At 37.7% G+C, this 288,358-nt stretch overlaps 2 protein-coding genes across 2 annotated transcripts; one reads left to right on the top strand and one right to left on the bottom strand.

Annotated features, from left to right (window-relative positions):
• Positions 1-57,149: 57,149 nt before the first annotated feature.
• On the bottom strand, positions 57,150-57,672 carry LOC127196130 (60S ribosomal protein L23a-like). The gene has a single exon (XM_051153697.1). The coding sequence runs from the start codon at positions 57,670-57,672 to the stop codon at positions 57,241-57,243; it is 432 nt and encodes a 143-aa protein (XP_051009654.1). The 3' UTR covers positions 57,150-57,240.
• Positions 57,673-138,779: 81,107 nt separating this feature from the next.
• Col5a2 (collagen type V alpha 2 chain) lies at positions 138,780-271,480 on the top strand. The gene is made up of 54 exons (XM_051153772.1): positions 138,780-139,275; positions 208,388-208,612; positions 212,055-212,068; positions 213,337-213,369; positions 214,318-214,350; positions 215,657-215,710; positions 222,387-222,497; positions 224,275-224,352; positions 227,634-227,678; positions 228,933-228,986; positions 229,358-229,411; positions 230,082-230,135; positions 232,813-232,866; positions 233,752-233,805; positions 234,387-234,431; positions 235,055-235,108; positions 236,358-236,402; positions 238,015-238,068; positions 241,112-241,210; positions 241,335-241,379; positions 241,484-241,582; positions 241,974-242,027; positions 242,189-242,296; positions 243,285-243,338; positions 243,817-243,915; positions 244,424-244,477; positions 245,112-245,210; positions 245,318-245,371; positions 245,461-245,514; positions 246,732-246,785; positions 247,545-247,598; positions 249,674-249,718; positions 250,023-250,121; positions 251,511-251,618; positions 251,803-251,856; positions 253,107-253,160; positions 253,344-253,397; positions 253,876-253,929; positions 254,308-254,415; positions 254,523-254,576; positions 255,408-255,461; positions 256,163-256,324; positions 256,875-256,982; positions 258,004-258,111; positions 259,093-259,146; positions 260,871-260,978; positions 261,479-261,532; positions 264,023-264,130; positions 264,489-264,542; positions 265,491-265,598; positions 266,550-266,841; positions 268,240-268,427; positions 270,398-270,637; positions 270,928-271,480. The coding sequence occupies exons 1-54, from the start codon at positions 139,182-139,184 to the stop codon at positions 271,072-271,074; spliced, it is 4,497 nt and encodes a 1,498-aa protein (XP_051009729.1). The 5' UTR covers positions 138,780-139,181; the 3' UTR covers positions 271,075-271,480.
• The last annotated feature ends 16,878 nt before the right edge of the window (positions 271,481-288,358 follow it).

Genomic DNA, 288,358 nt, shown 5'->3' with positions numbered 1-288,358 from the left:
ACTATTATTGATCTCCTAATTGCTTCATTATTTTATCTAATTTTCTCATAACTTGGGCAAACACATGAAAACATATCCCATTTTTGATGAACATTCATATTTTCTGGCATGATTTTTCTTGTACTTTTGTCTTGTTCTTTCTATATTAGAATGCAATGCAAAAGTTGGTGCAATATGAACCATGATTATTAAAAATCAAAAGATGAAGGAAAAAACCTCTATAGATTTTCACATTACATATTCCAGAAGAAATGTTATTTTTTAGTTTATTAGTAATATATACATTTTCCATGAGACATTTTTCTCTTAAAAAGTAATTCTTCTAGCAACAGAAGATTATCAGGTAGAAGAATAAGTAAATTCATGGAATCAGGTCTTCATTATACAAGACTGTAAATGAGAACAACATGTCACCCTACATGGAAAATGGAGACATATTTTCTTTCACTTAAGACTATGTATGGAATGAAAACATAATTCCAATATATTTTGATTCTTCTTGCACAAATGGAAGATATATTTAGCTATTGATTCAAATATTTCCAATGAATTCCTATGAGTATATTGCTTTAAAATTAATTCCATTTAAGAACATTTATATTAAGAATATTTAACTGCATTTCCAACTGTCTCTGCAATAACTATAGAATAAGTTTTTCTTTAATATATTAGTGTGAATGAATGTAAATTTGATATGATAGAGTCTGCCTCATTACAAAAAGTACATGTATTTTTATTGAGCCAAGAGAAAAAAAGATTAAATAAATACAGTATTTACAATTAGAAGGAGTGAATTAAATTGCCTTTATTTTATATCACAACAGCAGACTCTAAGACATGGTTTTGAGTGGCAATGGTATGCACATGTTGATTCCAGAAGATGTTGGCAAGGAGATAAGAAGGAAGGTGTCAGGAAGATATTGTATCTCTTGGAATTATCATAACAAAGTAATACAAACTAAATAGTTTATGAGCAATAAAAGTTTGTTTCTCAGTGTTCTGGGGACTGCTGAGTTCAAAATCAAGGCGCAGTCAAGTTTGCTATGTGTTGAGAACCAACTAATTGTTTCATGGACTGATTTCTTTGAACTCTTATCTTCACATGGCTGATGGAACAGCCAAGCATTCTAGAATCTTTTACAAGTGTACCAATATCAATCATGAGATTTTCATGGCATATTCACTTGGAAAGTGTTAAAATTCCAAATACCATTGAGTGGTGAGTTCATATCCATTGTGTAAATACAGAAGAGATACATTAAAAGCAGAATGGGTGCATTATCAAGGAAGATACTGTTTATGGTGGCAAATTTTGGGGGTGTATAATACCTCAAACATCCCAAGTAAGGTAAAATTAGCCAGAGTTCATATGCACCATCCCTGCCAGTCATTGATTACAAATGTTTGCCAGAGACCATTAACTTCTAAGAATTTTTGGACTGACTTGTGCACAATATAAGTGGATTACGATCATCAGAGAAAGCCATCCAACATAATGGTCATATCAAGGTTAATAATGTAAGATAATAAAAATGTCTTCTATATTTTGAATTTAGTTCTCATTTATTTTAACATAAAACCATTTAGTGTTAATCATATACTCTTCAGATGCGTATAATCACCCCAAATTAACATCTCTTATAGGCCATTTTAAGCTGTTGTCTTCTATGTGATATATGTCATATTTAAGTAAATTTGGTCATGTTTGATATAGTGTAATTGTATATACTATAGAGGGTTGGCCCATTTTATAGATTTCTGAGCTATCCATTGATATTTCTACCTGTAATATTAAGTATTATCATGTAACAAAAAGGGCAAAGGGGTGCATAGAAACTGAAAACAACCTATTCAGCAAATTTAAAATCCTAAGTCAGATAGCTAGATTTTTACAGAAGATATACAAAAGATACTGAATTAATGAACTGTGGAGGAATGTTTTGAGTGGATGTAATAACTGTCAATAAAGTGCTGTTTAGCCAATCAGCTGGGCAAAAGGACAGGAAGTGGAAGGTGGGACTTCTTGGAGAGGGGGAGGTGCCAAGAATTGAGAGTTGAGAGGGAGAGAGGGAGGTTAACTGTTGATGGGAGAAGGAGAGAAGCGTCCGAGGATCAGATTGGCAAGTGCTTGGGATATATGTATGTTTTGAGGTGTAGAGTAGTTCATTTTAGTTTATGGGTAGATAGTATCAGTTTAGATTCTGCTTGGCATAGTGCTTGCAGCTTTAAAGTACCTTTCAGTCTCTGTGTCAGTTCTGGGCTTCCTAGGCCAAACAGATAAATTTATTGTAACAAATTGGCATCCAACATATTTAGTGTATCCACACCCTTAAAAAAGGATACTTTGTTATAGTTTGGTGGGGAGAATAGCTCCCTAAGTGATAGCCCAAATAATAAAATAAAGACTGCTATGGTTCCTCTCCAAATCTCTATGGCAGAAGGCTCCTGGATTCTTTTTGGATTTTTTGTTTGTTTGTTTGTTTTGTTTGGCTGTTCAGAGAGAAAGGCAGAAAACTGAGTGATACCAGGCTAAGTTACCAACGATGAGAAAGGAAGAAGGTACCAAACTTTTTTCTGTAGAGTTGATAGTGACTGAAATTCGGAACTTAATTAGCTGCAAGGTGTTTGTCAGCTCTCTCTGGAAATGGTTCACCTATGCAAATTAGCAATAACTAAATTCAAAAGAATGGTGGACAGGACTTTGCTTAGTGAAGCCTAAATTGATGCAGCTGATCCAAGACTTAGAATTTTTTGTTAACTTTTGAATATTACTTGAGATTTTTGTACATTTTGACTGGAATTGAGATGAAATATTTGTGCAGGGCAGTGGTTGCACACACCATTAATCTTAACACAATGGAAAAAAAAGACAGGTGGATCTCTGTGAGTTCTAGACCAGCCTGGTCTCCACAGGGTGTGACACCACCCCCCATGATAAGTTACTTGCTACACCGAGGACTTATAGGTGACAATGTACATGTCAGCCTAGTTAGGTTCCAAAAACTCAAAGGCTAATGTTCATATACTTAAAAGGTAACCTTAATGCCTTTTCTTTTGCTCAGGGCAACTGGCTTATCTCTAAAACAGGATACATTTTCTTGGGAGACAGGTAGAAGCTTGGCCTATAAATCAGGTGTGATAGAACCTAGAAAAGGACATTTAGAACTATACAATCTTGTTTTGATTTCAATTAAATAATGATTATGTGTTCTTTTGTAATGGTAATATTATACTTCCCCTTGAAAGAGGTAAAAAATAAAACAGACCTGAATGAAAGGGGGACTGCTAACTTAAAGCAGTCTACATGTACATGAATTCGAACTAAGGAACTAGCCTCAATTGTTCTGTGCATCCTGTACACCTCATGCATTTGTAGTTTTAGAACTATATAATGTTTGTGAGAAATTATATATTTTCAGAACAAAAGTACAAGACACTGATGCTGCATCAGACCCAAAAGGATTCAGTCTTCAGTCGTGGGTATGCTGACATCCTGCATTCTTTGTGTTCCATCCACAACTGCTTCAGTTGCTGTTCATCATCAGAACAGAACATCTCCCAGGATAGCTTCAAAGAAAGCTCCTCATTCCAATTGGTCCAGCATTTCAGACTGTCCCACACAGGACAGTTATTTATTAAGCCTGAATTTCTCAGTATTTAGAGACTGGACCACAAATGCTATCTCTAGCTTGTTTAACCATTTCCCCAGTTTTATTTGGGCCCCTATATAGGTATTATTCATCCCAAATCAGCCAGAAGAAGCCTTAAAAAGAGAATGCCATGTCATTCTATTAAAGGGGGGTTGGGTAAGGTTTTAGGCTATGGATGTTTATTTCCATTGGGAATTGGTTATGTTATTATTGGTCTTATTCAGAGAGAGAACAAGATTAGACTCATGGATTTTTCTCTGAAAATATAGAAATATATAGGGATGATAGGACCAAAGGTAGATTGTTGAAGCTACTCTTCAACTTAAGGCCTTAATTGTTACTCACAAGGCTATTTTTAATTAATTGGTATAGAATATTATATATTGATGTAAAATAAGTTTGTTTTGATTCATTGTACTATTCAATTTTATCACAAGCATATGCATCCTAGGTTCAATAGGTACGTAAGGTAAAATAAGGTCCTCAAAAACCTCAGAGACCTACAGAATATGTCATTTAATGAATTTCTTATTGTTTTGAGGTTTCTTTGAAAATGAGACAGATTGACTCCTGGCAACACCCAGCCTGCCTCAAAAAAGGTAATAAGCATTGAGGAACTTCCTTATGGAGAAGGCTTCAGATGTTGCAAAGCAGCCACTGGGCGAAAATATCCTTGTTTTCTGCCACAGACAGAATTCTGCCTGAAACGGGCAGGCTTGGATGCAGGTGGAGTTGACTGCCAAACTCTGCCAAGACAGGGTAGGCCAGTCCTCAATAGTACCTGCTTCACAAACATGTCTGTCAGATATATTGGATCAGAAGGCTGAAGATGATGCTCCAATGTGTTAGAGAGTTTTGAATGACTCTTCAGGCAGCAAAGCATCCCTGTCATTTTTTTCATTTTGGAAGCTGTTAAGCTGTACTTCCTGTTTACTCAGGTAATTAATTTTATTCCTTCTCAAGTCTGATGGGGTTGAAGACAGCAAAACATTAAGTATAACATGAATGTAATGATTGTTTTATGGTTCTTGTGAGTGTATATTGTATATTGGTATAATAATATAAATGTATAGGTTAAAGTTTTTTTTTTAAATTAGACTTAAAAGGGGAATTATGGAGGAATGTCTTGAGTGGATGTATCAACTGTCAATAAAGCACTGTTTAGATTCTGCTTGGCATAGTGCTCACTCTCTGTGTCAGTTATTGGCTTCCTAAGCCAAACGGATACATTTATTGTAACAGTGACCTTTCAGTACAATCCCAAAATTTGAACAAACAAGCTACATTAGTTACTCTTTTACTCCTGTGACCAAATATCTGACTCATTTGGTTCATAATTTGAAGATAATGGCAAAGTTATGTTAGCTGGAGTTTCCGGCAGTTGATCACATTACTTTCATAGTCAGATGTTAGTAGAAGTTTCCGGCAATTGATCAAATTGCTTTCTTAGTCAGATGTTGGCTGTAGTTTCCAGCAGTTGGTCCCATTGCTTTCCCATAATCAGGAAGTAGAGAGTGATGAAAGCTGTCATCAACTGGCTTGCTCCTCTATATTCAGCTCAGGATCTTAGACATAGAATAAAACAGCCCACAAGTAAGGTAGCTCTTTTTACCCCAATTAATCTAATCTAGACAGTCTCCCCACAGGTATGCCCAGAGGCACATCTCCTGGGTGATTGTTGATTATATCATGTTGACAATATTAATAACCATACCAGTAAAGATTATATTGTATAGTCTTTGTCTCTGGGAAGAATGGATACTTATGTAACTTAGTTTCATGATTTCATGACCAATAACCCCATGTTCCACAGCCACGTGGACCAATCCAACTCTAATTTAAGCAGTTAAGATGCAGAACATTCTTTGATTGTCATAGTTTTCCATAACTGGCCATCATTAAGAATCCCATTTCATCCCAAATCACAGATTTTGATTTTCCTTTCTGTTTTAGAGTCTGGGCCTGAAGAGTCTCTTCTATCACTTCTACTTTGATTTTTTCCCTTCTCATTGGCCTCTTTCTTCTTCCAATCGCTCCAAGCCTTTGGGTTCCAATATGGGTTATCATAAGCATTTTACTCTTTCTCTGACATCTTGTTAGCAGTAAGAAAGAGCAAGATAACACTTCTTCTATCATTCTCTTTCTCTCTTCCCTAATTTTCCTATCAATTCAGAAGCTAATGCACATGATAGCATCTATACATAATTTACTCACTATAGTTCCTCCCTTACATGGAGAAGTTATTTTTGGGTGAACAGCTGAGTCTCTGTTGCGTGTCTTATCAGTCACAATAAGACCACACAACTCCTGCCATAGCCACTTCCAAAAATTATGCTGCAGCACTTACTTCAGGCCATCCGCTATTTAGGGAAATCACCTATATGTTGGTGGCAGACTACAGTCAGTAGGGAAGCATGCTACTCCATTAATACACAGAGAAAGACAGCCACTCTAGTATTCCACCTGAGGATGCTGCACTTTCAGATAGCTTGATCTTGGTTGTATATCTTATCACTCATTAAAGGAAGCATACAGCTGAAATTACAGTAGGAAGGCACACAATTTCATTGAGAATGGGGCAAGGTGGCCACATTGAAGCTGTCTACATAGTGCTGCAATCTCAGCTTCGATTACATGTCTTATCACCTATTAAATAATTCAGGCACTTGCTTCTTCCCAACTCATATTTGGCTCTGTTTTCCTTATTTTGCCAAACTGTACAATGAGGCTTTTCTTGGAGAGATGTATTTGACTGTGTATTCATCATAGATAAGGCACTAACAACTGACCAAATTAATAATTCTACCCAACTCTAGTTTGATGAATCAAAACACATATTTTGGTTATTTTTGTCGGGGTGTTGGTGAGAGGTTGCTTACTGGTGGGTCAGCAGCATAGTAGAATAGTGAATTGGAGGCCAGAATGCTGTATCTTTAATTCACCTGCTGTTCTTGAGAGTCTACTATGTGGAGAGTGCAGTTTGCTCACAGTTCATGGATCATGGACCAGGGGATGGCTGCAAACTTCCAGTTTATTCCCTTCTGTCTGTGAAGCACCAACTTTGGTGTTTCGGATCCATCAGCCTGTTCACTCAATAGTTTCGTTTTGCCAATCCTCTGTTCCCCAGGGGCCCTACACTTGGTTTGAGTATTTGGGAGAATGCAGGATGCTCAAAGCTTGTGACTTCTGAACCCAGGGGATGTCCAACCATGATGTTGGGGGCAGGGCTAGTTCTGTTCCTCTCCTACTCTTGTGTTGTTCTCTTTAGTCAGTTTCTTAGTCTCTGATCCTCCTTAGACATGGTACACACTGGATGCCACCATCTGAGAATCCAAAAATGTCTTAATTGCACAGCATGGAGAAAGGATGAGCTACAGATGATGTTGCTCTGAAGAAATAAATGTGAAAGCACATATCTCAACTTGTGACCTTGCCTGAGCTCTCTTCACAGCACCCAGCAGAAACTGTCAGAGCATATCCATTCAAACCTGCTCAGGTGCAGAGATACAGAGAAGAACCTGCAGATAAACAACTTAAATAGACCTATAACTACAAGGAAATAGAAGTAGTCATTAAAATTCCCTTCAACTCCTGCTTTAAAAAAAAAAAAAGCCTTGGGGCAGATGGTTTTAGGGCAGAATTCTATCAGACTTTTAAAAAAGAGCTAATATTCCTCAAAATATTCCACAAATAAGAAATTGAAGGAACATTGCCAAACTTATTTTTTGAGGCTACAGTCACCTGATATCCAAACTAGACAGATTCATCAAAGAAAGCGATTATAGTCTAATTTCCCTCATGAACATTGATGCAAAAATATGAAATAAAATATTCCTCAACCAAATCCAAGAACACATCAAAAGATCTTCCACCATGATCAAATAGGTTTAATTCCAGAGATGGAGGGATTGTTCAGCATAAAAAAAATATGAAGTGGAAGTTTCTGGTTTCTTTCAGGACTCAGTTGTGTCACGTGATGTTTTCCTGGAAGAGATCTTGTGAGAAGGCTAGAGATGTTTTTCTGAGAGCAGACACTTGAGAGGGTGTATGGTGTTTAGAAGGCATAAATCTAACTCCATGTACAGTGTGTGAAGGCTTGTGCACTGATATTCTACTGTACAACACTCCACTGTTCTCTGAATTTCACTGCTCTTCACTGATCTTCATTCGTCTTCGCTTCACAGATAGAAATGCTTCAGAGATCTTCTCCTGGTACTCTGGCTGATTCTGGTTGCTTCCACTGACTCGTGCTGATTGGTGGAACTTTGAAGTTTCTGCTGGATTGTGCCTCTGATATGTAGTCATGTGACTGTTTGGTGTTGGCGATTGGACTAGACTACTGGCACCCTGACAATGCAGAGTGGTCATGGCTCAAGAAACTACATCTAAACAAGCCCACAAATGCTTTCTATTAACATTCTTTCTCCCATTCCTCTGGTCTGTGGCTTAGAAGTGGAAGTGTTTAAGAACCCTTACATGAAGTAAGTGCAGAGAATATAAGCCTACAAAATCTGTCAATGTCATCAATCATATAAACAAACTGGAAGAAAACAAACAAACAGAAACATGATCAACTGATTAGATGCTGAAAAAGCCTTTTACAAAAATCCAGCACCACTTCATGATAATAGTCTTGGAGAGATCATGGATACAGGGGACATACCTAAACATAATTAAGGCAGGGTGATAGATATCCAACATCAAATTAAATGGAGCAAAACTCAAAGCAATTCCACTAAAATTAGAAACAGATAAATCCATTTTTACCATGAGTGACAATTCACGAAATATACATCCCTGTACAAATTGCGACTGGCTCCACCAATTGTCTATTTCCCCCAGACAGTCATTTACATCTTAGATAACCCCCAAGAAAGGTGCTGTGAATCTTTTCAGAATTTGATGACCTCAATGAGTTTCATTATCTACCTGCATCAGGAGATAATATTTCAATTTGGAGGAAAGAGCTGCACAATAAATTATCCTTTTAAACATAGAAGCTTAATTCTCCAGGGAGGAAAATTCAACAGAAAAAATTCAGTACTACAAAATTAAAATAAAATTTACTCATATTAAAAGATATATAATGATGCAAAAAGGAATGACCTTGCCCATATAGTGAGTCATTCGCCACCCCCCGAGTTTCCTTGAGAGTGTGGCTAACAACCACATTGTGTGATATGTCAGAAGTACTTTTGGAACAAAATAAACTCTATTATGAAAGAATGTGTTGATTAAAATCTGTATTGATTAAAAATATATTGATTAAATGTGGAAATTTAATCTAATGCCCTAATGAAGTTTTGGGAATGATTTCAGAAACCATACAATTAATTTTAAATATAACAAACAAAACCTATAAAGTAAAAATGAACTTTACAATGAAATACTTTTTCCATTTGTTCTTCAGCTCTTGTAGATAATGAACTGTTTAAATAACACATGCAGCAAAATGAACAAAATAGGTTTTCTATTTCTTGCCAGTGTGTAGCTAAGATTATAGATCCAGTCACAGATCCAGAGAAAGCAGTGAAATTTAAACCTTCCTAAGTTAACATAAAAAAAAAATCTGCCAGGACAGTTACTTTCTTTAAGCACAATAAAAGAGAAGACTATAGTCAAGTGCACAAGTCAAGTGCTCACTGGCATTTATGGAATGGCTACATGAGATGTAAATAGGTCAGCATGAATTTATCTAAAGGAGATTTCTTATATGCATTAGTTAATTATTCTGAGAATTTAATGGGGTATATCATAAACAATTTATCAACAAAAACAAAAGCAGTCCCCCAAATTTGAAACAAATATCTTTATGATTATTAATTTTTTCTTAACATGTATATCTGCGTTCATCTGTGTGTGGGTATGTACATGTGAGTGACTATGGAGGCTAGAAAAGGGCTTTGGGTTCCCTGGAGTTGTAGTTAAATGAGGTTGTAAATCACCCGATGACATGGATGCTGGGAACTAACCTTTGGTCCCCTGTAAGAGCAGAAAGTGCTGATAATCACTGAGTCATCGCTCTAGCCTTGAAACAACTTTCATTTATTAAAATATCCAAGAATGAGGGCCAGTGCTGCTGACCTAGAATCAGGCTAGTATTTAAAAATGTTTATATTTTCATGGATTCTTTAACACAATAAGAGATTATTTTAACATAGTAATATTTCTATATCTTGTGGTTTCTTTTAAAAAATAATAAAAGGTTGTTATTGACTCTTTAAATTTTTCATGCAAGGTATATCTTGGTCATAATCAACCCATATTCTTCCCCAAACTCCCAGGTCCAGTGCCACCATTTTGTGTTTTGTTTTTCTTTTCTTTTCTTTTTCTGTCTCCCAGGAGATGTCCTGGTCCTCTGGCTCTTAGGATCTTTTTGACTCCTCTTCTAAGATGTTCCACAAGCCATAAATCTAAGGCTTTGTGATGTTGCATTGTGAATGTGTTATTTGGGGCTGAACCCCACAGTCAGTTGATCTCTGCGTTATGACCAGTTGTTGCTCTCCGTGATGATCTCCATCGGCTCCTAAGGATTCTTTTTTGTTTTGATGTGTGGTGAGAGCTGCACTTACATGTGGTTATAAGGATAAGCACTCAGATGCAGTTAGAGATTACCCTGCTTTGGAAAAGCAGCAATAGTAGGTAGTAGTAGGTTCTCCTCTGGGTTCCATGGCCCCACCAGCCATTGGTAGTCAGCAAGGTTTACAGAGCCAGGGATAAATTCCCTTCTACTGAGCAGGCCTTAAGTCCACCTAGCTGGCCATTGACTCCTCTCAGGAAATAAGTGCCACTATCGGGCCATTCAGGACATCTTTTGTGCTAGTCGTTGATGTGAGTTGTAGGCATTACAGCTGGATAAGATTACTGATTGCTTTTCTCTTTTGGCAGCTGCATGGCTCTTTTTGATACTGTGAAAGCTAGACTTCAGGGAGGAGGGTTCCAAGTCAGTACCAGGTGAATTACTTCAAGTCTTGTATCCTAAATGTATGGCATGTCTCTTGAGGGACAAAGGACAGTTTTACATCATTTGTTTGTTAAGTCTAACACATTCCCTTTAAAATTAATTTGAGGTACTATGCATTAATACAATGTTCCATGTGTGGTGATTTGAATAAGAATAACCCTCATAGGCTCATATATTTTAATGTGTATTCATTAGGGAGTGACATTTCAAAGGATTAGGAGGGTGGCCTTTTTGGTGGAAGTGTCACTGAGGTGGCCTTTGAGGTTTCAAAAGTCTATGCCAGGCCACCCAGTCTCTCTCTCTCTCTCTCTCTCTCTCTCTCTCTCTCTCTCTCTCTCTCTCTCTCTCTCTCTCTCTCTCTTACTTCCTCTCTGCCTGTGGATCAGGATGTAGCTTCAGCTACTGCTACAGTGCCATGTTTACCACCATGCTCCCTGCCATGATAATAATGGAGAAAGCTCTGAGTCTGTTAACAAATTCCCAGTTAAATGCTTTCCTGTATGAAAGTTGCCTTGGTCATGGTATCTTTTGCAGCAATAAAAGAGTGACTAAGACAACGTGTATCAACAACAACAAAAAAATCCTCAAAGCTATCATTTCTATCTTCAGCAAGCCTTCTATTAGAAAAACTCCATGAAAGAATTTTATACATAATAATCTTATCTGGTTATTTTCCTTAAAAAAGTTACCTCAAACAGCTCTTGCTTCAATTATCCCATACCCGACCACTCAGTAATATTTGACATACTCAGATGCTTTTTATCTGAACCATTGCTACTGCCTGCTAATTATTTTTTCTTCAAATGATTTCTTTTCAGCCTCCTTTGTCAACTGCTTCTTTCTTTCTTTCTAGATCTTGCAATTCCTCGAGCTTTATTGTAAGCTACTTCAGTTTTGTGCTTTCTCTTTTCATCTAGAGTTGTCTTTATTACTACTTTAAGGTAAGATGGAATCCCAATTTTAATATCCTAGCCACACCCATCCTTTGAGTACAAATGTTAGAATTGTTACTTGATATAAATGGAGGCCTAAAAAGCACATCACCTTCAACAAATCTAAACTGAACTATTCTCTTAGCTTTAAACGTATGCCCACATTCTATAAAGTAACACCAGTGGGTCATCTAAATTTGCCTAAGCAAATCACAAGCATGGGAATCAACTTAGATGCCTTTTTCCTTTACTACTATTATGCATTTCCACCATTCATGCATGCATGCATGTGCATGCGTGTGTGTGTGCGTGTGTGTGTGTGTGTGTGTGTATAAAAGTGATATGGCTCAAAATTTTAATTTCAGACGGTTACATCTTATACAGTTGTATCACCATTGTATGGTTGCCCCCTTTTGTTTATGATAGATTGGTTTCAAAACTTCTTACAATTAACAAAATCCATGCATGGTTTTCTCTTACAAAATTTGCCTTTAATCTATGCAATCTTCCTGTGTACTTTAAATCATCGTTAGATCATTTCAGCATCTAAAACAAAGGAGATGCCATATAAATATGAGAGTACTGCAATGTTTATAATATAATTGTTAGAAAATAATGAGGAACGTTTTAAAGAATATTTACCATCTTCACTTCTCAGAGAAATTCAAAGTAAAACTACTTTGAGATTTCATCTTACCCCAATCAGAATGTCTATGATAAAATTGATAACAAAAATGTTGGTATGGATATGGGAAAGAGGAAAACTTATGCACTTCTATTGGGAGTGCAAATTGGGGCAGTCAGTGTGAAAGTCAATGTGGAACTTTTCAAAATGAGAGAAATTGATCTTTCATATAAGCCAGCTACTCCACTCTTGGGCACATACCCCATAAACTACTGAAATATTCTATTATCAAGATATGTAGCCATTCATGTTCATTGCTGCTGTGGTTACAACTGTCAGGAAATGGAAACAGGTTATCAGCTATTGATATATAATGAAAATGTGGGATATCGCAATTCATCTGCTAAGAAAAATGAAATAATAAAATTTATAAGGAAGTGGATAAAATTAGAAATAATCATTCTTAGTGAGGTAAGCCAGGCCCAGAGTAACATTATTTTAAAAAAATGTTAATGTTAGCTTTGAATCTTCAGATATGTGTTTTCCATTTAGAATAGGTATAGAGATCAGTAAGTTGACAAGGAGAAATGTGGAGATTTCAAGAGACATGAAATAAAATATGCTGACATAAAGGTTTCAAAGGGAAATTTTTATTTTAAAGATTAAATAAGGAAGGGGAGAGAAAAGTATGGTAGAGGGATAAATACTGGTGATATGAAGAACACTAAAGGCATTCTGAAAAAGTCATATGGAAACCTACTATTGTACAAGCTTCCTAAAACACATGCACACACATATATAAAAAGGTTTTAAATGGAGTTATCCTGTAATGGGTATAAACAATACCCCAGCCAGAAAATTCAAGATAACAAATAGAAAATGCAGTACAAGAAAATGAGTTACCTCTTTGGAAGTTATCAGCCAGCGAAGTACTATAGACCCAAACATTATAGGGTATTGCTATTGCTCTTGTTTGCCCTCCCAATATTTACAGTAAGATCCTATTGTAAAAGACACCATATACTTGAGTCACAGAGTATGGGGAAATCAAACTCTTCCTGACCTGGAAGCTTCATTCATCTTGGCAAGCTTCCAAAGTTCTGGAAGGTGCTATATACACGGAACTTGAGAAAAAAGTAATCATCAGTCATACCCAGCTGTGAGCCCTGAGAACTACAATAATGAGTGACCAACCTGGCAAGACATGCCCACTGTGTAGTAGCGGCACAAACACCATGAAAGTAATAAATAAATTTCTGACTAAATTTAAGGCCTACTCCCCAAGATGAAACCTATACCAGACATGATTATCAGGACAGAAGCCTGTGGCTGCAGAGGTCCTCCACTAAGTCCTAAGGAAGAGTTAAATAATATTATTCTGCTAAATGGACACAGTATTAACTAACTCCTGACAATTTACTATTATACCCTTAGATCAATTAATATCTCATCCTTCATCTGAGAAACTTCTACTTGCAGTAGGTGGTGATTAACATACGGATTCATACCTGGTTGATGAGAAGAGAATAAGAGATTCTGTATTTTTCAGTCCTAAATGGGACACTGTGTCATACTACTTCCTTCCAAGGCTCAAGGATGTTTTTTCAGAAGAGAACATCTCAGAGTGATAAAAGGTGGGTGAGTACAAGGAAACACTGTCTTCTGGACCCAGCAAGGTGGGCACACATATGAACTCACAGCAGTTATGACAGCATGCATAAGACCTGTGTAACCTCAAGCCAGACTAAATTCCGGCATGGAGAGTGGTAGTTGGCATGAAGTCCTATGCCTAGCCAGGGAGCTGTTTGTAATTGCTAGATAGATGTTCAGAGAGAGGAGTCAATGTAGTCCCAGGTAAGGAGATCATGCTCTAGTGGAAGGAAGGCCACACACCCAAGAATATATGGGCAGCACAATTAGACCTATGAGTTAAAATATATATATAAAGTTGGGTGGATAGGAAAGTGGAGGTAGATTTTGAGGAGTTGGGGATGGGGTTAATGTGAGCAAAACATCTTGTATGAAACTCTCAAAGAATTACTATAAAAAGTTAAAAGTGATCACAAGTCACACAGAAAATTTGATTGGACTCCATTTACAAATTAAATTTTAAATGACTATTTCAGTGTCTTAAAATAATTCCTCCCTACTCCAGTCCCATCAGAACTTTATATTTACTTATGAGACTTCATGTTTTCAGGAAAGTTAAACTGGTGAATAAATTCCAATTCCCTTGTATCCAAGTAGACCCTATTATAGGAACTTTTAAAACTGCAGTGTGGCTGGTGCCATAATTTATAGGTTTCTAAGACCCTCAGGACCCTTCTATTTCCCTATTCTCTCATGCTTCTCTTACCTAGAGTACAATAGGATGTCATTCCCTCTGTCCCACTTTCCTGGTAAGTGAAGACTTTCATGGGACATGCCCCTTGGGCTAGTGTCCAGATATAAATGAGTATATACCATTTGAGTGCTTCTGGGTTAAATCACTCATTATGATCATTTCTAGTTCAATCCATTTGTAGCAAACTTCAAACCCATACTCAGATCTAGTCAATGGACAGGATATTCTCCACAGTTGAGTGGAGAGTGGGGACTGACTTTCACATGAACTCTGGTGCTCCATATTTGACCACGTCCCCTGGATGCTAAGGCCTGGTGGTACTCAGAGGAAGGATAGCAGGCTACCAAGAAGAGACTTGATACCCTATGAGCATATACAGAGGGAAGAGGTACCCCTCAGTCCCAGTCATAGGGGAGGAGAGTAGGGGGAAAGCGGGAGGGAGGGAGGAATGGGAGGATACCAGGGATAGGATAACAATTGAGATGTAATATGAATAAATTAATAAAATATATATTAAAAAACTTACAGTGTGGGCTGAAGTTTTTTCTAAAAAGGAATCATTTGAGCTTCCATGGTATTTAAGTTTCAATGATGGAAAGTTGTGATCTGGAGAGAAATATGTTGTAAAATAAGATGCCTAAGATGTACTGTGCCCTTCAGAGCCTAGCAGGTGGCTTAGTTCCATTTGGTGTGCCAGTCCAGGCACTGTTTGCTTCTGCGTGAGAACAGGAACCTCGAGGTCAAAGGTCCTGTTTCTCCCAGGAACAATTAAAGTGCTTTAAGACAAGGCCTGTGTGATAGGTAAGGTTCCCGATCTCATCTAGGGAGGTGGAAAATGAATTTTCCACCAAGCATTACTGTTAGCTGCTTTAGAATGAAATTGCTGATATTGGACAGCAGTGAAAACTCTGGAATTCCACAAGCCTGCGATGATACCAAGAGTGCTATAGCCCTTTATCAAGCTGCTGGTGCTAAACTCGGCAAAGGAAGCAGGCAGAAGTCTGAAACCGGTGGGCAGGTGTTTTACCCATGGTCAGCAGCAAACTAGGGGTGATGGAGGGGGCTTCAGCAGCTGCCAAGACAGCTCTGTCATCACTGCTTTTACTGCCTTGAACTGAGAAGCAAGCCCCAGGCATGCAGCAGTGATTCTTTCTCAGAATAAATGGAGTTTCAGACAGTCATGGTGGAGGATTGGTTCAAGGAAGAGAGCTATCGAACCATCTTATCTTCATCTATCTGCATCCTTCTTTACTAGAACATTTGCATATTTATATCCTTTTAACATTTTTATATCCCAGTTCCCATTCTTAATCGCATGAGAAATAATAACATTAACAAATAAATGTAGCAGTGGTTAAAAAAAATTCCCCAATGGAGAGGGATGAAGCAACCTCTATCCCTTCCTAAGCTAAGAAATCCCTGTTAAAATTCTGATGCTGGAGTTACTATAGAGGGATTTTCAGACAGAAGGTCCTTTCTAGCCTCTCCATGGACAAGCATCCCATTAGCTGTTTATATCGTGAGACAAATATAAGTATAGATGAAAGGTACTGTTCTTGTATAACACTACGCTCATAGGTTTACATTCAACAAGAGACTTGCTGCTGAATTCACTGACAACAATCTGGACCAAAAGCACCAGTCTTCCTTATTTCCTCATAACCTTTATAGATTTGTCTACATGACTCTTATCATCTGTTGGCTTGTGCACTGGGAATAAAGATTAACACACTGAATATATGAGTTATAGTAACTCACCAGAAAGAACATTTTAAATTGAAGAGTCACCTACAGATGTCTTCATCGTAGGTGAGTGGTAGTCAGTACCCATGATCAAAGAGGATCAAGCCAGCAGAAGTATCTGTCTTTGCAAATATCCATACTGAGACCTTCCTTTACTAGACTTTGGGTGAGCAATACCCACAATCAATTTAAATGCATCTGCAAAAGGAGACTGACAACCCGAAACACTTAGTAAGTAAACTCCTCCTATAAAGAGATCAAGTTGTAGAACAATAACAATATTGTTACATTTTTCTTTAAAGGCCACTTTTTATCCTATAGTTTGTAATCAAGCCAGGACTGTGTGTAGAAAAACATTAGACACTCCACTTAAGGAGATTGGGAGCCGTCCATTGGGTAGATCTGGGTAGGGGTTTGAAGTTTACTGCACGTATTGTCCTTGGCTGGTGCCATAGTTTGAGCATGACCCCTGGGCCCAGATCCACCCATCATAATGTTCTTCTTGTAGGTTTCTAGGACCCTCTGGATCCTTCTATTTCCCCATTCTCCCATGCTTCTCTCACCTAAAGTCCCAATAGGATGTCCTCCCCTCTGTCCCACTTTGCTTGTAAGTGAAGACTTTCATTCAGAGGAAGGATAGCTGGCTACCAAGAAGAGACTTGATACCCTATGAGCATATACATGGAGAAGGGTTCCCCTTCAGTTACAGTCATAGGGGAGGGGAGGAAGGAGAAATGGGAGGGATAGAGGAATGGGAGGATACGAGGGATGGGATAACAATTGAGATGTAATATGAATAAATTAATAAAATATATTAAAAAAAAGGAGAATGAGAGCAATATTTTCAGAATATAAAAGATTAGAAAGCCTTCACAGGTTATGAAAGTCTGAAGAAGTTATGTAAGGTACATAAAAGATGAGACTTAGAGATGATGCATATGGTATTAAAGTTTGTAAGAACAAAAATAACAAGTATAAAGATGGGATGAAATGTATGCCTAATAAAAGTTGAGTTATAAATGTCTGATTATTGAAGTATTATGCAACAGTTAGAAGAACCAGATTGGTGTGACTGATCTTCTAAGTATTTAATAATCACACTTAGAGGCTATTCTAATGTGGTCAGAGAGATTGGAAGAGAAAATATTTTTCTCTTTACCCTCCAAGGTCAATGAAGTCCCAGGAGACTGTGTCTTATCTTTCACATCTCCCTGAATGGTGGAAAGCCAACACTGAGGAAAAAGTTTCTCAGCACTTCCAAGGGAAGCCACAGTCAGGCTAAGCAAAGCAATTGACTAATCTTTACATTGATGGACAACTAGTAAAAGAAAGGCTAGAGAAGTCAAAGGTTCCTCTCAAGGCCAAGTGACCCCTGATGACCAGATCCTCTACAAACCTTGACAGTCCAAAAAATAACTAATTTTTGCCACTTTAGTATCAACTCTGAGAAAAGTATAACTAAAGTCTAAGAAGATTGGAAAGAGTACAAGGGATTGCACTCCCCACACATTGGGCATGAGTCTACATGAAACATTATTTACACAGTTTTATCTCACTGATTTTTTCTGATAAAAAAAAGTTTCACGGTTATAATAAGACATTAAACTTGGCTCACTGTAGTACCTGCCCACAGCTGATGGAGACAGGTCCACTATTGTTTTAACATAAAAATTAAATGATAAATAAATACCTTTTCTCTACCCATCAAGAAGCCACATTAGAGGGCCATCATGCTGACTTTTAGCTAAGAAGGGATGTGGTGAGGAGCAGGAGTGGGGATTAGGAGTAGAGAAAGTTGGGGAAAGAATGGAAGTCAGAGATGAGGGATATCTCTGGGATTTGGCAGAGACTTGGGATAGGAAAGAACCAGGAAATCTATGGGAGTCACCCTAGCTGAGACTCCTAGCAGACAGGTATATGGAGCCTGAAGTGGCCACCTATTGTGGCCAGGCAGGACTTTCAGTGGAAGGATTAAGGACCCTAACCAACTCACAAATCTTTGACCCAAAATTTGTCCTGCCTGCAAGATGTGCAGGGACAAAGAAGGAACAAAGATCGAGGGAATGGCTAACTAAAGACTGGCCCTACTTCAGACACATCCCATGGGAGAAGCCGGTCCCTGACACTGTTAATGTCACTCTGCTATGCTTGTATAAGGACAAACCTAATGCCATGTTCTATATGTAATGTGTATTCTGCAACTAATGCCGTGGTCTGTGAATGTTCTGTGAGAACTTGTCCTCCAGGTTACCTCACTTTCCCCTGCATTCAGGGAATGACCACATACTGCTGTAAACTGCACCTGCCAGAAGTTACCAGAAACTCCACCCAACCTGCCTAAAAGTCAACATTCCTGTGACCTACAACTTCCCCTTGAGATCCAGCCTCCAACCAAACTGCTCTGCTGGACCCAACCTGCCTAAAGGTTGACATTCCTGTCACCCACAACCCCCGCTTATGTTTTCTTCCCCTTATAAACCCATTACCCTTGAAACTCCGGTGCCACTCTCCTACCCTGTTCTTTCAGGAAGGATTGTGGACTGAGCTCTGAGCCTTGTAATACAAGACCCTGTGTATGTTGCATCAGTATCGAGTCCTGGTGGTCTTTTTTGGGGTTCTCGCCATCTGGGCTATCTGGGTACCACACTTGTAGACAAGAGTCTAGCCTAAGTCCTCTTGAGAGGCTTCACCCAGTAGCTGATGGAGACAGATGCAGAGACCCACAGCGAAACATTAGACAGAGTTCAGGGAATCCAATGGAAGAGTCCAGGGAATGACTGAGGGAGCTGGAGAGGTCAAGGACTCCACAAGAAAACCCACAGAGACAACTAACCTGGGCCTATGGTCCTCCCAGAGACTGAACCACTACGCAAAGCGCAAGCACGGCCTTGTCCTAGGACTCCGCTCATGTGTAGCAGATACACAACTTGGTCTTCATATAGATCCCCCAAAACTGGACCAGGTGCCATCTCTGACTCTGATGCCTCTCTTTGAATCCTGTTCCCCTAACTGAGCTGCCTTGTCTGACCTCAGTGGGAGAGGATGTGCCTAATTCGGCAGCTACTTAATGTGCTGAGGGGTTTTTGGGGGGATGGGCTGGGGGTGGTGTTGGTACTCATGAGGGACCTCTCTCATCTCTGAGAGGAAGGAAAGGGGAGAATAGGGGGGAGGGGCATGAGAGGGGGGCACTAAGAGGAGAGAAGGGAATGCTGCAATCAGGTTATAAAGTGAATACATTTTAAAAAATTAAAAAGAGGAGTTATTTTGAGAAATATCAAATATGAGTCTTTTCTGTCAAATACTGTGAAACTAAACTTGTGCTTAGGGCAAGGAATTGGAATCTTTTTATCTCCCCCAACACTGTAACACTCTCATGAAAATATTTTAATCCCCACTACCCAGTAAAACTTTTGTTTACACAAAGACCCAGCTGTATTCTAGGAATTTGATTTTCTGGAGCAGTGACCACTTTCCCTTTTCACCTTCTATTTCTGTGCTCCAATTTTTTTTCATACTAGCTAGTTGAATAAGACTTTGGGTTTGGATCATAGCCAACAAAGAGAAGACATAGCTATTACCCGAGTTAGAACAAAAATCTAATGCACCTCCTGTTTCTGGGAATTCTCTCTTCAGAGTGCACAATTTTGATAGAGTGTAAAGATTGTCTAGTCTAGACACTTCAAAAAATACATTTTTGTATATGTAGCTAGGTTGTGCTGTTATTGACAGAAAATATTTATACCTTTACTATTTTGAGCAGAATATCTAATTTTTAGAGATTTATTTTAATATATATATCGGTGCTTTGCCTGGATGTGTGTCTGTGCACCACATGTGTGTAGCACCCAGTAAGGCTAGAAGAGGTCATTAGATACCATGGAACTAGAGTTACAGATGGTTGTGAGATGCCATGTAGATCAGGAAACAGATCCCCTGTCCACTGGGAAATCAGAAAGTGAGCTTAACCTCAGAGCCAACTCTCCAGCCCCAGATACTTATCTCTTGATTGTTACTGGGTACTCTAATGTGTTTTAATTATTTTATTTTGGGAATTTTGTTCTTCAAGAATCATTGTAACAAATTCTAAAGAAATAAAATAATAACCTGTAATATCTATATTTTTAATCAATTGTGCTAACTGCCATTATCTCTATGTTAAATTATATGTACCTAATGAGATAGATGTGTGGTCCAATTTTGTGGATAAGGAAGAACAGACATAAAATCTGAGCAAATAGTCTGAGCACATACAGCTATGCACAGTGGTGAGAGCTGAAGTAGGTGTTCTAACTCCAGGGTCTTAATCATACCTGTACCCTGGATCAACAGGCAAGTATACAAGTTACCTATTAATTATTGTTAACATTTGTTGAATTATATGAATTTTTCAGAATTATATTAAGCCACTAGCAGGAAATTTGTAAGTGCTAAGTTCTTGTCTTCTTAGAAAGTTAGGTTTCATTTACACTGGTTTCTCTTTTGGGCAAAAGGCAGAAGTAATGAGGAAATTTCTTCAGATGATTCTTCTTGCCTTGTCTCCAGGCACTCATCACTGATTGCCAAGCAGAGCATGTAGTATCCTTTAATTATTACACAATCATATTTATGAACACACATCATCCTTTACCTTCAGATGCGTCAAAGATCAAATACAAGACATGCAAGTTTACACCTTAGTAATGTGCAGAGAAAGACAAAAGCTAGTAGTGTCTTCAGTAACTGGGTCATGCACATCTGGTCATAAGTGTGTTGTTACATGCTGTGTGCAGGATGTGGAGACTGGAGAAAAGCACCCAGCCTCTTCTTGTGTGGTCATGACTCAAGCATTCAGATCAAGACCTGTTTGGGCCGTTGTCACTCCATAAACAGCAGGGGGCAAGCTTTCCTTTCTGATCTTTCTCTTCACAAAGATGTTCTGCAGTGTTGTTGAAGTCCCCAGTGCTCTTATTCTGTCTCTTGGGGTATGTGATATCCAGTGTTGGGAATCATTAAATAGTTTGGGTTCATAAAAGGGTGAAATATAATCCTATGTTCACGTCTTTGAAATATTTGAGAAATTATTAGGTAAGTGGTAAGTTTAAAATCCAAATAGAAAAACTGAAGTTAGTGGATTTGTTGTTTAATCTACAAAGCTCAATTTAAATATTTGTCTGAAGTAAAGTGACCAAAAATCACAGCGATTTCAAACAGTTTCCAACTGAATGAGTAGAATATTTCAATTTGAGCCCATGAGAGCCAACTAGAAATCTTTCTGTAGCTGGTACTACACATGTTTTACACGGACTGTTTGTAAATATCTATCATCTAGTCCCCAGCATCAGATGCTATTATTTTCTCATCTTCTTAGAGGCTTTAGAACCTTAGTGTATGAAAAAACCTGGATTTGCGGTGTCGTGTTTGTACCATGTGTCCTCTCCCCATGGAGCTGACAGTTGTTGAATTTGGAAAGATTGCTTAGAGAGCATAAAACATTTTTTCTCATGAAACAAAGAATATGTATATTGGTACTATTCTACTTAGTATCTGATAGGTAAATGCTTTTTAAAAGTTTACTTTGTCTGCATTCATTTGTTTAAATAATAATAATAATTCTTACAAAGAAAATTATGGATCCAAAACTTTTTTTTTTTTTGCAAGAAACAGACACTTATATGTTAAATTTTAGACAAACTCTATGTTTTATTTGTCAACATGGAAGAAAATGAAAAGTAATTTATAAGCAACATTTATTGTCTTGAAGTAAGTTTTTGAAGACTGCATTTTGCAGTTGAAATAGTTTCAGAAAGCCTTCAAAAAATCACTGAGGACTGGAACTCTATCTGTGCTGTGGAGTGTCTTTTGTTTGTGCCAGTATCTCACTGCTCTCAAAGGTCCTTTCTTGGCCACAGTTTAGTATGACTACCTCCTGTTTTTCTCTCCAAGTGCCTCCCATGGAAATTCTTGAAAAATAAAGCAACGTTTCAACCCACACTTTAACGAGTGGCCTGGAATCCCTATCCTGTTAGCTATCTCAGATGTGACTCATAGAATTGTCTAGCCTGTGCTTTCCTAACTTTTTCCATCCACTGTAAGTTGTTCCTTCATCTATTACTGCTTGAGTGCTCTTCATGTTTGCCAGCTGAGAAACTAAGAAATAAATGAGACCTATAGTTTGAAATTTGATTATGTGTTCGGGCATTTTAAATGTAGCCCTGGTGACCTAGCGTCTGGCAGAAGTACCTTAGGAAAAACGGACAGTTAGAATGCAAGTATAAGTTAAGTTACTCGGCTACAATTTACTTATTGTGAAGCCAAACCATGCAGCCTGACCTGCCCATGCCATCTACTGTTCTCTTTTGTATTCACTGATTTGTTTGTTACCTAAAAGTGGAGGCACTTTTAGGCTACCCAAAACAAATCTTAAGTACTTAATTCAAAGTAAAATCAAGTACTGACAAGTGGGGCTTTATGACTGGGGCTTCAAGTATGTTCCCTGAAATATCTAAAGAAGGTGGAGAATATTCTAATTATGAGATCTGTGACACTGTAAGTGTCATGCCTAGGCCGATCACTCCTTTGCTTTCTGGAGGATCTCAGGTTACAATTCACATAAGAAATGTGTGTGAAATGTTATAAAGGACTGAGAAGTTAATTTGACAAAAAAACCTATATTGTAAAAGGCATTTCTTTTGTTGACATGTATCTTTAAAATCTCTGACCCATTAATGTTCGCATTCTCCTTTACCAGTAGCTCAGAAGCCATGTCGCAGGCAGCATTCTTGGTCAGAAGCAGAGCAGTTTGTGGGGAGACAAGGAGTAGATGACTCAGGCTCTTGGTAGTTTTTCTGTGGCATCTGTGGTATGTGACCTCCTGAAAATCAATTATTTCATCTCAACTTCAAGTTTTTCTTTCTGAAAAAGTTTAGTATTTTGTACCTTCCTGAGCTCATGAGACTTTTTTTGTTTTGAGCACCAAATGAAATGGTATAAGAAAAAAAAAAAGCCTTATAGATGGTACCATTTGTCTCTTTGTATTAGCTTTCTCTGGAGACACAGGCTCTGAAATTCCAAGCTGAGTCAGTTTGTTCTGGACTTTGTTAGGTAAAGTAGAGCTGACTTTTGTCATGTTTCAGGGAGTAGGGTATGTGCTTATCATGGCAGCCTAAGATAAGAAGACAGATGCTCACAATTACAAACAACAACTGGCAGAAAGATGCATTCTTTCATAAGTAAGACCTTAGGAAGTTCATGTCATGCAAACATAACTCCCTCCTCCCCCTTTGGGTTTGTAAAACTGACTATTGTTGGTTGCCTTGTAAGCAAAAGAGTGGCCTTTGTTGAGGAGTACTCCAATATTAAACTAATAGAATTATCTCTGGTTTTATGTTGAGGTCTTTAATCCACTTGGACTTGACTTTTGTGCATGGTGACAAATATGGGCCTAATTGCATTTTTCTATATGTAGATATCATCCAATTATACCAGCACCATTTGTTGAAGATGCTATCCATTTTTCATTGAGTAGATTTGGCTTCTTTGTCAAAAATCAAGTGACAATATGTGTGTGGATTCATATCTGGGTCTTTGATTCAATTCCATCGATCAACCAGCCTATTGCTGTGCCAGTACCATGCTGTTTTAATTACTATTGCTCTCTATTGCTTGAGATCTGTATGGAGATTTATCCTGAGGATCTTTTATTGTATAGGATTGTTTTAGCTATTCTGGGTTTTTGTTTTTTCCATATGAAGTTGAGAATTGAACTTTCAATGTCTTTAAAAAATTGTGTAGGCATTTTGATTGGGATTGCATTTGAATCTTTAAATTGCTTTTGCTAAGATGGCCATTTTTACTATGTTAATTCTCTGGATCCACAAACAAGGGAGATCTTTCCATCTTCTGATGTCATAGTCAATCTTTTTCTTCAGAGATTTGAAACTTTTTTCAAACAAGTCTTTCACCTGTTTAGTTAGAGTTACTCCTAGATATTTTATATTGCTTGAGGCTATCGTGAAGGGTGTAGTTTTCCTAATTTCTTCCTCTGCATGGTTGTCATTTGTATAAAGGAAGGCTACTGACTTTTTTGACTTAATTTTGTATTCTGCCAATTTGCTGAAAATGTTTATCAGCTGTAGGAGTGGAAATTGAGAGTCATTTATATACACTATCATATCATCTGCAAATAGGGATAATTTGACTTCCTCCTTTTCCATTTGGATACCCTTGATCTCCTTTTGTTGTCTTATTGCTATGGCTAGATATTCCAGTACTATATTGAAGAGATATGGAGAGAGTGGGCAGCCTTGCCTGGTCCCTGAGTTTAGAGGAATTTCCTTGAGTATCTCTCCATTTAATTTGATTTTGGTTATTGGTTTGCTGTATGTAGCCTTTATTATATTGAGGTATGTGCCTTGTATCCCTGATCTCTCCAAAACTTTAAATATGAATGGGTGTTGGATTTCATCAAATGCCTTCTCTTCATGAAAGGAGATGATCATGTGGTTTAGAAGAAAAAGTGAGGAAGAGCCTGGAACACATAGGCACAGGAGACAACTTCCTGAACAGAACACCAGCAGCCCAGGCCTTAAGGCAAATTAGACCTCATGAGGCTGAGAAGCTTCTATAAGGCATGAGACACTGTGAACAGAACAAAGAAACAGCCTACAGACTGGGAAAAGATCTTCACCATCCCTAAATCTGACAAAGGTCTAATATCTAAAATATATAAAGAACTCAAGAAAGTAAACACCACCAAACCAAATAACCCAATTGAGAAATGGGCCTCAGAACTAAACAGAGAATTCTCAAAAGAAGAATATCAAATGGCTGAGAAACACTTAAAGAAATGTTCAGAGTCTTTAGTCATCAGGGAAATGCAAATGAAAACAACCCTGAGATTCCATCTTACACCTATCAGAACAGCTAAGTCAAAAATTCAAGTGACACCACATGCTGGCAAGGATGTGGAGAAAGAGGAACACTCCTTCACTACTGGTGGGAATGCAAACTTGTACAACCACTTTGAAATTCTGTCTGGCACTATCTCAGAAAACTGGGAATAGAGCTTCCTCAAGACCCAGCTATTCCACTCCTTGGAATATACCCAGAAGAGGCTCTAGCACACAAGGACATATGCTCTAACATGTTCATAGCAGCCTTATTCATAGTAGCTAGAACCTGGAAACAGCCTAAGTGTCCCTCATTAGAAGAATGGATAAGGAATCTGTGGTACATTTACACTATGGGATACTACTCAGCTATTAAAAACAAGAAATTTCAGAAATTTGTGGACAAATGGATGGAAGTAGAAACAATTATAATGAGTGAGTTAACCCAGAAGCAGAAAGACTCAAATGTTATATACTCACTTATATCTGGACACTAGCCCAAGAGGCATGTCACATGAAAGTTTTCACTTATCAGGAAATTGGGATAGATGTGAGGACATCCTATTGGTAATCTAGGTGAGACAAGTATGGGATAATGGGGAAATAGAAGGAACCAGATGGTCCTAGAAACTTACAATAAGAACTTTACAATGGGCAGATCTGGGCCCAGGGGTTCTGCTTAAACCATGGCACCAACCAAGGACAATACGTGCAGTAAACATTGAACCCCTACCCGGATCTAGCTAATGGACAGCACATTCTCCACAGTTGAGTGGAAAGTGGGGATTGACTTTCACAAACTCTGGTGCCCCATATTTGACCACATCCCCTTGATGAGGAGGCCCAGTGGCACTCAGAGGAAGGATAGCAGGCTATCAAGAAGATAATTGATACCCTATGATCATATAGAGGGGAAGAAGGTCCCCCTCAGTCATAGATATATGGGAGGGGAATAGGGTGAAAGTGGGAGGGAGGAGGGAATGGGAGGATACAAGGGATGGGATAACAATTGAGATGTAATATGAATAAATTAATTTTAAAAACCAAAAAAATAAACTAATAGAATTAAAAGGCTTTAATGTCTCTACAACTGATAGCTTACTATGCTTTTAAAAAAACAATACATATAAAAGTATATTTAATAACATATTTGGGTAGTGAAATTTAGTATCATGCAAAATCTTGTTAGATAAGTATATCATTTATAGTATTAGAATACTTTTGCCAGATGTGATGGTGCATGCCTTTAATCCTTGCACTCAGGGAGACAGAGGCAGGTGGATCTCTTTGAGTTTGAGGCCATCCTGATTAACATAGTCCAGGACAGCCAAGGCTACATAGAGAAACTGTGTCTCAACAAACAAACAAACAACAAGCCAAACCAAAAATGAATAATTTTGATATTTTTCCCCGAAGTAGGTAATTTCTCACTATTTCTTACATATGCACTGATCATTATTAAGAGTATTTTGGTTAGATATTCCATTAATAGAACTGTTTAATTATGGCATATTAATTTGGATTATATGGTATCAGAGTTTTGCTCTTGATATGAAAACCAAAGATGTCAGATACTACTGACTAGGTTACAGTTCTCCTATCTCAATGGCACAGTAAAGAAAACATTTCCTTTCTTTTTAAATAAAGGCATTTCAAGTCTATTTTATTTTAATTCTTTGTATGTGTGCATCTTTCTGTGTGTGTCTGTCTATGTCTGTGAGTCTGCACAAGAGTGCAGATGTCTACAGAGGCCAGAGGTATCAAATCATCCTGAAGCTGGAGTTACAGGCAGGTATCAGCCTCCTGCCATGGGTTCTGGGAATGGAACTTGGGTTCTCTACAAGAACAGTGAGTAAGGAATGCTCTTAATCACTGATCCATCTCTCCAGCTGCATTTTCCCATGTGTGTGTGTGTGTGTGTGTGTGTGCACGTGTGTGTGTGCGCGTGTGTGTGTGTGCGCGCGCGTGTGTGTGTGTGTGTGTGTGTGTGTGTGTGTGCGCGCGTGTGTGTGCATGTGTGGTGTTGTATGTGTATGCATGCAAAATGTATACACATTGCATATGTATGTGGTGTATACACCTGAGTGTGCAGGTATGCATCTATGAGTACATACACAGAGGCTAGAGCAGAATGTTGGGGGTCTTCTATTATTCTTTGAGTTACTGCCTTGAGACAGGGTTTCTCACCAAAAGTGAAACATGCCATTGCCACTACGGTGAGCTCTCGGGATCCACCTGCCTCTAGCTCCACAGTGCTGGGCTTATAGGCATGCACAGACATAACTAGATTTTTACACGGGCTCTGGGGATTTGGACTACAGCCTTCTGCTTTCAGGACAAGTCCTTTAAGCCACTGAGCCATCTCAGCCACCTTATGACTAATAACTTGATCACTACTTATTGCAGACCAACGTCAGATTCTTGCTCACTGATGCTGCTCACGGACAGGCACTGACAGAGCGTCTAGCCATCTCCTTCAATTAGCCTGTTTCCAGTTAACGGAGAGGGCAGGCACTGACAGAGCGTCTAGCCTTCTCCTTAAATTTGCCTGTTTCCAGTTAATGGAGAGGACTGGAGAATCTTCTACTGTCCTAGAATTAGCATGCATCACTTTCTCTCACAATTTTTTTTAGATAGAATGAGTCATACTTCCTACACTCCTTCCTTAAAAAAAAAAAAAAAGCTCCAGAAAGTGAAATTTACCACATATCTGTAACAGAAAGGATTAGAATCAGACATACTTGGAAAATAGCAATAATGACTAAAGGTGAAGACAGAGTTCAAAGAAATTAACTGGAGATCATTATGTTATGTTAAACAAGACAATCCTATGAAAATATATATCATCTTGTTTTTCTTATGTAGAATCTAGAAAAAAACATAAAATAAATAAGGTGTATAATTAGGGATGCAAAAAGAGAAAAAGGAAAAGAGGGATAAGAAAAAAGCAATGGAAAGGGTGAACATGATGAAAATAAATTATGTGCATGCATGGAAATTTCATCACAAGTCCTTTTGTATAATACATTGTAAAAATTAAATGACCAAAATATTGCTGACATTTTCCTTGAAAGTTATGTGTTAAGTCCTGTGTGAAATGATTTCCACACTGTGTCTCATGTAATAGCACAATGAAACCATGAAGTGAGTTAAATTACTACCTCTATTCTAAAACTGGAAAAACAGATGAAAAAGATTAAAAGATTCAGCCAGTGGAACAGATGCACTGGGTGTTAGACATAAGTGCCTGACTGTCAAGGTACCACGTATAGTATTCAGCCTTTGAATGTCTACAATTGTCAATGTATGAATTTAAAGAGAAAGATGTGAAGATGAAGAACTCCATATTCCTGTGCTAATCATAACATAATTTCCTTCTTTTATTTGTAGGAAGAGGAGCCCAGTGAAGAAAGCCAGCCTATTGGATGAGGAAGCAGGGGAGGAGACTTGTATTTCAAGCATCTTAATTCTGGTTCTAATTACTTAGACCAAGCAGAGTTATTCTATGTAGCATGCGATTTTAGTACATTTTTAAAATTAATGGTGAATGTGGTTCAGATTAGAGAGCAGCTCTAAATTCATGTGGTAGTTTTTGAAGTTTTTAGAGCTATGTTTATTTTTAAAGTAAACTGGAATGGCTACTGACAGAAATCGTGTGAGGACAATATGGAGTTTCTTTCTACTCTACCTCATTTTGACTGTGTTAAGGTCTTATGTTAATATCTTTGTTACTTTTGTACTGTTGTGAAGAGCTACTATGACCAAGGCAGCATATAGAAGAAACTAATCAACTAGTGGTTTGTTTATAGTTTCAGGGGGTATTCCATGATTATCACAGCCATGAGCAAGGGGGCAGGCAAGGGACTGAGTGTACATCTGATTCACAATATGGAAGCAGGGTAAAACTGGATTATTAAATAGAGTCCTGAAACAATTATAGTATTTGAGGGAAGGGGAGCTGAGACTGGAGAAATAGCAAAAATCACCCCCCAGTCACATACTTCCTTCAAGGCCATACCTCTAAATCCTTCCTAAACAGTCCACCTACTGGGAACCAAACATTCAAATACTTGTTCCTATGGATTGCATCTCATTTAAAACTCTTCACTTAGCATGGTAAATTTGTCAGAATATGTGAGCCAACATAGTGAAGAGACTTTTTTACTTTATTCAGATCTCCTTAGCTTTTACTTGATATTTCTCTTTATTTCAGGATCTCATCTGGGGTATCACATAACATGTATCCAGCATGTTTCCTCTGGTTCCCCTCCACTGTGGCAGGGTTTAATATGCTTTCTTGTTTGTCTTCTAGTTTTTGAAGACTACTAATCAAATGTCTTGTAGAATACTGTAGTTACTTTCTGTAATATTTGTCTCATGTTTGGATGGGATTCTTGGTTTTTGGGAGGAAGATCACAAATATCAAGCTAGCCTCATATTTTACTCTTTTTTGTTCCTCCTCTCTCCAAATATTCCTGCCGTCTCTCACTTAAAATTTGACAGTTTCATATATGTGCAGAATGAGTTTTAGTTACTGTCCCCTCGCTGTCATTTCCTTCCATTACATCAGTCTCCTCATCCATACCCCCTGCTTTCCCAGATTAATCATATTTGATTTTGTTATTAAACCTATTTTATTTCATCAGGGACATCATGTGACCATTAGATGAGGAGTATCAATTGGAGTCCGATGGATCACCAGTGGATCCCATCAGAAGGCAACTATTGCCAACAATGGGAGGTAATGGCTTCCTGTTTTTCTGATCCTGGCCATAGGAAATAGCTTGGCATTGAGGAATAGGGGCCCCTGAGCACCTCCTCCATTCTCATATGGCTGTTGATGATTCTATTCTTGTGCAGCCATATGTAGTGAGATGATGATGATTACTTATTTTCCAGACAGATTTCTTAGTCCTGTCCCCTACTCTCCAGATCTTACAATCTTTCCACTTCCTTTTCAGCAATGTTCCCTGAACCTTAGAGGGGCTGATACAAATGTCTTGTTTAGATATGAGCACTAAATGTCACTTATTCTCAGCACCTTGTGAATCAATCTCTGAATTCACCATAGCTCACTGGAAAGAGAGGCTTTTCTCATTAAGGAGGAAAGAGAAAATTGTCTATGGATATAAATATAGATATTTAGATAGTTATAATTTAGTTAACCAAAAAGAATTCCATATTTTCTGGTATATAAGATGATTGGGTACATAAGACAACCCACAACTATTCCAGTTAAAACATAGAGTTTGGAATATACTTGCTGTATAAGACTACCCCTCTTCCAGTGCACACCCTGTGCAGCAGACTCAGACATGTATTTATTTGGAGGCAGGGCATGGACAACCAGTCTCTTTATTAAATGTGAGCACACAGCCAGTACCAGCCTACACTGCCCCTTTAAAGCATGTTCCACACTCAACCGAATATGGGAAGCCCTCTATTCGAATGGGTAGGTTGTGGTGGAGAGCCAATCCATACTCACATTCTCCTGCTGCACAGGAAGATGTGTGTAGATAGCTGCTCCCTGCTTCAGACTCCCCACACAGAGCCAAGGATCACCTGGCACCTCCACTCCACTATATGCACTGTACACATGAAGCAAGGGGAAACAAACTGTGGGTAAGTACCTGGAATATAAAGCAACCCCCAATTTTGGCTTAAAAAGTCATATTACACAACAGAAAAATACGGTAAATTGTACCCTGGGTTTTTGTCTTCCCGTGACATTGAATTTTGAGTAGTTTTTTTTTTTTTTTTTATAGTGGCAAGTTGATGTGAAATAGCCATGTGACCATTAACCAGTGGAAGATGCTGGTATATTATGCCATTTCTGAATTAGTACAAGATTGCTAACGTCTAAACCTAGAAGTGAGAAAACACACTTCTGTTTGGATGAGTCATAATATTTGGATTTTGATAGGTGAATGTCAACATAATTTAAATAGGGATTTTTCTATTGGTGTTGGTGGTGGTAGGGACAGTCCACCTCTGAAGTTTCCTGAGTTTTGTGTGGTTCGTAAATGAAATGAGAATATTAAAAGGCTAATGATGGAGTGAGAACATTTTGCTACAGTGGCTAGGGTTTCTCTGTGACCTGCTCTAACAAGATATTAAAACTTGTTCCAGTTGCTACTGTTAAAACTTATGAAACTTTGCTACACAGAATCCTCCCTGATTCTCCAGTTAACACTTTTGTACTCATGTACGCTTATGTGTATTTGTCTGCCTGTGTGTATGCATGTGTATGTGTGTGTGAGTGAGTGTGTATGTGTGCACATGTGTGGAGATTAAAGAACAACTTTAGGTGTCATTCCTCAGTAGCTATCTGTCTTTTCATCTGAATTATGTCTTAGTTATATCTATTTTATTTGGGTGCCCATTTTTACTAAAAACATTTTCCTTGTCTTCTAATTGTGTTTCTTAATTAAAAAAATAACTCCATATATTCAATTTGTGATGTAGTCCACCAGTCTATAAGTTGTCTACACTTTGTTGAACCCTTACAGTTTGTAAAAATACTTTAAAAACATTTTATTAGTTCTTTGAAAGTTTAGACATCATAGTTTGAACATATTCACTCCCATCCTAATCCCTCTCTACTCTTTTCACCCTCTTATCTTCTCCCAATGAACTTTGATGCTTCCTTTTTTAAAAAATTTATTTCTTCATTGGGTCCACTTTTTGTTGTGTAGTTTATCTTGGAAATGGGACGCACCCTGGCATGTGTTTACCTGTGAGGGGTTATACCATTCAAATAAACTGACTTTTCCTCTCTCAGTAGCTTTCAAATGACACTGTCTTCACAGCTATACACTGGGTTTTATGCTCCCCTGCCCCTGTTAGGCTGGGATTTTGTCTTGCTGGGGCTTGTGTAGATCATATACATACTCTCGTGATTGCTGGGATTTCATTTGTGTAACTTCTCTACTGTGTCTGGAAAACACCATTTCCTTAATCTTATCTACCACCTCTGACATTACAGTCTTTCTCTTCCCTCTTTGGCAAAGATCCCGGAGTAGTATACATGTGTGTATGTGTGTGTGTGTGTGTGTGTGTGTGTGTGTATGATGCTTGTCCCATTTAAGGCTGAACATTCCACAGTCTCTTATTCTCTACATGGTGACCAATGGGATGGAACTCTGTGTGTCATCTACTGCAACAAGAAACTGCTTTTATAAGGGTTGACAGATGCTCTGAGCTATGGGTATAGTAATAAGTCATTAGGAATAATTTTAATACTATGTCAACTTAGTAGAATAATAGCTTTGTGTTCTCCTGTAAGGCTAATGACTTATCCAGCCATAGGTTTTTGGCCCCTTTAAGGATGCCAGATATAAGTTTATACAATAGTTCTTAGATCCAATCAGAAAGTAGTTGGTTACTTCCATAACATTAATTCTATTATTATACAAGTGGATGTATATTGTTCACATCTGGGTGAAACTGGGGACTACTTTTCTCCTAGTAAGCATGCATAGCACCTTCTAGGATGATGAAATCTAGCCAGTAAGAATTCAGCTTCCAAGTGAATATCAGCTTGATATCTCCAAGGGCTCCAAGTATGTGGTGTCTTTAATGATAAAATCTTACCATTAAATTGTGGAGGATATCCAAGAGAAGTGGCAATAGCCTATAGATTTTGGGCGTCTATATGACTCCATTATCAACAATAAAAGAAGAGGCAATCCACTTCTGGTATTGGAGGTTTTATTTGGTAGTATGAGGTATCTAGTTAGTATATTGTTGGGTTAGAATAGAGGCTAGGCTTGATGGCCAACAAGCCTCAAGGCTTTCTCCAGTTCTGAGATTCAAGCTGCATGCCTCCACACAGCTCTTTTATGTGGGTTTTGGAGATCAAACTCTTTTCTCATGCTTGACAAACACTTCATTAACAGAACAACCATCCTAACCTCTCTTTCACTTCTTCCTTCTATCTAATCAGACTTTTCCTGTTCCAGTAACAGCTTAATGAGAGAAATATTTTTATTTTTACATGCTAAGCATACTCCTTTCCCAACCTCTTTGCAGTCATGTTAGGATATTCTGCTTATAAGTTCTATTTACAAATACCCTCATCTTTCACTTTTTAGGCCTTTTTTTTATATCGCTTCTCCAGAAAGAACTTCTGTCTACCCCTTTGCATTCATTCTTCTTCATTTTTTAAATGAAAACAGATCTTTCTCTCACATAATACACCCTAATCACAGTTTCTCTCCTCCTCCCAGTTCCCCTCACTTCCCCTCTCCCACAAATCTACTCTTAATGGCAATTTTATTATCATTAATTTTTTATTATTGATATTTTTAGTGGAATGTCTCAAAGGATCAGAGATTTTTGTTTTGTGCATTGTTATACATCTTTATAATAGTACAAATATAATTCAGTACAAACTTAAATATTTGTTGAGACAATGAACTTTGTAGACACTTGGACTTACTGTTTTTAGTAGTAACATTACTGGTAACCATTCTGATCATAGTATATAACATTCAATTGAAATCTGATATGGCTGGATGTCTGCATGTAGAAGAATGCAAATAGATCCACAAAACTCAAATCTAAGTGGATCAAAAACTTCAACATAAAACCAGAAACATTAAAACAATTAGAAGAGAAAATAGGAAGGAACCTTGAATTCACTGGTACAGGAGACAACTTCCTGAAAAGAACACCAACTGCTCAGGCTCTAAGATCAACAATTTAATAAATGGGACATCATGAAATCGGAAATGTCAGTAGAACAAAACAGCAGCCAAAAAATTGAGAAAAGATTTTCAACAACCCTCTATCTTAAAAAGGGCTAATATCCAAAATATATAAAGAACTCAAGAAATTAAATACCAAGAAACCAAATAATCCAATTAAAAAGTGGGACACAATGCCAAATTGATAATTCTCAACAGAGGAATCTCTAATGACCAAGAAGTATTTAATGAAATACTTAAAGTCCTTAGTCATCAGGGAAATGAAAATAAAAAAGACTCTCAGATTCCATCTTACATGCATCAGAATGGCTAAGATCAAAAACTCAAGTGGCAGCACATGCTGGTGAGGATGTGAAGAAAGGGGAACACTCCTTTCTTGCTCGTAGGAGAGCAAACTTGTACAGCCACTTTGGAAATTAATATGGCACTTTCTCAGAAAATTGGGAACAGCTCTACCTCAAGACCCAACTATACCACTCCTGGGCATATACCCAAAAGATGCCCTACCATACAACAAGCACACTTGCTCAACTATGCCCATAGCAGCACTATTTGTAATAGCCAGAAACTGTAAATAACACAAATGTCTCTCAGTTGAAGAATGGATAAAGAAATCATGATACATTTACACAACAGAATACTAGTCAGCTATTAAAAAACAAGGAAATCTTGAAATTTGCAGGCAAATGTACGGAATTTGAAAGTATCATCTAGAATGGGATAACCAAGACACAGAAAGACACATATGGTTTATACTCATTTATAAGTGAATATTACCCAAAGACCACAAGAAGCTAACTAACAAGAAGGCCTCATGGAAGGATGCTTGAATCTCACTCAAAAAGGGAAATAGAATCAACAGCAGAAGTGGATGAAAAGAGGAAACACGGTAGGAGAGGGAGTGAAACAGGTAATGAGGGTGGGTATCAGATATGGGAAGAGTGTGGGAGGGACGTCAGAGGGTTTGGAGGGAAAAGAGAAACCAAGGATGGGGGCATCGCTGAAACAAGCAGGAGACTTATGACAGGGTAGACTCCTAGGAGAATATGGGGTGACTCCAGATAAGATTCCTAGTCGCCGGGTTAATGAAGAGGCCACCTTCTAGATAGACAAGACCTCTAGTGGAGGAGGGAAACAACAAACCACCCACAAAAACTTAAACCAAAAATTTACCCTGCCTACAAGATGTGCAGTGATAAAGTTAGAGAAAAGATTCAGAGAATGTCCAACCAATGCCTGGCACAACCTGAGACCTACCCCATGGAGAAGAGCCAGCCCCTGACACTATTAACAATACTCTGCTGTGCATCCAGATAGGAGCCTAGCATTGTTGTCCTCTGAGAGGCTCTACCCAGGAGTGGATTGAAATAGATGCTGAGAGTCACAGCCAAACACTGGGAAGTATAGGGAGTCAGTCTTATGGAAAAGTGGGGTGAAGGATGAAAGGACCTGGAAGGGATAGGAACTCCACAAAAAGACCAACAGAGTCAGCCAACCAGGCCTAAGAGGGCCATAGGGAGATTGAAGCACCACCAATCAAGGACATGCATGGGCTGGACCTAGGCCCTCTACACATATGTAGCTGATGGGCAGCTTAATCCTGACATGGCTCCTCCAGTATAGGGAAAGGGGGCAGTCTTGGACATAGACTTGGTTGCCTGCTTTCATGTGGTGGTGGTGGGGGCTCTTCTTTTCTGAGGAGATGAGGAAAGAGAGAGGAAGGATGGGACCAGGAGGAGAGAGAGAGCTACAATCAAGATGTAAAGTGAATAAATAAATAAATAAATTTAATGTGGCACTGAAATTATTCCTTGCTTCATGAAGCAGCGATAAAGACAAATTCATGACAACTACCTTTAAAGAAAAACATTTTTCTTCTATGTGGAGTCTGATGTTTTAGACACTGTCTAATAAATATTCAGTAAAATGATATTTTTCCCCTTCAAATAAGAAGCTCCGTTCATTGAAATTTTATAGCAGGCAGATTACACAATTGTCATTCTTTTCTAGTTATTCATAACCATGAAGCATTTTTGGTCAGTGATTTGATGCAGAAATTCTAAGCTCCTTTAACTTCTGCTGTTTATGGTATTCAATCAATTTCTGGCTAGACATTCCACCCATTCTGGTCATATTATAGTGGCACATTAATATCTGCCCTTCAGGTTTCTCTTTGTAAAATAGGAATTGTAATAATAATAAAAATATCCAGTCTAAAAGTCACATATGGTTTCTATAAACATTAAGAGATTATTATTCAAATGTATTCTAAGTAATGGTAATTTATTATAAGATATATAAATATGTATTGTTTTAAATTCTCTTATATGTGTTTCAGAAGAAAAACTATTTGTTCATTATATTTAGAATTAGTATTTGCATTAATTTCTTTTGTGTGTTAGTGTGACAGAAATACCTGGGGAAATTCATTTTCACTCATAAATTTAGAGAGCATCTGTCCTACAGTGGGAAAGTTATGGCATAACAGCTGTTTGGGATGCAGGAACTTGAGGCCATGACTGACTATTCATGTTGTAGTAGCCAAGGAAGCATGGAATGTGCTGGATCCAGGGCTGCCCATAACCTGCAACTCATCTGTAGTGATCTACAGCTATGGCCAACCTCCTAAAGGTTCAAAAGCCTCTCAGCATAGTGGGCAATTTAAAACATCATCGTGTTTGGGATATTTCAGACTCACACCACAACATTGGTTAATGACAGGTTGTAGTCCCATATTTTTTTAAGCTAGGGCCTCCCAGTGGACTCAGTGAGTTGCTTGCTTCTTCCTGACTGAGAATTATAATCCTCCCGGAAAACTGCTTGGATCTTACTCTATAGAAAACTATAACTCTGTGTACTTCAAGATATTTAGCTTATTTATTATAAAAGTACTTTATAGGTTTGTTCAAATGTTGAATGTAATACTCTGCCCTGGAAACTATAGAAAAAATTAATCAACATTGTTTGGAGATGCTCACTGAGTTAGGGAAATCCTCTGGGGCAAGCAACTGTGTGCCAGGCCTCTGGCTTTGTTTTTTTCTTTTTCTTTCTTTCTTTCTTTCTTTCTTTCTTTCTTTCTTTCTTTCTTTCTTTCTTTCTTTCTTTCTTTTAATTTTCAGTTCTGGGAACAAAGTGCTGGACCTCTATATACTAAGTAAGTACTCAGTCAAGGAGCTGTACCACAGCTTGCCACAGACCTTAAAACAAAACAAAACAAAATAAAAACACCTTGTATATTATACTAGCTGTAAAAATAAATTCTCAACATGTGAATTTCATTTTTATTAGCTTTTTAAAATTAGTTTTGATATTTGTGTAACTGTTTGTGGCTGAAGTGCCAGTTTTACAAAATTTTATATATATAATGATATATATGTTTGCTGAAAACCAACATCTGTGTGTTTGTATGTCCACTTTTATATGAATGGTCCAAATTCAAAGTGTTTGTTTTTCTAAAATGTTTTTCTATGTATAGTGTATGTTTACTTAAAAGAACAAAACAAAACCAAAAAGTCCTTATTATTTCAATTTCTCCTTTCTGTCTTCTAGAAATATGTTTTTAAACTATTAACTTAAAACATAAAAACCATGACTCTTGTATCTTCTTTTTAATCCACATTTTCTTACTTTTACCAAGTTTTTCCCTTTTTTTTTGCTATAGTGTATGTAGAATGTTTTCTTCACCCCTTCTTTTTTCCTATAAATCCTTCCATTTTTCATTCTTTTTGAACTTGGATGTTTTAGTGTGAAATTAAAATAGACTTTAAGACTGAGGTAGGCCTCTGAGCTTAAGGATACATTCCACAGTGTAGTATCCATCTGGCACAATGAGCTCCATAAGAGGAAAATATTAAACTGACAGAAAAAAAATGTAAAGTAAGCACTGTCAGATGGTAACATAATATAAGAAAAACATGGCAGAAGTAAATGATTATGTAAAATTCACTTGAGTTGTTGTTATGAAAAATAATAATTATTCAAATGACCCAGAAGTCCCACTACTTGGTGTATTGCCAAGGTGAATGCAGTAGGGGTAGAAGAAGACATACTTAACACTCTTGTTTTGTGCAGTGCTAATACAACAGCAAAGATGGAGAGTGAATCCAAATGCCTACCAGCATATGACTAGATAACAAAAGTATGAATATATGTCACCATATATGTGCAGAACATAATATTCAGTGAAATAATCCAGACAAAGAAAGACAATAACTTCATGATCTCATATTCCATAAGAAGAAATATATTATATGGAATCTGAAAAAATAAACAGAGTTCAGAGAGAGATTAAGTAGCATAGCTTGGCTAGTTAGTGGCAAGAAGAAGATAGGGCGATGCTGATCAATGGATATTCACTCATGGTTAGACAGTAGGGACATAGAAATGTCCATATGTTTAGGTGGATATGAAATATGCAGAGACAAAGAGTAGATACATAATGACATTGGTTTGTGAGAAGGGTGGATGGATGAGAGAGTATATATTGATTATGAAGTTTGTGTGAGAGAGATTACACATGTGCACATCTGCACATATGTGCAAGTGTATGTGTAAAGGAATTTTAATCCAGGAACATGGCTGCTTCAGCAAGGGATCACATTGAAAGACCTAGTGTGCACCTTTAATCCCAAACAATGAAGGTAAAATTAGTTTACGGAAGATAGAAGGCATGTTTGAAGTGATGTCTAGTTGACGGGCAGGCAAGACAATGATGAATTAAAGAAAGAATTGACAGAATGAATTAGCGATTGGCTACAAGAAAGGAAAGATGGGCTACTTAAGGGCAGCACAGGGAGAGAGAGCTTTTTGTGGTTTGTGTTTTTCTTTGTTTTGTTTCTTACCAAGAGTTTCTTATAGGAATGATTTTACAGCAACAAGTTGCAGAGAGAACAAACTAGATACGTGTGAGGAGAGAAGGAAGAATGAACTAGCTGGAGAATGAGAATGAGCCAGAATATTAAAGCATTTTGCCAGAATTAGTTTGAGGCCAGGCAGAGTACTTTAGTCAGAAGCTAAGAGAAGGCAATTTGAATCACTCAGCTTTGATAGGAATTTGAGCCAGAACAGCTGCTTTGAACCAGCTAGAGTTATGAAACTGGGTCTCTCACTAGGACCTGTGATGCAGCAATTAGGGTAGGCTGGCAAGTAAGGCCCATGGATTCTCCCATTTCTGCTTTCCCAGAACTGGTACTAGAGGTATATACACACCACTATTAGCAACGTGTGTGTGTGTGTGTGTGTGTGTGTGTGTGTGTGTGTGTATGTGTATGTGTGTGTGTGTGTGTGTGCAGGATTCTGGGGATTGAACTCATGACCTTGTGTTTGCAAGGCAAGCATTTTATAGGCCAAATCACCTTTCAAGTCCAAAGTTTCTTTTTTGAGTGTTGAAAATTTTCTGAAATTGGTCAAGGTTGTCACTTCACATGTGAACAAACTAAAATCTTTTGCATTTTGTACTAATGGAAGAAGAAACTAACATGATTTGTTTTTATATGTCAAATAGTCTGGAGTGCAAGTCACATGAGAAATTCTAGTGTCACTGAAAAATGACCTCATAAGTTAGTTTTCTAGAAAAAAAAAAAAAACAAAGAAAAAAGGCTTGATTTTACAAGAAATGTTTAAACTTTTCCTAACTCTAGTGATCACAATCCCACTAGTTGGAGATATGTATATACTTCACATTTCATGAAGGGGGACCGTACTAAAAACTATCACACTGATTTGAAATTTGACAGAATTTCCCCCTGCAATCTTTTTAATTTACTAATAGAGTTTCCCTTCTGGTCATCATTTACTCTAGAACAGTGGTTCTCATCCTTTGGGTTGCAACCACTTTGGGGGCTGAACCGCCATTTTACAAGGTTCACACTTATGATCTCCTGCATGTGAGACATTTACATTACAATTCATAGTAGTCACAAAATTACAGTTATGAAGTAGCAATGAAAATAATTTTATAGTTGAGGGATCAGTACAACATGAACTATATTAAAGGGTCACAGTATTAGACAGGATGCAAATCACTGCTTTAGAATCACTTCATTTCCTTTTAAAGTTTAGACCAGCACTGATTAGCTGGCTGGAGACTTCTTACATGTGAGTAATTGTACTGAATCAAGTGTATCTTTGGGCTTCAGCTGTTGCACTGTGGAGTTGGCTGTTTAACTGTGTTCTAGTAGTATCTTCCCAGCATTACATTTTCTTTGAGAAAACCACTAAGAATGACAATCATTGTTATAGTTATTTTTTATAAACTATATTTGTTTCTCAGTTTCTCTCTTAACCTGGATATCACACAAATAATTGAGACTCTTATATTTTTTAAGTAATAAGTTTTATAACACAATAACTGAGCAGTTATTACTCTATTCTTAATCCTCAAAGATAATCTAGTTTCCTCCTAGTTTACATCCCTGAGATAATTGTACTTTGTAGCTTTCCTTGCTCTGGCTCCTCTCCTGATTACCTGCACCCTTACTTCCTACTCTACCTCCTCTTCCCCTGGCTAGCAGGAAGTCCAGCCCTATTCTCTTCCTTGCCCAGTGATTGGCTGTAAGCTGCTTTACTGGCACATCAGGGGGCAACTGGGGAACAGTGTTTAACAACATTAATACAGGAGAGTCTCAGAATAAAGATGGCAACCAGATATGGAAAAGGGGTACAGAAATCAGCATTTGAATTGCACAGTAACCTTATGCCTATAAATTATATTTGTTATTCCTCCAGGAGATTCTGCTTTAGCACATGACCACAGCTAAGTACCTCATCTTTCCTATAAGTCATTTTCATATTGCCACCACGGATAAGCTGCCTATTGATCAGAGCTTCTCTGACCACTGTGGATTTACCTTCCAGCTAGCCACTGCATATCTATTTTGAGTTGATGCACAAAGAAAAACCTAAACCAATCCTCTAGTTTCAGTTGCTCTTAGCTCACCTGAAAACCATTGATTTTGGAGGCCAGACAGCATGGAAATGCATTGCAATTTTACTGGTTTTGCTAAAAATATCTGCCAGCATAAGGATTCTGGCAACTGTTATACAAGTTATTTTTCAAGGACTGTGTCGGATAGTTTCATGTCAACTTGATATAAGCTACAGTCATCTCTGAATAGGGAAACCAAATGAGAATAGAAGATTAGGCTGCAGAAGGACTGTAGGACATTTTATTATTCAGTGGGTGATATGAGAGTACCTAGACCATTGTGTCTGGTGCCATTTCTGGGCTGGTGGATATGGGTTCTATAAGAAAGCAGGCTGAGCAAAACATGAGGAGCAAGCCAGTAAGCAGTGCTCCTCCATGTCCGTGCCTCAGCTCCTGTCTCTAGGTGTCTGCCCTGCTAGAATTCCTACCTTGGCTTCTCTCAATGGAGTCTGATTCAGAATATGGCCGGTAAATAAACCCTTTTCTTATCAAGTTTTTTTTTTTTGTCACTCATCATCATAATAGTAACCCTAACTGAGACGAAAATCTGAAGACCACTTGTGCTGAAACACTGACTCTTCCCTTGGCCTTTCAGGAATTTGATGTGTGACAGGAACAGGATAAAAAGCTTAGAATTTCTGTCTTCATATTGTGCCTGTCCCTTTTAGTGCCAGAATTTCTAGATCAGATTTTACTCAGTTCACATATAGATATCTTGATTGTCCACTGAAAACATGGGATATGTTTTTTTCATACTCTGCCCCTGTATACTTTCAGCATCTTCAGCACCATCAGCCTTATCACTGGGCCTAGATTGACTATAAGCTAGAATGTACAGAGTTGTCACACCATTTGCAAAAGAAACTCAGCAGTTCCCAGGATTAGCTGGCTGCTGCTTAGCCTTCTAACTACAAAGTCAGGATACTTTCATAAAAGAAGAAAGAAAAATCTTCAAAAGCATGACGAAGGCAACTGTAAAATTACCCACCTTAGCCAAACCCTGCAGATCAGTAAGAAGTTGCCTCTCCATTTGGGTAGCCTGATCTCTAGAGTTCTGCTGTCTTCTGTCTGTGTTATCTCAAGCCTTGTTAAAGATACATGCTTGTATGTTCTTAATATTTTCCAGTCTGTGTTGAAATTATTTTTATAAAACTGTGTTTGTTTCTTTTAGCTTATTTCTTAACCTGGCTATCACACAAATAATTGAGACGCTTTTATAACACAAGGCTTTACAACACAATCTGAGCAATTTAAGTCTGTTCTTAGCCCTCTATGCTATTCCAGAAATATTTGCACGTTGTAGCTTTTCTTGGCTCCAGCTTCTTCCTCCTGATCCTCTTTGGACCTCCCTAGTGTCCTGCTCCTCTCCCTCCTCCCCCTGACACTTCCTGCTCTGGCTGGCAGGAAATACAGCCCTAGTATCTCTCCTGCTCATTGATTGGCTGTAAGCTGCTTTATTGACATAACAGGAGGATAACTGAGGAGCAGAGTTTACATAATATTTAGACAGAAAATGATAATTTAGACTACACAATAACCTTATGCTTACAAGTCTGAGTCTATGGATTCTATGACAAAAGACCCCATCTCCAGCCACATTGCTCACATCTCTACTGATGCTTACACTGCATCTCTACTGTTTTGATGATTGCCTATTCTACTTCTTTTTATTTTTTTAAATTTCTAACTTAAGCAATTTAAGTAATTTATTTGTCTAATCACTGTGCAACCTGATCCCAGTCCCCTCTCTTACTCTCCTCCAAGTCCCACCCTCACATCCTTCTTTTTTCATTCCCCTTTCTCCTTCTTATCAGAGACAGGGAAGACTCCAAGGGACCAACACACCCTGGTACCTGAAGTTGCCGCATGACTAAGCTCATGCTTTCACACTGAGGCATGGCAAGGCACCCTTGCTAGGGAAAGGGATCCAAAGATAGGCAACAGAGTTAGAGACAGCCCCTACTTCCATTGTTAGGAGACCCACATGTTGACCAACCTGCACATCTGCTACATATGTGTAGAGGGTCTAGATCCAGCCCATGCATGATCTTTGTTTGGTGTTTCAGTCTCTGTGAACCCCTATGGGCCTAGGCTAGTTTACTCTGTAGCTCTTCTTGTGGTGTCCCATGATCCCTCTGGCTCCCTCTATTCTTCTTCTCATTCTTTCATAAAACCCTGAGTTATACCTATTGTTTGGCAGTGGGTCTTTGCATCTGTTTCCATCAGCAGCTGCTGAATGAAGCCTCTCATGAGACAGTTATGCTAGACTTCTGTCTGCAACATAGTGGAGTATTATTAATAGAGACAGGGGTTGGCTCCCTCCCATGGGGTGGGTCTCAAGTTGGGCAAGTCATTGGTTTGCTGTTTCCTCAATTTCTGCTCCATCTCTATCCTTACACTTCATGTAGGCAAGACAAAAGTTTCGGTCTAAGATTTTACGGGTGGGTTGGTGTTCCCCCCTCCCCCGACTACTGGAAGTCTCACCTGGCTACAGGAGGTGGTGACTACACGCTCCTTAACCCTTGCTGCTAGGAGTGTCTGCTAGGGTCACCCCTGTAGACTCTCTGGAGCCTTCCCTGTCCCAGAGATCCCCACCCACTGATATCAGTTCTCTCTCCTGGCCCTGCCCCTCACCCCCTCCAATGCTCTCTGCAAACCTGTTCCCCACTCCAGTAACCCTCCCCATGCCCTCTCCCACCAAGTTTCCCCCTTCCGTTCTATCTACTTTAGATATATATTTTATTTCCTGTTTTGAGTGAGATTCAAGGATCTTCCATTGGGCCCTCTTTGGCTGAGTAGTATTCCATTTTCTAAATGTACCACAATTTCTTTATCCATTCTTCAATTAAGTGACATCTAGGGTGTTTCAAGTTTCTGGCTATTATGAATAAAGCTGCTATGGATATAGTTGAATAAATGTCATTGTGTTATGGTAGAGTATCTTTTGAGTAAATGCCTAGTAGTGATATAGCTGGGGGTTGAGGTATATCTATTTGCAATTTTCTGAGAAATCTCCAGATTGATTTCCAAAGTGTTTGTACAAGTTTGCACTCCTACCAACAATGGAAGAGTGTTCTCCTTTCTTCACATTCTCACCAGCATGTGCTGTCACTTGAGTTTCTGATCTTAGCCATTCTGATGGATGTAAGGTGGAATCTCAGAGTCATTTTGATTTTCATTTCCCTGATGACTAAGGATGTCGAACATTTCTTTAAGTGTTTATTGGTCATTAGAGATTCCTCTGTTGAGAATTCTCTGTTTGACTCTGTACAAAATTTTTATTTGGGTTATTTAGATTGTTGATGTTTAATTTCTTGAGTTTTTAAAAAATATAGTTTGGATTTTAGCCATGTGTTAGATGAAGGATTGGTGAAGATCTTTTACCAGACTGTAGGCTGCCATTTAGTCCTATTGACAGTGTCCTTGGCCTCACAGAAGATTTTCAGTTTCATGAGGTCCCATTTATTAATTGTTGATCTTAGCTTCTGGTGTTCTGTTCAGGAAGTTGTCTCCTGTGCCAATGAGTTTACGGCTCTTCCCACTTTTTCTTCTATCATATTGTGGCCAATTTTATTTTAATGTCTTTGATCCATGTGGACTTGAGCTTTGTTCAGAGTGATGAACATGGATCTTGTCTGGCCTCTCAGGTGTCTTCTGCAGACCTTTTGGCAGCAGGGCTTTTATTTTCCCAAAGAAATCTATCTATTTTTGGTAGTAATGTTTCTGGGGATGTTTCCACTTTGGAAACCTAAACTGATTCTGGTTTTTCCTGAAGGGAAAAGAGTTCCTGACTGCCAAACCCTTATTCAAATTCCACCACTGTAACTGACAGAGCACTGTTCTGTCCCATATATTTGGCCAAGGCTTAGTGGTAAGGCCGTTCTTTTAGAAAAATGTGGACAGATCCATAGTGAGAAGGATCTATGATGTGAACTAGGGTTCTCTGAACATTGGTGACAGTAGGAAGTAATATACTTTTTTGTGATTTTAAAATATACATGTTTCCACAGAATTAGCATTTACTTTGTGCATGACAAGGGTCTTCTTATTTGTAAAAACCATTTTCCAAAGCCATGGCCTGAGACCCTCCTATCTTAGTGATTTTTTACTAAGAATGTTGGCTAACTAGGCCTTTGTAATGTCTGGATGCTTCATTTTTTGGAAATATGGAGAAAGTTAAAAATTTTTCATGGTGATATGAAGTCATGGTCCTTATGGTTTCAACTTGTTATTTAGCCAAAGAAGCTGTTTTTTTTTCTCATTTGATTTGTATTAATTCTGTGAAGTGCTTCAGTGCATCATATATATGACATATATATTCATATATATGAGTATTATACAAAGCATAGTATATGTACATTCATATAGTCTTTGTATAGAAAAACTATCTGTGTATAGAAATAGGGCTTCTTATTTTGGTTTCTTAGGTAAGAGATAGTAATGCTATTAATATACAGTATTTTTATATATCAGATAATATAGATCACACATTATATTATGATTTTATATTTGTTACTTGGTCTCACCTCAGCCCACATATTTTTTTACATCATTCTATTAATCAGAAAACAGAAACAGAATTAATGAGTTGACTGAACTTAGGGAGTTTCATACTTCATAATTTATAGTATATGGCAAAGCTAAGATGCAAACCTAGATCTGCTTTACACGATAGTCAAGGTAATTCATGGAGTGTGAATTTTATGCAATAGAATTTTAATAAAAATAGTAATTTTATACAAAAATTTTACAATATATTTTAAAGTATATTTGGATATATTCCTATAAAACACATCCAAGTAGAATGCCATAGAGAGGAGAAGAGAACATGAAAACGTTGACAACTATTAAGGTGTAAATAAGGATTAGTACTACCGTAGGAACAACAGCATACCTGTAAAATGTGCATTAAATGTATTCATTCTGTTTTTTGGAAACAGTATAGAAGTATACCAATTTCTGCTCAGATGTATAGTTTAAGTAGTTTTTTATACTGGTAGAAGTTTAAACAGGACACATTTTTGTAGCATGAATCATAACTGAGCAATTCTTAAGGACAGTTTAAATGTGGCAATCAGACAACTGTGTGCAATGTGGCAAACACATAGTTTAAAAATCCGGACCACATTTTGAAGTCTTTTAGAAATCTGATGTCATATACTAAATCAGACAGAAAAAACCCTCAAATTTCTCTATTTCTCAAACCACATGGGAGGCAATTTACTGTAAGTGAGCAGTGGGGTAAAGAGGACTCACCAGATGTGTAACAGTGAATAGCATGCTGTGGGCATTCCAGTCTTTAACACAAAGCTGGCCCAGCTCTGCTTTCACACTGCAGACTACCTAATTTGGCTAAAAAGCATCTAAAATTTGAGTTAAACTGAGATAAATATTTGCAACTTTAAGCAGAGACAGATTATCACAGTTTCCTAGCAGCTTTCTTGAGTAACCAACGAGAATAAATATGTGTAAATTCTTCCCTTTTGCACAAAGAAATGATTACTAGTTTGAAATAAAGAAATTTTTGATAGTTTTAATTTTAAAAGCTCATTTTAATACAGGCATAAATAAATTAAATTAATCACTTGATAGTGTTAGCTGGTTATAAATAATAAAAGGGTATCTATCGCTTATTTAGAAACAATAACGCTTTTGTGATTTTATGGTATTTTCTTTTATATATATTATTAACTTATTTATATTACATCTCAATTGTTATTACATCACTTATAGCCTCCCATTCCTTCCTTCCTCCTGCTTTCCCCCTACTCCCCTCCCCTATGACTGTGACTGAGGGGACCTCTTCCCCCTCTATATGATCATAGGGTATCAAGTCTCTTCTTAGTAGCCTGCTATCCTTCCTCTGAGTGCCACCAGGTCTCCCCCTCCAGGGAATGTGGTCAAATATGGGGTACCAGAGTTTGTGTGAAAGTCAGTCCCCACTCTCCACTCAACTGTGGAGAATGTCCTGTCCATTGGCTAGATCTGGGTAGGGGTTTAAAGTTTACTGCCCGTATTGTTCTTGGCTGGTGCCATAGCATGAGCAGGACCCTGGGCCCCGATTCGAGCATCATACTGTTCTTCTGGTAGGTTTCTAGGACCTTCTGGATCCTTCTATTTCCCCATTCTGCCATGCTTCTCTCACCTAGAGTCCCAATAGGATGTCCTCCACTATGGAATTCTACTCAGCTATTAAAAACAAGGAATTCCCAAAATTTGTGGGCAAATGGATTGAACTAGAAAGGATCATAATGAATGATTTAACCCAGAAGCAGAAAGAGTCAAATGGTATATACTCACTTATATCTAGACACTAGCCGAAGGGGCATGTCCTATGAAAGTCTTCACTTACCGGTAAAGTGGGATTTTATGGTATTTTCAGTAAATTGATTAGTTGACTGTGGGCTTTTTATTTTTTATTTTGTAGATTATGATATAAATACAACATTTCCTCCTTCCCTTTCCTTCTTCCAAATCCTCCCATATAATCCTCCCCACTCTCCTTCAAATTCACAGCATCTTTTTTGCACAGTTATTACACGCACACACACACACACACACACACACACACACACATTTGTACTCTCAAGTATAACTTTTCAATTCATATAATGCTACTTGCATGTATGTTTTCAAGGCTGACCAACGGACAGCGAAAACCAACTGATGTTTTCTTCCCTCGAGAAGACCACCCCTCGTCTTCCCCTCTTTCCTCAGTTGCTTATAGTTCTTTGTGTAGGGTTGAGGTCTTGTGAGCCTCTTCTTGTGCACATTGGTATGTCCATTGGTGTCACCCTTGCTCAGCTCATGTTTGAGAGACTTTATGGGTGCAGCTTCTGATATTACTAGAGACAAAATTCCATAGAAAAGTTTTTGATCCTCTGGCTCTTCCAATATTTCTGCCCTCTTTTCTGCAGTGTTCCCAAACCTTATGTGTTTTACAGAAGTGTCCATTGAGACTAGATCACAACTTTTAATTTTGATCAGTGGTGGTTTTCTGTAATGGTCTCTTCCTGTTACAAAATGAAATTTCTTTCTTTTTTTATTGATAATATTCATATTACATCTCAATTGTTATCCCATCACTTGTGTCCTCCCATTCCTCCCTCCCTCCCACTTTCACCCTATTCCCCTCCCCTATGACTGTGACTGAGGGGGGATCTTCTCCCCCTGTATATGATCCTAGAGTATCAAGTCTCTTCTTGGTAGCCTGCTGTCCTTCCTCTGAATGCCACTGGGCCTCCCCATCAAGGAGATGTGGTCAAATATGGAACACCAGAGTTCATGTGAAAGGCAGTACCCACTTTCCACTTAACTGTGGAGAATGTCCTGTCCATCTGGGTAGGGGTTTGATGCTTACTGCATGTATTGTCCTTGGCTGGTGCCATAGTTTGAGCAGAACCCTTGGGCCCAGATCTGCCTGTCATAGTGTTCTTCTTGTAGGTTTCTAGGACCCTCTGGATCCTTCTGAAATGAAATTTCTTGGTGGAAACGAAGTCTATATTTATTTCTGGATATGAGGACAAATGTTTGTAGATTGTTGTTAGGGGTTATCCTGGTCTAGGAGATCAGAGGTTGTAGACTCTTCTACAATAACTAGCTAGCTAGGTTTCCAGTACCAGGCATGTTTTTTTTTTTTTTTACTGGGTGAGTGGGTCTTATGGACAAAACACTCCCAAAGCTAAGGGTTTTTTAAATAACAACTAGTAAGAAGCAGAGTGGGGAGGAGTATTTGGAGGGGGTTGGAAGGAGGAAAGGGAATGTAGAAAGCTAATTGTAATTTCAAAACTAATATTAACAAAACAAGACAAAACAACAAAAAATGAAGTACCCTGCATTCTTTTATATTTCAATACTCATCCAACAAAATTAATCAACCCATTGCTTTTGAGTTCAGCCTCACACAAATTTTTAGGGCACAAACAAGTAATACACAAAATATGTGTCAGAATGCAACACAAATGTTCTCTAGCCCACTTCCTAATAAGTCTTTGCTTCCGTTTTAATCCTGTGGAGCACAGTCTTTACCATTTGCATTTCTGTGAAGACTCTATCACTCAGAATTCCCACCAGAATGACCCATAAGATCTGTTTGCAGCAGTCTACGACTATAGCCTGCTGCAACCCTAAAGGTTTCCAAATTTCTGCAGAAAGCCTAAGAACCACTTGGTCAGGTTTATTTGCAACTACAACCTTACTTTTCTATATCACTTATGCTCACATTATTGTGATAAAATGCCTTACAGAAAACACAAGACAGTTTATTTGATGTCATAGTTTCAGGAGTTTCTCATTCATTATGGTGTGGAAGGCACAGCAGAGTAGGCCATTTGTGGCAGAATGAGCATGTAACAGAGATTATTTGCATCATAGCAGATAAGCGCAGAGGGATGGAGGAACCAAATGGTTAGTCTTTAAAGCCCTGCCATCGTGATTTAATGTTTGCTTCTCTGCCTTGCCCCCTAAGGGCTCCAAAGCTTCTATAGAAATATCAGATTCACTCTATAGCAAACACTGATTACTTATAGAAAAATTATGCACAGACTCACAAATTACTACTAGTATCTAGTCACCACCAGAAATCCGTTAGAAAACTAATGTAGTAGTTGGCTTTAGCTTTTATTATTAGCTAAACTGACTAATAACAGCATAAATACTTTCAGTTGATTTTGAAACCAAACTATTCAGGGACTAAACATAATGATTCAGTTTTTTTTGTTTTGTTTTGTTTTGTTTTGTTTTGTTTTTACTTTAAAACATCCTTTGGCTCATTTTTCCACCAGGAAAAATAAGGGAAGGTAATAGTCATCAAACATCATCTCAAGAAAGCTTTTTTTCTGTATTTGCATTCTGTATTTTACTGAGAGATTTCCTAGGAGAAGTTGATTTTTAAAAAGTAAAGCTGGGGTAAACTGCTTATGTAACAAAGGTCAGCACAATTAATGCTGTGATGATGGTGAATGCAAGTTGTGAGCAGTAAGTACCTGTAAGTCTAAAGTCAGAAGTACAGCTGGATCTCATAAGTGAAATGTTATGTGCTGTGTGATACAATACCCTCACACTGTAATTTGCTCTCTGTAAATTAACAGTCCATGAATGCTTTTTAAGGATGAGCGTTGCTCCAGAACTAATTAGAACGGATAAGAGAATAAACACATTAGGATCACATCTTCATTATTTTTTATTATCTTGTGACAATCCTACTTATTGGCAGATTAAATGTGCATTTGCATTTTACCACATAATTTTGAAAAATATTTACTTAAAGAAATTTAAGCCAATCTAATGAATGGAGTATTTCACATACTTCTTTGAGGTAAGAATATTTAAGATCTATTTCCCCCTGGGATTATATAGATACACAATGAACTGTTAATAATCATGGTGTCATATATACAATAAATATTATTTTATTGATATTAACAGAATTTTAAAATATTTTGATCAATATATCTTATTATTCTATACTTTTCCAAGGTAATCATCATTTTGCTCCCTATTTTTGTTGATTTTAAGGTCTAATGTATATTAATGTATATGTTAAAACCACATCTATCTATCATCTATCTATCTATCTATCTGTCTATTTATCATTTCCTATTTTCTATCTCTATAACCTGTATATTCATCTGTCATCTATCTCTATATCTCTCCATATCTATTTATCTATTCATCTATCCATCTACTCTCTTAGATCATGTAATACTCAAATTCTTGTGCCAGGCATATTTTACTTAGCAAAATGTATAACCACATTGTCACAAATTCCAGCATTTTCTTTTTTGTGTAATTCTACTATATTTTCTTTATCAGTTAGTGGACACTTAGGTTGTTTGTTTTTCTTTTCTCTCCTCCTCCTCTTCCTCCTCTACCTCCTTGTCATAGTCTTTCTTCTTCTTCTTCTTCTTCTTCTTCTTCTTCTTCTTCTTCTTCTTCTTCTTCTTCTTCTTCTTCTTCTTCTTCTTCTTCTTCTTGGATTTTGGTTTTTGGTTTTTCAAGATAGGGTTTCTCTGTACAGCCTTGGCTGTTCTTGGTTTGCTTTGGAGACCAGGGTGGCTTTGAACTCATAGAGATCCACCTGTCTCTGCCTCCCAGCTTACATCACAGTGCCTAGCTGACAGTTGTTTGTTTTCTTGAATTTCATAATGGATACTGCAATTATGATTGGGTTCAGGTGCTCCTTCACATTGATTTCTTTTTTTTGTTGTTTTTGTTTTTCTGTTTTCTTTTGGTTTTTTGAGACAGGGTTTCTCTGTGTAGTCTTGACTATCCTGCACTCACTTTGTAGACCAGGCTGGCCTTGAACTCACAGCGATCCACCTGCCTCTGCCTCCTAAGTGCTAGGATTAAAGGTGTGTGCTACCACCACCTGGCCTGATTTCTTTTCTATGAAATGTTTATCAATATATTCACACCCTTGGAAACATGTATTTCTTTCTCTTTTAATAATAAAGTGTAAATTTCCACAGATGTGAGGCAATACCTCGCTGTTATTACAATCACAGTTGGAAAAACTAATGCCCCAAGAAATAAATACTCAATGGGCCAAAGCACATATACTTTCAGGTAGTACTTAGGGTTAATTGTTTAATAATATGCACATTCTAAATGTTTTGTTTTCCACCATCATAATGCCTTTTATCATATCTATTTAATTTTCATATTGACTCATGCAAAAAAGCATGCCACAACTACTGTAAAACATCTGAAAATGACCAGTGTTTCTTCCATATAATTTGATATCTATCTTTTCTTAGGATATTATAAAGAAGAGCTATTTGTGCCTCCTGTTGGTTTGTGGACAGCAGAGGAGAACCACCCAATCATTTACAATGGTATGCTGGGCAAGAAGAAAGTTATAATCATTTCACAAATTGCTGGTCATAATGTGTACAGAAGAAAGATTTCCTTAGTTCCCAAAATAACTGTCATATTGGTCCATGTGCTGAAACTGGTAGGGAACACCCAGCCCCCTACACATGCTTCATGGATTTTGTCATCTGTTTCTGAGATCTAGAGTTTAAAGGTCTAGAAATTTTGGAGTAGGACCACTGCAAAGCTATTACATGGTATATTGTGGAAAATTGAGATTTTTAAATGGAAAGCCTGTGACTGACTATCCATTTTGGAAAAAAAAGGTGAGGTGTGATTTATTAACTTTATTCAAGTATGGAATTAATTTTTCTGAGTAAAAGTATCATCTGTTTTCCAACCACAGTATAGAAAATATTATTGGAAAGCTTTCATATTTAAGGGAGCCAAAAAGAATTTCCTTACTGTGGAAAAGGTTAGGACATAGAGTTGTTAATCAACCAAATCCATGGCATCTCTCCTTACATTCCTCTAAGATAAGGTTGAAGCTTGGCTTCAGAGTACCATAAGTTTTTAGGAAGACATGTGCCCATCATACTCAATGTGTACTGCTAAAACTTTGAGAGTTTATGTAACTGATGAATAATAAAACTTAAAATAACACATGTATCTGGCTTATACAGAAGTGCCTTCCTGACCAAAAGCTGTGCATGCACTCAGTCTTCTCTAATGTGTTCATATGTTGCAGTGGAGAATTATGTTCATTCTGAGTACCCACTACTAGTAGTATTTCCTCTCCAAATATTGTTTGTTAAAAATAGATGACTCATTTTTTTTTGCCAACCAGTAAAGTGTCTTGTATTTTTTTCAAAACCTCCCTGGCAGAGCACAGCATCTTCTCTAGTACCAATTGCAGCTAAGTTTCATCTTATTTAAACAATTTACTTGTAACAAACCTACACAGACCGAAAATTAATTTCCTGCACTTTTCTTTGAGGTAGGATATTTTGCCAGAAAAATTATTTCTAAGTGGAGAGTAGGCTGAATAAGATTTGTTCAGAGCACTAATGTAAAAATAGCATAAGGTCTGGAAGTGATTTAAACTTCTGCCACAGAATCAGGAGGCCAGAGAAATGGAATTACTGACAAGCTTCAAGCTTTACTGCAAAAGAAGAGAATGTTCTATCCTATAAATGAAATGATAGCCTTTTTGTGGCAATAATAGCAATTAAAAAAAAAACAATTCTTAGTTTAATGATCATAATTCTGTCTAAAACAGAAGGCCATAGCGGCAATGTGATTTTTTTAAAATTATTTTTAAAAAGTTGTGTCTCCAACCTGATACAGCAACCAAGGACAATGTGTGCAGAATACCTAGACCCCGTGTTCAGATGTAGCTGATGAACAGCTCATGCTCCATGTGTGTGGGGAGGAGAGAGAGAGGGGACTGCCTCTGACATGAACTCTGGTGCCTGTGATTTGACTGCTTCCCCTTGCCAGGGTGGCCTTGGGGGCATATGGAGGGAAGGGATGCAAGCTACCCAGATGGGCCCTGATAAACTATGACCAAGTAGTGGGGGAGGAGCCCCATCACCGGGGTCCAGGGGGAGGGGAATGGGGCAGAAGAGGGAGAGAAGTTGGAAACTGGAGGATAAGAGCAAGGTAATAACAATCGGGATCAAATATGAATACATTATAATAATTTTAAAAATTTGCATCTTAAAGGGTTTGGGGAAAATAGAACTGGAATTTGGTTACTATTTATTGGTGGATTAATACTGAGTAACACATTTTCATGTCAATTTGTAATATGGAGACACAAAAAGCTCAAGTGTTAGATAGTCATCTCTACCCTAAATAGCCAACAAAAATTACATAGAAAGAAATGTAGGCACAAGTGTATATTTCTAAACTTTTGGGTTTGATTAAGTCTACTGTGCTACAAAACCAACAATGCTGTCTATAATGGCAAAAATGCTGTGGTGCTGCTTCAGCTGGCGAACTTGATTTGGTAGACATCTCCATACTGGACAAGATGACTGTCAGTGAAATACTCATTCACACAGAGTATTTTTGTAAATGTAAAAAGACAGGGCACTCTATCCCTAGTCCACTAAATGGAGATGTGCATTCTATGGAGCACTGTATTCTATGAGAATTCTAGGTTGGTATAAAGACATTTCTTTAGTATCATAATAATTGGAACTGACATTTAGTGGTTGAACCTGGCAGAGCTACCTTTTTTTGGAATGTAGAGAATCAGAGCACTTTCTGCATTTGCAATTCTTTAAGACTGGAAATAACTTCATTCTATATATACAAACAAAAGGTGTCTTCAGAATGGTTTCTGAACATACTAAATTTCTCTAGAACGCAACTCCTAAGTACATGTATGTTGATTACATATAGCCACTATTCTTAGGTGTTCAAGACAACGTACCTGCAGTCTGCAGGTGAGTGTTTAAAACATTTATTTTTACCTTTATCCATGTGTATCTGTGTGAGTATGCCACAAGCATACAGGTGCTGCGGAGGTCATAATAGAGCATTGGAGGCTGTGGGGCTGGAGTTGGAATTTCAAGTGATTATTAGCTTTTCAGTGTGGGTATTGCATTTGAACTTGTATCCTATGGAAAAGAAGCAACATCCCCAACTCTTGAGCCATCTCTCCAACCTACAGATGAATGCTTTAATACTTGTATTTAATCTATGTTATTAGGTTATTATTCTTTTGTGTAATCATAGTTGAGGATTAAAAGTCTTTCCGTTTTTGTTTGTATTGTAGTTAGGATATACAGATTTGTTAAATGTTGACATGTGATATTTTGTAAGAATTTCATCCATCATAGTACATGTTAAAATATTTTATAAAAGGAAGCACTGAATTAGACCAACTTAGAGTCAGTCACTGAACTAAAGTAAAGAAGTTCATGAACCACCAACAGACTTTTCTCAATAAAGTTCACCCAGCTCCTCAATGTACTGGCCTAGATTGGCTATAATTGTATTCTTTTGTGAATAGTATTTTTTTATTATTCAGATTACATCTCAATGGTCATCCTCTTACTTGTCTCTTCCCATTCCTCTTTCCCTCCCTCCCTCTTTCCCTCCCACTTTAAGCCCATTCCCCTACCCAAGGTCTGTGGCAGAAGGAGACCGCCTCCCCCACCTTAAGGTCACAGCCTATCAAGTCTCATCCTGGTAGCCTGCTTAGCCTTTCTCTGAGTGCCACCAGGCCTCCGCACCATGGGGAGGTGGTCAAATATGGGGCACCACAGTTCATGTCAGAGTCAGTCTCTGCTCTCCACACAACTGTGGAGCATGTCCTGTCCCTGGCTAGATCTAAGTAGGGGTTCAATGTTTACTGCATGTATTGTCCTTGGTTGGTGCAGTCGGTTGAGCAGACACCCCTGGGTCCAGATCTGCCTGTCATGATGTTCTTATAGGTTTCTAGGACCCTCTGGATCTTTATATTTCCTCATTCTCCCATACTTCTGTCACCTAGAGTCCCAATAGGAGGTCTTGTATCTGTCCCAATCTCCTGGTTAGCAGAGACTTTCATGGAACATCCATTTTGGGCTAGTGTTTGATTACAAGTGAGTATATACCATGTGAGTCTTTCTGTATCTGGGTTAACTCACTCAGGATGATAGTTTCCAGTTCCATCCATCTGCCCATAAATTTCAGGATCTCCTCATTTTTAATAGCTGAGTAGTATTCCACAGTGTAAATGTACCACAGTTTCTTTATCCATTCTTCATCTGAGGGACATTTAGGTTGTTTCCAGGTTCTGGCTATTACAAATAAGGCTGCTATGAACATGGTTGAGCATATGTCCTTGTAGTGTGGTACAGCATCTTCTGGGTATACTCCAAGGAGTGGTATATAGCTGGGTCTTGAGGTAGCCCTATTCCTAGTTTTTTGAGAAAGAGCCAGATTGATTTCCAAAGTGATTGTACAGGTTTGTACTCCCACCAACAAAGAAGAAGTGTTCCCTTTTCTCCACATCCTCAGCAGCATGTGCTGTCATTTGAGTTTTTTATCTTAGCCATTCTGATGGGTATAAGATGGAATCTCAGAATCGTTTTGATTTGCATTTCTCTGATGACTAAGGATGGTGAGCAATTCTTTAACTGTTTCTAAGCCATTTGATGTTCCTCTGCTGAGAATTTTCTGTTTAATTCTGAGACCCATTACTTAATTGGGTAATTTGGTTTGGTGGAGTTTAATTTCTTGCGCTCCTTATATATTTTGGATATTAGACTTTTATCAGATGTAGGGTTGGTGAAGATCTTTTCCCAGCCTGTAGGCTGTTGCTTTGTTCTGTTGGCAGTGTCTTTTGCCTTACAGAAGCTTCTCAGCCTCATGAGGTCCCATTTATTAATTGTTGACTTTAGAGTCTGGGCTGTTGGGGTTCTGTTCTTTTGTGAATAGTAAATTAAAAAAAATATTTTTGCCAGGTAATGGTGTGTGTGTGTGTGTGTGTGTGTGTGTGTGTGTGTGTGTGTGTGTGTGTGAGAGAGAGAGAGAGAGAGAGAGAGAGAGAGAGAGAGAGAGAGAGAGAGAGGTATGAAACAGAGATCTGAAAAGTAGTCACTTTCTTTTTCCTCTGTAACTTACATGGTGGTGCTAAAACTTGCTCTTTTACCAGGAAGCCTATATAGAAATGCCTTTAAAGGATGAATTAGTCTTACATTGCTATTTAAGTTATTAGCCTTTGAAGACTGCTTTTAAAATTTTTTTATTTTGAAGTTAATATTTGCATATGTAGTCCATGAGAAATTCAAGTTAAAGCATCAAGCAAATTCATAAAAAACATACTGACAAAACATTAATTAGAAAATAGTTATTTATACTTCTACTAATCTTGCCATCCACCAGGATGCATATGATCTAGGCTCTTGTGTTCTCTGATTATGGTTTGGAAATGCCTTCCTTTCATCCTTCCCTGCCTTTGGAAGAGCTTACCTCTCCTTACTCTGCCTTTTCCTCTGTTTAGTCTGTTGCTACAGCAGAATGTGCTTCCTAACACTTGGCTGGAAGCTCAGACTTCTACAGTGAGTGATAGACATGACAACTTTGCCCCAGACACTGGCCAAAGTAAAGACCAATGTCGATGGCTGGCATGATCATTGTAGTCTTCCCCAAATCCTGTGTGAGTGGGAGCTACATGTTTTCCAGGCTGAAAGAAAAGGAAACCTAAGCCAGATCATAAAGCCAAATGTTTAAGTTACCGACTTTGAGACCAAGAAGTAGCTAGCTGTTGTCTGATTCCAGAGCACTGTATGATGGAGGAGGGGAAGTTTTGACTTATATTTCTCTTGACCAACTGCCAAGTCTCTTCTGACTGGCTGACCAAATGTCAAATATCCTTTGGAGGATTTCTTGATGTTTTCAGTCAGTCTGTAAAGCTCATTACTTTTTTAAAAACAGTCTTTCCAGACTTCTTTTGTATTTGCTTTTCTCTTATTTTCTTTGTGGTTTTGAAGAACGTTCTTTATATAAGATACCATTTCAATTTCATTTTCCGTGAAATATAATTTCAATTAAACATATGTAACTTGATGGTGACATCTTAATTCTTTTATGGTGAAAAAAGTGTGTATTTAGAATTAGCCAGCTGGACTCAGTTTAGATGATCCCAATCTTGGTGACAACATCCAGAGCATCCTAATCAGGAGCCAGTCGAACATACGCCTTCTTCTCTTTGTCCGGCCTTACCAGGGTCTTGACTTTGGCCACATCAATGTCATAGAGTTTCTTCACAGCCTGTTTGATCTGGTGCTTGTTAACCTTGACATCCACAATGAACACTAGTGTGTTGTTGTCCTCTATCTTCTTCATGGCTGACTCGGTGGTCAGGGGGAATTTGATGATGGCATAGTGGTCAAGCTCGTTTCTCCTGGGTGTGCTCTTTTCAGGGTGTTTGGGCTGCCTCTGGAGCCACAGGGTCTTTGGCTGCTGGAAGGTGTGTGATGTGTGGATCTTCTTCTTCTTGTGGCTGTGGATGCCTTTCAGCACTGCCTTCTTAGCTTTCAAGGCCTTTGCTTTGACTTCGGCTTTGGGAGTGGCAGGAGCTTCCTTCTTCACTTTTGGCACCATCTTGGCAAAAAGAGCATCTTAATGTTTTCATCCCTAATTCTTATTAATACATAAGTATCAGAAATTATTAAGCATTCTTGACATGTTGAATGAATTTTGTGTGATTATATTGATGTGAATCATATGAAATATGTGTTTTATTACCAGTACCTTTTTAGAGAAAAGATGGAGTGAAATGTCAGGTTTCAGAAACTCAATGGATTTCTAAAATATTTACAAAAAACATTATAATTAAATAAAATATATATGTGTAAAACTTACATATACAATATACCAACATATGAATGTCTCATGTACGTCTGACTTGAATTCTTGTTTTGTCAACCTTGTATTCTAGATATGGCAGACACAATGATGTCTGCTGAATTTTCAAAGGCTTCCTAGAAGAATATCAGTGTTTTTAAGAGACCAGGTCTCATGATTTTCCTCTTATGCAACCTGAATTCCTACTTCTGTAAAGTAATTTCCCTTTAACAGAATCCAAATAGAGACCATCTGCTCTCCATCTTGCTCTTTTATCTTTGCCAAATGCTATGGGCAACATCATCTCCTCTGACCTGTACCATTCAAATCTAACCCATGAAAAGCCCCATGCTATTTTGTCTGTTGTAGGACAGAGTGCACAGCAGTGGCTTCTTTGTTTATATCAGCCTCATCAAATACATCCTTTGGCTTTCTCTACATTTAGCTCCCAATCCTCCACTCACTTATCTTCACATCACAGTTTTAAACTCTGAGCTACTTTAGAGAGTCACACTTGAGGCAGTCCCAAGATCCTCTTTTTGAAACTGGAGCTTGACATCATTGAGCTATCTGTGGACTGAGGGGCCAAGACTCCTCTAGCCACTGTCCTCCTAGGATACATTGCAGATATTATATTTACTAGCTATAGGCTTTGAATTGATATCTATGGGCAGCTTGATAAGGAGGTATGTGTCCCATGAAAGTGACCGTTAAATGGTATGCATGTTTTTGAGACCCTATAGTTTGTTCTTTTAAAAATAATTTTATTAATTTATTCATATTACATCTCAATGGTTATCCCCTCCCTTGTATCCTCCCATTCCTCCCTCCTTCCCATTTTCCCCTTACTCCCCTCCCCTATGATTGTGACTGAGGGGGACTTCCTCCTCCTGTATATGCTCATAGGGTATCAAGTCTCTTCTTGGTAGCCTGCTATCCTTCCTCGGAGTGCCATCAGATCTCCCTATTCAGGGGACTTGGTCAAATATGAGGCACCAGAGTACGTGTGAAAGTCAGACCCCACTCTCCACTCAACAGAGAATAAGACCCTATAGTTTTTAAAAAGAATTACCTAAAGTTAAAAATGCTAATATTTTGTAACAGTCCATTACTCAGAGAAGCCAGGTGAGACACATTAGCAGGGCAGGAACTTGAAGTAGAAACCATGGGAGAATGCTACTCAATGGTTTATTCTCAGTCTTTTTCATCTACCTCTTTAATGCAACCTCAATCTTTCTTTCTTCTCAGGAGTGGCACTACCCACTGTGAGATGGTCCTTCTATATCAATTAGCAATCTGAGAAAATGCCTTACAAACATGTCTACAGTCCAATATGGAAATTCAATATATATATATATATATTTTTTCTTTTAATAGTAACAACTTTGCCATCATGGGCATTTTTGGCCAACAGAGGACCAGGGACTCATTACAGATGAATTGGCTAGTGTGTGCTAATAGTAAGTTAAAGTCAGTCCTATTTAATACAGATTAAATTCAAGTCCTTGATGAACCAAACTGTACCATTAGGATTCTGGAAATAAAGGCTGTTAGATGAGGTTAGCCCTTGAAGCAATCTTGGGGACTGGTTAAGCTTTTCAGCTACAGGAATAGTCCAAAGTTTTGCTAAGGCTTGGCCCATGTTATTTGTCTATCACAGCTGGAGTCAGCACCAAGGTCTCCTGCACCCTGGCGAATGTTCTTTCTCTCTTTTCATATTGCTCTCTGACATTTGACCATTTTCTGGGCAGCTGCAACTTGCTTTCTTCCATCCATCTACTCCTTTTGGGTGTTTCTGCTTCTTTTTTTTCTAGGGCTTCCAGATGTGTCATTAAGTTGCCTATATGAGATCTTTCCAGTTTCTTTATGAAGGCACTTAGTGCTATGAATTTTCCTCTTAGCACTGCTTTCAATGTGTCCTATAAATTTGGGTATGTTGTTCCTTCATTTTCATTGAATTTTAGGAAGTCCTTAATTTATTTTTTTATTTCTTCTCTGACTCAGTTGTCATTAAGTAGAGAGTTGTTTAGTTTCCATGTGTGTGGTTTAGACTTTTTATTGTTTCTGTCATTGTTAAAACCCAGATTTAGTCCATGGTGATCTGATAGGATACAAAGTATTATTTAAATCTTCTTCTATCTGTTGAGGCCTTCATAAAGAAACTGGAAATATCACGTATAGGCAACTTAATGACACATCTGGAAGCCCTAGGAAAAAAAGAAGCAGAAACACCCAAAAGGAGTAGATGGCCGGAAATAACAAATCTTAGGGCTGAAATCAATAAATCAGAAACAAAGAGAACAATTCGAAAAATCAACAAAACCAGGAGCTGGTTCTTTGAGAATGCAACAAGGTAGACGAACCATTGGCCAAACTAACTAAAAGGTAGAGACATAGTATCCAAATCAACAAAATCAGAAATGAAAAGGGAGACATAACAACAGACCCTGAAGAAATACAGCGAATCATAAAGTCCTCCTTCAAAGGCTTGTATGCCACAAAATTTGAAAACCTAATGGAAATGGACAACTTTCTTGATGTATTCCACTTGCCAAAGTTGATCAAGATCAGATAAACAAATTAAATAGTCCTATTTGTCCTACAGAAATAGAAGTGGTTGTTAATAATCTCCCAACCAAAAAAAAAAAAAAAAAGCCCAGGGCCAGATGGTTTTAGTGCAGAATTCTATCAGACCTTCAAAGAAGAGATAACACTTATATTTTTCAAACTACTACAGAAAATGAAAATGGATGGAACATTACCAAATTCCTTCATTGAGGCCATAGTCACCTTGATACCTAAACCTCACAAAGACCCAACAAAGAGAGGGAGTTTCAGACCAATTTCTCTTATGAACATTGATGCAAAAATACTCATTAAAATACTTGGAAATCAAATCCAAGAACACATCAAAGATATCATTCACCATGACCAAGTAGGCTTCATCCCGGTCATGCAGGGATGGTTCAATATATTGAAATACATCAATGGAACACACCATATAAACAAACTGAAAAAAAAAAAAAACCATGATCATCTCCTTAGATGCCGAAAAAGCATTCAACGAAATCCAACACTCATTCATGTTAAAGTTTTGGAAAGATCAAGGATACAAGACACATACATAAACATAATAAAGGCTATATACAGCAAGCCAATAGCCAACATCAAATTAATTGGAGAGAAACTCAAGGAGATTCCTCTAAAATCAGGGACCAGACAAGACTGCCCACTTTCTCCATATGGCTTCAATATAGTTATTGAAGTTCTAGCTAGAGTAATGAGACAACAAAAGGAGATCAAGGAGATACAAATAGGAAAGGAGGAAGTCAAATTATCCCTATTTGCAGATGATATGATAGTGTACATAAGTGACCCCCTAAATTCCACCAGAGAACTCCTACAGCTGACAAACATCTTCAGCAAAGTGGCTGGATACAAAATAAAAAATTAGACTTCCTGTATACAAACAACAAATGTACTGAGAAAGAAATTAGGGAAACTACACCCTTCACAATAGCCTCAAGAAATATAAAGTATCTAGGAATAACTCTAACCAAGCAAGTAAAGGACTTGTTTGAAAAAAACTTCAAATCTCTGAAGAAGGAGATTGAAGAAGACATCAGAAGATGGAAAGATCTCCCTTGTTCATGGATTGAGATAATTAAGATAGTAAAAATGGTCACTTTACCAAAGTCAATTTACAGATTCAATGCAATCCCTATCAAAATACATACATAATTTTTGAAGACATTGAAAGATCAATTATCAACTTCATATGGAAAAAAACCCCACTATAGTAAATCTGTACAACACAAGATCCTCCAGAGGAATCTCCATTCTTGATCTCAACCTGTATTATAGAGAAACAGTAATTAAAACAGTATGATTCTGGCATAGCAACAGGCTGGTTGACCAATGAAATTGAATTGAAAACCCATAAATAAATCCACACACATTTGGACACTTGATTTTTGATAATGAAGCCACATCTATTCAATGTAAAAAGGATAGCATCTTCAACAAATGGTCTAACTGGGTGTTTACATGTAGAAAGAAGCAAGTAAACCCATATTTATGACCATGCACAAAACTCAAGTCCAAATGAATTAAAGAACTCAACATAGAGCCAGTCAACACTAAATCTGTTAGAGGAAAAAGTGGGGAAGAGCATGGAACACATTGACACTGGAGACAACTTCCTGAACAGAACTCTAACAGCCCAGACTCTAAAGTCAACAATTAATAAATGGGACCTCATGAGCCTGAGAAGCTTCTATAAGGCAAAAGATACTGCCAACAGAACAAAGAAACAGCCTACAGACTGGGAAAAGATCTTCACCAACCCTACATCTGATAAAAGTCTAATATCCAAAATATATAAGGAGCGCAAGAAATTAAACTCCACCAAACCAAATTACCCAATTAAGTAATGGGTCTCAGAATTAAACAGAAAATTCTCAGCAGAGGAACATCAAATGGCTTAGAAACAGTTAAAGAATTGCTCACCATCCTTAGTCATCAGAGAAATGCAAATCAAAACGATTCTGAGATTCCATCTTATACCCATCAGAATGGCTAAGATAAAAAACTCAAATGACAGCACATGCTGCTGAGGATGTGGAGAAAGGGGAACACTTCTTCTTTGTTGGTGGGAGTACAAACCTGTACAATCACTTTGGAAATCAATCTGGCTCTTTCTCAGAAAACTAGGAATAGGGCTACATCAAGACCCAGCCATACCACTCCTTGGAGTATACCCAGAAGATGCTGTACCACACTACAAGGACATATGCTCAACCATGTTCATAGCAGCCTTATTTGTAATAGCCAGAACCTGGAAACAACCTAAATGTCCCTCAGATGAAGAATGGATAAAGAAACTGTGGTACATTTACACTGTGGAATACTACTCAGCTATTAAAAATGAGGAGATCCTGAAATTTATGGGCAAATGGATGGAACTGGAAATTATCATCCTGAGTGAGTTAACCCAGATGCAGAAAGACTCACATGGTATATACTCACTTGTAACAAACACTAGCCCAAAACGGATGTTCTATGAAAGTCTCTGCTAGCCAGGAGATTGGGATAGATACAAGACCTCCTATTGGGACTCTAGGTGAGAGAAGTATGGGAGAATGAAGAAATATAAAGATCCAGAGGGTCCTAGAAACCTATAAGAAGAACATCATGACAGGCAGATCTGGACCCAAGGGTGTCTGCTCAACTGACTGCACCAACCAAGGACAATACATGCAGTAAACATTGAACCCCTACTTAGATCTAGTCAGGGACAGGACATGCTCCACAGTTGTGTGGAGAGCAGAGACTGACTCTGACATGAACTGTGGTGCCCCATATTTGACCACCTCCCCATGGTGCAGAGGCCTGGTGGCACTCAGAGAAAGGAGAAGCAGGCTACCAGGATGAGACTTGATAGGTGTGACCATAGTGTGGGGAGGCGGTCTCCTTCTGTCACAGACCTAGGGGAGGGGAAGAAGGTGAAAGAGGGAGGGAGGGAGGATTGGGGGTATAAATGTGAGGGGATAACAATTGAGATGGAATATGAGTAAATTAATTTAAAAACATTTGTCATGATCTTAAAAGAAATTGGGTAGATTCTTTCCCACCTCGGACAAGGAAGAAAATAGTATTGGGTAATGACAAATGATAATTATTTCTGCTTAATGAGAAAGTTGTAATAGAGTACGACCACATTGTATAATTATATGAAATTGGCTTATAAACTTAATACATATTATGACTATATGATTCAGATTACAATAAGATGTTAAAGTCATTTTTACTGTTAGAGGCTGATTCTGGATTTTAATTCCTTTTACTTTGAAACTGCATGTTTTCCCCCAGCCTGCACACAAACCAAACTGCTTGTACCTGCCTAGGTATAATCATTTGGCCTCCAATTCTTACGTGTATTTAGTTATGACATAATCATTTGGATTGTAATACTATACTGCTTTGGTATGGACATATGTCTATCACTAAGTAGGCGAGAAGAAGAGAAACTTAATACTGAGATTTTTGGATAATAATTAAAGGTTAATCTGATATTATATGTGTCTAATGCTTCAAAATTCTGTATAAATAAAGACAGCTCGAGGTATTCGGGCCCACTTGCTGAAACTGCAACAATTGGTCAGAGTTTTCCTGAACTCGCCAGATGTCTTTTGTCCTCTTGGCCTGTTTCTCTTTTCCTTCTTCTCTTCTTTTGGCTTAGCCCTGACTCTTACACACTGAATATATGAAATTTAAGCTGCATTTAAAAACTTAGTTCTTTGTTCCTTGGCTGTCTTTTTAAAAATTATAATCTATTCAGATTACATTCTGATTGTTATTCCCTCACTTGTATCTTCCCTTCCTTCTAGCCTCCTTTCACCCTATTCCTCTCCCTTAGACCTGTGACAGAAGAGGACCTAGTGCCCCATGATATGACCACAGCCTATCAGGACTCATCTGGATAGCCTGCTTCCCTTTGCTTTAAAAGTGTCTGGGGTGCTGGGGATCAGCTACGTGGGTGCTCTGAGCAGAAGTTCCTCCCTGCAGAGGAGCGTGAACCAAGGGTCTCTGACTATGGGCCTCTGTATGTGTTCCCATCTGCAGCAAGTGTTCTTCACTGCTAAACCACCAGCAGTTAGAATCTACAGTAACTCAGATCCCTTACATGATTTTAATGTTTCAGATTCTTACAAATTATCTAAATAATCATCACATTATATTAATAAGAATTTAGGCTTTTATCTTGTACCAATTAGGACAAAAGGATATCTTTTTTTTTTTTCCAAAAATGTCTTTTATTCTTATTTTATGTATGTTGGTGTTTAGCTTGAATGTATGAGGGTGTCGGATCCACTGCAAGAGGAGTTATAGACAATTGTGAGCTTCCCTTTGGGTTCTGGGAAATTGAACCTGGGTCCTCTGGGAGAGTAGCCAGTGCTCTTAACTGCTGAGCCATCTCTCCAGCCTCCCCTCTGCCCCAGATCTGTATCTTTCTACCATCATCGGTGATCCTTCTTTTTCTTTTTTCTTTTTTTTTTTTAACTTTTTAATTTTTTTCTTTTTATTAATTTATTCTTGTTACATCTCAATGTTTATCCCATCCCTTGTATCCTCCCATTCCTCCCTCCCCCCCCCCCATTTTCCCATTATTACCCTCCCCTATGACTGTGACTGAGGGGGATTACCTCCCCCTGTATAAATGAGAGACGCATGGGAGAATAGCAAAGTAGAAGGATCCAGAGGGTCCTAGAAACCTACAAGGAGAACAATATGATAGGCAGATTTGGGCCCAGGGGTCCCACTCAAACTAAGGCACCAGCCAAGGACAATACAGGAGGTAAACTTTAAACCCCTACCCAGATCTAGCCAATGATCAGAATATTCTCCACAGTTGAGTGGAGAGTGGGGTATGACTTTCTCACGTACTCTGGTGCCTCACATTTGACCATGCCCCCTGGAGGGGGAGACCTGGTGGCACTCAGAGGAAGGACAGGAGGTTGCCAAGTAGAGACTTGATACCCTATGAGGATATCTTTAAAATGAAGGAATCTAGGGCTGGAGAGATGGCTCAATAAGTAAACCACTCACCATGCCATGGAAATGTGAGGACATGCTAGCGTAAAAATTGAAGTATGGTTCTTCAGAATCCACATGGAACCTGGCATAATAGTGTACTTCCGTAATTTTAGCACTCCAACAACGTATATAGTCCAGCTAGCTTGCCATAGGCAGCAAGGAACAAGAGATCCTATGTCAAAGGCAGTGGAAGAGGATGACAGATACCAGCGGTTGTTGTGTACTCACTCACCCACTCACCTGTGGTTTTGCACACTCATATTGCACTCAAGGAGGCAAAAAAGAAAATAAAAATAAAAAGAAGAGCTTTCATATGCACTGAAGTCAAGAATACAGACACCCTCTCACTCTGGGTGTGTGAACTGAGACCTGTGCATATCATTAACTGCAGTATTAATTATAATAGAAAAATCTGCAACTATCTTAAATTTCTCCACATAATACACTGTTTAAATATACTTTCATATTCTCCAAAAAGAATCCTGCACATATTAGAGCATTTTTGATGACTTATGAAATCATGCCAAATTAACCAGCCTGCCTCCAACAAATAACAGCCAGGCATAGTCAGCATTCAGCCTGGAGAAACTGAGTTATTCTTTAAGGTCTTTTACTCATCTAAAGGATCTTAAAGACAGTTGAGCAGAATTCTTTGTGCTTGGATTCACCCTTTGGTGACTCATTTCTGTTGGGGTGTGTGGAGGGGAGGCTTTGAGTATTGCTGATGGCTTTTCTACCACAAAAAAATACAGCACAGGGACAGTGTAAGTGCAACATATCACATCTTTTTGTAACTTTTTTTTGTACAAACCCATTTAATGTTCTGTGAAAGAATAGTGGTCTCAGAACAATCATATTGATCATGTTTCTTCCGATAAGGCTCTTCAGGATCTTCTGTTTGCCTGCAGAACATTTCCTTCTGAACTTTCTGGACTGGAAGGCAAGGCAAATCTCTGTCTTCATTGGATTGTTCAGCGCCAGTCCTAGCCTGGGCATAACAGGCATGAATATATATGGATACACTAGTATGAAAAACACTGGTGGAATGACCATCTTCAGAACTGTTAGAAGCATTTGCCATTTGTTTTCTTGGTGATGATCATTCTGACCTTCGTTAGATGGCATCTCATGCAATTTCCATTTGCGTTTCCCTGATGATTGACCATGTTAAATGTTCACTGGCCATTTCTATTTCTTCCAATTTGCCTACTTCAGGGTTTTTTGAGTTTGTAGTTTCTACTTTTTAAAAGTCTTTGTATGTTTTAGATCTTAATCATCCTTTAGATATATAGATAGCAAGAATTTCCACCCACCCCCCCATTCGGTAAGCTGTCTCATAACTCAATTGTACTCTTTGCTGTGTAGAAACATTTTAATTTCATGTGGTTCCATTTGTTAATTCTTGTTATTATTTCACGGGAGATAGGGGTTCTCATATGTGTCTGTATCTTGAGAGCTGTTCTGTAAGGTCTTAGAGTTTTGGGCACCTCAGTAGGGTTTTCCACTTTTGTTGTATTTGTCAGTTATGAGGCTCCAGACTGTGTCTGTCTCTTTTCTACCATGAGGTTGCTCACCTTTCAACATGCCTCAGTTCAAAGTTCTTAATGAAATAGTCCCAATGGACACCTTTCATCACAAAGGGGTTTCTCCTACTTTACTTCTGCAACATGTTTTTGGTTCACTTTAAATTTTACATCATTCTGACTAATATAAGAGCTATATTCATATCAACTTTACCCTTCTGTTGTGAGCTCCACAAGGGCTTATTTTAATTGAATATATAATCTAGCATTAAAGCCAACATAAGATAAGAATTAATACTTATTTATCAAATTGAATAGATGATGGAAATATTTTATTATGAGCAATTCTTTTATTTTATATTATGAGACTTTCAGTATTTGAAAACAGTTGTCCAAATAGCTGTGGGTTTGAGGAAAAGAAAGCCAACATCAAAGAAATTTTGGTTGTTGAGATTAAAAAGTTACCCATTGGATGAAGAAAAGCAAAAGTGCAGATGTTAATAAAATCACACCATGAATTTTGTTCTTTGGAAAGAATGTTGAATAGCCACTCATGCTTTACTGTTTTAATGATTGATTGGGGAATGCAGTTCTTTTTTAATCCTTTTGTGAAGTAGGCTTAATTTCCTTGGGTTCTAAATGTTTATTTTTAAAATTAACTTAAGTACATATTGTTTTAATTAACATTTGGAATTTGTGTTTGGTTTCTGAGATTCTTATCAACTAAAAGTCTTCGGATCAGAGACACATGTTTCTAAATCACGAGAAAGAACTTTCTAGCTGTTTTCTGACTGATGGTGGAAGATGGGCTTACACATTATACTGGTCAGCCATGACCATTGGGGCAGTTTAGAACAGTACTTTTAGTGTGTTTGATGAGTCCATGTAACAGTCAGCTGTGTGCCACAGGACAGGATTCTAAGAGGGCTCTAATCGTGAATTCCTTGGGATGAAAAGGGTGTGTGCTCATGCTTTTACAGGATAGGAATTTAGTTCCCAGGTTGAGCAAGAATCTGTGAGGTAGTTTACTTCCCAAATTGGCCCTAGATTCAGTTTTCCTGGCATCCATTAACAGTGGAAGCTTGTCTTTGGCTCCTGGTGACAGGCAGCCTGTTACTCCTGGTTCTGGTATCTTGTCAGAGGGAAATGCTCTGTGCCATAAGGACATGGAAATGGAAAGGCACAGTTAGGGCAGGAGAACTGCCAGTGGCGGCGGCAGAATTTCCACACCAGAATGAATGCAAGAAAAGTGGGCATAGGACTGTGGTCAGCCTGAGCATGTTGGGGCAAGTGTTCACTTTCACAACCCAGACTTGGATGACTGGATGGTGTGTGCACTTGGCTAGTTGCCCTCTGGGGACATTTTAAAGTCCCACGTCAGGTCTTTTGCTGGCACTGAGATGCTGGTTTAGATGACTAGCCGGACTGCCTTGAGCTTTTATACTAAATTAAGCCAGCCAACATTTAAACCCTTTTTTCTTATGTCTGCTTGCGATTTACACAGGATCAACAGCCACCATGTCTGTGAAATTATAACATAGCTTGTACTTAATGATTAAATTTATCTTAATTGGAAAAAGTCATCTTTTAGTTTTTGGAAATATTTTATGAAAAATAAAAACACCAAACAGCAGTCAACAGCCAGCCAAAAGGTATGAACTCAAACCTAACTAGTAAGCACCATTCAGATTGCTTCCCCAGCAACAGGTTCCAGGAACAGAACGTTAGAATCAAGCATTCATGCCAATGGGCTTATTACAATGAATTTTTAAACTTAATTGGTTAAAAAAACACTAACAGGATGAATCATGACATGTGTCAAATTTACTTTTCCAACATGCCAGTCTTATTATGTATAAAGCACAACAAGAATTTTGATAGAGAAGTGACTTTTGAACAGGAGATTGTTTCCATAATCAAATATTAAAGTGCAAGACTCTTAGAAAGAATGAACAATAATACCAGCTGCACACATCTGAAAAGAAAAATATTCTGTTTGCTGAGGTTTTAAACTTTAAAATGTAGACCATGCTGAAAATTCAAAGGTGATCAGACCAGGGACTCTAAGTGTTTGTTGGGTTTTGATAGATGGGAACTGGAGAGGAAAAGATGAGTTGAATAATAATATTAAAGATGAAGAAATGCAGCACCTGTGGGTCAGGGGGGCATGGAAGTGAAGAGCCAACCTGAGGCCATGTTTTCAGGGTCCAGTTCACAGCTGATGTTCACAAGCACTTCATGAGTCACTTTTAGTGTCAAGAACTTGGTGGAGATTATTCACTTTAATTCTTATGGCTGCTGTGGAGATAAATGTGGTAAATGTTTTAAAAAAATTTTAAATTAATTTATTCTTATTACATCTCAATGTTTATCCCATCCCTTGCATCCTCCCATTCTTCCCTCCCTCCCATTTTCCCATTATTCCCCTCCCATATGACTGTTCCTGAGGAGGATTACCTCCCCCTGTATATGCTCATGTCTCTTCTTGGCAACCTGCTGTCCTTCCTCTGAGTGCCACCAGGTCTCCCCCTCCAGGGGACATGGTCAAATGTGAGGCACCAGAGTACGTGAGAAAGTCATATCCCACTCTCCACTCAACTGTGGAGAATGTTCTGAGCATTGGCTAGATCTGGGTAGGGGTTTAAAGTTTACTGCCTATATTGTCCTTGGCTGGTGCCTTAGTTTGAGCGGGACCCCTGGGCCCAAATCTGCCTATCATAATGTTCTCCTATTAAGTTTCCAGGACCCTCTGGATCCTTCTACTTTGCTATTCTCCCATGCTTCTCTCATTTAGAGTCCCAGTAGGATGTCCAGGATGGTGGCGAGCAGTGTGGACCGTGTTTGGAGGCTCCAGTGGTAAATTATTTTTACAGATGAGAAAAATATAGCTAAGGGATGTATGAAAAATTGATGAAAGTCATAGGTTTGTTAGTAGGTGCGAAGAATGGATTTGGAACAAGGAAAGTTAGACCTCTATAACCATTAAGTCACTGTGCCAGCTCTTTGCTGTCCCTGATGATGACAATAGACATGTTTCTTATGAAAGAGATACTGTATTCCATCAATTTTTCTGCATTGTTAATTTATCTGTGACTATCTTTTATCATTAGCAACAATCCTCTTAGCTGTCTCATACCATAGATATTTCATCTTCAAATTCACCCCACACCTATTCTCTTTTGAAATACAGATATGATCATATCAATTATTTGTTAAAACTGAGCTGGACTGGCCTTAAGACCAAACACTGGTTTTACGTTGTGCAATATACTGCCCAGGGCCTACACTCTTAAACAAAACTGACTCTCCAAGCAGCTACCATTAGCTCCTCAGTAAGGGTTATGACTTTGTGCCAATCTCTCCTTTCTTTGGTGGGATTTTTTTTCTGGTTGGAGCTTTCCCAGATCTTGTACATACTGTCACAAACACCATACATTCATATGTGCACCTGCCCTGATGACTTGGGAAAACACTCTTTCCTTGTAGTCTGATCCACTTCTGGCTTTACAGTCTGTCTACTCTTTTTTCATAATGATGTTGAACTTTTACAGGAGGGATGTAATACATACATCCTCGTGTAAGTTGAGCATTCCACAGTCTTACTTTTGGTGCTTTGGTCAGTTGTGGTTCCTTATGTTAATTGTCTTCTACTATGAATAGAAACTTTTCTGAAGAAAGTTGAGGACTGCATAATGAATATAATGATAAACCACCATCATCTGTTTAATTGAATTCTAGCTTTAAATCCAATTAAAAATGGTTAGTGCCATAATATTCATAATAGTCATGCTGCTATTGCATCTACTAGGCATGTCTGGTCAGAACAGTCATGTAACTCATATGATTTATGCCTGGTTACGAATGATGATTGCTCTTCTCCCCCAGTAGCACACATAGTACCTTCTAGCACTATGGAAGGTAATGAGAGATGAAGCTTCAGGTCAGCACAAGCTTAATTTCACTTTCTATGACTTAACTATGTAATATGAATACCATAGTTAAAGAAATGAAGGGAGATGAGATGGCAGTTATAAAAAGGATAAGATTGTTAAAGAACTCATTGTCTCAAAGGAAGTAGAGATACATACACTTGGATAAGAGGGGGAAAGTATGCAAAGATGTCAGAACATTTATGAACCTAGCTTGTGGGTATGGTGGGATATAGAATTTGCTGCTAAAATGGCAGAATTTTCTACTCTTAGAAAGTTAGAAGGTATGCTTTCCCCAGTGAAGAGAAAATGATAAAGTCCAGTGTAGCTATTCAAGTAGAAGATGAAAGGAAGTTGCAGAAAATCTTGTAAGTTTCATTACTCTTTTGAAATGTCCAGCTGATGTAACTCCAAGTTAGTCAAATGAAGTCTGGACCAATGGCTAACCAGTTCCAGCTACAAATGAAAAAGAACTTGCTTAAACTTTGCTGCTCAGTTACAAGCAAAAGTTATGAAGTCAAATGGTCTGGATTTTAATTCTGGCTGCTTCTTTACCAACCAATGTTCTTGACTGCTTGATGCTGTATCCCTTTTCAGTTAATGAGGTGGCATAGTAGAACATCATAAGATTTGTGGTACAAATTAATGTGTTTTGAGACAGGTACACAGAAAGCCTTATGCAACGGAGGCTGCCGCCGCCACCATGGGGTCCAGGTGCACTGCATCTTACATGTTTGGAGTACACTCTTTATGTAATCAATCTGAGCGTTCACTGGAAGATATGGCTTAGGTCTACAATGTAGTGAAACATGATATTTTTCTTTTTCTTTTACAACCATGTCCAGCACACAGAATGACACATAATAAACACAATAGCCTTACCTATTTGGAAGATAATTATTTTATTCACAGTATTTTATTTTTTATCAAATGAACAAGATTACTCAACCAAGGGAAATCAGAAAAATTTTTTTTTAATTTTATATTAGATCTCTATAATAAAATTATAAAGATAATTTAGAATACTTCACTTACACTCAAGTCGTCTAGTGAGTTCGGGATTATTTTTGAACAAATAACCTTTACATACTGAGTTGCAGCCAAAAGAAAAGCCAATGTTCTCCTCTTGTTATAAGTAGAATATGTACATACTTTCCCCTGCTGTCATCATCTAAAAGCTTGTTATAATAAAATTTAATTTTGGAGAGTTGCCAAAGAAAAACTACAAATGGGTTATTTTTGTTGCAAATGATGAAAACAAATATAGTATAATTTTGGGTTAAGTTAACACATTACTTTTTCTTTTTTCTCATTTTTTCAATATTTTACTATAATTATTCACATCACATCCTGATTGTAACACCCTAGCTCTTATCTTCCTATTCCTACCCACCCTCCCTCCCCCACCCTATCCCCTCCCCTAGACCTCTGTCAAGTTGGATCCTCCTCCACCACCATCTGACCACAGCCTGTCAGATTCAACAGGAGCCTGCAGCTCCTTCCTTTGTTTTACCACAGGGCCTCTCTGCCAAGGGACAATGATCAAATGCAGGGCATCAGAGTTCTTGGTGGAAGCAGTCCCCCACTCCCTCTACCTTCCCGCTGCCCCTTGTGGATACATCTAGGTTCACTGCTTGCAATGTCCTTGGTTGGTGCATCAGTTTGTGCAAGCCCCTCCCCGGGTCCAGATCCACTGGACTTGATAGTCCCCTTGTGGAGCTCCTGACAACCCCTTGACCTCCTTTCACCCCTCAGTTCTTCCATACAACTATCAGCACTTCGCCCAGAGTTGGGATGCAAGTCCCAGTCTCTATCCTGATTCTCTGCTGAGTGTCTCTCAGAGGACATCTATATTGGGCTAATATCCACATATAAGTTAGTATATACTATGTATGTTTTTCTGGGTTTTGGTTACCTCACTCAGGATGACCTTTTCTAGTTCCATCCATTTGCCTTCAAATTTCAGGATTTCCTTGCTTTTAATTGCTGAGTAGTATTCCATTGTGTGAATGTATCACAGTTTCTTTATCATTCTTTAGTTGAGAGACATCTATGTTGTTTCCAGATTATGGTTACTGCAAATAAGGCTGCTATGAACATAGTTGAGCAAATGTCCTTGTTGTATGGTAGAATATCATTTGTATATATATCCAGGAGTGGTATGGCTGGGTCTTGAGGTAGCACTAGTCCCTATTTTTGGAGAAAATGCCATATTGATTTCCAAAGTGGTTGTACAAATTTGCACTTTCACCAGCAATGGAGGAGTGTTCCCCTTTTTCCACATCCTTGCCAGCATGTGCTGTCACTTGATTTAGCTATTCTGATGGCTAAATCATTCTGATGGAATTTCAGAGTCATTTTGATTTTCATTTCCCTGTTGACTAAGGACATTTAGCATTTCTATAAGTGTTTCTCAGCCATTCGATATTCCTCTGTTGAGAACTCACTGATATACTCTGCACACCGTTTTTATTTGTTTATTTGGTTTGTGGTGTTTAATTTCTTGAGTTCTTTATATATTTTGGATATCATCCCTTTGTCAGATGTAGAGTTGATGAAATTCTTTTGCCAGTCTGTAGGTAGGCTGTTGTTTTGTTCTGTTGAGTGTATCCTTTGTGTTTTCAGTTTTATGAGGTACCATTTATTAATTGTTGCTCGTAAAGCCTGAGCAGCTGGTGTTCTGTTTAGGAAGTTTTCTCCTGTGCTAATGACTTCAAGGATCTTCTCCACTTTTTCTTCTAAGAGATTTAGTGGGTTTTTTGTTTTTGTTTTTGTTTTGTTTGTTTGTTTGTTTGTTTTTTTTTTGAGGGCTTTAATTCACTTGGACTTCAATTTTGTGCAGGGTGATAAATATGGATCTATTTGCATTTTCTCACATGTTGACCTCCAGTTAGACCAGCACCATATTTTGAAGACCTTATCTTTTTTTCCCCCATTGTATGGTTTTGGCTTCTTTATTGAAAATCAAGTGTCCATAGGTATGTGGGTTTATTTCTGGGTCTTTGTTACTGTTGCTCTGTAGTACAGCTTGAGATGTGGGATGGAGATTCCTCCAGAATATCTTTTATTGTATCAGATTGTTTTAGCTATTCTGGGTTTTTTTTTTCCATGTGAAATTGAGAATTGATATTTTAAGGTCCGTAAAGAATTTTATAGAATTTTTGATGAGAATTGCATTGAATCTGTAGATTGTTTTTGATAAGATGGCCATTTTTACTATGTTGATTCTCCCAATCCATAAGCATGAAAGATTTATCCATCTTCTGATAATTTCTTCAATTCCTTTCTTCTGGGACTTGAAGTTTTTAATCATACAAGTATTTCACTTGCTTAGTTCGAGTTACACCAAGATACTTTATATTATTTGTGGCTATTGTGAAGGGTGTAGTTTCCCTAATTTCTTTCTCAGCCTTTTTGTCATTTGTGTACAGGAGGAATACTGATATTTTTGAGGTGATTTTGTATCTGGCCACTTTGCTGAAGGTCTTTATCAGCTACAGGAGTTCCTTGGCAGATTTTTTGGGGTCATTTATGTATATTATCATGTCATCCACAATTAGTGATAATTTGAGTTCTTCCTTTCTAACTTGTATCACCTTAATCTCCTTTAATTGTCTTATTTCTCTAGCTAGGACTTTAAGTACTATATTGAAGAGATACTAAGAGAGTAGACAGCCTTGACCTGCCCTTGATTTCAGTGGAGTTGATTTAAGTTTCTCTCCATTTAGTTTGATGTTGTCTATAGGCTTGCTGAATATTGTTATTATTATGTTTAGGTATGTGCCTTGTATCTGTGATCACTCCAAATCTTTAAACATGAAAGGGTGTTGGATTTTGTCAAATTCTTTTTTTTGGCATCTAAGGAGATGATCATGTTTTTTTTTCCTTTCAGTGTGTTTATATGATGGATTACATTGATAGATTTCGATATATTGAACCAACCTTGCATACATGGGATGAAGCCTACTTGGTCCTGATAAATGATATTTTCTATGTGCTATGGATTTGATTTGTGAGTATTTTGTTGAGTATTTTTGCATCAATGTTCATAAGAGAAATTGTTGTGAAATTCTCTTTCTTGTTGAGTATTTCTGTGGTTTAGGTGTCAAGGTGACTGTGGCCTCATAAAATGCATTTGGTAATGATTCTTTTGTGCAATATTTTGTGCAATAGTTTGAAGAAAATTCGTATTATCTTTTCTTTGAAGGTCTGGAAGAATTCTGCACTAAATCCATCTGGCCATGAGTTTTTTTGTGTTGGGAGATTTTTAATGACTGCTTCTATTTCTTTAGGAGGTAAAGAATTATTTAATTTGTTTACCTGATCTTGATTCAATTTTGGCAATTGGTAGCTATCAAGAAAACTACCCATTTCATGGAGATTTTCAAATTTTGTGGCATATAGGCTTCCAAAGTAAAACCTAATGATTTTTTGGATTTCTTCGGTGTCTGCCCTAATGTCTCTCTTTACAGTTCTGATTTTGTTGACTTGAGTACTCTCCCTTTGCCTTTTAGTTGTTTGGTTAAGGGTTTGTCTATCTGGTTGATTTTTTTCAAAGAACCAACTCTTGGTTTCATTGATTCATTGCATTGTTCTCTTTGTTTCTAATTTATTGATTGTTTTATCCCTGAGCTTGATGATTTCCAACCATCTACTCCTCTTTGTTGTTTCTGCTTCATTGTTGTTGTTGCTGCTGCTGTGGTTGTTGCTGTTGTTCCAGAGCCTTCAGGTGTACTATTAAGTTGCTAGTATGGATCTCTCCAATTTCTTTATAAAGTCACTTAGTGCTATGAAATTTCCTCTTAACACTGCTTTTATAGTGTCCCAGAAGTTGGGTATGTTGCGCCTTCAGTTTCATTGAATTCTAGGAAGTTTTTAATCTCTGTTCTTATTTATTTTGTCCCTTACTCAGAGGTCATTGAATAGGAATTTGTTCAGTTTCTATGAGTTTGAAGGCTTTCTGTTCCTTCTGATTTTGAGTTCCAGCTTTAATCTGCAGTGGTCTGATAAGATGCAAGGGATTATTTCAGCCTTCATGTATCTCTTGAGCTTTGCTTTGTGATCACTTATATGGTGAATTTTGGAGAAGGTTTCAGGAGGTGCTGAGAAGAAGGTGTATCCTTTTGTTTTTAGGTGAAATGTTCTGTAGATATCAGTTAGGTCTATTTGATTCATGACATGTATTAGTTTCATTATTTCTCCATTTAGTTTATGTCTTGATGATCTGTCTATTGGGGAGAGTGGAGTATTGAATCCATGATTAATGTGTGGGTTTTGATGTGTGATTTAAGCTTTATTCATGTTTCTTTTTTTTTTTTTTTTTTACTTTTAAGATAAAAACTTTATTTTACAGTTTTATAAAGCAGCTTTACATTAAGCACAAACAACTCATTTAACTTTGTATAGAAACAAAATACCTTTCCATTTGAAAAAATCAAGTTTCGCTGTATATAAAACTAACATGTGCACATTGTGCTTGACTGCAAAGGCTGTACAGCTATACAGAGGACCACCCTCCAGAAGGGCATCCGGTAAACATGTTATTGCATATTTGACACATGGCATATACCCCACATGTTGTGTTTCTTTAAATGTTTTCTTTAAGGGTATTGGTTTGGTTCACTTTTCTGAGTTAGCTTCCATGTTGAATCTGTTGTCATTTCAGTAGTAAAACAGCCAAAACTTTGTAGATAAAGGGCAGGTTTGACCCTTTAGGAGATACTGTATATAACGCTTCATTCGAGAGCCATACAGCATCCGTGAGTAAGTGCAGAATATTCATGTTTCTTAAACAGATGGGTTCTTCTGCATTTGGGGCATAGATGTTCAAAATTGAGACATCATCTTGGTGTATTTTTCCTTTGATGAGTATGAAGTGTCCTGACCCATCTCTTTTGATTAGTTTTGGTTGAAAGACTATTTCATTATACACTAGAATGACTACTCCAGCTTCTTTCCTGGATCTATTTGCTTAAATAACTTTTTCCAGCCCTTTTCTCTGAGATAATGTCTATCTTTATTGCTGTATGTAGCAGAATGATTGGTCCTGTTTCCGTATCCATTCTGTTAGCCTGTGTCTTTTTACTGGGAAGTGAAGGCCATTGATGTTGAGAGATATTAATGACCAGTGGTTTTCTTTTGGTTTTGTGAATGTGGGGTTATTTATTTCCTTTGCTTTCCTGGGTGAAGTTATCATATTTTGGTTGGAGTTTTCCTTCTAGTATCTTATATAGGGCTGGATTTGTGATGAGGTATTGCTTAAACTTGGTTTTGTTGTGGAATATCTTGTTTTCTCCATCTATGGTAATTAAAAGTTTTTCTGGTTATAGTAGTCTGGCTTGACATTTGTGGTCTCTTAGTGTGTATGTGATATTCATCCAGGCCCTTCTGGCTTTCATAGTCTCTGTTGAGAAGACAGGTGTAATTTTGACACGTTTGTCTTTATATGTGACTTGGCCTTTTTCTCTTGCAGGTTTTAATATGCTCTCATTTTTTCTGTGAGTTTAGTGTTTTGATTATTATATAACAGGAGGATTTTATTTTCTGGTCCAAATTATTTGGAGTTCTGTAGGCTTCTTATATATTTAGGGACATTTCTTTCTTTAGGTTTGGGAAGGTTTCTTCTATGATTTTGTTGAGAATATTTTCTGGCCCTTGGATCTGGGAGTTTTCTTTTTCTTCTATACCATTAATTCTTAGATTTCATCTTTTCATGATGTTTCAGATTTCTTGGATGTTATGTGTCAGAAGCTTTTTAGATTTAACATTTTCTTTGACTGTTGTATCGATTTTTTTCAATCATATCATTTACCTCTGAGAGTCTGTCTTTTATATCTTGTATTCTATTGGTGACGCTTGTATTTGTAGTTTCTGTCCTGTTCCCTAGGTTTTCCATTTCCAAGATTGTCTCAGATTGTGGTTTCTTCATTGCTTCTATCTCCATTTTTATGTCTTGAATCCTTTTATTCTTTTCCTTCTCCTGTTTTATTGGAGTTTCATGTCTTTCACTAATTTTTAAATTCTTTCATCTCTTTCTTCGTGTGTTCCTGTTCTAGATTATGTTGTCTCAGATTCCTTAACAGTTAAACTTTATTATGAATTTATTAAATGAATGTACCTTTCTTACAACCTGACTACCCTAAACAGGAAGAAAAGCAGATTAGGGAGAACAAAAATGAAATCTTTGGGTATCAGTTTCATTGGTCAAATCCCTCGGCTAATTCTCCCGGAATCTATCACCACATGTTGACCAAACCTGGAGTACTCCACCGAGCTCACCACTTTGCTGGTGAATCAATCTCCCACCTCCCCTCTCCTCTCTCAGTCTGGTGAGAAATGTCCCCATTTTTCTCTCCAGTTCCTTCCTCCCACTGATGGTTGTTTTGCAATACAATAGCCCAGCAGGAGTTGCAGGCCCTGGTATTCAATCCTGGGCCAATATGGCTCCTCTAGATCTATCACAGATGCTTATCAGTCTGTAGAGACAAAGCCTCAGTGGGGTAGCATCTGGAGGCTGCCTTCACCTGGGGCCCAGACCAAGGCAAGACCACATTCTTTTCAAGTTTGAGAAATTTATTTTTTTCCTTTAAGGTCTCTATCATTTTTATAACCTTAGGTTTGACATCTTTGTCTTATGTGTCTGGTGTGATAGTATCTCCAGGGTTTATTGTGGTCATGGAACTGCTGGTTTCTGGTGGTATCAAATGGCCCTGAGAATTGTTGCTTGTGTTCTTACACTGACCTCTTCCCATTGTGATGTCTTTGAGGTTAGCAGATTTGGTGGCCTCTAATGATCAGAGAGTTTGGGGGTAGGCATATGTAATGCAGCTTTGGTCCCATGCCCTGCTCACTTCTGCTAAGTTCATTATCTCTGTTGGCTCCCTGTTTATGACCCAGGTAGCCCAGGCAGCTGAGGAGCAAGTGGAAAGATACCTAAGCAGAGAGCTGCTCTGGTGGGCCTGCTTGCTTCCTTGGAGTGGAGGATAATGGGGGATGCTGGTGTTTTTGTAGGCCACACCTCATTCTGCACCCCAGAGGTCAGAAGCTGTCCACCTGCCAGGCATAGGGTTAGTCCTTAGTGTCTGCACCACTGCGTGTGTGGACCCCGTACCTTTCTGTGGATTGGCCGGGGTGACCTGAGATCAGATCCACTTGTGTTTGAGGTTGTGGGGTCTTCTCTGAGCTAGAATCCTTAGACCCTGGTGTTTTGAAGCCCTCAGCTCTCTCTGAGCCTGAGAGGTCAGAAGCCAGTCATGCAGCTAATGTTTGGATCCCTAGCCTGTGCTTCCAGGGGCCCAAGGCCTTTTCTGTGGATTAGCCAGGTGGCCTGGGGCCAGACACACCCATGTTCCACACAGTGTAGACTCTTCTCACCTGGGGGGTCACCAGCACTGGTGTTTTTTAGTTCTCAGTTTGGTCCTTAGGTCGCTGAACAGTCACTGCTGTCCTGCTGATCAAACAAGGTGTATGTTCAGTGCTACCATCTTGGATCTTCCTTCGTTATTTTTTCTAAATAACTTAAAATACTACGAGAGGCTTCTAAACATTATTATCTTTTGATTATCTTACCAAAATAACTTTAAGAATGGTTTAAAACTATTTTAATAAAAGAAATGGAAACTGGGATAAAATGAAAATGAAAATAAAATGACAAGGCATATCTCGAAATGAGCTATTTTTCAAATTATGAGACAATTTCAGCCATTATTGTTTGAGAATATTGTGTTACAAATTATTCTATTTTTTAAAACATGGAATAGTTAAAAGCTATAACTGACATAAAACATGGGAAAAAGAAAAAGCCATCAGGATTAGTTTAGAAAGCCACAGGTTGTAAAAGACAGAATGAACTCGTAGTGTTTTCAGTATACGATGCAGAGTTTTGAGACTCAGAATCATGATGACATAGAATGGTTTCTAGAAGCTTCCCCTCATACCAATGTATGTTTATGTAGTACACACTAAATAATTTATTCTTTATCTTGTTTTAAAGTATTTCCTTCAAAAAAGTAGATCTGCCATTTCTACAGTCCACTAACACTCCTGTAATTGTTGCCAAATACGTCTGCAATAGCTTAAAATGTGTTTCTCCATTCACCATCTGTTTTTTCTCTAATTTTTCAAAACATGGAAATAACTGAAGATAAGGGAAAGTTCTCTGAAATGTCAGACAGTGCTGTATAAATATAACTTATAACATAGACAGCCATGTCTTGGGAATGCAAAGTAGTAATTTGTAACATAGAAAAGAGCACTTGTTATTTTAGTAGTAATTGTGACTCTTTAAAAGATTAAATACATACATTGACTGTTTCTAGTAGATTAGAGCCAGTAGTAAGAATAAATGTTTTCAAAAAGTATAGCTTAAGAAACTCCAGAAACTTAATACCAAAACTAACAAAAATAACTGGATTTAAAAAATGAGCCATAGAGTTCAGTGTACATTCCACAAAAGAAAACATTCCAAAGGCCAATAGACACATGGGAAAAAAAAAAAAAAAAAAAAAAAAAAAAAAAGAAAAAAAAAAGAAAAAAGAAAAAAAGGATCAACATCACAGGCCATTAAGGAAATGCAAGAACCATGAGGCACCACCTCACACCGGTAGAAGTGGCTGATAACAGAAAGAGTAACAGTAACACATGCTGAAGATGTGGAGAAAATGGAACCTTGCCCACTATTGGTGGTCTTGTGAATTAATGCCAATGTTGGGAAAAATAATATGGAGATTCCTTGAAAATTAACACTAGAAGTACTGTTTGATCTATTAATTTTACTACAAGTAGATATTCAAAAGAAGTAAAATCAGTTTGGTGAATAAGTTCCACACTCCCATGTGTTAAAAATAAGTTTAGGGTCCCAAGAAAGACCACTATTGAAACTGAACTGTTTGGATGAGGCAAAACTTTACTCAAGATAGGGTGCCAGAAAGGTGAATCACATAGAGGCGTAGGGTTTTATTCTAACTCGGGGCATGACTGAGTCTTTCTCACCCTGGCTGGAGTCCAACTTCCCAGTCTTATTGAATTGGCATCTCTTAAGAGCATATACAGGGGGAGGAAGTCCCCCTCAGTCACAGTCATAGGGGAGGGGAGTAAGGGGAAAATGGGAGGGTGGGAGGAATGGGAGGATACAAGATATGAGATAACAATTGAGATGTAATATGAATAAATTAACAAAATATATTAAAAAATAATTGGCATGGGGAAATGAAGGGGTAGGGGCCAGCCACTTTAATATGAGAATGTAGTAGGGCCTTTGTGTAAAACAAAGGTTTTCCTGGGTGGGGAGATTAAAACCCTTGCATGAAAGTCTTATAAGATTGAGGACATAAAATGATTTGAATTCCTTTCCCTAAACACAAGTTTTATAATATGTGAATGAAAAGACTCATTCTGAATATTTCTTACATATCCTCATTGTAATATTACTCATAATAGCTAAGAAAAGGGGAAAGCCCTAAGTATCCATCAGTGATGAAAGGATAAGGGAAAAAGCAGTACTTATAAACAATGAAGCCATAAATTCAGCCACAAAATGACTGTGTTATTTGCAGCATTGTTGATTATTACCTTAAGTCAAGTAAGACAGAAAATTATGTATAATATCTCATACATACGGCATCGAAAATGTTGATTTTTATATACCTTGAGAGTACAATAGTAGTTCCCACAGGCTTAAGGGAGGAATAGGAGGGGGATGAGGGACGAGGACAAGCTGACCAGTGGGTGCTATGTGGTCAGGTAGGCACAGGGGAGTCTCAGATACCATTGTGCCTCAGGGTAACTGAATATAATGATGGCTGCATTCCAACAAGCTAGAGAAAGGGAATTCAAAGGAATGGTGTTTGAAGACATAAGTATGCTTAATCTGATTTAAGACATTACTCAATATGTAAATGCATCACAGACCATGTATGTGAAGCCAATAAGGATGTATAAGTCTTATCTTTTCACCCATTCATTAAAAGTAAACAATAAGTGTAGGCAAAATAAACACAAAGTTTAGCTTTACTTAGAGAGTAATATATTTCCAAGGTAATTACAATTAATTTTATTCCTATATAAATTGGGACACACGTTTATGTTTCTTTAGCACCCATTATTGTAAGCATGCTGAGTCTCTTGCTATAATGTGATGGCTTATAAACTTCAAAAACACTAGATCCAGCCTTTTGAAGTGGGCTGCTCTGTAACCCATCCTCCGTGGGACAACAGAGGAGTTCTAAGTTGAATGTTAGGGCAGGCCACTTCTTGCCTTTCTGACCTTTGTATGTGTTGTGAATTTTAAAGGGAGGTGAGGGGTATGAGCTTTAGGATTCTGTTTAAACATAAGCCTCTTCCTGGGGAGAGAGGGTGGAGTATGCAACACCAACTGACACATGTGGATGTTAATAGAGACATGTCTGCTCTGGCTTGTGACCATTTAAGTAGCATGTTGGATAAAGAGCCTTCATCTTTCAAATGGTAATTTCTCTTTCAGGTAATTTCCCTTTCGTTTGGCTGTGGAATTTCCTAACGGTGGATTCATTCCGGATTAAAGCTTTTATGACTTGTCTCTGCTTGTAATGCTGCCCGTCTCTTTGTTCTTCATATTCATGCTTCCTGCAGTGTCTCTACTGCTACCCTCTGGGCACTCAGGGCCCTTGTTTACTCTCAAGACAACCAGACTTCCTTTTCTTAGATATCTTTACTAGTCTACCTGAGATTTATGATCTGTTAGATTGGTTAAAATGATTGCAGATATAAGGCAATCTCTTATCTGACAGGAATACATTCTTTATTACTTTGCTGGTGTGTGTGTGTGTGTGTGTGTGTGTGTGTGTGTGTGTGTGTGTGTGTGTGTTGTGTATGTTGTGTATATTTAGGTGTGTGTACCTGCATGAGTGTGTGCATGTATGTGTATGTGTACATGTGTGTTTATGTATGTGTATGTATGCATGTGTGTGCCTCTGTGTGTGGATAAGTGCTTTGTTTGTTTGAAACGGAGGAGTAGTTATTACTATTCAGAAGACTTCATTTAATGAAATTCGTTCATTTCTGAAGTTAGCAAATTTGGGCAGATGTAATAGGGCCATATAAGGTTTACCCAGAGTCTTTTTAAATTGTAAGTTTTATTGCTTACTGAAAAGGTATCCATTAATTCGTGAGTATGGTGTTCAGCAAAATCTCTTCACAAAGTCTTGCTGAATCCTTCATGTACTTTTGAAATGTCAACAGAAGATGAAACACCTAAGAGAATCACATATATAACATGGAAGCTAAACAGTAATTATATTGAAATGGTACAAATTTTTCCAACAGAAGGGAAAAATATGGCTGGAAGTACTTCAGAAAACCAGAATGAGTTTTTATTCATCTACGTTGATTACAAATGACAACAGTAATTGCTCACTAATGAAACAGCATTTATTCTGGGTTATCCAGTAATGATAGAGCTATTTGTTCTTGAAAAAGATTGATTATGATTAGTTCTTTTCATGTAGTTCAATGAGACGTTTAAAATGGTTTTCCTATAGTTTTGTGTAAAACGTTTAGATTCACTGCATTCAAAACTGGAATGTGAGACACTCAACTTCCAGGAAATCCAACTTCTATTAATTGTAGAGCTATAATTCATTTTCTTTTTAGAGGCCATTTTCTGTTTTTTATCTATTTACTTATGTATTTTTATTTTATACTAGTGATTGAACCCAAGGATCAAGATAGAATATTTGCATGCTAAGCGAGTACTCTATTACTAAACTACATCCCCAACAAAAACAGGCAATAGAATCCATGTCAAAGACAGCCCCTCCTCAGCTTGCTATGGGACCCACATGAAGAGCAAGCTGCCCATCAGTTACATATGTGTTGGGGCCCTTGGTCCAGTCCATACATGCCTTTCATTGGTGCTTCAGTCTCTGTAGTCCCTATGGCCTGAGATTAATTGATTCTGTTGGTCTTGGTGTGGAGTTCTTGTCCCCTTTGGATCCATCTATCCTTCTCCCCACTTTTCCACAAGACTCCCCAAGCTCCACCTAATGTTTGGCTGTGAATCTCAGCATCTGTTTCTATCCACTGTTGGGTACAACCTCTCAGAGGACAGTTATGCTAGGCTCCTCTCTGTACACATAGCAGAGTATCAGTCATAGTGTCCTGGGTTGGCTCTTTCCCATGGAGTGGGTCAAGTTGGGCCACGCATTGGTTGAGCATTCTCTCAGTCTCTGCTACATCTTTATCCCTGCACATCTTGCAGGTAGGGTAAATTTTGGGTAGAAGATAGCATTGGATTTTTATAAAGAATAAACCTGTGGATCAGAAAATTTTACAAGAGAAAAAGAAATAATGAGAGTTTTTAAATGAATAATATCCTAATGAGACTTTTATCTTTAAGAGAAAAGGACTTTATGACATATTCTAACAGACTGTAGCTCTCAATGTAAATGGTAAGGGAATAAAATGTTTAAATCCATAGGTGAATTTGAAAACCATATGATTTTTCAGGTAGTAAATATTATTTAAGCAGCATACACTTATTGTTAACAAAAAATAAAGGGCTCAATTAAATTGCATTAAAGTTAAAAATGCTGTTTATCAATTTAAATGTCCCTCAACGAAAAAATGGATTTAAAAAAATGTGGTACATTACTCAGCCATTAAAAGCAATGACATCATGACATTTGCAGGCAAATGAATGGAACTAACCTTGATCCAGAAAGAAAAACATGGTATATATGTCACAACCCCTCCAGTGGAGTCTGTGTGACAAACATTACCAGGAAACGAAAACAATGGCCCCTACCCATAGGGAGAGCATCCTAAAAACAGGTCTGATACTCTTGCCACGAGTAGCTAACTGCAGTCCCCCTCCTTTTCTCTTTTATCACTCATTGTTTGGGAACATTCTGACTGTTTTCTCTTTTTTGTCTTTGTTTTTGTTTTTCTTATCAAAGAACTTTTCAGACTTAACTGTGTTGCTAGGTGACCCTTTACTTGAAACTACAGCCAAGGGTCATTCAGTCAAGTTTACCACTAAGTTCCATTCCACTTGTTAATGAAAACGTGGCTATGAATTAATCATAGTTCATATTATGACTTACAAATAAAAGTTTGAGTAAAACTCCAGATAATGGCGGATGAGCTAAGAAAACAAACTGTCTTGACTCATAGATGTTTGACATAATGAGAAAACATTGACCTTTGGTAAAGAGGGCACATACACTGATACCAATCTAATGACTTATAAATGACTGTTCAAGATTTATGACAACATAATTACACTGCATCCTGTATTTTTGATTTGTATGGAAAAATAATGTAACCATGAGTGTATACCCCTGTCTTAAAACGTACATATAAACCTGGCTTCCTTGTCTCCAAAATACACTCAGACACAGACTCAATACTGAGTTGGTCTGTTTGTCACTTGCCTATCTTTGCCCACCCACGCTTCGAGAACTCCTGACCCCAAGGGCCTATACCCGGCTGAGATGGTCCACGGCAGTATATACTCACATATAAATGCATATTAGCTGTTGTAAAATATAGCCACACTACAATCCACACATCCAGAGAAGCTACTTAACAAGGAAAGTTACAGGGGGATATGTTGATCTCCATGAAAAGGAGAAATAGACTAGATTTTGTAGGTGGACTGGGGATGAGTGGGACTGGGAAGAAGAAGGATCAGGCAGGGGGTAAAGGGACAGAAGGAGAGAGTACTGGGAGATATGACTGGAACTGGAGGCAAGGTAAAAATCTAATGGAATGGAAAATCCCTGAAATCTATAAGAGTTGCTCTAGGGATGACACCTAGTAATGGGGAATACAGACCCTAACTGGCCGTCTTCACATCCAAGTACATCTCTTAGCAGTGGGACTGGGGCATCAACCTAGCCACAAAACCTTCAACCTGCAAGATATGCTGAGGTTATGGTGGTGCAGAACTTGTAGGAGTGGACAAACAATGAGTGGTCCAGCTTGAGACCCATGCCATGAGAGGGAGCATATGCCCAGCAATGCCTGCATGGCCAGAAACCAGAGGCAGGGCAGGCCAGAGAAGGACAGAATCAAACACGGCTGAAAAAACATAAATGAAATAATTTCAAATATTCTGCTATAATCATAGATTGGTGCCCAGCCCAATCATCACCAGAGAGGCTTTCTCCAGTAACTGATGGGATCAAACGAGGAGACCAACAGCTAAATACAAGGCAGAACCAGGGAAACACTGCAGAAGAGGAGAAAGAGAAGGATTTTAGGAACCAGAGAGGTAGAGGACATCATGCAAATTTGGCCCACATAATCAACTAAGGCTCATAGGGCTCAGATGGCTATAAGCTGTGAGCAACCACAGAGCAGCCACAGGGCATTTAGTGGCTCACAGAGACTGAGGCGACAAACATGGACCCTAGGTCCTCTGCATGTATCTTATGGTTGTGTAGCTGGGTGTTTTTATGGGACTCACAACAGTGGGAATGGGGGGGTGGTATCTCTGACTTTTTTGCATGTGCTTGGGAACTTTTCCTCCTTCTGGGTTGCCTTGGGAAGAGGTTTTATATCTAGTCTTATTTGTAACTTGTTATGCAGTGTTTGGTGGATATCCCTGGGAGGCCTTTTCTTTCTTTCTTTCTTTCTTTCTTTCTTTCTTTCTTTCTTTCTTTTTTCTTTCTTTCTTTCTTTTTTTGAAAGGAAACAGAGGAGGAGTGGATATGTGGATCTGGGGGAGAGGGGAGAAAGGAGGAGAGACTGGGAGGAGTGGAGGGAGGAAAATTGTCATAAAATCTACTGTATAAGAGAAGAATAAAAGAAAAAAGTCAATGGGGACAGAAACAATTTATTAGCTTCACAATTTGTTTTAAAATGATCTACAAATGCATTTCTTAACAACAATAAAGTATTAAAAAGAGAATGCTGTTTATTTTTAGATACCAATGGGAGACTATGTGTGAGATTTGGTGCATTTGTGAAACTGATCAGCATATGAAATTAAAGCCTTATATCCAGAATACATTCACATGCTTGGATATAAATGTGAACAAGTCAACAAAGCAGCAGAAAAAATGGCAAATGGATCCACTGTATACTTCATGGTAGACAGTAGTCAAATCCTTCATAAGCCTATGAAAAGATCTCTAGTTTCATGGAAAATTATAAATTAAAATAAAACAAGATATCATTCCAACGTGACTGTGCATGTTGGAGAGGAAGTTGAATGCCTACACCTGTGCTTCTTTACTAATAGGGGTTGTAAAGTCATATCAATTCCCAATTTATTCATTAGTATTTAGTAATGCTGACCATATCCATACTGTATTGCCTAATAATTGCGAGACTTCATCATGCATTAGCAACAGGCATGTAAAATACATTTTCAGCAGTTCTAATTATAGTAAATCGTGTCAGCAATTGCCAGGACCGCCACAAAGTTGGTGATTAAAGATGTAATCTCAAGATCCAGCATTAGTGTCAAGTTTATTGGTATCGTTCATTTTAGTGAAAACACATGGTCAAAGCAGCACAAGGAAAACAGCTTAAGGAGCAAAGCCCCGAGGCCTTCTATACATTCAGTCTTCATCAAATGGGATAGGGCTTAGCATGCTAACCCCCCATCATATGAGAAGATGTGTACCATGGAACCTGGGGGGACCCTCAGTGTCAGGTGGTTTCTTTTTTGTTATGGTTTTGTTTTCCTCTTTTAGTGAAACCAGATTTCCCCCTACACCTAATACATCCTGACTATGATTTTCCTTCCCTCTCCTTCAGTTCCCTCCTCCCCCACTTTCCCTCCCGTCCTTACCCACTCTGTTTCTGTCTCTTGCTAGAAAACAAACGGGTTTCTAAGGAATAACTAAAATAAAATAAAATGAAACGAAATAAGATAAGTGAAAAAACTAACACATTGGAATTGAACAAAACAGATGGAAGGCAAAGATCCCAAGAGAAGACACAAGAAACAGAGATCCACTCATTTGCACAGCAGAAGTCCCACAAAAACACTAAACTGGGAGCCATAATATGTATGCACAGTACATGTGCAGGCCCTATGAATGCTTCCTCAGTCTCTGTGAGTTCATATGAGTTTTGATCATGTTGCTTTTTAAGGCCTTCTTCTCCTGGTGTCTGCCATTTTCTCTGGCTTTTATTTTCTCTTCTATGGGGTTCAGTGAGCCCTGAGGGGGAAGGATTTGATGAAGACATCTGCTTAGGGCCGATTTTTCCAAGGCCTCTCTCTACATAATGTCTGGCTGTGGCTGTCTGTATTTGTTCCTGTCTGCTGCTAGAGGAAGTTTCTCTGATAATAATTTAGTAAGGTCCTGATTTATCAGTACAGCAGAATGTCATTAGGAGTCATTTTACTGCTACATTATTTTTTTTTTGACCAGTAGTATTTGATTATACTCTAGATCCCTGGCCTATCTAAAATCAGGTTCTTAGCCACCCAAACATTGGTTAGTTCCACAAGCTTTTTTTCTGCCTTTGCACTAGAATATCTTGTAGGCAGGGCATTTTCATAGATCAAAGGATTTATGGCTAGTTTAGTCACTATGTTTTTCCCTCTTTCCCTTCCCTCCCTCCCTCCCTCCTTCCCTCCCTCCCTCCCTCCCTCTCTTCTCTTCTTCTTCTTCTTCTTCTTCTTCTTCTTCTTCTTCTTCTTCTTCTTCTTCTTCTTCTTCTTTTCTCTCTCTCTCTCTCTCTCTCTCTCTCTCTCTCTCTCTCTCTCTCTCTCTCTCTCTCTCTCCCTCTCTCTCTCTCTCTCCTTTAGCACGTGGATTACCTTCTGGTACCAAAGACTCTAACACGTAGGGGTGAAGGTTCTACAAAGGCACCATCTTCAATGAGTTGGGTAGGTGCTGTCTTTAGCAATGGGGTCTTGCTTTCAGTTTGTGGAGCAGAATCTATATAGTCTTAGCAACAACCTGGGTTGTTGGGGGATTCCCATAGCACTCCAAATCCTAGTACAGGAAGTTTCATTTGATGAGGAAAGATGCCCAGTTGGGACTCTGTCTCCTCATTATTTGGTGATATAATTTAGATTACCTTCATATATGTATATATTTTAGGAAGCTTCTACTGCATTAGGTTACCATAGTACCCCTCAAATGGTTGTCTTTTTCTTATTGTGAATTTTGCCTTTTCTCTCCCTCTTCCCTCCCTCTTCCTGTCTCCTCTCCTCTTCCTCACATGATCCTCCCTTTCCAGACCCCTCCTATACATTCATAACTTTCTATTCTATTTCTCTTTCCTAATGAAATCTATCTCTAGCTGTACCAACATCAAGTTTTTATTGGACACTAGTCAAGCACATAGCCTCTGCCTGTTAACAGGCGTCAGGAAGGAAAGCAGGTGTTCAGCGTAAAGTCATAACTTAGAAACCACTTGTGCATAGTGAAGCATTTCTACCAGTTACTTACTACAAAAATTCAAGCTCTCCTTTGCCAGCTAAGGAATTAACAGAAGCAGAGATAGGCCTAAGTGTAGCAGTCCATCACACTGTATTAAATCTTTTATGTGCAAGACTCTGACTGGAATTACAGCCATGCACTGTATGTTTCAGTAAAATAAGATATCATATGGCATTCTAAAAAATATTTGAAAGCCTCCTGCAACTTATACATGTCCTAATGATCTAGTGCAACTTATTCCTCACACCCTTGTGGTGTTGTAATGTGGGCAGGCCTACCACCTGGCATCTGTGTCAAAATATCCACATGTGCTTATGCATAGGAAGGAATGCTCAGAAGTGATAAACATCTACATCACTCATAAATTTAGCTACTATATTCTAATTATCTTGCTATAACACAAAGAATGTTTTGAAAGACCTGTTAAAACTAGCAGCTGCTTCACGCAACTTCTAATTACTGAACCACGAGATTCATTGTACTGAGGCCAGTGATTCAAGGGCACTGCATCTTTAATGCTTGCAGACTGATAAGGTCATCTGCTCATGCATTTCCTAGTATGGATTTCCATCACTAAGCAATGGAAGATGATTACTAAAGTCTGTCAATTCTAGACTTGAACAATCAGTACAAAGTAGCACATATATACAGTAGCTTGCCACACATGAGGACAAAAAAATGTAATTATACGCTCTTACGTGGCAATATAGGTTAATGCGATGCAGAACCAAAGAAGCATAACATTAAAGAATATACACAGTGTGTTTTTGTTTGACATTCAAAATACATTAAATTAAGGACCATAGGGTTTTATCATTTGGGGACTTTATAGAGCTGAGTGTTGAGTGCATGGTCACTTTCGTCACTGGGTCAAACATTCAATTTTGATGTTGTTTTATGTTTTATTTCAATGAAAAGTTTACTTATAACATGTTTATCCTGGAAAAGTAGCTAGGAAGATATGAGGAACATATTCCTTAGAAAAAATGTTTGAACTGTCTAATAGTTTTATGTCATTAAAATAAAACAGTAAATTATAAACAATTTAGTGAAGATTATGTTAGAAAGCTCACTGAGTGTGGCACCATGGAACTTTGTGCTGTCCATATGATGACACCATACACAATTTCTACTCACAGCTTGAAATGTGGTCACTGTACACTGATGTATCCCATATGTCTATTCTATAATTGTCATAGCTGTGTGCTCTAAGCACAGAGAACAGACCTGTCTTAGTATTCTTAATATAAACTATCATGTCATATCTCAACATCTTACTATTTTCAGATGTAGACATACGCATTATTGAACACATTTGAAAATATTTTAAAGTAATTTTCTTTTTTCCCCACATTTTAATAGGACTGCCCCAAATTAAAGCTGTTTATGTGGTTCATACTACGTTTCATTTAGTGTTGGTATAAATCATGTCATTAGTAGTGAAGATGTGAATAGACACATTTTCTACTTGATTTGTTTCTAGATACCAAATTCCTAACCAAGTTGTTCTCACTGAACCTCAGGCATCAACTCTGCGTGCTGGTCCAGTGAGGCCTCTTTACTCTGTAGGCTCTCAAATCCTAGTAGCTGGCTAAATGCTTATCCCCACAGACAAATAGTCATAAAAATCACAAACGCTAATGCCCTATTTTCGATTACCATGATTTGTGGCTGCACACAGATTATCTACAAAATATTATTTAATGGATCTGCTGAAAATATTGCTTATCTTTCCTGGACCTCAGTCTCTAATTACCTGGAAGCAAAGTGTAGGGAATGGCAGCACAGGTGAAGGTGATAGCAGGGCACGTGTGCACCTGGTGTAGTGAGCACAGGTGAAGGTGATAGCAGGGCACGTGTGCACCTGGTGTAGTGAGCACAGGTGAAGGTGATAGCAGGGCACGTGTGCACCTGGTGTAGTGAGCACAGGTGAAGGTGTGAGCAGGGCACGTGTGCACCTGGTGTAGTGAGCACAGGTGAAGGTTCTAGCAGACATGTGTGCACCTGGTGTAGTGAGCACAGGTGAAGGTGTGAGCAGGGCACATGTGCACCTGGTGTAGTGAGCACAGGTGAAGGTTCTAGCAGACATGTGTGCACCTGGCGTAGTGAGTACAGGTGAAGGTGCTAGCAGGGTACGTGTGCACCTGGTGTAGTGAGTACAGGTGAAGGTGATAGTAGGGCACATGTGCACCTGGTGTAGTGAGCACAGGTGAAGGTGTGAGCAGGGCACGTGTGCACCTGGTGTAATGAGCACAGGTGAAGGTGATAGCAGGGCACATGTGTACCTGGTGTAGTGAGCACAGGTGAAGGTGTGAGCCGGACACATGTGTACCTGGTGTAGTGAGCACAGGTGAAGGTGATAGCAGGGCACATGTGTACCTGGTGTAGTGAGCACAGGTGAAGGTGTGAGCAGGGCACGTGTGCACCTGGTGTAATGAGCACAGGTGAAGGTGATAACAGGGCACATGTGTACCTGGTGTAGTGAGCACAGGTGAAGGTGTGAGCCGGACACATGTGTACCTGGTGTAGTGAGCACAGGTGAAGGTGAAAGCAGGGCACGTGTGCACCTGGTGTAGTGAGCACAGGTGAAGGTGATAGCAGGGCACGTGTGCTCCTGGTGTAGTGAGCACAGGTGAAGGTGATATCAGGGCACGTGTGCTCCTGGTGTAGTGAGCACAGGTGAAGGTGATATGAGGGCACGTGTGCACCTGGTGTAGTGAGCACAGGTGAAATCTATGGCTAAGGCTGCTGTTTCTTTGTGCTGCCTCCTGACTAAAAATGTCTTGCTGTGATTTAGTAAAAATTTTAAAAGAAAACCAAGGATACTAGAAATCTGTTTATTCTGCTAAATGTTATGGATGTATCAGTATCTGTAGTCAACGGCATCCAGTAGGTCAAATGAATGTATGTAACAACTAGAAAGCATTTCCAACACAACTTCCATGTTCCTTTACTTCAGATATGAAACCTACAATAAATTGGCACATATCAGCTCCTCTTCCTTAGTTTTTCTTTATAGTGGCAGTGTTTCCTGTCTTCTGAACAAGGAACCACTGTTTCTGGCATGCTCACTTCTGATTCAGCTGTGGGCACCTGCTGTTTTAATTGAAAATCCTTGATCGTTCTATTTCACCAATAAAGACTCTGGAGCCAGATGTGGTGAAAAAACTGCTAGCTCAGAGAGGCACAGAAAACACGCAGCTGAACTTTCTACTTAGCTCACATCCTGATGGAAAGGCCAAAAAAGCCTCGCTAGCTCAGCCCAGGAAGAGAAGGCCAAAAACCCCAAGGCCGAAGGCTTGTTAGCTCAAAGCCGGAAAAGTCAAAGGCCAAGGCCTTGAGGAGCTCAAGAGCTGGAGTGCTAAGAGCTAAGCTAAAATACCAAGCTACAGAAACGCCAAAGACCAAAGACCCAGAGGACCTCGCCACTTCTGCACGCTGTCTTATATAACCCTCAACTCAAAGTCTCTCCAGCTCTTTCATCCTTGTTAGTTTCTTGCTCTGCTTCTTGACTTAGGGCTAACTTTATTAAATCCTATGTCCAGATTGCTCTTGGACTAAAGGTGTGTGTAAGCCTGGATGGACCACACCTCAATCACCTGTTTACAATAAACAGAGACTTCCTAGGTTAAAGGTGTGTTAGCCTCAATCGCAAGAAACAGGGAATTGCAAGTCACAATCTCAGGGATCACAACCTGATCAAAGGCGCTGTAACAGGCACCTGTGGAGGAAGCCGGCAGTTCTCTCGGCTTCAGCTTCCCGGTGGTCTCTGCTCCCAGTGATGCTTCGGTGGATATGGGCAACTGCTGCCATTTCATGGTGACAGATGGGATAACCAACCGACCTTTTTGTTTTCTTGTTATCACCAGTGTAGTGGTTCCATTTCAGTGTTGTTACTGCTGAAGTTCTTGGCATCAGGGCTCATATTTCCCATGTCCTGGAGTGACACTACAGAGCCACTGTGCATACCAGAGCAGCTTCGATTTGACTTGGTATTTACTCACCCTTTAATCACAACCTTTGTTTCACGTTAGGACTTTGTGAGGACATTTTTGGATGGGCACAATGGTACTTAGACCTGTCCTCTCCTTCAGGCAATAACAATATACTTAAACCACAATTCCGCCCCTTTGTCTTACTCCTTCAACACAGACCAGCCTGTTTTGGGGAGATGTTGGTGCTACCAGACAAAAATATAAAACATCAAGTTAAATGTAAATTTGAAACAAACCATTTTAGTCAATTCAGGCTCCTAAAACAAAACTATTTTAGATGACATAGCTTATAAACAATGAAAATTTCCTTTTTGGGCTGAGGAGCTAGTGAGTAAAGGCCTTACCACATCAGCATGATGATGAGTCAATCTCAGAACCCACATAAAAATGTCAGGCTTGTTGGTGAACATTTCATCCAGGTGGATCTCCTGTTGGCCGAACAGTTTAGCTTAAACATGAGCCTCCAGTCAAGCAAGAGATCATGTTTCAAAAGCAAGGTGGGTGGCTCCTGAAGAACCACACTAAAGGCTCTACACACAGATGCATATATATGTATACTTACTAGTGCCCAGAACTGCACAAATGCCCGTATGAAAACCTCCCACCCCCCCCCCCCACACACAGGCACACACAAACAGCCATAGATACACCCATAGTAACAGGCACCTCTACTCACATTCACATTTATTTTTCATAGTTCTTTAAACTGAGATTTAATGTTTGCTGAAGATCTGAAGGCTTGCTTCTTGTTTTTATTTAAATCTTTAATATAATTTTAGTGGTGTGTGTATGTGTGTGTGTGTTTATGGTATAAGACAAAGGTCACTTTTTCTATTACATATGATACTGAGTTTTTCTAGCACCATTTGTTGAAGATTTTATATATATATATATATATATATATATATATATATATATATATATATATATATATATATCAATGTGTATTCCTAGTACTTTCCACAAAAAAGAATCAATCATTTATACTCATAGTTTTATTTATTTGTACCAATGCTATTACACTGTATTTGTTGTAGTTTTTTTAATGATTTGCAACCAAAATGTATGAAGTCTTCAACTTTGGTTTTCTTAAATTAATTTAGTTGTTTGTAGTTCTTTCTGGTTTCATATAAATTTTAAGACTTTTTTTTGTCATTGACCTTTTGATGAGACGCTAACTAAACTGTACATTGATTTAGGCTATATGAGCATTTTAGTAATGTTAGTTCTTTAAATCCACAAGCAGAATGTCCGCCTATTTGTGCTCATTTACTTTTCTTCACTCATCCTTCATTTATAGTATTTTGGAATAAAAAAATGTTTGGTTAAGTTTATTCCTATGATTTTCTTTTCTTGTGTGCAGGTGTAAATGGGATCATTTCTCTAGCTTCTTTTTAGCACTGTTTGTGGGTAGTGATAGAAACACAGGTGATTATTATGCACACTTATATCCTGAAACTTTATTGATTATTTTTTAAAAAATTACTTCTATTTCTAGTATTGTGTTGTTATACAAACAAACACCACGTCCTTTTAAAAGCAGCTCCAGGGAGGATTCTCTTGATTTACACTTTCACATGATGGTCTATCATTAAGGGAAATCAGGGTGGGAATTTGAGGAGAAACTTGAAGTAAAAGTTGTGGGAGAACTTTGCTGCCTTGGCTTACTTCTTTAAGCAGCCTAGAGTCACTTGCCCAGGGAATGGAGCTACTAACACTGGCTGGCCCTCCTCCATTGACAAAGGCAACTAAAACAATCCCCCAAAGACATGCTCACAGGCCAGTCTGACCTGGGCGTTTCCGCAGTCAAGTCTTTCCTTGAAGATAACTTTAACCTTAAAATGACAGCTAAAGTTAACTAGGATGCATTCTTTTGATGATAGAAATTGTTTCTCTATATGAGGTTGCATCATCCTTAATAACTATAAAATATAACTTCACTTTCTGTTCTAATTTGGTTGTTTCATTTTTTTTTCTTGCCTAATTGCTCTACTTAGGACTCTAGTAGTGGTAGTACTGTGTGTTTGCACCTTGCTTCTGATTGAAGGGGAAACTGTCAGTTTTCACTACTGAGTAAGGTGTCAGCTAAGAGAGCTTTGTATATGGTTTTGCTCATGGTGAACTTTGTATTCTTAGCCCTTTGAGTGCTTTTATTATTCAAAGGTGATTAACTTTGTCAAAAACTTCACTTGTATCTATTACTATGATCTCATGACTTTTATCCTTTGTTCTGTTCATTGGGTGATTTTGATTGATTGAAATTTGTTTGTTTAATGTTTTTGTCTTCATTGTTCCCAAGCAATTTAGTTTATATTTTATTCTCCACAAGAAGTAAAGCACTCATTTCATATAAAAGTTCTTTCATGTCTCCCCCATCTCTGGCTTTCTCTGGTATTTCTTTTCTTTGTTCTATCTCCTCCTTTCTGCTAATACATTTTTCCCTCAGAAGTATCTCAGTATCATAACATTTTTGAAAATGTTCTTTTCACTGTTCTGCAGTGAATGTAGAAAGTGTATATCATTTGTGAACCTTCGACCATCTGCATACATACACATGTAAGTTCACACGCACACAAACACAAACACACATATTTATTTCTTACAGCTTCTAACAGTAACCAAATCCATTCCGCTAGGACCCAGGAAACATGGTAAGACTTATAACAAGACTTATAAATACTCCTGTACTCACCTTCAGTCAATACCACCTATTTTATGTGTTAAACATAGTTCTAATTTGTATCATGAAAGATTAATTTTCACTTTATATGATTTGAAATATGTAGTATAAAACAACCTAACTCTGGTTTCCTGTATTCAACACCATATTTGAAGTATTTTGTGCCATTAAGTATAACTATACATCATCTATCATTGTTGTTATGTGATTATAATCACAAATTTAACCATTATGATGCTGATATATGTGCATATTTTCCATATTTTTAATTTTAGAAATAATTGTGGAGTGAATATTCTTGTTCATGACTTTTGGTGAGCCAATAGATTCCTACTTAGGAATTGTATAATTGGGTTTGTCTAAATTCTCAGGCTCATTTTTGATCTTTCACAGGGACTCCATAAATGTTAAAGAAGATATGTAGTTATAACTGCAATAAACGACGACTTGACAAGTGCCTGTTAAACATTATTCTTCCTAAAGCGTTGTTCCAGCACATGGTTCTGTGGCTAACTCTTGTACATAAAGTGAATTGGAAGAGGAAACATGCTTAGAATTTAAAAATGTCTTTTCCAACATAACTTTACTTAGTAATTTACTTTAGTGCATAACTTGAAGAAATTTATTGTAGCAAATACAAGACATTAAGTTGTTTTAGATCCATATATATTTTTGTTGGCTTGGTTATAATAAAACTAGATATTTGACTGTTTTTAATTGAAACCTAGACCTTGTTTATTTATAGTACTTGGGTGTTATCCATATGCTGATGTACCTCCTGGGAATACTATAATGGATAAGTTAGAAAATTTCAACATAGTAGCTTGCATGCTGAATTTGTGTGAAAGTAGCACATGACACCAAGGTTGGCTTATTTTGGTCCTGAGATCTATTTTTCATATGCTCAGTGATAGTTCTTCATTTAGCAGAATTGCACAGCTGGGATTCTGTGAAGCTGTCTACTGGAAGCAAGTGATTTCCTTTTCTGAACTATGAACAGAGATGCCCCTTCTGAGGAGGGAAGCAGGCAGGTTTCCATTGGCCAAAACGCCATGGCCCAGAGTCAAGCCCTTAAGTGCTTCTCTAAGTGCCTAGACTAGGTTCTTTAAGGATCAGTCAAGGAACCAAAGAAGGAAATTACCCAGTCCTTTCTGTTCTGCCTTCTATTAGTGCACAGCTGTTTCTTTCTGTTCTACAGGACAATGGTTCTGAACTGGCTATTCCCGGCATAAAAGGATATGTCTATGTCTATTTCGAGATAGAAAATACTTTTCATAGGCCTACAAAGAGTTGGAAATTATATTATAAAAATTATACCTCATAATAGCTTAGTCATAAATATTACATTTCTAATGATATCTCTAGTACTAGAAATCTTGAAACTTTGGCATTTACTCAAGGATTCTTCAATATCTGGATAATGCCCGTAATTCTGTTGAATTTGAATCTCTCGAGAAGAGTCCTAAAAATTGTCATTTCTATCAGTTATCTGAAGTGACTTGGGAGTAAACTAACACTTATATCTGTTTGTTCTAATCCCTAGATGATAGGTTGTTGAATTGATTGTTAGCACTTATTTGAGAATAAAAGGAAGCCCAGCAGTAAATGTTAAATGACTGACTCGAGTCAAAGTATAAATGCTAAGTTTCAAAGACAAAGGAACAATGAAGTTCTGGCATCATTAGTTTGTCACCTTTTTGCACCTTTGCTGCCAGAAAGGCACAGATCAGGTGTGATGAGTATGAAGGAGTGAGTGCGGTTTTCTCAGGTGTGTAGTAAAAACGGGAAATAGCTCTGTGCAAGAGGGAAGGACAAGGTGTTGAACTCCATGTGTCCTATAAACGGAAGCTGAGCTGGATTACATTTTGTGATTTTTTTTTACCCTGTAGTGAGGATATTGCAGGCGTTGGACACATGGTCTCGGTGTCAATGTTAGTGTGACCATTGTCTTTTGTTTTTAGCCTTTCTTTCCAGCATTACAATCTCTCCCCTAATGATTTAAGTTTCTATGTCTCACTGAATCACTACATTTTAATTATATTCCAAGTAACAAAAATCCCCAGGTTTTAGTAGTAGTTTTTGATTCTTAATGTTTTTCTTTTTAACATTTAAAAGAAAAGAGATAGAATAACTTTTCTATACTGTTAAACAAAAGCCCTGAATATAAGTGTGGGAAGGATTGTAAACTTTGTCACAGGTGAAAGCAGTCTTGGTGGGCTTTACCCTTGGGCACACCATGGATACTCCCAGAGATTAACCTTGAGTTAGACTGGGTGGAGCCATCCTGGGCCTGGAATTCAGGAAGGGAACCAGGGACTTCACCTGGACTATTGTGTTTCTAATCGACCCTCAATGGGAGAGGGAGACCCTTCTTGCACATGAGAGACAGGCAAGTGGAGAGGAGAGAGGAGCTGCCAGTTCAGACCAGGTTCAGACCAGGCTTGAGCACACGTGGATCAAAAAAAGTGGTCAACAAACAGGCCGGACCAGCTTTCAGGCCAGAGACACCTAGGGACCCGGTCTGTGAAACGGATACCGGAAGGTTCATTCTTGTTTCCCTTTAACCTTTTTCCCCTTTTGTGTAAGCCTGTTGGGTTGTATAATAAGGTTTAGTTGTTAAGAAACAGAGCCAACATATCAGAGTCTTTAATCATTGCAAACAGAGTTCACTAACAAAGCAGATTTTCTTTTCATTTTTAAATGTTTATTTATTTATTCACATTACATCCCAAACTCAGCCTCTTCCTTTCTCTCCTTCCAGTCCTGCTCCCTACCCTCTTCCCTGACTGAGGACAGACAAAGCAACCCCACTAGGGGGAAGTGATCCAAAAGCAGGCAACAGTGTTCACCTCAGAAATAGCTGCACTCCACTTGCTAGGGGATCCACATGAAAAACAAAGTTCCCATCTGTTACATGTGTAGTGGGGGCCTAGGCCCAATTCATGCCTGCTCTTTGGTTGGTGCTTCTGTCTCTGTAAGCCCCATGGGCCCAGGTTAGTTGAATCTGTTGGTTTTCTTGTGGCATTCTTGTTTTTTTTTCCTCCAACACTTCCACAAGACTCCCGAGCTCTGACTAATTTTTTTTTTCTTTTTTAAAAATATATTTTATCAATTTTCAAGATGGCGGCGAGCAGTGTGGACTGCATTTGGAGGTTCCAGTGAACAATTCAGGGAATTGCACAGATTTCTGAGCCAGGAACACCGAGGTCTGAACATCACGGCAGCAGGAGTGCTCCATGGTTCGGAGGGACCAGGGTGCGGAGGACCTGCGTGCTCCTGCACACGGGAGGAGCGTGGATTTTCTCTGATCAGAGTGGCAGCGGCAGAGGCAGCAGCACCAGCGGCACCAGCAGCGGCGGCAGACGTTTGCAGCTCATAGCCTTCTGGTGGAGGCGATTGGTGTGGTGGCTGGTGGGAGTTGCTGCGGGAGAGGGGACTCAGGGCAGAATTTGGGTCACGTGGAGGCTTCGGACCCAGACTGGACTTGGCGGACAGTTCGGCCCCAGAGTCCCGGGTACTGGCCCAGCCCAGAAAGCAATTCTGCCCGAGGCACTAACTCAGCTTCGGCCACAGCTCCCCTGCTGTGGCGCAGGCTTAGTTGAGCACACAGCTTCACGCTAGGCAGCACCTCAGCTCAGCGGCAGCTCCCCTGCGGTGACACAGTCTGGGCGGAGCACTTGGTTCCAAAACAGGCGCTAACTCAGAGCAGCCGCAGTTCTCCTGCTGTGGTGCAGGCTTAGCCAAGCACTCACTTCCACCCTAGGCACCACCTCAGCTCAGCGGCAGCTCCCCTGCGGTGACACAGTCTGGGCGGGGCGCTTGGTTGAAACACAGGCGCTAACTCAGAGCAGCCGCACTTCTCCTGCTGTGGCGCAGGCTTGGCCAAGCATTCAGTTCCACCATAGGCACCACGTCAGCTCAGCAGCAGCTCCCCTGCAGCGACACAGTCTGGGTGGAGCACTTGGTTGAACCACAGGCGCTAACTCAGAGCAGCCGCAGTTCTCCTGCTGTGGCACAGGCTGGACAGAGCTCTCGGTTCCACCAGCTCTAAGACTCTGGTTGGACACAGTGTGCAGTTTGAATCCAGAGTTCCTGACTGAGATTGGTAGTCAGTTCGGGCCCTGAGTCAATAATTGACCACAGCACGCACTTTGGGCCAAAAGGCCCTAGCGGAGCTTGGTGCGTAGTCCCAGCCCAAAAATTTTGGCTGGACCCTGTGCGCATTTTGGGCCCAGAATCCCTAGCTGAGCTCGGCAGATGGTTCAGGCTCTGAGAATCTAGCTGAGTTCAGCCTGTGGTTCAGGCCCAGTGTTCCTGGCTGGACTTGGCAGGGAACACAGAAGGCTGTGGATACCTTGGCCTGACCCAACGCTCATTCAGAGACCCAGAACAATTGCAGGATCCACAGCACAGGGGGGCTGAAGATCACTGGCAGTGAGAGACCAGAACAACAGGGCTAACCTCCTAACATCCACACCAGTGAAGCTTTGAGCTCCCAGCCTAGGGAAATTGTGAGAAAATAAGTGAATCTATCATCAGACACCCTCCATCCAATTCTGGAAGCTACTCAACAAAAACAAAGACGGCAAGATGTCTAAAGGACAACGAAAAAGCATACGCAAAAAATCCCAAAACAACATGGCGTCTCCAGTTTCCAGCTATCCCAAAGAAAACAACCCAGAGAACTCAAATACAATGGAAATACAAGAAAATGACCTCAAATCCTTAGTAATGAGGATGATAATGGAGGAAACAAATAAAATTTGTAATCAAATACAGGAAGACGCAGACAAACAGGTCAGAGACAGAAAAGAAGCACATAGAGTGGAACTGGAAAAATTGCAGGAAAATGCAAACAACCAGATGAAAGAAATAAATAAAACGGTTCAAGCTCTGAAGACCTATAAAGAGGCAATGGAAGAAACTCAGGAATACACAAAAAATCAGATGAAAGAAATCAAAAAATCAGTTCAAGATCTGAAAATGAAAATGGATTCAATGATAAACACACAGACAGAAGAAAAACGAGAATGGGAGACCTCAGAGAAGAAGGCGAGCAACACAGAGCTGAGCTTCTCTAACAGAATCCAAGAGATGGAAGAACGAATCTCAGGTCTAGAAGATACAATCACAGATATTGAATCAACCATTAAAGAAAATGCCAAATCGGGAAAACTCCTGACACAAAACATCCAAGAAATTAAGGACACCATGAAAAGAAGAAATTTGAGGATAATAGGCATTGAAGAAAGAGAAGACATCAGACTCCAGGGCCCAGAAACTATTCTCAACAAAATCATAGAAGAAAATTTCCCCGCTCTAAAGAAAGAAATGCCTATAAACATACAAGAGGCCTACAGAACACCAAATAGAATTGACCAGAAAAGAAAAACTGCCCGCCACATAATAATCAAAACACAAAACATGCAGAACAAAGAAAAAATATTAAAAGCTGCAAGGGAAAAGGGCCAAATAACATTTAATGGTAAACCTATCAGAATTACACCCGACTTCTCAGCAGAGACCATAAAAGCCAGAAGGGCCTGGGCAGAGATCCTGCAAACCCTAAGAGACCACAGATGCCAGGCCAGACTACTTTACCCAGCAAAATTATCAATAACCATGGATGGAGAAAACAAAATATTCCATGACAAAACAAATTCAAACAGTACCTATCCACAAATCCAGCTTTACAGAAGGTACTAGAAGGAAAACTCCATCCCAAAGGGTCAAGCTACAGGAAATAGATAACTATCCCATGGCAAAAACACAACTACACAAACGCTCGACTGGAAACAACATCAAAATTAAGACTCTTAACAGTCACTGATCATTAATATCTCTCAACATCAATGGTCTCAATTCTCCAATAAAAAGACACAGACTAACTGAATGGGTACATAAACAAGATCCAACATTCTTCTGCATTCAAGAAACACATCTCACCCATAATGAAAGGCATTACCTCAGGGTAAAAGGTTGGAAAAAAATATTCCAAGCAAATGGTCACAAGAAGCAAGCAGGCGTAGACATTTTAGTATCGAACAAAATAGACTTTCAACCAAAATTAATCAAAAGGGATGAGGAAGGACACTTCATACTCATCAAAGGTAAAGTCAACCAAGATGACATCACAATTCTGAACATCTATGCTCCCAATACAAGGGCACCCACATTTGTAAAAGATTTCCTAAAAAAGCTTAAACCACACATCGATCCCCACACAATAATAGTGGGAGACTTCAACACCCCACTCTCACTGAAGGATAAGTCATTGAAACAGAAACTAAGCCGAGAAATAACATCATTAACCAATGCCATGGGTCAAATGGATCTAACAGATATCTATAGAACCTTTCACCCAAACAAGAAAGAATACACCTTCTTCTCTGCACCCCATGGAACCTTCTCCAAAATTGATCACATCGTAGGTCACAAAGCAAGCCTCAATAGATACAAGAGGATTGAAATAATACCTTGTATCCTATCAGATCACCATGCTCTTAGGCTGCAATTCAACAACAACAGAAATAACAAAAAGCCTACACGTACGTGGAAACTAAACAACTCTCTGCTAAATGACACCTGGGTCAGGGAAGAAATTAAGAAAGAAATCAAGGAGTTTCTGAAATTCAATGAAAATGAAGAAACAACATACCCAAATTTGTGGGATACATTGAAAGCAGTGCTAAGAGGAAAATTCATAGCACTAAGTGCCTTTAAAAAGAAATTGGAAACATCGCACATAAGCATCTTAACAACACAACTGGAAGCCCTAGAAAAAAAAGAAGCAGAAACACCCAAGAGGAGTAGATGCCTGGAAATAATCAAACTCAGGGCTGAAATTAACAAATTAGAAACTAAGAAAACAGTCCAAAGAATCAACAAAACCAAAAGCTGGTTCTTTGAGAAAATCAACAAGATAGACAGACCATTAGCCAAACTAACTAAAAGGCAGAGAGACAGTATTGAAATCAACAAAATCAGAAATGAAAAGGGAGACATAACAACAGACACTGAAGAAATTCAAAGAATCATAAGATCCTACTTTGAAGGCATATACGCCACAAAATTTGAAAATCTAAGGGAAATGGACGATTTTCTTGATCAAGTTCACTTGCCAAAGTTGAATGAAGAACAGATAAACAAGCTAAATAGTCCCATTTCCCCTACAGAAATAGAAGCAATCATCGATGGTCTCCCAACCAAAAAAAGCCCAGGGCCAGATGGTTTCAGTGCAGAATTCTACCAGACCTTCAAGGGCGAGCTAATACCGATACTCTTCAAGCTACTCCAAAAGATAGAAATGGATGGAAAATTACCAAATTCATTCTATGAGGCCATAGTCTCATTGATACCTAAACCTCACAAAGACTCAACAAAGAAAGAGAATTTCAGACCAATTTCTCTTATGAACATAGATGCAAAAATACTAAATAAAATACTTGCAAAACGAATACAGGAACACATCAAAGATATCATTCATCATGACCAAGTAGGCTTCATTCCAGGCATGCAGGGATGGTTTAATATACAGAAATCCATCAATGTAATCCACCATATAAACAAACTGAAAATAAAAAACCACATGATCATCTCCTTGGATGCAGAGAAAGCATTTGATAAAATTCAACACCCATTCATGTTTAAAGTTTTAGAGAGATCGGGGATACAAGGCACTTTCCTCAACATAATAAAGGCTATATACAGCAAGCCAATAGCCAAAATCAAAGTAAATGGTGAGATACTCAAGGAAATTCCTCTAAAATCGGGAACAAGGCAAGGCTGCCCACTCTCTCCATATCTCTTCAATATAGTACTCGAAGTTCTAGCCAGAGCAATAAGACAACAAAAGGAGATCAAGGGTATCCAAATGGGAAAGGAGGAAGTCAAATTATCCCTCTTTGCAGATGATATGATAGTGTACATAAGTGACCCTCAAAATTCCACCAGAGAACTCCTAAAGCTGATAAACACCTTCAGCAAATTGGCTGGATACAAAATTAACTCAAAAAAGTCTGTAGCCTTCCTATACACAAATGACAAGCTTGCAGAGGAAGAAATTAGGAAAACCACACCCTTGTACGGGGAGGATCTTTAGTATCTTCATAAAGTTTTTTTTTTAATTATTTATTTATTTTTGGTTTTTCTTTCTTTCTTTTTTTTTTTAATTAATTTATTCTTGTTACATCTCAATGTTTATCCCATCCCTTGTATCCTCCCATTCTTCCCCCCCCCATTTTCCCATTATTCCCCTCCCCTATGACTGTTCCTGAGGGGGATTACCTCCCCCTATATATTCTCATAGGGTATCAAGTCTCTTCTTGGCTACCTGCTTCCTTCCTCTGATGCCACCAGGTCTCCCCCTCCAGAGGACATGGTCAAATGTGAGGCACCATAGTACGTGAGAAAGTCATATCCCACTCTCCACTCAACTGTGGAGAATATTCTGACTATTGGCTAGATCTGAGAAGGGGTTTAAAGTTTACCTCCTGTATTGTCCTTGGCTGGTGCCTTAGTTTGAGCGGGACCCCTGGATCTTCCTTGCTCATGGATCGGGAGAATTAACATAGTAAAAATGGCCATCCTACCAAAAGCAATCTACAGATTCAATGCAATCCCTATCAAAATACCTACACAATTCTTTAAAGACATTGAAAGTTCAATTCTGAATTTCATATGGAAAAACAAAAAACCCAGAATAGCTAAAACAATTTTGTACAATAAAAGGTGCTCCGGAGGAATCTCCATACCTGATTTCAAACTGTACTATAAAGCAATAGTAATTAAAACAGCATGGTACTGGCACAGCAACAGGCTGGTTGATCAGTGGAATCGAATCGAAGACCCAGATATGAATCCACACACATATGGTCACTTGATTTTTGACAAAGAAGCCAAATCCATTCAATGGAAAAAGGATAGCATCTTCAACAAATGGTGCTGGTCTAACTGGAGGTCTATGTGTAAAAAAATGAAACTGGACCCATATTTGTCACCTTGCACAAAACTCAAATCCAAGTGGATTAAAGACCTCAACATAAAACCAGAGACACTAAGTCACTTAGAGGAAAAAGTGGGAAAGAGCCTGGAACATATTGGCACAGGAGACAACTTCCTGAACAAAACACCAACGGCCCAGGCCTTAATGTCAACCATTAATTAATGGGACCTCATGAGGCTGAGAAGCTTCTGTAAGGCAGGAGACACTGTCAAGAGAACAAAGCGACAGCCTACAGACTGGGAAAAAATCTTCACCAACCCTACATCTGACAAAGGTCTAATATCCAAAATATATAAAGAACTCAAGAAATTAAACACCACCAAACCGAATAACCCAATTCATAAAGTTTTTTTAAGGTCATTATCTTGTGTCAGCTGTGTTGAAATATTCAGGTCTTGCTGAAGAAGATAGCTGGTCTCTGGTGACGCCATATTGCCCTGACCGTTGCTGTGTTCTCACACTCAGATTTCAACATCTGGGTTTGGGATAATTATAAGTATAGGTGTTATTTTCTGAGTGTGTTTTGTTCGATGGATCTTTTATTCCTTGGTTTCTGTTTTCCTTTAGATCTTCAGGGCTTTGTGGCCTGGATTTCTGGAGGCCTCCTTGATATCTGAACCACTAGGGAGTCTTTGACCAGGTCCCAGGCACAGGGCAGGTGGTGAGGTGGGGATAGGGGAGGGGGTAGAATGGATCTTGGGGAATTGTGTCTAGGGAGTTAGGCAGTTCAGCTGGCAGGGACTTATTTGCCTGTCCTTTTGACTGGTGTGGTCTACACCTGAGCAGCTGTTGATGCTTCATTTTAATTGTTGACTTTACACAACCCAGAATCACTTGGGAAGATAGTCTTAATGAGGAATAGTCTAGCTTAAATTGATTTGTGGAAGGCACGCCAGGGAGGTGTTTTCCTTTGGGTTAATTGAGGTGGGAAGATGCACACAGAATGTGGGCAGTACTTTTTCATGGATTTTGGTCCTGGACTGTATAAAAAAGGAGAAAATGAGCTGAGCATGGTATACACACACACACACACAAACACACACACACACACACACACGTGTATAGATAGGTTTCTTTTGATCCTTTATAATTATTTTTAATATATGACCTGTTATTACTTTTGTACATATACTATTACAGTTTTTGTTCTGCTTTTAGTAATAAATAAGAACTACTATTTGTTTAAATATACAAGGTGAAAGTGTTTGTCTACACATGTAATAATAATAGCAATATTATCATGAAAGAGGGGGCAGAACGATTCAAAGAGCTAGGGATAGTGGAAGATGACCACTAAACAATATTTGCAGCATGTGGCATGGCCGCTGCACACCTGAGCTAACGTTGCCTATGACTGTATGCACAAGACCAAGTCTGTCAAAGCTGTAACATGGATTGGGGAGGGTCCTGGAAGGTTAATCCCTAGTTGAAGAGCCACAGCGACTGATGGCTGCTGAAGGAAAGAATTTCCTTTGGTGTGATAGGCTGCTAATGTTACACTACATGGACTCTAGTAAGTTTAAAAAGAGTCCATGAAGTTGGCAGGGAAAAATATTGGGGGAGGAAGGGGTGGGTGCAGGAAGAGTTGGAGAGGAGGGAGTAGAGGTGGAGCTGATCAAGACTCAATATATTCATGTTTGAAAATAACAATAAATTAAAATGATAACAATGATAATTTTAACATTGTGACATCTTCCATTCAAGTTAATTTACAAATATTTAAAAATTTCAGCGAATGATGGCACTGGAAAGATATAGATATTAATATATATTTTAGTATCTATAAAATAATAGGCAATGAAGTCTTGAAGACAGCATGCTTTCTTAATTAGAAATAAGAACTAAATAGCACTCTTCTCATTTGTAATCTCTGTATCTTCAGCCTGTTAAGCACACACAACAGCTGTGAAGAGCCACACAGACTTCTGAGTCTCGGAGTGATTCATGCACTTTAGAAAAGGAACTGCCTAAAGTCACCAAATAGGGATTCCTTTTCCAAATTAAGTTGCCTAATTATAAACTTCCTGCTGCTAAGGGATGTAAAGGTCAGTTTTAGCAGCCATGGACTCAAACAGATCATGGACAAATCTGCTAGTGGACCGTTGCCAAGAGATGGAGTGTTTACAGATTGCTTGGCATGGATTCCGATAAGGAGCAAGCTCCAGTCCCACCCTTTTCACTGCATTTCCTGCCTGCCTTGCACCAAAGAAAGAAGTATTTAGATACATTTGAAGCATCAACAGAACTTTATACTAATCTGAGAAAATGCCCTATGAAGATGTTATAATATTGCTCATTTCCCTACAGTTAATAAGGTCTTTGAAAACAGAGAATCATCCCTTTTACAGCTTCATCTCCATTTGTCCTTAAAAGTTTAAGCTCCAGAGTCCATGTGATTTGGGGACTTATTCCTTGGGTAGCCTTTGCGTCTCACACGTTGAGCCGCAGCTGTAGGTGCGCACGCTGCTGCAGTTCTGGCGAATCAGCTCACCACATTTCGATTTTCAGTTTTCTGCTTTCAATGCCTTCCTCTGTTATTTATTTATTTATTTTTGAAGCTCAACAAATGTAAAATATTTTAATCAAGTGAGAACAGAGGAAAAATATGACTCATTCTGCTCAGCCAGGGACTGCTTTGCTGATGTCATTTCTATCATGGTGGCCAAACAATTCTAAGGAGAATAATCAATCCAGCAGATCCCGTGTTTCAGCTGAAAACTAAAACATTTGTTCTAAGTTCTCTTGATCTCCATTTTCCTTCTCCTTTCGTTCCCGCCCCCCACCCCCCACACAGAGGGAAGAAATAAAAGCGAACGTAAATCTCTGAAACAGTTGCATACTTTTCTTATGTGTTACACACACACATTTATTTTCACCCCTCCTATCTCGTTCTACTGTATGGGCAGAAAAGGAATGGTGCAGATTTATAGTTAACACTTTTGAAACTGTGCTCCCCCCAGCCTTGCTCTATGTGCAGGCATTGCTATCTGCCTTCATGGCCTTGTCTGAGAGCTCGGAAATCTTTACCAACATGTTAACTTTCTCAAAGAATCTGACTCAAATACAGCTTTCAGCTGACATGCTCCCCTAGATGTCTGACAAATTTGAATTCAAAATATTCAAAGTTGAATTAGGGATTCATATCAGACACCTAAGCCCCATGTTTTACTATTATTATTGCCTGTTTTGAAAAGCTTCATCCATCACCAGACAAAAAATTGAGTTTCTAAGGTGATTTTGGCTTCTCTTCCACAGTGACTCTTTCTGGTGAATAGATAGTTAAACACTATTGCTTTGTTCTAGATGAAGGGACTGCAGCCCTGGAACTCATATGCAAATTTTTGTTTTCATTTTTGTGGTGCTGAGGAATGAACCCAGGACCTTATGCTTGCCAGGAAGGTACTTTTCTACTTGAGGTACATACCTAGCCATAACCCACCTTTAATTTAAAACTAGAATACTGGAGTTTGAAGCCTGGATTCCACTTCCTGTCGGTATGTACAACCTGAGTAAGTGAGGCCTGTTACTTCAAACTTTCCAGATGTTAGCTGTTCTCCCCCATGCCCAATTACTATTGTCTGCACTCACATGGCTACTGACTTACTTTATTTTTGCTTAGGATATTGAGTTGTTTGACCATCCTTCTTTCTGCATCTCTACTCATTCCATTTCAAATCCACAGCAAAATTTTTGCCAGTCAAGGACCCAGTCGGAGCAATATAAAGCCACACTAGGTTTTTTCAGTATACATAATCAAAGATGGATTGACTGACATTTGTTAGAACACAGAAAGTAAACCACAGAAAGAATCTGATGGATAACTACAGAAGCTTCTACCATTCCTAAAGCAGTGGGAACAAAGGGAGAAGGTTGGCATGTTCAGAAGCTGAGGTAAATGTTTCATGAAGCAGGATTCAAATTTAGAGCAGGGGACACGGTTGGATGTCACTGGTACCTCCCAGGGGAACAAATGAGCCTCGGTGTGGGAAGGCCAGATGATGTTCCAAATGCCAAAGTAAGGTGATATTGACAAAAGTATGTAACAGAAGGGAAGGAGCTGTTTTTCCACTTTCCCCTTACAGTCATAGTTTTCAGATGTTAACCGAACCAGTTAATAAATAATGATGTGCTGTGCCACCTGGACAGAGTGGGAGAAGATGAACTGGACTCAACAGAAGCAGCACAGCGTTGTCTGAAGCACACAACTCCTGTTTTTCCCTATTTGGAAACATCATCTGCCTGTTTAGTGCTCATGTTATAATATTTTGGACAAAATCTACTTTTCCAGTTCTTTCTCCAAATCCTTATTTCTTCACTATTATTCCTAACTATGAGGCCTTTGGCTTTGTAGAGTTTCATTCATTCTCCTGAAATATTTATTTCCTCAGTGTTTTTCCTGTTGCCCTTTTTTTTGTTTTCCTTTATATTTTAATAACATTTTCATTACTCAAAATTCATGTCTACTATTCTATTGAAATTCCCAGGCAGCATTAATAACCTGTTGTTGTATTTCTTTTAAACTTCTCAGACAAGACTCTGTGACCAAGGCAGTTTATAAAAGGAGGCATTTAATTGGTGGCTGACAGTTCATGACTATGGTGGTGGGAAGCAGATAGCAGCTCACAAAATGGTTCTGGATGAGTAGCTGAGAGATTATATCTTGAGACACAACCATGAGGTGGGGTTGGGGGAGGGAGGCAGAGAGGAAGAAGAGGGAGAGAGAAGAAGCTGGGAATGGTATGGGCTATTGACACTTCACAGCCTGCTTTCAGTGACACAGCAAGACCACACCTGGGAATCCTTCCCCAAACAGTTCCACAAGCTGGGGACCAACTCCTCAGATATAAGAGCCCATGGGGCCATTCTCATTCAAATAACCATCAAAGAACCATACCTGTTCCACTGTAAGTGCAGGAAGCATTTCTTTATCCATTCAAACAAAGTATCTACTGATCTCTTATGTTGGAGTCATTGTGCAAATGCTGTATATACAATACTAAGCAGAGCATTCTTTTTCTGCTCTATCCACTACCCTGTAGAACTGACCCAGAATTGGAGGTGGGATGAGGAAGGGGATGTGGAGGGCAGTAATTAATTTGGTTTTAGATGGAGGTTGACTTTGTTTTTCTTTCTCCCTCTCTCTTTTTCTTTTTTGAGACATCCAAGAGGAGAACTGAGAAAGCTGTCGTGCAAATGAATTTAAAGTCAAAAGTAAGGGCTGACTAGGGACACATATTTAATATCTGGGGTGCACATTCTAACTGAAGTGTTTAGGAAAAACTAAAGAGGAGGCCTATTAACAAGTGGGTCCACTGAGAGGCTTTACTGATAAGAAGAGAAATGGTCAGAAAGAACAGAGCCAGTGAGAAAAACAAATCTCTAAATGTGGAGTTCTCACAGCACTGGACATTCCTGAAGTGATTAAGGCAGGCACACTGGAATGGTTCCTGAGTTGGCCATCTCACTAGAAAACACTCAGAGAGCCTGTGAGCAGAGTGCTGGGCCTTTCACCCGAAGTAGAAAAAAAAAAAAAAAAAAAAAAAAAAAAAAAAAAAAGAAAGTGAGATAGCTTTTGTAAAGGATTTGTTTGAGAAATTTGGACGAAGGAGAACAGATCCAGGCTACTTTATTTATTTTGTCTGCATGTCTCTCTGTTTCTCTGTCTCTGTCTCTCTGAATACCTGTCTCTCCTGTGTGTATGTCTGTGCTTATGTGTATGTGTGTGTGTGCTTGTCTGTCTTTGTCTTTCTGACTGCCTCCTCTGTCTATTAGTTGGTTTGTGTCTCTCACTTGTGTGTGTGTACTTGTCTATCCACCTCTGTCTCTGTCTTTCTTTGTGTGTGTGGTATCTGTCTCTGTCTCTCTGTTCTCTGCTTCTTTCTTGCTTTGTATGTCAGCGAGTCAGTCTGCCTGTCTATCCTCTCTCTCTCCCTCTCTCTCTCTCTCTCTCTCTCTCTCTCTCTCTCTGTGTGTGTGTGTATGTGTATGGATATTACATATCACATGCTGCACTCTGCATGAACATGAACAGAAGAAAGCTTGCAGCATTTGATTTTTTTCTCTTTCCACCATGTGGGTCCTGGGTTTTTAACTTAGGTCATAAAGTTAGGCTGTGATTGCCATTACTCACTGCGCCATCTCACCAGACCTTTAATAATGATTTTACTGTATTATATTTGAATATTAGTACTGATTCTTTAAACAGGTATCACATAACTACCTTTGGGTAGTTATCAATATTTACAGGATTGTCATTTGCCCCAGGAACTGGCTCTCAGTGGATGTGATAAAGGAATTGAGTGACTGATGAAATTATTAAAATAAATAAATTTAAATCATAAAAGAAGAACAAGATCAATATGAGTTAGATTTAAAAAAAAATGGGAGGTGGAAGTTGTTAGTCTGTGCAGAGATCAACAATTTTAGAGGGCTTTAAGGATGGATCCTTCCATCATGATAGGCTTTGACCCAACCTTTCTGCCTTACCTTAGGCCTCCTACTCAAAAGTACAGAATACTCCATGGTGATAATATTGCATACTATACCTTTTAAGGAAAATAAATGCACCTGGAGTACACCACTCTCTGGGTTAGGAAGACTTCCTGTGAAAGAGCCAGCACTCTGCTCAGTCCTCCAAGGAAGAAGCAGTTACCTCCTTGATGACATAATATGCTCAAAGCCTCTCCTTTGATGATCCACATACACACTTCCCTTAAGTCAGTACTGTTAAGCTTGCCCACTTTTTTGTATTTTAAGCTCAAATAACATGATTTTTCCCAGCCTTTTTTTTTTTTTTAATCTACATCATTTCCCCAAAGCCTGAGCATGCTTTCCCTGTGTAAGCATTCTATTCCTCACATTCTGGGATTTCTCACTAGTTCTCTGAAGCTCTGCCCCACCCTTGTGCCAAGTAAATGCTTGATGACCTCTGTTAGTGAGCATGATTCCTTCCAAACAATATAGCATCCCTGACCCTCTTTATGTTTCTTCTCTTGGGAACTGCCAAGATTTACAGCTTGACGGTCCTGCTTTCCTCTGAAATACTAATAAAAATGTGTTCAAGTTTTTTTCTGAATCAGGTGGTAACCCAGTTCCCAATAACAAGACTTTTTACTCTTTTTTTTTTGCTTGTAATCTTTTTTTTTCACTTTTATTGAATGTCTTTGATTTATACGTCATGCACCAAAATCTCTTTCCTCCCCGCAGTAAAATAAAACAAACAAACAAACAAACAAAAAATCTTGTCATAGAAGCTGTAGTGTACAGCCTTTTGTCCACATATGTTTACTTTCAAATGTGCATTGCTACGAGTCATGGGTCTGGTTTGAGGCATACATTATCATTACCAGATCTTCCCTGGGACTGCTGTCGGATATCCCGTTGTTGCTGTGTGTCAAGGAGATTCTTAATCTTTGAACTGAAGGTCTTGCTTCTTCATGTGTTCCAGCAGGTCATACATGGGGTAGATGTTGGGGTGAGGTTCACTCAGAGCCCTGGAGCAGGGTCCACTCCCTTGTCCTCAGGGCAGGGTCCACTCTCCTGCTCCCATGTCATCAGGGCAGGGCTGGCTCACCTTCTCCCATGTCCTCAGGGCAGGACCTGCTCTTCCACTTCTGTGTCCTCAAGGCAGGATCAGTTCTCAGGCTCCCATGTCCCTGGGGATGGCTCACCCACTCCCATGTCCTAAGGTCCAGCTCTCCTGTTCTTGTGTCCTCAAAGTTAGCTCTCCTTTTTCCATGTCTTCAGGGCCGGCTCTCCTGCTCCCACTCAATTTGCCAGATTGTTGCTGGCTGTCAAGGCCTAGATGGCCTCCTAGTCTTATGGCTACTGGATCTTGTGGGCCATCAAGCAGGTGGCAAGTGGAGACCCCTCAAAGTCGTCGTTGAGTAGCTCACAGAAACAGTTGATGTTGGGGCCCAGCTCAACTTCTTGTCCAGGGGAAATTGTGGCTCTGTTGATTCGTGCCTCCAGAGTCTCCGGTTCCATTGTGTCCTCCATCCACCATAGGCCCGTGAGAGGAGGTCTGTGAGGCCTGTGGTATGGGCGGTGCAGTCCTTGCTTGGGCTCAACTCAAGCAGCACCCCGTCCTCGAATGCCATCTCCTTGGCTCACACTGTGCCGGGACACAACCTGAAAAGCTGTGGTGGTGGCAGTCGGCAGTGGTGGCGGCCCAGTGTCCCTGAGAGCTCACCTGAGCATGGTCCCATGGTCCTGTGGTGGGAGGGCATGGACAATTGACATGACAGGATTTCTTTCTTTTTGGGAAACACCAGCACTGTGTTTTGGAGCTCTCAGCATGTACAGTCACTGCTGTTCCGCGGATCAGACAGTGTGCGATCGACGCCATCTTAGATGATCTCAGCTTGGGTATTTCTAATACATTGTGATAAGTATTTCCTTTCAATCAGGCCACTCTCAGGGGTGAACATGTCTGTGTAGCTCTGGAACACAACCATCCTCCTCAGAATGCATTGAGATCCTCATCTGTTAAACCTCGCAGACCCACATCCTGTTACTTACTTTTTCTACGTCTGAGGATGTTTCTCAATAACATAAAAATATTTTCTATACTAAAATCTAGAAAAGAAGTTAGAGGAATAAATGAAAAATAAGGCTGTTTTGATGATATTATAAATGCAGCAAACACCAACACAAATTCATAACTCTTAAGTTTGAAAATTTAAATGCGAGGCAGGCAATGAAAAAAAAAAAACATCTTCCACAAATGGTGCTGGTCTAACTGGATGTCCACATGTAGAAAAATGCAAATAGATCCATATTTCTCACCCTGTACAAAACTCAAGTACAAGTGGATTAAAGACCTCAACATAAAACCAGACACACTAAGTCTTTTAGAAAAGAAATGAGAAAGAGCCTTGGACTAATTGACACAGGAGTCAACTTCCTGATCAGAACACCAACAGCTCAGGCTCTAAGATAAACAATTAATAAAAGGGGCATCATGAAACTGAAAAGCTTCTGTAAGACAAAGGATACTGTCAGTAGAACAAAATGGCAGCCCACAGACTGAGAGAAGATCTTCATCAACCCTACACTGGACAAAGGGCTAATATCCAAAATATATAAATAAATCAAGAAATTAAATACCACAAACCAAATAACTAATTAAAAACAGGGTACAGAGCTAAATAAAGAATTCTCAACAAAGGAATCTTGAATGGCCAAGAAACACTTAAGGAAATGCTCAACATCCTTAGCCATCAGGGAATTGCAAATCAAAACGACTCTGAGATTACATCTTATACCCATCAGAATGGCTAAGATCAAAAACTGAATCGACAGCACATACTGGTGAGGATATGGAGAAATGGGAATAATTCTTTATTGCTGGTGGGAATACAAGCTTGTACAACCTCTTTGGAAATCAATCTGATGCTTTCTCAGAAAACTGGGAATAGTGCTACCTCAAGACACAGCTTGAGGGTCTTGGCCTCCTGGCCATATATCCAAAAGATGTTCCACCATACAACAAGGATATTTGCTCAACTATGTTCAGTGTTCATAGCAGCTTTATTTATAATAGCCTGAACCTGGAAACAACTTAGATGCCCCTCAACTGAAGAATGGATAAAGAAACTGTGATACATTTACAGAATGGAATACCATTCAGCTATCAAAAACAAGGAAATCTTGAAATTTGCAAGCAAATGGATAGAACTGGAAAAGATCATCCTGAGATAACCCAGACCCAGAAAGACATGCATGGTATATACTTATAAGTGTATAAATGGGACATGTAGCCTGACTCTGGGCAAAGCACTGAGAGTTGCATGGTAGACTTGAAGGATAGAAGGAACCAGAGGACTCAGGAGCTCCATAAGGAGACCATCAAGCCCAGTGGATCTGGACCCAGGGGGACCTGGGCAAACTGATACACCAACCAAGGACATTGCAAACAGAGAACCTAGTCCCCCTGTTTTAGAAACAGCCAATGGATAGCTCATTCTCCACATTGGCAGGGGCAAGAGAGTGGGGACTGCCTCTGACATGTACTCTGGTGCTGGTGATTTCTCACTGTCCCTTGGTTGTGGTGGTGGTGGTGCTTGTGGACATGGAGAGAAAGGGAATATAGGCTACCCTGATGATACCTGATAGGCTGAGGTCAGAAGGTGGGGTGGGGGAGGATGCCACTCCCTGTCAGAGGACTAGGAGCTAGCAGGAGGGAATTTGGCAGAAGAAGTAGGGAGGGAGGGTGGGAATGGGAAGATAAGATTGAGAGGATAGCAATAGGGATGTAATGTGAATACACTATAATAAAATAATTAAAAAAAGAAAAATCAAATGTATATACATTTATTTACTGGTTTAATATACATATATTTGAAGCTAAGCATTTAAAAATGTTTATCTATTTTCTTTTAAATTGTACTCTCTAAGCATATAATCTTATGGCTAATTTTAATTTAAGTCATGTGCAATCCAGGTTATTTTAAAAATCATATCTGTTCTTCTTGAAAGCATATTTTAAAATGATCTCTTAACATTATCTGTTATATTACAAGACAAAATGATTTTAATCTACACTAGTATTCAATGGTATTTTATGTTCTTATTTAATAATTGCTCACAATGTTCTAGAAAACCAGTTGTCAAAGGACTGTTCAAATGTCTCCACATTTAACTTGTCTGTGTCAGTGTTTTCTGACTCTACCACTGTCACCTGACCCTTCTGTCTTCTGCGAGTCTTCATCTACTTTCTGGCTCCCAGATTTTATTGATCGCAAGAAACTCCCTAAAAAATTCTGTCAGTGTGAACAGGTTGTGCAAATACTTTTTTTCAGATGGCTATAAATGATGTGTTGGAGATTGATAGACTTTTCCTCCACCTGTGGTTATTCCAGCTGGGACATGGCTCTTTGTGGAATCAATGATTAGCTGGAAAGATTTTTTTCCATCACAGAACCAATTTTAGAGAAATAACAGGGTTATCTCCCTAACAGAGTATGCCAGTAGCTACTATCTCCGCTGTGCATGCAGTTTTCCTGGAGGTCACACATAGCACATGTTTCTTTATAGCATACAGGGCCACTGGGACTCTGAGAATGTTGTGACAGCTAAGGACTGATACCTTTTGGTAAACATCTGCTCCTGAAGCTCTTCAGTATTTGGTTGATTTAATAGTGGCTTTTCTTTGTTTTTGCTACTTTGTGTGGCTGCAGTCAATTCTTTGGCTTTAACAAAGTTCCAACTTCTAGCTGTTCTTGGAGACTCTACCATGAGCCCAAACTCATTGAAAACAACTCTTTTCTCAATTCTCACTTCATTCTCAGTGTCTCTCCTTCTAAGCGGTGACATGATATACAGTCTAGTAAATATTTCAAAGTTGACTGTAGACTATAGAGAGCTCAGAGTGGTTCGTTGTAGAGAAAGGAGTCATTGCATTCTTAATTTAAATGGTTCCTTTTGAAGATAATAAATTTTGTTAGTGTAGTAAGAAATTCATCCCATAATTACTTGAACATTTTACCATATTTTCCTGGGAGAAATGAGTTTATTTGGTTTACAGGTGACAGGTCATCAGCAATGGAAGCCAAGTCAGGAACTCAAGGCAAGAAATTGGAGGCAGGAACTGAAGCAGAAAGCATAGAGAACACTGCTTCCTACTTCTCAGGTAGCTTCTTTATACTACCCAGAATGCACTTAGTGTTGGCACATCCCAGAATGAGCTAAGCCTTCCTCCATCTATTAGAAATCAAGAGAATGCATTAATAGACAGGCCCATAGGCTAATATAATTGAGATAATTCCAGCTGAGGTGCCTCGTCCCAGGTGTGTCAGGTTGACATCTATAAAGTACAGCTATCTTTAAAAAAATTTTTTTACATACACATTTATATTATTACACATATATACAGTAAACTACCTGTAGCAAGAAGAACTGTGACACAATCAGGAATTATATACATGTTACATTCTTAGTGTTTTGGCTATTTGTATTTGACAGCCTTGAAGAAAACATCTTTCCTATCTTGGTGCATCTAAAATTCTGAATGTAAAGCAATCTCCATAACATCTTGTTATTATCAGCTTGAAACATCTATCTAGACATAAAAATATAGTAACCCCTAAACAATTAAGCTTCATTGTAAAACTAAGATACTTGGTCTTCAACTTCATCAGAGACTTGAGAAGAAATAAACTTGATTACCTGAGTATGCTGGGAGTGCAGGTTAGTAGCTTTCCAAATGAGATGACTGAGACAGTTTTCTACCTGAATAGTCACCCAAAACTCTCTATTATGTTGGAGCATCTTCTTCTTTATCCTTCTGGCCCAATATATCTGACAGACATATTTGTGAGACAGGAACTATTGAGGACTTGCTTACCCTGTCTTGGCAGAGTTTGGCTCTCGACTCTGCCTGTACTCAAGCTTGCCCTTTTTAAGGCAGAATTCTGTCTGTGGTAGAAAAAAGGACATTTTCCCCAGTGGCTTGTTTGCCACATTTGAAGACGTCTCTATAAGGAGGCTCTTTGATACTCATCATCCCCTTTGAGTTAGGTTGTGCGTTTGTCCCTAATCAGCTGGAAGAAACCTTAAGAGAATGATGCCGCATTTTGTTTAAGGGGGATCAGGTAGGTTTTTGGTTGCTTTCTTGGGCAATAGAGGGTTATTATCAATGGGAGTTGGTTACCAGTTACTATTAGTCTTATTTAGAAAGAAAACAAGGTCAGACTCAGTGATGTCTCTCTTTTCCCTTATCTTTCATTCTTAGGGTTAGAGATAGTGGTTGAAAAGAAAGAAGAGGGGATATAGAATAATATAGGGAAGATAGAACAAAAAGTAGATTAGTGAATCTACTCTTCAACTTAATGCTTCAATTGCCACTCACAAGATTATTTTTAATTCACTGCAATTTTTGTATATAGATGCAAAGTGAGTTTAATGTTAGATACAGTGGTATAGAATTCAAACGTAAGTTTATTCTTCACACTATATGTGTGTATATATACTCTAATATGAGGTATTGTACCCAGACAACTCAATTATAATACAAGGTTTACTTCTAATACTTTAAAAGTGCTATTGCAGGCTGTTTAGGATACATAAGTTATACAAGTTGATTATTAGCTGATCAGATCATAGTCATGTCAATTGCTGGTCTACTTTTATCACAAGAATATACATCTTAGATGCAACAGATAGATATGATTCTATAGAAAGGTAAGGTAGGATAGATGAGGTTTTCAAAAACCTCAGAGACATTCAGAATATGGCATTTAAAATGCTTTTTATTATCTTAAAGATTCACTGACAAGTATAGCCATTTCAAGTTCACCCTTTGTCAACAACGGCTGGAAAAGAGTCTCAGACTTTTAAAAAACGGGAGTTACAGATGTTTGTGAACTGCTATGTCAATTATGAGACCTGAATCTGGTCCTTTTCAAGAATAGTCAGTGTTTTTAACCACCTAGCCATTTCTCCAGGCCTATTCAGTTGTTCTAACTGTTGTCACTCCCTTAATAGACACCACTTCACACTATCTTTAAGAACAAGATTCCCTGAGTTCCAGGCCTTTTTTCTTTTATTGCTTCTCTTCTTCATTGGAGACTTACGCATGTTTTCCCCCCAAATATTGTCTAGACTTAATGTCTATGTGAGCTAAGATAAACCTTGCAAAGCTCAGAGCATAGTGGCTGCTGTGTAGCAAACACAAAATTGCTGCTTTTTCTTTAGATGTTTTTTCTTTACAATTAGCCTTTTATTGGTTAACAAAGCAGGGAACAATAAACAATGTTAGAAAAGCAGGATTCTTCTTATCCCTGTGAGAAGGAAGTTGCAGCAGTGGGAAGGCAAGGGGACAGAGGCAGCCATAAGTAAAACCCTCAAGTGATGCAAAGAAGAAGTGTCATGTTAGTTAGGACAGCAATGCAGCCTTTCTCTTTCCACTGTAAACATATGAAAACCAACAGAACATAGAGAATGCTGGAGAAGCATGTGCAGGTGTTTTAGGTTAAAAATAATTCTGTCAATTCAACTAATACTGAAACACAAGTAGGTCTAACCTGAGTTAGTAGGGGTGTTGGATGCACAAACTCAGTTTAGAAGCCATGTACTGCAGCGGGTTGCAGTTAGTCAGCCCACAGGCAGGCTGAGAAGTCCATCTCAGGAGTAGCAGGCAGCCATGGAGTCCTTACTCATTTGATTGCCTTGGCTGGGGCTAGGATGAAATGCTACAGTTCAAGTGCTAAGGATCTGAGTATCTTCAAGAAGCAGCGTATTTGACTAAGTTGAGGGAACTGAATAACCCTATATAAAAAATCCTTGTTTTCTGTTCTCAAATTGTGTTCTCAGTTTTCCAGCATAACTTTTCTAAAGTCAAATAGGAAGCATTCCACTTTTAAAAATTCCAACTCACATGTGACCCATCAATCATGGTTAAGATTTCAGGATCACCAACTTTTCTTTCTGTGACACAGAACACATGAAACATCTAAAGTAAGAAAAGAACTACAGCTGTCTAGGAAACATGGGGCCATGTAACAAATTAAAAATGGCAAAATCATAAATTGTTTAATTTAGATTGCTTATTCTCCACATTTATAAAAGTGACAAAATAGTTCTTTGTTCTCGAAACTTGCTGATACAATGCAAGTTGGATATTCCTTTATGTCTAATTCGGCAGGTTTAGGAATACTGAAACATTCTGCATACAGCTGTGTTCCCACTTGCACAGACTTAACATCTGCCAAAGAAAATACTGGCCTCTCCCTGTAATTCTACCAGTCCACAGAATTTCTCCTGTATTTATGGGATGGGCGTGTTGATTATAAGCTAGACTTCTGGTGTTTGGTTCTTGGCTACATTGTACTTAAGTTCATTCTATGTGTTTTTGGTTTGAACTTGAAAGCAATGCCACTTTTAGATTTGGGAGCATGCAAAGAAATACAGCCAGACAATTGCATTATGCTCAGGGTATATCCTCATTATGTGTCTTTGAATATCTGAAGTACTTACTGTTCCTCTCATCTTTCAAAATAGAACATTTAAAACTCTATTACAGATTTGTATTTTTTCTGTACCTGTTAAGAGTACCAAAAATAAATCTTGTTTTTAATGCAGTTTTGTGCTACAGAAAAATATATGTTGATGAAAGAGTTTTAAGAGGCATCAGTTGCTATGTTATTCTGAGAAGTTGATTTGTTAAAATTTTTTTCAGTAGAAAGCATTGAAGTTTATTGGTATGCACAGTGGTTACACTGTAGGCATCAAACACCCATACAAGTTTATCTACAACCTGGTCACACAAGGAAAGATTCACCACTCAGTCACCAGAGTAGAAGAAAAATTAATAGGCTTGTTTGGGAAGGTTGAGGAAAATAATAACACATAATTGATTAAAGTCCCATGGGTAAGAGCAGAACTAAAGATATGTACAACTAGCAGCAAGAATGAAGAATTGCTCTTAAAATTGTCCAGCTTAAGTGGGAGTAAAATGTTAATGATGAAAATATGTATCTAGAACAAGGTGGATGAACTGTATCTCTCTCTGGTCTACATTCCTGTCTATATAGCCACATAGATTAGTCATTTGGTAATTCTATTGATGATTACTTTTTTCCATTAATTACATCTTATTACTACTTTTTAATAGTTCTTAAAATGGTAACATATCTATTTTAGAAGGATAGGTAAAGTTAGTATTCACACCTTAATTTTTTTTATTGTATTAGGCACTTTATTCAGTATTTGCACATGTATTACAGAGTTGGATCAGGGATTTATCAGCAGAACTAGGTTAAGAATAATGCTTTAAAATTTTTATTTTTAATTATTTCTTTTATTTTTAAGCTTACAATATAATTACATCATTTCTTTCTCATCTTTCTTCTTACAAACTTTCCATATACTACTACTTGATTTTTAAAAAATTCATGTCCTCTTTTTTAAATTAATTGCTGTTACATAGGTATATGTACATGCATACATATGCATATTTCTACATAGGTACAATGTACTCAGTCTGAATTATACTTGTATGTATGTTTGCAGGGATGACCATTTTGTATTAGATAATGAATCGATAGATCTTCCCTGGAAAGACTATTTTTCCAGCTCTCATCATTCCTCATTCCTCCATCCACTTTGGCATGCCTATTGCTGTTGTCTTTGTTCAGCTCATGGTTACCATTCATGGTGATGAGACTGTGGGTGTAGCTTCTGATTCTAAGAAGATACAGTCTCACAGCAAACTCTGGTCCTTACAGTCCCTTCTTCCAAAGTGAATCCTAGGCTTTAGGTACAGGAGCCCATTGGGACTTAGATGTACAACTCTGCATTCTGATTCATTGGGGTTTTCTGTGGTGACCTCTATCTGGTGCAAGGAAAAGTCTCCTTGAAACAGATGAAGACTACACTTCTCTGTGGTTATAGACCAAATATTGAGAATGTACTTAGGGATTATGCTGGTTTAGTAAAGTGATGGTTGTTGATTCTCATTCAAGATCTGGGCCTTCACTAGCTCTGCATAGTTGGCTAGATTTCCAGTGCCAGGCATGGCTTCCTCCTTTTCGAGCAAACCTTAAGTCCAGTTATAGAACAGTTGATTATCTTCAGAGTACGCATGCTACTACTGTTCCCTTGGGATTATCATCCTGTACATAATATTCTTGTGCTTCAAAGGCATTATGTTTGGGTGGATTATTGGTTGCTTCCCTCATTTACAAGCTTACATGGTGTTTGAATGAAAAAAAAATGTATGTAAAACTTTTTAAACCATTGAAACTAGTCCTCAAGAAGGAGGCTTTAAGGTTAGTTTCAGCACCGGGCCTTTGAGCTCTTTGTCTAAGTACATGGCATCTTTAGCAATAGGGACTGACCTGCCACCTCTGCTGGGCAACCAATGGCAACAGCAATAGGCTGTAATATTTTGGGAGTTGTGAGGACAACTCTTACCAGCAGCTTAGAAGGCTTCTTAGGTTTGGCTTTGGGGATTTTGTTATGTGGCCTTTGGCTCTTGGGGGTAGCATTGCCAGCTCAGATGGGAAAATTTCCTTTGAAGTACACACACACACACACACACACACACACACACACACACACATGCTAACTTATGTGTATTATAGGCATTTTAAAAATAGAATTCATTTTAATCACTAAAGACATTTACTATTACAAAACAATCTTTGAATGACTATAATTTCTCAGATATATGATTAAGGAAGGCATTTGATAAATATGGCTTCCATATCTAACAAACAAGACATCCTAGTCTTTCTGTCAAAATTTCTTCCCTACCTTAAGAAGACATTATTGTATTTCTTCAAAAAAAAAAAAAAAGTGGTTTCTTTGGCCTTATGATTCCTTGGTGCTATTTGTGTTCTACCAATATAAATATGAACATCATTTGTTTGTTTTCCATACTCTTATATAACTACACAGAGTGTAGGAGTGCCTCTAGGTGTTTTCCTCTTGTACCCAGACACCTAACTCAGTTTCTTCAGGAACTGCTCCATGCAAACACCCTCCTTTCCTAAAATCCTTGACCTTTTATTAAATTGGATTGTCAGTTCTTCACATTCTGAGATGGGAAATAATCCTTGAAAAAAGATTGGTGTAATAAATGTTAAACGATGACAACACAAAGGGTTACTGATGAAATTATGTTTTTTAATGTAATGTTCTGTGTTTTTCCTACTATGAGCGGAATAAAAAGAATAAGGTAACTTTGCAAACTGGAAAATTAAATACTGTAGCAAAAATATAGATAAAAAATGGATATTCTTCAATCATGAAGTAGAGCAGTGTTTTTCAAGCAGTGTTTGGCCTACTTTTGGTTTTGTTTCAAGAGTTCTTCAGAATATTACAATTACTAAGGATATTAAATCCAGGAGATTATATCAATTGATACTAACAATTTTATGAGCTCATACTTACTTTTAAGTTATTAATTCATTAAAAATAAATATAGTATAACCATTGTACATTATCATAAATAATATTGTTTTATGAAGGTAAAATTTAATGAAAAGAGGAACATTACTTTTAGAAATCCTTCTAATATCTTATTTAATAGATTAAAGTAGAATTTTTATATTTTCATCTGATTTCAATGTATTGCCATATGTTGTTATAGTTAAAGTATCTGAAAACAGTCTGGCTTCATTCAGACACATAGTCACAAACGGGAAAAATATCCACATCAAATTCCTCCCTCCAGGGCTCAGGGAACCCTGGGGAAGAGGAGGTAGAAATACTGTAAGAGCCAGACTGGAGAGAAGAGAGTGAGAAAATAAGGCCCTTTACATGTACAAGATGGACGCACATATGAACTCACAGAGACCGAGGAAGCATGCCCAGGGCCTGCACATGTCTGTGCCACATGAAGTTCCAGACCTAAAAGGAGACAGCACACAAGACCCATTCAGTAACCCAGAGCAATCTCCAGTCAATTGCCACTTGCAAATGAAAATTTAGTTGTCCCCAAAAGTTTTTACTTTGGAAACGAATGTTGGCCAGCAGGGAACAAACTCAACAGCATCTTTAGAGGTTCTTTGTCTCTTAACATCCTGTCAGGACCTTTTCTTCTTTAAAAAAGATATTCAATATTTGTACATGTCCTTTCCACAAATATTATGGCTTCCAGTTAATGTTCTATGGTATCCCTGAGCGTACAAATGAGTGGCTCTGTTTCTTGTGCCTGTGCTGTTGGGAAATCACTGGGACACTGCTATGAAAATTTTCTGTGGCATCGAAACAGAGTAGATGTAACAGGCATTTTTAACTACACAATTAAAATCAGAAGTTCTTTTCATGATAATGATATTTGGAGTGCTTATAGTCTTAAATGGCAAAATAATATTTTATTCTGTGCATGATATTTAAGAATCTATAAAGTCTGTTTTAACCAGTGACCTATTAGACACTCTGTCACTGCTTTCTCCCCATTTCTTCTCAAGTTCCTACTCTCCTCTTAGTCTATGTTATTATGTCAGTGCTCAGATCATGCGGGCAGTTTGAAGGAAACTGGCAAACCAACAAGCTTTGTGACCAAACTGCCAAGTCAGCTCACTACTCTCCTCCTTTTACCCAGGACAAAAAGTACCTTGCTTACATAAAAATAACTTTGGAATGTTGTATTTTTAAGCAATAACTGAGTAGGTTCCTTTCTGGTTGGTATTGGTAAATATATTGCTATTTACCATTTATTATTAACACAACATATTGGGAAATACTAAATATTGGTAAATAATAAAAAATGTATTTTAATTTTTAGAATTTACAAAATGTATTCATGAGTGTTTCTTGTAGGGAACTTGGAAGTAAAAAATACTTTCCTCATCCTATTTTATAAAGAAGGCATTGGGCTGTATGAAACTCTGAGGACTTCCTTATAAAAAAAAGTCAGACCTCACATTTCCTATGGATCTTATGCCAGTGTTAATGTTCTGAACAATAGTCCTCTTAGAAATTTCTCATCTAACACAATGTGGATTTTCACATAAAATAAAATTTGATTATACTCATCTCTTCAAAATTAAAACTATATTTGAAGGAGGAACTTCCAAAATAAAACTTGAAAAAATCCACGTGTGTGTGTGTGTGTGTGTGTGTGTGTGTGTGTGTGTGTGTGTCTGTGTGTGTGTTTTATTTCTCTCTGCTTGTTTGACTTAAGCTGCTGAACAAGACATTAAAGTGAGCCTGGGATGTGCGATGATGTCACTATGTGAAAAACAGAATTCTGATCTACATGTTTCCTTATTCAACTATAGTTTTTCTCTAGCCATGTCTTTTTAGGTAAGGAGAGCTATGGATGCAGTTCTACAATAAACCGAAAAGAGTAGTAAAAAGACATTTTTTTTTCTACAAAAACAAAGATGCAGGACATTATTTAAGTATTTTTCTGTCTCCTCAATTGCATGATATTTTAGAGATTCCAGTTCAGCACCCTGGTTGGTAAACTAGCTTAAAAAGTTCCAGAATACAATGATTATTAGAGAAGTTGTCTGGGCACACTGAGATAAAGCTGCTGTCAAGAATCATGCTACTGAAGTTAGATCTCTAATACCTGATAATTATTCCTGTCATAAGTTCTTAGACTTTTAAGTGTTTTTATTTGTATTTTGATTTGTCCATTTGGTTGAGGGACCAGTGACTTAACTCTGCTTGGTGAGTAATAATTTCTTCATTCCACCTGAATTGTCTTCAGTCACCATTCAAGTAGTATTTGCTGGTTTGGTGTGCTTTCTAAAGTTCTGTTTAGATTCCACCATTCCCTTCAAGAATTTTTATGCCCTGGATCCTTTTACCCTATTCTTCCAGTGTTTTGTGTACTTCCACAGAATGGATCCCTGTGTGTGGTATAGATGTAGGGTGTTTGGATTTACCACATAATCTAGTACAGGGCTGGGACTTTGCCCTGTATGCCTTTACATCACTGAGGTGTTCTCTTACCAAGTGTGCATTGCACAAAATGGCACACAACTTTAAAATTGGAACCACCCCCACCCCGATCCTTAAATTGGTAAGGATGTTTGAGACACGTCTGTGATCACTAAAGCTCATATCTCAGAAGCACAGTGTCTACTTCATTCTTCTCCTTCCCCCTTTATTTACAGCCTGATTCCAGCCTCCTCCCGCCTCCCTCTCAGTTCCACCCTCATACTCTCTTCCCCTACCCCCTTCTTCTCAGAGAAGGCGTGGCCTCCAAAGGCTGCCAACTCAGCCTGGCATCACAAGTTGCATCAGGACTAAAAATATCCTCTCCACTGAGGCCTGACAAGTTCCTTGTAGTTTACATGTTCCATATAACTGAAATATTTCAGGAGATTTCAACAGATTCTTAAAATTTTCGTAGTGCTCAAAACTTGTGTAGGAAATAAAGCATATTATAGCTTCAGAAATTGAAGGGCTCTGGAGATTAACTACAGTGTGTGAGTTAATAAAATTACCTTTATGCAGATGAATGGAAATACATTGAACTTTAGTAGGTTAGCAAGAAGTGGCCAGGTATTCTTAGAATGAATCAGTTGTTTACGCTTTGCATTTTATATACAGAAAGATGTTTCAGACATTCTGCCAACCTTTTTCAAGATTCCTTTTGTTTCTGAGTGAGAGGGGTAAGTGTGACGCTGAACAGGAAGGCAGAAGACATTTATAAAATCCCACTCATCCAGTAGCAATTTATGATTGCACTCATTCCAGAGAAAACAAAAGGTTCCTTCAATAAAGTAAACCATGAAATGCATGTGTTCTTCCAAATCTTATGAGAGTATGTCACTCATCCATCAAAAGAAAACCAGTCCTTTTCCTGCTGGTGAGCAAGGACCTGTGTTAGGACTTACTATGTGCTGGGAATAACACGTGTCTTCTTGTAGGAAGTGACACCTTGGGCTTTGGCTTATGGTTTGTCTGCCAAGGAGGACTAAGGCTTATGAGGATGTAATAATTGATGATATACTTAAAAATGAAACTCATAACCTACTTCTTAACTACTCTTTTGTATGAGTACTTATTTACTATTTACACACAAACATTAATTAAATAATAATTATGGTATATATACAGAATGCTTCCGATGTCAAGATGGTATAATCAATGAGTGGTGACTTGGATATTGGAAAAACATGGATACACAGTACCTATATTTCAATTTATAATTCAAACTCCAATTATTATGGATGAAGTTTACTTCAATGTACATTTGTGAACTCACTGATTACATGAAGATATTTAAAGAAAACTGCAATTAAGTTTATCATATATTTTAAATCAATAATGTAGACTTAGATGTTTTACCATTTATTTAAGCATGTGTACAAAGAATTGTGTTCATAGGGATTCTGATTAGACATTTCTACTGTTGTGTATTAATTAATCCTTATTGTTCATTTCCAATGAAACATAATCCACCTAAGAGAGGGAGAAACATGTTTTTTTCCTATTATTCAAAAATTGTTTAAAGAATATTTTCCAAAAGTTTAGCATTTCACTCTTATGAAACATTGATAGGTGGTATAATTACTTTTATTCAAATACTAAACACAAGTATAGCCTATAAAACACAAAACAACAGGAATACACTCAAGCAGATTTGTGTGTCTGTCTGTCCTGTCTAAGAGTTAGGTTACAGCAGCTTCCTGCATCCCCTGAAAAAGCAAAGAATCCCCAACCTTCAAAGTAAAGGTTACTAAAGAATACAGAAAACCTAGGAGATATTAAAATATTTAACAAAATACCAATAGACTTATAAAACAGGATATGATGTATCACATGCTTTCCTTGCTCTCACTGCCTTCTCAATATCTATGTCCAGGCCCCTGGATGTCACACAACGGTCAATCAAACAACAAATGCAAGGCTTCAATGGGCTGAAGGTTGCCTTCTGTAAAGACCATCTTGAAAATTTTAGGGCTTGAACTTCTTCTAAGCAGACACACAGGGCAGCATTCCCATTTGCCGTAAATGACTTTTGGTGTCAGTCAGCTTCTAGACAATTTCTTCTTTGTGGCCTGTACCTAGACTTGCCATTTAAACAGTTTCCCCCCGGGGAAGCCCTGACTCATGACTCTTATTTTTAGCTACAGAGAATTGTCTATTCCAGTACAAACAATCATCCATGCTTCAAACTTATTCGGCTTAAAAGTAAATAATGGGTTCATGGTTTTAAAAGGAATACAACTTTAAAACATGAACAGAAAAGTAAAAACCAAACTAATTATATATAAGACATAGGTCAGCATGAGTGACCCTCAGAACCAGACACAGACGACTGAGTATAAAATGAATCTGTTTAACAGTCTAGATCAGTGAAGGCATGGGAAAAGGAAATCAGGACAGGCTGTCAGGGCTTAGTTGGATCCAAATTGAGATGTTGGGGAAGGTAAGGAGTTAAATTGTTATTATAATATGAACTCACATATTTGGCAGAATGCAAAGAATTATATAACTTAAAATATAGCTTTTGTTCTAAATAAATTATCTCTAATAAACACAATAATAAAAGGTGGGGAAAGTGGAGTATTTGTTGTGATTAAATATTCTCATAACCTTAGTTCTTTTTTATTTTTTAAGTGAACTTAATAGTCTGATGGCAAACCAGAGAAGCACAAATAATCTTTTTTCCCCCTAAAATCTCTACAACTGTTAATTCACTGTAGTTTCATTACAATCCTGTGAAGTAGATGATATTATTATCCCTATTTTTCAGATGAAAAGAATAAGTCAAAGAGAAGTTGTGGAGTCTTAGGACTAAACATCTGGTACCTGGGTAGGGTGATCATTTGAGCACTAAGTTTAGCTTAAGGGACATGTTTATAACTGCTTTTCCATGAAATTTTAAAAATCTATTTTCCTAATTAATAAAATTTAGCTAACTTTTAAATTATCGAAGACAATGAAAGGAATGCTAGGACATTTGAAAATTATATTTGAGAATCATTCTTTGCCTTAGGAGAATTCTGTAAAGAAGTTAAGCAATGTTGACATTTCCTAAGGAGATATAAGCAAACTTCTGTTCTTTCCAGTCAGTGCTACTCATGATAGACCAAAGAAAATTGTACCCATGTAGCTTGGTGAACCAATAAGTTTACTGAAGGTACTTAAAGAATCTGTAGAGAATGACAGGCAGCCACGTCACTGAAAAACCCACCAATATGGGTAATGACTCACAAAAGCTAATTTGGAGGAAGCTAGGCTCCTTGGAGCGTTCCCATCCCTAGTAATCCTTACAATTTATGTGACTCTGGGGAGTGGACTTGTGGATTTTGTAAGGTTCAGGCACTTCCTACATTTGTGAGATATGTTTGCTTCTTGAATCTTATCATTTTCCATTACTCACAAGGCCTCTCTCCAGGGAAGATTGTTTCAATTCAGAGAAAATAGCTACTTAATTGCTCTGAATATCAGTAAAAAACAATCATCAAGTCTGTATTATTGTGAATTGGCAGAGATGTTTGAACTTGAATAATGCTTGTAGAATAGAATGCTATAATCAGTGAAACTGTTTTTTTTTTTTACATTTTTTAATTAATTTATTCGTATTACATCTCGATTGTTAGGCCTTCCCCTGTTTCCTCCCATTCTTCCCTCCCTCCCACTTCTCCCCTTCTCCCCTCCCCTATGTCTGTGATTGAGGGGACCTCCTCCCCCTATGTATGCTCTTAGAATATCGAGTCTCTTCTTGGTAACTTGCTGTCCTTCCTCTGAGTGCCGCCAGGCCTCTCTATCCAGGGGACGTGGTCAGAAAAGGGGCACCAGAGTTCGTGTGAGAGTCAGAGAATATCATGATCGTCGGCTAGGTCTTGGTAGGGGTTCAAAGCTTACTGCCTATATTCTCCTTGGCAGGTGCCTTAGTTTGAGGAGGACCCGAGGACCCAGATCTGCCTGTCATAAAGTTCTTCTTGTAGGTTTCCAGGACCCTGTGGGTCCTACTATTTCCCCATTCTTCCATGCTACTCTCACCTAAAGTCTCAATAGGATGTCCTCTCCTCTGACCCACTTTCTTGGTAAGTAAAGTTTTTGATGGTACGTATCCTTTGGACTAGTGTTTTGATATAAGTGAGTATATACTGTTTGTCTCTTTTTGCTTCTGGGTGAACTCACTCATTATGATAATTTCTAGATCAATCCATTTGTCCACAAATTTCGGGAATTCCTTGTTTTTAATAGCTGAGTAGTATTCCATAGTGTAAATGTACCACAGTTTCTTAGTCCATTCTTCTACTGAGGGACACTTAGGCTGTTTCCATGTTCTGGCTATTATGTATAAAGCAGCTATGAACATGGTTGAGCATATGTCCCTGTTGTGTGGTAGGGCATTTTCTGGGTATATTCCAAGGAGTGGGATAGCTGGGTCTTGAGGAAGCCCTATTTCCATTTTTCTGGGAAAGCGCCAGATAGCTTTCCAAAGTGGTTGTACTAGTTTGCATTCCCACCAGCAATAAAGGAGTGTTCCTCTCTCTCCACATTTTTGTCAACATGTGGTGTCATTTGAGTTTTTGATCTTAGCCATTCTGATGGGTGTAAGATGGAATCTCAGTTTCATTTGATTTGCATTTCTCTGATGACTAACGAGGACGAGCATTTCTTTAAGTGTTTCTCAGCCATTTGATATTCCTTTGTTGAGAATTCTCTGTTTAGTTCCAAGCCCCATTTCGCAATTGGGTTATTCGGTTTGGTGATGTTTAATTTCTTGAGTTCTTTATATATTTTGGATATTAAACCTTTGTCAGATGAAGGGTTGGTGAAGATCTTTTCCCAGTCTGTAGGCTGTCGCTTTGTTCTACTGACAGTGTCTCCTGCCTTACAGAAGCTTTTCAGCCTCATGAGGTCCCATTTATTAATTGTTGAAATTAAGGCCTAGGCTGTTGGTGTACTGTTCAGGAAGTTGTTTCCTGTGCCTATATGTCCCAGGCTCTTCCCCACTTTTTCCTCTAACTGAATTAATGTCTCTGGTTTTAAGTTGAGGTCTTTAATTCACTTGGACTTGAGTTTTGTGCATGGTGACAAATAAGGGTCTAATTGCATTTTTCTACATGTAGACATCCAGTTAGACCAGCACCATTTGTTGAAGATGCTATCATTTTTCCACTGAATAAATTTGGCTTCTTTGTCAAAAATCAAGTGAGCAAATGTGTATGGATTCATCTCTGGGTCTTCAATTCGATTCCATTGATCCACCAGCCTATTGCTCTGCCAGTACCATGCTGTTTTAATTATTGTTGCTCTGTAGTACAGCTTGAGATCAGGTATGGAGATTCCTCTGGAGGATCTTTTATTGTATAGGATTGTTTTTGCTATTCTGGGTTTTTTATTTCTCCATATGAATTTGAGAATTGATCTTTCAATATCTTCAAAATATTTTGTAGGTATTTTGATAGAGATTGCATTGAATCTGTAAATTGCTTTTGGTAAGATGGCCATTTTTACTATGTTGATTCTCCCGATCCACGAACAAGGTAAATCCCTCCACCTTCTGATGTCATCTTCAATCTCTTTCTTCAGAGGTTTGAAGTTTTTTTCAAATAAGTCCTTCACTTGCTTGGTTAGAGTTACTCTTAGATATTTTATATTGTTTGTGGCTATCGTGAAGGGAGTAGTTTCCCTAATTTCTTCCCCTGCCTGTTTGTCATTTGTATACAGGAAAGCTACTGACTTTTTTGAGTTTATTTTGTATCCTGCCAATTTGCTGAAGGTGTTTATCAGCTGTAGGAGTTCTCTGGTGGAATTTTGGGGGTCACTTATATACACTATCATATCATTTGCAAATAGGGATAATTTGACTTCTTCCTTTCCCATTTGGATCCCCTTGATCTCCTTTTGATGTCTTATTGCTCTGGCTAGAACTTCAAGAAAAATATTGAAGATATGGGGACAGAGGGCAGCCTTGTCTGGTTCCCGATTTTAGAGGGATTTCCTTGAGTATCTCTCCATTTACTTTAATGTTGGCTGTTGGTTTGCTGTATATAGCCTTTATTATGTTTAGATAAGTGCCTTGTATTCCTGATCTCTCCAGAACTTTAAACATAAATGTGTGTTGGATTTTGTCAAATGCTTTTTCTGCATCTAAAGAGATGATCATGTAGTTTTCCTCTTTCAGTTTGTTTATATGATGGATTACATTGATGGATTTCTGTATGTTAAACCATTCCTGCATGCCTGGAATGAATCCTACCTGGTCATGGTGAATGATGTCTTTGATATGTTGTTGTATTCGCTTTGCGAGTATTTTGTTGAGTATTTTTGCATCAATGTTCATAAGAGAAATTGGTCTGAAATTCTCTTTTTTTGTTGGGTCTTTGTGAGGTTTAGGTATCAATGTGACTGTGACCTCATAGAAGAAATTTGGTAATATTCCGTCCATTTCTATCTTTCGGAATAGCTTGAATAGTATCGGTATTAGCTCCTCTTTGAAGGACTGGTAGAATTCTGCGCTGAAACCATCTGTCCCTGGGCTTTTTTTGGTTGGGAGACTATCAATGGTTGCTTCTATTTCTATAGGTGAAGTTCTAGGAATTTTTCATAGGGTATATAAGTGCTAGAGTCCCATAGGTGGGGTTGTTGGTTGTCGGTCTTTCAGCAGGGTTGGTTGTGGTTTATAAATAGTTGTTCTCAAAGAAGAAACAAGAAAAAAGGAATTAGATTCGGAGATTTCCCCCCAATCCTTCTACAAATTTATGCATATGTACAATGAAGTTTTGTTCAACTGTAAAGAAAGTGAAATTTTTGTCATTTGAAGGAAAATAAATAAGAAGTTAGCCTGATTCAGAATGACAAGTATTCCATGTTTATTTCATATACAAACTCCATATTTAAGTATTCAACTGTATATGAATGTAGAAAGGGGATATGTGGGATGAGATGGTGGGTCTAGGAAACGGGATAAGGCCACAAGACAGAATAACACGAGAGAGAAAGACAAATTTCACAGTTTCTCTCATATATGGAACCTAGATTTATATTTATATATGTGAAATGGAAGCAGAAGGAGCACTATTTGGAGGTAAAAAGGGGATCAGATGGAGGAGGCAGTGGGGATAAAGGGAGAAAAAATGAACAGAGTATAATAAGATATATACAGAAATTGTGTGTGTGTGAATTTGTGTGTGTGTGAATTTGTGTGTGTGTGTGTGTGTGTGTGAAAGTGCAATAAAGAAACCTATTGTTTTCCAGGATAAACACAGTTTTAATTTTTCTTTTTGTCTATGTGTATGTGACTGTGTGTGAGCATTTGCTTGTGCGAGTGGGTGTCTGTGGAAGCTGGATAAGAGCATTGGAGGGCATGGAGCTGGAGTAACAGGTGGTTGTGAGTTACCCAATAACATAGATATTAGGAACCAAATCTGGTCCTATATAAGAACAGCAAATGCAGTCCCCCATTCCCCCACCTACAAAGAGGAGAATGAGCTGTCCATTGGCTACATGTGAACAGGGGGTCTAGATTCTCTGCTTGCAATGTCCTTAGTTGATGCATCACTTTATGCAGCCCCTTCCCCTTGCCAGCCTTGATGGTCTCTTTGGGGAGCTCCTGACACCCTTCCCCAACTCTTCCACAGCTCGCAGCATTTTGCCCAGAGTCTGGCTTTGAGTCCCAGTATCTGTCATGATCCCTTTCTGGGTGGAGCCTCTCAGAGGACATCTATGTTGGTCTAATAAGTGAGTGTATACCATACATGTCTTTCTGGATCTGGGTTACTTTACTCAGAATGATCTCTTCTAGCTCCATGCATTTGTCTGCAAATTTCAGTATTTCCTTGTTTTTGTAGCTGAATAGTATTCTGTTGTGTAAATGTACCAATTTCTTTATCCAGTCTTTAGTTAAGGGACATCTAGGTTATTTACAGATTTTAGTTCAGATTTGGATTGCCTCTGACACAAACTCTGGAGCCTGTAATCTTAATCACTGTCTCTTGACAGAGAGACCCTGTGGGAACACAGAGGAAGGGGAAGCAGGCAATCCAGATGAGCCCTGATAGGCTGTGGTCAGATGGTGGGGGAGGAGGACTCTACCTGTCAGAGGTCTAGGGGAGGATAATAGGGCAGAAGAGGGAGGGAGGGAGGGAACAGGAAGATAAGAGTGAGGTGATTACAATTGGGATGTAATGTGAATAAATTATAATAAAAAGGTATAACATTGAATAACCTTTAAAAAAACACACACACACGCAAAAAAGGGCTTTCAGTTGTCTTTAAAAGAGCTGTCAAACTTTCTTCTCTGTGAAACATATTCTCAGTGGGTCTTTAAAAATAGCACTTATTTACATTCCAACTTATTCCTTGAGCAAACACTGATTATTTTCCTTGGTCCTGAATAAATATTGAAATTAATGTGGGAAGAAGAAGAAGAAGAAGAAGAAGAAGAAGAAGAAGAAGAAGAAGAAGAAGAAGAAGGAAGAAGAAGAAGAAGAAGAAGAAGAAGAAGAAGAAGAAGAAGAAGAAGAAGAAGAGCAAATGCTTTCAACTGCAGAGCCATTTCTCCAGCCCCTAAAAAATTAATAAACAGTTATCTACATGGGTTGGTGCATATCCGTAATTCCAGGAGAACCTTGGCTGAACTCATTAACACCTAAATGGGAATAAAGGGAAGGGAAGCTAATAGCTACTATAGCCCAAGGCAATGAACAAGAAGAGGGAAATGATGACAAGACAAATATGACAGTGGAAAACATCAAACACTTTCTGTTACAGGGTACCAAATGAAAGTTGACTAGTGAAATGAAGACACAAAGAGAAAATGATTTCAAAAGGATGGAAAGAATAGTCAAAATATTAAACACTATAGGAATGATTATGTTTCAAATCTGAAACTTTTGAATGTTCATTTCCCAGCTGGTCATACTATTTTGGGAGGCTGCATAACCTTCGGAAGATGGAGACTAGCTAGAGGAAGAAGAGCATTAGGATTAAGTCCTTGGAGGCATCTATCATTTCCTGGGCTGGGTATAATGTGACCTGCTTTGACTACCTTCTGCTACTTCTGTGAACTGAGGTGTTCCAGCATCCCTGCATAGCCATGATTAAATGAAAGCATGAGACCATATCACCCCTGTGAGGCGTTAGGAGGACAGTAACACAAAAGTAACTTTGATGGTTAACCTTGGATGGTCGACTTGATTGGATCTAGGATCAACTGAGAGATATGTGGGCCAGGATTAAATGAGAAGATTCTTCTCTGGAGTGTGTAGTGTTTTTTGACAGTGGCTAGAGATTCTTGCTGTACAAGAAAAAGAACTTGATTTTGGACCCCCAGTTTCCCTGTAAAATGTCAGGCATTACTATCAACCCAGTGATGGAAGGCAATGACAGGATTCCAGGGCTCCATTGGCCAGCCAGTCTAGTCAATCAATGAACTCCAGTTAGAGTGAGGGAGCTTGTATTAAAAACTAAGGTGTGTAGTAAAAGAGGAAGATGTCTAGCATCACATTCATGTGCATACACACATGCACAGAAAATCATCAGTAGATAAGGGATAGGGGAAGAAGCTTCTGGATTTGTACTAAATAGAGGAAGAGGTGCTGTCCTAGGCTTCCTTAGAGGAACAGAACTGATAGAGAGTGAATATTATGTAAATATGTATATTATGAATGAACAAATATGTATGGAGTTCTTAGAGTGGCTTGCAGGCTATGGTCTGGGTAGTCCCATACTCATAGACTCATGGTAGAAAGGCCAAGACCACAGTTGTGTTTAGTCTCTGAGACTGTTGGTCTAAGCAGTCCCATTCTGGGCCTGGAGTTCCAGAGAAGTCCTGAAGAGCTGCTAATTTTAGTCTATGTTGGAATTCTGAAGAAAATTGTTCTAACACCAGCAAAGATATGCTTTGGCAATAGGATAGATAAAGTTGTCAGTGATAGGGAGGCACTAGGCAGAAAGCTAAAGCTTCCTTCTGCCATGTCCTTTTTATGGGCTGCCACCATAAGGTGTCGCTGACATTCAGAGTGAGGCTTCCCACCTCACAACCATGCCCAAGCTGTTTGGGTTTCAGTTGACTCTAGATGTCATCTAAGTTGACATCTAAGATTAGCCATCAGATTAGCAAAGGAGAGAAAGGACGTAATTTATCCCCCAGAAAATTGAAGGCCTGGGAGGAACTGAGAGGGAGAGCTCAACCCTGAAAGAGTACTAGTATATATTTCCCCCTGAGATTGGAAAATCGTGTCAGATAGGTCTGGAAAGAACCAGGAAACAAGAACAACGCTCACTTTGAAGTTAACTGTTACCCAAGTAGACTTAAAAGTACTACCAGGTAAATTTGACCAAGTAGGCTTTTAAGCAGAGTTTTTATATAAAACTTGAAAACTAATAAGCTTTTAAGAGCATTAGAAGAACTGCTGTATATTCACTTAAGTACTTGCAGTGTGTGGATTACTGGGGTGTCTCATGGGAACTGGGCCTGACCTCTGACACCCCCTGATCCAACAGTGATGGCTCGAGTCCATTCTCTGCTTCTCTTAAGACTAAGAAGCAATGGTAGTTTCCCAGGAGTTTAACACATCTGCTAAACTGATAAATCCTGTGTCACCTGTGTACATTCTAGAATTTTCCACATCGTTGTGCAGGACCCTAATGACAACAGTGAAACAAAAGCTTTAGCTGGAAAAGTTCACTATTTATGGCTTGAAGGCAACAGATGGCTAAAGCTCATGGAGAACTGCAATATAGACACTGATTTATCTCAGCTCTCAGAAAAATATTTCTTATGGTCTTATATTGCAGACTTCTGGTGTGATGCAAAGAGATGGTAAAAACTGTTGGGGACTTGTTGAAGGTTGCTTTGTGGTTTTAATTTTTCTTATGAAAGTCGTTTTTAATATATAAACTCAAAACATGTATATTAGTAAGCAGACAATAACTGTCATAACAGCAAATGGAAGCTGATGGGAGCAGGTGCTGAAGATTAGGCCTGCTCACTCTGCTACGAGTCTTACAGTCTTACCTTATCATCTTTGAACATTCAGTCTGAAAATCGATTCCAAGAGTTCTCTGCAAACATCTGTTATCTCAATACATAGTGAAGATTGCCAGATACCCAGAAGTGGGCCCACTTTTGCAGCTGGGCAATGTTGGTGTCTAGAATGGTCTCACAGTAGAAGAAAACTGGTAATCTCAGAGAAGACTATGTTTTCCCTGTATTTATTTCTGTCACCACTCCCATTTAATATTTAACAGTAGCTTTTATTCTTTGTTTTTAAAATTATAATATAATTACATAATTTCTCTTTTCCTTTCCCTTCCTTCAAAACCTCCCATATACCCCTCCTTTTTCAAATGTATGACCTGTTTTTTCATTGTTGTTACATGCATATATGTATATATACATATATACACATATCTTTTTCCAGGTGCATAAATGAAACCTGATGAGCCTGTATCATATTACTTGAATGTATATTTTCAGTGCTCCTCCCAGGGCAAGGCTATTTCCCCCATGCTCAGCATTCTTTAGATGCCTGCAGTTCTCTGTGTAGGGATGAGGTCTTCTTCTGTCTACTGTGGTATGTTTATTTGGCATGGTTGGGCTGTTAGGTGGTGAGAGTTTATAGATGTAACTTCTAACATTATTAGTAGAAGACACTCTCATAACAAACTTCTCAATCCCTTCACTCTTACGGTCTTTCTGCCTCCTTTTCCTCAATGTTCTCTGAGACTTAGCTTCAGGAGTTGTTTTTGTAGATGTATCCATTGGGATGGGTCTACACAACTCGGCATTTTAATTGGTTGTAGCTTCCTGAAGTGGTCTCCATCTGTCACAAAACAGAGTTTTTTGATCAAGGTTTGACAAGAGTTTTAATATCCTGGTCTTTCTCAAATATTGTTCAAAGAATTAGAAGAAGTTTGATTTTTGTTTCTTATTTAGCCCATTCATTAAGTGTGAGGCAAGACAGCCATAGGACAGCAATATATTGGTGAAGGAAGTCACTGCACAGAGACAGTTCTTGGTGACAAGTTACTCTGAATGGTACAGGGCTAGGTGATTGTTCTCTGAACTTCTCCAGTCTCTAGCTCCACTTCTCAAACTGAAGCCTCTTGGATTTCTTTTATTAAGACAATTAAATATACCTTTTCTAATTTTAGACTATTTCTTTTCTTTGTATTTATTTTGGCTTTAATTCATTCCACACATAGTTATATATCTGGGTTGTATTTTTTTGTTTCATGTAGATGCGCATGCGCGAGTGTGTGTGTGTGTGTGTGTGTGTGTGTGTGTGTGTGTGTGCGCGTGAGCGCGCGCGCGCGCGCGCGCGCGCGCATGTGTGTGTATTCCTTGAAGGTGATGAGTGTGGCCTTTATTTCTAGGATGTTGTCCTTCCTCCATTGCTCATTGAGGCTCAGGGTACCTGACCAGTGCTAAGTAATTACAAACAGTTGAGTGACTCACATTGTGTGAGACTTAATCCTGATCTTTGAGATCTCACAATACCAAATATATTAGACTTTCAAATGCACTGTGGGCATTTAGATCTTGTCAAGCCTGAGTAAAAGACAAAGTTAATGACTTGCTCCTAACAGAAATGTGCAGCTAGGACTACCACACTCCCTGGAAAGCTGGTCTGGGGTTAACAACAGCACATCCGCTTTTATGTAGCTCTTTGAATTTGGAATGTAGTTAATAGCATATTACTCATTTAAGTGTCACCAGATCCTGCACACTGGTCAGGGCAAAGCCCTTTTTCAAACAACAAAATTGGAGTGCACAGAGATAAGGACTATGTATAAATTCACAAAATTGGTGAGTGGCAGATCTGATGTTGGAACCCGCCCCTTCTGAGTCAAAAAGAAGTGTGTTTTCCTAAGTCTACACAAGCTTAGTAGATTTGTTTTTTTTTTAACATAATAAAGTGCTCTGTGACAAGGAGAACGTATAGACACGGCTTCTGGCTCCTTAAGAGATGTGGAAACAACTCAATGCAAAATATCTCAAGTTCATTTCGCAATTGCTTTATCCTTCCTCCTCTCTTCCAGAATCCCCTCAGAGCATGGGAAAAGGAGCAGAATGAGAATAGGGACAGGAATTCTTCCTCTGCTGACAAAAGAAAGGGTTAAAAAAGTGTGACCTTTTAAAGACTGAAGGCGGAGAAGAGAATTCTGAATGATCTAAATGCAAAAGGGAAAAAAAATCCCAGTAAAGGCTGTATATCCTCCCTAAAGCCTTTTTAGTGTCTCTGGAAAAGTCAGTGGGTGTGTATCTGGGGGAAGGGTTGGGACCAGGGTGGGGGGTGGGGAGGAGGGAGGATCAGACTCCTGCTAATAGGCTTTCTTTAAAAAGAAAAAAAAAGTCAGAAGAAAAGAAGAACCACACATACTCAAATAGAAAGAGGAATAAAAGTTTGTCTGTGTTGGTAAGCTGCATCTGTGCTTAAAATCTACAAGAAGTAGAGAAAATTCAAGTCGCAGAGGCGCGCACTCTGATTTGGTTGTTTACCATCAATCAGACGGTTGCTTGGCAGACACTGGATGGTTATGAGCCTGAACAAGCTGAAAGGGGCAGGAAAAGAAGTGGAGGCAGCATTCTTCCTATTTAAAGCTGCATCGCTTGAAAAAAGTTTTCGCAGACTGTGCCGGAGCTGGTGCTGAAACAGACTGAGGCGGCTCGGGGGCTGGTGCTGAAAAAGAGCCCCCAGCAGAATTCATGGTGCTACAGTGACCTCAGTATCTACTCTTCATTCCCAGGAAGACCCCACATGTCTCATATTTAGACATGATGGCAAACTGGGTGGTAGCAAGACCTCTCCTCATTCTTACTGTTTTATTAGGGCACTGTGTCTCAATAAAAGCCCAGGAACAAGAGAATGGTGAGTTTGCCGTTTGCTTTGCTTATGGTGTTTATGGCTTGGTTTGGGAACTAGATGGAATGTTAAGCTTCAGGAAGAGTGTGAAGAGGAGCCTGGTTTGAAGTTTGAGATGGGGGCTGTGGGATTTGCACCTGGGGAGCAGCTTGGCTCTGGAGACAAGAGGCACTTCTGCAATTCCGGAGCTTCTGTGCTTGTCCTGGCAGAGTGAGCTTCTGACATCCCGCAAGAGCCAGGATCAGATCAGTCTTTTTTCTCGAATGTAAGAGTGGGACGTTTAAAAGAAAAGAAGAGTGCTTAAAAAGGAGCCCTGAAGGCACTTTTAGTTAGAGGTCTGTTGTGTGGGCTGGCGCGATCCGAGCTGGGAAAGCTGCTGCAGAAGCTGGGCAGGGTGGAGTCTTTCCTGTGCGAACTTCTGCAGCTTCATGAAAGTCTTTGTTTAGAAAAACCTCTGTGGCAACTCAGATAGCTCGGAATTTCCTTTGTCTTTGCTCTTCATTCCTTTCTTCCCAAAGCCTTATCCTCACTCCTAACGTTTTCATCTGCGATTTTAAAATCGAATTTGCTTACTGAGGAGTCAAGTTTATTTCTCCATAACAGAGGCTGATAGAAGCCAGATTTCTTAAACTGTGGTGTTTTCCCACCCTACTGACTTGATTATCAGGACAGTGTAGTTCCTGCGTGGATGGCTGAAGGCAGGAAAACTTATTTGGCATAGAGTATTGATGAAGACATTTCCCTTAGATCCTTCCTTCCTTCCTTCCTTCTTTCCTTCCTTTCTTCCTTCCTTCTTCCCTTCCCTCTGTTCTTTCCTTTTTTTCCCTTTTCCTTTCTTTTAAGGAGTACCTTGCTTGCTTGCTGTTTTTTCTCTTTCTCCTGTATGACTTGCATATGTTAGTTGTGGGCCATATTGTTAATTGAACCGACATGGCTGCTTATAGAATGTATTTTAAAAATTAAAACTTGCTCCACTGGTTCTCAAATTCTTAACTTTTGGAGGTTGAAGCGTCAGATATAGACATATTTTTATTTGTAATAGGCTAGCTTAGATCTGAGTCACTGCTAGCACCAAACTCAAGCTTTTAAAACTTAGCAGCGTGTTAATCATGTCTGTTACTGTCTTTCTTGTGTGTATATCCATCCACCTCTGTACATCTGTTTCTTGCCTCCCTGTATTTTTTTCTCTAAAGATATTTAGAAACCATGTTTCACAACTATAAGTTCTAGAAAACCTAGAAGGAGAGAAAAGAAATTTCTGGAGATGAATTTCAAGTCTGTCATTAGTCCCATAGAGGGGGCACTTTTCTAAAATCTTGGAACTTTTAAGGTCAGTTTCCATGTTCCCAAAAATGAGGGAACTTTTAAAAGGTGAAACTTATGTTTCTTTGTAATGCTGTGGAAATTGTGTGTTGTTTGCAAATCCAAGAACACAGAAGTTATGAGAGAGTAAACAGAAACATTAGAAGTTAAATGTCTGACTATCAAGGAATCTGCTTACCTCCCTCCACTACCAGTAGGCCAACTTTTAAAAGGCTATACAGACACCATTTCCAACCTATATTAAAATTATGTGCTTAACTTTTGTAAAGCACAGAAGTAGTTACATATGTGTGTAAATGAAAGATGTAAGATGCTTGAAGGTCATATAGGGTAGGCCATATGGCAAAATCCTTTAAGTTATTGCCTTTATTCTGAAGGTGCTATTTAAAAATGAAGGGTTTACTCTTAATTAATATCCATTTTCATAAATTAAGATGATGAGATTGGTTCAAAAGTCCTACCTCTAGGCCAACGTCTTTTTCCCTAGTGTCATTAAACAGCAGAGAAACTCAAACCCCAAAACACAGATTTTTACAGAAAGAGTGAATTCTCTCAGACATTATAAATAGTAGTTCAAATAGAAGTCACGAAAATTAATAGCAGAAAAGCATGTGACTGAGTGAGGATACTATTGATGGCTCAGTGATCTAGTGTATTCAGAGCCACAACTTACACTCAGCTCACTTCCCATTCGTGCCTGAATGCACACTGATACTGTGTGGACACTAGTTAGACTTCATTTACTCTGTTAGAATCTAGTAATTCTAGGCAAATTTTGTATTTGAGGAAGTGTGAATATGGGGAATGCTTTATATTAAAGAAAAGTCTAAGCCATACATGTGAAGAACATACAATTTTCAAATTGTTGCTACAAGTAGCATGGGTTGTGGTGTTCATTTGTATTCCCTTGAACATGTGTTGTAGAAACCTGGCCTTGGATGTAAGTGTATATTTATGAGCTTAGCCATTTCCTTTTATAGCTGTCTTCTTTTGACTGTGGAATATGAAACATAAGCACAGTGCCAGCCTGACAAGATCACAAGTGGATGCTAAGAGAGAGTAAATACAGTTTTAGACATTTCTGGACAAAATTGAATTTAAGAATCTGAACTAAAGTTTAAGAATTGAATTGGGTTTCAAAAGTTTGTTAGAAACTAAAAAGAAAGGGTTTGGGAGTTAGGTTAACTTTAGTTGAAAGTATAATGTAGCCAAAATCAGAGTCAATATGATAAAATCTGGTGTATATTGTGTAGGGAGGCTTTGGAATGCTCCACATTTTTTTTTTTTGGTAAGAGAAAAACTAGGCCATTTATAGTAAAATTTTATTTCCAAACCAAAATGTAGCATCTAGGGAACTATGCACATTTTTGTTTCTAGCACTAGGCATTCTTTATCTTAGGGAGTGATCTTTGGTGTGAATCGTTTTATTCAGCACCACATGAGTGACAGAGAGACGTGCAGAAGAAGATATGCACTGAGAACTTCAGGGCTTCCAGAAGTCAGCCATGTAACACAAACCGTGCAGCAATAGTTTTGTGTATCAGTCGGGTTTGATGGGACTTGATGGGAACTCAAGACGTATACATGCCCATTTTAAGCTTTCCAAATTAGAACTTTAAAAAAGCCTTGCATGAACCAAATTCAATATGTCTAAGGGCCAATTCTGGCTCATGGACTATAAATTGCCAGTACCCATGTTGCAGCCCTACACTGATCCCAAGCTCATTTGGTCCCAAGCCAGCTTCTAACTAGCAAGAGAAAAAGGGCACATAAGATTTTTAATATTGTAGTGTCTTGTGGGTTTTCATGATGTCCTATCTGTGATTTATCTCATAGCAATAGAGATAACAAGCATTAGATGTGTGACACTCAACAGTGCTTGGATAACATCACGTTAAAGGCTGTACAGGGAAACAGAGGATGGGTGTCCAGCTTAAGATATTTACTTTCATAAACTGTTCTACACTCACCACTACTGAAATGGTTTTATGTAGAGCGCTTCATGTAGTAGAAGACAGTTTCTTTCTTTCTTTCTTTCTTTCTTTCTTTTTTTGGTTTTTCGAGACAGGGTTTCTCTGTGTAGCCTTGGCCATCCTGGACTCACTTTGTAGACCAGGCTGGCCTCGAACTCACAGTGATCCGCCTGCCTCTGCCTCTCAAGTGCTGGGATTAAAGGCGTGCACCACCACGCCCGGCTAGAAGACAGTTTCAAGCAGGAAGTTTGTATACTTACTCAAAAGAAGCTCTCAAGTAGAGTGAAGAGCTGGTATGTTGAAAAGAGTTGGGGACTCAAACTTTTTATCTCCCTGTTCTTTTATCCCTAGTGTATTGTCTTTGATTTTACAGTCCTTGGAGGCTGCTGGAGATGCTGCAGGTGCATGTAGTTTCTTAGGCATCTGGAGAGAGAATGAGAAAGCTGTGATTGTGCTTTTCTTAAATGGAATCGTTTATGTCTTCAAAACATTTGTAAATCCTGGAACTTTGGTTTCCTAGTGATTCATTTTACGTATACAGCTTACTGAACCACTACAATTTTGAAACCATTTGAGGAAAAAATAATCCAAAGCAGAATCTCCTTATGGCATTAGGTGGATAAATCTGCTATATAGAGGACACATGTGATTCCAATGTGTGTCCAGGTATATGTGAGTTCATCTCCCATTCATCTTCCTGTTCTGCACACTCCACACTCTCACTACAGCCTGGATCATCCCAAACATGCATTAGTTCAAGGTGTGAGCAAAACAGAAAGGCTAGGCTTTGTCTTGAGCCATAATGAAAACACTGGAATCCTGATAAGCTGAGGTGACAGTACGAAATAATTTTAACCATGCAGTTTGCTCCATCTCCGTGTGTTATTGGCCTTATGGGGTATATGTAAGGGTTAGACCGAGAACATTTAACCTAATGCTTATCGATTCTGAGACCACAACATTGAGAAGTATTTATTTACATATGAGAGGTGCAGCAATGGTGAAACAAAAAGATTATAATAGTAAATTATCATGTAAATTTGGGTAAGTTGTACAAAGTTATACAAATCGAAGTTTATTTTAGAGGTAGTTAACATTTTTATTTACTGTTCTCTGTGATTTATTTCTTCAGACCAAGATACAACATGAGCTATTATGAATTTACTGAAAATTTGTGTATTTTTAATTTTTTCCCATGGGATTGTACATGTTTATGTGTGTATACTTGGGTGTGCGAACACATTTTTGTGGAGGTCATACGTTGACATTAGGTGTCTTCTTCAATTGCTTCTCAATCTCACTTTAAATTTTATTCTTAGTGTGTGTGCATACACATGTGTGTGTAGGGTGTGTGTATGTATAGTGTGTGTATGTGTGTATTCATGATGTATGTCTGTGTCACATGTTCATGTCATGGACAGAGAACAAAATTGTGGGGTCAGTTCTCTCCTTTCATCTTTATGTCAGTTCAGGGGATCAAATGCAGATAGAATTTACCAATGAGTTCTTGGTCTTCAATTTTATTTTTTACTTAAGAAAATAATTTAGTTAGTTATTCATCTTACATCTCAGAATATAGCACCTTTTTCTCCTCCAGGTCTCATCCTTCCTCCTTCTTCCTCTTTCTCTTCTTCCTTATCCCTCAGAAAATGGAAGCCATCCCCTACTAACCCACCCCAGCACCAGGATTGAGTACATCCTCTTGCATGGTGGCCTGGCAAGGCAGCCTCACCAGGGGGAAAGTGATTAAAAAGCATGTAACAGAATCCATGTCAGAGGCAGCTTCTGTTTCCCTTACTTTGGGACCCACATGAAGGCCAAGCTGTCCGTCAGGTACATCTGTGTAGGGAGTCTAGGTCCAGTCCATGCATGGCCTTTGGTTGGTGCTTCCGTCTCTGCAAACCCCACTAGACCCAGGTTAGTTGGCTCTGTTCATCTTCTTGTGGACCTCTTGTCTCCTCTGGGCCCTTCCATCCTTTTCCCCATTCTTCAACAAGGCTCCTTGTGCTCGATATTTAGCTGCAAGTCTCAGCATCCGTTTTGATTAGTTGCTGGGTAGAGCCTTTCAGAGAACAGCCATGATGGGCTCCTGTCTGCAAGCATAACAGAGTATCATCAATAGTGTCAGGGGTTGGCTCTTTCCCACATGGTGTGTCTCAGGTTAGGCCAGGATTGGTTGGATAGCCCCTTCATCTCTGCTCTATATTTATCCATGCACATCTTGTAGGCAGCGTAAATTTTAGGTCAACGTTTTTGTGGGTGGCTTGGTATTCCCCTTTATCTACTAGGAGTTCTGTCCTGTTAGAGGGTGACCTCTTTAGTCTTCATGATGCCCACTACTAGGGGTCTCAGAGTCGCCCTCCATATCCTCCCAGGAGCCTACCCTGCCCTATGTCTCCAACTTGTTTCAGAGATTCTCATGGATATGGCCTCTGTTCTCTTTGCCAGCACTCTGCCCTCCAGGCCCCACTCTCCCATGATCCCATCCTTATTTCCCCTCACACTCCCTCTCTCACCCTGTTCTGCCTCTTCAACGCCTTCTGCTCTCTATTTCCTTTTTTGAGTGATATTCAAGCATCCTCCTTTGTGCCCTCCTAGAAAGATTATCAATTTATTTTTACTTTGTGTATCTGATCACTTTGTCAACCTGTTTGTGTATGTCTAGTGCTCTCAGAAGCCTGGGCATCAGATTTGGAAGTGGACTTCAAGGTTTTTGTGAGCTGCCATATAGGTGCCGAGAACCAAACCTGGGTCCTCTGCAAGACTGACAAGAGCTCTGCAGAGCAGTCTGTCCATTCCCCTCAGCTTTGTTGTTAAGACAGGATAGTTCATCCAGTCACAGAAAGAGGCACATGGCATGTACTCACTTATAATTGGACACTAGACCAACAGAGATATCCCATGAAAGTCTTCATTTAGCCAGAGATTGGAATGGACATTGGGACCTCCTATTGGGACTCTAGGTGAGAAAGGTAAGAAAGAATGGGAAAACAGAAGGATCCAGAGGGTTCTAGAAACCTACAAGAAGAGCATTAAGGCTGGTGGATCTGGACCTAGGCAGGTCAGCTCAAAATACAGTACCAACCAAGGACAATGCATGCAGTAGACCTAGAACCCATATCCAGATCTAGCCAATGGATAGCACATTCTCCACAATTGTGTGGAGAGCAGAGACTGACTGGGACACAAACTCAGATACCCCCTATTGGACCACTTGCCCTTGGTGGGAAGACCTGGTGACACTCAGAGGAAGAGTACACAGGGTACCAGGAAGAGACCTGAAAAGCTGTGATCTTATAGTGGGGGACAAGGTCCTCTTCTGTCACAGACCTAGGGAAGGGGAATAGGATGAAAGAGGGAAGGAGGAGGAATGGGAAAATACAAGTGAGGGGACAACAAATAAGTTGTATTGTGAATAAAGTACTTTTTAAAAAAGACAGGATAGTTCACTGATTGTCTAAGAATGGATGGCTAGCAATCCTTCTTTCTCTGACTCTCTTGGGCTAGGATGGCAACCCAGATTTTTATGTGGGCACTACTAATTCCAAGTCAGCTTCTCATGTTTATACAGCAAACCCTTTACCAACTGAACCATTTCCACATTGCCTGATCATTCTTATCACCAAAAAATTCACACTAAAAGTTAGAATAATCAGAAAGATAATGATAGGTTTCTTGCCTTTAAATGACTTTCCATGTCAGTATTATATAAGACAGAAAAGATATCCCCTCCTTGTCTTGTCAACGTGGGGAGCATTCTTCCAGCTTTGCCTTTAAGGTACAACTCTGTGCAGATATTTTTATCCTGTCTTATTTCTTATAAGCTGCACCTCAAATGAAATTAATGTGACTCTATCATCTAAATTTATCCAATAAGGAAACATCCAGTGAAGCCATACTTTCCTAACTACACCTTGCCTTCTGGGGAGAAATGCGCACAATATTAATACATTAGCACAAAAACGGTCATGGAACATTATCCATTCTACTTTTTGTTGTAATGTTCATACTGGAATGTTTACTTTTTCCAGGCTTAGATTTAGGAAGAGGATAGTGTTATACTTTTTTTCTCTAGTTGTTTATTGTCTTAATTCAAAATGTGGCTTCAATTTTTAGATAGGAACAAAAGGCCCTTGGAAGCAGCACTCACACCACAATCTTATTGTAGTTCCTGCCATTTCTAAAGAAGAGTCAGCGTAGGTCCCTCCACAGTGTGTGAGAACTGTGTTCTTGACATTGCTGCAGCTTTGCACTACTCCAAGTCCTTTGCATCTTCATCAAGAATGCTCAGGAATAGTACACAGTCTTGCAATCTGATTTTGATGTTTCTAAGTGAGGCACAGAAAGTGATATGAACATGTATTTCAGTCATAACAAATACAAGCCCTGGTACCATTTTTTCCTTTAGCCAAATCTTTTAAATTTTAAAACAGTATCTAAAAAATTTAAATGTAAGTACTTAAAAATCTTAAACAAACGGTGGTACATTTTACACAATGGAATACTACTCAGCTATTGAAAACAAGAAAATCTTGTAATTTGCAGGCAAATGCATGCACCTAGAAACAATCATTCTGAGTGAGGTAATCCAGACCCAGAAAGGCACACATGACATATAATCACTTATAAGTGGATATTAGTCCAACATAGATGTCCTCTGAGAGACTCCACTCAGTGGGGCATCAGGACAGATGCTAGTACTCATTGCTGTTCTCTGGGTGAAATACTGAGAGTGGTATGGAAGAATGGAGGGATGGAAGGTCCCAGAGGCTTCAGGAGTCCCACAAGGAGACCATCAAGGCCAGTGGATCTGGACCAAGGGCTGTATGTACAAACTGTTCAGATATAGTTAATAGACAGCTCATTCTCCACTGTTGTGGGGAGAGTGGGGATTGCCTCTGACGTGAACTCTGGTGCCCCTGATTTGATCAATTTCCCATCGTGGGGAGGCCTGGTGAGCACACAGAAGAAAGGGAAGCAGGCTATCTGGATGAGACTTGACAGGCTGTGGTCATATGGTGGGGGATGAGGTCCCCTTCTGTCAGAGGTCTAGGGGAGGGGTAAAGGATGGAAGAAGGAGGCAGGGTGAGAACAGGAAGATAAAGCAAAGGGATAACAATTGGGATGTAATCTAAATAAATTATTACAAATTAAAATTGTGCACACACACACTCACACACACCACAGTCCTCTCTCTCTCTCTCTCTCTCTCTCTCTCTCTCTCTCTCTCTCTCTCTCTCTCTCTCCCTCTCTCTTTTCTCCAAACTACTACAAATCAGAGTGCCCTTAAAGTTTTAATTTTCTCTGTAGTTGATCCCACTGTTCTTCTTTTTTTTAATCTCATAGAATTCAACTCACCTTTCCTTGCATGGAGAATTTCTTCTCATGTGTCTATTTTACTTATTCCTGTAAGATGAATTTCTTCTTCTTCTTCTTCTTCTTCTTCTTCTTCTTCTTCTTCTTCTTCTTCTTCTTCTTCTTCTTCTTCTTCTTCTTCTTCCTCCTCCTCCTCCTCCTCCTCCTCTTCTTCTCTTTTAGATTTTTTGTTTTGGTTTGTTTTAGGTTTTTTTTTTTGACACAGTTCTTATGTTTACCTCATAATCTTCCAATTTTGCAATTTGTTTTTACTTTCCCATTGTACCATACTTACTATATTCCCTTGATTACTAATAAACTGTTTAAAAATATTTTATTTAATTTTAATTTATGTGCATTGGTGAGAGGGTATTAGATATTGGAGTTACAGACAGTTATAAGCTGCCATGTGGGTGCTGGGAATTGAACCCACCCATGTCCTTTGGAAGAACAGGCAGTGCTCTTAACCACTGAGCCATCTCTCTAGCCCCCTAATACACTGTTTTTAAACTAATGAATGCCAGAATTATTCCACTGACTTTCAAGGGAATTGATTTCATTTCCGCTATGTAAACAGCTATTATTATTTTTATTGATGCTTAATATTATGTGGCATCCTTTCTCAAGTCAATACAATGTGTTGGCTGATTAGTCCGTAGGGATTAACCTCTTTCATTTCTCTACATGCTCTGAGTGGTCAAGTATATTGATACTAATTCACTGTCTTTTGAGAAATAGAGACCATACTATGGATTAATTTCATGTCTTTTTCTTTTATCAAATCTTTGAGTTGTTTTGAACTTAAGACTTTTTAATAATGTCCTATTGTCTTGCTTATTTGCTATCTCCTTGGGAAACGTGTTACAGCATGATTGATACATTTTATAGAATGAACAGGTAGGTGAGATTTCTTTTGTGCATATATAGTTGTTAAATATTTCTTCCAAAAATTTGAAAAGTAGTATTGCTACTTATTCATTTGAGAGTCAACTGAATTCAGATTCCTGGTTTTCAAGAATATATTTTCATAGGCTTGGAAAAATTAATATTGCTGATTTTTGGTTTCTCTATAAATAAAATAATAATATAATTCACTTCAAATAATTAATAGGATGACTATCAGGTATATATGTCACCTGATTACCACTTACAGTAAATATCTGTTGTTATGGAACAAATAAGCAGTTTTTCCGCTCAAAGAGATTAAAATCTAGTATTAAACTCAAAGTATAAAAGGCTTATCTACTGCTTATCTAAAAGCCATATAATTAATGTTTACATATGTCAGTAAGTTCTCTTTTTAAATTTAAATTTAGTTTTTTAATTTATTTACTTTACATCCTGATCAAAGCTCTCTCCTTCCTCTCCTCTTGGTCCCACCTTCCCTCCCTCTTCCTCGTTATGCACCTCCTCTAGTCTTCAGAGAAGGGGAGCCCTGCTCCCTTACCAAGTGACCCAAGCCTATCCAATCTCATCAGGACTGCCTGCATTCTCTTCCACTGTGGCCTGGCAAGGCCACTCACCAGAGGGGAGTGAACAAAGAGCAGGCAACAGAGTCCATGTCAGAGACAGGGCTCCTGTTTCTCTTACTAAGGTACGCCTATGGAGACTGAGCTGCCTCTGGGCTACATACTCTCCATGTATGGTCCATGTATGGTTCATCAGTCTCAGCCAGACCCTTGGGCCTAGATTTGTTAGCTTTATTGGTCTTCTTGTGGAGCTCCTGTAACCTCCGGGTCCTTGTATCCCCCAACTCTAACATAAGACTTCTTGTACCCTGCCCAAAGTTTGTCTGTGAGACTAAGCATCTTATTCAATCCCCTGCTGGGTGGAGTCTTTCAGAGGTCATCTATGGCAGGCTCCTGTCCTGTTGCCTCTCTTGACCCCTCTCCATTCTATTTGCCCTTCTGAATGAGAATTAGGTATCCTCCCTAGTGTCCTCCTTGTTACTTACCTTCTTTATGTCTGTGGATTGTAATATGCTTATCCTGTATTATTTGATTAATATTCACTTATAAGTGAGAATATACCATATGTATCCTTCTGTGTCTAGGTTACTTCATTCAGGATGATCTTTTCCAGCTCCACCCATTTGCCTAAAAATTTCATGATCTCCTTGATTTTCATAGCTGAACAGTATTTCATTATGTAGGTGTACCATGGTTTCATTGTAAATTTTTAAGTTGAGGGTCATCTAGGTTGTTTTCAGTTTCTGGATATTTTTACTATGTTAGTCCTACTGATTCATGATCATGGGAGATCATTCCATCTTCTGATATCTTCCTCAATTTCTTTCTTCAAAGACTTGAAGTTGTTTTCATACAGGTATTTCACTTGGTTGGTTAGAGTTACACCAAGATACTTTATGTTTTTTTTGTGGCTATTGTGAAGGGTGTTGTTTCCATGATTTCTATCTTAGACCATTTGTTTTTTGTACACATGAAGACTAGTGGTTTTTGTTGTTGTTGTTTTGTTTTTATTTTGTATCCAGCCACTTTGCTGAAGGGCTGCAGTATATGCCCTACAGCTGTTTTTTCAGCTGTAGGGCATATACTATAGATCAACCATGAACAGTGATAGTTTTATGTCTTCCTTTCCAATTTTTATCCCTTTCATCTCATTGCTTTAGCTAGGACTTCAAGTACTATATTGAAGAGATACAGAAAGAGAAGTCTTGTCTTATCCATGACTTCAGTGAAATTCATTTAACCTTCTCTGCATTTAGTTTGATGTTGGCTCTCAGCTTGCTGTATATTGCTTTTACTATGTTTATGTATGTGCCTTGTATCCCTGATATCTCCAACACTTTTAATATGAATGCATGTTAGATTTTGTTAAATGTTTCTCAGCATCTAAGGAGATAATCATTTGATTTTTTTCCCTCCAGTTTGTTTATATGCTCACTTACATTAATGGATTTCTGTATATTGAACCCCCTGCATGCCTGGGATGAAACTTCCCTGGTTATGGTGGGTAATATTTTTGAGATATTCTTGCATTTGTTTTGCAGGCATTTCATTTTGAGTATTTTTGCATCAATGTTCATAAGGAAAACTGGTTTGAAATCCTTTTTCTTTGTTGAGTCTTTGTGCACCTTATGTATCAGGGTGACTCTGGCTTCATAGAATGAATTTGGTAATGATCCTTATGTTTCTAATTTGTGAAATAGTTTGAAGAGTATGGTATTGTCTATTCTTTGAATGTCTGGTAGAATTATGGGCTGAAACCATCTGGCCCTGGGTATTTTTATTGTTTTTGGGAGACTTTTGATGATTGCTTCTGTTTCCTTAGAAGATATAGGGTTATTTATTTTGTTTACCTGGTCTTGATTTAACTTTGGTAAGTAGAATCTATCAAGAACATTGTCCATTTCATTTATATTTTCAAATTTTATGGCATATCAGCTTTTAAAGTAAGGCTTAATGATTCTTTGGATTTGTTAAGTCCTTTTTCCCATTTCTGATTTTGTTGATTTGGATAGTGTCTCTCCGTCCTTTCCTTAGTTTAGCTAAGGGTTTGTCTATCTTGTTGATTTTCTCAAAGAACCAGCTCTTAGTTTTGTTGATTCTTTGAATTGTTCTCTTTGTTTCTAATTACTGATTTCAGCCCTGAGTTTGACTATCTTCCTCTTGTGTGTGTTTGATTCTTCTTCTTTTTTCTAGTGCCTTCAGGTGTTCATTTAAGTTGCTTGTATGAGATGTCTCTAATTCCTTTATGAAGGCACTTAGTGCTATAAACCTTCCTGTTATCACTGCTGTCATTGTGTCCCATAAGTTTGGGTATGTTGTCCCTTCATTTTCATTGAATTTTAGGAAGTCTTTAATTTATTCCTTTATTTCTTTCTTGACCCAGTTGTCATTGAGTAGAGAGTTGTTCAGTTTCCATGCATGTGTAGACTTTTTTTAAATTTCTGCTGCTGTTGAGGCTCAGCTTTAGTTCATAGTGATCAGATAAGACAGAAGGGATTATTTCAATCTCCTTGTATGTGTTGAGGCTTGCTTTATGACTGACTATATGGTCAATTTTAGAGAAGTTTCCATGATGTACTGAGAAGAAGGTATACTCTTTTGTGTTTGAGAGAAAAGTTCTGTAGCTGTTAGGTTCATTTGATTTATGAAATCTGTTAGTGCCATTACTTCTCTGTTTAGTTTCTGTTTTGTTGACCTGTCCTTTGGTGAGAGTGGGATATGAAGTCTCCCACTATTAATGTTTCTTTTACAAATGTGGGTGCCTTTGTATTTGGAGCAAAAATGTTTGGAATTGAGAGGTCATTGGTGAAATTTTCCTTTGATGAGTATGAGTGTCCTTTCTAATCTTTTTTGATTAATTTTGGTTTAAAATCTCTTTTATTAGATATTAGAATGCCTACTCCATCTTGCTTCTTGGGTCCATTGGCTTGGAAAACCTTTTTCCAGCCCTTTATTCTGAGCTAATATCTATCTTTCTGGTCGAGATGTGTTTCTTGTATACAGCAGAATGATTGGTCCTGTTTACACATCTAATCTGTTAGTTTGCATTTTTTTTTTTCTTATTGGTGAGTTTAGTCCATTGATGTTGAGAGATATTCATGACCATTGACTGTTAGCTCATTTTATCTTGATGTTGGTTGTAGTACTATGTTTGTGTGCTTGTCTTTTGGTTTTGTTCTGGTGAAGTTATTTATATCCTGTGGTTTTTTGGGTGTAGTTAACCTCCTTGAGTGGGAGTTTTCTTTTTATTATTTTCTGTAAGGCTGGGTTCGTGCATAGGTTTTTAAATATTTGGTTCTCTTGTGGAAAATCTTGTTTTCTCTACCTATGGTGAATGTAAATCTCGCTGGATATAGCAGTCTGGCTTGACATATATGGGCTCTTGGTGTTTGCAAGACATCTGCCAAGGCTTTTCCTGCTTTTATGATCTCTGCTGAGAATTCAAGTGTGATTCTTATTGGGTACTTGGCCTTTTTCCCTTGTAGCTTTTAATATTTTTCCTTGTTCTGTACATTTAGTGTTTTGATCATTAGGTGAAGGGAGGATTTTATTCTATGGTCTAATCTATTTGGTGTTCTGTAGGCCTCTTGTATGCCTATAGGCATTTCTTTCTTTAGATTAGGGAATTTTTCTTCTATGATTTTGTTGACAATATTTTCTTGTCTTTGCAGCCAGGAATCTTCTCTTTCTTCTTGTTCTATTAGTCTTACATTTTGTCTTTTATGGTGTCCTGTATTTTATTTTTTTGTATGTTTTATGTCAAAGAAATTTTAGATTTAACATTTTCTTTGACAGATGCATCAATTTCTTTGATTGTATCGTCTACACCTGAGATTGTTTCCTCCATATCTTGTATTCTATTGGTAATGCTTACATCTGTAGTTCCTGTTCCCTTTCCTAAATGTTCCACCCCCAATATTTCCTCATTTTATGCTTTGCCATTGTTTGTACTTTTATCTTCAGATATTGAACCATTATATTGATTTCCTTTATGTGGTTGTTTGTATTTTCCTGCATTTCTTTAAACGATTTGTTCAATTATTTCACCTGTTTGTTTAAATTTTCTTTTATTTCTTTGAGTAATTTATTCATTTTCTCTTCTAAGGTCTCTATCTATTTGCCGGTGTCTTCCTGTAATTTTTAAAGGTTTCTTCTTTAAAGGCCTTTATCATCTTCAGTAGCATAGCTTTAAGGTCATTTTCTTGTGTTTCAATTATGCTGGAATATCCGGGGATGCTTGCCCTGGCATAGTTGGCTTCTGAAAAATGCCATATTTCTCTGGCACTTGTTGATTGTGTTTTTATGCTAACTGTTAGCCATCTGCTTGTCTCTGGCATTGGCTGGCAGTTCCTGGTACCCTCTGAAGTTCCCAGTGGTGTGGGAAGAGCCCTGGGAATAAATCCTGATTTTCCTGCAGGAGCCCTCCTCAGACTGTTGGGTACGGTTTCTGACTGGCAGGTGGTTCTCAGGGAACTGAGCATGGTTCTCCTCAGATATATGATCCTCAGGATTGACTGGCATATTTAGCAGCCTAAGGACCCTATTTTCGACAAGTAAAGTCCCAGAGTAAGCCACCCTGCTACTGGTTTTCTTGTTTCAAGGTTAATGAGCTCCAGGGGCCCAGACACTGTGCTCACTGGGAACAGCCATTTTGGAGAACCTGTGAACTCAGAGGTCTGGCCAGTCTCCTTAGGGATATGGGTTGAGCTTTGGAGTGGTGACTGGGGCTATTTCCGTGGATCCTGGGCATCAGGAGTCCCAAGGTCATATAGCTGGGTGTCTGGGTACCCTGAAGGTACCTTGGAACAGTGAGGACATGTGGGTGGCCAGAGGCTGAGACCATGCTCCATAGAAAGCCCGGGAACTTTTCCTGAGGTTGGACCCATTCACTGTTTCCCTCACCATGGGCTCTACTCTCACCTGGGAAGCAGACTCTGGCATTTTGGGTTCCCCAGAACAGCCTGTTGATAGGTTGGCAATCGCTGCTGTTCTGATGTTCAGATACCATGCTTGATCAATGCTGCCATCTTGGATCCCACCTCAATAAGGTTTCTTAAACCTGTTGATAGATGGATTTAGTTATAAAAAAATGACTCGTGGTTCCCTGGTTCCAACCTTTATTTGCCAAATCTTTACTACTGCTACAAAAGCAAGGAAAGAAAAGCTTCTTGCTCAGGAGGCTGCTCAGTGAGTTAGTGCCAGGAGGCTGAGTACTCTCCCGTTTTGTGCTCTCATTTTCTTGGGTTGTCTCAGCAGCGTGTAAGCCAAGCGTATCCACCTAGTTCCCAGGGCCACTTCATGCCTGTACCAACCCTGCCTGCTACAGAGAGAGTTGATCTTCTCAAGTTATGTGAGTCAAAAAATCTTTATAGAAAATTGGAAACTGACTCTCCACTCTGCCTTGCTCTGGGCTTACATTTGGAAAGAGAAGAGCTGCTTAATAGACAAGGGCTTACAAGGCAGCTCCAGGGCAACCTGGACACAGTGGTGAGCTGACCAAACTCTGCAGAGTCTCTTTTTTCTGTTAATTTACTTTGTCCCTCTCCCCACTCCCAGGATATTACTATGATTGACTCCAGAAAGCCAAAGATTACTGGACAGTTAGGCACTCTTCTGTTTTTGCAGTACTTTTCTAGATTTTTGATTTTACAAATGTAAAGGAAACAGCAACAGCAACAGCAACCGCATGATGGAAATAATTTAAGAGGAGAGATGTGAATACAATTTTACTGAATGACTTGTTACAAGGAAATCTCTCTGACATTTGATTAAAAAACCCCTATAATTGCTATATAAAGGCAAATGAAAATATCTGGGTGTAATAATCTTTTGCAAGAATATGTACTGAAAAAAAGAAAAAGAAAAAGAAAAAAATATCTGAGGGCTATAAAAATGGAACAATGGAAAATTCTACCAAGAGCTTTTATCTAAGCTATAAAGCTCCAGTTTTACTTAACTTTCCACTGATATGATAGAACACTACCATAAAGAGTAACTTAGGAGGAAAGGGTTTATTTGGCTTGTAGATCATGATCCATCATTGATGGAAGCCAAGGCATGAAGAAATACTGCTTACTTACTGGTTTTCCCAATGGTTTGCTCATCTTACTTCTTTATACAACTCAGGACCATTTGCTAGAGGTGGTACCACCCACAGTAGTCTAGGCCGTTAAACATCAATCAAGAAAATGTGCTACAGACTTCACCACAAGTAACCTGATGGGGGCCTTTACTCAATTGGGATTCCCTATTTCCAGATGTGTCTAGGTTTGTTCCAAGTTGATATAGACAAACCAGGACATTGTCATAGAAGCATGTCTTTTGATTTTCCTGCTCTATGTGATTAAACATTTTTATTTGTCTTTTCTCCCTAAGAAATCTCAGCAGCAAGTTTCCAGTCACATTTGAGCAGAATCTTATGCCCCTGTTTAATATGCAGTGTCTGTAAATCAGGAGGGAGGGTTTGGAGAACATTAAGCTCAAATATACAGTTAAGTAAGAAAGCTGATCTGAAAGACAATAAACTGTAAGGTTCAGTGCCACATTTTACTATTTTATAACCAGACTTCAGTGTGTGTGTGTGTGTGTTCGTGTGAACAAACTGTATCTTCCTGATAGAACTATCTCTTCCTTATCCACATGTCATCAGGAAGCTTGTTTCAAAACCAGTCAGCTTCAAGGTCCTGTTTGTAGCTTGGCAACTCTTTTTCAGTGAGTTGAAAGTGACTTGGAGAAAGACGCTGACAAAAATTCCCAGCAATCAGCTGTGTTTACACAAAGGCTCCATCATTTCTCAGGCCTGTCTGCCTTCTGGTGTATTTTAAGGCTGTGTGCACAGAGAGAAACATGCAGTTAAGGAGATGAGAGCTTCAACTAAACAGGCTGCAACTTTCTTTCATGAATGAATTGTTGAAATAATTTTAATGAAAAGTTTCTAACCTAAAACTGAACCAGGACACAGGAATTCTGCATTCTAATTGCAGCACTGTCATGGGTTTCCTTGTCATTTTGTGGAAGTGACTCAAATTCTCTGGTGTTCGGAAGCTTCTTTCAAAGTGTATGGTATAATATTGGTGAGCTATGAAAGCCTACAATGCCAGAATATCTATGTAAGTGTTCTTCACATAGGTCAGAGAAATGTTATAATGCTACAGAGTATATCATGCACATAGTTTGATCATTGAGACCATATTCATATTTTCTGTGGGTAATATATTTGTGTCCATTAAAATAGTATTTAAAGTTTTGATCCTGTTCTCTAGTTAATTCTATGAGGATATAGCCACGATATAAAGCTGCTAATCCCCCCCCCCCCCAAATAACACACATACTAAGCTGATGGTTTATCCATAGTTTGATAGCAACAATCTAACAAAAACTAACAAGGGAATATGGAAAAGAGATGAGGAGGAGAGAAAAAAGGCGGAAGTAAGGGGAGAAAGGAAGCACTGTTTTAGCTGTGGGAGTTGTCTCAAGAGTAGGCCATGGAATTGTCACATTTCTTCTTCTTCTTCTTCATTTCTCATTTTCTTTACAATAATGTTAATTGGAAGGTGCAAAAAGTCTGGGTAAATATTCATTGTATTGGTATTTCCTGAAGCCAGAACACTTTAGACTATGCGGTGTTTCTCTCCATTTCCTTTCTTCATGAGCAATGAATGAATTATATGAACATTTATGTTCCTAAGTTCTGCTGGAGTTTCCCTCCCAGACATCCTAAGCATAAAAATAAGACTGGCTGATTTACTGATAAACACACTAACCCCCTCTATTAAAAACATTTGTACATTGTATTTCTAGTTCAAGTGCATAGACTATTAATATTAAAGTTTGATAGACCAATTGTAGAATCAGTCTTGATGTCTAACAAAAAATGAATGCATAAAGAAAATGTAATATGCATATACTATATATGATATAAAATATTAGGGAGGCTATTTGAGAAAAGGAAAGAAGTAATGGGAGACAAGAGAGAGACAGAAAAGGGCAATAGGCAATGAATATGACCTTTTCACCATTTTCTATAATAATAAATATAACATAATTTCCTACAAATAAGTCATTATTATAGTGCCAGTCATTTGTGTTATCTTCAGATGTTACAGTGATGACTGAGTCTCGTGACTTCATCTAACCATTATTGAGCCAATATCTATAATACTTGCAATTAAAATTGAGCAAATATTCATTGGGTATCTACTATGTTTAGATATTGTGCTAGATTATAGAGATGCCATAGTGTGTAGGATATGAACTTATTGCTCAGGAAAAATAAAGAGAAATAAAGGCATAGAATAGAAATGTTTAAAAACAAGATGCCCCCAGTTTTCTATTCAAGTAAAAAATAAATTATAATGTATGCATATGTCAGTTTTTATATTGTTTATGGTTCTGGTGATTTTATTAATACTAAAAATATTGTCTTGAAACTAGGACATAGTAAGAGGAGTAAGAACTTTTGACCAAACATTTGGCAAAGATTTATCTCAGTTAATACCAAAAATATTTAGTTCCCCTGAAAAATTAGGCCACATTTTTAGTTTTTATCCAAAGCACATTATATCCCAGGCTCTATTGTCCTAGTTAGTATGACACACATTTTGAAGTAGACAATAACTGAGATTAGAATTCCATTTGAGACTCTGTTCAATCAGGTTGCAAAGCCATCCAGGTATCACTTCCTTTAACAAATAACAGGGTCATGCATGTGTGATTATTATTGAAGAAACATTATTAAATATAGTCTTGTGCCTTTATATATTTTATTTAAATGTTCTTAGAAAGTCGTTTAGTGAATGTTTGAGAGTCTTCTGTATAAAGTGGTGTTTTTTTTGCTTAGTTTGTAGTTAAACTACTAGATATATTTTAAAGACTTATTTGTGTGTGTGTGTGTGTGTGTGTGTGTGTGTGTGTATGACAGAGAGAGACAGAGAGAGAGAGACAGAGATAAAGAGAGTGGGAGACAGAGAGACATACAGAGAGACAGAGAGGGAGAGAAAGACTAAGAGAGACAAAGACAGAGAGAGATGGTGACAGAGTCAAAAGGAGGCATTAGATGTTTTTCTATATCACTATTTCTTTGAAGCTTAGTCTCTCTGTGATCCTGGGACTTGTTCCCCTCAACCCTAAAATTGTTTTATAACTGCAGCTTCCAAAATCCTATGATCATACAGCTCATCTCTAAATTCTCCTTTTGGAAAATGTTTCTTCCGAACGTATTAAACCATGTACAAATAACAAATCATTTGGGAGCTAAAAAGATGGCTCAGCAGCTTAGAAATATTTTTGTGCAATTATGAGAACCAGAGGTCAGATGCCAGAAACCTTGTGAAAGCCACATACTCTGCGCATGAAGGAAACCCCAGCTCTGAAGGGCAAGGAGACAGTTAAAATTTCTGCAGTTTTCTGGCTTTTAGATTGAGGTTAGCAGTGATACATAAGACATTCTCTCGAAAAGCGACTGACTTTAACAATCACCGCAGGAACAAGAATAAAGAAGAAAAAGAAACAAAAAAATTAACAATTTTAGCATGAATTGTATTTGGAGTATCATATATATTAGAAACATCATTTAAGAAAAACATATACATATAAAATAGTTTATGATTCTTTTTAGACTAGCTGTTTCCTTCAACAAAGCATGTATGCCATCCATTCTGATGGGCAAAATAGAGATGGTTAGAACTGTACTCATATTACCAATTGCTTAAGATGAATTTTTTATTTTCTTTCTATTTCTCAGTTACTATGACAACTAATCTTCAACTGTAGTTCTATTTCATTGTAAGATTTTAAAGTAATTTGCTACGCCATATACATATTGCATACTCCAGTGTGAATTAACACTGAATGTTGCGCTAGCTGATTTGGACATTTTAGGAGATGATGTCACTTTAAAGGAATTTGAATTAAATCAATACTCATAGAATACATCTGAAAGACAGCAATATTTATTTTAGGCATTCAAAAGAACTATTTTTATATAAAGATTTCAATTTGAAATAATATTCCTCTTCTGTAAGCTTATATTTCACTGGTGCAGTCTCTGTAACAAGGTAGAGTGACCAGACTCCACTAAGATGACTTCATAAAGGTAAGGCCATGAATATATATCAGACAACTAATGTTTTAGGTTTTTAAGGTTTGAAAAATTTCTATAAAGAAATAACATACAAAAATATCTTAATATGTTCCTTTTAAAAGTATGATTTTGTATTCCTTTTTTGATTTTGTATTCTTTAATGTTTTAAATTCTCTAATATTTTTATTGTATTTTGCAGTTAATAACTTTTATCTATGAATATCAGAGTATAAGAAATAGCATTTGGATATAAGTTTCTTAAAGAATAATGAAGTCTCCTTCCCTCTCTCTCTCTCTCTCTGTTTGTGTGTGTGTGTGTGTGTAACTTTCCTTCATCATTTGTCTTATCCTTTCAAAATATAGCTTGATTAAACTAAAACATTAGTTTATAAAACGTTATTATTAATTTTATAGAAAGTGCCAAAGTGTGCAGTCAGTGAGTAACAACTTTCCATAGGCAGAGAATATTGGAAAGTTGTTACCAAAAGTACGGTGGAATCTCAGGGGGTCCGTATGGGAACTACCTTTTAAGGCAAATGGATCTTACTGGTGAAAGTGATGGAGGATGATTTCCAGATGTTCAAATGCTTGTTTTGGCAACTGCTACAGAAAACTGAGATGTGTTGCCAGAACAACTGAAAGTGATGTGAGGGATTGGGCACACATAGGAAGAAGGAATCCAGAGAACGGAGACACACGGGATGTATCTGAGTGAAGGGACCAGCAATCAGAGCTGCAATAATTGTATAGAGTAAAGGCAGGTTGGCTTTTATGTTACTGTGTACCTGAGCTCATTAACGCCATACTTTCCTATACTGCTTACTTTCCTATACTATCTTGTTATTTTCCCTGTAACTATTGATGTTAATATAGTAACCAGAGAAAGTATGTCAGGTTAAATTCTAGTCAGATATTATGAGGTAGTGAAGTACTTGGTAGTGGAACCACCAAGTTGATTGTCTTTAAAGTTTGAATTCACTATTTACTACCAAAGTAGACTTGAATTGGTGGCTTAGTCTTTACAGTGTCACTTCCTTACACATTGGTGTCATGGCTCCACTACTGCAGGCCTGCTTTAGGAGAAATGAGATAGAGTGAGGTGTTTTCACATATGAGTTTTGTCCTTTATCTGATGTCTTTCAATCATCTTCGATAATTAATCATATTTTTGTCTAATAATATAAAGAATACATTTTCTAAAGACACCTGAAAATAGAAGGTAATATCGGCAGAGTCAAATACTTCATTTATTTATTTTTAAACTTTTAAAAAACTTTTTTGAGGCAGAGTTTCTCTGTGTAGCCTTGTCTGTCCTGGAATTGCTTTGTAGACCACGCCAACCATGAACTCACAGAGATCTGCCTACCTCTGCCTCCCAGAGTGCTGATATTACAGGTGTGCATGACCACGCCCAGCATGACCACGCCCAGCTTCTATTTTAAATTAGATTGATGTCAGATGAGATTTTACAAGAGCCTCATAGGCAACTAAGCACTCTGTTGGTGGTGTTTTGGGATTATTTCTAAAAGGTGAGAAACACTAAAAAAAAATCTATGTTTGATTAAATACTTATGTTGACTACAGTGCTTCTTTTCCTCCAACATTTTGAATGGATTTTCAAACGGACACAAGAAATTGTTACCCCCAAGTAGTCAACCTGTGCCAACCCGCTCTAGGTAAATGAGGGTTCATCTAACTCTACATTTTTGTGAACCTCCTTTCCTTTTTATTTTTAAATTGTTTTGATTATACATCTCCCCTCTACAATGCTCTCCACTTTAGTTCCTCCATAAAAGAAAGACTTTTTGGCAATCTTTGTGGTAAGCCTGGTCCTGGGCCAGAAAAGGCCAGGCTCTTCCAAAGGCTCAGCCTCTGCAGAAGTTGGAACCTAAAATTCCAATTCCTATTCCAACTATTTTCACAAGGGTTGAGCAATAAGGCTAGGATAACAGACAGGGACCCTACAGGGAGCAAGTTTAGTCCATGCCTGGAGAAAGGAGTGTGCTTTACTGCACTTCTCCCTCACCTCCAGAAGCGTTTCAAGTGTTCATGCTGAATGCAGTTTCATTGCATATTGACTTTTCTGTAACTTCAATTTACCACCTTAGGTTTCCATACTGTTTTGATCTTCTAATTCCTCTGAAGAAGTATCAGAACTACAAGACAGAAGGTTTTGGAATCTTGATATGTAGTCTAGCAACCACAGAATGTTGATGTTACCTATATTGTACTTGGAGTTAGAAATTCCAGCTACATTTTAGCATCATCAAGCATTAGCTAGATATACAGTATTTCAGCTATCCACATAAATCTCAGGTTACCGGAAACAAAGTGCAAATAATAATACTACTGTCTTGAATTACTTTGTAGTTTGCCAGGAATGGAATTATATGTGTTTGAGGAACATAAAGCAGCGTGTATCAACCGTTCTTAAATACCAAAAGTGAAAATTCTGCTCATGTTGTAATTATTAGATTAAGTAAGCAAAGGAGTGCCACAGTTCCCTGTGTGATGTCACTACAAGATGCTTAAACCAAGAAATGCAGTGTCACATGAACTCTATGGTTATGTACTTTTTGGGGGCAGGGGGAACAAAAAGGCTTTTTAAAATCAAATGACTTTCATATCATTACTCATAAAGAGAGTTTACCAAAGCTATTTAGAACCATGAAACATGTGAAATTAGTGAAACAATCTCAGTTAAATTTGGATTTTAAATAACTATGGAGAGTAACATCAGAGGCCACACTAGTGGTCTTTGTAGCTAAAACACAAAGAAAGGAGTTAAGGAGTAATGTGTGTGGGTGTTCATTTTTTTTTTCTGGAAGTTTGAGGATTGAACCAAGAGCCACAGGCATGCTGTGTAAGTACCTCATAGTGGTACTGCTCCTGCCCCTCTTGCTTAGATCTTAACACAAGCACAATTTGGTAATTCATTTTGGAAGGTGACTAACTGGCATAGGATCTTACAGAAGTGGTAGGTACAAGCCAGATACCCATCCTCTCTGCAGATGATCTTCATTTTTACTTCTGCTTAAGTACTTCATGTTTCTAGTCATGAGTACAACAACGACAACAACAACAACAACAACAACAACAACAACAACAACAACAAAACACCAGCAAAAGCATAATAGCTTCATGATTAGCTTTTCCTGGTGAAATCTGTAATCTAGATCATGTCGTCACAATAAAAGTCACTTCCCTTGGCATTAGGTAGTTATTTAATATAAAGTAGTAAGCCATTTGTAACCTACCTTAATACTCTTTGGCAAAGATTATTTCAGTTAAGAGAGTATGCATTTTGGAAGTATATTCAGGAAAGAATATGGAGGTTATTGTGTCCATATCACAGGAAGTAATAAATTTGGAAGGGTTATTAGTGTATGTTAACATGTTTGACAAAATTCTATCTGTGGAAGTAGAGTTAAATAAAATAAGAAATAAATGACATTTTTCTCTAAACTCCAGAAATTTACCAGCAACATGTGGTTTAGAAAGAACATGTAGGTCAATGTTTTCAATGGTTTATTCAATGAGTAGCATAAAGACCACATACTGTAAGGCGCCATATTGATATTTTCAAGTGTGCCGTGTGACATACTTTATATAAGAGATTTTAAATAGTTTGACCGAACAGCATAGAACAGAATCCTCTGTGATAATAATATATTCATTATTGGAAGTACCTAGTCCATAGGTCTATCACTATGGATACTATAGAAGGAATTTTTAAAGAAATTAGACTAAGTAGATTCTTGTACTCCTCTAAAGTCTTTTGTATTTGAACTTAGTGGCCCAGTAAAATCTCTAAGCTCATTCTAAGAAAGAAGCTTGAGAATAGGGCTTTCAACAAGAAGAACAGGGGGCCATTTATTATACACAGAAAATCATTTTCCAAAGTTCATTTTTAAAAACAAGAGTGAAGAAATCAAAACCTTATTGAAGTTGTAAGTTAAAAACTGACCACTGTCTACAGAGACCCTGGTATTTTAAGATAACTTTTCAATCTATGAAATTTTAAAGACTTTAATATTTAGTTCTTAAGAATTTTGTTTCAGAAAAGATGTCAATTTAATTCTAAATTAAACACAGAAGGTCTTTTTGATTCACTATCTCACAAGAATTTATAGAACTGGGATATGCTTATGGATTGATATGGGACAATTAGCAAGAGCTCCGTTTGCCTCATGTCCCCAGTCTCTTGTCACCAGATCGTATTCTGATACAATTTATTGCCTGTTAAACCTTGTCCACAGTGCAGCTGGAGTGCTGGGAAGGAAACAATCACAGCCCTTTAGTGGCTGGCTGTTGGCTGCTTCCCTTTGACCTTGTGGACTGTGGGCTCCATAGTTTGATTCCTGAAGGCATACACATTGTTCTGAATGTTTACCAGTTATGAGTGATGCCTAATTTTCCATATTGACCTCATACATAATTACATACATTAAAGCAAACCATAACAACTGAGGCTACACATAGAAATTTACAGTCCTTGCACCGAGTTTGAAATTCCACCCCCTACATATATCATTTTTGAAAGTCTGTGTTTAAGCCCGTTCTAAGAACTGTAAATGAAAGGCTCTCTTTTAGTAAACGTTACTGTGGAGTTTTCCTCTTGGAACGGCTTTATGGGGAAAAGTGTTTGCTGACAAGCGTGATGACCGCATTACTTTTCTGGGACCTACATGATAGAATGTCACATGGCACATTAGGGAATATAAATATGGAGCCCCACAGCAGATGGTTTGTATGTTAATCAATGAATATGTCATTGAAAACATTGACCCACCCATGCATTCTATCATATGGAGTAGTAAGTTATTGGAGTTTAGAAAAATAAATGCCATCTCTGGGACCTAACTGGAACCAACACTCACAAGCTGTCCTCTGATCTTCCATATGTGTGCAGCTGTGGAAACACACACACACACACACACACACACACACACACACACACACACACACACACACATCCATACTCACATATATTAAAAAACAAATGTAAAAAATATCTTCATTTTCTATTAAAAATCTGGCCATTAAGAGAATGCCAGTATGTATAACCATGGATCTTCCTTCTTTCCTTCTTTCCTTCTTTCCTTCCTTCCTTCCTTCCTTCCTTCCTTCCTTCCTTCCTTCCTTCCTTCCTTCTTTCCTCCCCCCATCTGTCTCTGTCTCTCTGTCTCTCTGTGTCTCTGTCTCTTTCTCTCTCTCCTTTTCTCCCTCCCTCCTTCCCTTCCTTCCTTTCTTTTGTTATTTGTTTGTTTGCTTGCTTTTCTTGGAATATGATTACTTGATAAACATTTCTAATGCTAGGATTTCCAGCTGCCTTAAAACCCCCAAACAATAAAAAAAAAAAAAAAAAAAGGAACAGAAATGGAGAGCTTAGATTGAAGCCAAATGGAAAGAGAAGCCATAGTTTTTGGGGAGGAGTTTGGTCTTTGGTTTTTTGAGACAGGGTTTTTCTGTATAGCCTTGGTTGTCTTACTTTGTACACCAGGCTGGCCTCAAACTTACAGACATCTGCCTACCTTTGCCTCCTTGAGTACTAGGATTACAGGCTCGCAGCTGAGAAGCCATGGCTTATTTCATTTATAATTTCGAGTTACAACTTAGCTGGATTGTCTTTATAATATGTGGTTTGGGGGACTAATGATGTGGCAAATTATTGCTTTGTTTTAGCATAATGATAAGATATCTACAAGAAAAATTGCATTGTGTGCCTCTTCAAGAATTTCGTTCAGAGTTAGATGGAATTCATAGCCTGTACTAAATATATTGAGTAATTCTTTATGTTTGTAGCGAGTTTTCATTACTTTTGAGATATTAATGGACTAGAATTATTAATCAGAAAGTATTGTTACATTCATTTTACATCTAAAATAATTTTGTTTAAAGTTTGCAGCCTTTCCAGTAGTTTCTGGAGCAGGGTAAGCTTTTTCCATTCTTTTTTGTGACTTCTGATCTTTCTCAGTTTCATATGTGTACACTGTGTGTTCTGGCCACTCCCCTCTGTGCTCGCTCCTATTTTCTTCCCACTTCAAACAGCACTCCTTCCTCCCTCAAACATCTTTCCACTGTTTACTCACTTTGGTCTTGTTTAGAGTCCCATGGAGTTTAATTAGGGCTCTCCCCATGAATCCCAAGTTTGGAACTAACCATTAGAGCCTGACTGGTTCACCAGTGGGTATGCAGCTGGGTACTAGGCCTCCTTCCCTTCCAGAATCTCTTATCTAACAATAGGTCAGCAAACGGGATGTGGTCTCATGTGTCCTTTCTCCCTCTTTAGCTGACTATTAGGAGGAACTAAGTTCTGTGGTGCAAGTCTCAATAAAGACAGCTGTAAGTCTGAGGTTGCCATGGCTGTGTCAGGGTTAGAAGACAGCATTGCTCAGTCTGAGGTTGCCATGGCTGTGTCAGGGTTAGAAGATAGCATTGCTCAGTCTGAGGTTGCCATGGCTGTGTCAGGGTTAGAAGACAGAATTGCTCAGTCTGCGGTTGCCATGGCTGTGTCAGGGTTAGAAGACAGCATTGCTCAGTCTGAGGTTGCCATGGCTGTGTCAGGGTTAGAAGACAGCATTGCTCAGTCTGAGGTTGCCATGGCTGTGTCAGGGTTAGAAGACAGCATTGCTCAGTCTTGCTTCACATCCGCTAGGTCTTACATTCTTCCCTATCCATAATGTTCTCTGAGCCTTAAATGGGTGGTATAATGTCTTGTTTAGGGCTATTGTGATTTATTTTCAGCATCTTCACAGGCATAGATCTTTGCATTTACCTCTGTTTACTACAAGGAATGGCTTGTATCGTTAAGATTGAGAATATGTTCTACTTGACCTAAGTCATTTCCAAAGAGCCTATTTTCTTTTTTCATAAGAAGAATGCTGGCATGGCTTTGGCTGAAGAAATAATATTCATTTTCCAAAGTTTTTTATTAGCATTGTTATTGGAGACAGTATGGTAATTAAAATGAACCCAGAAATAACAATTCTTTTTCTTCTTCTCCTCCTCCTCGTCCTCTTCCTCCTCCTCCTCCTCCTTCTTCTCTTTGGTTTTTCGAGATAGGGTTTCTCTGTGTAGCCTTGCCAGTCCTGGACTCACTTTTGTAGACCAGGCTGGCCTTGAACTCACAGCAGTCTGTCAGCCTCGGCTTCCCAAGTGCTGGGGTTAAAGGCAGTGGTGGCACGTGTTATTGGCTAAGGTTGAAGTCTGTAAATTAATGATTGCTATAGTGGATCATGTTTTTGAGATAAAACATTTTTGTAGAAAGTTTCAGAAAAAAAATCTATGACTATAGAATATGTGGGCATAAGAGGATGTCTTGGTTAAATATTGTCTACTTTACACACAGGAAATTTATGGTTGTCTGGTAGTACTTGAGTCCAAGGATTTGGGTCCAAATGATGAAGCACTTCATTACTGGCTCAGTAATGAATGAGTATCAGGGAGGAGAGAAATCTGTTTCTTTCCTCTATTCTTCTTCCACCTTTTCTCCCTCTCTGTTCTATTCTAAATCTTTTGATCCACAAAATTTTTACTGGGGCAACCCAGGGACCTAAGAAAGGCATATAGATGGATTTCAACATAAAACTCCAAAATATCATCCTGATAATATTTATGGTTATTATTAGGGCACTATTGTGCCTTTCCAGGCCCCTGATTCCCTCTATGGAGTCTGTTATATTAAGTATATACAGTGTCTATCTTTCTATCTATCTATCTATCTATCTATCTATCTATCTATCTATCTATCTAATCTATGTAATAGACTCAACCAGATTACATGGGTGTTTACAAATGTAGATAGGGTTGACAGTTCATATTTTTACTTTGGTTAATTTGTTTCTGAAAGGTCACATGATTGACTCATTCTTCAATATCTCATTTTATATTTTCTCATAATTTTGTGCATAAACTGTAGTTTCTCCAGTATTTATCTGTATCATGTTTTATAGTGAATAAGTGATGTGGTTTTGACAACCTTTTCAGTATTTCTGAAATGTCTACTGAAGCTACACTTTAAGTATTGAAACTATCAAATGAATAAATCAAAACAGGAAAAATCCCCTCATGGCCCTTTCTTTGAACATTTTCCAAACATACCACTTTATTTTTAGGATTCCTTTGGATTCTTTAGTTGTATTCCTTTCCTCTATTTGGCATTTTTAAGGATCTTCTTGTTGGGTTTGAAATGCCTTGCAACATAGTTTCACAAATAGTTTTATGGTCTGCCTAATTTCTGCTTATGTCTGACCTCTTACACTTTGGAGGCCTTTCTTTTTCATTTGCAAGCCTTCCATTTCATTCTTATTTCTCTTCATAGCTTTCATTGCAAGCATTTGATCTGAAATTAATTTTCTTTCTTTCATTTAACTTTTTTTTATATTTTTATTTTTAATACATTTTATTAATTTATTCATATTACATCTCAATTGTTATCCCATCTCCCATTTCATTTTTTAAATCTGTCCTATTTTTACAATTTGTGACAAAATAATTTATTGGACTTCTAATAGTTATTTAAAATAGGCTCCAGGACTTTTGCGGGTCATCTAATAAAGCTTAAACCCCTATCCAGATCTAGCCAATGGACAGCACATTCTCCACAGTTGAGTGGAGAGTGGGGTCTGACTTTCACACGAACTCTGGTGCCTCATATTTGACCATGTCCCCTGGATGGGGAGGCCTGGTAGCACTCAGAGGAACGACAGCAGGCTACCAAGAAGAGACTTGATACCCTATGAGCATATACAGGGGGAGGAAATCCCCCTCAGGAACAGTCATAGGGGAGGGGAATAAGGGAAAAATGGGAGGGAGGGAAGAATGGGAGGATACAAGGGATGGGATAACCATTGAGATGTAACAAGAATAAATTAATAAAAAATTTAAATAAATAAATAAATAATAAAAATAAGTGGTTACATTTTCATATTTTAATGAAATTATTTTATATGGCCAACCTTCTTTTGCCCAACATGAGGCCTACCTGTGAGTAGGAAACAGAAACACACAAGTATGATACAGCCTACACCAATGCCTGTCCTACTCTGTCTAGAGACTGAAAATAACATTTTAGAAAGCAGACATTTAGAATCTTCTTGTGTTTGAATAAGTATTCTATCTTCAGATGAGAGTATGAACCATAAATGTCCACATTACTATTATCTTATCAATTACATTTACTTTCTTAATTGCTGTATACTATGAAAATACTTTTATTTTTAACAGTCAGCTGTAGGCACAGTATAGAGTTAATGTTTTTAGAAAGTAATCAAGACCTTCATCGTGCTTATCCTTAATCAACTTATATCTTTTATACATATTTTATTATAATTTATTACATTACATTTGATTGTTATCTCTTTGCTCTTATCTTCCTGTTTCCACCCTCCCTCCCTCTTCTGCACTATTCCCTTCCCCTAGACCTCTGACAGGTGGGGTCCTCCTCTCCCACCATCTGGCCACAGCCTATCAGGGTTCATCTGGATAGCCTGCATGCCCTTCCTCTGTGTACCCAGCAGAGTCCATGTCAGAGGCAGTTCCCCGCTCTCTCCTCCCCTTCCCATGTGCAGAATGAGCTGCACATTGGCTACATGTAAACAGGGGGTATAGGTTCTCTGCTTGCAATGTCCTTGGATGATGTGTCAGTTTGTTCAGGCCCCCTGGGTCCAGATCTGCCAGCCTTGATAGTCTTCTTGTGGAGCTCCTGACAGCCCCCCTCCCCACATCCTAATCAACTTATTTTTATTTCCCATATGAGTTGTGAAATTTTTTTATAATACAGATCTTTGTAAATGATACAATGTCTGGGTTTGTATGTAGCCTGAGAGCTTTCTGTAAAATACTTTTTACAGTTGCTTTATTGAACATCTACCCAATCTGTTGTCTTACTCTGAGTGTGTGGAGATACGAGAGTCACAATTTTATGCTACTACACAATGAACTCCACGCATTCAATGTTTTGTGCATTTAATAATTTAACTGGGTATTTAAGCCCTATGTAAAGGAAAGGTCTTATTATTAAGCAGTTCTCAATTTTTGTCTTTATATGTGCCTTGTAAATTGGACCTTTTCTCATCTCAGTCACTTTCAGAGTCTCACCTCAACTTTCATTTATTAGGTTTCCTTTTTGATCTAAGGAGCTGTGCAAAGTGGATGTTTTCCTTTAAAATAGTGAATGTATGTAGTAGAATTACTGCTGGAGTAATTCTTCTGCTCACTAAACAACCACAGCAACAGCAGCAGCAACAGCAACAATAGTAATAGTAATAATAATAGTTAAATTGTGATGAGCTAGATAATACAGTAGATACAGATTTTATAAGAAATAAATGATAGACAAGGTTTTAGGATGCTTGCCTTCCTGAGGTTTCTGACTCAGTGTGTGATCAAAATAATATGTCATTGTCAACTATTTGATTTGGAACTCCAGTTTTAAAGTAGTAGTAATGTAGATTTTTATTGTTCACCCTCCCATAGGCAGATAGAATATATATTTAAATGTTTTCAGAGTATGTGTATATTCTTACACATAATGAATCATTTTATTGTTATTTGTAAGTTCTCTTTACCACTTTGCATGTGTTCCAATACTTTCATTTTGTGTGTTTAGAGACAAGCATAACACCTTCATATTTGTTGTTAAACTATGGCAGATATGTAAGAAATATTGGAGTTTATGTGAATAAATACATTGACATATTAGTTTCATTACTACACTGCATATATTATACCTATATTACTATCTGCTACTGCTTTAAAATTATATAAGAAACAAAGACAAGAAAAGTATGTAAGGGTTAAATTATTGTTAATTCTTTTCATTTATTTATTTTCTTTCCTTCCTTTCTTTCTTTTTTTTCATTTTCTTCAAATCAAGGTTTTTCTGTGTAGCCTTGGCTGTCCTGGACTCACTATGTAGAACCAGACTGGTCTTGAACTCACAGATATCCCCTACCTCTGCCTCCCTAAATGCTGGGATTAAAGGCATGTGCCACCAAGCCCAGCATTGTTATTATTATTTTCTTAATTTTTATTTTTTTGTTTTGTTTTTGTTTTTCAAGACAAGGTTTCTCTGTTTAGCCTTGGCATTACTGAACTCGGTTCATAGACCAGGCTGGCCTCAAACTCACAGAGACTTGCTTGCCTCTGCCTCTCAGAGTGCTGGGATTACAGGCGTGCTCAACTACACTCTTCTTAATCTCTCCTCAGCGAACCGATGAAACATTTGATTTTTGTAAAATTAGGTATCTGACAAAATTTTCAAACTACTAACTCATTTTACTTAAAGATTTACTAATTCTTAATGTAAGAAATTTCTCACTTATTTTACTTGGCTCTTGAGTTGAATTGGATAGTTGCCAGGTCACAATGTTTGTATGGATTCAAGTGTTCTCACTTCCTGTCTCATCTCATTTATCCAGAGCCCAAGTTTATGAAATATATATGTAAAAACATAGAAGCACTCATCACTTCCACTTCTTCATCCATGTAGGGACTGAGAAAGTTTGCAATCTTGAAAGATGATTCAGGTTGTAGAGTAGGGAAACTCAGCTTTCTATGAGAAGTGCCAGTTCAGCGTGGATCGCTGTGACAACAGGGAAGTACGTGGTGATGCACTCCAGGAGCTGGCCAAGTTTCTGATCTTATTAATTTGGCAGGACTGAGGTCCTCTCCTGTAGAATGTAATTTTCTCTGTAAAGGATATGAGGCATCTGCTCCTACTCAGGACCAAATAGAGAATGCTTCATCAGCATTAGTCATGCTCATGTGTGTGCTCACACTGTGCTTTACTATAGGACTAGTTTAGTAGATCTGGTGTCTCACGTTATTTGTTAGATTTCTAATTATTATTATGTTTCCAAAGTCATCAGGATTAAAAATAAACTTTATGATGAAAGTGTATATATGTATGTATGTATGGATGGGTGTGTGTTTATTTAATGTTTTATATACATATATATATATATGATTTTATTGTCAGATTATTTGAAAAAACTCCAAAGTGCCATACAGCATATATATGACATACATGCATATATATTATATATTCACAAATACCTTTGACTTTAATATGAGTATAATGTGAGTACAAAAAATAAATTGCAGCTACTATTTCTTCATTAAGGTGAATGATACCACCATTAAAAAGTCCAGTTTTCTAACTAAAAATTTAGAGCAAAAAAAGTCTTATTTATTTCTCCTCTCTTTTTTAAAAAAGAGTCTAATTCAAATATTCAGCTTTTGGTTTCCTAACTAGGTAAAACTAATCAATTTACCACCCATTCATTTAATGAAATCAAGGTTCTTAATGGGGGCAAATTATTTTTTCCTTTTGTCTGTGTTTTGATAATTTGAATTGCTAAGAAAACTCTCAAGCCTTCCATGCGCCCCGCTTTTAGAGGCCAAAGCTTGCGTCCCACAGCAGGGGTTCCACATGGGAAGAATGCCTTCGAGTATCCACACCCTGTTCTGCAGCCATCTGCTTTGCAGATGATACACACAACCATTCTTTTTCTTCCTCCAAGATCTGAAAAATAGATTAGAGCCAAAATTCTACCCCAGTGATCTTTAGCAAATTAATCTTCATGCTCTCATCAAGTTGTTCAGGAATTTTATCCTTAAATTTTTTGCTTATTTCAAGAAGAAACCCATCACACCTATGGATACCACCCACAGGAAAATTTCTTGCTGCTGTGATGCCGTCATTCTTTCCTGTAGCCTAGTTATAGTTATAGCTCACTCTTTTTCAAAATCATGCTTAAATGTTGCTCCCCTGAAGTCTTTTCTGTATTTCTCTCATTACCTTGAACATTGGGTTTACAGCACATGAGCCTTTACATTTGTGTAAATGCCCTGTCTGCATGGTTGCTTCTCTAAATCAGACAGTAATTCACTTGATAATAAGATTCTTTTTATTTTGTTTTGTAATACCAACACAAGGGACACAATAGATGTTCAGGACCTAGCGGCTGAATTGACACTAAATCATTGCCTTTTAAGAAGCCACATGCTAGCAGAACACATGGATGGGTTTAAGCTTGTAAAATAAATCTGTAGTGAGAAATTTTGGAAGTAATGTCAGCTTCTTTTATCCCAGACAAGTGGGCAGACAGGCACACTGAAAACACACACACACACACACACACATACACACACACACACACACACACACACACACACACACAGAGCAACCAAACCAGAAATGCGTCTTCCAGTGGGCACAGCTTCAAGCTAGGGCTCATAACAGAAGATGGAAGAGAAACTCTGGATCAAATGTCAGTCCCCAGTGGCCCCTGTGTACCTCTGTGAATTTCCAAACTTCCCCACCGTTCTCCTCAGCGAAGGGCTCAGTGGATTGAGAGGCAGCTGATATTGCATTTTTTGTGCAGTATAAGGCTAGAGGCCAGGCATCTAGGAATTCTATGTGTCACACTGGGAGACAGATATGAGTAGTTCTTGCTAATGTGAATCTACGTTTTGAATTGGCACATGAACATAATCTTAATGAAATTAATAGTTCAGAGAATGGGGACGTAACAAAGGTAAGAGATCAGCAGATAGTCTGTAAGGTGAGAATATCAAAAGGGAAGGAAGTGGCCCAACCCTCAAGGTGAGAATGCGGTTGTTATTAAGAAAGAATGTGTTTTGGAACAATAACTGAGACTAGAGGAAGGCGAACTGGATGACAGCCCATTGAAAAAGACAATTTTAGTGGCTATATTTAAAATCAATTGCAAGATTTTTGTACAACTGTGTACAACACTGAAGAAAATGGAAGAACAATTAAGGCAAAGTACATGCAATTTATGGTTGAATTAACGTAAGCTTGTAATCTGGGAAACAGTACTTAGGGAAGTAAGGAGATGGAATAAATAATGATAGCTTTTATATTTCATGGATTTTATCAATACTACTTATCATTTTAAGCTTACCATTGCTTAAGATCTGAGTTATTAAGCCTACATACAGCACTATTTTATAAATAAACCAAGGATTATTATGATGGCATTAGCAATATTTTCCTAGTATAGTTCTCAAGTGTTATATTAATAGAATCGTTTGATGTACACAGTTTACAAACTATATTTTTATGGCATGAGGTAACTGCAGCCTAACCCACGTTTTGAAACGTGGTCAGCAATGGGCTGCTTTGTCAGTCACTGAGATAAATTTAAAGAGAAAGTATTATTTCATGTTTTTACACTATGTTTGTACACATGGTAGGAAAAACTAAATAAATGATCAGATTTGAGATTATTTCACATTCTGTATTATACTAAGTCAATTTAAAGTATATTTTAATGAGGCAGGTGTGGTGGCATGTGTCTTTATTCTTAGAGCTCGGGAGGAGGAGTCAGACGGATTTCTAAGTTCTAGGCCAGCCTGGTCTACAGAGTGCCAGGACATCCAGGGCTACATAGAAAAACTCTCTCTTAAAAAACAAAGCAAGGTATATCTTTAATAAATATACACAAAAATAATGATGCATGTTTTATATGGACACACATAATATTGCAGTTATGATAAAATAGTGTGAAACAATGCAGAACTAATCTTTACAGTGAATGTTTGTCATAAATGTTAGACATTTATTATAAAAATAAGATGACTAGGACTTTGTGGGTGGATACATGTTTGGATATGTCTAGTGTGAAGAGCAGATTTGTAAACAGAAAGGACTTTGCTATTTTAAAGAATTTGTTTTCAAAATTGTTTTAAAGAATAGTTAACATACAGTGTTATCTCCTTTTTCACCATGCAGTCCCTGTGACTAAATATGTTAGTGAGTGAGAGAGCCAGAAACACTAAGAAACCATGCATGTCAAATTGGTCCTCCATTTATATCACTCACACAGCCTAGCTAATGTCTCAAAAGACTGGGCGCCTTTGTGTCATAGAAAAGGCTTGGGAATGGGCTCTTCCTTAAGTTGGTAAATTTATCTGGCCCCAAGAACTCTAATCTCCTTATCTGTAAAATGGGAAACTAAATCTTGCTTCAAGTAGCTATAAGTATACATCAATCAAGGTGTGAAAAGGGCATGGAAGAATACCAGGCTGGCAACATCTGGCATTCAGCATTGCCTTTGCTCACGTGCTGTTCAGACATTTCTAACTGTGATCCCACACCAAGCCATTTGCAGTCATAGTTAATGCCTACCTATCTCCCCAGTGTGCTTGTTATAGTCTTCACTTTCCCCAAAAGCTGACAGCAAATGTTTCCTAAAATGAATGCAGAGAACTAATTTATAATTTATTTTAAATAAAGTAATAATGATTATCACGAAAATACTTTAAAATCCCAAACAAAGTGGATTGGTTTGTTTTCCAGATGGGATTTAACTGTGTAGCCTAGGCTGGTCTCCAATTCAAAAATCATCCTGTGTCTTCCTCCCAAGTTCAATGTACCCTTGTAAAATAGAGCACACATGTAGATCAACCAATAAGGAGTGTTTGCGTAGTGCTTAGTAGTTGAAAATCATTTTTAATGCAGCTCCTCTCACTGCCTTCAAAGTATAAAATTGTTAAACTGGCTATTTTTATTAGAAGAACTGGGCCTTAGACATATGGACTATTCCAAGTCTCCCTGATGGTAATTCTAATTACAATGAAAATCATACCCTGTACCTTCTGCCTGAACAGGGCTCTCTCAGACCTCAAGCTTTCACAAGGACAGATGATACTCAAAAAGAAAAAGAAGGGGAGGGAGTCAACATAAAAACATGAGGAAAGTAATGAGGTTTAACTCTCTGACTATGGCATGAAACACTTTGGCTCATTTAAAAACCCCATTTCTGTGTGCAGGGCGCGTGCCTGAATACACATCAACATGAAGCTTCAGCATCCTAAAAAGGCTAGATATGCTGCACAACAGTGATATCACTATCTCTAGCTTTCTGTTTAATGCATTTAATCATTGTTGGGTCAGTTGTGGTTTCAGCCGTCCAGTGTATTTATATGCAGAACACTTACCTAGTCAAAGAAGGAATAAAGGACATGAGAGAACATACTCTCCAGGAGAGGTTATTGCATGGCATTGTGCTGTCTCGGGATCCCACGCAACACCACACTGCATTTGGTCAGCACATTTCCGTAGGCTCCCTTCAGCTGGGACAATTCACCAACCATTCTTCGTTTTCATCCCTTGGGATAATTGAGGTGATCTAATGAGATTGTTTTTTTTTTTTTTTTTTTTGGAACATTGCTAATTTAGGATGTTTTTGGGCTTTTTTGTTTTTGTTTTTTGTTTTCCATGAAAAGACTGTCTTTGAGTATTTGTGAGGGAGCCAAGTATAACACTTGACTGTGAATGTGATTTATAGCAATGACTGTAAACTTCACCACATGACTTGTGTTAGAGTTTGTAGTAGTAATGATTATCTTCACTTTTATTTATTACTTCTCTCCTTCGCACACTTCTAGGAAGAATTCAGTGTGAACACCCATACTTTACAGAGTGGAGTAGTTCTTTAGTTCTTCAAAGCTAGCACATTACACAAATTATTTGAAGTCTTGTGTAGAGTTGTTTATTTATTTATCTGTCAATATCCATTCTCAGACACTTATACTTCTAGAAGTGTTGGTTTGTGTGTCCCTGAGGCTAAACATGCCCCATTTTAAATTCTGACATAACCCTCTTTCAAATTTTTCTTTTCTGATACATCAATATGAACCACTTTATGTATGTCTCAGCCTGGCTAAAAGATCCTTCATTTCTTCAAATTGGCTCTTCATCTTATGTTGAGGAATGATATTAAAAATCACATTCTAAGATCTAGTTATGTTTGCTTCTGTGCCCACTTAGCTGCCAGAGCACAGAGATGTGTGTATGTGTCCATGAATATGTATTCATATGTATATATATATATTCATAGATACATAATTATTTCAATGAGTTATACAGTTATTAAAATTTTGGGAGAAGACACAGTAAAATGACCTATACTTTTGCATTTTATATGAAATCACTAAAGGAAGCAAACCACACCATGTTAATGGATAGTTAAAATAGGCAGAGGTTAGAAAGAATGTTTTGAGGAGAAGGAGTGGATTGGGGGAGAGAGAGGTTGGGAGGAGAGGAGAGAAGGGAAACTGGAGTCAGATGTAGTATATGAGAGAACAAAATTTAAAGGGCTGGGCGTGGTGGCACACACTTTTAATCTTAGCACTTGGGAGGCAGAGGCAGGCAGATTAATGTGAGTTCTAGGCCAGCCTGGTCTACAGAGTGAGTCCAGGAAAGCCAAGGCTACATTTGTTTTTTCTCATACAGAGGTTTATTGGAGGGTGCAGGGGATGAAAGGACAAATCTAGAAGAATGTTTTGAGAATATACACACCATCAGTCAAATGTTTATACCCAGCATCCTGGGCTAAATATGCCTGCCTATGTATTTTATTTGGTTCATGGAAAACTTTGTAAATAATTTGCATTGCATCAGTGAGGTCAAATGTAATACTCACCTTTAGATGCTCTGAAGTCTGTCAGGTCTGGGAACCCCTGCACCTGTATTCTCTATTTGCATTCTGCCTTGCACCGATTGACAGTGCCAACCTTAGTGAGAACCGCAGAAGCACCTGTTTCCAGACAGTTTACCTGCACACACACACAATCCTCCATCTCCTGTGCACTGGGAGCCAACTCAGGCCCTAAATCCACATGTCTTATTGCTTTTAGTCCAACACTATGAGAGAAAATTGTTTCTTGAGTCCATGGCTAATACACTTAGAAAATTAGAAAATAATTTAATTTACCAAAATGAATATTATTCCTATTTAAGTAAAAAAGAAGTGTGAACTCTATTGAAATACTAGTTGAAATTTCAGTGCAAATAAACATAGCTCAGTAAGTTATGATATTGACCCAAATCTTGATTCTCAAATAGTAATCATGAGTCTACCTTCCTGACACTCCTTCAAAATGACTTAAGTAATAGGAGTCAATATAAAAGTTGGACTTGGAGGGATAGAGAGATGGCTTAGAGGTTGCTGTTCTTGCAAAGGACATGATTTCGATTCTCATATCCATCTCATGTAGCTCAAAACCAAGGGTACCTGCACTCATGTGCACATACCTGTATACAGTCACCATAAATCTCTGAGATTTGTATTTTGCTGTAGCTTAATGAATATGCTCTTATTTCAGTTCTTATATTGGTCCCTTAATAAGGGCTGACTCTCACATGGACTCCATTGCACGTTTTTAAAAATTACTTTCCCCTGGTGGGGCTACCTCACTGGGCCACAGGGGAAGAGGATGTGCTCAGTCCTGATATGATTTGGTATGTTGGGGTGCTTGGGTAGGAGTAGGGGAGGGCGACAAGGGAAACAGGGAGGGAGGATGGAGGGTGGGGCCAGAAGGAGAGGAGGGAGGGAACTATGACAGGGATGTAAGGTGAATAATTAAAAAATAAAAATGCTGTTATTATATGGTCTATATATTAATATTCTAGAATATATTTTTATGTAAAAATAGAATTTTAGTTTCTTCTGCAATTTTTAAAATATATTGATCTTTACTGTATTCTGTAAAAGGCCAGTGATAGATGTTATTTATATAACTCATATCCTTGAACGACACTCATATTTGTGCTTTTGTTTGTAGAGCCAATCTGATCAGTCCTAAGGCTGAGGGTAGAATGTGGCAGAGTGCCTCCAGTGTACACATAAGGCCCCAGATTCAATACCTAACACTGAAAAGCAAAACAAGGTGACCAACCCAAGGATGGGTCAGTTTAGATGTATTGAGAAAGGACATAAATTAAGAAAAATGTATTAATTGTAAAATAAATATTTCTGATATCCTAAAGATATGAACTATTTCATTTGACATTTGACTTCTGCTTTATCACATATTATGAAATAACAACAATCTGAGCCATCAACAGTCAAAATGCAAGTAACATCCAGATTGAAAGCAGCGAGGAGTGAAGGAAGCTGGCAGCTCTTGAAGTGTTACTGACTGGACTAAATTAAACTGATTTTTACAAGACAAAGGACTTACAATATGATGAAAGAAAAAAAAAGGATTGTACTTATCTGAATGAGGGTGAATCTAGTTAGATTCAAAGTATTAAAATAAATGTAGCATAAGGTAAAAAAAAAAAAACAATTGTCACAATAACATTAAAATGTATGTCAAGACTGGAAACTTGGCTTTCTTCTTTTATACCTCCATATTGATGCATAATTTGCTAGGCTCACGTTTCAGAATGCCCAAATTCACATATACAGAGTATGCCTCTGCATGTGTGAATACAAAACATGAAATTTCAGCATGTGTGCATATAGATTTATGCACATATAATATTTATAAAAAAAACAAAATCTGTAGCTGCTGGTTACAATAAATTGTATCTGTTCAAACTAGGAAGCCAAAAACTGACACAAAGAGACTGAAACATAATTCAAAGCTGCAAGCACTATGTTGGCCAGAATCTAAACTGCTACTAACCTAACAATAAACTAAAATGAACTACTCTAGTCCTCATAACCTACATATATCCCAAGCACTTGCCAATCTGGTACTTCTTGGGTGGCTTCTCTCTTCCAACTTTTCCCCTATCAACTGTCAACCATCAACTCTTAACTGTCAACTTTCAGCTCCTCCTCCTCTCCAGGAAGTCCTGCCTTCCACTTTCTGTCCTTATGCTCAGCTGATTGACAAAACAGCACTTTGTTGACAGTTGTTACATGCACACAGGACATTCCTCCACAATTCCCCTTTTTAATCTAATAAAAAAGCCTTTTACCTATACACTGATATTATTACAATATACAACATACACACACAAGAACCACAAAACAATCATTACATTCATGTTATAATGTTTTGTTGTCTTCAACCTCATCAGAGACCTGAGAAGGAATAAAATTAATTACCTGAGTAAACAGGAAGTGCAGGTTAGCAACTTCCAAAATGAAAAATAACAGGGAAACTTTGCTGCCTGATTAGTCACTCAAAACTCTCTAATATGTTGGAATATCATCTTCAGTCTTCTGGTCCAGTATATCTGACAGACATATTTGTGAAGCAGGGACTATTGAGGACTTGAGTACCCTGTCTTCGCAGTTTGGCTGTCGACTCCATCTGCATCCAAGCTTGCCCATTTCAGGGAGAATTCTGTCTGTGACAGAAAACAAGGATATGTATGCCAAGAGGCTGGTTTGCTACATCTGAAACCATCTCCAAAAGGAGGTGCCTCGATGCTCATTACCTTCTTTGAGGAAGGCTGGGTGTTGCCAGGAGTCAACCTGTCTCATTTTCAATGAATCCTCAAAACAAAACAAAAATCTTTAAATGCATTATTCTTTAGGTCTCTGAGGTTTTTGAAGACCTTATCTAGCTATAGACCCTAGGATGTATATTCTTGTGGTAAAATTGAATAGTACAATGAATTAAAATTAAACTTATTTTATATCAATATTCAAATTTCTATACCAATGAATTAAAAACAGCCTTGTGAGTAACAACTAAAGCCTTAAGTTGAAGAGTAGATTCAATAATCTACCTTTTGTCCTGTCATCCCTATATATTTCTATATTCTCAGAGAAAAATCCCTGAATCCAATCTTGTTTTCTCTGAATAAGACCAATAATAACATAACCAATTTCCAATGGAAATAAACATCCATAGCCCCAAACTTTACCCAACCCCCCTTAAGGGAAATGGGACGCTGCTCTCTTAAGGCTTCTTCTGGCTGATTTGGGAAGAATAATACCTATGTAGGGGCCCAAATAAAAATGGGAGAATGGTTAAACAAGCTAGAGATAGCATTCGCGGTCCAGTCTCTAAATATTGAGAAATTTAGGCTTAATAAAAGTCTTGTGCGGGGCAGTCTGAAATGCTGGACCAATTGGAATCAGCAACTTTCTTGGAAACTGTCCTGGGAGCTGTTCTGTTCTGATGATGAGCAGCAACCGAAGCACTTGTGGATGGAACATGAAGAATGCAGGATGTCAGCATCTCAGCATGCTGGAGGATGAATCCTGTTGGGTCTGATGCAGCATCATTGTCCGGTACTTTTGGTCTGAAAATATATATTTTCTCACAAGTATTATACACTTTTAAAACTGTAAATGCATGAGGTGTGCAGGATGCACACAACAATCAAGGCTGGTTCTGTAGTTTAAATTATTGTACGTATTGACTGACTTAAGTTAGCAGTCTCCTTTTTATCCAGTCTGTTTCATTTTTACCTCTTTCAAAGAGGAAGTATAATATTACCATTACTAAAAAAACATACAATCATTATTTAATTGAAATCAAAACAAGATTGTATAGTTCTAAATGTCCTTCTCCAGCGTCTCTGGCACCTGATGTATAGGCCAGGCAGCTGCCTGTCTCCTGAGAAAGTGCATTCCATTTTAGAAAAAAGCTGGTTGCCCTGACATTAAGCTTTGCATAAACTTATGCATACCCTAGGCATCTTGTACCTGGGTTTTTACATTGGTTGTGGGTGGTTTTGTCTCACCCTTTCTCTCCATTAGGGATAGACACTTTCACCTTTTAGTTCTAAATGTCCTTTCTAGGCTCTATGGCACCTGATGTATAGGCCAGGCTGCTACCTGTCTCCCAAGAAAATGTATCTCATTTTAGAGACAAGCCAGTTGCCTTGAGCAAAATAAAAGGCATTGAGTTTACCCTTTTAAGTATATGAATTGTATCCTTTGAGCTTTTGGGACGTAACTAGGCTGACATGTGCTTTGTCACATGGAAGTCTTCAGTGTCTTTTTGCACTTGGTATGACTGCCACCTGTCCCCTGTGAAATTAGCTCACATTTAGAATGATAAGCCATCTGCCAGAACAGTGACACCTCAACTCACCATACAAAGGAAAAAATTGTCAGTTTAAATCCTAGGCGGTCTCTGCAAGTAACTTATTAGCCGGCGATCATGCCCTGTGGAGACCAGGCTCCTCTAGAACTCATAGAGATCCACCTGTCTTTTTCTCCATTGTGTTAACATTAAGAGTGTGTGCCACCACTGCCTGCACAAATATTTCATCTCAATTCAAATCAAAATCCACAGAAACTTCAAGTAAAATTTAAAAGTTAACAAAAAATTCTAAGTCTTGGGTCAGTTTCGTCAATTTAGGCTTCAGTAAACAAAGCCCTGTCCACTCTTCTTTTGAATTTATTATTGCTAATTTCCATATGTGAACCTTTTCCAGAAAGAGTTTACAAACACCTTGCAGCTAATGAGATCTTAATTTCAGCCGCTATCAATGCTAAGGGAAAGAATTTGGTTCCTTCTTTCCTTCTCATTGTTGGTAACAGCCTGACATCTCTCAGCTTTCTGCCTTTCCTGCTGAACAACAAAAGCCAAAAAAAAAAAAAAAAAAAAAAAAAAGCCAAAAAGGATCCAGGATCTTTCTGCCAAAATGCCTTGGAGAGGAACCATAGCAGTCTCTATTATATAATTTGGATTATCTCTTAGGGAGCTATTCCGCCCCCCCACCCAAACTATAACAAAGTATGTTTTTTTAAAAAAAGAGTGTAGATACTCTAAATTCGTTGGGCACTCATTTGTTACAATGAATTGTATCTGTTTGACTTATGAAGCAAAATAACTGACACCTGAGCTGGGTGTGGTGGCACACCCCTTTAATCTCAGCACCTGGGAGGCAGATTACTGTTAGTTCGAGGCCAGTCTGGTCTACAAAGCAAGTCTAGGACAGGCAAGCCGACACAGAGAAACCCTGTCTCAAAAAACTAGAAAAGAAAGAAAGAAAGAAAGAAAGAAAGAAAGAAAGAAAGAAAGAAAGAAAGAAAGAAGAAAGAAAAGAAAGAAATAAAGAAAAAAGAAAAAAGAAAGAAAGAAAGAAAGAAAGAAAGAAAGAAAGAAAGAAAGAAAGAAAGAAACTGAAACATAATTCAAAGCACCACGCTGGGCAGAATCTAAACTTCTGCTAATCTAACAATAAACTAAAATAAACTACTCTAATCTTCATAACCTACATATATCCAAAGCACTTGCCAATCTGGTACTTTTTGGGTGGCTTCTCTCCTCCTACTCTCCCCTGTCAATTGTCAACCATCAACTCTTACTCTCAGCTCCTCCCCCTCTCCAGGAAGTCCCGCCTTCCACTTTCTGTCCTTCTGCCCAGCTGATTGGCTAAACAGTGCTTTATTGACAATTGTTACATCAACACTCAAGACATTCCTCCACAGCTGCCTATATATTGGTATTGATATAAAAGACAATGTCTAAACACATAGTACACAGATATAAAATGATGTATTATATACAAATATAAGTGTATCTTTTAACGAGACCTATTTTACATACGCAGCAATAATGCTTTCCTTAGAATATTTTGGTTAACTCTCTGGAAATTTCTCACCTGCATACGTTTTGTCTTTGTTCCTCCATAGACAATTTCATTTCCTATGAGTGGGTTAGTTTTAAAAAATCAATCACAGAAACTTGTTGGGTTAACCAGGCATTTTCCTGTACTTTTGGTTGAGAAATGGGAGCTTAGTCAGGATCCTACCTGGGTTCTAAGCAGCTGGCAGTGAAGCAAACTGGCAGTTCTCCGAGCGATCTAGTACCAGTGCAGTGATTATTTTACTTTAACATCTACCCTACCATGACCCATCCAGGGAATGAATGACTGCTAGAGTCTTTCTTTGTCATCTTCAGTACCTGTGAAAATGCTTTTAGCAGTACGAATACACCTGATTTCTACATAGGGCCTGTCATATATTTGTTGTGGGAATTACTTTCAGTTACTGTCATTCACATATCTGATGAGTGGCCCTGTGTTTGAGGGTTAATTATATCTAAAATGTAAAACACAACTCTGCTTAGCATATTTTAAGTTCTCAAGATTAAATTAATAGGCCGGGTGTGGTGGCGCACGCCTTTAATCCCAGCACTTGGGAGGCAGAGGCAGGCCGATCGCTGTGAGTTTGAGGCCAGCCTGGTCTACAAAGTGAGTCCAGGACAGCCAAGGCTACACAGACAGACCCTGTCTCAAAAACCAAAAACAAAAACAAAAACAAAAACAAAAAAAGAATAAATTAATAAAATATGTTAAAAAATAAAAAATAAAACACATAATGCAGTCATGGGTATTAGAGGTTTTTGTTTTTTTTGTTTTTTTTTTTTAAAGAAATGTTAGGCTCTAACTTTCTGTTGTACTCCTACAATTATGACCAATATAAACAAAAATGATTAATGTAATAATTTTTATTTTTATGCTTTTTATGGAATTAAAAAAGAGACCAATTTGCCATTGAGCTGAATATTTTCCAAGTTTTAGGATGTGGCATTAGTATTTGCAATCAAAGAACAATTAGAAGAGTAAGATTAATCTGCACACTACTCATTACAAAAGACGAAGCTTTGCTTGTCACGTCACTGTTTGTAAGCAACACTTATAACACCAAGGAGCAGAACTAATCAGATGTCATCATACTGTCTTTTGTGAGTAGAAATAGTGTTTCTTTTACTGGAAAGGCACTGGCCATTTCATGGAACATTCAAAGACCTTAGGGTATACACAACTGCATGCATGGCAATAATTCCCCATAAACCATTTACATCATCAATTAAAAATTACACAAATATCCATTCTTGGGAGTAAGTTTTGTAAGAGGTTGAGGTAATAGTACATGAACATCTATGGCAGATTCTATTTAATTGAGCAGTCTGGATTAATATTTGTCTACTTGAGATTAAGATTTAAATCAATTCTTTATCTAATTTGAGTGTACCCATAATTGTAAGTTGAAATGGAAAATTCCTATAACTTGAATATTTATTTTATGTAATATATAATCATTGTATTCTATCATTCACCTCTACCCCCACCCCCTTCTGTGTCTCTTTTCCAGCTCACTCAATGCTGTGTCCCTGGACTATACATACTGTCTTTAGTGGACAGATGGCTCTTTGAAGCTTTACCTCTAATGAGTCTTTGAATGTATGGATCTGCATCTTCATGCAGGAGATAGAGCTGAAAAGAGAAGGTTGGGACTAGAAGGTGTTTCCTTTGTAAAGCTCCAGACAGACTCCCTCTGATTCTCTCATCTGCATTCTTTTATCTAATTTTGACAGATGTACTTGAAGTATTTTCATGACAGAATTCTCTTCATTTTTCTAGAATCTGTATGTGGCTGGTGTTTTGTAACTCTCAAATTTCAGCAAGATGTTCTATGTATGATTTAAAACTTTATCTATTAGATATAAGTTTATTCATGAAGAACTATGGAAAATTATATACTACAATAGAGTCTTGGAAATTGTCAAAAGATTATGTTTATAATGGTAACTACCATAGAGAAAATTATGTTGAGGTTATAAATTACTGTTGCTGTTGTAAAACTGCCTGACTGTAGAGAGGATGGGGTGCTGGGTGTGGAATGGGAAGTAATAACTTTATAAATGGAGTGAAGATAATGCTAAATGTAGCCACCTTATGGCTTCAGACAAACTGTGTTGATTTGCTGTGTTGATTAGCTTTTGTCAGCTCCATAAATTCTGGTCACTTGGGAAGAAAGAACCTCAGTCCTTCAGACTGGCCTGTTGGCATGTTTGTGGGTTATTCTTGATTACTATTTTATGTGAGGGCATAGGCCCTGGGCTGGGGCTCCAGGCTTATAGAAGAAAGCAGGCTGACCAGGCCGTGGAAAGGAAGCTAGGAGGCAGCTTTGCTGCTGGTGTTGGCATCAGTTTGTATCCCTAGGCTCTTGTTTTGGGCTGCTGCCTTGGATTCCCTAGATGATGTCGATGACTGTCACTGGGAAACTTGCATGAAATAAACCCTTTTCCTCCCCAAGGATCTTTGGGTTAGTATCTTTCCACATCAACAGAAAAACTATGATTGTCAATATGTGATTACAGCATAATTTTCTTGATATTTTGGGGATGTTGAGAGAATTCTACCTGGATGTAACTTCAATATGCTAAGATGGAGGAACAGAGATCTCCAGTTAATTGTTCAGAAAGTCCAGTCTACCCCTACCCATAGCCTCTTTACACACACACACACACACACACACACACACACACACACACACACACCAAAAAAGAAAAAAAGAAAAAAGAAAAAGAAAAGAAAAGAAAGCAAGGAAGAAGAAAGGTAGAGAAATGGGTCATACAGGGCAGGTGTTTTCTTATATGAAATGTAATTTCTGAACTTCTGTTTCTTACATTGACACTTGGGTGGTGAGTAATGTGTCTTTCCATTTGCTATCCTTTTATTTTCTATCATCTCTGGGGATTCCTTTTTGTTCTTTGCCATTTTTCTGCTTCCCAAAGTAATTCATGGCCTCACATTACCAACAATGAAATTCAGACCTACAGGAGTAGCTACTGTTCTCTGTGTTAATGTCTAGAGGTAACTTGTGCTCTCTGTCACTTTTTCTACTTGTTCCCAGTGCAATCTCTACCCCAATATCCAAACAAATTTCATTAGTCAGAACTAATTACTTGGGTATTTCCTGAGATGTCTCTAACATTTTTGACAGTGGTACTCAGGTCCACTCAATATTGCTTTATTGTTTTGACAATTAACTGGAGAGTTAGCATCATATAAAATGCATTTTATTCCTGTGTCTTTGGTTATTTTACTTCCACTCATTGTTTTTTAATGCATATTATTCTTTTTAAAGAATGTTAATGATATGTGGTTAAAATTAAATACAGTTGTACTGTTGGAAAGCTAAGATAGCTTTTATTTAATATTGAAAGCCACAGATAATAATGTTTTTCATCTCCCTTAAGTGTACAAAATTCATTTTCTCAGATTAGCCCAATTTTTAATGTGTACAATTAAATTTGTAATCTTTTCCAGAATAGTTTCATTGTTTCATTCTTTCTTGGGTTTTATGAAGTTGTCTGTACCAAAGTGATACTGTTATTCAGGGACATTGATGTGGTAGGAAACTTCTGCTTATGCCTCTAGAAACTAGGGCATGATTACATATTATAAAAATAGATACAAAATGTGGTTACTATGGCTTCTGGGAGTACATGAGAGTGCTTAACCACGTGTTTGTACATCTCAGTAGCTTATTTTTTTCAAAAACAGACATTTTAATGTATGATAATCAAAAATAAATCCCAGTGGGTGACAGAATACCAAAATTATAATAAACATTTGACATTCCTTGAGTTAACCTGGTATTCAGTAATTATTTTTCAGTTATATAAAATTATTTTTATTGAAATATTCAAGTACTATTTATTGATTTACACACAGACTCTCACTCACTCTTTTCCCTCTGGTTTGTTTTCCCAAGTCTAAGACACAGATCTTGTTAACAGGAAAATCTCTTGGAAGGACATGCTCTTACCGTACCACCATAGAACAGGGATATCTGTCAGCAATTTCTTCATGCACATTTCATTGGGTTTCCTAGATTTTCATCATTTTAGTCAAAGTGTGTATGATCTGTCTGTTTTTCTCAAGTCCAATTTCACACCTATAAAATCATGTGCTTTCCCTCCACAGAGTCTCCTTGTCTCATTGCATGCATAAAGTAATCAGCTCTCAGTTATTCCTATACCAGATGACTTACTTAAACATATTTCTCCTGATAATATAATGATTCTTTGACAAATAAAAAATTCTATGTTCTTTCCTCAAATATTGTATTTTTAGAAGGATTTTATGTAGCTTAGGTTGGTTTCAAAATTATTTTTGTATCAAAGGATGAGTTGACTTTTAATCCTCACATTTTTACCTCAAAGGGCCGGTATTACAGGAAAGTAGCATCACATTAACTTTATGGGATATTGATAAACTCTGTTTATGCATGCTAGGCCAGCACTGCCAACTGAGCCGTACACTTACCCATTCCCTAGACATTAGAATAAGGTTTGAATCAACGAACAACATGGTTAGTATCTTCTTAATTTAAAATTTGAAAATAATTTCCTAAGATTAAAACTCCAGATACACTAATGGAATAAGAATCTGAGCCGGGTGTAGTGGCACACGCCTTTAATCCCAGCACTCGGGAGGCAGAGGCAGGCAGATTGCTGTGAGTTTGAGGCCAGCCTAGTCTACAAAGCAAGTCTAGGACAGCCAAGGCCACACAGAGAAAGCCTGTATGAAAAAACAAAAGAAAACAAGAATCTGAAAACACAAGTTGGGGCTTAGCTGACAGTATTTCAGTGTTGACAACCTCAGGCTTCTGTTTTCTATAAGGCATCTGGTTTTCCTTGTTAAGTTTTCTGTGTGAAAAGCTTTTCTTGAGATCTATCTTTCTTTCTTTCTTCTTTCTTTTTTCTTCTTTATTGTTAACTTTGCGGATTCTATCCAGTGATAAACTCATTAGGAGACCATCGAATCATATGAACATTCTGGGAGACCTTTGCAACCTGTATTCACACCAGAAGCTCACTGATCAGACTCTTTGCAGGCATATAATTGACTGACTTACTGAATGGTCTTAGTGACTAAAGGGCACTTTTTAATTTTAAGGGTTTTTTTCAATGTTAGATGAATCTTAAGAGAGTGTTCAAGTTGGTGGCAGCTGTCAGCAGCAGACGTTCCTATGGGAATTACAATTGAGAGTTTATCTCTATTGTCACAAAGAACATCCAGGGAAAGCCCTTAATGAGAATGGTCATACATCGACATGGCAGTCTTCTTGTTTCTATGTTTAATGGAAAAGACATAATTGAAAGGACTTGTTGTGATGGCAACAGTAAGCGTCCCCATATCCACACTGAGACTATGAAAGAAGCACCTAACAAACAGAACTTTCCAGACTCAACAAAAACTGGAATCAGTAAGAGCAGGAGGTGGGAATCAATATTAAAAGAGCTCTGTGTGTTTCTGGTTGAGAGCTGGATTTGAAAAGCACCAAGTTAAAACCAAGGCTAAAGTTAAAATGAGATGTAAAACCTTCAATTTGAGAGATACATAGTACTTAAAATCACAAAACACATATAATTTTTATGGGACTGATTTTCAGTGAAATGTTTAAATTAAGGAAGTACATGATTATAAATATATGGTCTTAAAAATAATCTGAAACTTTAAATGAGTCTGGGATCTGCTTCCCCATCCCACCTACTTTTTAAAAATTATAACTGGCAAAATATGGGTTATGTTGGCAAAAATCACAGAAGAGTCTTCATAGCTTAAGAGTCTCTTGTCAAGATGCTGTGTAATTAGCTTCAGAAGTTTCCATTTCTGATGTTGTTTAACACAGGTGTATTGCTCTGGGCAAGTTGCTCAGGTATTGTGCCATTAGCAGCTTCAATTAATTGTTCAGTATTACATATGAACTCAGAAACATTCTTGCTCTGGAGAAACCATGGTCCTCTTATTCTCCACCCTTATTGCACTCTTGAAATACAAAGGCTTCAGGTTTGTGATATTGTTTAGCACTTGGTTGATCTGAAAACGTTTTGTGGAAGAAGAAATATTCCTCCAGGACACTGTTAACACAGCCCTATGTGAAAGGGGTAATAAAAGACAGAAAAGGTTTCTGCCCACACATTGTAATGTGACCTTTTCTTTTCCTTTGTGCTAGTGTACACTCTGATAGACCCCTCTTAAAGAGAGCTGTGATACAACTCTACTTACACACACAAAAAAAATGTTGTGTGAGTGAAGAAGGGTCTGGGAGACTTTGTGCTAAATAATAATTGTTTGTATTTGATGAACATGATGTATTTTTCCAAACCATTTTTATAACTGCTTAATTTGTAAAACAACTTTAAGAGATGATGTCCTGGAGCTAAGTTTAAGATGAAAATCTTGGGTTTCCCCAATTATTCATTACCTTCCTCTGTTCCAGGATAGTTGATCATGCTATGAACTTTTAACCCAAAAGCTTTCTGCTTGAATTAAGTAAAATCAACTTTAGGTCAAGAGGAAGAACAAGCAACCAGTTGAGAGATAGTGAACATAAGAGGAAAAAAAAAAAAAAAACAGAGAAAGTAAAAGGAAGTCAGGAGGACGAATAGAGAGACACACAGGAAGTAGAAGGGAGAGACATTAATTCTGAGTTTTTGTTTTGTTTTCCTTTATTTTTATTTTTATTTTTCCTGAGAAGGCATGAGGAAAAAGGCTTCCTTTTCCTTCTTGGATGTTCGCTGAGGAGGAAGGTCACCTGGATGCGTTCACTGCCTCTCTGAGTTAGCAGGCTTTCACCCTGGAATCTGGCTCCCAATTCTTCCTTGGTATAATCTAATGATTGAGATTTTGTTAAAACCAATAATTAGCATTAAATGTGGAGAGGAGTTTGAGCCAGAATAGCTGCAATTCTGCTAAAAAGATTAATCTGATCCTCCTACAAAATGCTGTAAACAAGCAGAAGTATGAGACACTCCTGCATTAGTTGTGTCAGGATTCTTGCCATTTTGTACTAAAATTGCTGTTGGATGCCTTGTTCATTAGACTATATCTACTTGGATACATTAATTGTGATAATAAGTTAAAAATGATACATGTTCTAGACACTGGTATCTAGAGCCTAATCAAACAATGTAATAACAGATCTTCAACATTTGCTGAGTAATAAAAGACATTTAGTCTCTGTTCATGCACAGCCTCAGTATTCCTATAGATCATTCTTTGGAAGCCTGTCAAGGCCTTTTCAGCACCCATATACAACAACCATGCTGTGCTGGGAATATTTGTTAAAGGTAGAATTGCATATATAAATAACATTTACATGTAGGTTTTGTTTTTTAAAAATTAAACTTTATTATACAACCCAACTAGCTTACACACAAGAGGGAAAAAAGGTTAAAGGGAAAAAAGAGTGAACCTTTCAGTATTCCTTTCACGGGACAGGTCCCTAGGTGTCTCTGGCCTGTGTGTTGGTTTGGCCTGTTTGTTGATCTACATGCGCTCAAGTCCGATCTGAACCTGTTGTTGTTGTTATTTTGTCTGTTTGTGTCACGTGCGAAGGACAGCCTCCTTCTCCCATTGAGCGTCGATTAGAAAAACGATAGTCCAGATGGAGTCCCCAAGTCCGCTTTCTGAATTCCAGGCCCAGGATGGCTCCAACCAGTCTATCTCAAGGTATCCGTGGTGTGTCCAAGGATAAAGCCCGCCAAGATTGCTTTCACCTGTGACAAAGCTTACAGTCCTTCCCACATTTACAACATTTCCCTCCCTTGCCTCATCCCCAGTTATGGAAGTTTTATTGGTACCAGTAGCTTCCTGGTTTGGAAAGTAGTTTATTTGAATGCTACCCCACACAAGTTTTGATTTGACACCCATTATTTTACTTAGATACTTTATTATATAGGTATATGTGTGTGTGTGTGTGTGTGTGTGTGTGTATGTGTGTGTGTGTGTCTGTGTAAAACAAGAAAAAATAACTTGTTCCTCTTGAGTTTTAGGAGCCAAAGCACTGATTTCCTCTGTGGATTTTTCTGTACATGATTCTATGCTGTCCTTCAAAGGCTGTCTCGTTTCCTGGAAATACAGTCTTTGTTTATTTTTATTAATTGAACATTTTTTATTTTTACATATACATTTATATTATTACACATATATACAATAAACTACCTATTATAGCAAGAAGAACAATGGCACAATCAAGAATTATATAAATGTTATATTCTTAGTGTTTTGGCTTTGTATTTGACATGCTTAAAGAAAACATCTTTCTCAGTGCATCTAAAATTCTGAATGTAGATCAATCTCTATCACATCTTGTCATTATAAACTTAAAACATGTATCTAGACCTAAAAGCCTCTTAGCCCCTAAACAACTAAGCTTCATTGTACACGAAGCTACTTGGTCTTCACCTCCATCAGAGACTTGAGAAGGAATAAACTTGATTACCTGAGTATACCCAGAGTGCAGGTTAATAGCTTTCCAAATGAGAAGATGACAGAGACAATTTTCTACCTGAATAGTAATCAAAAACTCTCTATAATGTTGGAGCATCTTCTTCAGCCTTCTGGCCCAATATATCTGACAGACATATTTGTGAGGCAGGAACTATGGAGGATTTGCTTACCCTGACTTTTCAGAGTTTGGCCGTTGACTCTGCTTACATCCAAACTTGTTCTTTTTCAGGCAGAATTTTGTCTGTGGTAGAAATGAGGACATTTTGCCCAGAGGCATGTTTGTCACATTAGAAGCCATCACCATAAGGAGATTCTTTGATGCTCATCATCTTCTTTGAGTTAGGCTGGGTGCTGCCAAGAGTTAACCTGTCTCATTGTCAGTGAATCTTTAAAATAATAAAAACATATTTAAATGCCATGTTCTTCATGTCTCTGAGGCTTTAGAAGACCTTATCTAACTATCCTATCTTATCTTTCTATAGAATCACATCTATCTGCTTCACCTACAATGTATAGTCTTGTGATAAAAGTAGACACTTTTGTTTTGTAATGTGGAAAGAGATGAAACTTTGCATACTTTACTTAAAGATGATGATGGTGATGTGTGTGTGTGCGTGCACTGTATGCTATTTATGTATTTGCTTGTACAAATGTGTGTGTGTATGTGTATGTGTGTGTATGCACATTTGTACATTAGACATAGAAATGAGAAGCTGACTCATTGCATCTTTCACAGCTCTTCACCTTATTTGCTGAGACAGGGTCTTTCTTTCTTTTTCTTTTTTTAAGTTGAAAATAGAAACATCCCGGGAGCAGTTTCCCCTCACTCCATTCCTGCTAGCTCTCTTCACCTCTCTTGTCCTCCAGATTCACTTATCTTCCAGTTCCCTTCAGAAAAGAGCTGGCCTGCAAAAGACAACTAAACAGGAAGAAACAAGATACATTAGGACTAGGCAAAGGCCCTCATATTGAGGCTGAAAAAAGAAACCCAATAAGAAGAAAAGAGTCCCAGTTGTATGCAAAAGAATAAGAAACAACATGCTCCCACTGTTAGAAGTCCCACAAAACACTAAGCTAACAGTCATAACGTAAACACAGATGACCTGGTACAGTCACATGCAGGCTCTGTGATTGCCACTTCAGTCTCTGTTTACCCATATTAGCCATTCTTAGTTAATTCAATGGGTCATGTTCTCAGGGACTTCTCGATCCTCTCTGACTCCTACAGTCTTTCCTTTCTCTGTTCCATTGGGGTTCCCCTGAGCTCCGAGGGTAGAGACTCAATGGAGATATCCAACTTGGGCTCCCTTTCCTAATAAGTGACAAGGTCTTTCACTGAACCTTGGGCTCATGGGCTTAGCTTGACTGCATGGCCAGTGAGCTCCAGGGATCCATACCCAACCCTTCAGTACAGGGTGCTAGACATGAGCTGCTCCATCTTTTATATGAAAATGTGTGGGGGGGTGTGAACTCAGGTTCATGATTCTGCAACTACATTTTTCCATCTGAGCCATCTCCCAGGCCCCACATGAATGAATTTAATCAATATTTTAATAAGAACATAACTTTGACATAAAAACATTCCATTACACGCAGTATTACCATTGTGAAAATCCACATAGTCTCACACTTAGATAACATTTCTTTTGCATTATCATTTTTTGCTAATATTTCTAATGGGCTTTAAGTCTAATGATACTAAATAAAATTAACTTCTAAATATCTAATGTTTAGTTCCTATAAAAGAATCAGTCTTTGATTTTCTGACTTTTAAAAGGAAATTCTATATACTTGAGTTTATATTTACTTCATCATATATAGCCTAACTGAAGGTCATAGCTTGAAGAGGATATTCCCCACATGTTTCATATTCCTCTAGGTTATGACTAAACTCTTTACTTGATATACTGTTCAAGAATTGTAAAACTCAGAAATTATAGGAATAAAAATGCTTATGTTGTTGTATGATATGAGGTAGTATTATGTTGAGCAGATGGGTACTGATGTTCTGGGATGGAATACATTTCGACATAGGTACATGTACTTGGAGATAGGCTGTTGAATATGAGCACCGACATACCTACAGTATGATATGGATACAGAGAATGAGTTTGTGTGTTTCCCAGAGTTCCTAACTCCCACCAAAATCTAGGTACATGCAGATGGCTTTAATTGTGCCTTTTAATCAACTGTTCTGTTGACCACTCCAGATGCATTCCTCTCCCAAAACTGAACCCTATGGCACCAGAGACATATATTTTTGGAGATAGGCCTTCTGTTTCTCTTTGTATCAGCTACATTTATCTCATTTAATAACACAGTCCAATCATATCATGTATGTTTGAGATCATGAAAATTTAATAATTGAAAATGAAATAGTTATTGCTATTTCATTAATGCCACAAAACAACCAAATTTATAGTTATCTCCTATATACAAATATTCAATAATCACGTTTAGGTTTTATAGAGGACAGGCTTTGGTATTATAAAAGAATATTCATAATCATATTTTCCTTTATTTAATTTTTTCAGATCTGGAAAATGAGCTAATCTATTGCAACCACTTAACCAGAGCAAGGAAAAAGATAGTTGAGCTTTAGCTTTGTTGTAGAAAGATGCTTGTTTGCAAACTCCTTTACAAATCCATTAAAAAAAATAGAAACACAGTTGGCAATTTTTAAGACTGGATTAGCAGCCTTATTCATAATAGCCAGAACCTGAAAATGACCTAAATGTCCCTGAATCGAAGAATGGATAGAGAAACTGTGGTACATTTACACTGTGGAATGCTACTCAGCTATTAAAAACAAGGAAATCCAGAAATTTGTGAACAAATGGGTGGAACTAGAAATCATACTGAGTGAGTTAACCCAGAAACAGAAATACTCACATAATATATACTCACTTATAACTGGACACTAGGCCAAAGGGATGTCCACTGAAAGTCTTCATGTATCCGGAGATTGGGATAGATGTAGGACTTCCTATTGGGACTCTAGGTAGGAGAAGTATGGGAGAATGGGGAAATAGAAGGATCCAGAGGGTCCTAGAAACCTACAAGAAGAACATCATGTTGGGCGGATATGGACACAGGGGGCTCTGCTCAAACTACTGTATCAACCAAGGACAATACATGCAGTAAACATTGAACCCCTACTCAGATCTAACCAATAGATAAGACATTCTCCACAGTTGTGTGGAGAGCAGGGACTGACTCTAACATGAACTCTGGTGCCCCGTATTTGACAAGTTCCCTTTGGTGGGGAGACATGGTGGCACTCAGAGAAAGGCTAAGCAGGCTACCAAGATGAGACTTGATAGTCTACGACCATATGGTGGGGGAGGAGGTCCCATCCGGTCACAGACCTAGGGGAGAGGAATAAGGTGAAAGCCAGAGGGAGGGAAGGAGGAATGGGAGGATACAAGTGAGGGGAAAACAATTGAGGTGTAATCTGAATAAATTCAATAAATAAACAAAGACAGATCAGACTTTTTTAAAAAACATGAAAGAAAACAAACACTTGAATATTGTGTAATTTAAAACATAGGTGGTTGGTGGCTTAATTTAAGTTCTACTTTTCAATGTCAAATATTGAAAAAACTCCCCAAACATTATCTGATCAGTATAAAGAAAACAGAGAATGCAATGTTATTGTTTGCTATGAGTAAGAGTCATTTTTTTGCAATAAAAGCTGACTCTTCTGAGAGAAATTCATTTCCTGTGCCCTATAAACAAATCTAAAAAGGAAAATAGTTGGTATACATCCATTTGCTAACAATATTCATGCAAATTTGAAGATTTATTCATGACATGGATTTGGTTACCCATCAATATCCTACAGGATCTCAGGAAAGCTGGGGGAAATTTCACCGGATATTAGGATGGAAACATCTGGTGCCTGCGTAGACCATTCGCCTAGAGATGAAATGCTGGTCCTTAAGGCTTGGGAACTGAATACAAAGTACGGAGCTCACTTTCTTCCTTGTAGTAACAATCTCAGTTTTCAACATTGATCATTTTAACCTCTCCTTTCAAAATGTCTAAAGTTAATCTACTTTACTTTTGTTCTTTCAAGTTACTGTATGTTCTTGGACTTTTTTCCCTCCTACGAGTTATATTATCCATTTTCTTGCTTCCATCTAATCAAATTCCACATTGGGATTTACATTTCAAAATTTTCTTTGTGTAAAATTATCTTATCTCTAAAGTAAAAGGCTGGTTGTTTAATAAAGTATAGAAATGACAAGGACACAGACACCCAAACATCATCTGTGTAACTCACTATGTTTTCATTAGATTTGAGAAAATTATTATTTTTACCAAAATTCCCAACACTTCTTTTATGATTTGAAATCACCCCTTATGGTCCTATCCATATGACGTTTTTCTCTTCTCAATGCATATTTCATGGAATTCCCTCTCACCTTCCAGGCAGTCTTTCTTACTGCACCAGATGGAATTTCTTAAACTTTTCAATGCCAGGTTAAGAATTTGTTTTTCAAAACAATTGTCAAAAAAAAAAAAAAAAAAAAAAAAAGAATTCATTTATCCTTATTTTTAATTTTGATACATTGGTATAGATTTCAAACTTAAGAGTATTCTTCATACACATTATATATATATATATATATATATATATGTATGTGTGTATATATATACATATATATATATACACACGCACACACATACACACACACACACACACACACTGACTCTGATATGAGGTATTGTACCCATACAACTCAATTATAATACAAGATTTACTTCTATACTTTGAAAGTGTTATTACAGTCTGCTGAGGATAATTAAGTAATACAGGTCAATTATTAGTTGATCAAATCATGGTCATGTCAATTACTAGTATATTTTTATCACAAGAATATACATCCTAGGTTTAACAGATAGATACAATTCTATAGATAGATAAGGTAAAATAGTTAGATAAGGTCTTCAAAGACCTCAAAGACCTACAGAATACAGCATTTAAAGATGTTTTTATTATCTTAAAGATAATAAGACAGTTTAGCTCCTGGCAAAACCCAGCCTACCTCAAAGAAGATGATAAGCATCAAAGACCCTCCTTATAGAGATGGCTTCAAATATGGCAAACCAGCCTCTGAGCAAAATGTCCTCAGTTTTGGTCACAGACAGAATTATGCTTAAAATTAGGCAAGCAGGCAGAGTGAATGGCCAAACTCTGCCAAGACAGGGTAAGCAAGTCCTCAATAATTCCTGCTTCTTAAATATGTCTTTCAGATATACTAGGCCAGAAGGCTGAAGAAGATGCTCCAACATTATAGACAATTTTGAATGACTGTTCAGGGAGCAAACTATCTCTGTTAGTTTTTCATTTCATAAGCTGATAACCTTCTCAAGTCTCTGATGGGGTTGAAGACCAGATAGTTTAGTTTTCCAATTAAGCTTAGTTGTTTAGAAGTTAAGATGTTTTTAGGTCTAGATAGATGATTTAACTTGATTGATACTGATTTATACTCAGAATTTTAGACTCACCATAATAGGAAAGATGTTTTCTTCAAGGTTACTAAATACAAATAGCCAAAACACTATAATGCAACATTAAAATAATGCCTGATTGTTTCATGATTTTTCTTGCTATATGTAGTTTATTGTATAATATAAATGTATATGTAAAAAAAGAAAAAGGTGATAAAAATAAAAATATGTGGAATAATTTTCTTACTTAAAAATTATACTAGAATACCAAATGGAATGATGTTCTGCTCCCATAAACTTAATATATGTTGGGTGATTTTAAATGTTGCATCTAATTCTTGTCAGCACTGTCAAAGCCCATGCTGTATTTATGATGATAAATTTACTGCAATGAAATATAAATCCAAATGATTACTGAAATAATTAACTGCTCTTAGGTAAATTTGAACATGTATGGCATGCATGCTGCCCACACAATCCCCTACTACCCCATCCATGCTGTCTCTTCTACATAAACATTTCTCATGTTTAGATATATTTGCTTTGCTTTGCAACCCTGTAAGATAAACTAAGGCTGTCTGTGACCATGATTTTCGAGCTCACCATTGGAACCTGGTGGGCTCAACAGTAGGTACAGAACTAAAGACCTTGATTTCTCCTCTCTAAGAACCTAATAAGAGCCATTAGTTCAGGAGTAAAGGGGGAAGGACAGTGAGGTGCCCACCCCAGCCTTTCTTGTTTGATCGGTGGTAGTTCTGTTCAGTATGGGTCCAGTAAAGATAACTACAACTGTTTTGAGTTAATGGCTGAAATGGTTTTTATTGAATCTAAGGTCAGCTTTTGCTGTCCTTCATCCTATTGTCTGTGACATATTCTGCCCCTCTTTGCACAATATTCTAACATTCAGGCCTAACTTGACTACTTAAAATCATTTAAGGAGTAAGTGGCTAGAAGATACTTAATTCGAAAAATCCTTAGCAAAAATATTTCTCTGAGCAGCCGGGCATGGTGGCAAGCATCATTGATCCCATCACTCAGGAGGCAGAGGCAGACAGATCTCTGAGTTTGAGGCCAGTCTACTGTACAAAGTGAGTTAGATCCAGGGCTGCCAAGACTACACAGGAAAATATTTCTTTTAAAATATGATTTTATAAATTTCTTCCTTTTCTATACCTAAAAGCTTTTCTGGAGTAGTATGTATAACTTCTATCTTCTGGCATGTATATAATCAAGTGTTGACTCTGTTTCTTAGCAATTAAACTTTATTATGCAACCCAACTAGCTTATAAAAGAAGGAAAAAGGTTAAAGGGACGAAAGAGTGAACCTTCCGGTAGCCGTTCCACGGGACGGATCCTTAGGTGTCTCTCTGGCCGGCGTGCTGATCCAGCTTGTCCGCTGCTCCTGCACGCTCTCCCTGCAGCCGACTTTGTTTTTCTCCCTCCCCAACTCCCTCAGTCACGTGGGAAGGACCGGCTCCTTCTCCCAGTGAGGGTCCATTAGAAAGACAATAGACCAGGTGGGGTTCTCAGGTCTGCTTCCAGAATTCCAAACCCAGGATGGCTCCACTCAGTCTGTCACAAGGTATTCATGGGGTGCCCAAGGGTAAAGCCCACCAAGACTGCTCCCACCTGTGACAAAGCTTACTCCTTCCCACAATCAAGTATACAGTAAAAAGACTCAAGTAATCTATAAAAATGGCTACAAATAGATTTTCTAAGTATACCTTAAAAGTGAAATCCTACTACAAATGTTTGGTACTTATCTTAATGCTCAGTGTTTACTTAATTCTAAGTTAGCACCCATATAGGAAATTTTGCTTTTTTTCAAACTAGCTGTTGCATAATACATCTTTTTCAAATGGAAAATGTCATGGTTTTACAATCCAGAATTCTGAACTAAATTTGAAAAATGGCTATGGAATTAGACTTGGAAAAAACACATTTATAGTATACCTTAGTGTTGCCAAAGTTAGTCATTGGCAACAAATATCCCCTCCCAGTTTTACTGTGCATCTCTCTCCTGGCTTCTGGGGAATTCTGCCGACTGGCGAGCCACAGCCTTCTTCCAAGACACCTATTGTGGACATGACAACCAATTCAAAAAGAAGAGCATCATTGATTCACCCTTAGCCAAGGGAAAAGGAGAAGATAGTAAAGGAATCAAAGTAGGAGCATGGACTTGAGAAACTACCATGTATTTTCAGATGTATCCAGTGCAGTTGGTGAACAAAAAAAGTCTGTTGGCAATGGCCAGCATGAACTGGGAGTAACACTACTTATTACACAGCTTGGAATTGGATTTTTCAAAGAAACCACTTTAGATTTTGGTTTTCTATCTTTTAAAAATGACAGGGAATAAGGCATTATAGAATTAGAATCTCTGAATTTTTTGATGCCTCTGCCCTCCAGCCTATGTCAGCTGTTCTCCCTAAGTACTCCAGCATCCAGGTTTACCTGTTTTATGTATAAAGATTGATGCCCTATCAGCCTAGCTCTATTGCCACATTGGTCCCTTCTTTAGTCTGTAAAGGCCTGGAAGAATACATCCGTTATCTTTTATTTCCAGTGCTTGGCATATTCATAGATGATAGATTTTTGTTGAACAAACCACATTATCAACAGGTATCCATTATATTATTTTGCTGTTTGTTTTATGGGTAAATCTACTTTATACTTTGAAAAGTTTTGTCAAAGGTAATGAGCAACTAAAACATTTAAGAAAGACTGAACCCACATAGGGAATCTTGACTTTCTCTGCATGCTATACTCAAGGGTTTTACGTACGGCATTAAATTCCCACTCTTCCTGCTGACTATCCTGATAGGCTAAGTCTAAGGCTTGAAGTATGTTCCATCATTAAGTAAAACATGGACAGATGGATGCATATGCCATTTCCTCTTAAAATAAGTTAATGCCATTTGAAATTTCATATTCCTTCTACTTCTGGCTTACTTGATGTCTGTTTTTATATAGGCATCCTCAACTTACTTCAAAGCGATTGAAGGTTGCTGTTGCTTTACATTTTAGGAAAGTCTCAGATTAATGTTTTCAAGATTTAATTGTAATTAAAAAACAATAAAAAGAATTAAGTAGACTGTTGCCAAAACAGAGGAAGATTCTGGAATACTACAGGAGAGTTTGATAACTTTATATAGCTTTTGTACATTATGATTATTTGTGGGTAGGAATCTGTAGCTTAAGATTCTCTTTCCCTGGCCCCAAGTTTGTTCATGTAGTATATAATATTCAATAACATTTAATGGGTGAGTGAATATTGAGCAAACAATTTGCCTGCTATTTCTACTTCAGAACCACTATATTGATGGGAATCAACTCACATTTCAAGGCAAATTTATTTAAATACCCTTGGAAAATTCTCCTTCAATTCAGTATTTATGGTTTATTTCCCTTATATATTAATGAGCAGAAAAATTGAGGCATACTTTTACTTTATGAATTTAGTCCTCAACTAGTAAACAACCTAGTTAATCTTTTTATTATCAGCTTAATTTTATATTCAAAATTTAAAAATTTTTATATATCTTTCATGATCTCCATACTGCCTCGTTAGCACAAAATAAATGTTCTTTACGTAGTTGGTTAACAACTAATTGCTAAAAAATTTTAAATCTTAAAATCTTCTCATGGAAATTTGAAAAAATCCTAGGACTGTACTTTTCATTTATATTTTCCTCAAAGTAATGGTGTTTCAAGAAATTTGCCATAATGGCTAAGCTAATAATTAAAGCAACTAATAACATTAATACTCCAGAGTTTTAAAATTATAGTAGAACTTATACCTATTCATCTTCTCCCTGTGCAAGAGCTTTAATTTGATTTGTGTTGATTTAATTGTAAAACAATAGCAAATGTTCCTCAGGATGACATGGGTTTACAAATACAACTTTTGGATTTCATTGTTTATATTTTCTCCATCTAACCATAGTACAGGTGCAGTATTGAACAGGATTTTGTTGTGTATTAAATGAACATGGAAATCCCCCTCAGCTAGTAGAGGTACAAGGGAGATACTGGCTTTCCTTGTTGGACTCTGGCCTCCCAAGTCTTCCTCCCTCTTCCGTGTCTTCTTTCATCTCCTTCCTTTGCTTTTCCTTTCTTTTGTTCTCTTGAAGCAGAAAAGTCTCCAGTGAATAGCTTTTCATCACTTTGCTTTTCAGCTGGTTCTGGGATTCCAAACACAGGCAAGCCTTCACCTTAAACCTATTGTAAGTTGACTTTTATGTAATCATGAGTGTATGTTATAAATAAATTGGGAGAAAAGACTAAGAAACGAACTTCAGCTTTTGAGGAATGATTTCAACCTCATGTGGAATCCGCTGTCTGTCAAGCTGTGACTTGGAAGGGAGAAACCTAGGATAAAACTGATGTTTGAGCAATTGTTCTTCAATCAAATCACCTCATTGTGTTATGTTACACAATAATGAAAATGTAGACTATGCAGAACAGAACAAAATTTAGTATTAGTTTGCTTTGCTATATAGTATTTGATAAACCTAGAACTTTCCCTTTAGGATGAAAGTGCTCTTTGCCTCTTGGCCCATCCTTTTGAACCCAGGTCAGAGGGAAGAGAGGACAAAGAGCAAATGCTAGATTTTCACTTTAGAAACTTTCTTCTCAGTGTTACAAAACTCTTTGTAAGGAACCAAAGATCCCTTAAGGATTGTAGATTGTTCTGCTGATTGAAAAAAAAGTTCAAAGTGGATAAAACATGGGCAGCAAATAAACAACAAGTAGATAAAAAACAAATTAGAACAAAGAAGTTGATTACTACTGATGACGACAATATCTGGATATTCTCTCTCTCTCTCTCTCTCTCTCTCTCTCTCTCTCTCTCTCTCTCTCTCTTTCTCTCTCTCTCTCTGGACACTAGCTCAAGTTGACTTTGAAGTCAACATGTAGCTGAGGTTGGTCTTGAACTTCTAATCCCTTTGCCTCTACCTCCCCATTGCTTTGGTTATAGGTATATACCACCTATGTTGATTATGTGATGCTGAGGACAAAACCTAGGACTTTGTGCATGCTAGGCAAGCATTTTACCAACTAGGCTAATCCACAGCCCCCAATGTATAGATTTTGTCTACAGGCATTAATTATTCTTTTCTATCAGGGAGGATGAAAGAGAAGGTTAAATGTACAGACAGTTAAAGATAAACAGTTGAAATGATTTTGAAAAACTCTCTTAGACAAAGAACTTAATTTTATACCCATATGAGCCTATTATAGTTAATATTATCTTAAAACACCACAAAATATTTTAAATAAATTTGATAAGTAAAAAAAAATTAAAACGCCCATTTTAGATTAAGATATCTGCAATGAAAATGTTAATATATGATATCCTCACAATCTCAACTATTTGATGTTTTTGTTTGTATGGGCTATACTTAAAATAAATAAGATAGTGTTTCTGTGAAAATTATGTAGTAGATCCTTGGATTAAAATGTTATGTTTACCTCCATTATGGTTTATATCTCACTTTTGGTATTGTGTGTGTGTGTGTGTGTGTGTGTGTGTGTGTGTGTGTGTGTGTGTGTGTTTACTTGTATGAAGTATATTAGTACATCCTAACTACTAAATTCTCTTTTGTGTTTTTGCAGCTATTCAGTATTGTATCTCTATGTGAGCAAACTAACAACAGTAACAACAAGTCCATGACAGCCTGAAAGTTGTTCTTGCAGACAGATTATAGATGAGCTTAGCACATAACTATGTGTAGTTTTAGTTTCCTAACTTGACCGCAATTATTTATATTTCCAAATGACACATGGAAACAAACCTAAGTAATCCCTAAAAAGACAGTCTTCACTTTTCATTTTTTCCATTTTAAGTAAAGTAATAACAGCAGTTTTTCTAGTTAACTGAAAACCTTTGTATACGATTAAAACACTTTTAGTGGCAGTATTTAGAAAATTACCTCTGTCATCATTTATCAAGTCCTTTTATTAGTAGACTGCCCTGAAATTGTGTGTAGGTTGTTTTCGTTGTACTTTTTCAGTTTTCAGTAACATCTTTGAAATTTGTCCTTGTTGGTTAATATAAAATAAAATTGTTCTTGGTAAAATAAGAATTTAGTTCAGCTCCATAACCTTTGGGACATATCCTTTGTCCCTGTGACAAAATCTCTGACAAGAAACTTAAGAGATTTTGGCTGTTGTTGTTGTTAATGTTTCTGAAGTTTCTATTGGTGCTGCCTGGATGTTCCTGCCGACACAGTGTCAGGGGAGGTATGTGGCTCACCTCTGACAACGGTGAGAGAGGGAGAGGGAAACTGACAGGAAGAGGCAGGATATATACTTCAGTAACAACTCTTAGTGATCCACTTTGCCAGCCAACTCCCATGTACTAGTAACCCACTCAGCTGTGAGCTCAATGGTTTAATCTGCTGATGAAGTTAGTACCTTCAGGATCCAACCATCTCCGAAAAGAGCAAGCATGGGGCCAAGACTTTAGCATTACATGTTCATGCCTACTCTTGGTCACTTAGTCCTATGGCAGAGAGCACAAAATGCTAATTTGGATGAGTATCATATATATATTTAAATTTAGTTCCATATTAAAATAAAACATTCTAGATTTAAGAGCAGAAGATAGAAGTCACCACAACCTATTTTATACTCACCTACCCCTGGCACTCACATGCCAAGACACTGAGGCTGAGGAAAAAACACATTGCCAAACTTCGTATGTTTCTAAGTTGTAAAACATGAGAAGCAATGGCCATGGCACTGCTGGCATTTCCTCAGCAGAGTCTAAAGGAAGAAATGAATATCCTTCCCCTTGTCTTTTCCTCTGGTGATAGGAACTCCAAAAGCAGAAGGGTTTTGCTTCGAAGAGTTTCTAGAAGCTGTACAGCTGAGCCTGGCCATGCTTTGCTAGGGACAGCACTGGGCCAGTCCAGAGGATGTGTGATGCTGCTTGCTGTTGCTCCCTTTGTGCAACAAGAGGGCAGTGAAGTGAGTATGGTTTCCCAAAGACTTTGGCAATGCGTGAAGCTGCAGATAATGATGTCCCAGACCTTCATAGCATGGAATGATGTGAGCTGGACGAGGAAGGCAACTGTTATAAAATACAAGCTGTTAAGATTAACATGTTTTCCTTCCTATTTGGCGGCACAGAGGTCTTCACACCATAGACATTTGGCCAACAGCCCCCACATTATCCGTTTCCTCTCATTGAAAATAAGTGTGTGAAGTGCATGTTCTTTGGGAATTTCAGTAAGAGAAAGGATATGAAAAGAGAAAAAGACCTAAAAGTGTGTGTGTGTGTGTGTGTGTGTGTGTTTCTTTGCCTTATGCCCTCATCCACTCTACATAACAGATATATTTATTAAAAAGACTTCTTATATGATATCAGGCAAAGATTTATGAGATGGGCATAATTTGGAGTCCCAAGGAATTTACTGCTAAGAAGAAATTGATCAGAACAAACATTTGTCTGAGAAAGAGAGGAGAAATGATTGTAGCATAAGGACACTGCACAATTTCTAAAGGGAACATCTTCAGTAAACTATAGTCAAAGGCCCTTAGATTATTTGCAATTTTTCATTTTAAGGCATAATAATAGTATGAACATGGATTTAAAATATTTTTTTCGATACTGTGAAGAAGAACACTAGTTGTATGATTTAGGAACCTTGTGTGTTTGGGTCATAAAGGTTTCGATATGGAGCTTTCTTTCATTTCTACAGATTTATTTTATTTTTACTCTCTGTCTCTGTCTCTGCCTCTGTGTCTCTGTCTCTGTCTCTCTCTCTTGTGTGTGTGTGTGTGTGTGTCTGTGTGTATGCCTTGTGTGGAGATACTCATGGAGGCCAAAAGAAGGTATTGTATTCTCTGGAGCTGGGGCTACAGGGCTGTGTGAGCTTTAGGTGGGTGCAGGGACCTGAACTTAAAGTCCTATGCAAGAGAAACTTATAACCCCTGACACTGTCTTTCCATCCTGTTCGCTCCTCCCCCATGCCCCCTATCTTTTTTTTTTTTTTTTTTTTTCAGGTAATGTATCATGACATAGCACCACCTAGCTTTGAACTTGAGATCTTCTATGCAGGTGCTTTTGCATTAAACTATTAAGAAATGGAACTATGGGGTGTGGCTCATAGTTGGCAAGCAGGCTTTTAAAAACTTAGGTTCCAATTGTTTACTGTTATAAGATGGTAGTTTGCTCTGCCATCTAGTGATTAGGGACTGTATTTAGACAATTTGTTAAAAAAACAGATTGGTGGAAACTTTTTATAAACATGGGACAATTAAGTTGATTTCAAGTAAAATATCATCAAACAAAATCCATCCCTCTGTCTAGACAAGGCAGGCAGTAACTAGGAGAAGACATAGAGGAAGACGAGCCTTTTAAGTTAGGGATGGACTAGAAGTAGCTTATTAATTAAGACAAAAGTACTCTGAGCATTGCAAATAGACAAGTGAGCTATGGAAAGCGTTCCCAAAGTCTTTGGAACCTCTCCTGAAGTAGCTGCAGAAGTAGGATTAAACCACCTGCTGAAGATATTATTGCACATTTTAGTAATGTTTAATTGAAATTTTGCATACTATCTTGTTTTATATATTCTCAATTTTTAAATTTCATTTGATTTATATTGCATATATTATATAATATAGTATATGTAATGATATATAAGAATATTTTATCATAATGTGTAAATATAAACTTGTAGTTTATATCATGTGTTAGAGAATTAAAATTATATTGTATAATGCAATCTATATTAATTGTATTTAATTAATATTAGCACATTGTATAATAATTTATATAAACAAAATTTTATTAAAGCAGTAACTATAATTTCATAATATTGTATATAACATTAAATATACCATGCTCCATAGTAATATATTTTTAAAGGAAGAATGCATATGCTTTTAATGCTTGAACAAACAGCACATACTCACTAATGCCTCACCTACATTAATATATTTGCGCATTACTGATATCCATCCTTGATCACCCACATTGTGAGAGAAATAGCTATTTGGCTTTATGGGGAATTTTATTTTAATCAATTAATTTAAAACCAGTAGATAGATACTGTTTCCTCAACCATAAAACTTAATAAACAAAGTTTTTTATTTTAAAAAATTTATTTTTCATTTATTATATATGGCTACTGAAATGTTTATATGTAGATAGGGCATGCATGACTCAAGCATGGAAATCAGAGGACAACTTTGGGGTCTGCCCCTTTTTCACTCTGGATTCTCCTAGGAGTTGAGCTCAGGTTATCAGTCTTGCCTAAAATGCCTTTATGTACGGAACCATCTTGCTTGCCCAGAAGTTATTATTAATTTTTCTATTTAATGTAACCGTTCAATTCATTATGGATATAAATACATATTTATATAGCTCATGCTTTGGAGAATGTTTGTTTTAGAAGTAGAGTGCTTAAAACTGATTTCAAATGCAAATAAAACATATTTTATTGTTTGAGGATTTCATACATGTACATAATGCAGTGACTACCCATCCCCATTTTCTCCTCTACAATTTCTCTGTTATCTTCTTGCCATGTAGTCTTTCTAATATTATATGCTTTTTCTTTAAACCCAGAGTTCATGTAGTGCTGCCTGAATGTGCATGGGCATAGGAAAATATACTAGAGCAGGGGTCATCCTTGAAAATAAGCCAACTTTCTCCCTTTCCCAGAAGCGATAAGTTGCCAATAAATCCTCAACTAGGGGTGGGACCTTATGAACCCAGCCCCTCTCATTCTGAGGTTGTATTGGTTTGATCTTGTGCAGTCAGTTACTGCTAATGTGAGCTCACGTGTGCAACTGTTATTTGTCTGTGACACACTGTTTGACAGCAGCCACTGTTTCCTTATATTACACTCCATTTTTTCTTTCATCTCTGTTTCTTCCTCCCTCCCTCTCTCCCTCCCTCTCTCCTTCCTTCCTTTCTCTTTTGAAATATTGATATAGGATCTCACTAGGTAGTCCTGGCCGGCCTAGACAGGCTCTCACAATCTTACCGCTTCCTCTTCTGCAATGATAACTAACCTAGACGGTGGGGTTGTGGTACAGGTGTCTCCCCCAGTAGATGACCTGTCTATTGATGAGAGAGAACTGGGCACAGTCACGTTGTTTCTGTTTCTGTCCTGGGACTTCAGCATCTGGAGAAGTTTGTTACATGAATGTTCCACACCCCCTTTCTCTGTTCAATTGCCTTACTTCTTTCGGCAGAGGCATTTAAAATGTTCAGGTGAGGACAAACTCTTAGTAGGGTTGAAATGCCCATTTTCCTCTGTAGGGTTGTTGCAGGAAGTTCTGGAGGGACATAGATGGGTCTAAGCAAGGGAACTCACTGTCTCCTTGCTGAAAAAGACCATGGGGGGTAGGACTGGCACTAAGGAGCTGAGCAGTGCCTGAGTATTAAGCACTGTGCAATGTCCACTTTGCATTTTTGATATAAAAACAAGCATAGATTGGCTTCCTATAAAAATTGAAGCTAAGCATATAATACATGTATTTTAATTTATAATTCTTATTACTCCATATGTACACATGCACATATTTTCAAATATTAAAATGACTTATGTCTAAATATAGAAAGATAATTATTAAAGTTACACAACTACACACTCTATTGTTTTTGCTATAACTTCCCTTAACTGATTTCAATGTAATGATAATCTCCTCATTATCTTTATAAATTTTGTGTTTCTGTTAAAATTTAACAAATGAGTTCCTTTAGGTTTGTATAATAGAAACCTAATCCATGAGATATGCACTGGTTATTTAATTTTCCTTCATGTTTAAATCAATTCTCAAAAGGTATTCTTTGGAATCTCCCAGTACATGAGTCTTCTTGAAGTCCTTCCATGGGATGTATTTGTATATAATCTCCAGTAAACTGAAAGTCATGTAAGGCTCATGTGTACTGAGATTATGCTCTGGAAATTCTCTTTTGCTCTCTCTTTTAAAATGGTTTCTTTCAGTCCCTCTGTACTAAACTTTATCATGTTCTATCACTAATAATTTCAAAATTAAAACCTTATGAGATGCATGCTTTGGCTATAAAGCATACTTTAGATAATTTTTTTCTTTATCTATTAGGGGAATGCACATTTCACTCATCATTTCATGATGAACATATCATTATTTTATGTACACACTAAATAAAAGAAATTCATCTATCTTTCATCTCCTATGGAGATTAACTCTTTCTCTTTTTGCTCTTCCTCCTCCTCCTCTTACCTCTTAGCTCCACCCCTACCCCAATCATATCTCTCTCTCTCTCTCTCTCTCTCTCTCTCTCTCTCTCTCTCTCTCTCTCTCTCTCTGTGCGTGTGTGTGTGTGTGTGTGTGTGTGTAACCCAAAGGTTGATGTTGGATGCCTTCCACATTGCTTTCTAACTGTATTTTGGAACAGGGTCTCTCACTGACCATGGACAAACTGAGTGCCTGTGTAACTCTGGGAATCTACTTGGAAGCTCTAGGTTACAGATATATGCTCTGACCCTTGCTGAGACTTTTACATAGGTGCTAGGGTCCATACTTGGCTCACCAGACTTGCACAATAGGGACTTAATTGAGCAAGCAAAGTCCCCAACTTAGGAGGTAACTTCCTAGAACTTTTCAAAACCAAAAAGATAAATTAACTCAAACACTTCAAAATGATAAAAATTTAGATTATTAACCTCTTTTCTTTTTATTTCAGATGAATATGATGAAGAAATAGCCTGCACTCAAAATGGCCAGATGTATTTAAATAGAGACATTTGGAAACCTTCTCCGTGTCAAATATGTGTCTGTGACAATGGTGCCATTCTCTGTGACCAGATAGTGTGCCTAGAGGTGCTCAACTGTGTCAATCCTACAGTACCCCCTGGGGAGTGCTGCTCAGTATGCCCACAAACATCTGGAGGTGGAGATACTAATTTTGGTAAGAGTGCTCAAAGCTGTTTCAGAATAGAACTGGTGGCTCACCTTTGTTTTCCAGTGATTATTGCTTTCAGAATTTAGTAATCCAAGTGAATAATCATTGCAACTAATGCAGTGACCTAGGGGGATAATGATTTTGAATCATAAAAGTATAAATATTTTTTTAAACACTTTTATGAGTCTCTCAGAGCAAGTAGGGACCCTATTTTTCCCTACTTAGGCCAATTAAAATAGAAATAGACTATAATTTCTTGATTTCTTAACTATCAAAGGATCTTATTTTGAATAGTTATTTCTAATTAAAGAATATTTTGAGCGTTATAAATGGCTGCTATTATTGTGTTTATGAAAGGTGCCTCCATAACATTCTGTAGACTTTCTATTCCATGGCATAATGCCAAGAAATGTAGAAATCATATTTAGCGTCTCTGGTACAAGCTTCACTCTATAGAATATAATTATTTCAAATATAATTTGCTGCTTTAGCAACTTCCCTTACATTGTCTCAAAAAAATCCAGGATGTGATTGATGTGGACCACAAAATAGGAGGAAATAGAGTCTTTTTTTTTTTTTTAATTTTAGAAAAGCATGGCATAAATTCTAGGTTTTTAAACATTTTTAAAAGAAAAATCTGTTTAATTGCTGTCATATATCTTATTATGAATCAAAGAGACAGACAAACATTATCATTTGTGTGTTATAATGGGTTAGATAAAACCAACATTTAGCTTTTAGGTTGTTCACTTCAGTTCTTGTACTAGTAATTGTCAAGACATTATCAAAGCTTCATTTGCCTTTTCATAAATTCCATCAAAAATAACAACAATACAATAAAATATTCAACAACACATATGTAGAAATTTTAGACAGTAACTTGTGTCTTTTCATCTTGGTATTATTTTGCAGAAACAATACATCTAAAATAAATACTTAAACTCAAATTTGTACAGCGTGCTAAATATGGGTCATATAATGATAAGAATCAAGACACAAAAGCTATTAGAAACAGTCATAATTTCATATAATCCCAAGAAGAAGTACAATTAGCTCTGTGGCATAAACAATAACAAATGGAAATATATCATCCAATGTCAGAAAGCAAAATATATAAGTTCCTACCAATAATCAGTGTAGGAGAGTGCAACTTATTCCAAGGGGAATAGTGAAAATAAATGGCAACAGATTGCCAGAAATAAAACACAAAAAGATTTCAGTTAAATTTATGAGACAAACAGTACACTGGAATATATGCGGCCATACGTCAGATAAAGTTTCTGGGGTTGAGTGGACTGGAACATACCTTTAATTTCAGGAGGTGACAAGTGAGGTAGGAAGATCAAGAGTTCAAAGTTAGCCTCCAGCTACATACTAAGCTCAAGGTTAACAGGAGCTAAATATCAGGCATCAAAACCCATACCAAACTGAACTATCACAATAGTCTAAATAATTGTAAAACTTCTTTTGAGACAAGTTCTAATGTATACTAAGCTGGCCTTTAATTGATTTAGCCAAAAATAGCCTTGAGCATTCTGAGTGCTGGGCACTGTCTACATAAATAAGCTGTATTAAATAAGAACTAAACTGTACTTCCAGCTAAAAACCTAGTAAAGTCATAATTGTGTCTAAGAAAAAATGTATTTCAGCAGGAACAATGTGCAGTAGCGTGAACGTATAATAGGATGAAAAGTTAAACTGTAAAAGATGAAATAAGAAGTTGAATAACAAGGAGATAGTGCAAAAATTCCAGAAGGTGTATAGATGACATCAATGGAAAGAGGAAAATAATACTCTAAAATCAAGAAGAATTAAATATATTAAAAGGTATAGTATTTGTAGAAGATAAACGCATTCTTGAAAAGTCCCCAAAGAAGAAACTAATGCATTGGAGCAGAACAAGCTGAAAAATGTGAACATGTGAATGTCCTAGTATATTCTTGTGATGGATATTAAACACTGTTAAGACCTTTAGGATAGATTAATCTTAGAAGAATTATAGACTGATAACAGTCATACATCCTGCAGCAGGAAGAACCCAAATAGCTGATATAAATATGATAAAAAGGGAATTCTACTCATGTCACAGATGATAGAATTATTTTTCAGCCCTGAAGTATAAAAGCCCTTTTCTCAGGCTTCCGTCCAGCCAGTGGTACTCACCTACCATTAGTAAGGCCTTAGGTTTATTTCTCCACATGCAAACAAAGAAAGAAAACAAAAGCAGAAACGAACATTGGCATGCAAAAAATAAAAATAAAGCAAATTTGAAACTCAATTTACAAATTATAACTATACTTTGTATAAAGAGAAATCATAGCTATAAATAATTAAAATTGCAATTAAAAACATAGGAAGGAAATAGCATAAGCTTAAGAGGAAACTCAGTTATGAGACTTGTCAGTTCCCTTAAAATCAACATAGAAACCTACGTCATACTGTTTTGCCTTGCACGTTGAATAGTACTGTAGAGCTTGCTGGCACAGTATGTCAATGATTGTTGCTGGGGGTTTTGTTTACTGATTGCAGCAGTAGTTGCTGCTGGTGGTATATTGATAACACGTCAAATGGTGGTTGTCTGTATCCATTTTTTCAAAGAGTTTTACTCCTTAAACTTACTCCATACTTATCTTAAAACTAGGCTTATAGATGGTTATATATGTACATATACACATATAAACATTATTTGCATTAACATGATTCCTGGCTAGTCCATTAAAACCCGAAAGTACACCAACTTCTATGTAGCTCTCATTTTCACTCTCTAAAATATCCTGGTAGGATAAAAAGCTGTCTTTAGTAACAAAAAAATACAAAACAGACCAAATATTACATTGTGGGGAAAGTAGTGCTATTAGTGGACTGTACTGGATTCATGAAATAAGATCATCATTGAAAATAAAATATAAAACTTATATGTAATGATTTGTATGATTTAAATATCTGTAACTATAAGCAGACAAGAGAAGGAGAATATGGAAAAATTATAAGGTGTCTGTTGTTATTTTCTCATTTATGAAAAAGATTATAATAATCTACATGAATCCAGTAATAGTGGCTTTTCATGGCTCAGAGATCAGGAACCACGAAAAAAGTACAAGACGCAAGAAAGATTCTCATGTAGAGTTGTACATTTTGCGTTTGAACTAAATCACTTGAGTCATTAAAAATATTATAAATAACAGGGAACATTTATCAAATGCAGTTTATGATATAGATGCCTAGTGTTATAATTTTTCTAACACTAGAATCTCTATAAATATTATGAAGAAAATTATGGCCATGTGAGGATACTCCCAACATATGCACTATTTTTTTGGAACTAATTCAAGAGAATTTTTGAGCTCTGTCATACTACTGGGGATGTAGACTGTTGAAAGCATATATGTAGCATGTTTTTCATAGTTGTTTCTCCATAAAATTCATATTTATTTTTTTCTTTTTGTAGGTAGAGGAAGAAAGGTGAGTTTTACTTGATATGGTTCCTTTTTCACAAGCAAAATTCTTTCTGAGACTGTACAAAAACTGTGCTCTGAAATGGCTGGAAACATATTTTAAATATCAATCAGAGATATCACCATGCATTGATAGACAGGGATGTTCATTGTAGTTTATAAGACATGACAGTTTAGGAATATAGCAGTAATACTTTGATTAGGTAAATGAGAGAACATTAAAGCAATGGGAGTGTTCAGAATGTTGACCCTATCTCCAGGGAGCCAAGTCAGTTAATATCTTCTGTGTATTTCCTCCTAAATTCCATAGTTTCCACATATTTTATTTTTATAATTAGATGAAATAATATACATAAAAGAAGAAATTAGTAAACCCTAATGCATTCCTCCTGCTGTCCTTTCACTCAGGATATGCATGTTGAAGTCATACTTGCTCTCCCCAGTTGCTCAACAGAATATGACATTTTATAATGTGCTAGTTGATATTAATGGGTTCAAGACCATAAAGGAAGCAAAATAGGACGATACAATGATGACATCAAGGGGATCAAAATCACAGGAAGACAAATACTGAAACAGATAACATTAAATAATTTCTGAGGAAATACACATGTTTCAGGCCACCCAATATTGTTAAATCTATATGCTGAGATAACAAAATCAGTATATGCAATTCAAAAATTTGTAGTTCTACTATACAAATGAAATGTGACTGATGTCTACTTTCCTAGCTGTGCCTGCACTGAAGCACATAGACTAGACTGGCAGTCTCTTCTTATGCAGTTGTCTTTTTCCAACATGCCCTATATTTGCCTTCTGTTACTCTTGATATTTTCCATGAATACTATGAAAGAGAAACAAGTGGCAAGAATGGTATCTGATGCTACTGAAAACCTTGCCTCATAAAAAGTGTGTGAACTCAAACACACACTTGGCTGCATTTCCTTTTGTGATTTGAATGTTTGGGGGACAATTCAATGATGCTCTGTATTTACATCTCTTCTCCCTGACTCTAAGTCTAGTCAATTATGTGCTATTGATGCTGTGAAAAGTGATGAAAAACAAAGCTTTGCTCATTTCATATGCCTGGTTTACTTTAGAAGTTTTGGTCACTAGTAATGACTGACTAAATGCCTTGATTATTAAACCTTAACTTTTTGTCCTCATTGTTAACATTTCTTAGAAATCTCCAGTGTTTCCATAGACTAGTGTGACAGTTATTATTCAACAAACTTTATATTTTCTAATTTTCTTCTTTAAAAACAATCTTTCTAGGGACAAAAAGGAGAACCGGGATTAGTGCCTGTTGTAAGTATATATGTGTTTATGTTGCATGTGACACATATGGAAATTATATATGTTTCAAACACAACTATTATGCTTTATAGTATTGTTTCCTCTCAAGAAAGTTACTTTATAGTGAGTAATTTTAATATAACAGAAACAAGACATAATATAATATTATTTGGCTCAGTATATAATATTCTATAACATTAAGTTTTATAGTCATATGACTGACAATACAAAATCATAGTTTTATAGCATTAAATATATTACATGCATATATACTGCCAGTTAATATTAGTGTTCTTGTTTTAATGTTTCATACTTTTAGAAGTGTGTCATGTATTCATCCTGACTGAAATTTCATGTTAATACAGAATTCTTAGGGCATATTTATCCTTGTAGGTAACCAGAAGCCACACCATGGATGTCATGGAATTGTTATCATTTCAAACTATAGATTTTTTGTCAAGAGAAAAGACTACATAGTTAATTACTTGGTAGTATACACATTTTTGCTTTACCTTTAAACCCTATTTTTCTCAGTTCATCTGAGAAGTAAACACTTTATATAGTTTCCCTTTTTTCATGTTTGATATATATCATATTGTAATATTTGACATTTATTAATCTACATAATTCTATGATTGAGGTTATTTCATACACACTGTGATGCATTTGAGTCTGCATGTGAATTTCTACTTGCAGAAGCTTAGTACATAGGAGTATTCAGTCCAAGGTCACACAGCACCCATGAGGATGAGGATTGTCTCTTGTCTTCAGTGGGGGTGTACTAGTCTCATGTAAACACTATATTCCTATGTTAGAGCTCAAACTAGGTGACATTAATTCATAAGGCAGAAGAATGCATCTGATTAGGAACATCTGCATCTTTAAAGAGGTTCCATTGTGCTTTGGTTTTTATTCATTGTGTAAACTTTGCCTTTACAAAGTTTCTTGTTTGGTTTTTAGGTAACAGGCATACGTGGTCGTCCAGGGCCTGCAGTAAGTACCTTCCTCCAGTATTTGTTGTGAACACAGAGCATCTTTGTTGACAAGACATACAAGTGAAAACAGCAGGGCACAAAAGGATGGTTGACATCTCAAAACAGTTCATCTCAAACATTTTATTGTGAAGCAATACATTACACACAAGGGTCGGTTTCTCCGTGAAGTTGATAAACTTTACTTTTTCCTCATGCATTAGCTTTGCTGTTGATGAAAGGGAAAACAAGCTATGTTTAGGTTGTTCTTTTTGGATTAACCTTGTTCTTGAATGAGAGCATATTTGTGTGCTGACTGATTAAGAGAGATTTATTTTCCTAACTAAAATACTACAATAGAATTTGAGAAGTTACAAACCAGCATGAAAGACTTCTAGCTTTGCATGCAGGTAATTATCTTGAGTTTGGCTATCAACAACACTTTCAGGTAACTAATAAATAATGTATATTCATATACATACCATTTAAATCTCAAAGCAAAATACTCACATAGGTATAATGGACTTGTTTTAGCCCTATGGAAGTTTCTGCTTTTACACTGTGTTGTTGAGCAGGGCATGTCAATAAGACACATAGTTCCTGCTTTTCAGGAGGCTAAGGCAAGAACATCTTTTGTTATAAAGAGTTTCAGGGCCAGCCTGTAAAGTATTTTAGATAAAACAACAGAGGCAATATTATATGATGAAACAAATAACAATTTGGAAACAAAGTATCTATAAGTAGGGCAGAAACTGTGGCAGTTATAATTTGAGATATTATAAGGCGTGCATGTGTGTGTGTGTGTGTGTGTGTGTGTGTGTGTGTGTGTGTGTGTACTGTAGAGATAAAATATTAAGTCACTAAGTGAATATACATGAAACAGCAGTAGGCTGACAGCAGCAGGTAGATCAGTGGCAAATCATCTGGCTCATTCTGTACCAATTTGAGCTAATGGATTTTATCAGATTATTCAAAATGTAGGGTTCACCCTTTTATGTGAGTCTTCATATCTAGATCTTAACGGCCAAGGACTTACATTACGAGAAGTCTGTGAAAATGGTGCTTAAAATTTGCAATTACTAGTTAAACTGATGTGTTTAGCTCCACTGCACCTTTATTTGTCACCTAATTCTTTACAGATATTCAAACGCCACCCTTAAAACTCTCAGCCCTTTTGTGTATAGGACACGCATAATTACAGATGTTGTTCCAGCCTTCAGCTGCTCTAAATGGGAAATGTGATATTTCTGTTTCAATGTTCTTTTATCAATTTCATTCTTTAAAATGTCCATAAATGTCTATATTTATAATCATAACTTATGTTTTAGGGCCCTCCAGGATCACAAGGACCTAGAGGGGACCGAGGCCCCAAAGGAAGACCCGTAAGTTGGCAGTAGATTTTTCCCCACAATGTGTATCAAATGGGTCAATTTGCTCTTTCCCCTTGAATGAAGTAAGGGCACCAGAGATACTGTTACTCTGTCACTTCCATTAAATGCCACAAAGAATTCCCACTGGGAAATGATCTTACAGTTCTCCACATTCAGAGGAAATTTTTGCATGAAAATTATTGCCCACCATTTACTAGAGAGCACAATTGCAATAACTTATTCTTTATAAGTCAGATGTAATCAAGGCGACTAAGCAAGCATGGTTAATGCACCCATGTTGCATCCAGAAGTTGTCATTCATGAGTAAACAAGGCCAAATGTGTGCAATTAAAGCAAAACACCCAAACTGTGTGATGTTTGGTGGCTGTTACAATAGCCAACTGGATAGAGGAAAAAGACGTTATTAATGCATGCAGTGTTCTTTCAAGGGATACACAGAAAATTCATTTTCTAGAAGAATTATTTTTCTTTTCATGGTGTAGCCACTACAGAGGCTTAACAATTGAAAAAAATGAACACTGTTAACAAAAACCAAGAAGTTATAACTAAAACAAGTTAAAACTAAAATCTGTATGCCTTTTAACTAATGCATGGTGTCACCCGCTCACCATATACATTCATTATTTCATTATCTACTTCCTTACAAACCATATTTTTCCTCTTCTTATAAGTACATATTTTTACATCTCACCATAAAATCTAAGATGTTTTATATATTGAATAACTGGATTAACATTTTGTGTCTATTATTATCCCATATTTCAATAAAAAAATCATGTCACTTAATTTTTACCTCTACCTCTACCTACTAAACTTAATTTTCAATAGAATTTTAGCTATCTAAATATATGTTTGTAATATGTAAATGGAAGAAATAGATAAGCAAGGGGAAATATATGACTTATATGAGTGGAATATATTTTAGGTTACATTGTTATAAAAACTTGATGCTAAATTCTTCAAAAGGCATCTACACAGTCAAAGATTTTGTGCGTGGGTTAGTGCACCTCTCTGTCCTTCAGGAGCCCTGTCTAGTTAGAGAGCGTCCTCTTCATTCCTCATAAACCATGCTACTAGGAGTCTCAGCTAGAGTCACCCTCATGTCTTCCCAGACCCTGTCTTAGGTCTCCAGCTTGTTACAGAGGTACTGTTAAGCATAGTTTTTCTTCTCTCTCCAGGCCATCTGTCTTCCTGCCCCAGTCTCCCCAGATCTGATCTTTGTCCTCATTTCTCCTCATGTTCCCTCTCCCACCTTGTTCCCTCTCTTCAACCACTTCTACTATCTATCCTATTTCCCCTTCTGTGTGAGATTTAAGCATCCTCTCTTGGGTCCTCTTTGTTACTTATCTTCTTTGAGTCTGTGAACTGTAGTATATTTATCTTGTACTATATGACTAAAATCCATGTATAAGTGAGTACATACCATGTGTGTCTTTCTAGATATGTGTTACCTCAAGCAGAATGATATTTTTTAGTTCTATCCCATTGCCTACAAATTTCATGATTTCCTTGTTATTAATAGCTGAGTAGTATTCCATTGTGTAAATGTACCACAGTTTCTGTATCCATCCTTTGATTGAGGGACATTTAGGTTGTTTCCAGATTCTGACTATTAGAAATAAAGCTGTGGAGCTAGAAGGATGTCTGTTCTTCCAGAGTGCTGAGTTCATTTCCCAGCAACCACATGGTGGCTCATAACCATCTATGATGAGATCTGGTGCCCTCTTCTGGTAGGCAGGCGCACATGCAGTCAGGATGCTGTATACATAATAAGTAAACAAATCTAAAAAACAAAAACAAAAACAAATAAAGCTTCTATGAACATAGTTGAGCAAATATCATTGTTGTAAAGTAGAACATACTTTGGGTGTATGCTCAGGAGTGGAATAGCTGGGTCTTGAGAAAGTGCCAGATTGATTTCCAAAGTGGTTGTACAAATTTGCACTCTCTTCAGCAATGGAGGAGTGTTCCCCTTTCTCTACATCCTCACCAGCATGTGCTGTCACTTGAGTTTTTGATCTTAGCCATTCTGTAGGTGAAAGATGGAATCTCAGAGTTGTTTGGATTTACATTTCCCTGATGGCTAAGGATGTTGAGCATATCTTTAAAGTGCTTCTTGGCCATTCAATATTCCTGTGTGGAGAATTCTCTTTTTAGGCTGGTATCCGATTTTTAATTGGATTATTTTATTTCTTGGTGTTTAATTTATTGAGTTTTTAAAATATATTTTTATATTAGCTGTTATCAGATACAGGATTAGTGAAGATCTTTTCCCAATCTCTAGACTACCGTTTTGTTCCAATGACAGTGTCTTTTGCCTTACAGAAGCTTTTTAGGTTCAATGGATTTCATTTTAATTGGTTTCCTTGCCTGCAAGATGTTCAGGGATAAAGATAGAGTAGAGATTGAGGGAATGTCCAACCAATGCTTGGCCCAGCCTGAGACCCACCCCATGGGAGAGAGCCAACCCGTGATGCTATTACTTGCAGATATGGCCTCGCATGGTTGTCCTTTGAGAGGCTCCACCCAGCAGTGGATTTAAACAGTTGCTGAGATAAACATGTGAAGCATTGAGAATCTTGTGGAAAAGTTGGGGGAAGGATAGAAGGATCGGGAGGTGACAGGAGCTCCACAAGAAGACCAACAGAACCAACTAACCTGACCCCAGAAGGGCTTGTGGAGACGGAAACACCAACCCAGGACCATGCATAGACTGAACCTAGGCTCCCTATACAGATGTAGCTGACGGATGGTTAGTTCAGGCTTCATGTGGGTCCCCTAGTAAGGGGATTGAGGGCTGTCTCTGACGTAGACTCTGTTGCCTGCTTTATGATCAGTTTCCTGGGTGGGGCTGCCTTGTCAGGCCACAGGGGAAGAGGATGCACTCAGTCCTGATGTGATTTGATGTGCTGGTATGGGTTAGTGGGATGGGGCTACCCTTTTCTTAGGAATAGGGGGTGGGATCAGGAAGAGGAAAGGAGGATGGGACTGGGAGGAGGGGGCTACAATTAGATTTAAAGTGAATAAATAAATAAATAAATAAATAATTTAAAAGCGTCCACACATTTCACCATGCAGAGAATGTGAAGCCAGAACTTCTACAATGGAACTGCCATGAGGATGGAATCTGTAGGCCTATAGTTGAATGACAGTGTCCCAAGGATGTTGGGGTATATTGGGGGAAGACATTAGATGTTCTCGTTCTCCCATGACTTCTTTGTTGCTGTCCCATTGAGCTACTTCACAGTATTCATAATTTTGATGCTTTTAGCTCTCCAGGTGTCACTGCCGAATGAAAATGACAGGCTAAAGGTGAATTCTGTCTGATGAAGCCTGGGCGGTTAAACATTAAAGATATTTTATCAGTGTACTTGTATATTACATGTATTTATGACACTGCCCAATAGTCACTTGGAAACAGTGATCATAGTTTCAGAATTAGGTTCAGACAATGAACCTAATCCCCAGAACTTCTAATCTCCCACCTCCCATCTCTCAATAGTGAGGTAGTTGCTTCCTATTTTTGCCCCAAGGTAGAGATTTTTGGTCAAATACAATCCAGTGTTTGGGTGAAAAAAGAATGGAGAGTAATTATTTATGAGAGCATAGGGAAACCCTGCCAGGCTTCCTCTTTTTAAACATGTATTCTTCTCTCATCCAATACCTCCTGACCACAGCCGCCCCTCCCTCTCCAGCTCTGATCTCCCCAGATCCACTCCCTCTCCGTTTCCCTTCAGAAAAGGCCAGCCTTCCAGTGGTATCGACTGAACACAGCCTAACAAGATGCAACAAGGCTAGGCATACACCCTCATACCGCGACTGCAATCCAGTAGGAAGAAGAGATCTCACAATCATGCAAAAAAAAAAAAAAAAAAAAAGTCAGGAATAACCTCACTCTCATTGTTAGGAGTCCAACAAAAGCCCCAAGCTAAGCAACCACGGCATGTTTGCAGAGGGCCCACTGCAGACCCACGAAGGCCCGGCCGGTTATTGCTGAGCCCCATGTGAGCCCCTGTGAGCCCTGCTTAGTTGAATCTGTGAGCTGAGTTCTCCTGGTATCCTCAACGCCTGTCGCTCCTACAATCCTTCCCCCTACTCTTCTTAGTATGAAATGCATTCCTCTGTTAATCCTAGCAGTGGTGGGATAAGTGACGGCATGCTAATAACTGGCACTCTTTAACGAATTTAGAGTTTAGAGTGTATTATCCAGATTACTTCACACTTAAAGGCCCTCGGTTTAGAGGGTATTATTATCCAGGTCACTTCACATATTGACAAACTAGCCACTTATCTGGATATGGACACTCAGTAGTATGCTGAGTACAAATTGCAAGTGACACTTACAGGCATCATGTGTAAAGTGAAATATGCAGCTGTAACATTCCATAATGTACTGTGTGTGTGCTTATGTGTGCATGTGTTTGTGTATCAAACTGCAAACCCGGTGGAGATTAAAAGTCGTGGATTGTGCATCTATTTTCTTCAAGTGGACGTTTAAAGTTCGCCACCTAGTGGCCGTTCACTAGTACTTTTGTGCAGAGTGCTGCCTGTAATCTAGTGCATCTGAGAAAATAATATGCAGAACATTTGTTTACTTTAACACAAAATTATATGATTACATTTAATTGTAAATATAAAATGTATTTTAATGTGTTCCCAATTTTAACTCATTTTTATTATTCATCATTAATATGTCTACATTATGTTTTTCTTATTCTCATTAAGTTGTTTACATTCACTTTGTCTTAAAATTTTTCATACGTATTTATTAATTGAAATTTCAATTTATGTTAGATTAACCCACAAGTGATATTTAAAGGTAATTCCAAGAAAATACAAAAGATACCAGAAGTTAATGAAAATGTTAGCTCTCATTAGAACAGACCTGGCTTATTGTCTGATCAGTTTTAAGGAGTGAATACTTTAGCAATTTAGAGAATTAATATTAGCCATATATATTTTTATTCTCAAAGCAAATAAAATTTTCTGTTTATTTTTAAAAGTTTTTGGTAGTAAACATTCTGTTTAGGTTATTATACCTTTGTGTATAATAATAGTTATCATTTAGCATTTTAATTTTGGGGGACAAAGAACTACTGTCAGGTTAAGTCCTACCTGTGTGGAAGGTGCGCTTCACATTGTGTGACTCAGGAGCCCAAGACAACAGCTGTAATCAGCCTGCTCATGCATACAGAAAGATCGTAATGAATTGCCAGCGGTTTAGGGACAAGAAGGAGGTTTAGTTTTAAAAGACAAGAATGTTTTTCAAGAAATTATGTTTTGAATTTTCTAGGATAACTTTTCTACCTCGATTCAAAGACATATGTTTTTTGCACACTACTTAAAGACATGGATGTTTGAATATAGAAAATTATGATTAATCAGTTTCTTTAGCTTGTCCCAATCTTCTTTCCTTCATTTGTTGGTTCATATTGCCGTTGCTGGCTGTGGCTTTGAGACAGGTAGAGATGCTCCCTTTGAGACAGGTAGAGATGCTCCCTTTGAGACAGGTAGAGATGCTCCCTTGCTTGAGAATTAGGAGCTTCTTTTGCTGTTAAACACTAACTTACCACTTTACTCAGTCCCCATGGTAGTGATAAAAATGAAACTATCTGTGATTTCTTTTTTCCTCTCTTTTCTATATGAGCTTATTAAGACTTTAATCACACACACACACACACACACACACACACACACACACACACACACACCACCACCACCACCACCACCACCACCACATGACTGATGGGAACCATGCAGCTGGGAGATGGAGCTTTTCCAGACCTGAGGACGTGGCTGTTCCCCAAGCTGCCCTCAGAATGTGGGTTAGGAGAAGGGTGGGGCTTGGCAGCAACAGTCATTTCTCGCTTCTCTGAGAACTAGACTTGGCTGGATCACAGTGCCTTGCCTCTGATTTCTCATTGGCCTGGCTGACCACTTGGGTGGGAAGAAAAATAAAAATGTGTCAGACTTAAAGTAAAAAAGAGTGAAATGTGCAAATGTTAGCCACAGTATTGAATGTCAACTATGCACCAGAAATTTTGTAAGCCTCATCCAATTTGGAAGAAGAAATAGACCCACAAACTCTGCCAAGGCCCTTCGCATTTGGGGAGAACATAGGGTAGAAACAGGTTAAACAGGCACACTCATAGTTAACTGTAATACAAGAACAGACAAGTGGTTTTAGAAATGGTGGCGCAGGCCTTTAATCCCAGCACTGGAGGGGCAGATCAGCTGGATCGATGTGAGTTCAAGGCCAGCTTAAGCTGCAAAGTGAGTCTAAGACAGCCAAAGCTACACAGAGAAACTCTGTCTTGAAAAACTAAGAACCAAACAACCAACAGAACAAACAAACAAAACCAAAAATCAAACAAAAAACCCAAACTGTTGTTTAAATACACTTAAGCATCAAAATCTCATAAAAAAACTCATTCTAAAATGCCTCTGAAGCAAAATGATTTTCTACTTATTCTAAGATTTAACACATGAAGTAAAATTCTTACTAAGACTCTGTTTCCATGGCCGAAGCTCTGATTAGGCTTGAAACTGACATGTTTAGATTTTCTGTTGTAACTACCCTGATTTTCATCCAGAAGTCTGTGTGCTTAGCTTTCTACTAAGGACACATTTGAAAGCGATTCTAACATCTACTGGTTTTCTTTCCTAGGGTCCTCGTGGTCCTCAGGGAATTGATGGAGAGCCAGGTGTTCCTGGCCAGCCTGGTGCCCCAGGGCCTCCTGGACATCCCTCTCACCCAGGCCCTGATGGCATGAGCAGGGTGAGTTGTATTCTCTGGCCAAGGTAACAATCAGGTTACACACAAGTCTTCAAGTCTTTATCTTATGGTGTTAGACTGTATTAGTTCAGAGGTTGAGGTATTACTCCAAAGTCTATGGAGTGAATACAGCCAGCAGACATACTATGAATAACACTGAAACTGGTAAACCCATGATGAATTGTTGGGAAAACACAAAACATTATTTTCTAAAGGCTTGCATCAAAGTATTTGTCTTTGTTTTTGTTTTTTGTTTTTTTTTTGCCAAAAAACTTTGTTTTCTCTGGTGATCACCTCACTGTTCACGTAATAACCTGAAGAACATACATTTCTGTCCTGCTCTTTCCCAGGCTCCGAAAGCACAGACAAAAATCAAGCCTCTTTTTCTCCTGGGAGAGGATGTAAATCCATGATGGGAAGGGCAGGAAGTTGTACAGACTCTTGGGGCAGACCTTTTTGTTACAAAGACAAATGCTGATAAGAAACAGTTTAAAGGAGAAAGGATTTGTTTTAGTTCACAGTATGAGAAGTTTCCATCCCTGACTGATGGCTCCATTGCTTCTGGGTCCGTTCTGAGGCAGAGCATTATGGCCTAATGTTGGTAAACCAAATAGTCCCTTTCTCTTTGGCTAGAAAGAAGACAAAGAAAGGGTTTGGAACAAGACATAGCTCCCAAGAACATATCCCCAGTGACTAATTTTATCCAACAAGACCACACTGCCGAATGTTTCTACACCTCCCAACAGTGCTACTGACATATGAATCCACCCGTGGATGAATTCATTGATTAGAGAGCTCCATAGTCCAGTTATTTTCCAACAGTCCACCTGTGAGCACTGCCCTGGGGACAAACATTTTAAACAGTAGCCTTTGGTTGTGTTGGGAGAGCCATAGGCAAACCATAACAGGATTTAAAATATTTTTAAAATGTTAATGCCTTACTTTAATCAAATAAAATGCTTGAGTCTGTCTATACTGCTGAGCCCTGGGTGGCTGCACATGGCTCTTAGAAGTATAATACACATCATACGTGATCTGCAGATCATTAGTGTCTTACAACTGTTCGTAGGTTTGCTTCCCAACTGGTTGTAGAATGAATTGTCAGCTTATTTTTTAAACATTACAAACATTTTCCCACTCTCACCTGGAAATTAATAAAACTGCTTAAATATAGATGGACAATTTGGGTCAATTTAACTGCCGGGGTATTTTAAAAGCCACAGAGAATAGGTAAAAACTATTTCCAGTTCTTGGGATAATCAGAAATTTATTGAAAGGATTATGACATTTTTTGTCAACTTACATAAAAGCAATTTTTAGGTTACTTTCCATGAGTGACTAAAATGCACCATTTACTTAAAATAGTTTGAAATGGAATTGGCATCACTAGGATAAATATTTAAAATACACTCTTTAAGCTTTGTTCCCTTATTAGTATGTTCCAGGCATGGGAGGAAGCCTGATGAAGACATCTGAATCCATAGCTGGTGGCTGGGAACCTGTCAGGATGATCTATGCCTTTGTCTGGCCTCAGACTTGTACTCCATTGCAACAGTTTTTCTGAAACAGCTTACAAAGTGATCCAGGGGACGAATGGTCCATCAAAAGCACACACAATGAAAAGCAGCTTAATTTTTTCCTCATGTGTTAAACTCAAATGTTTAAAATGGCTCTTAGAAGAATCTTCTTTGAGAATGGCAGAGTGTGCACATTTCTCACTATTAAAAGTATGTCGATGCACATCTACAGTGGAAACAATGTCAACACTCTTATTTTACAGCCCTTTTCAGCTCAGATGGCTGGGTTGAATGAAAAATCTGGACTTGGGAGTCAAGTAGGACTCATGCCTGGCTCTGTGGTAAGCATACAATTTACTGATTAAGCACTGGTTTAAAGATATTTATAAACAGAGAAGCTTAAGTTAGTTAGTTAAGAAATAACATCTTCAGCCAATGAAGTGACTCAGCCAGTGAAGGTACTTGCTGCCAATACTGGATTTGAGGTCAGCCTCCAAGAAATATAGGTAGGAAAGAATAGACTCTTCTGCATTCAAACATACACACACACACACACACACACACACACACACACACACGCACATGCACACGCACACACACACACACACAGAGATGCATACACACAGAAAAACACATATAAGCACAAATGAACAAATACACACACAATTACACAGAGAAACACACACATCACATACACACAGAAACACAGTGAAACACACAGACACACAGTGTAACATACACATACACACATACACACACATACATATACATAGATACACAGACACATAAATACTTTATAAATATAAAGAAAATTAAAATATTTTAAAACATACTTATCAATACATTTAATTTATTTAGCAAGCCCACTGTGTGCAATTTAAATCCCAGTGATGCTCTATTCATACCCAGGCAAAGCACTTGTGAACATCAGTAAATACCTGTCTGCATGTTTTACCAAGTACTTGAGGAAGTACAAGATATAACTACCACTATCAAACTATCAAAACTATTAGAATATCAAAAACTGTTCTTTCATAATAAAAATATATTATAATTTATATAATAAAAAGTGTATTTATTATTATTTACTGTACCTATTAGAAGCCCTGAGTTGGCAGATTTTTTAAGCAGATACCTGTCCATTTACAATTTTCTGAGTTCCTTCTGACCTAGCGTGCTTTGGCTGCTTTGTGCCAACAGCTGTGTTTCCTAGCTAGTCCTCTTTTGTCTCTGTCTCTCGAATTTTCCATCTTCCCAGAGGAATTCTTAAGTTGGCTATTTGAAGAATTACAGATTCTAAGAAAGAATTAACATAGTTCAAATCAATTCTCCATGTCCTTTCATCATAATAATTCAAAATTGTTCCATGTTAATGAAATTTCAGACAATGCAAAGTAAAGTCACACCTTGCAGATGCTCACCCCTCTCCCCTATTCTTAAGATCAGCCTTAGAATTTCTCGAGCATGATATGTTTTCTAAGTTACTAGTTACTGTTCACTAATTGTTTTGTGATCATTTTCCGAGACATAAGTTTTATATATTCAAAATTTAAATTTCATATATATATACTTACATCTTATTAAAATGTATTAGCCTATATTAATTTTATTTAAATTTTATTAGCATTTTAATGATGCCAACACCAGCAATTTATTAAAGAATGTATTAAACTAAATAGAAAAATTAGTGATCTGCAGTTAGGTTTTTAACTAGCTGTGTTGGCCCCTATTTTGCTTCTGCTAACAGATAAGTAGCATCTTCTGCATGTGTGTTTTGAGCTAACTGAAGGTGGAGTTCTCAGGTGAAGGATTTTGACATCCTGCAGTCTCTCCATCCCCCTCTCCTGGTAGTGGAACAGCTAGGGTGGACAAATTGCATTAGGGGAGGTCTACAGAAGTAAACCCTAGTGTGAGCCAGGCATGGGGCTCTTCTGCTGTGTAAACCTGAACGTGCCTTTTGATTGTTTAGACTCCGGTCTCTTTACACACAGCTTTGGTAAAACTGCAAAATGTGCAGCAAAGGCTTTTTAAAAATTAATTAAACATTTTTAAATTTTTTACATATACATTTATATTATTACACATATATACAATAAACTACCTATAGCAAGAAGAACCATGACACAATCAGGAATTATATAAATGTTACATTCTTAGTGTTTTGGCTATTTGTATTTGACAGCCTTGAAGAAAACATCTTTTCTATCTTGATCCCTCTAAAATTTTGAATGTAAATCAGTCTCCATCACATTTTGTCATTATCAACTTAAAACATCTATCTAGACCTAAAAACATCTTAGCCCCTAAACAACTAAGCTTCATTGTGAAACTAAGCTACCTGGTCTTCAACTCCATCAAAGACTTGAGAAGGAATAAACTTAATTACCTGAGTATTCCAGGAGTGCCGGTTAGTAGCTTTCCAAATGAGAAGATGACAGAGACAGTTTGCTACCTGAATAGTCATCCAAATGTATTAGCATTTTTAAATTGTACACAGTAATAGGTTTCATTACGTCATCTTTAAAATGCACATGATTTGATTGTATTCATTCCTGATTTCCTTCTTTTGTCCCTTTCTGTTAATCTTCTTTGTCTTCCCAAGTAGCCACCCTTCTACTTTAACAGTTTTAAAGGTGTTTTTTTTTTTCTCCTTAGTAGGTAGAATATGCAATGAACTAAAAATAACTGAGCAGCTTTTACTTGGTTGAACTTGATTTTAGTTAAGCAGATTTTACTTTATAAGATTTGACATTAAGTTTTGTTGTCCTCATATGGAATTAAAATCCCCTGAAGTCTGAATTTCTCTCCCCATCCCTTTTTTTTGTGCTTCATGGAATCCTTCCATATTTAGATAAGGAAAAGTGTGTTCATGCTTTTAATATATTTTGTGAAAGAAAGAAATGTTTTGGAAAACTCAATACCTAGATAATTTTAAACTAACATTGAAAATAATCTAATAAATGTTGTTGGTTTCATAAACTGTTAACTTCGCTTGCTATTTAAGTTAGCCCACTACATTGCTGAAGTATCAAACAAGCTGTCTGTGACTACTACATGCCTGCCAAGATTTTCCCTTCTTCAGATGTTTTATCAGAGCCACCCATTTGCACATGTGTGGGCTTTTGTCCTAAGGACACTGGGTGTGCACAGGCATGTCTGTCCTTCTTTATGGCACAGAGGATACACAATGAAGTCATCACACATACCACTTAAATTTAATCTCTCCAAATTCATCTGCCTTCCAGAGCAAAGATGGGACACGTCATTTTGGCCCTCTAGCCAACCATCCCTTTTCGGGTTCTAAAACACATTCAACATTTAAAAAATATAAATTGAGGAGACTGAAGAGATGGCTCAGCTGTTAAGAGCACCTGTTCTTACATGGACCCCCAGATCTGATTTTCAGTACCTTTAGGGTAGCTTACCACTATCCATAACTCGAGTTTTGGAGGATATAATTCCCTCTTACGACCTCCAGGAACACCAGGCACATATTTGGTGCACAAGCATACACATGAACAAAACACTCATACACATAAGATAAAGTAAATAAATCTAAAAATTAAAAATAGATATAGCACAACAAAGTATGATGTATCTTTTCTTTTCACTTGTTTTTAAGGGTCCCATTGGCCCAAGGGGACCTCAAGGATTACAAGGAAAGCAAGTAAGTGTTTTTTATAACTAAGTTATATACTATTACATAGAGAAAGCACACAGGTAAGGTTTATGTTTCATGAATGCTTTGGGCAGAACATTAAACTGCAGAGTTCTCACTGAGAATAACATCTATCAAATAATTCTCAGTGACTTAGAAACATATATAGCATTCTTTTGTAAAAAAAAATTTATAGTGTGTGTATAGACCAGAGACTGAGGTCATGTGTCTTCTTTGATGGCGTTTTGCTTTATTTCTTGAGGTAAGGTTTCTTGAACTGACAGCTCACCAGTTAGGCCAGTCAGCTGGCTGGTCTGCACCTGGAGATGTGTTGTCCCTGTCTCTGTCCACCAAGCACTGGAAGTACAGGATGGTTACCATATCGGCCTGGCTTTTACATGCCCACATTGCTCCTCCTCCTCATGCCTGCACAGCAAATTCTTAACCCACTGAGATATCCCCTAGCCATCATAGTGTCTGAAGGGTCATACATTTTTACCATTTGATTCTTTATGTGACTGACCTCTAACACTAGGAGTTATGTGTCCTTGGTTCTAAAGTAACAGAGCATTGTCTCATGTCATGATAGACTTTCCATAATTGATTACTTCCAAGTCTCAGGCTTTACAAGCAGACAATAAAAGGCCATTTGCTATTATTATTATTATTATTATTATTATTATTATTATTATTATTATTATCAGCAGTAGTAGTAGTAGTAGTATAAATTCAAGCCAAGGTGATTATACTGTGGAATCCTTAAGAAGATCCTAATTCTATATGCTTTTTTCCATATCTGTCGAATTCCAGTAAAACTATGACATAGAACTATTTTACTCTTTGTAATGATTTAATGGGTCTTAGTTAATAATATTTCAAAAGAAAAAAACTTTACCTTAGTCAAGGGGATGACATTGTCATGATCATCTGTATGGAATTTACTTAATTACATTGTTGGACAGAAAGGTAGTGGATAAGGGTAAGGAAGGTGATGGTGATAAATACCATAGACTGAGCACCCATTCTGTGCTAGCACTCTTCTATTTTAACACACATTTATCGAAACAGGCCAGTGAATTAAGTCCTAATCTTAGTCTAATTTTTCAGATAAGGAAATTTCATTATATTCAGAGTCAATATTATGTCTTAAATTATATATATGGAAATTGGCAGAGATCAATATTAACACTGTGCATTATCAAGGCTATAGAAATGTGTATGCTGTTTTCCTTTGTTTCATTTATTATTTATTCTCGATTTTAGGGTGGTGTAGGGCCAGCAGGACCTCCTGGTGAGCCCGGCGAGCCTGGACCAATGGTAAATATGGAGTAAGCATGTCAGCCCATTGCAAATGGGTCTAACTTTATAATGTGTTGTAAGATATTTGTTCTCCTCGACTTCAGTCACTTAAGCTTTGATAATCCTGGAGGCCTTGTACTGTGGATTATGCTTAAGTCCATGTTCCCAAGTCACAGTATTTTAACTTAGAGCTCTAATGTTGTGGAAAGTATGGAAACATAGAGTTGTACAATTCAATCTGCTGAGCACCAGATCTGAGACACAGAGATAAAATTCCAAAGTATTAGTAATGCCACTTGGTAGTTTTTGTTGTCTCTATAGCATTTGAATAGTGTTGAAAGGAAGGAATGAAGATTCTTCTTTGCTTTCTGCCTTGCTTTTTTTTTTAGGGTCCAGTTGGTGCTCGTGGACCAGAGGGACCACCTGGGAAACCTGGGGAAGATGTAAGTTCCTATTGTACACTGCTTGGAAATGTAGAAGAGGCTAATGAGAGCTGCTAGGGTCAGGGACATATTCTGCTCTGACTCCCATTTCATTTCCCCATCCCTGCAGTGACCATTAAATAACTCTAAACTAGAGGACAGAGGTTAAAGTTTTCCAGAATTGGAAAGGACTCTTTATTATGAGGGTGGTAAATTGTTAGATACTACCTGTACTGAATTCTCCAGGATTTTTATTAATACTTATTTTTGAAACAAAGAAGCAAACAAACAAACACAGTTTTGCCTTTTGGAAAGCTGGAAAGATGACCCAATCTGAACATATAGTATATGTTTATTTTACTTTACTTTCTGCTGTGCTGGGATGAAACTTGGGGAATTGTACATGATGGATAGGGTCTCTACCTTGGTCTGTGATCCAGCCATCTGAATGTGAATTCTGATGTTATGAAAATGTCAAGATCAGAATAGGTTACTTTGAACCATTTATTTTTACTGGTAACTTGAACTTTAGAATTAAAGATTACCAAAAATAAAGCATGGGTTCTGTTTTCACACTGTTTGCAGCGTAACACAAAAACTTGCTATAGGCTTTTCATGTGTAATTTATCATGTGATCTCAGAGAAGAATATTTACTTTCTCCATACTTTTCACCTCCTTTTTCCTGTTAAGGGTGAACCTGGAAGAAATGGGAACACTGGTGAAGTGGGGTTTTCAGGATCACCAGTAAGTTAATGATTATCAGTATAATGCCACAAAGATTAAATAAACGTGACGCTCATAGTACACACATGTGTTCGGCAACTGGGTAAATTGAGACACCCACACAATATCCCCTTCTGTCAAAATGCAAAGCGTGGAGGGACATTTTGCCTGTATTACAGTAACTTCCAGTTCCCAGCATTGCGCTGGCCCCAGATGAAAACCCTAGAGCCAAACATTATATCATGACTATAATACACATGGACACTCCCAAAACTCAGATTTTCCACAATTATGAAGGATTTTAAGAAGTCTTCAATTTGACCTAGCTACAATTTATACCACCTGAGGTTTGTTAAGCTTGAAATATTTTTTATTGTATATCAGCCCATCTTTGTGAAATAATAGCTTGAGTTTGTTGCCTTGTGTGTTTTTAATCATCTGGGGGACTAAACTGTGGACAGGATGCTCCTTTGGCTGCTCCCCAAGTTCTAACGTTGCCTGAAATCCCTCATTAGATGAGGTGCACTCATTGCCAGGATGCGTAACACCACTGTTTTGTTACCCCTTAACTCACCCAAGGAACACATATGTGTGAACTCACTCTACCAGATTTCAGGATCTGGAACCTTGAACAATCCTCAAACCTGCCTCTTTGACCCTGGTGTTGCTTTGTTTAGCTTCTTTTAGGGGGTGCCAAAATAAAATCGAGAAAAGGAGGAAGCAAGAATCCTCCTCAATCTTGCCATTGTGTGTTTTTTCTCCTACCCAACAGCCCCTACCTTAAATCTAGCCCCTGATCATTTCAGTTCCTATAATCCTCTAATGTTTCCAGATTTATTAACCCAATACTGCATGAACCTCTACTCATGTTCTGAAAATTGATGAGATTTATTGCAGGGATTTTTATTTAAACAGAGGAATGTTTTTTTTAAATTTGGATTTATAGGGCTCTAAGGATTATTTAGTTTTAATTAGAAAGCCAACCCCCAATCTTCCTGCTTTCTTTCCATTGCCCCCCTACCAGCCTGAGTGTAAGTGCAGACAAAGGTTGAGTACAGATGTCCTTTTCAAACAGTTCAGGCTGGAAACTGCTGTGACCTTCTGCACTCCTTCATGGCTTCCCAGAGTATATCTCCATGGGGAGGAAAGGGACTTGCCAGCGCAGCACAGATGCTCTCTGCAAGCTCACTGCAACAGCATGCGTTTGTGCTGTGATGACAGCTCTGGGTCAGCAGAATGAGAATTCTTTATGAGTGTTAGTACATCTAGTTCATTTCCTTCTCAGGGTACGTAATCACATGGGAATTTCCTCCACAACCATAAAAGCCGAAGTTAACTCATTCTTTGAAATAACAGCTCAGTTATTCCCCATTAGACTCGGATGAGTGTACACTAAGCTGCTTATTCAGGATGAAGGGAGATATATCTCAGTGAAAGAGAGAGTGCCAGAAAAACAAACAAACACACAAACAAAAACAACATAGTGGCATCTCATCTCTTTGAGGACAACTAGTATATTCTTCCCTACTACTTGCAAAACACTAAAGAAATATTTCCTTCTCAAGAAGTCACAAAAATATTGCTCTGATCATATCATCTGGTTATTTTTATTATGTAGCTTATTCATTCATGGGTTAAATAGTGTATAGCGGTATGTTGTGTGGAGTGGAAGGGCATTGCCAAGTGCTGAGGCAAGAGAAGTTCCACTGAAAACATGGATGAAAGAGTTGAGGTTCTGAAGCATTAATTTTTTCCCTTCAGTTGTCAAGCTAATGATTATTTATTGAGTGCTCTCTAACCAAGCATAGGCTATGTGCTGGGAATTTGATAACTAATAACTACAGTTAAAATTTGACAGTGTTTTGATAGCAGCAATCTGTGCTATGCAGGTATAGAAAGAAACTTCTGGTGACAGTGGTATTGGGAATTCAATGCAAAATCAAATTCATGCAGGCAAAGAGAATATGTGCATGTTTTAGTTACTAGTTCCTTATATTTTTAAAGGGTATATGAAGAAACTTAAATATTATTTCAAAGTAGTTACACAACTAGGTTTCATTTGTAGTTGTGTTTCTATTATTTTGATTTAACTTGCATAAATAGAAGAAACACAGAACTAGCAAAAGCAGACATTTTGTGTGAGGACATCAAGCCACCCTCACATCTCCTGACTTTTCTGTTGGATATTGTAGCTCTTAACTTACTTTTAAAGCAGTCATCACGTTTGCAAAGCTTGTCTTGAACATTTACTATTTAAAATCGGGATCATATGATACTCCTCATCCCATTGCCAATAGTTCAGAGCACACACACAAAGAAGAAAAGAAAAGAAAACCCTTAGCTTGCTACACTACACACAAGGACATCTTCCCTTCTATCACAGATGAAACTCAATGAGAAGGAGGACAATGCACCTCGGGGTTTCTTCCATATGCCTGGACCTCGTCAATTTACACACTCACATATTGATTCATGAATGTTTTCTTGTTACTTGTTGGAGTACAGTGAAGGACCACCAGAAGAGCAATTGGTTCTTTGATACACATCTTTGTGTGGTGTGCTTCTAGTTTGTCTTTATAGTTTCGATCACTGTTTAGTATGTTGGTGTAACTGATATGTCCATTGTCTGGGGGGTGGGTGGGGACGTATTACGTCATTTTTAATTTAACCACCATGTGCCTATGTACCTTTCTCTCAGGGTGCTCGAGGCTTCCCTGGTGCTCCTGGTCTCCCAGGCCTCAAAGGTCACCGAGTGAGTTGTTTTATTCCCTGTTTTACTGAGTAGGACCTGAGGATAACTCAATCAAAACCTTTGCAATTCTCTGTGCCACCTTTCCTTCACTGCTTGCTATTGCAGTGTTCATCTGCATTACTAAAATCATAATGCTACCCTAAATTTCCTTTGAATTTCATATGATTCTATGAAGAAATACTGTGTTATGTGAAGTGGTATCGTGGTGGATGAGGAGGTTTCTGACTTACAACCGTAGCTAACAAATACATACACTTAGGAAAAGAGACAGTCATTATACAGGGTAACAAGTGACATGATTGAAGTAGAGTACACTAGGTGAAACAGGGTCCAATTTGGAAGGCAAAAGAAGTTTTTTAAACTTAATATACTCAATAAGTAACTATTACCTATAGTGCTTTTAAATAACAATCTATTGGAATGTTGGTGTCTATCTTCTACCAACTTATATATCTAAAAGCAAAGCTAGTACTCAATTATTGAGCAGTTGAAATTCAGAGAAGAATGTGTGCTACTGTACTGGTTACCAAATAGCTTTTTTTGGTGTCTTTTGGGGCATTTTTTTCCAGGACAACCCATACCCAGTGTGCACCAAGTATGAAAAAAAAATAACTATATAACCCCTGTAATGTGTCTAGAGTCAGTACAAGTTTTTTGTGTAGTGTAGATTAATTTCCTAGGAAGGCACATATTTTTGATGGTCAATGCTTTAAATTGAAAATATTATTTGTGAAACTTTAGAAATACAGTGAGCAACTGGTTTACTTGGGGGACTTGTTTCCATAAAGCACTTCATGTAAATGTAATTTTGGTTCTTTCTTCTTTTATGCTTTTTTAAACTGACGAAAGCTAAGAATATTTATAAATTCATATTGTACTTCTTAGGGACACAAAGGTCTTGAAGGCCCCAAAGGTGAAGTTGGAGCAACTGGTGCTAAGGTATTTGTTCAACACTAAGCTGACTTATGGTACAGTACCAATTCAGTTGCTGTGAGCAGCTTTTGAAGAGGCAGTAATATATACAAAAGAGAGTTTTAAACAAATGACCTTCTAGCCATTATTTCTTCCCCCAAAATATTTGTTTATATATGTAGAGAAAATAGCACAAATGTATCTAGGAATCTGTAATAGGAAAACATTAATCTGAGATACATGCATGGGAAAATGTTTTAAAACTTTTATTTATAAATTTCCTAAGAAAATAATCTAGTGACTTCTAACATTTAAAAATTTTATTTGGGATGTGTTAGACACATAAGTGCCCACTAACTGGAGGTGTCAATTTATATCCATCATCCTTAAATCCCCAACTTTAGACTTCATTTCTTCGATGATTACATTTTCATTTAATTTTTAAGAAAAGATAGTAAAGATAAAATTCTGAGGTCTTCCTTTGAAACCAACATTTTTGAAATGTACTCTTTGAAGCTGTGTCTTTCAAATCATGCATACATGGAACAGTGATTTGGTAACTATATTTATATTTCTCACTCTGTGATGTATTCTCACCTCCGCTTTAGGGTGAAGCTGGCCCCACTGGTCCAATGGGTGCTATGGGTCCTCTGGTAAGCATTACATTCCTTATTTCTTTATTTTTTTCTGATTACAATAATAAAATGTTCAAATAAAAAGGCATATGTAGATAGTAAATAATCCTGGACAGTAGCCGATAGGAAAACAATCAAAGAGATTTGGGTGCTTCATCTGCAAGGTCGCCCTTCCAGGAGTCACTGCTTTCTTGCTTTTCAAATGCTCTTACTTTTAGCACAGTAATAAAAAATTACTCTAATCTATTTAGATTTTTTCTTTTATTATGTTTTAAAGACATATACATTTCTATTATTACACAAAAATAAAATAAACTATATACAGCAGGAAGAACCACAAAACAATCAGGAATTATACAAATGTTACATTTAGAGTGATTTGGCAATTTGCATTTAGCAAACTCAAAGTAAAACATCCAGGTTAAGTAAAATCTATCACATCAGGGTTTTCATATCCATAGACACAGATATTTTCACATCCAATTTGCTCCTTTTAATGTTGCTTTTATGTCAAGTATATTATTTCATAGATCTCTTTACTTTTATCTATATTTTGTCTAAATTGGATGGGACAGTAAAACAAATCTACCCTAGAACTCATGTTGGATGCCTCAGAAGACTTCTTTCTGTCTTACTTGTAGGGACCAAGAGGAATGCCAGGAGAGCGGGGAAGACTTGGGCCACAGGGTGCTCCTGTAAGTACACCTGAGTCATGTATTATTGAGAAATAGGTTCAACTTTCTTTTGTAGTTATGTTTTATTGGATATGCATATAACTTTAAGGTGGGATTATTTTTATTTTGAAATAAATTTCAAGTTTGAAATACTAGGCAGCATGCCCTCACATTCTAAAGGTGTGGAGGGATTCTGCAGAGCACCTTCCTCAGGTTCAGTCATCACTACCCTTTTGGTCTGTTCTCCATTACGCCTTCCCAAAGGCCTGAGATAGCTATTCTATGCTTAGCCCATTTCTTTCCTCGACATGCTGTCTCCGCTCATTGTTGGAGACAACGCTTAACATTGGCACAACTACAGCAAGCCAGAGTGATCTCTCCTCCATCTAAGGCCTACTGGTCAGTGAGAAATCCAGTTTAAATTGTCTAATTCAGAGTCTGCGCCTCATAGCCCATTTGACACCAGTGGACTTTGGGTCTGGGGCCAGTTTTCCTAGACTATAACTTGAAAGCTGTGACTTTTATTTGGGAAATTGAAGGGGAATACAGGTAGAAAGTATACTCATAAAAGAATGAACAAATCAAGCAGGCATTGAAAGAAAAAGCTGGATGGTGTTCCAATAACAACCGAGACCTCTGTAAACAGCAGGAAATTATCGGCCTCTGTAGATGTGACCGACCAAAGGGAAGAATTGCCACAATTTCCAGGGAGAGTTTCAGTTGCAGCCTTCAGCAGACGCTATCCCAGCTGATTCAGTGTACCTTTCTGAGCTATTCTATCCTGATGGAGACCTGTGTGAACCCCACAGAATCCACTTGAACTTAATTTATGTTTGTGCCTCTTCTGTTGTAGTTATTTTGTTTGTTTGTTTGTTTGCAAAAACACTTGTCATAGGAGTTAATCTGACCAGTAAAAGGACAAGATGCTCAAACTGCTGTTGTTTCTGAATTTACATGACATAGGATGATGCAGTTATGTAAAGAGAATTAGATCCATTTTATTTTCTAAATCTTGACTTTTAAGTGTTGTTTGTTTTCTTGCTTTTACTGACACAAGGGTAAATATGTTTTTCCTTACCTTATCTGCTTTGTATGAACTCATGTCTTTGAAGCCATCAGTTCAGTGGCACTTGTTATTAGTTAGCCTTAATATTTTCTTCAATATTTTCAGTAGAAATTGTTTGAGAAATAAAAGAATTATAAAAAAAAATACTCTGGAAGGTGACATTCTCTTTCTATTTTTAAAATTTCCCCTTCTTTTTAAAATTAGGGACAACGAGGTGCCCATGGTATGCCTGGAAAACCCGGACCAATGGTGAGTTACATTGTTTTCATATTAACTAATTAATTAATCCATTGTTCACTTGTAATCCATAAATCATTATTTATTTCATCTATTTGTTTCTTTATTCATCTTTTTTTTTATGTAGACATTTACAGAACACCATTGTGTTCTACATATCTGGGGTAAAAGCACGACAACCACAGGTCTGATTTGTGAAAGCTGGATATTAGTTAATATGTAGAGTGAATTTGAAATACAGGAACATACAGGGAGATATGCTAAATCTAAAGTAGATGAGATATCTAAATAAACAATTAAAAAGGAATCGTTATCAAACAACTTGAGTTGTTGATATATAAAATGGCACGAGTGGCCGGGTGTGTTGGCACTCGCCTGTAATCCTAGCACTCAATTATTTCTAATAGCTGGTTGATATATGTTTCCGGAGATGTAAAGCAATTGATCTTTATGTAAATTTTAAAATAAGATTGCATCATTTTTACTGGTTCTTTAGGTCTATAGTATTGTCATCTTGACTTTCAAAGGGGTGCTATGTTTCATTTACAGTTAAGATGGTTATTCACAAAATACACTCCATAGAATAGTGTCATGATTAAATAGCTTATGGGGACTTTTTTCTTGTTGAAAGAGTAAAAGTGAATCTAAGCATCCCCACAAGATAAATTGTATTAGTATAACAAAATATCAGTAAAGTGAGGGAGAGAACAGAGGGAGATCTTTTGATTACATGAGCTAATTTCAAAGTTTTGATTTTTTTTCATATTCCCAAAGTGAAATAGAAAGATATTAATCAAAATTCTTGACCTCAAGCAACTTTCTCATTTTTGTTACCCATAAAAGTAAAATGAAATATAGGACAATAAACATATACTCAGAAATGATTTTATTAATTCAAAACTCATGAAATCAAAACATACTATTGAAAGAACTGGGGTAATTTATCACTGTCCATACCCTTTAACCTAGCTTACTCTGATGACTTCAGCTGTGCATGCTTTTCCAAACATTGGAATTGTTAAATAACATGTGCTAGTGCCTTATCACAATGATTCTAGGACTTTATTTGTACAGAATAGAAGATTAGATTTTGCTATAAAATATACCTGTTCAATAATTGTCCTTGTTACTTGATTAACATAGACAAACCAAAGCTTATCCCTTAAGAAATAATTATTTTGAGTTGTGATTCATTAACTATACATAGTACAGCTAAAAAATTCATGCTTTTTAATGATATTTCTTTATATTATATGTAGGAGTATTTTGCTTAATATGTGTATGTCCACCATATATATACATACTTGGTATCCAGATGGTTGAGAGCTGTCATGCGGGTGCTGGGAACTTAAACTCAGGTCTTCTGCAAAAGCAGCAAGTAATATTTGCGCTGAGCCATCTCTTCAACCTTAGAAAGTTAACTCTTATGGTTGATACCATTGGATACATATCTTAGCACTACTTTAGGCCAATGCTAAATGATATTGGTAATATAATCAATTCGTCCTTTATTATGTACAGATTGTTTATATTTTTTAAATACATATTTTTCCTCAAACTCAGAAAATGACATCATTATATATTAATTAAAAATATGTGATTTCTTTACCATTATTTTCCTTAGGGTCCCCTTGGGATACCTGGCTCTTCTGGTTTTCCAGGAAATCCTGGAATGAAGGTAAGTTAGTAACAGCAGTTGATGAGTGAAGGGCATTCAGTAATTGAAGAGTGTGGTAATTATTCTTAAGAAGAGAAAAAGGCTAGAGTAGTATGTTCATGGTTCTTATGCAAAGGAACTTAAAAAAGAGAGGGTAAAATGAAAGCTGTTATATAATGTGCCATTAAAGGAAAGTTACTTTTGTCAGAGTCACTCCCCACTCTCCATACAACTGTGGAGAATGTCCTGTCTATTGCCTAGATCTGAGTAGGGGTTCAATGTTTACTGCATGTATTGTGTTTGGTTGATGCAGTAGTTTGAGCAGATCCCCCTGTGTCCAGATCCACCAATCATGATGCTCTTCTTGTAGGTTTCTAGGATGCTCTAGATCCTTCTATTTCCCCATTCTCCTATACTTCTCTCACCTGGAGTCCCAATAGGAGGACTTACTCTGACATGAACTCTGTTGTCCCATATTTGACCACTTCCCCTTGGTGGGGAGACCTGGTGGCACTCAGAGAAGGAATAGGCAGGCTACCAAGATGAGACTTGATAGGCTGTGACCATATGGTGGGGGAGGAGGTTCCCTTCTGTTAAAGACCTAGGGGAGAGGAATAGGGTGAAAGAGGGAGGGAGGGAGGAACTGGAAGAGACAAGCAAGGGGATAACAATTGAGATATAATCTGAATAAATTAATTTTTAAAAGGAAAGTTACTTACAGCCATATAATTGGAATCTATAAACAGATTTTTTTAAATGGCTGTAAGAAAAAGCATCTTTGAAGGGAATGGACACTCTGTTCTTGGATAGAGTGTGGAAAATAATCAATAGCAGACTGTTTTAAACAATAGGTAGTTAAAATAAATGAGATCGTGCCAAAAATGGTTGCTCTGTCATAACATGCTGACCATTACTCTGGCCCTGCCTGCCCAAGCCCTCATTATGTGAACAGGGAGGACACTTGGCTTTGCTTGTGGGAATGGATTAAAGCATTCTGTACAGATTGTATTGTCACATTTTGTTCTTTGGGAGAAAGTCAAAGATTATAGGAGGAGGACATTAACATTATACTGGCCAAATCACAAGTAAATTCAACACACTAATTCTAAATTGTGAGGCACCGGATTTAATTTTCCCTTACCCCAGCAGTTGCAGATATGACTACATCGGGAGCTTCCTTGTGTCTCCCTTTCCAATAGAACTCTTCTTAAGATTACTTGTGATGATCTGTGTAAATCCTTTTTGTAGGGACAGACCCAGCAATATCGTGTAGGATCATGATTTCTGTAGCTACACTAAGACTGAATTTGAATTTAGAAATTGAAAGAAACTGACATTTTAAATATTCTTTGAAATGTAAGAATCATTTAGGCAAATGATTCTTCAAGCTGGAAACTTTAAGCTGAAGTCTTATGTCATTTCAGTAACTAGCCTGTGCTTTCACTGAAAACCTTTTTGCTCCTTTAGGAGTGTTATCCCTCCAAATCCTGCAGTACTGTCCCCCTTCCTCCTGCTCTTCCATCTACTCATCCTTCTTTTCCTGTTCCTGATTCTTTGATGTAATACTGGCTGTTATTCTTCCGCTTCCCCTCTCTTGTCCTCCTCTTCCTCTCTTTTCTGATACTGCAGTTCAAACCTATGGCCTCCCAGATTTAAGCAGATATCTACTGTTGTGTTCTACTTCCATCCTGAAGTTGAAAATTTAATATAATTGACTCTTGACCCAACCTCCTGCCATGTCCTTATGTAAACATAAGACAATACTCTCATGCTTCCATTGGACTTCCCATGCTTAAGTTGAGTGCTGACTAGGAAAACAAGGGAAGGATGCTCACTGAGCCTTGGTCTATGAGATAGCAGAAAGGAGTTTTTTCTCACTCCACCTGCAGTTGGACATTAATTCAGCTTCTCTAGCAACTTACACCCCTGGCTACTCGTGACCTGCCCAGGTGTCCTGCACATTGGTGGGACTCATTTTTAGCTATTGAATCCCTCTTAATAAAACTTAAACATGTAGTAAGTTGTGCACATCTCAGAATTTATTTCACTGTCTTTATTTGCTCCCTTTCTCATCATAACATACATGGGTCCGAGGTGTTGGCCGTTTCTCTAAGATAACACCATGGTTTCTGACTGTATATAGATCAACTTTCACATGCAGTCATTTGCACTTCAGTGAAGGGTGGCAGGAATTTAGTATGTTTCGTTACTATAGTTGGCCTCCTAAAGCTTATGATTTTGGTTTTCTTAGTTCCTCTAAGATATCCTGCATAATATGCAGGATAAAATACAGGAGCCAAGCTTGAATTTCAGAAGAATGTAGGAAAAGCTTATGGTAGAAATGTGTCTCAAAATTGCATAGAACAAACTCACCACTGATTTTACTATGAGCCAAACGTTACCGGAATATGAGGTATTTGGATCTGGTGTCTTGATTGTCCTGTGAAGTAAAGGTTACCGTGGCCCTTTGCTCCGTTAAGACTGCTATTATTTTAATGTCTGCTAGTTCCTGGAAAGGAAAGTGTTACTTATTTGTTAATGCATTGAGGTTTTGCTTTTACGGCCAGAAGTCATCAAATTTATTAACCACTTCCAAAGCAGGTGTTTTCCATCTTATAGAGTGAATATTTCTTTGAAGGTCAATAGTGAACTTCTACTAAGTCAAAGCACATCCTGTACCTGAAAGATGACTTTTCATATTGCTTCTATGAAAAAGAAACTAATTCTTGTCACTAAATGATATTATGGAATTTCATGTGTAATTTTATGGTGAGTTTAAACCATGCAAAGAGTTGCTGAGCCTGTAATACATTTTAGCTATAAAATAGTGTTGAATTGGGGGTACATTTGGAAACCTTCTGCTGCCTTTTGTGTTTCAATCAAGCTTTAATTGTGCAGTTCCTAGCCAGGCTTTAAATGTCCAGGTTTATACAGAAAAGAACCGAACCCCTAGTAGCTTCAGGTATTTAGAAAATGAAAATGAGGGACTCCAAATATGCAGTCTCCTTTACATCACAATACTAGTATTTTACTTAAGTTTACACTTTCTTTTCCATCCCTTTAGGGAGAAGCAGGTCCTACTGGGGCCCGAGGCCCTGAGGGTCCTCAGGGGCAAAGAGGTGAAACTGGGCCGCCTGGTCCAGCTGGCTCTCATGGTCTTCCTGTAAGTGCCTAACATACATACGATCTAGCCCAGAAAGATGTTCATTTATTATATTTTATTATATTATTATCCATTGTGTCAGATGTAGCTTAATATTTCAAAAAATGTTTCATGCAATTTTCAGGGTGCAATGGGAACTGACGGTACGCCTGGTGCTAAAGGCCCCACAGTAAGTAGCAGATTTTATGTCAGGTGATTTTCAAAGGGATGGAACCCTTGGCTCTCGATTGCTATTGAGGTCTGTGCTCACCATGTCACCCTTGCTGTTGGCAGGGCTCTGCTGGAACCTCGGGTCCTCTTGGCTTGTCAGGGCCCCCTGGGTCTCCTGGCCCTCAGGGCAGCACTGGACCTCAGGGAATCCGAGGACAACCGGTAATGTCTCTTAATGATTGTTTAAATGTTTTCAGATTTTTGTGTAATTATATCATTTCCCCATTTTTTTTCCTCCCTCCAAACCCTCCCAAACCCTCCTGGCTGTCTTACAAATTCATGGCCTCTTTTTCCATTAATTGTTCATACATATGCATGCTGGGCATGGGAGACCATCTTTGTAATCCTAGGGTTGGCAGGTGGAGACAGGCACACAAGTGTCTATTCACCCTTAAACTAATACTCTTCTTTCTCCACATGAATATGCACACATAAAATTGCATTTCATTATTAATTCAAGATAGACTCAGCTGCCTATTCATTGCACCTAGTTAGAGCAGAAGGGACCGCCTGAATCCCCCCACTCCTTTTAACTATTCATATTTTATTTTAGGGTGACCCAGGAGTTCCAGGTTTCAAAGGAGAAGCTGGACCAAAGGGGGAACCAGTAAGGCTTCAGTATTTTAATTATAAAAGTATAGCTATTTAATAGCAGTGGGATAAAATAATTAACATTTAAAAATTATTTTTACTGTCTTCATTAGATAAGTTTCTTAACTTTTCCTTGGTGAATGACTTTTCCTGAAACCCATCCTTCTGCTTTAATAGGGGCCACATGGTATTCAGGGTCCCATTGGCCCACCTGGTGAAGAAGGCAAAAGAGGTCCCCGAGGTGATCCAGGCACAGTTGGCCCTCCAGGACCAATGGGAGAAAGGGTAAACTGGAATAATAAAATTCAGTTTTTATTTCCTCTCCTATATATGTGTTTTAGGAGGTTGTATGAGTAAATTTGTGAATAGACAGAGAACATTAAGTAATTAAGAGATGGTACAGACGCTTTACAGGGTCTAGTATTTTTATCTCTATGGAGAAAGAGTCCAAGGGTCTATGTAGGCTTCACTCATCTGTTCAGCAAACATTGGCTGACAAATACAAGCCAGCTAGAGCTGTTCATGGTTGGGACACCACAGTGAACAGGAAACTTGTGGTCCTAATATTCATGTGGGCTGTAGTGAACAGGTTTATATAATTGGGTGGTGAACAATGAGTCAACAGGTAAATAAAACACATTTTAATAAGTCCCCAATGTAGCATTAAATAATTGACAACAGAGGAGAGGAGCCGTGAGTGTAGAGCTGATAGGTGCTAGTTTAGGTGGTAGGCGGTGCAAGCAGGCACAGGAAAGGACAGCAGTTTGGATGAGACTGAAAGATAAGAAGCCTGCAATGGAACATTCAGTTCTCAACACACGAGGCAAGAAAGGTCTCGCTAGTTTTAAATAATAGCAAAGCTTTCGTATCAGTGGGTATAGGAAAGCAGACCAGAAGGGAAAATGTTAATTTATATTTGTAGAGTTTTCGTGAAAGCCATGGTCTTTTCCTGCAAGATAACACAAAACATACTATCGTTGGCATTTTGATCACTATACACAGTGATTTTTGCTTCCTGTACCTATGTATTTGTTTTTATGTGTTTATTTTATGATAGATTATTAGATAATTTCTTTTGGAAGCTTTGGTCACTGTTTGTGTTCGTCAAACTTTCAATTAATTTTTTCTAAGAAGATTATTTTCTCTATACTTATCATTTGCTGCGCTAACTTGATTAGTACACTGAAAATCCGATACCAAAAATAAAACCTTTCTCTAGATACGTGAAACAATGATAAGCAGCATCTCAAAACTGCATTTTTGTCCATTGTAGGGTGCTCCTGGCAACCGTGGTTTTCCAGGGTCTGATGGTTTACCTGGGCCGAAGGTAAGATCAGAGCAAGGCTAACATTTCCGTACTGGGGATGCGTCTCTGGCAGGTATTGGGCCTAACTCCAAAATTATCTTGCCTGTTTTTTTTTTTTTTTTTCTTTTTGAGCATGAGGGAGTTGTGGGAGATAGATGTTGGTTTGAATAATAATATGAGGCCTTGCTTCCAGACTTTCCAGGGTCACTTCTGAGAACAGAAGGTTGTAGAACTTTAGAATGGATGATGTAGCTTTTAGATAAAATTTAAACTCTAAAATTCTTTCCGTATTGCAAATGAGGTTATGATTTCAGCTTTCTTCAGTGGTTGATAATTTTCATAGGGAATACAAGTTAGAATAAAACATTTAGTGACAGTGTTTTCAAATACATCTTTGTCACACCTTTGACAAAACGCTGCATATTAATGTGTATTTGAAACATAACAAACTTAACCTCTCGTTGCTTTAATTCTGCCCTGTGTGTTTTCTGTCTAATAGGGTGCTCAGGGAGAGCGCGGTCCAGTGGGTTCTTCGGGGCCGAAAGGAGGCCAGGGAGACCCAGGACGTCCAGGTGAGCCTGGGCTTCCCGGTGCTCGGGTAAGTAGCCAGCAGCTTATGCTGTATCAACACCCAACTACCTCCAGAGTCTTTATGTTTCATTTACTATTTTTATATTTAGCTTGTTTTACAACATAAAGCCTTGTTTTAATAGTTATGCGTGGATGAATTATTTTTAAAATGCTGTTATACTATTTTTGACGTCTACAAAACATACAGTAATTTCTAAAAGACCCTTTTTAAAGGAGTATATATAAATAGCTTTACCCCCCCGTTATGGGAACATTATCTATTTGTAAACATTTACAGTTTCTGAATTTCACACTAAAAATAACTTGCTGACCTTTGGTAAAGAAAATTCTTGTTTCAATTCAAGAAAATGTCATTTAAATTTTTATTATAATTCTGTAATTGCCCCTCTATTTAATTGTTCACAATAAAATATTGTTGATTTTTATTTGTTCATTCATTTGTTTGTTTGTTTCTGTTTAAATTCTCCTTCAACTGCTGTTCAGAAGCAAATTAACAGTTGATTTTTCATTGCCAGGGCCTGACAGGAAATCCTGGTGTTCAAGGTCCTGAAGGGAAACTTGGGCCTTTGGTAAGTAATTTAAATAATTCTATCACTATTAACATTTTCCAGTCGAGGTGTAAGTTATATTAATTTATCCTGTGAATGGTGGTCATCATATTTTTAAGTGCCCTCTAGTAGCAACTTTGTAGAATTTATGGAATTTCAAATTGAACAAAATATAAGTTAAATTTTCTTGATTAGATGTTTGAAATTTAAATTACTTCAGTGAAAAAATTTAAGTTGTATTTTAATACTGTTAAATATTGCACTTTTACACGTTTTAGAAGTAAGTATGTTATCGGCTTGTGTACCCTGAGTCTTTTCTTTATAATGTAGTGTAAAATAGAAAGTTTAAATGTTCAAGACCACAAATCATAGTAAATGACAGAAAAAAAGGTCTGTCCCTTAACATGAGAGGGCCAGCAGATGATGACAATGAGGCTTATGAGTGGAGCAAAATTAGAATATCTGTTTGAAATGTTCAAAGTATCCCAGAGCTTAAAAAAAATTCAATTTTTTCATTAGCTAAGATAGAAACATAAAAAATTAAAATTTAGTTAAAATTACTTTTATGGTTAGCCAAGGCAGGTGACAACTGTGGGTAGAGCAGTGCTTAGAAACTGCTTTTACTCAACTAACCTTCCTGCTGTCAACCCTGCAGGGCGCTCCCGGGGAAGATGGTCGGCCAGGTCCTCCAGGGTCCATTGGCATCAGAGGGCAGCCTGGAAGCATGGGCCTTCCAGGCCCTAAAGGTAGCAGTGTGAGTACCACAAACAATATTTAATAGCCCACTGAAACCCTCAGTTGGAGACGTAGGTATGCTTCTTGAATTGAATGATTTTAGAATAGCATCCATTTATTCTCTAGGGTGACCTTGGAAAACCAGGAGAAGCTGGGAATGCTGGCGTGCCTGGGCAAAGGGTAAACATCTATTTTCTGATATTGAATAAAAAAAGATACAAAATCATCCAAATTATGATTCAATACCTAAAATGTTCATGTGATCCTAGGGGGCTCCTGGTAAAGATGGAGAAGTTGGTCCTTCAGGTCCAGTGGGACCCCCGGTACGTGACTTTCTTCGATGACGTTGTACATTGCATTTTTCATTATTTCTCCAAGACTCCTCACAAATAAGTTTCAGGAAAATAGAATGAGGAAATAAGACACTGAAGAAGAATTTCAGCCTTTTCTTTTTCATTTTATTCCTGTGATGTACTCTTTTTTGGGTAAAGAGATTGATCTATTTTCAAACTGTAAAATGGCATCTAGTTGCAAAGGCAACTCTAGCATTTTTGTTACTATAGTTGAAGATTATATCAATTAAGGAAAATAGTGTTTGAAAATGTTTATAATGTATTCTACTTAGAATGTATAAATGCAGAATTATTCTTAGATTCTGATCATGTATCTTATGGAAAGGTATTTAATTTGGCCGATTTTGAAAAAAAAATGGTGTTCATCTTTTGATTCTAAGTTTTTATGCTCAGATTTTTAAAATTGCTTTTCTTTATTATTGTTATTTTAAAATATATATTACTAATTTATACATATTACATCTCAGTTGTTATCCCATCCCTTGTATCCTCCCATTCCTCCTTACTCCCCTCCCCTATGACTGTGACTGAGGGGGACCTCCTCCCCTGTATATGCTCATAGGGTATCAAGTCTTTTCTTGGTAGCCTGCTATCTTTCCTCTGAGTGCCACCAGGTCTCCCCATCAAGGGAACATGGTCAAATATGGGGCACCAGAGTTTGTGTGGAAGTCAGACTCCACTCTCCACTCAACTGTAAAGAATGTCCATTGGTTAGATGTGGGTAGGGGTTTGTAGTTTACTGCACATATTGTCCTTGGCTGGTGCCATAGTTTGAGCAGGACCCCTAATAAAATTGGTTTTGAAAGATGTTTTGACATTTAGTTTTCATGAGTCAGTTAACAGTACCTTCTTTACCATTTTATCTTAAAATGCAATGAGTAGAAATGAACTTCAATAGAAATACAACCTTTTGAATTAGTGTAGAAAATAATGGGTTTTATGTTTGAACTCAAAACAACAACAAACCATGCTGAATTTCTTTACTGGCTTTTTAAATGAAATTTTCTCCCTTTCTAGGACTTCAGGTATTGGCATTTGGTGATTTTTATTACTATTTTATTATCTGGCTAACACGTAAAGTAGGCTGTTGGGAGAAAATAAATGATCAATATTCCTGTTTCATGGAAACAGGGAGCAGACGTAAAGGTGTGGTGGTAGTCATGCGGTTTTTTTCCTCTTTGACTTAGGGACTCGCTGGAGAAAGAGGAGAACAGGGACCTCCAGGCCCTACTGGCTTTCAGGTATGCACTCATTTAGGTTTTAATTTATTCCATGAATTGCTTTTTAAAATACTTTTTTTGTTGTTGTTTAATAATACAGAAAGTAGCCAGCAGCTCACACTTGCACTTCAACTAGTTGGAAGACTGAATTGGCAGGTGGCTGGGAGTACACATGCATACATGTGCATGGTAGAATGAGATGCTGTATGTATGAGTATGTATGCATACATGTGCATGATAGAATGAGATCCTGTATGTATGAATATGTATGTGTACATGTGCATGATAGAATGAGATCCTGTATGCATGAGTATGTATGCGGACATGTACATGATAGAATGAGATGCTGTATGTATGAGTATGTATGTGTACATGTGCATGATGGAATGAGATGCTGTATGTATGAGTATGTATGTGTACATGTGCATGATAGAATGAGATTCTGTATGTATGAGTATGTATGTGTACATGTGCATGGTAGAATGAGATTCTGTATGCATGAGTGTGTATGCGTACATGTGCATGATGGAATGAGATTCTGTATGTATGAATATGTATGTGTACATGTGCATGATAGAATGAGATCATGTATGTATGAGTATGTATGCGTACATGTGCATGATGGAATGAGATTCTGTATGTATGAGTATGTATGTGTACATGTGCATGATAGAATGAGATGCTGTATGTATGAGTATGTATGTGCATTTGCATGAAGGTTGAATGTAAACTATTTGGTATTGGTTGCTGTCAATCACTAGTTTTGTCACTTTTGTTTAGGGACTTCCTGGGACTCCAGGGCCTCCTGGAGAAGGTGGAAAGTCAGGTGATCAAGTAAGTTTTTAAATAATAACACCAAAAGTACAAATTGGTGGATTATAACATCATCTTTTAAGGATAGGCTCAGTTTGTTTATTTGTTTTCTGTTCAACAATTTAGTTATGTTCAATGTACAGGTGAAGGAACTCAGATATTGCTCAACTTCCCCCAAATGACTCAGCTCATATTATCTGAACTGCTTCCTAACTTTACAACTCTCATGGTTCTTATGTAGCTTATGCTACACAATTTTAAGGGATGATTCACATTCTGCAATGGATATAAACATTTTATTGGCACAGAGCTTTGCTCTTTTATCTTTGAGGGGTTAAGTTCTTTATCACCATTCAATAAACATTTGCTGAACATTCTGTGTACTTGGCTCTATTAAGCACTGGACCTCCTCAGCTGAACAAATTGATCATGGACTATATGGCTCTATATTTCCAAAAGTAGGACAGAGTGAGAGGGAGGAAGGGAGGGAGGCATAGAAGGAGGGAGGAGGGAGGGAGGGAGAGAGAGAAGGGAGGGACAGAGAGGGGAGAGGGTATAGAGAAAATAAGGGAAAGAGAGGGGAAAGAGGGGAGAGGGGAGAGAGAGAGAGAGAGAGAGAGAGAGAGAGAGAGAGAGAGAGAGAGAGAGAGAATAGGAAATCAGTATAATTGAATGATTTAAATGGCGCAACAGGGGAGACAGTATGTATAGACTTCATATAGACTTCATGGGACAGGAAGACTTTCCAAAAATAATATTGTATATAATATCTGAAGGATAAATGATGGTTCAGGAAATGGGAATGGCATGTGTAAATACTTGATGCGCAGTTTAAGACACAGTAAAGATGTGTGTCTGAAGTATGGAGCTCAGTAGGAAGTGGCAGAGATGAGGCTGGAGGTGTGAGCCTCCAGGTTAAATTGGGCTTCGTTTGTCCATTCTTAGAGCAAAGGGAAACTGGCAAAAGGCATGTAAGTAAGGAGTGCTACTGCCAGATTTGGGTTTTAAGACTATCATGCTATAGTAAGAACAATGTTCTTCCAAACAAAAATCTGAAAGCAGACTTGATGGAGTTGTCATTAAAAAATAATTCTTCTCTCATACAATACATCCTGTCTGCACCCTCCGCTCCCTCCCTTTCTCCTCGTCCCTCTCCTCTCCCCCAGATCTGCTCTGCCTTCATTTCCTTTCAAAAAAGAGCAGGCCCTCCAGGGGTATCAACAGAAAATAGCATAATAAGTTACAAGACTAGGCACAAACCCTCACATCAAGGCAGGATGAGGCAACCCAGCAGGAGGAAAAGAGTCTCAAGGCAGGCAAAAGAGTCAGAGACACTCCCACCCCACTGTGAGTGGTCCCACAAGAGCACCAAGCTAACGGCCACAGCATGTGAACAGGGGGTGTAGGGCAACCCATGTAGGTCCATGATGGCTGATTCAATCGTTTTGAGTGCTCAAGAGCCCTGCTTACTTGATTCTATGGTCCTTGACCTCTCTGGCTCCTACAATTGTTGTTCCCCCTCTTCCACAGGGTTTTCTGAAGTTGTGAAAGAGAGAAGTTTTGAAATAGTATTACTACTATTTTGAACCCACAGTTCCTAGTGGAACAGTATATATACTTCACACATACACACACACACACACATACACACACACACACACATACACACACACACACACACACTTTACTAAATTCAATACAATTGAAATTTAGTTAGTCAAAATGACCGCTCTTTTGTACTTTTGTATATTATACTCCTACTGTTTAAACATTCTGTAGTAATTTGTTTTTAACAAGACAATATAACTATGTTCTGTTATTGTTGAAAAAATCCTAATATGCTATTTTTGTGAGAAAATATTCTACACATTCTCATTGCCAAAATAAAACAAAACAAAACATCGGACATTTGGGTATAATACAAGTCTTGGTAGAAAAATAAGATACTGTCTCAATTGTAAAAGTATACATATTTTTAATTCCTTAACATTTATTTTAATGGTATGCTATAGAAATTTCGATGTTTGATCTGGAAATATTTTCAATAATACAAGATCTAGATCAACGTTTATCTTCTTTTTTTCAAACCTATGTAGGGTGTTCCAGGAGAGCCTGGAGCCGTTGGCCCATTAGGGCCTCGGGTATGTATTTTCCTTTGTATAATTCATTTTGTTTCCCACTGGCTACAGAACAAAATGAGATCTTTTATCTTAGAGTGTGTTTTATTGTAAATATTAATTTATTCTACTATTTGAAAAATATCTTGTCCTGTGAACATAGGGTATCTTTAATTCCAGTTCATTTCTTGGTACTATATTAAGAGAACCTGAGCCATTAGAATGGCTCCATTACCAAAATTTTGCCAGTAGAAAGCATTTTTATAAAAATATTTTAACTTATTTTAGATTAATATTGATGTTATTTCACATCCTGGTCTCATACTAGGGAGAAAGAGGGAATCCTGGAGAAAGAGGAGAGCCAGGGATCACCGGGCTGCCTGGGGAGAAGGGCATGGCTGGAGGACATGGCCCTGATGGTCCAAAGGTGAGTGCAGCTCTCACATGGGCTTCTTCTGAAAGCTCTAGAACTTACCAGCTGTTTCTGGAATACATCTTCTCTATATTTTTCAGGGTAACCTGATTTAATTATATCTTCTTGAATGAAATCTTCAACAAGTGTGTTTTGTTTTTCCTTTTGGCAACTAGAGACTGAGATTTCTGTGGTGGACCTAGGCCCAGGATAATGTGTAAACACACACACACACACACACACACACACACACACACACACACACACACACACGCACTCACGCACGCATGCACACGTGCAAACACACACATACACACGCACACACACACATGCACGCACACACACGCCTGATGCTTACATACTTTTTTGGTAACATCTATTGCTGAAGTGGAAAAACACAGTTTGTTTCTAGGTGCAGCAAATCATGTGCTACATGTTTTTTGTCTTGGTTCCACAATTATACTTACTCCCTGAATGAAAATATACAGATTTTAATACAGTGCAACACAGAGAGCATGCCCATGTGCTTTCCTGTTCCATTTTAGAATTGTAGATGACAATGTATTTAGAGTTCATATGAGGAACTGAAGTGGGATTGTGCATGATTTTTTTGACTAAGGCACTGTTAACATTACCAAGATCCACAATGATGAGGCAAAAACAATCTCAGTTTGGCTGTGCGAACGGCTTGGAGCCAGCTTGAGCTCACAGGTTTTCCAAGGAAATAACGAAATGCCTCTTTTCCCTAAAGACAATAGCTTCTTATAAGTCTGTCAAGGCCAATGAAGGAAAAACAAGTGCAATTCAATCAATTATATTTGAAAGAATATCCATTTTTCTTTTTCTTTGATTTAGTATTTAATTCTCTATAAAGAAAGGATGGGTATGGTTTTTATGACTAGGTTGAACACCATGAGAGGTGAAAGGGATACTGATTTGGGGGACAGCAACAATGTACATGTGGCATAAAAAAGGAAAGAAGCCACTGGATGTGGCAGAGTCCAAGAGGTGCCGAGGGGTTTCAGGGAATGAGGAAGATCATCAAAAATAAATAATGTTCAAAATTCCACAATGAACCTTAATAATTTAAATGTGTTTAAAAATAAAAATTAAAAGTATACTAAGAAATGGTTAAATTTGATTTAAAAAACAGTATAACAGAGACTTTGGAATGAACAAAAGAGAAAGGTTGGAAAAATAAGGCAAAAAAAAAAAAAAAATCAAACTGTATATCTAAGTGTTTTCAAGAAATTCCACTCAGATACAATTTCTCTAACGCAAAATCTGATCATTTAGCTAAACTCCATGTAATTGCTAACACTCAATTATTTTAGACTGACTCAAACAGCAACTTCTCAGATTTTAATATGAATATACTAATATCATTTCATTTATTTACTGTAGGGGAACCCAGGTCCAACTGGGACCATTGGAGACACAGGGCCACCAGGTCTTCAAGGCATGCCAGGAGAGAGAGGAATTGCAGGAACACCTGGCCCTAAGGGTGACAGAGTAAGTACTGGTTTTTGTTATTGATTTTTGTAGTGCATGTCTTTAGACTGGCTACGATAATAATTTCCTAAGCAGAATTCTATTTCTCTCAGCCTGAAATATAAGTCATTTTATGTGATTCTTTATTTTTGAGAATATGCGTAGCTGGGTACTATTATTATTTTGTTATTTTGTATTTTTCCAGGGTGGCATAGGAGAGAAAGGTTCTGAAGGAACAGCTGGAAATGATGGAGCAAGGGTAAGGGGAAGGGCGTTTTCTAACACAAGCCGCAAACCTACATTTTCATTCATTACCCTACAAACTTGCTTTAAGTTTAAAAAATAAAGTTACTCATGCTGTATTATAGTCTAGACTGTGAGAATGACGCTATTTGAAACGATGTAGATTGACAGTGGGTACTTAGTTTACTTACCCTGCATCAGTGCAATAAGACAATATAAAGACCTTCCTGAAAGAATGAAACACACACACAAAGCTGTCCCTGTGTCTATGAAATTTATGAAAATATTTGTTTAAGAAATCAAGTCAAATACAAGTATTGCTTTATTTGTAGTAAGTGCAATCTATTATTTTAGAAAAGGGGCATTTTCTGTAAGAACAAATAACATGTTTTCCTATTTTAAAAACAGCTTCCCCTATACCAATAGAGAACTGATATTTCCTATCCATATAATCAACAAACTGGTTTTTATACAGTTCTCAGGAGGTGTTCTAGAAAAATTATTAGGAAAATGTTTTTCATTATATGTCTGGAGAAAAGAAATTTTTTCTCAAGAACATACAATTAATAATTATATTTTATTCTTTACATTACTTCAACAATGTATGTGAAACTTTAATAACAAAAGAATATTGAGGTGCCTATGAAGAAGGAACACAAAACTAACAGAGAACTTGTTCATAAAGAACTCCAACAATGCAGCCATTTCAATATTGTGATTATGTGTGTGAGGCTCCAGGTCCTGCCCCCAGAGGTGACTGTCCTACACTCACCATGTACAGACCTGCACTAACAGCAATGAACCTCGATTATGAATGGCTCTTTAATTTTGTTTAGTGCAATTATATTTTTAATAAAATAGTTACATTATATTTTTATATTAACATTTAAAAAGATTACGAAAGAGAAGCCAATTTTCAATCTCTACCCTACTCTCAGAATAGATACTAACAAAAGTAACAGGTTATAAAAGTAAAGAAACACTGCCAAAGAGTGCTTGCAATTAACTAATATAAAGATAGTATCATATATTTAGCAGTTAGGTGAAAGAGGTCCAAGTGTTTTGTTGAGAAAATCTAGTTACTAGTATATGCACAACATGTGAAAATTCTTGAAAATGTAGAGGCGATGTCATCTGTGGTAGATAATGACTTGTAAAAACAGTCATGGAACAACAAAAAATAGCTGATTTGGGTGCCTATTTACTTAAACATGGAAATTTCTGCAATACTTTCCCTCAGCATTCCTATGTTCTGTTAATTTACAGGGTCTTCCAGGTCCCTTAGGCCCTCCAGGTCCTGCAGGCCCTACTGGAGAAAAGGTAAGTTGGAAGATGTCAGTATACACTCCAAGATAACAAGGGCCTACATTGTTGTTTCTAAACACTGTGGTTAAGACCGTCAGTCCATCTCAGAGTTTCCCCCATTGTCCCCCTTCACATGTGCCTAGTAGTCGCCAATTTATTGTACATAGTGTAGTTATCATTTTAAAATCTATGTTCTAGGGTGAACCTGGTCCTAGAGGTTTAGTTGGCCCTCCTGGCTCCCGTGGCAATCCTGTAAGTGAACATATTTGGTGTTCTTTAGTGTGAGGTTGAACACTAAAAAGATTTATCTCTTATAGATCTATATTTTATCTTTCTATCATCTACCTATCACTCTACCATCTATGTATCATCTATCTTTCATTTATTTGTCTATATCTATCTACTTTAATCTATCAGTTATTAATTACTGTCTGTTTAACCTTTATGTAACTTTCAAGCTTATTGTAGTTATAACTCCCTGGTTTCAAATTTCATTTTTATTAAACTTAAAAAAAGTTATCACCTCACAATCTACTAAATCAAGACAAGTAGCTTGTTTTCTAATTAATTAAGATGTTTCTTTGATCTTGGTGATTTTGTTCAATGACCTTGAACTTATTTCACATAAGACTCTTCCTCAAGCAATGTAGCTGATGTCTCTATATACAGTCAGCTATATAAAAGGTATATTATACATGTGAAGGCTTCAATACTATTTTTTTCCTTTTAGGGTTCTCGTGGTGAAAACGGTCCAACTGGAGCTGTTGGTTTTGCTGGACCTCAGGTAAAACTTTCAAATATTTCTAATTTACAAGTAAATGCCCTTCTTAGAGCAAGACATTTAAGAATTATTCAAATACATTTTGAGATATGCTAAATTTTCTAAAGTTTAAAATATATTATGTATTACTCAACATATTTTAATACTTGGAATGAGAATTGATGCTTATAATATTTATTTAAGGTAATTATTTTCTATGACAAAAATATGCTTAGATTTTTTGAGAAAGTTTTAAAGAAATTATTGCATTTTTCATATCACGATTAAACTAATTACATAGCAACCTTCTATAAGACTAAATGTCATGTTAATAATAGTTACTATGAAACAATTTATTTATAAACGTTAAAAATAATTATTGATTTGAATAATTGCATTTAGGGTCCTGATGGACAACCTGGAGTCAAGGGGGAGCCTGGAGAGCCAGGGCAGAAGGGAGATGCTGGCTCTCCTGGACCCCAAGGGTTAGCAGGATCTCCTGGCCCTCATGTGAGTAATAAAATATTTAAAAAGACATTTTGTTACCACGCCCAACATTTAAAGTGAATAGTTCAGGCATTTGGCTTACTCTTGTGGTCCTTTGTTTCTTCCCCTAGGGTCCTCATGGCGTCCCAGGACTGAAAGGTGGCAGAGGGACCCAGGGTCCACCTGTGAGTTTTGGTTATTCTGAGAATTTCACAGAGCCAGTTGCAAATATCTAGTGTGTCCTGGTTGGTTACGTAAATGTTAACTGTTATCCCAGGGTGTGATAACATGATTCTATATATCTACTATATGATAGAGAAAAGGGTGTTTAGCTTTAGCTGGAGATCTGGATGAAAAATCAGTTTTGTTAATCTCAAAGACCTAACTGCTTTCTTTATATGGAGCATAAGATTATGTATCTAAGTAAAATCACTTTAAGTTCTTGTTTATTAAAAAAAAAAAAGAAAAGAAAAAAAATACCTGTCTGGTTTTAGTGCTACCTAAAAGAACCTTCTTATTGGTTCGTTATAAATTTCCCATCATGCACCTCAATCCCACATATCTCCCTCTTGCCTCATACCTGCCCTCCACCCTTGCACCCCCACCAAAGGAAAAAAAACCTCTCACTGTAGAAGCTGTAGTGTGTCACAGTGTGTCCAACAGTATAGCCTTTTCTTTACACTTCTCTGCTTGCAAATGTTCATTGTAATGGCTCGTGGGTCCGGCGCGAGGCCTCTGTTAGGTGCCCAGATAGCTCAGTTGTTAGCGCATGAGACTCTTAGCTCTATTTTTTACAAGTTTAAAATAGATAAAAGTCAAAACAGAAGGACAATGTCACCTCCACCAGTTAATCCAGTTGCCCTAAAACATTTGAGACATGAGAAGAATGAAAAACTCGATGGTCATAAGTAAGGAATGAGATCAGGAGATGCAGAGTGTCTTTTGAAATGTGGACCTCAGGAAAGCAGCAAACTGACCAATGTCATCTGGACTGATGCTATGATATTTTTTCCCAGGGTGCTACAGGATTTCCTGGTTCTGCTGGCAGAGTTGGGCCTCCTGGCCCTGCTGTAAGTCAACTTAGATTTAAATCATTGGACATACTTGCATGTGAATACCCACACATGTGATGGTTTGATTATTATTTAATTTAATCTCATTATTTTGTTTTTCTCTTTGTTAAGTCTTCTGGCAGTCATAGTGACATTTCATCAAGCTAAATTCAGTTACAAATCAATTCACTTGGAGAAGATTGTTTGCAAGTTCTTTCTAACACAATGTTTAATGTTTTTCTCTTTAAGTAGTAAATATTTTTTGTTATGTTCTCAGTTAGAAAGCATCTCTATAATCTCTGAAACTTTCTTTTCAAAAACTCATTATTTTTATGTATATCTCAGTGTGTGCCTGCATGAGTTTATGTGCCATGCACATGCCTGAGCTTGTTTCTTTAGTAAATCCTGTCACAAGTTCAAACCAGTTTAAATGAAATAAAACATTATAATCTACAGCTGAAACAGAGCCTTAAATAAGTTTGAAATTTAAGATTAATTTCAAAACTCTTTTAATAATGAAGGACTAAAGCTATTAATCTACAAATATGGCTTGGTTTTCTTTTCGTTTGCTTAAGTATCCTCAGTGACCAATTCTTTAAGAAGATAAAAGCAATCCTGTACGGCTCAGCCCTCTGTGCCTGAGGCCAAGGCCTCTGAGTCCATTCTTCTTACTGGGCTTCCACTTTGCCCTCTCATTGCTTCTCTCTATATGATACCAGGGAGCTCCAGGACCTGCGGGGCCCGTAGGTGAACCTGGGAAGGAGGGACCTCCAGGTCTTCGTGGGGACCCCGGCTCTCATGGGCGAGTGGGTGATCGAGGACCAGCTGGCCCACCTGGTGGCCCAGGAGACAAAGGTGACCCAGGAGAAGATGGACAGCCTGTAAGTTTTGTTTCGCTACGACCACAACTGAACTATTTATAAGAAGAAGCCACTAATAATCGCTGCCATAACATCTATCAAATTTTATTCTGTTTAATAATATGAAAACATTAGCATTAAATGTTTTCATCTCACTAAGTTCTATAAATTTCCAATTTCTAATTCTCTGATAGAAAAGTGTATGTACGAAAGTACAAAATGGTAAAGTATATGGTTTTCTAAAACTAAACAAACAACATTCTGTGTTGAATGTCTCCCATGTAAAGAAAATAAAAAATATATTATCACATTTAATATTTTCATGCCACAAAATATTGTTTAGAAATATAATCCTAAATTTTATTTTGGTCCATTCAAGTGTAAGAAAGAGACTTTTTTAAATGGCTCTCTCTTTTAACTTTCTCTAGCTATCAAATTCCTCTCCAAGAGTTGAATAACATGAGAGACTGTGATAGAACTCAAAAGTGCTCACATTCTCTCTATATATATAAGTTCATTGAATATAGATTCATCATTTAGAGTAGTAATTATAGTCTGCTCTTATCACTAGGGCCCAGATGGTCCCCCTGGTCCAGCTGGTACCACTGGGCAAAGAGGAATTGTTGGAATGCCTGGACAACGTGGGGAGCGAGGCATGCCTGGCCTTCCTGGACCAGCGGTGAGTAACTATGTTTGTCAATATTCATCTGATATATGTTATATGATTTTTGCAGAGAGAATTAATTTGTTTTGCTTCACAAGTTGGTTGTAACAGTCTTAAACTGGCACAAATTCCTAGCATTTAAAAACCTTCTGATCTTAAATGTTAGTGCTTTACTTCCTTAACAAACATACCTTAGAGCTAGAGAGGTAGATAATAAGTGTTTGGATTTTTGGTGACTCATATATTTCTTCAAAGATAAAAGCAATGCCTGGTGCCAGAGAAAAGGGATTACATGTGGTGGTTTAATAGCATCTTTTAAAATAAATATCCTTAGCAAAATCCAGCCATACTTCACAGCAAACCGCCAAAAAGAAGACACTGCTGAGCTAAGGTCACATTAGGTGTGACTGTGGGTGAACTACAACCCACCGTTCCCTTTACGTGCTCAGGGGTCTCATATTCCTTGGAAGATGGAGCAAAGTTTGACTCTAAAATTTCTAAAGTAACTAAATTTTACCAGTTGAGAATATTTGAGGGGAAAATGGTGTTTTTATATGGAATATGGACTCTTGGAATGTTAAATTAGGAGACAATTGGGTAGAAATATGATGCTACCAAATTAGGAGTTAAAGTTTATCTTAGTGATGTCAGAATTCATCTATGAACTAGAAAGTGTAATTCTTCAACGATGAGTCTGAAGAACACAATTCTTTTTTAAATCCGCAGAAAAAGCAGGAGTGACAAAGGTGTTTGTAGGGATGCCGATTCCAGAATGCAGCCGTAATTGACTACGTATGTGTTCAACAAAAAAGTCCTGCCTAAGCAGGTGGTGCAGAACACTTTCAGTCTCCGTGATATATCAGGAATAATGTGATAAGAAGTAGATGTGTCTTTAAGCAATCATAGATGTTTAGGATACTGGACAGTTATTTCTATAGGAGGAGTTTGAAGTACTTCTGAGTTAATGGCGTCTTACAGAATTTGGTATTCTTAAATGCCTTCATCAGTGATTAACATACTTGTGCTTTAATTTCAGGGCACACCTGGAAAAGTAGGACCGACTGGTGCTACAGGAGATAAAGGTCCCCCTGGACCCGTAGGACCTCCAGGCTCCAATGGTCCTGTAGGGGAACCTGGACCAGAAGTGAGTGCTTCAATCCTTAAAGAAAATACCTTCTGTTTTAGCTAAGCATGATAGAAAGAATTCTTTCATTATGAAGTTGACGTAGATATTTAGGAATGGATTACACAAAGAAGCTTAAGAAAGATTTTTGTCATGCTGTTTGATGAACTCCACTTCCCTAGAGAGTTGGCTAAAGTGATAGAGAACCCAAATTCAGTGCCCTTGCATTGACTTCCCTAAAAGCTGGAGTGAGCGTTTCAGTTGATTTAGCTTTTGGCAAACTGCTTTGAAGGTAGGAGGACAAAGCCATTTATCTTTCCCTTGTTATTATTTCATTTTGTAATGGGATATTTATCAAAATTGCCAAGCTGTGATGATAGGATTAATGAACCTATTACAGCGCATGGGGATGGGAGAGGACTTTTTCTCATCATAAAGTAACATTATGGTTGCCGTGTTCCTTCAGTCTCTTTTGAGAGGAAAGATTTGAAAAGCTGAAGGCTGGAATATCCTCTGGTCAGCAATTTAATGAGTAAATTACCAAAGGACCACATTTTCCTGAAAGAATTAATCCATGATTTCAAAGCTAATTTTATCAAAAGACAAAGTTCTGAAAAACATGTATGTAAAATAGGGAAAGAGTACTTTATATTTTAAAACCCAACTTTATATAATATAAACACAATTGCCTGGCTTTAAAACCCTAAAAATCTTGTTTCAACAAAGTGAGAATTCAGACAAAATGCAAAATACGAGCACTGTAACTGGCTCACTTCAATGTTTCTGAGGACCTTTCCTTTAATGAGAAATAGAAATGAACAATAAGAGTAAATAAGAATATGGTAAACTTACAAGCACTTGAAAATAAAAAGAGATACAGCCATCTCTCTCTGCTGAGGCTCCTGTCGAGTGCTATTTTATTTTTTGTCAGTTTCCTGTAAGCTGGGGTGAGCAGTTAAAAACCTCCTCAGGAAGTCTTGTGTAAAATGCTGTTCTTTTTAGGGTCCAGCAGGCAATGATGGTACCCCAGGACGGGACGGTGCTGTTGGAGAACGGGTAAGTGCAATACTGACTGGAATATTCGACCCAAATATACCTGAAACCATTGTATTCTAGTGTAATAAAATGTATAATAAAGCTCCTCTACCCCCATAATCCCAGTGCAACTCTGGTTTTTCTGATGTCAAACAATTTAGTAATACGGTCATGACCTTGGATAATCTTGTAAATGATATAATATTTGAATGCATGACAAAGTATGACACATATTTTCAAGAGCAAGAAACAAATCTGCTTTGATATTTGGTGTAACACAGAGGCTCTGGATGACGATTAAATGAATGTTCTGAATTTCCATATTACTCACACAGCTGAATGCAATCTACATTTTTCTACTCATTCCCTAAAGAAAGTAATTTACAAGGCTATAAACCATGATGCTTTCTAAACTATAGATATGGTGTGTGGTTTTAAAGTAGGCCTGTGTTAAGCTTACTTTTTGGTGGCTGCACATCTATTAGTTGGAGAACAGATTTGGCTACCAAAGGCAAAGAGGCCATGTGACGCTGAGTTTTCTAAACCTATTTCCAAGTACCTTAAATATGCTCAGTGCTAGCATTTATATGCTAAATACCAGGCATACAATTTTCTGCAGGGTAAGCACTCTAGAATGCTATCCCATTATTAGCAGGGAGATGGAAAGGTTTGGGAGAACCCTGGTCTAAGGCTCTCCTTATCTATAGTTTCTGACACGTGAAGTCTCTGCCTTTGCTGGTGTAATGCCGAAAGCATCCAAAAATCTTGATGTGCACTCCCAGAAATATTATTGCAACTCCATGAACTCCTATGTACACTTCAAATTGCTATTTCATTTTTAATTACATACAAAACAGGAAATTCCCCATAAATTACAATTGTATGTGTGTTTTAAATGACTTGCTTTTCAAAATCTTTCCTTCAATTTATTTTATATAAATTATTTAACTTAGATGCCAAATTTCATTATACCTGCCAAATTACAGAGTCAAGTAAGAGTTAATGTCTGTTAGCAAATAAAGTGTGACTCCACATTCTTTAGTCATTAATTGTTTCTGTGTGTGTTTCTGCCACATTGGTCTCACATGTGCATCCATAGATGTTATTTGGAGCCTTGTCGTATGGGGTCATCTGAATGCGATGAGGGAGGCCTCTTTATTTCTCAGTTCTTCCAAGTGAGACACACAGTCTGAAGACTTCCTTGCTTGCATTTACTAGAAGGCTTTACTCTTGAGGGCACTGTAAACCATGCAACTGCAGCCAGCATCACATTTGCCCTTCTTCCTTAAGGTAGAAGGGTGACTTTTTTTAAAAGATGGAGGTAAAGAATGCTCAAAGCCAGTTTTCTGAGACACTTTGTGTGAACGTGAAAATGTAAAAAGAGGGTTCGTTTTCACATCCTGAAATTTCATTATGTTTTACAAATGTGGACACTCCTTTGAAAACTGAAAGTCTAGGAAATTAGACTAAATTTTGTACTATTACACTCCTGTACTCTAATAATCTGGACTTAGGGAACAGCAAGAACTGAGGGTGGATAAGATCTGAAGTGAAGGAGGAACAATCCTATTCCTGTGAAATTAAATTATTGACTAGTGAATAAAAGTAAAATATTTAAGTAAAACAATAAACTAACATCTTTGAAAAGGTGTATTTTTCACATAAAAAATAATAATGCAGTATAGAATATTGTTGATGTTATAGAATAAATATTTAAAGCCCAATACTGTGTTTATCTTTGTCAGGGTGACCGTGGAGACCCCGGGCCTGCCGGTCTGCCAGGCTCTCAGGGTGCCCCTGGGACTCCTGGCCCTGTTGGTGCACCAGGAGACTCAGGACAAAGAGGAGACCCAGTAAGAATGTCAACAGGATATGCCATCCTGTAACTATGTGTATACGCATTCAATCCTGCATATGCTGTTAGCTGAGGACTTTTAATGATGAGAGACAATTATGGATTAAAACATATGCTTAGTTTTAAAAATCATTTGGTTTTGAATATGTATTTGATCTTGATATAGTTACTTTAATTTTCCAAATAGGTTATGATTTATAGGAACTATAATACAACTGAATAAAATTAAGCATTTAATGTCATTTAATAGTAAACTAAGGTGAACTTCATTTGGTCAAGCTAATAAACATAATTCACTGTAATATGTTACAGATATGCAATTAGATATGTACAGATATGTAACTACAGTTAGTCCTTTTAATCTCTACATATACTGATGGCGATACATTGTATACATTATAATTATAATCTATGATTATATTGATATGTTACTCTTAGATTTCTATTCATGTTTACATTTATATTTTAAGATACTAAGTTCTATGGCTTTTTCCCCAGGGTTCTCGAGGCCCCGTAGGACCACCTGGTCGAGCTGGAAAACGTGGCTTACCTGTAAGCTCTATCTTTTCTTAACAAATATGTGTTTTCTTAAGTAAAATATATATACCCAAGGGGAAGTATAATTTAAGTTGCTAAACAGTAGGGGGAAAAGGCTGCTGGAGAATTACTGATCCACAGGAACCAGAAACTCTGTGAGATGGTAGCAGTCATGCTATACAGTGTGATAGTGCAGTAGATAGCAGTAAAAAATATTTGAGAAAGATGGAAGACTGGTTTTCAACATTTTTATTACAAAAAATAATGTGGATGACAGTACACTTTTAAGCTGCATTAAAATTCACAAGAGAGCTGTGTTTGAAATTGATTTTGGAAAAAATCTAGGATCCTTGAGAGCAATGGTGACTTTCATGCTTTAGATAAACAGAAGGTGGGAGATGAGGTAGGGAGGATGAAATCCTGGGAAATCAAAGGCCTCCAAACCTTTCCCAAACAGTGGCTTCCAGGTGTGTGTAGATCTCATGGACAACACAGAGGGTGAGCTGTTAGAAAGAAGTTTGTCATAGGGTGTAAGTGAGAGCTAGCGAGGCAGGAAGCAAGCAGAGTTCAGGAATAGCAAGAGTGGGTCTCAAGGATGGGTTCCATTGGGATGCTAGTCTAGGTACTGACCAAGCTGAGGCATCTGGACGTGAGCTGGTTGGTCCAGTGCTCTGCCTACAACACATTCCTGCGGCTCTCCATGCCAGGTGTCTGGGCTGGGATGTTGGTGATACCTTACGTACAGAGCTTCCAGGTAGATTTTTCCTTCATTTTACTTCATAGATAATCTAACTCATCATGCTTCTCACACATCCACATTCAGTTTTTTAATTACTAAACTTCCTATTCTGGCTGATGGTTATGAGATCTAAATTAAACTATGAAAACAAACAAAACAAAGCATTGAAAAATACCCTAAAATCTGGTGGATCTGATGATTATATTCATTCTCTATAGCATGAGGCATAGCATTGCAATTTGCCTTCTAGGAAACTAAGGACAACACAGAATAAGTCTTAATAGGTAGCCATATGTCACTTGTTAGTTGACTGGGAGCCACTGAATCCTAAAGCTCTGTTGACTTTCTAGCATCCTAAATAAACAACAGAATCAACATTGCAGATACGTTTTACTACTTCTCTACCTGTAGCTTATATCTCAAATATCCTTTTATTTTAGGATTAGGATCTTTTTATTGGGGAACAGATATTGCAGATGATAAGAATAACATAGATTTATCTCCATTTGTATATGGGTGTGTGTTTATATGCATACATGTGTGTCTAAGGAGTGTGTTTTACTGATATTACTTCAGTTTTTCTGTTTTGTTTGCATAAATTTTGTTTTTTTGGAAATTTTATACATGGGTACTGTATTCATACCATATATACACAATGTTTTTAGTCCATTTAATTTTCCACATATGTATGTATATACGCATTTAGGATTGATCTCATGGAATTGGATAACCTGTCAGGGCCTTGTTCCTAGAGAAGCCTCATTTCCCTCTCTTCTGTGATCTTGTGATTTTCCTTGAGTCTTTGCAAGGGTTGTGGATAGATGCATCAGTCATGCCTAAGAATCCCACTGTCCATTGTTCTTGGCAATTTGACCCGTTGTGGATCATGGTCCCTGTTGGGTGTCGGGTCCTAGTTCATGGCGAAAATTGAATCAGGGTTCACCTGAAAGGGGAGTGGGGATTGAAAGTAGGATACAGAGATGCGAGAAATTACGAACCAAGTCAGAAAATTTCTGATTGAGATTCCTCTTCAGTGTGGATGAGTAAGACTTTATATAGTAAGGTCAATAGGATCTATTCTGATCCCTCTCTCCCTAGCTCCCAAGGCAAGAAGAACACAATAGCCTGAATAGCTCTCTGTAAGAACTTCCTTAACCCTCCAGGTGTTTCTCAGTAGGGCTTTCCCTACTTCTTTCAAAGGTAAATAGTCTAAGGATGACCTGGAACACAAAGACCACCTCAAGCAGAGATCAGCCACTGGAAGGTCACAGCATGCAGCCTAAGCACGGGATTTCTGACATGGCAGGATTTGACATGGCTTTCCACAGTTGAGGGGCTAGAACTACAGTTATCTGTGGTTATAAAGATAAGCATTTAGAATAGAATTGGGAGTTAGTTTAAGACCATGGCAGTACAAGGTTTTCCTCTAGGGTCCATGATCTCACTAACCGTGGGTACTTTCCTAAGTTTAAAACACCAGGCATGAATCCCTTCCTACTGAGTGAGCATTAAGTCCAATTTGGTGGATGTTGGCTATTCAGAGATACAAATTCACCTATTGAGCCCTTGATTGGTTCTCAGTACATTCCTAGCCAATCATTTTATTTGCATATATAAATTTAGCTTTCCCAGAGGAAGCATAGAAAGCAAGTTATTTTAAATTTAAATTTTAGAAAAAAACTAAAAATTACAGTAAACATAATCATAAAGAGTAAAATTGCAGCAAATTGTAGTATTAAGTAATATTTATGTCTGACTATTTCTAGGGACCACAAGGACCTCGAGGTGACAAGGGTGACAATGGAGACCGAGGTGACAGAGGTCAGAAAGGCCATAGAGGTTTCACTGGCCTTCAGGGTCTTCCTGGACCTCCTGTAAGTTATTTGTTTAAGTGTTTTTTTTTCCCTGTATGTGAGAATATACTGGTGTGTTGACAGGAACATCCATGGAAGAGATGGGATTGTTTTGTATATCATTTTAATTTCAAAATTATATTGATGGATAATTATTTAATTACCCAGTAGAAATACTCATCTATAAGATATAGTATTGTGGGGAAGAAATAAAGCAAAAAGCTACATGCCCTTTTACCCATACAGTGGTCTTTAGTTTAGTTAGATGTTAAAGAAATTAATGGATTCATTTGTAGAGCTAAAGTTAGTGACAAAATACTTTTAAAGATAAAAGCACAATGCAAGATTTAAATGTTTTAATGACACTTTTTCTGTCTAGGGTCCAAATGGTGAACAAGGAAGTGCTGGTATCCCTGGTCCTTTTGGCCCAAGAGTAAGTAACAGAAACTGCTACGCTTCAGGTGTATGGGACAGAATACTGTTTCTTGAGTACAATGTTCCTGGTATTTAATATTGATTGGTTTATGTTCTGTGAGACTGGCAGAAAATGTATGGGACAAACTTAGCAAGTAATTTAAAGTAGAAATATCCTGAAATATGACCTATTTTACGTCTTAAAATCTCTTACCCAGGTTTTAAATGTTCTTTTATTCAGTTTCATATTCGCTGTTAAAGTTCCATTAAACATAAATTCTTTGCAATGATTGGACTTGCTTATGAAGTGGAATAGATTTTTAAGACAGACATATTTTGTTTTTTAATGTGATAAATCCATAGAAGTTTATACAAAAATAATTTGGAAGCAAATCATAAAAGAGGACCAATACTTAAAGCTTTTAGAAATTCTAAATTCTAAATTCATATAAGTGCTGCTTCTTACATGTCATTGGTGTCCTAAGATATTTCATAAAGAAAATTAGAAAGATAATTAGCAAAAAATGCTATATTTAAGTATAAAATATAAATATACATAAAATAAGAATAATATTAAGGAAAGTGCTGTGATATGACGAGGTTCTGTGGTGTAAGTACTGGGTTTGAACTAGAGGCAAAAAAAAAAAAAAAAAAAAAAATTAAACTTACGTCATTGTCTTCTAAAGTAATTGTATTTCCAAGAAAGTTTATTAACTATTTGATGAAACAGTTGCTACCAATGAAATCTGGTGATTAGCCTGTTAGCTTTTTTAAGTTATCTTGGACCTTTATCCAGAAGTAATTATGGATCATTCACATAAAATAAAATTGTAAATGTTACAAAATGCTGCAAGTTCACTTATTAGTTATTAATATTGGAATCTGAGCAATCATCTCTATAATTGTTCTTTTATAGGACAGACATTGTACCGCCTTCTTCTAAAATGCATTTTTTGTGTTGTGACAGGGTCCACCAGGACCAGTAGGTCCCTCAGGCAAAGAAGGAAACCCTGGGCCACTTGGGCCAATTGGACCTCCTGGTGTTCGAGGCAGCGTAGGAGAAGCAGGACCAGAGGTAAGGTCACAAGTGTTGCCAAGATGGAGTCTATCCAATAACATCTGTGCAAACATGCCAACAAGAGTGTAAAGAGACTCCTAAAATACAACTAGAAGTCACAAGAAGGTTATCTACCTAAGTAATTATTTCAAGATACCAAGTCCTTGAAGTAATATTACAACTGAAGTCAAATATCAAGCTATGATTGCAGTTTTATCAAAGTTGTGAAAATATTTCGTTGTCTAAATTTATAATTGTTTTAATTTTCTTTGATGGGCCAAGAGGTTCCATGTTGGGTGTTGAGCTTATGAAGACATATAGAAACAGCTCCCGCAGCCTGGCATCCCCCCCCCCTTTTTTTTTTTTTTGCCTTCTGCTCATAGCTTACTTTAAAGAATTCCAGTTGTGGGATGGAGAGATGGCTCAGAGGTTAAGAGCACTGGCTGCTCTTCCAAAAGTCCTGAGTTCAATTCCCAGAAACCACATGGTAGTTCACAACCATCTAAAATGAGATCCAAACTGGTGCCTTCTTCTGGCAGGCAGCATACATGCAGACACAACATTGTATATATAATAAATAAATAAATGTTAAAAAAAAGAATTCCAGTTGTGTCTTGCTCAACTTTCTTTGAAAGAAATGTAACTCTGGATGCTCTTCACATGAAATACATCATATCTTCAAAGAAGACATCAAAGCAAAGAGTTTGGCTTTGAGCTTTGTTTATCTGAGAGCCTGACTGGTAGATAACTTTCCCTGAAAAACAGCTCCACATCACTTCCCATTTTGGAATGTTATCACTCGACAAGCTAGCCCTGCCTGTTTAAGAATGCATGACTCACACGTTTTCAGCATTGAGGTATTGATGTGCCAAGTTGTACCAGTTCCTGAGCAGCATAGCAGCAACTTAGTAAAACAAAACAACTGACACTTAAACTATCTTTCTCGCTTCTCTGCTTCTCCTTGAATAGGGTCCTCCTGGTGAGCCTGGGCCCCCTGGCCCCCCGGGTCCCCCTGGCCATCTGACTGCTGCTCTTGGTGATATCATGGGCCACTATGATGAGAGCATGCCAGATCCACTTCCAGAGTTTACTGAAGACCAGGCAGCTCCTGATGATGCTAACAAAACTGACCCTGGAGTCCACGCTACCCTGAAGTCTCTCAGTAGTCAGATTGAAACCATGCGTAGCCCTGATGGTTCCAAGAAGCACCCAGCCCGGACATGTGATGACTTGAGGCTTTGCCATTCCACAAAGCAGAGTGGTGAGTGGATAGGGGCCTGTTTGAGTGAAGCATGTTGTTTGGTTTGAGTTATTCTCAATTGTGTCCCAAAATATAGTTTTAACTTTATAGTTAATGGTAGATAGACACAAAGATAAATCATTGAACATGCCCCAGAGCTTGTAGTTTTATGGTAGAGACAAGTACATGAAAAGCTACTGACTAATAAAGAACATATCAAATCAAAAATCCAATTTTGAGGCAATAGTTCCATATATGTGAATGCAGAAAATACTTGTTCATGCACAATTAAAAACATACTTTCTTACCTACATGATAATTCATAATTTTAATTAGGCCAATAAGTAAAGAACACATAGTACCCTAATTTATTTACACATAGAATCTATTGCACTTTAATGTCCTGCCAATCACTCCTTTGCCATCCTTCCTGTCAGGGTCATGTATAGTGAGTTTTTAAGGCAGTTTGGAATGAAGCAGTGTTTCTACATTTCTTATATGACAGTGTTCTTAGTATGTTTCTTTCAATCATTTTAAATGATGTAATTAGACCCAGAAAACGGTGATCTAAAATCATAAAAAATGAGTTGGGAAATACCAGAATTTCAGTTAACTTTGAAATTTGACATCTACAGAGACAGCTGAAAATGTTCTGTCTAAAAAAGAAACACTTTTTAAAATTAACCCCTTAATTTATATCTCACCACTCCTTGTCATTTTATTTAAAGTTTAATTTTTATACTTTATGTGTAATACCATATACATGCATATGAATCTATATAAGGAGTGTGAATAAATATATTTGTCTGTATATTGAGGTTATATATGAAACATCAAAGGCACTGTCTTATGATTCTTGTTTTAAAAATCACTCTGATGTTTTGAGTCCTAAGCACATGCTTTGGAAAAGTGCTTTTGAACAGCAGTTAGCAAGAGAGAAGGCCTACAGTGCTTAGTGTTACATTTATCCCATATGCACATGTGAGTATTTGCATGCATGTGTATTTGTATGTTCACATGTGTGGCTGCATGTGAAGATGTGTAAAGAAGGTTGACATTAATTGTCTTTCTTAATTACTGAACACCTTACATGTTAAGGTGGGTTTTTAGCTGAGTCCACAGCTCACTTTTTTGGCAGTCTAGCTAGTCGGCTTACTGCAAGGATTTCCAGTTTCCGTCCCTCCATGTGCTGGGATGGCAAGTACCCATCATACCCATCTAGGGTCTGTATAGACTTTGAGGATCCAAACTCAAGTCCTCAAGCTTGTGTGAAAAACACTTTACCTGCCAAGCCTTCTTCCCAGTCCCGTGACAATTCCATTTTTAGTAAAGGACCAAATCTCTGTTGATTACTTTAGAGACTCATAATCATACTTGAGATAATCTTCATTTAACAAATATTTCTGTCTTGGAAAATAGGTGAATATTGGATTGATCCTAACCAGGGATCAGCTGAAGATGCAATCAAAGTTTACTGCAATATGGAAACAGGAGAGACATGTATTTCAGCAAACCCAGCCACTATTCCAGTTAAAACCTGGTGGGCCAGCAAATCCCCTGACAATAAGCCTGTGTGGTATGGTCTCGACATGAACAGAGGATCTCAGGTGATTTAATATGTTTACCCAGCACTATATTTTTACCTTTTATCATTTATTATGTTTTCAAATGTATTAAAACTATGCTTTGACTGGATTTATTTTATTTTGTTTACCTTAAGTGATAGGTTCTCATTAGAAATTATTGTAAAATCATTGCCTAAACAAGTTTTACCTTGAGTTAGTTCATACAAACTTATAATTTTTACTTTTAGTAGAATGAAATAAATAATCTTTAATATTAGTTCCGTTAATACACTGTGGAAGACAGTGGAAGGGGTCTTGTCTCAACTCTAGGAGACCTGGGTCATAATTGGAACTTAGAAGATTACTCAACCACTTGCTGTTGTTGTTGTTATTGTTGTTTTTCAAGACAGGGTTTCTCTGTGTAGCCTTGGCTGTCCTGGACTTGCTTTGTAGACCAGAATGGCCTCAACTCACAGAGATCCACCTGCCTCTGCCTCCCTAGTGCTGGGATTAGAGGCATGTGCCACCACAGCCTACCTACTCAGCCATTTTTAAAAAGTTTTATTAATTTATTCATATTGCATCTCAATTGTTATCCCACCCCTTGTATCCTCCTTCCCTCCTGCTTTCCCTCTACTCCCCTCCCTTATGACCTTAACTGAGGATGACCTCTTCCCCCTGTATATGCTCATAGGGTATCAAGTCTCTTCTTGGTAGTCTGCTGTCCTTCCTCTGAGTGCCACCAGGCCTCCCCTTCCAGGGGACGTGGCCAAATATGGGGCACCAGAGTTCATGTGAAAGTCAGACCCCACTCTCCACTCAACTGTGGAGAATGTCCTGTCCATTGGCTAGATCTGGGTAGGGGTTCAAAGTTTACTGTACGTATACTCCTTGGCTGGTGCTATAGTTTGAGCAGGACCCCTGGGCTCAAATCTGCCTGTCATAATGTTCTTGTAGGTTTCTAGGACCCTCTGGATCCTTCTATTCCCCATTCTCCCATGCTTCTCCCACCTAGAGTCCCAATAGGATGTCCTCAACTGCTTTTTACTTAAGACCTTTTTACTACTTTAAAGTAAGAGTGGTAAGGCTGACCTCACCATTCCTGTGAGTGTTAGTGCTTAGTGTAGTGTCTACAAGGATAAATGATACATAATAGATACAATTTAAAAATAATGGAATACCTTGCAACCTGTGAAGTAGTTAAGTCATTTTTATAGTTAGGAAAATTATATTACATATTCTCTGGGTTTGTGTCTATGGTCTGAGTTTTTGCTATGGTCTAGTTGGTTCAGAGCTGTCTCAGATCTTGGTGTTCCATATTTCAACACTAGTGTTTTATCCCAGCTTACCTCATCTGCTTCCAAACTTGTCCCAGCTAACATGTTATGGAAATGTTAATTCCATATACAATAAGGTAGAATCTACTATTATTTAGTGAAAATTAAATATAAATATAAAGAGATAAAATATAGTTTAACCAAAATGATATGTCAGAAACAAAACTGAGACCATTGAAAACAGAACTCAGTTGAAGATAAATAGGAAAGAGTTAGTTTGAAGTGAGTTTTGAAAACTAGAGTTGTAGAATATATTATTTATGATATGTATGTAACCTCAGCAAAATACATTTATACTTATAATTAATTTATATTTTTATTCTAATTAGTAATAAAGTTGAGTTCTATTTATTAAGTATAATGTATATAGCATGTATTAAAGTAGACTAAAAATAAACCTTTCTCTGTGAAATAAAATCCTTTTGGTGTTTTACCTTTTCTTTGAGGTTGTAAGGCCGTGAGTACTTGTGACTATGAATAGATGTCTGAAAATATCTTCCATTATATAATAAAATTGCTTATTATTTGAAAATCAAATAATAGTCTTCAAATGTGACTTATCTATGATCTGTCAATCATCTATCTATCTGCCTATCATCAATCTGTCATGTCTTTGGGTGGCATTATGAACTCCTTCAGTATGTTATATCACATAGACTCTTTTCATTTTTCTAGTTCACCTATGGAGATTACCAGTCACCTAATACAGCTATTACTCAGATGACCTTTCTGCGCCTTTTATCAAAAGAAGCCTCCCAGAACATTACTTACATCTGTAGGAACACTGTGGGATACATGGATGATCAAGCCAAAAATCTCAAGAAAGCTGTAGTTCTTAAAGGGTCAAATGACTTAGAAATCAAAGGAGAAGGAAACATTAGATTCAGATACACAGTTCTTCAAGATACTTGTTCTGTAAGTACCTTTTGAACAAGGCTGTTCTGTAACTTCCTTCCTTTCTTTAGCCGGCAAGTGAAACTACTGCTTCTTTCTTTCAATCATAAACTTTCATGAGTCTATGGTAGAGAACCACTGATTTGCCTGTCTCCTTTCTGCCATGCATACAGGTGCCACATTTACCAGAGCTGTACATATCACCGCTTTTATATTATAAGTTGCTTGTGCACATGCATGGGAGGGAGGTTGTTCTTGTGTAAAATTCTTGAAAATATATGCTATTGATCCATTGTCCTGTTCAATTCCAGAAGCGAAATGGAAATGTGGGCAAGACTATCTTTGAATACAGAACACAGAATGTGGCCCGCTTGCCCATCATAGATCTTGCTCCTGTGGATATTGGCAGCACAGACCAGGAATTTGGCATCGAGATTGGGGCAGTTTGTTTCATGTAACAGAAGCCCATAAACACTGACAATGAGCACCACCATCAATGGCCACCATCGTTCACAAGAACTTTGACTGTTTGAAGTTGATCCTGAGACTCTTGAAGTAATGGCTGGTCCTGCATCAGCTTTGTACATATGATCTGAAGTGCCTGGCCACCTTATCCTTCAGAATATTTATTTTACTTACAATCCTCAAGTTTAATTGACTTAAAATATTTTTCATTATGACAGTTTAGATTTTAAACGACCAATGACAATGACCACCTTTACAAAAAAGTAAACTGATTAAAAAATAAATATGTTTTCATCAATTCATTTCACTATAATGAATAAGTTGCTTAGTATTTATGAGGAAATTCTTCTTCCTAGCAGGTAGCTTACATGGTGGGGTATGTAAAACCTCAGCACATGTTGATTTGCTTGGCTGCAGTCTGAAAAGTAGAATGCAATGTTCTTCTCTGTCCTCTTATTCCAAATCATCAATGAAAAATGAACACAAAATATTTTGCCTTGTGGATGAATCTCACATGCATGTCTTGATATTGTACTACAATTATAGATATTCTTTAATGAAAATATAATATACCACTGTCTTAAATGAGATCTTTAAATCACATATTTCAGGAGGAAAAAAAAACCAGAACTTGCCTCAACTTTACAATTTATTTTGTAAAGACTGATATATTTAGAGTTTTTCTCATTCAAATTTAAGAGTAACATTTTTCTTTTTGTTGTAATTTTGAAAATACAGATAGACGTATTTGTGTTTTCTTATAAAAGAAGATATTGAATGAAAAATATTACCCCCACAATTTTCTACACACATGTCCAGTAATAAAAGTTGAGAATCTCCCACAGGCACAATCTCTGTTTCCTGAAGCCTAGCATAAAGAAAAGATCTAGAAACCTAGAGCTGTGATGATCACTCAAATCAAATGTGAGGATTGGAACTAGAACATTCATAAGGAAATATGACCCACCAATTCTTAGCTTGAGCTACCTCATCTCTAGCAGCTGGGAGAGACTGCCTGTTCTTGTTTATACTTTAGGTATTGAAAGGTGCTATGCTTCTGTTGTTATTCCAAGACTGGAGATAGGCAGGGCTAAAATATTATTACTTTTCTTTTAATGATGGTGCTAAATTTCTTTCTATAAATTCTTTTAAAATAAAGATTGTTTCACCAATGCCATTTGTGAACACAGAACTGTTAAATGTCCCAATTCTGAGAGACAGGACATCATTCCAGGGCCTTCTGACTCTTCTTCTCATACTGTATTTGAAATTTTGTGTAATACTCATGTGTGTCTTAATTCAGGACACACAAATCCCCTTGTCCCTTGTATCTCAAAATATTTTTTCTCAATTGCAACTGTTTGCTCCATTGTTATTTCCTACTTAAAAATAGTTTGGGCCATCTCAAAGGACAAGCCACACACACAACTTTGATCATGTATCTCTGCAAAGCATGAAATTAAATGCACGCTTCTGTCATGTTAGTTGGTCTGTTTGTTGAATTCCTTTGAACATATCAGATCCTTTTAGTGTCCAATAGTGATTAAGATCTTGTGATAGTTTTTGTTCATCATTTAATATTAGATGAAACAAGTACCTTCCATTATATCTGTACTGGTTTACAAATGAAATCTATCTGTGACAATGCCTGCAAGGCATAATGTCACCAATGAAAATAGTCTATGCCTTAGAAAACTTAGGCTAGTAATTGATAAAGACTAAAGGAAATGAAAATTCCATGGTTGAATAAACTAATAATAAAACATGTCTCAGTATGTATAAAGTATGAATTTAGCCCGAACAATACCAGAATTTTATTTTTAATGTCTATTTCACAACTTCAGTTTTCTAATCTGAGCTCCATATCTAGAATTTCACTATATAACTGAGGATATTTCTAAGTTTGGTTGGATTCTTTCTGTTTAACCTATATTGGCATATAGGTAATCCAGAAACACATGTTGATTTCCATTCAATAAAAATACTAATAACTTCCACTCACAAAAATACCACTTTTCACCTGAAGGTCAGTGATGCTTTAAGGTTCTCTGACACTAGACCAAAGCCTAAAGTCTCATCTTGTATTCTAGGTACATAGATCTCTTCAGAGAAGTGGGGTTTCTTTACCTTCATGTCCTAGAAGAACCCCCAATGCTAGATGGCCAAAAGCAAAACAATATACATCTGGGAGGACAGTGGCATCACTTTATTGTTAATTTATTATAAATACTCCTCAAAGACAGCAAAGAAAGTGTGAGTGATGCTGAAAACATCCCAACTCATTACATAAATTGATAAATACTGGCTATGCTCATTATAATTTGTTCCAATTTTTAAAAGATTTAATTTTATAAATTATAATCATTATTTCACCCAAAATGGTGTATATGTCTGTTTTAGTTATGATTTTTATTCCTGTGATGTAACATAAAATAAACTTGGGGAGGAAAGGATTTATTTTTCTTACATTTCCTCATTACATTCCATCATCAAAGGAAGTCAGGGTAGAAATGCAAGGAGGGCAGGAACCTGGAGGTAGGAGAGGTCATGGATGCTGCTCACGGGCTTGCTCCTCATGGTTTTCCCTGCCTGCTTTGTTATACTAGCCAGAGCCATTTGCCCGGTGATGGCTGGGCCTTTTCACATCAATTCATTAATCAAGAACATGTCCTATAGATTTGGCTACAGGACAAGTCTATCCTATAGAGGCATTGTCTCAATTGAGATTTTTTATTTTCTAATGACTCTAGCTTATTTTAAGTTGAGAAAGCATTACTTAGCCCAGGCTCAGTAAGAAAATACAAAAGAAAAAAAAAACCTGGACAAAGAAATTATTGAAACTATTACAGTTGTGAAATGATATCCCGTTGTATCTCAAAATACCCTATTTTTCTTTGAAATTGTAAATACTTCAAGAAGCATTAAGAAAACCCATTAATTAGACTTTAGCCATATAGCAAAGGATAAGCATACTACAATTGACAGGCCCTAAGAAGATAAAGAGCAAAGAAGACTCAAGGAAGGATGCTTAAACTTCACTGAGAAGGAGAAATAGAATACTCAGAGGAAGTGGTTGAAATAGAAGAGGGAGGGCAGAGAGACAGAGAGTGGAAGCCAGACCTTGGAGGCAAGGCAGAGGGCCTACAACAGGAAAGAAACCATGGGCAGGGGCATCTCTATGACAAGCTGGAGACCTAAGACAGGGTAGGCTTCTGGGAAGATATGAGGGTGACTCCTAGCGGCAGGGGTCTTGGAGACTGAAGAGGACATGCTCTACTTAGACAGGACTCCTCATGGAGGCAGGAAAGCACCAGCCAAACCAAAAAATCTTTAACCCAAATTTACCCTTTCTATAAGATGTGCAGGAATTAAGATAGATCAGAGATTGAGGGAATGTCCAACCAATGCCTGGACCAATCTGAGACCCACCTCATGGGAGAAAGCCAAGCCCTGACATTATTAACAATACTCTGCTAAACTCACAGACAGAAACCTAGCATAGCTGTCCTCTGAGAAGTCCCATCCAGCTGATCGAAACCGTTGCTGAGAATGACAGCCAAACACTGTGCCAAGTGTAGGGAGTCGTGTGGAAAACTGGGAGGAAGGGTACAAGGACCTGGGGGTGACAGGGACTCCACAAGATCAACAGAGTCAACTAACCAGTTCCCAGAAAGGCTTTTGGAGATGGAAAAACCAACCAAGGGCCAGGCAGAGACTGGTCCAAACCCCCTACACAGATATAGCAGATGGGTAGCTTAGGCTTCATGCAGATCTTTTAGTAAGGAAAGTGGGGGCTTCCTCTCACATGGACTCTGTTGCCTGCTTTTTGTTCACTCCCCTCTGATGGAGCTGCCTCATCAGGCCACAGGGCAGGTCCTGCTCAGTCCTCATGTAACTTGATGAGCTGTATGGGTGGGAGGGTGGGGTTCCGCTTTTTGAGGAATAAGGGAGGGAAATGTGTGATGAAGGAAGGAGGGTGGGACTGGGAGAAGAGAAGGGAGGGGACCATGATTGAGATGTAAAGTGAATAAAAAATAAATTATTTTTTAAAAAGCCATTAAAAGTTGATTTTGGAGAAAAGGACTAATGGTGACATTGCAGGCATGAGCCACAGACAATCTATAGAACATGGGACATGACAGTCACAAGAAATCCACAAGAAGAGCAACAGATTTTCTCCTCCTCCTCATCATCATCAAAATGCCTACTTCAATTAAAAGCAGTTTTTCATTCTTTTATGTCAGTGAGTCAATTCCCCAGCTGCTTTAGTGTCCCTATTTCTTAGGGATAATAATTTCTTAACTGTCATATGTAATACTCTCACCTGATTTTGTCATATTCACATGTCTTCAGTTATCATTTGGATATCAACAGCTTTAAGTGCAGTCTCAGTTGGTCTCCTTGGAGCTTGAGAAATGCCCAGATGACACCCCTGTGCTTCAGAGGGCTGTCCAGGGCCTCTTCTTAACAGACTTCCTTCTCCCTCACCATACCTCAGGTTATATAAGTTTCCCACTTGTGAGTTTTCTTAACAATGTAATTTTTCTTTATGAAGAAACTATGATGTTTCACATCATTTTATGAGTACAGTTATTGGGACTCTCTTTTACAGGTTTGTTACAGAGGCAGGGAAACATATTTACAGAGAAACATAACTTTTCTTAGTATTTTTGCAGATTACCACATAATCACTGAATAAATGATAAAATATAATACTATGTAGCTGCAAATTATACACAGGTAATATTTATACTTAATGTATTATTCATTCATATTCTTTATATTAATGATAGCATACATAATGTAAGGTAGAAAAGAAGTTATTTTTGTCTGTAGCGATAATATTATACAAATAATTTTTAGGAGTTAATGGAGAAAAACAGAAATATTGAAGTGAGCAACAATAACAAATAACTTCCTTAGGGAAATTAATATTTGAAAAATGTAACTTTTTTCTAAATTAATAGATATATTCACTTATCATGGGCTTATAACACAAAATAAGACAAAATTATGCTTAAGCTCCTTGGAGTGAAAAATAAGTAAAATAATTAATTAAGGAAAGAAACTGGTTCTATTAAATATTAAAAAAAAATAAAAAGTTGCTTGCCATGGGAAAAGGGATAGTTAGGATAAATCTAGGTAACTGGCTAAAATTTATCACATCAAAACTACCTTGAGTTTATCACTTGACATTTACCATTTGAAAGTACATTTCATTGTTTAATATTGTAACAAAACACTTCCAAAATGGACAGGATATTACATTTTTTAGAGTATCTGTGTCTGTATAAAAATTATTAAGTAGTTTACTACTTTGAATATGGGAATAAGAACATATATACACCAATAAATACTGAAGGGATAAGCTATCCAAGAAGACACTTTTATGTACAACATGACAGTAAGTTTTTAAAAGCGTGTTCAAACTGAGAAAAACTGTGATAAATATGACAGAAAAGATTGAATCAAGATTATTTGAAAGAAAAAAAGAGATTTAAGGTATGCAAAGTCCTATGTAGGTGATTTATAGAACCACTGAACTTATTGGAGAGAGATGGCCTCAAAAAATAAAATCAATGGAAATAATAACACTAAATATATCAACATTTTCACAATTTATGTCTACTGGTATTGATTTACTTGATGCCCAACTGAGGAAAATTCACACATATGCTTTTTTTGCCCATTGGATTGAATACATTATAAAATTAACATCTCAAGGCATTTTATCTGGAATTCACACAAACATGAGAGGATTCATGCTCAAAGTGGGCATGGAGGGAGGGAAGGGATGGGGGGGAAGTAGAATAAATCAGGGTGGCCTCTCAGATTATTGATTTTATTTGATTTCAAGGGACTTGATTCATTATTTGAAAAATAGCATATACATACATACATAAAATACAGTGAAACTTAAAATCTCATGACAAAAGCATTAAGCAATGAATACAGACTAATGCACACTGCAGCCTAAGAAATAGTCAGGACCGCATGATTTTTATCTGTATTTCCTGCCACATTGGTGCTTTTGCTTTGGAATATAAAACGATTTACCATTGGATGGTACAGAAAGTGACTCTATGCTTTCTATCACTTAGTTGGCAAAATTGCACGATGTATTATGATATTGAATAAACTTGTCACTGGTCATATGCAGGGGAATAAGGCCATCTGAAACAGACTGGAGTTTCAAAAGGAGTCCAGATAAGGAGAACAACTCAGAAATTGCTTTTTTCTTAATGAATTTTGGAGGATAAAGAGTGTTGAGCATTGAAGAAAGTATGTCAACATAACAACATGGACAAAGACTTGCAGTCTGGTTTGTTTGGAGAACACTTACTGGGTTGGCGTTGCTGTAGATAGCATGCAAGGGTTGATGGGAAACACAGAAAGGTAAAGAAATGTATCGTAAAGAGATGTGTATGTAAAGCTTAGGACATTAAAAAAATTATTCTGCAGGTGTTTTTAGGAAACTGATTTCAGTTGAGAGTGCAGCCATACCCTCCAGGTGTCTTCCAGGATGAGTCAGAATGCCTGCGGTTGGCCTTTGTGGATGGACCAAGCATGTTCAAAATAAAACATGCACAGCATTCTCTATAAACAAAAACTGAACAAGCCAAAACTACCAATGAAACTTGCAATGCAAAAGACATGACTGGTTTTAGGCTAGTAAAGTACACACAGAGATTTGCATGTGGGAGAAGTCACCTCAGCAAAAATTCTTGGGAAGAATGTTTAATGAGACAGAAGAAGGAAGTGAGAAGTCAATACCACTGCAGGAGGCAAAAGATAGCTACAACTGGGAGATTTCAAGAAACAGGATCCCGGAATCTACTGAAAACTGTGGAGGTGAGGAAATAGGTAATTTCTAAGGCTGGTGGAATCTTGACAACATTTACTGTGAACATTTACTGCTGCTGTGGGCGCTGTGTCCTTTAGGCTAACTGGAGTTACCTGAGATCTACTTAAGAAAGCCACAATCAGACGTCATGCAGAGAGTGAGAAACCATGGAACACTTGGCATTAAACAGGATGTCTCCATCAAATCCTTCCCCTCAGACCTCAGGGGATTCTGCAGAAGAGGAGGCAGAAAGAGTGTAGGGAGCCAGAGGAGCTCAAGGACACCAAGAAAACAAAGCCCTCTAAATCAAGCTCAGAAAGTCTCGTAGGAACTCTTAAAGCCCAAAGCAGCATGCCTAAGGCCTGCAGGGCTCTGTACCAGGTCCTATGCATGTATATTATGGCTACCAGTTAAATGTTTTTATTCTAGTCCTGATTATTGTGGGCTTCTGATTCTTGTGCCTTCTCTTTGGGCTCTTTTTCTTAGGTTTCTTTTGTCCCACTTTGATGTGTTAGTTTTTGTTTTGTTCTATTTTACTATTGTCTCATTGAAGCCTGCTTCTTTTTTTAAATTTTTTTATTTTATTCATTTATTCATATTACATCTCAATGGTTATCCCCTCCCTTGTATCCTCCCATTCCTCCCTCCCTCCCATTTTCCCCTTATTCCCCTCCCCTATGACTGTGACTGAGGGGGACCTCCTCTTCTGTATATGCTCATAGGGTATCAAGTCTCTTATTGTATTTTTTTTTTTTTAATGTGAGACAGAAAGGAAGTGGATCCAGACTGGGGTGGGGGTGGAACATGGCTGCGAAGAGTAGTGGGAAGAAGTCATAATCAGAATATATTACATGAGAAAAGAATATGTGAGAAAAGAATCTATGTCTAACAAAAGAAAAGATAGGAGGGAGGGGGAGAGAGAGACAGACAGAGACAGAGACAGAGAGAAGAAACTCATCAAACTACCCTTGGAGCACTTGGTGTGAATGAATGACTCACAGAGGCTGTAAGAGCTGAACAGTCAGCCAAGATCACTGGGAAGGTTGCTCTTAGGGCTTTAGAGTAGAGAGAACACGAGGGGAATGGAGAGAGAGGGAGGAAGAAAGAATATGCGTGTGTTATGTACATGTATACTAGTGACATTACTTTCAGTTATAGACTCCTGAAACTTTTATACGAAAAAGAACCTCTAAAGGAAGAAAGCTGGACTCCACTTCTGACTCAGTGATATGCGTCTTTCTTTTTTGTCTATGTATTTCTAAAATTTCTTGATTAAATTCATGAAGGTCAGTGTAAGGAAAAAAGCTGAAATCTAGTTGAAGATGAACTAGCTTAAAAACATAGTGGGACTCTTAAGGAGCCATAGAGATAAAATTGTGTTTACTTATCAAAATTATATATAATTTTTGCTTATAATTTTCTGCCAGTTTTAAAGGTAAAGAATGCATCTGATTTTATGAAAAAATGTGATTTGCCATTTATAGATGTCATGTTGGGCATACACACATATATTCACACATACATACATACATACATGCACCCATAAAAATTTTGGGTTAAATACCATCTATGTATTAGACAATTGGACAGCAGATGTGTGAAATATAAAGCAGAAACTCAAATGGAGGAAGTGGAGGAAGGCAGGACTGTCGTGGTAGTGTGAACACTTTTCCCAAGAGCCAAGGCTATTATGAAACACATCTTGCGATGAAAGGCAGTTGGGGATACAGAATGACTACAGTTGTTAGTTTAAAGAGAAAGCATGTAACATGGATTGAAAGCACCTGCATTTAGAACTGGAGTTACAAGGTTCAAGAGGATACTGAGGTCCAAACCATCATGGGTCCTCATACAGGTTTCCTTGTGTGATGCTGTACCTGACAGGCTCTGATAGATAGCTATAGCCTTTCTGCCCTCCAGACTGTTTTTGCTGGCTCCAGTGAGGGCAAACTGGAGAAGTTTGAAAATCAGACTTAAAAATAATAATAATAATAATAATAACAGCAATGGTGTCTGCATTCTGTTTAATTTCTTTTCTTTCTTTCTTTCTTTTTTTTTTTTTTTTTTTTATCATCTCTCAAAATTAAATATTCCAAAATTTAAACTACACACACTCTGAAATCTCAATCCAAGTCTGTATGGCCCTTTGTCCACACTCCCTTCACATAAGTACCTTGCCCCAGCATTGGATGTTTTGTTCTCTGAGGCCGTTGCAGTGGAGCCAGATGATTTCATCTGGCATCTGTACAAGGATAGTTTCCACATCTATTTAGCCACCCCTGGCCTACTATTCTCCAATAAGTCACACATTTTATCATGTTCGGCCACCCTTCCAGATGAATCATTTTCATGCTTAACTGCCACGTAGAAGGCTGTGAGAAAGGTTAGACTTGAGAAACTTTGTGCTTATTTTTTCTTAAAGGAGACTTCTTTCTTTCACAGAACTGTTGAAGTTTCCCTTCAGCTGCCCACATCTTCCTCCTTCACCTTATTTCACAGCATGTTTCTCTAGCCTCTGCGGCTTTTTCAGTGTAGTCCTTGAAGAAATGTGCTGTGCTCGTCTCATCTTTTCCCCTAATGTATAGATAGGTGTTTCTTCCTTCCACTATAAATATTACTGTTTTTGTTCTTTGTTCCCTTTGAAATTGATTCTGAATCCCCATTATAAGGTATTAAAAGGCAAGGGTAGGTCAAATTGCTTTCCAAATCAGTGGTTCTCAAGTTTCCTAACTCTGTGGTACTTTAAATACAGTTCCTCCTGTTGTTGTGATTCCAACCATAGTATTATTTTCTTGCTATTGTACAGCTGTAATTTTGCTAGTGTAATGAATTGTAGTGTAAATATATGTAGTATGCAGGATATCTGATATTCGGCCCTTGAGAGGCTTGTGACCACAGATTAAGAACCACTGTGCATGGTTATGTTTATACCCATAGATTATTGCTGATATCAGTTTGGGTCAGAGATGCTTTGATTTGCAAAAGAAAGAAGTAACATCAAAGACTTAAAACTGTTTAAAGTGCTAAGGTTAAGTAATTGCTGAACTCTCAGCCATAAATGGAATATGTCTAGCAGCACCTACAGGGCTCTGGCAATATCACGGAAAGGAAGAATGCAAAAGCCAGGGAATGGAGAAGTGTGCTGTGAAACAGTTTTCTTTGTATGACTGTTTGTTTCAAAAACAACGTTATACACTGAGATGTGTGTGTGTGTGTGTGTGTGTGTGTGTGTGTGTGTTTAATTATCTATTAAGTTTCCCAATACTACTATAAGGTTTGTCATTCATTTCTTAATGTAAGCTAAGAACTATGTTACTGGGCATATATGGCATATGTAGGTCTATAAAAAATAGATTGAAATAGAAGATTTGCTCTTTACAGTTTTTCATATGAAACTTAGTTCTAAAAATATCTTTAATATTTGTTTTTAAATTGATTGCCTTGAATAAAATTTCAAAAGCTTACTTTTACAAAGCAAAGGTCCAGGGCCCAGATAGTACCACTAATAAAGTATCAGGCCTCTGTGCTCACGAATGGCTTAATAAATGTATGTGATTAAGTCATGATTATGTTAATGATTATATTCAGAGAGAGTGTTTTTGTTCAATGATTCTTACCTTGTAAAAATTCCACCTCAGGATGTTGCTAGCAAGAAGGTAGTCACTAGCTGTGTACTTTCTACCTGGAGTCAAAACTGTTAGCCAAAAGAAATCTGTTTTCTTTGTAATGTTGCCAGATGGTGCTATTGTATGTGAAAGGCAGGAAAGAGACTGTAAAGGGATCATGGTTCTTCTTGGGTCCTTGAGTTGGTGCTTCATCCAAGCAATACTTTTCTATAGGTAAACAAACAAACAAACAAACACCTTCTCAGGGCCATGCAGGAGAGCTGACCCTGGAGGCATGGATGCTAGAGAGTTGGCCTGACCTGGGTGGAGGGAGAGCTAATACTTCCAATGCCAAGATGGAAGAGTGGGGTGGTACATGAACAGAAGCCGGCAGTTGATTGAAGAGAAAGTTATTGCCCAGAGGAGTTGGCAAAAAAAATGTGGGTGTTGTTTTATTTTTAAATTTTTTAAGTTCTTTTTTTATTTACTTTTCCTATTTTGAATGTTGCAGAGGTGGAGAACAGATATGGAAGGAAGGGAAATATGTGTGATTAGACTGAAAGATGTGAAATTCCCAATGATTCAATACAAATTTATGGGTTTATAAATACTTTTATTGTATTACACATGTATAAAACAAACTACATACAGCAGGGGTAATGATGGGACAATCATGAGAATAATGAGTTCTATACATGTTACCTTCATGGTGAACTGGCCATCTGCATTTGACACGTTTGAAGTAAGTGTCTTTCCTGTCTTGTTGGGTCTAAATTTCTAAATGAGATTCAATATCTATCCTATCTCAACTCTAATAGCTTAACTTCTTTATCTTGATCTAAAACGATCCTGTCCCTTAACCAACTAAACTTGGTGGTAAAACTATACTATCTTGTCTTCAATGCCCCTCAGAGACTTGAGAAGGAATAAAACTTAAATTCCTGAGTGAACCAGCAGTGTGGGTTAGCAGCTTCCAAAATGTACAAATTGACTTAAGACAGTTTACTACCTGACCAGCACCCAATACACTTTATAATGTTGGAGCCTCATCTTCAGCTTTCTGGCCTAATATTTCTGCCAGACTTGTTCACAGGGCAGAAACTATTGAGAACTTGCTTACCCTGACTTGGCAGAGTGTGGCTGTCAACTCTGCCTGCATCTAAGTTGCCCATTTTTAGGCAGATTCTGTTTGTGGCAGGAAGGAGGACATTTTGCCCAGTGGCTGGTTTACCACCTTTAAAGCCAGGTCCATAAGGAGATTCTTTGATGCTCATTATCTTCTTTGAGGTTGGCTGGCTGTTGTCAGGAGTTAATTTGTCTTGTTGTTGAAGAAATTTAGGATTGTAAGAACAACTTTAAATGCCATATTCTGTGTGTCTCTGAGGCGTTTGAAGGCCTTATTCAACTAATTCACCACATATATCGAGTCATATCTATCTGTTAGACTTAGGATATATATTCTTGTGTTAAAATCTGTCAAGTATTTGACATGCCCATATTTTGTATCAGTATACTAAATTCTATAGCAATAGCTTAGACATAACCTTCATTATAAGGAACAATTAAGGCCTTGAGTTAAAGAGTAGGTTCAATCATCTCGCTTTTGTTCTATCCTCCCTCTATGTTCCTAAATCTCCATTTTTTCCTTTCAGCTCCCATCTCCTTGCCTACATATGCAAGATAAAGGAATGAGAGACATTCCTGCATTTCCCCTAATTTTTTCTCTGTATAAAACCAATAATGACTTATGACCACCTCCCGATGAGAACAAGCATTTGTAGATCAAGCGAGCAAACAGAAACCCATTTAAGCCCCCCTGCTTTGAGGGAATGAGACATTGTTCTCTTAAGGGTTCTTCAGGTTCAATTGGGGCAAATAATAACTTGGAATGGGCCCCCAAAATTGGAGAGAATGGTTAAGCAATCTAGTGATTGTGTTTGTGGTTCAGTTTCTAAATGTTGAGAGATCCCAGGCTTAGTAGGAGATTGAAATGGTGGTCCAAATTGGATCATAAGTTTTCTACAATGTTGTCCAGGAAGCTTTCCAAATCTGATGGGTAAAAGCAACAGAATCATCCAGGGCTGGAACTAGGAGGATGAAGGATGTCAATGTCCATATTGCTGGGAGGAATGATTCCTCTCAGGTCTGGTCCAGCTGGTTATTTTGTTCTGAGAACATAATTTCTCACAAGCATTATACATTTGTAACATTATAATTGTATGAGGTGTGCGGGATGCACAGAACAATTAATGGTAGTTTTCTGGTCATTGTACGGGTCAACGTAAGGCATTTGCAAATCTTCCTTCATGCCTTACTAGCAGTGGCCTCTAATACTAAGTCACAGCGAATCTGTGGTCAACATGAGACCTCTCTATGCCTTTACATTTATATCTCTGCCAGTCTCAGAACTATTCCCATGTAGTGGGATTAGGAATATAAATTACCTGCTTGTTCTGTAGTTTGAGTTGTTTACATCTCAATTGTAGCCCCTTCCCTTATCCCCTCCCAATCCTACCCCCTCCCTCATAGACCCCCTATCCCATGCCCTCTCTCATTCCCTTTCCCTCCCTCCCCTAGTCCTTGGATAGGGGAGCTCTCCTCCCCTAACATCTGACCTTAAAACCTCTTCCTCTGTGGCCAGACAGGGCCACCCTACATTCTCAGGACTCTGTCCAGTGTCCAGCTTTAAGTCTGTGTAATGTAATTGTCCCTATACCCTGCTGGGTGGAGTGGCTCCTAGGATGTCTATGTTGGTTTAAAATCCACATATGAGTGAGTATATACTGTGTGTGTCTTTTTGGGTCTGAGTTATCTCGCTTAGGATGATCATTTCTAATTCCATCCATTTGCCAGCAAAATTCAAGATTTCTTTGTTCTTAATAGCTGAATAGTATTTCATTGTGTAGATGTACCACAGTTTTTTTTTTTTTTAATTCATTCTTGGTTGTTTCCAGGTTCTGGCTATTATGAATAAGGCTGCTATGAACATAGTTGCACAAATGTCTTTGTTGCACGGTGAGCCATCTTTTGGGTACATGCCCAGGAGTTGTATAGCTGGGTCTTGGGGTAGAACTATTCCCAGTTTTCTAAGAAAGCGCCATATTCTTTGCCAGAGTGGTTGAACAAGTTTGCACTCCCACCAGCAGTGGAGAAGTTTTCCGCTTTTGCCACATCCTCTCCAGCATGTGCTGTCATTCGAGTTATTGATCTTTGCTCATCAGATAGGTATAAGATGGAATCTCAAAGTCGTTTTGATTTGCATTTCCCTGATGAGTAGGGATGTTGAGCATTTCTTTAAGTGTTTCTCAGCCATTTGATATTCCTCTTTTGAGAATTCTCTGTTGGGTTATTTGGTTCGGTGGTGTTTAATTTCTTGAGCTCTTTACATATCTCAGATATCAGCCGTTTGTCAGATGTAGGATTGGTAAAGATTTTTTTCCCCAATTTGTGAGCTGTCGCTTTGTTATGCTGACTGTGTCTTCTGCATTGCAGAAGCTTCTCAGCCTCATAAGGTCCCATTTATTAATTGTTGTTCTTAGAACCTGAGCTGTTGGTGTTCTGTTCAGAAATTTGTCTCCTGTGCCAATGAGCTCTAGGGTGTTACCCCACTTTTTCTTCTAACAGATTTAGTGTCTGGTTTTGTGTTGAGGTCTTTAATCCACTTGGACTGTAGTTTCATACAGAGTGATAAATATGACTCTATTTGTATTTTTTTTTTTACATGTAGACATCCAGTTGGACCAGCACCATTTGTTGAAGATGCTTGGTTTTTTCCATAGAATCGTTTTGGCTTCTTTGTCAAAAATCAAATTGCCATATGTGTAAGAATATACATCTGGGTCCTCAATTCAATTCCATTGGTCAACTGGCCTATTTCTATGCCCGTACCATGCTGTTTTTATTACTGTTGCTCTATAGTACAGCTTGAGATCAGGGATGGAGATTCCTCCAGTAGATCTTTTATTATATAGGATTGTTTTAGCTATCCTGGGTTTTTTGTTTTCCATACAAAGTTGAGGGTTGATCTTTCCAGTTCTGTAAAATATTATATTTGTATTTTGATAGGGATTGCACTAAATATGTAGATTGCATTTTTTACTATGTAGATTTTCCCTGTCCATGAGCATGGGAGATCTTTCCATTTTCTGATATCCTCTTCAATTTCTTTCTGCAGAGACTTGAAGTTTTTTTCATAAAGGTCTTTCACTTGCTTGGTTAGAGTTACACCCAGATATTTTATATTGTTTGAGACTACTTTGAAGGGAGTGGTTTCCCTACTTTCTTTCCCTGCCCCTTTGTCATCTGTATACAGGAGAGCTACCAACTTTTTCGTGTTAATTTTGTATCCTGCCGCTTTGCTGAAGTTGTTTATCAGCTGTAGGAGTTCTTTGGTTGACTTTGGATTGCTGATATATATTATCATATCATCTGCAAATAGTGGAACTTTGACTTGTTCCTTTCCTATATGTGTCCCCTTGTTCTCCTTTTGCTGTCTTATTGCTCTAGGTAGGACTTCAAGTACGATATTGAAGAGCAATGGAGAGAGTGAGCAGCCTTGTTGTGTTGTGGGGTTTCTTTTCATCTTTATCTAGAGTCTACAGCGGTGGGCCAGTGGCAGTTGCCTCCATATATGGGCCAGATCCTGAATTCAATCTTAAGCATCATAACTCCAAACAAACAAACAAAACCTTTCATACGGCCTTATGGTGTAGAGTATGTAAATAAAATGCCCCATCTTATTATTATAATCTCTCTGCTCTACACAACAGTTCTAGCTTTATTGCTAACTATTCTTTTGAAAACTACATACATCTGGAAATGAGAATATTTAAATTGCCAATGATGCCTCACTGCTCTAGACCCAGTCTTTATTTCATCCTCTCATTGAAAAATTGAAAACGCAGTCTTACATAAAAATTGTCTTTATCTGCTACTCATTGTATGAGTGTTCAATGTAAACATGATTGTTCCTTCCTTGCTCCTTCCTAGTGCTTTGAATTTCTCTAATACAAGTTATGCGGAGTCCTCTGACGTGAATATTTATGTCACCATGCTTTGCTAAATTCTGCAGTCTCACATTCTCCCTGAATCTTGTTCATTGCTTACTCTGACCCCTGTGTTTATTAATGACTTGGCGATGAGTCTGCAGTTTTCAATCTATTAAGAACCATAGGCTAAAAGTCCTGAGTCTATTTCTACTTTTGTTTTATTTCTTAGTCAGCAATGTCTTTTATTCGGCACTTATACTCTCCATTTATATACAAATTATCAACTTTTAAAAGACTGTCTTGACACTACAACCATACAGGCTAAGTTCTTTCCTAATTGACTTTTTATATCTCTTATGTTTAGCCATACTAAATATCCTTCTCTAAAGTTTTGTTCCATTTCTTTTTGTAAGCTCAACCTATCTGTCCTAGATTATGCATTTTTGTATAGTACCAGTTGTGTATGGTTTTGCCATATAATTCTCAGTATAGTATAGGATGAAATATGCTGAAGGATTTTATAGTAGACACTTTGGTATTTCTTTAATATTCCCTCTCCACTGCCATAGCTAATCTACCAGCTACTGGGAATATTTTCAGAGAGCTATACAGATGTGCCTTGCTGATTAGTATTGTCACTTATCAAGGTTGTCTTATTGAAGATCTCCAAGGTCTTTTGGTTCTGGCCCACAGAATAGTAGTTTAGTTCTGTCTTCTAACTGGAGACTGTGTAGTATTTACAGAAACTGTAGTGTTTATTGCATATGGGTCAGCTCCTCTCTGCCTATCTTTCCTTTTACATTTTCTTACAAACACATCTTGAAATGATTCTATAACAAATGCCAAGTAAATAATTCATGATCTTAGAACCAGTTTCCACAGAACTCAAGCTAAGAATGAGCTTGAATATTATTTTATCACACTTAATGAATTATGGAATTTCTCACTTCTGAGTTTAGCAAGCATATTGTTCCCTTCACATAATCACTAAAGTTATACAGTAAAATATGGTAACCATTTCTAATTTTAAAGATCACAAAAGACAGCCTGACTTGTACTACATCATGTCAAATGTTGCCCTGACACAAAGTAATTCAGTGCATTTCAGTGAAAGCCTTTAGGAGTTTCAAAGAGAAACATGTTTTTGAAGGAAGTTTATGGAGATGAGAAGAAAAGGGAAGTACAAAAATATCCTCAGAGAAGATTTGTCTTAATAATGCCAACTATCAATAATAGCCACGTATGACAGGCTATTTTTAAATGGCGTTGAATCAAGTTATTCTACAATATTTCTGTAAACCTTCAGTGTAAAACTATGTAGGGAGTTCAGAGAGCCTTCTGTATGAATGGCCATGTAAAATGCTCCAACATTTTTTCAGGCTATCCTAGTGGGCTGTACCACACTAGAGAATAACATCTGTATGGAAAATATTTCTCCGTGTTTCTGAATCTCTTATAGAAATAGGAGTATTTATCTAAGATAGAACCCAGAGCAAGTATGACGTTAGTGTAAACCACACAGAAATAAGGTTCCTTGACATGTTTTTTAGTTTCAGAATATTACTTTAAATGGTTCTATGTTTCCTCAACTGTCCTAAAGCTTGACTAATACTTCCTTCATTCATACAATTTTTTAAATTAAATCAGCAGGATGCAAAATTGCAAACTCAGTGTTGTCATAATTACCTTAATATACCTAGAATATGTAAAGGAAATTTTCACCAATATGGCCTTGGATAATCCCTTTTCTTTGTAAGTAGTTACAAACAGCTATAGTGATTATTGTTGTATGGCTTTTCCTTGTATCATAAAATGCTTTCTTCTAGTCGTGGCATGGCTG

The sequence above is a fragment of the Acomys russatus genome, chromosome 12 (assembly GCF_903995435.1).
Source record: "Acomys russatus chromosome 12, mAcoRus1.1, whole genome shotgun sequence".
NCBI lineage: Eukaryota > Metazoa > Chordata > Mammalia > Rodentia > Muridae > Acomys > Acomys russatus.
Note: the sequence above shows the minus strand (reverse complement) of the source record. Positions and strands in the feature narration are given on the sequence as shown.

What these genes read in the sequence shown, in the direction of transcription:
- LOC127196130 (XM_051153697.1), bottom strand. Translation starts at nt 57,672, where the DNA reads ATGGTGCCAAAAGTGAAGAAGGAAGCTCCTGCCACTCCCAAAGCCGAA.
- Col5a2 (XM_051153772.1), top strand. Translation starts at nt 139,182, where the DNA reads ATGATGGCAAACTGGGTGGTAGCAAGACCTCTCCTCATTCTTACTGTT. An exon ending in GCCCTGATGGCATGAGCAGG is followed by an intron (nt 222,498 to 224,274) that starts GTGAGTTGTATT and finishes CTTATTTTACAG; the next exon opens with CCCTTTTCAGCTCAGATGGC. An exon ending in ATGGCCCTGATGGTCCAAAG is followed by an intron (nt 250,122 to 251,510) that starts GTGAGTGCAGCT and finishes TATTTACTGTAG; the next exon opens with GGGAACCCAGGTCCAACTGG.